Genomic DNA, 232,935 nt, shown 5'->3' with positions numbered 1-232,935 from the left:
CGTGTAATTACAGGAGGTGAAAAAATATCAGTAATTCTAAGAAGCCTATCCGCAGATATGGTTTTAACAAGAGAAAGGTGCTGGAATAAGAAAGCCATGTGAAGCTGTATGATAAAACACTATGTGCCAGCACCGCTGGACAATTCTGATAAAAATGTGTGACACACGTTACTCATGGCCGCTAATCAGAGGATGTCTCCTCGACAAACGTGTAAGGAGCACAGAATCCTGTGTGGAATATTGGTCTACATTTATTTCGTTTGAGTGTCAATTTTATACCCAGAGAAATTCAGTTCAACTGTCAAATTATCATCAGTAATCACAGTATTTAGTAGTTTTTTTTAACATTCGTGGGTATAGAAACACGTCACTTTGAAGTCTTAAAATTAGTAATGCACTAAATTTATGGCAAGTTAATTTTTTTTTTCCCAAAATGGCCCAAAAGAGCACTTTTGGTTTTTGTCCAAAACATTTTTCTCACCATAGGAAAAAATATATATAGGCGGCTCAATTGAGAAGCTGTAGAGCATTGGCCTGGGTACAAATCCCGGACCCCCCGTGCGGAGTTTGAGTGTTCTCCCCGTGCCTGCGTGAGTTTTCTCCGGAAACTCCAGTTTCCTCAACCATCCCAAAAACATGCAGTCATTGGAGACTCTAAATTGTCCCAAGGTGTGATTGTGAGCATGACTTGTCTATCTCCATGTGCCCTCCGATTGGCTAGCAACCAGTTCAGGGTGTACCCTGCCGCCTGCCCGATGATGGCTGGGATTGGCTCCAGCGCTCCCGCGACTCTATTGAGGGTTAGTGGCACAGAAAATGAGTGGATGGATTAAAGCACAACAAAATGTAAATGTTTACCTGTGTTAAGATGAGGACTAATTTGTTATATTTTCAGATTAATTTGACCATCACTTTCCCAATTTTCACAAGATTCTGACATTAGTTTAACATGATAACTTTTTTCACCTCAGAAGTTGTTGTTTTTCAGTGTTGTCCTAATGCTCCTTTGTAATTTACCTAACCTATGCCAATTAAATATTCTTTCTTTCAAAGTACTATTACGCCCATAGCTACTGCTGAGCATTAGCAACTAGCGTCAACAGTTTAGCCCCACTGCCAAATTGTACAACCATTGCAGCGTTCGACTATAGAAGTACATCTGTACACGAAAGATAGTGTGAGCAGCACTAAAAATATGCTCCCACACTTGTCTGAATACGTAGTATGTATCTTATTGTTGTGCTTGTGTACACAATATGTGTTTGCCTTCCAGCTGCTGCAAGCTCTTCAGGCTGGATCATCGTAAAATTTCATCTAAGAGACGGAAGAGTGGAGCAAAGAGCGGTGAGACAGGTATGAGTGAGACACTACAATATGTGTGAGGGGAACTGAGGCTGAAACCACACCATTCGTTTGCTTCTATGCATTTACAGTTTGAAGATTAGCTACATTAAATCTGAAACGGTTTCTAAATCATTGAAGAAGGCAGATTGTTCAGATACATATGGAATTTTGAGGTTTTCCGTTTATGAATGACAAGAGTGTAATCAAACTAAAACTGACTAGAGAGTGCTAAGACCACATCCTGAACTGTGGAAGTCTTGAGCCTTTATTCATATTTCTAAATATGGTTCTTTTACTTGTGTCTTAACTCAAAATTGATTAGTTCCCCCTGCAGCTCACCGTCACTACCTCTGCGTATGCAACACTGCAGATAAGACTGTAATGCCTCAGGACAGAGATCTATAATAGCTTCCAATGTTTGTATAGTGCAGTATTTAATGTATTTTCAATTACACTCATTAGATTTACATTATTTTACCAGGAGAGGGCATTCAATGCATTGTTAACTCACACAAGTTTGTGTTTTTAAGTTTGCTGTGATCTTGCGTCAATTTTGCGAAATGACTTTCAACACCTCTTCCAGATAACATGCATTTTCCCCTTCGTCAGCACGACTTCGGGCTGCAACATGCCAATCAAATATTCCCCGAGCCAAACAGAGAGAGCCTTGAGGAGATGCTATATAGGAAGGATAAGGGAGGAGGTAAATGAATGAAGTCTGGGAGAGGGGGATTTCAAAAGTTGCCTTCAATTAGACTTATCTCTAGCCTTAAATTCTATGTAAATATACAGCATGAGTGGTAAAATGGAAGGTTGTGGGAGCACAGCTTGCAAAAAAAAAAATCAGGAAACTAGCACAAATTGTTCTGGTCAAGTGTAGCTTTTGCATTCCCCTTGAAACTGCTAGAAAGAATCCTCTGTCTTCACAATATGCTGTCTTATCTCAACTTATTTTTGTTCCATTTCTGGATTCTTGCACTGTTAGACCAGATTGTGCTTTTACCGACTCCATTTTTGGCTTTGTTCTTGCTTGTTAGCGAAGGATTTCAACACTTAGTTTTTCAAAGGAGACACGTGCATTTTTTTTCCCCACAATTTAGAATAGTTCCCAGATACAAAATATCTGACGCATTTTCTTCAAAATACCCCAAGGATCAAGAATTATTGACATATTTTACAACATACTCTTGCCATAGTGAAACTGGGTCATTTTAGGGGCTGTTCTGTTTTATCCAGCGTGCGAGCGTTCATTTTGCTCCATATGCTGTGGGCCCAAATAGTGAGTCTGACTATCGTTAGATTGGATTGCACTTCATCACCGACCAATCAACTAAGTGCTACATTTCAAAGCTAACATTGTTATAATGCCAATCTGTGCATCTAATATCAGAATACCCCACAACACCCCTCTCTCCCACACACACACTTAATGCAAGCCCGTAGATTCAACTGCATTATCGTTCACTGAGGCAGCATTTAATCACTACACTACCAAAATTAGCCGTGTGGCAATTGACATACCATATAAAAATTTCTCCATACCCAAGTTAACAACGTAGGTAAAAGTGATAATCGCATAATTAAAAGGCAAGCTAATGCTGTGAGAATTGGTGTTAGCGAACGCTAATCCCGGGGTACCACTGCAGCTGTGTTTACTTTTTACTTTTGATTCATGCTTCGGTTGCAGTGTGAAAGCGGTTCTTTTGCTCTAGAACTCGAACCCTCTTAGCACACACATCTTTGGCTGAGAAACCTGATGTGGGGGTCGTTATTATGTCAATTAGCTTCACTATTGCGTCCCAAAGGGTAAAAGAGCACACCCAAAGATGCATTTTTTGATATCAAATGATGTATTAGTTCACACTTGAAGGGTAGGCAGGCACTCCAGAAGTCCAATTGTTGTTATACAACACAGGCAATTAAAAAGTCAATTTTCCACAGTCTGTCCAATTCAAAACAAAGCAATGGTGTTTTGGCACATTATGCCACTCTGAGTATCTTTTTTTAAAAATCTGTCACAGACATCATAAAACGACGATACAAGCTCTCTCTTCATGACCCTGTCAAGAAGATGCGTCGGCGTGTCATTGCAATACATCGAAGTAAGACACGTTATCTTGTTAGTTTGTATCGACAATTGGCAAAACAGTGAGTCACTCAGCAAGATGTGGCGCTTTAGACAAAGCAGCCAGTGTTTGGGAGAGCAGTCTTTCTGGCTGTTTCCGATGCAGAAGAACTTAGTTCTACATCAGTGAGCAGTACAGCCGGACTCTCAGAGGGCCGGCTGACCCATTTTCCAGCTCTCCAAGTGAGCGTTGCGCGTCGCTCTCGGCCCGTTATCTCGACTTACACAGCGGGATCAACAACGCATGGCAGCCATTAACGTCACATCCTGAGGAACATCATTACAAGTCATTTGTCTTTGGATTCTACGAGGCTGTCGGTTTACTTTAGTCTTACCATGATACGCTTTTTAGTTGTGCATACTTGGTCAAAAGACAGCTAAGTCTTATATTACAGGACACATATTGTGGAAAAATTAATCTAATGTATAAAAATAGTTTGGTTTCTCAAGTGCCTACCCACAGATTATGTGTGCAAAAGTTAATCTTTTATTCGCTGGCCATTTCCAAAAATGTATCTATAAGCAAGGTGTTCTGAATTTTGCCAAATTTTCACATTCCACTCATTTAATTTACATAACAGCCACCCTACACCAAGTTTCTCTGCCCAAACCCTGGCAGCGAGACCAGGGGAAGATCAACAATTTTCAAGGATGGAAGAATCATCACAAAGTCAGAAGCGAAGCAATGCTAACCCAAAAGGGTTAGCTCATGACGCAAATGTTTAGCAAAGTATGTGGCACTCCATAACTCACGCGAACAGATCCACTAAGGACCCGTCTACAAAGTGAAAATCTCTTTTATGTTCTTTATGGGAACTTATCTTTTGTCTTTCACTCTCTTGGCCAGTAGTAGCTACAGTGCTTATCTTATCACAACAGTCCATTCCGCGGTTGTCATGGTAAGGAAAACTGTAGTCTGCACTGATCCAGGAGTAGATGTGTAAGCAGTGGCTCGTTTGTATGAGACAGAACAGACGATATGTGGATAAATATGTGAAAAAATATGAAACTTGCATTTTCTCACATTGCCAAGCAGTAAGTCATGTATTTAACAAAGTATTCAGAACAAACAAAAATGGATAGTCTGGTTACAGTGCATGTCTGGTGTGAGATTAGCTCTTCTGTTTTGTGAAAGCTACAACTTCCGTCTTTTCCTTGACAAATGTTCAATCATTCCACCCTGATTCAAAATTGGTGCAGATAAACTGTGAAATGAGACTTTGTCCCTCCCACCAGTGTTGTTGAAACATTTATTTCCCGTTCAAGTAATCATTGAGTGTTTCAATAGAGAATCCTTCCGATCTCAATTACTGGCATAGGGACCAGAGGGAAACTGATCATGTGATTGAAAACTAATGGCTACAATCAATTAATCTCCGTGGCTCGGTAGTTGGGAAGCACTGTTTGAGAAGATGCTGGCACGTCTGCTCTAGGTGATTGATAGTGTTCTTGCATGCCAAATTCATCCATGAATGCCTCAGTGGAGCTTGTCTTCTGGACCAGGAGACCAAAAGGCCCTTCCCCAAACTGTATTGATAAATTTGGAAGGGTACAATTGAACTGCGCTCTATGCAGTCCTAACTTTGTATTGATGAATTAATCAATTCAGAATGCGTAAGGCGGCAGGGAAACGATCTCTCAACAGTCTTGAGTGTGTTTAGCTCCAAGTTGTCTCAGCCACACCACAGCTCCATCTGCTCCACTTTGTTGATGACTGTAGTGTCATTTGCTAACTTCAGGTGTGTGACCACCAGCTTTGTTGAAGTGCAGTTGTTCTTGTAGCGAGACAAGAGTCCATTTCGCACATATTTAATGGTAATGCATAGGCGGTTCCCGGTCCATCATATCAAAATTACAAAAGACAAAATTTCTTTCAGAAACTATTATAAATTGTAAACTGTATGCCACTTTGCACTTAGTGTTTTGACACAAAGATAAAGTCATGGGTTTTTCTAGATGTGTTACAGTTGTCACTGATTCAATTATTTATGGTTTCTTTGAGCAGATACTCCGGCAACGCTAATCTGCACATCAACAGCTGGGCAGCTATTCTCAAGTTTTGGCTTCAATAATATCGAGGTTCTGTTTAGGCCTTCTGTCACTCAGGAGAAAAGAAAATGGTATATTTTAATCCTTAAAATCACACCATTACTTGGCACAATGAATTAATGGATTTGCACACAAGAACTCAGAGAAAGGCAGGATCGTAGTGAGAGAAAAGACATTGAATTGTAATCTGGTTTTACTCAAGTGTAAATAATACTTCCTTAGACTTTGAAGAACACTGTGAATTGTTAATGATGGCTTGGCTGATGATTCTTTGTTTGCTAAAGTGCTGGCACATTAGAATGCCATTAGAGATACCAGTTACTTTCGCAAGGGGTTGTCACTGCCTGCTGTTCGTGGATTGCTTTTTGTAACGACGCCAAAATGACTTGAAGAAACGGTTTACCCAGGTGTACGAAAACATTAATTTCTTCAGATTTTCTTACACCAAGACACTGACATTCTGACTCACATGACCTACTTTTGTTTTACTATAATTGTGAAAAAATACAAAACAAAACCCAAAAAAATGGATATGAGCGTTAAATTACAACTGGACACCTGGACCTGCAGTGTAAATCCAGCCTTAATGCATGCCAAAAATTGTTGGATTGCTGTTCTCTGGGAAATCTCGCCGATGTGCAAAATGGGTTTAAGTAAAGGCACGCCTTGCAGAGAAAATGAGTTGAGATGACGCTACCTGCAAGGATCAGACTGCTTGAAGCCGACTCAATCCCATATTGATTTTTCCTCAAGTTCTCTCGAGACCACATCGTCCTTTTAGGCTGGAGTTCGTCTGCTTCTCGGAGAGAACCACATAGATGAGTTGATTGCTGCTGCAGTGTTAAGGAAAAAAACGGGCCAAGTTCTGATGTGAGATTAGAAACTTGCCTGAGAGAGGGTGAAAGTGATTAATCGAAGTTTAGTGCGCGCACATGCTTACTTTTGAGGCAATGTCTCCAGAAAGTTCAGAGTTGCATCTCCAAATGTGGGTTTGTGGAGCACATCTAAAAACATCGATAGAGCTGACATACCGTTAATTATCTCAGCACAGAGCGGTGACATCATAAATCAACTGAGGGCAAGTGCCCACATGTTCATGTTTGACCACTTATTCAGTTACCTTCATTGCAAACGTCGGTGTTTAACACGACAAAGCTTTCGAATGGGAAAAAAAACATCTTTGGCACATTTATTACCACAACAGGTGTATTTCTAGTTCTACATCAGTGCAGTCATCTAAACAATATTTAGAGCCAATAATACATCCAGCTATCCAAAGAAATACGTGGATCCATTCTTCTATCTGAAAATATACTTGGATCCATCAAGCAATACTTGATTCTGTCCATTCTTCCAAAGCAATATTTTGATCAATTTAAGCAATACGTACATCAGCCCCAATTTAAACAAATACTGACATATGTTTTGACGAAATGTATCAATACCGATGAAAGTTCTTTATAATATGGTTTTAGAAATATTGAGGTTGGACGAGCACAGTGGGTGTAGTTGTCACCCTCATATTAGTTTATAAACTGCTTAAAGTTCCTGCCCAACCATCAAGTATGATTTTTTTTTTTTTTTTTGGGTTAACTGCGTAATTCCAAAGATGCCATTCAGAATCAAGCCCCAGAATTACAATTAATGTTCGCCACATGCACAAACCTGCACACTGACTGAATAAAAAAAAGTTATCTTGGTGATGAAGTGCTGCTGTCACAAGAGAAAATAAAATAAACATTTTTATTTTTTATACAGGGTCTCACCTCTGCTCTGTACTCAAATTTTAGAGGCTGTGTTTTCTTGGTTATAATTGGCCTTTCTCTTCCAAGATTAGGAAGTGGATTATCCTTGTGCTTTACAATTCCGCTGTACGCGACTATGAAGCCCTAGCCGGGATCCACATATCATATACGGTGCATAAAAGCCTTGGGTCAGTTGATCTTGTTGTTTCTGGGTGTTGTTTTCACTCCCGTCCATCCCTCTTTTCTGGGTGCAATTCTTTTCCAGGTGGCATACTGAACACCGATAAGGCTGGTTCACAACAGGTTCACTTCAGGTCTTTTGGGTTTCATGTTGCACCTGTCTAGCGTCGTTTTAAACTGAATTTTGTATTTCAGATTCTGACCTCCAGGTTTTCAACTGGTTTACTGAAACTGGCCATAGAGGACATGGAAAGGTAGTGTATATAAGGGCCGGATTTTGTGGCCAACCCACGGTAGATGCCTCTGTGCAGGGGTTGGCTCGGTGCTCATGGCCTCAATACGATATAGTGAGTGGGATACGATCCTGCCTGTCCAGTCTTCTACTTCATAAACCAATTTAGATGCACACTATCTGATATGAACATATGGTTGCGTAGTCTAAAGGCTGAGGAAGCCAGGCTGATTCGGCCCTGCATGTCATTGTCGACCATGCATGTTGACGTAAGGATACTGCCAAGGTAGAGGTTCTATGTTGTTGAGACATGAGCTTATTGGGATTTCAATCAATCAATCAATCAAAAAACTTTAATGTAATTAAATCCATCCATCCATTTTCTTAGCCACTTATCCTCACGAGGGTCGCGAACATGCAAACTCCACACAGGCGGGTCCGGAATTGAACCCGGGACCTCAGAACTATGAGGCCAATACTTTCGAGCTGAGCCACGGTGCCGCCCAATATCATTATATGACGTTATATGCACACAATGAAATAACGAGGGCTTATCCACAAGGTGCTTGCACGGATAAAATAAAAGAACATCCTAGAGGTAAAATAAACATACATACAATCAAGCCACAGTTATTGCGAAAAGAACTTAATAAATAAATAAATGCATGCATAAAGTGGATTTTTCAGTCTTATTGCCCCTGTCCAGGCCTTTGTAAGATGATTAAAACCAAGAAAAGCAAACGAAACGAAATTGCATGATTTTAGATTATTAGATTATTATTAGAGATTATATTCACTTGTATTTTACGGGCGGTGAAAACCTGATCCTTCATGCTACATGCTCGGCTAGAGAGTTACTGCAAACTAACATGTTCACAAGCGCCTTGACGGCAAATGAGAAAGGAAGGTTCCACGACTGTTTCCACACAATGCCTTGTCCCTCTTCTTTTAATGGATGAGAACGGTGTTATTGTCCACTCCTGAGGCAGGTAAATTTCTGGTTTATTGCTCTCCCCCTGGTTGTCAAGGTAACGGAAGCTGTACACACATTGGTGCTCCCTGCGTTAGAGCAGGAACAGAAAGAACAGTGGCTTATTTGCATTGGATGAATATCAATAATTTTTAGAGGTTTTAATGTGCTCCATATACAAAAAAAACTTTAATTTATATCTATTTCGTGTGCTCGACATGTGATTCTCCATCCTGTCAGCCGTATGCATTAGCAATGTAATCCAGATCACTCAGATATTCTGTATAACTCACTCTAAAGGGTATTTTATCCATGATCACTCAGCACGTCATTCATCACAACAGACAGGACATGGTTGTCCTACTGTGGCCATTACCTTGAATGACATATTCAATGAGATATAAAGGTTATCTCGAAACAATGCTCCATTATTTTGACCTATCTCGCTTTACGCTGTTCAGTTTAGTCATTAGGAGCAAATAATACAGAGCTCAGATTGACACAAATACTCATGTATCACCTGCAAAATGATACCCTTCACTTTTTTGGAGGGCGTGAGGATTATGTGATGAAACTATTTTGTCGAACTTGAGTTATTCCATTCTGTTATGATATTCTTTTCAGGGTGAAAATAAACAGCAACACAATTATTTCTTCCGGTCGTGTTGAATGTCACAATATTTGCAGTCTGACAACCTGCCGGAATCTGAAATGCCATGCACTCTCGTACATGTAAATTGACACTTAACCCTCTAAGTAAAGATGCCCGGCCACAAAAAAATAGCATCATAACACGCTCGTATGAGATTATTTATTACTATGGAAATGAGGCACTCACCTCCAGTGTGGAGTATGAAGAGTGAAAGTGGCTCTATTGCAGTGACTATGATTAATAGCAAAGCTGTCACTGTACCACAGGCTCCATATGAGATGATACTACGATGACATATTGACCAGACAGCCTTGCAGATGCAAACATCTATACGCGCCGTTTCCATTAGCCCACACATTCCGTAGATACATTTTACGATGCTTTCTTAAACAACACAGCTGTATCGTACATCTATTGCAGATGTCTACTGAAACACGACATCTGTCCTATTAAACATCTGAAAGATTGGCCATAAACTGAGTTTTAAAGAAGTCACAACATGTTTTCCTTATACTTAAATCCCACATGGATATTTAAGCACCTCAGGTTTCTACTTCAAATTGAGTATCATGGTCTTTTGGTTTGTTTAGGTTTTAGGTTTTCCTGTGTTCCATGCTTTCCATGTCTTTTGTGCTCATTGTTGGCTGAGTCCACCTGTTCTTGTGAACCTCCTACCTTCTTCTGACCAATCATCTACCTTCAGCCACTTGTCTTGTTCAGGTGTTTCTTGTTGTTTTGTCTCTGTGTGTTTTGTTCCCTAGTTTCTTACAATTCTTGTCGGTCCATTGTTGATGTCTTGTTTGTTCGTGTCAGTGCCATTGTCTATCTGCGCCAGTTCCTCGTCACCACTCATGTTTTGTTTGTAGCTTTCAGATTTGTTACTATGGTTAGTTTGCTTCTTTTCCATGTTCCTTGTTTCCCTTTTATTTTTTTTAAATGAAACATTTTGTTGAGACTCCTGCAGCAGTCCTGCCTTGCTCCCATTCTTCCGTGCTCTTGGATCCTCCAGGTTTTGCCCTGCCTTCCTTGCCTTCACAAACCAAAGCCGTGACATTGATCGGATTTCTCTTTTTTTCAAGATTTACACGTAAGTGTGGCCATCTAAAATTATTGAAGAATAATTCATACTTATTGAGATGCTCTTGTTTTGCATTGGAAATCAATGGCAGGTAGTTAATTAAATTGTTTGCAGAGTTGTTGCTATTCAATCACTTGTATCGGGGTAGGCATTGAAGTGTGAAGACCATAGAGTGGAGCAAAAATAAAGCATTTGTGAACCCATTGGAGCATGACAAAGCAGTTTTGACATCGAATTAATTTTGATTGAGTTAAAACTGGCAGTTACTGACAAAATAAACATTTGCCGTGGGGGGAAGCACGAGGCTGTGTTGTTTCTCTATGTGACAATGCAACCAAAAACTGAGCGCCTTGTGACACACATTTTCGTACATTTGAAGCTTCGTTTGATCCTTCACCACTTCTAATGCACTGAGGTTTTGAGGTGACATAATGGACAGTTGTTCAGATTTCTAAACATTTTTCCAATAGGCAAAAATAGAAAGAGAAATATTTTTTTTACATCATAAACTGTGCATGAACTAGTTTGTGCAGCGTCGTAAAATAAATACATGGTCATGCAGTAGAAGAAGGCCCTCTCAATTGGTCTTGTCTTACCTTTTTTATATTTACTACTACTTTACTACTCATTGTACTGTAGTTCTGAGTTTAATATTGAGCTAGCGTAGGTTAGTGAATGACTACAGCCCTTTCTGCCGTGTCTAATTGGAATTGCCTTGCAACTGTGGAACTGTAATTCTACTGTGGACTATACCTCCCTATACGTTGAGAATTTTGGCACACAGTTCACCCTCCCTAAGTAGTTTTGTTCAGCTTAGTCAGTTTTGGGGAAAACCATTTATCCATCCATACTTTTCCAAACTGTTGATCCTCACTAGGATTATGCACGTCCTTGAGCCTCTCCCAGATAACTTTGGGCGAGAGGCAGGGCGCACTCTGAACAGGTTAGCAGCCAATCGCAGGGAAGGGTTGTTAAACAACAATTCATTGAAACATTCAACTCACATTCACACCTGCGGTGAGTTTAAAATGTTTATTTAACCCATCGCACATGTTTTTGTGCTCTGGGAGGAAACCGTACTACCCAGTGTAAGCTCTACACAGGGGAAGCCGGATTTGAACCCCATTCTTGGACAGGATAGTATCGATTGTTATTTATGGATTTTATAGTACTTCATTTTTTGTGTGGTGCTGTTTAGCTGGGTTTTGCTGTCGGTGGTGGCTAATGGCTTGCCTATTGACTGTTCACATGAAATATTATATAGTGTTATTAGTACCTCGATCTAATAACGCCATTAGATAGGCTAAGTTGAACTTAATACTGTAACCCCAAAGTATGGCCAAAATCTAAATTCTTCAAGTTACCTATTCTGATTTAGGCTGCTAACAAAAAACAAAGTAAACGTGACCCAACAATGTGTACTGTTTTCCTGTAAGATCAACTAGCCCCATATTGGAGGTTGACATGTTTTTTTTTCCATTCCAGTGATTATTGAGTGTTTCAATAGAGAATCCTCCCGATCTCAATGACAGTATGTATACAAGCAATTAAGGCCTGTGGATCAGGGGTTGGGAACCACTGTTCTTGAAAATGTTAGCATGCATCTGCTCTAGGTGTTTGATGCTTTTCTTTCATTAGAAAGTTATGCTTGAATTCCTTGACGAATCTTGTCCTCTGCACCAGAAACCAAAAGGCCCTTTTCCAAAATGTTTCCTGAAATTTGTAAGGGTGCAGTTGAACTGAGATCTATGCAATCTGAAGTTCTGGTTGAGCAATTAATCCATTTTGAGGGTGTGAGGCAGTGGGGTAATCTATTGGCCTCCAGCTCCTCTGGCCAAGAGGCCGTGGAGTGAAGACTGCCAAGTGAAGAGTGATGACACACATGAGGATGTAATTATGTGAGGAGCAGATGGTCTATGCAGGAGGACACTCCTCCCTCCCAGTATGGGTACTCACCACCCTCAAAGTGAGCGGAACTCTCGCCGCACAGTCAGACCACTTTCAACCGAAGCCTGACATGTAAGACTTTGCAGAGATGCGCCATCTCTGATCCAGCTGTCCTGCTCCAATACGTCAAATCAATGACAGGAAATCAAGATGCTGACTCATTGTCTTGTTTTAGCTCATTTTCTCATATGGTTAAAATTCTCATGAAACAAGCATTGGGATCTCAAAGAGCTTCAAAACCATTTCAACAAATCCTACAATGACACATGGAACAATTGGCGGCTTACTAAATACTTTTTTGCCCCCCTGTAGTGTTTGCACACCTTCCTGAAATTGCTGTCTTTCATTGTCTAAATATCTCCTGTAGATTTAGTCACCTTTATGTGTCTATTTCCTCATTGGTTCTCTGTATCGTTCAATGTGTCACTCTCCATTTTCCTTAATTCTGTCATGGTTGGGGTTAGTGAAGGTGAGGAAGGCAATGGGAGGCATGGAGGACCTGAGCGCAGGAAAGAAGAAAGGCAAGTCCAAGAATCTTTATATTTAATATTTAATCCCAAAAGAAGGCAAACAAGGCATATGAGGAAAAAAAAGCAGACCAACCAAAGTAACAAAGAAAACCCTAACTAGACCTAAAACTAGAAAACAAAAACCCTAAATGTGGCACAGACATGAACAAACTTTAACAGAGTCATGCACAAACAATGGACCAGAAAGACCTGAAAGAAACTACAAAGCTAAATCTACACAGAGTGACGAGACAGCGTGGAACACCTGGACAAGACATGAGTGGATGGAGGGAGCTGAATGGTCACGTGAACAGGTGGACACAAATAATAAACACAGAGCCCTCCAATCAGAGTCAGTCTGTTGGCAGTTCATCCAGCCATTCACCGAAAGTGAGGTGCCTGGCTGATCAGTTCAGGAAGTCAGCCAGTACACCAAGCACCAAAGTCTTCAGGGGGCCATTCTGGTGGACATTTGCCATGATATTCCCGATGGCAAAGCAGGGGCCAGGCAATGCGGCCGGTGGTGGCCAATGTTTGAGCGCTGCCGGAGCAAGGTCAGGTGTTGGCCACTGGACGAGCGCCGCTAGTCCAAAGTTGGGTGCTGGCTGCTGGAGGAGCGCTGCCAGAACAATCTTGGGCGGAGGCTGCTGGACCAGCGCCGCCGGAACAGGGACATGTGGTGGCTGTTGGCCGAGTACCGCCAAAAAACGAACAGATGGTGGCCGCTGGACGAGTGCTGCTGTAACAGGGACAGGTAAGGACCGCTGGTTGATCCAATGCCGGTTGAGGACCCTGACACAACTGCTGGAGAGCCAGGACTGGAGTCTGGTGCTGTGTTCTTGCTGCTCGGTCCTGTGTTGGTCGGTCCATTCTGTTTACAGTTGGATTTAGTGAAGGCAAGGTGGGGAGGACTAAAGTGCAGGAAGCCAACGCAGAAGTCCAAGAGTCTCGACAAAATATTTAATCTCAAAAGAAGGCAAACAAAGCAAATGGGGAAAAAAAGTAGACTGACAAATTAACACAGGAACCCATAACTAAACCTAAAACGATAAAAATGCACAACTGGGGATGAATGTAGCACAGACTGATGATGGCAGTGACACGAACAAACAATGGACTCACAAGAACTGAAAGATTCTTGGGACCTACCATAAATACACACAAAGTGACAACGAGGAACACCTGGACAACATTGGTCCTCAAAACTGTAAGGCCAACGCTCTCCTGTTGGGCCACTGTGCCGGCCTGCTTAAAGGTCTTCTCTTTGCAATATGTTGTGCTTATTCAAGCCATTACTTAAAACCTCTTATCGGCAAAAGGCAGCTTTATCATCTTTCAGTTTCCTTAGCTGTCTTTGTGTCATTCAGTAACTGATTCACAAGTAGCTGATATCCATGATTCCTTTTTCTTTCAAATGTTTTGCCTTTTCCAGAAAATATTTTTTTCATGCTTCTGTTTTGTTGCCTCTCTACTTTCCACAGTAACCATTTTAACCTGTATCCTGCAGCTCTACTCCCTCATTACTGGTTTTTATCTCTCTACCATTAGTTCAAAATTTGTCATCTGGCTGCTTTTTCCCCAATTAACCGCTACTGTTGTTGTTGTTGTTGTAGGCTCAAATGTCACATGCTTGAAACCTCTATTGCCATCATATTTCCTTATGCTTCTATCTATGGTTTAATACCCATAACAGTCCATAGGATTTTCCTTTTCCCACAGCAGCTATACCCTTTCCAGAAGTGAGTTTCTTCAATCCTGTTCTGATTGGCTGAAATGTAAAAAAACATATGTATAAATGTCTACTTTTGTAGCCTGTTCATATTTATCAGTGTCGGTCCAATTAATTCCCCACATTTCTGATTTTAACCATAGCTGCTGTTGCTGTTGAAAGCCTCTTACTGGGTAAAACTTGCCAGGTTTAAGGTGGAATGTTCTTTGCAGCTTAAAAAAAAGCAATTTTTCAGATTTTAGTTATTTCTGCACGTTTGTGTAAAAAGGTCTTTTTTTAACGAGTACTAATCCATTTGTTGACTCACTAACTTCTGAAATCCAAAATAGACTACTTTCTGAGACCATGCATGCAATCGTTCAGGTATTCAGATCCGTATTGCGTGGCCCTTATATCATGCGCCTCGCAAATAAGGAATGTTGCTGTGTATAAGGCTGAGAAAATATGTTACAGTGCAGAGGCAGAGAGTGTCAGAGAAAGAATGTAACTTCTAAACATACCTTCATGCAGCGTAATTAGAGATGGCACTGTATGATTAAGTGGAGTCACACCACAGGGAAAGAAATAAGGCACAGACATTTATCTTATGACAGCCTGTAGTAGAAACACTGACAAATGTATATATCATTAATTTTCTAAATTCCAAAAGGAATCATTTGTCACATCAGTGTTCTCTAATCTACTCACTGCGGGGATTCTAGATTTAATCTCAATCAAACACATGAGAGTGTGTGCAGTCATCTGAGAAGAGTGGGTTGCAGAGGTGGTGGGAGCGTTGAATAAATGACGCTTCCTCGGCCTTGTTGTCAAGTTTTTTTTTTTTTTCTATAAAACTGTCACGCAGTGGAGTCAATTACAGCATTGTTTACGCCAATGACATGAGATGACACGACACAATAACGCATGGCTACCCCAGTGGCTTCAACAACTCCTTCATCAGGGCTCCAAACACCACGAGGTCAATGACACCGTTCTAATTGCCTTATGATTCTGTTTTGTGTCACTGAGACAACAAAGCAAGCACGCTTTCAACATATGGGTCTCGTTGAGCACAGTCGACCATTCAATGTGTGGTCTCTGTGGAGCAATTCTTAACCCATTGCAAACTACAACTGTATCAAAACTATGCTTTTTTTTGGTTACCTTGTGCCAAGTGCAAAATGGGTGGGAGAACTCTTAAAACGGTCATTATATTCAGTACGACTGTGCTTGCTGCTGATTGTTGTCCCTTTTCCTAAATCGACATTTTTTCAAGGGCTGTGATAGGCTAATACATGACTTTTACTTCCTGTTTAATTCCAATTCATTTGATTATTAATATTATTTTACCATCCACTGGGGTCAGGTGGGAAAGCGACTTACCAGATCAAACAAATGGAGCTGTGATTGACCACCTATAACCACTTCAAAGCAGCCAAAAAATGTCTGAAAATATCTGTTAGTAATGATCATATGTAGTTACGAGCCATCTTGCATCGCAACATTTGCTGAAGGACCGTTCTCTGTAATTGACTTGGAAATGTCTTTGCAGATTGTGGTGACTTCCTGGTAATGCTCATTGTTGTCACATGCAGCACTGGATACGGCACTTAGTAAGAATGTCATCTTGGTGATTGGTTTTCCTTGGCAGAGATCTGTAGAGGTCTGAAGATGTTTTTTTTTTCACGTGCCAAATGACTAGTCACAGTATAATCAAGGAAATTATTTGTAAACTGTATCATGCTGACAAGGCACCGGATGTAAGTAAAACACTACTACGTTTCCCTGACATACATGAGCAAACATGATTTATGAACAAGTTCAAGGGGGAAAGAGAAAACTGGGCGGCAGGATGGAGGATAAAGGTGTTTACTGTGAATAGCTCCTCAGATAAATACATAGTAGTACAACAAAAGTCCTTACACACTGGAAACCTCCATTATTTCTCAATCATTTGTCATCAGTGGAAACAGTGAGTTCCAATTTAGGATTTTAATATCACAAAACATACCAATTTGGAATGGAAGTGGATCAGCTCAAATGGAATTTTCACATTCAGTTTAAGTGGCTGGCGCATGTGCCATGATGTGACACTACTGTGTAAGAAAAATGTTTAATACAAATACTATACAATGAGGCTCATGATATTAATGTGTGGATTCTCTCCAAAATCTGGATCCTGTTGCACTCCAGTCCCCTATATGCCAGTAATGCACATCCGAGCCAGCTGTCTTCTGAGGGATAGACTTTTTGAAACAATAAAAGAAAATATTCAGGTGGAACAAGAATTCAAATAATTTATTTTGGGAAAAAAATCTGATTTCATCACGTATGGTGTGTTGTGTGTGTGTTTAGCACATGTACCTCACAGTTCTAAAGTCCCAGGATCAAATCCAGCCTTGCTTGTGTGGAGTATGCATATTCTTCACGTATCTGCGCAGGTCTCCATCCTCCCACATTAGGAAAAACATGCATTGCAGGTTAATTGAAGGTGCTAAATTTTCCCTTGGTGTGGATGTGATTACAAATGGTTGATTGTCCCTATGTTCCCTGCAATTGGCTGATGACCAGTTCAGGATGTACCCAACCTCTCACCCAGAGTCAGCTAAGATGGGTGCCAGCACATACCCCATTCAAGATAAGTGGTACCGAAGACGGATGGCTAATTATTTTATTGCATTATAACCTATAAACACCACATTCAAGATATTTCTCCTCATTACACAATCAAAGAATAACTTAAATTGTGCCTCAGGCCTGCTGGCGTTCAAAATTTGAATTGCTGGTAAACACCATCACAATGTTGCAGTGCCTTCCTTTAAATGTATTTTTAGGTATATTCCAGTTGCTCCACCAGGTTCAATTAAAAGTGAGAGATCTTGTCATATAAAGTATCATTTTTAGTACAGTTCTAGACTGTAAGTGTCCAGTTTCAAGCTTGTCAAAAATAAAATCGGCCTGTGAATGATTAATCCATCCCTAGAGGTAAGCCCCATCAATCCTCCCCTTGAAAAAGAAAAACATTCCTCTTTGAAGGGCACAGTAAAGTCCAGGTTGGATGCTATATATTGTGGTGCAGTGTTACTTGCACATAACAGCTTGCTGCATCCCATTATCTTGCCACAGATGGACATCCATGTTGCTCCTCGCCCAAGTTTTGGATCATTTGTCCTTATTTTTTTCAAGTGTGTCAGAACTTTATTTTTCTTGCAGTATGTCAACCCAAGACGTAAACAAAATTCTTGATTGAATGCCAGTTGCGCGCGCGCGCACACACACACACACACACATACACACACACTGCATAATGGGTGGACAACATGGCTGTGGCCTCATCTTACAACATATTGCCAGTCCTGATTTATAGAACTTTTTAACCTTTTTATGCTGACCCCACATTTGGCAAATGCTTCTGGAGCTTATCTTGTTTCTACAGATTCCTCACTCTTTGTGTACAGAGGGCTTCTCGTAGAATCTGATGAAGTATTTTCTATAGGTCAAGCATTAAGTTTTCCAAAAAAGTCACAAGATTTTGGGATAACAAGTTCTGTCCAAATGACATGATTAATTCTATCCTAAAACCAGGCACAATGTGCCACTGTAAAATGGTGTGATGTAATCAGTTTTATGCATCATGAATGTCACTGATAGTGTACTGGTCCACTGACAATCACCTGACTTAGGTGCAGGCAGTTTGGGTTCAGTTCCGACTCAATGTACTGTATATATGTGTCCTGCGACTGACTGGTGAACAGTTCAGGCTGTAGTCCACCATTCACCCAAAGTCAGCTGGGATGGATTCCAGCGCTTCATGACCATAACCAGGAAAAATGGGGTTGAAAATGAATGGATGTGTCATGAATGACATGTAGACTGACCAATGTCTGCCTATAAAGAGAAGATGATGGAACCAATCAGTGTTGCCAGCTGTAATGACTGCCTTGTAGACAGCCCAATGTCAGCATTGCAGGACTGGGTGACACATCTTACCAATCAGTGGTGTTACCAAGCAATTGACACTATGACTGAACAATCTCTGCATATCAGGAATTGATGATGGAACCCCAAATAATTGTGCTATGCCTTTTAATCACAAATATTTTGGGACTTATTTTCATGACTGGCGTAAATAGCGACATGACTGGGATAAATACCGGCATGACCAGGATGATGGCTTGTGCAACTGTGTACCTCTCTCCACTTCCAAAGACAAACGATCATTGCCCCAGAGCATTGTTTGTCAAAGTGGGTAACATGCGCAGTCAGCCTTGTACTTGCACAAAAATCAGAATCTACCACAGTTTCTGCCCTGGCGCAGATGTCTTCAATAATAAAGTGCTTAAATTGTCCGTTGTCTAATTGTCAAGAAAATGTGATGGAAAGGACCAGGCAGTGGTTTTACCTGTAAATAACGGGCATGCAGACTGAGATTGACTGAGAATACTGGAAATACATAACCAACCCATCCGTGGTGCTACTTTTCGTGACTGACATGTAATCTGACCAGTCTTTTTATGAAGGCGCAAGGACACACCTTAATTAGTGGTGCTGTCTATATTGAGTGACTGTAGAATGATTAATTTGTGCATATCATGCTTTGATGGTGCAACCAAGTAATTAGTGGCCTTACCTATAATGATGTGTAGGTGTCGTGTAGCCATGTTAATGTCTGCATATCGAAGGAAGGTGATGGAAAATACCAATCAGTGGTGCTGTCTGTGAAAATCAACATATTGACAAGGTTATGGTCATTACATTGGCTACGTTCACCTTAAGCGACAAGACAAAAAAATGACAATAGTTTCCCGGGCAAGAAAAAAAAAAAAAGTTTGTTGAGTCATAGCACAATCAAAGAGTGCATGGTCCTTGATCTTAAAATGAGATTCAACCCCAAAGTTTAACAAATTAACCCGTACTCAATTTTACATAAAATTACATGGATGGAAGCACTGGTTTCTCCTGGCATGGTGTCAGTTTTCACAAATCTGCATATTAGGGTGGAAATGAGCTTCCTGGGGTGCTGAACATATATTTCTACGTCCGGGCTGACTGACTTTATCTAGTCGACCCCGCCTCTGCTGTCAAGATTAGTGGTACAAACTGAACGCTCTGATAACCGCTTTAAAAAAGAGCTAATTAATGTGCTGCTAAAAAAAATTCAAGAGGCCTGATGTTTTTTTTTTAATGTGAACAATGTGATTGCATAACGATAGGGATTTAATCTCCAGTTGTTTTGCACATTTTTATTGGTCAATGGTGTCAGTCTGATTCCTCGAAAGCATATTTAACTTGCCTAGCCCAATCTAATGTACATCAAGATATGTTACATTACTCGATATGAAGAAGGACAGGTAACTAACCTGACATTTTTGTTTTCTTGGTGAAAAATAATACAGTTATTAGCTAGAAACAGGCGGCAGGGTGGCGCAGCTGTAAAGCGTTGGCCTCACAGTTCTCAGGACCCGGGTTCAATACCTGCTTGTGTGGAGTTTGGATGTTCTCCCTGTGGCTGCATGGGTTTTTTCTGGGTACTCCGGTTTCCTCCCACATCCCAATAACACGCATTAAATGGGCCTACGTGTGATTGCGACTGTTGTCTGTTTTCATGTGCCCTGCAATTGGCTGGCAACCAGTTCATGGTGTACCCTGCCTCCTGCCCGTTGATTGTTGGGATGGGCTCCAGCACTCCCGTGACCCTTTTGAGGACAAGTGGCTAAGAAAATGGATGGTTGGATGGATAATTAGCAGCATTACTTGGTAACGTGTGTGGTGCATCAACCATGCCCCACACCACACAGCCCCTAAGAGGCCATGGCGCACACAGCAGGAAGAGCAGAAAGTCATGGCCTGAAACGTTGGCACTCCAGTTGACCCTGCAATATATTGTTTTTGCAAGTGTAGTTTTTAAGTTGAATACATGAAATTATTTGATAGCGAAATCCAAACATCAATCCCTGAAACACACACACGCAAGCTTACAATCTACGTAGTTGCGAACTTACTTAGAAACTTCTATGCCTTCTCTTGACTTTGCACCCTCTCCTCACTCAATACGGTGCCACTGATGCGTGATTGACACTGACAAATAGACGCACTTTGTCTCGCCTTCTCTCATCCTGTTTCCAGCTGATTAGATGAACTTCTCGACCCAAAATGTCTGGCTGGGGGACCGACCACCATCCTTTTCTCCAAATGGGACAATGTATCAGTCTGATAAAAGAAGTACCTGACAGTGATACTTCAGTAAAAGTTCAAGAATCTCAACAGAAAATAACTTGAGTAGAAATCAATCAACTTGCAGGATATAACTTGAATAAAGTGTCAAGGCATTAAATGCACATTAATAACTAAATTCCTCTTTTAAATGTAGTTAATCTTTGACCATACTATGCCACTAGATTTTTGACATGTGGCCCCTCCACACTCTTGTGCACGTCGATGTTTATGTTTTCGGAGCTGTGTGACTTATGACTGTTGCCAACTCTGCCTCGATTCTTGCCCTCTGTCCGAATTGCTCCAGAATAATCTTTGTGGAAAATTTTACAATGTCATCCATGGTGTTACGCTAGGAATATGGTGAGGTATTAGTCCAAATGCGGAAAAAGAAACGAGTTTTCTTGTTCCCAATTTAGTAAATCAACACTCCTGGCAACCATTTACAAATATATGGTACATTATTGTATGATGTGTTTGTTATTAATGTTTTACTTTTATCTGAACTCCAAAAAGTGTGCATATTTGCCATGCGAAATGACCAAGATTTGTGACCACATTTGCACATACTTTATGCACATTGAAGAAAAGTAGACTTTTTGTACAATATCTCACTAAATATATTTACATGACATACAATTTGCCATCAGTGCAATACATAGGAATGTTGCATATTTACCAAAATGTTAAATCAAAATTAAACTCTTTCCTTTTTATGAAGAAAAAAAATGACAGAAGCTGAGTGTTTCTTTTTTTCTTTCTTTTTTAAAGGAACATCTGCAACTCTTATTTTGCTATCATTACAGCTTCACAGCAAATAAAAAAAATAAAATCTCGGAACCACCCTATGCACAATCGGACCACATGTACATATATATCTCCATATATGGAATGGATTGCTTTTTTTGTAAAAAGATTCTAAACAATTTTGGCAGTTTATAAGGAACTTAACAGATCAGAAAAGATGATATGAAATGGTGCGGCGTAAGGTTGTTTTCCAAAACTCATGTTCACAGTGGTCATTCAGAAAGGCCGGAAGCTGTCGGTTTAAAATAAACAGAAAAAGGGGGAGAAAAAAAAATACTCAACTTACCCATTCTGTCTGGAGTCTGTTGTCATGTCATGATTATAAAATTACAAACACCTATGAAGGTTTACATAGCAGTCATCGCCATTTCAAAATAAGAAAAGCAAACAAACACTATTTTCTCTTGGTTAACTTACGATGCAAAAAGTTTGAAGGCAAGGGGGTCGGGACCCTGCTTGGTTGTTACCGTGGAAACATGGGGAATGATGGGGAAAAAATGAAATGCATGAAAACAATTAAAGACAAAAAAAACCTCAGAAAACACTTAACAGTGCTTGGTGACCAACAAATGAAACAAATAAAATTACTAAATCAAAAAAAGAAGCAACTTCACAAGAGTGCTGTGTGGCAAACATAAGAGCATTATAAAATAAAATACTAAGGACAGTGTTGGGTGGGGAGAAATATAATAAAAATATAATAGACTCCACAACAGTTTTGAGGGCAATAAAATAATACATTTGGAAAAAAAATAACGAAAACGGCACAAAAGTGCAAGGTAGCATGAATAAAAAAAAATGTATAAAATAATGGAAAAAAAAATAAAGGGAACTCAACAACAGTGCTGAGGGATAAAAATTGTAGTAGACATTAATCATGACAAATAACTGGGTAGCAAAACATGAAAACTAATTTTAAAGAGCAACAAGGAACACTACACCAGTGGTGGGTGGCAAAATGTTAAAAAAAAAAAAAGCAAAACCAAAAATGACAGACTGCAACAATCAGAACACCACACAGTCAGAAAGTGACTTACACTGGATAATCGAGCAAATTTTCCAACATACCAAGTTCATCGCCGTAATTCCTTCATGTTTTGTTCTTTTTTTTGTTTGTTTACTGTAGTTTTTGTTTGAACTCCACTGGTTTGGCACTTTATTGGAACAAATCTCAGTTCAAAAAAGACTAAGTGGTACAAAAGGTTTTTTCTGTGTTTGTTTGAACGTAACTGGTAGAATATAGTACTTAATTATAAGCATACGGTCAGTAAACACTTGTACGTACTTGTAGTATTCAAATGAACATTCCAACAGATGTTTTTTTGTTTTTTCCTTACACACATGCACAGAAACAAACAAACAAACAAACAACTTCCTCGCTCCTTTCCTACTTTGGATCATCTCAAGAAGAACAACCATCCCTTCATTCTCATCTTTAAGACAACACCACTCGGAAGGAATACTACTATTTTTTTTTTTCCCCCACACACACCTCAGTTGGCATTAGGAGACTTCCTCCGCTGAGCGTGTGTCCGTCTTGAGACGCACAAACTCTTTGGCCACCTCATCGTTGGTCCTTTGTGAGAGTATCCGCAGGATGGTGAGGCCCGTCTCGTCTGTGGCGATGCTCTTCACCAACGGGTAGCAGGCGGCACAGCTGGCCGAGTCGGCCAGCTCGCGGAGCTGGATGACGGTCATGCCAATGATTCGGTCCTCGCGTGCGAAGCAGTAGTCCTTCACCGACACGTGCAGCTCGTACGCCTCTGGGCCGTGCTCGTTGCTCAAGACGCTATTGGTAAGAGGGAAGGCAAACCTCAGATCTTCAATTGATAGTAACATACAGAAAACAACCATTCGCCATTCATTAGTCAGTGAGATGATTTTTCGCTCAGCTTGACTCGGGTACATGTTCGACATTGGTTCGGTTTGCTCAGGTGGTCGTACTCAGAGAATTGGGTCAAACAACGAGGCAGTTTTTACGCAGATTTTTTTTTTTTTTTGGGGGGGGGGTTAAGTCCGATTTGTATGACTTCAGAAGTCATTTGAACTCAGAGGTTCCACTGTATTTCATTTTTACTAGTATCAGCTTTTAAATTATTTGTACATTCATACAGTATGTCAATTAATAGTTTTTAAAAATACATCTTGCCCTTGTCATAGAAGGGAAATGTTTTTAATTCAGTTTTTCTTTATTTATACGTGTGTGAATGTTAAAATGTTACTTAAATATCCTGTACAGTCCATCAAGGTTTTATGACCATGACAATTTAGCTCTGGTATGCATTTTTTCTTTGAACATTATATACTGCGAAAATCCAAAATACAAAGTATGTATTAGAATTGCAATCACACTTGTCTTCATAATCAGTATGACAGCTCCAGTGAAAATGATTTTGCTTCTTGACAACAAAACAAAATGTCAACTTAAGGTAAAGGCACCGTTAAAAAAAAAAAATGAAAAAACAAAAAACACAATAAAATAGGGTTCACACCTCCACTCTGTTTTAAAGTCCATCCATCATCCATCCATCCATCCATCTATCACTTCTCTGTACCACTTAAACAGCTAAATTTTACATGATTTGATTACAATAAAAAGCACATTTTTGCTTTTCTTTATAAAAAATATATTTTAAATGTGCAAAGAAGATTCAACTCAATCAATCTTTGGTGTTATGGTGATGTTCCATTGTACTACGACCAACATTTATGAAAATTTTGTGACAGTGTAACTGTAAAGATGTTGACCAACACCATATTTACTTCCATTTGTACTTCCTGCCAGTGTAGTTACCTGTACACTTATCCTGTAGTGAAAAGAGACACTCATATTTGGAGATTGTCGAGTGGATTCTGTTCTGTTTCCTGCCCCCAAATTAAAGACTCACTTTAATTCAATTGTTGTTTAAAGTAAGAATTTTTTTAAAGAACAAGAACTAATGTGCAACAAGAGTGCTATCGACTCGATATGTATCAACAGTGTTTCCTGTCATTACTTACTATTGGAATGTTTCATTGTACTTTGGTGACCAGTTGTTATTCTTGGTCTTGGTGCTAAATTTGCGTTTCTTGTCAGCAAGGTGCGGCCCGACGGCGTTGACCTCGACGAATGGCCGGAACATGGCGGTGGTCTGCCACTGGAGGTTGTTCACGCCGACAACTGAAACACAAAGGATGAATTCAAGCCGTGAACAGCGATGAACGAGCCCTCAAATTGGAAGGTAGGGCTTGATGCGAGTCAAAAGTTTGAAAGAAAGTCTAGTCTAAGAAGCAGTGTTATTGCATATAAACTTGACTCTTTCTGCCAGACATCACCTATTTATCTCTGACAAGTGAGGCATTCATCACATAAGATATTTCATCAAGCTCTGACCTTGCGGAGTAGTTTAGTGTTTTCATATATCATCTAGTGTCACTCATGCTCCCAAAATATTTGTTTTGCTGCAAATATTGTGTGTTCATGTATCTGTGCAAGATACATATAGTTACAGATGGAAGAAATTAACCTGCGTATTTACCTGTCACAGAATAATAGTTTTGTTTTCAAGGATTAAATTAGGTAATAAATTTAGAGAACCATCACTACTTCATTGTACTTACTTTGTGACAGTTCAGATTGGTGGGGTGCCATAAGATTTTTGTGTCATAAAATGTGTCTTGGCTGAAGACTTGGGAAATACTCTTCTAATAAACGTGGTACAAATAATACAGCTTGTGACTGACAAAATCTTTGGTTCAAATTTGACTCAGAGGATCCACTAGAAATGACGAAAATGACCCTGGACCAAGGGTCACCAAACTACGACCCCGGGGCCCTTTCCAGCCTGTTGTGTTTTTTAGTGGCAGCATGTAACAAGATTCAAAATTGACATCACCTGTGTCGTTTGGCTGCATTATATTGTTTCATTTCTATATAGAGTGGCAAGGTAGGAGAAGAGATTATGAAACCTGTTTTCATCTCTCACTGCCATGTTTTCCACAGTTGTTTGCGCCACTTTGTGCTCAAAGTGAAGCTCAGCTTATCACAGATAGTTAAGCTATTTTTTTTTTTACAATATTTAAATGTAATTACTACTCGTATCTTTATCTACACTACTGTATTATTTTTAGTATGTTAAACAAATCAAAGGTGAAGAATGTGTAATTAGCCCTTCTATCCTTCGATATTTCTGCATGCCGCCCTTAGAAGAAATATTTTGGACACCCCTGCCTTAAAGAAAGCAAAAAAATTCAGATTGCATGGGATCTTTATGTAGATCTGCTCATGATAGACAAATTTCACGATCAGTAAAACTGGTTTTAAAGGCTGAACTTAAAAAAAAAAAAATGAACTTTTTAGCTGTCATTATATGCTTGGCGCCATGGCGACAGACAGGACTGATTGGTACATTTGCTGCTACAGACTATAATGTAGCCCTATGGGGGCACAAACCAGTGCAATCTGTAGGCCGGTCCCAAGCCCGGATAAATGCAGAGGGTTGCGTCAGGAAGGGCATCCGGCGTAAAAACTGTGCCAAACAAATATGAGCGTTCATCTAAAGAATCCCATACCGGATCGGTCGTGGCCCGGGTTAACAACGCCCGCCCCCGGCACTGCTAACCTGCAGGGCGTCGGTGGAAATTCAGCTACTGTGGGTCGAAGACAAAGAAGAGGAGGAAACCGGATCCAGCGTCAGAAGAAAAAGAGGAATGCACAGAGCCTACAACTGAGTGTAGGGACTTTGAATGTTGGGACTATGACAGGAAAAGCACAGGAGTTGGTTGACATGATGATTAGGAGAAAGGTTGATATTCTGTGCATCCAAGAGACCAGGTGGAAAGGTAGTAAGGCTAGAAGTTTGGGAGCAGGGTTTAAATTATTCTACCACGGAGTAGATGGGAAGAGAAATGGAGTAGGGGTTATTTTAAAGGAAGAGCTGGCTAAGAATGTCTTGGAGGTGAAAAGAGTATCAGATCGAGTGATGAGACTAAAATTTGAAATTTAGGGTGTTATGTATAATGTGGTTAGCGGCTATGCACCACAGGTAGGATGTGACCTAGAGTTGAAAGAGAAATTCTGGAAGGAACTCGATGAAGTAGTTCTGAGCATCCCAGACAGCGAGAGAGTTGTGATTGGTGCAGATTGTAATGGACATATTGGTAAAGGAAACAGGGGCGATGAAGAAGTGATGGGTAAGTACGGCATCCATGAAAGGAACTTTGAAGGGCAGATGGTGGTGGACTTTGCAAAAAGGATGGAGATGGCTGTAGTGAACACTTATTTCCAGAAGAGGGAGGAACATATAGTGACCTACAAGAGCGGAGGTAGAACCACGCAGGTAGATTATATTTTGTGCAGACGATGTAATCTGAAGGAGGTTACTGACTGTAAAGTAGTGGTAGGGGAGAGTGTAGCTCGACAGCATAGGATGGTAGTATGTAGGATGATTCTGGTGGTGGGTAGGAAGATTAAGAAGACAAAGGTAGAGCAGAGAACCATGTGGTGGAAGCTGAGAAAGGAAGAATGTTGTGCGGCCTTCCGGAAAGAGGTGAGACAGGCTCTCGATGGACAACCGAAGCTCCCGGAAGACTGGACGACGACAGCCAAGGTGATCAGAGAGACAGGCAGGAGAGTACTTGGTGTGTCATCTGGTAGGAAAGGGGAGAAGGAGACTTGGTGGTGGAACCCCAAAATACAGGGAGTCATACAAGGAAAGAGATTAGCGAAGAAGAAGTGGGGTACTGAGAGGACTGAGGAGAGGCGAAAGGAGTACATCGAGATGCGACGTAGGGCAAAGGTAGAGGTGGCAAAGGGTAAACAAGAGGCATATGAAGACATGTACACCAGGTTGGACACGAAAGAAGGAGAAAAGGATCTCTACAGGTTGGCCAGACAGAGGGATAGATATGGGAAGGATGTGCAGCACGTAAGGGTGATTAAGGATAGAGATGGAAATGTGTTGACTGGTGCCGGTAGTGTACTAAATAGATGGAAAGAATACTTTGAGAAGTTGATGAATGAAGAAAATGAGAGAGAAGGAAGAGTTGAAGAGGCAAGAGTGAAGGACCAGGAAGTGGAAATGATTACTAAGGGGGAAGTCAGAAAGGCACTACAAAGGATGAAAAATGGAAAGGCAGTTGGTCCTGATGACATACCGGTAGAGGTATGGAAGCAATTTGGAGAGATGGCTGTGGAGTTTTTGACCAACTTATTCAACAGAATACTAGCGGGCGAAAAGATGCCTGAAGAATGGAGGAAAAGTGTTCTAGTTCCCATTTTTAAGAACAAAGGGGATGTTCAGAGCTGTGGGAACTATAGAGGAATAAAGTTGATGAGCCACACAATGAAGTTATGGGAAAGAGTAGTGGAGGCTAGACTCAGGACAGAAGTAAGTATCTGCGAGCAACAGTATGGTTTCATGCCTAGAAAGAGTACCACAGATGCATTATTTGCCTTGAGGATGCTCGTGGAAAAGTACAGAGAAGGTCAGAAGGAGCTACATTGTGTCTTTGTGGATCTAGAGAAAGCCTATGACAGAGTACCAAGAGAGGAACTGTGGTACTGCATGCGTAAGTCTGGTGTGGCAGAGAAGTATGTTAAAATAGTACAGGACATGTATGATGGTAGCAGAACAATGGTGAGGTGTGACAGAGGAATTTAAGGTGGAGGTGGGACTGCATCAGGGATCAGCTCTGAGCCCCTTCCTGTTTGCAGTGGTAATGGATAGGCTGACAGATGAGGTTAGACTGGAATCCCCTTGGACCATGATGTTCGCAGATGATATTGTCATATGCAGTGAAAGCAGGGAGCATGCAGAGGAACAATTGGAAAGATGGAGACATGCACTGGAAAGGAGAGGAATGAAGATTAGCCGAAGTAAAACAGAATATATGTGCGTGAATGAGAAAAGTAGAGGGGGAAGAGTGAGGCTACAGGGAGAAGAGATAGCGAGGGTGGACGACTTCAAATACTTGGGGTCAACAATACAGAGCAATGGAGAGTGTGGTCAGGAAGTGAAGAAACGGGTCCAAGCAGGTTGGAACAGCTGGCGAAAGGTGTCTGGTGTGTTATGTGACAGAAGAGTGTCTGCTAGGATGAAGGGCAAAGTTTACAAAACAGTGGTGAGGCCGGCCATGATGTACGGATTAGAGACGGTGGCACTGAAGAAACAACAGGAAGCTGAACTGGAGGTGGCAGAAATGAAGATGTTGAGGTTCTCGCTCGGAGTGACCAGGTTGGATAGGATTAGAAATGAGCTCATTCGAGGGACGGCCAAAGCTGGATGTTTTGGAGACAAGATTCGAGAGAGCAGACTTCGATGGTTTGGACATGTTCAGAGGCGAGAGAGTGAGTATATTGGTAGAAGGATGCTGAGGATGGAGCTCCCAGGCAAAAGAGCGAGAGGAAGACCAAAGAGAAGGTTTATGGATGTGGTGAGGGAAGACATGAGGGCAGTTGGGGTTAGAGAGGAAGATGCAGGAGATAGGCTAAGATGGCAAAAGATGACACGCTGTGGCGACCCCTAACGGGACAAGCCGAAAGGAAAAGAAGAAGAAGAAGAAGCTTCTACAGACTATAAAGCACTCGGAATGTAACTTTACTTTTGATGTTGTGGCTCAGAGTGAACAACAAAAAGAGCTGAAAATGGGAGATTAACGTAGAAGGCTGCACTCAGCCTCTTGTGTTGTAAAAAAAAAAAAAAAAATAAATAAATAAAAGGCTAATGGTACACTCCACTATCTTGATAGAATAAATGTAAGGCTATGAACATGTCGTCATAGCGATTCTGTTGCTAACAATGTGTATGAATCAGGATGATAAAAGAAAGAAATGGTGCCCTTTTAAAAGAATCAGCGCAGGGAGACAAGTGCAGCAGCAGGGGGTCAATGATTACAAGTCTTTGGCCCCTATTGGTGAAAATCACCATTAATTAAAATTGATAGAAGGGGCTATTAAAGAACAAGAGTACCTCCCACATGTTGCCTGTGGTTTTCTGTACAATGAGTTGTGTTTACTGTACAGTAAACGGTGCCATTAGTGATTTAACCATTAGCTCACTAACTGAGTTAGTTTAACATTCATCCATCCATTATCTGGGCTGCTTATCCTCAACAGGGTGGCGGGAGTGCTGGAGCCTATCCCAGCTCTCTTCAGGCAGGAGGCGGGGTACACCCTGAACTGATTGCCAGCCAATTGCAGGGCACAAATAACTATTCGCACACACATTCACACCTATGGGAAACTTCGTTGTCAATTAACCTACCCTCCACGATTTTGGGATGTGGGAGGAAATTGGAGAAAACCCACCCAGGCATGACATGGGGAGAACATGAAACTCCACACGGGTGGGGGCATGATTTGAACCTTGGTCCTTAGAACTGTGAGGCAGAAATTTTAACCAGTCATCCACCCTGCCACCAGATTTGATCATATATTTCCTCTGGAACAAAAACAGTGGTAGCTGTAAGATATGGTCTTCACACTTAATAGTCTATTTTCGCAGACACCCCATCCGTGGCAAGGTACAAATGCTGACAGATCCAAATTTTATTACAAGTACAAGGCTTGCTGTGTTTGGCAGACTGGTCTGTGCCAGACTGGAAATTCTGGTGCACCGAGGGAGTGTCCTGAGCCTGACAGACTGATAATTTGGTGGCACAAAGTGGGTCACAAGTTACACCCTTTAAGACCACCTCTAATTGCTGGTGTAGGTGAGACTGGTTTAACATTATTTGGGGGAATTTGATTAGGGTACAGGCAGACGGACACTGACCTCTGAGGACATATTAAAGTCACCAGTGGTAATCGCCATCTTATTCTGGATACCTGCACATATTGTGTGTAGCCAGGGACATGACAATGCTCCGGTGACACATGAATGGTTCAGATTGTGCATTGTGCTCTTCTAAGCAGAGATGTCTCAGTCTCTTGCTTTATTTGGTGGCGAATGAAGTCGACTGTAAACACCCCCACAGTGGTGCAGCCTGCCCATTTTCAGATTCGACATGAATTGCTGGTCTACAAAATTACCAACACTCATCCAACCCACCTCTGGTGCACCTTTGGTCCTCCCACCACACCCTGCCACACGCTCCGTTATTTTTGCAACGTTCACAAAAATAGGGCTCTTTTTTTCCAATTCAAACAGCAGCACTTACCAATTACTGACACTAAATACCATGTTGAGTCTTAACGGTTATAAACTCTTTTTAAATTTAATCTGACTGTATTGTACATGTCCTCACTCTGCAATGCTCTGCAAATTCATGTTTCTGTTCTGGGGATCTATGCACATTACCCTTAGTTCTGTCCAGTCTTATTATTTGCATTTTTTTCTCTGAGTGGGTTTAGGTGTTAAATACCTTTTAGAAGTGACATATACATATCATTGCTGTCTGGTTTTAGCCATGTCTCTTATCTTTTATTTTTTTTCTGGGCACAGTAAAAAAAACATTTTTTATACCAAGATACATCAACAAAACCTCAAATTGTCGATGACTTGGTTATGAAGTGCCATCTCCACAAAAGCAAATGCAAATCATGTGATAAAGTCAGGCTCCTAAAAACATTTCCCATTTAAGGTGGGTCAGATGATCAAATAGTGATACTGGTAATTCTAGCAGGACAACTCCTGGCTGCTTCACAGTGACAGGTCTCCTACTCACAATACTCTGAGCATCTGACAGTTCCGGGCTGAGAAGAACATTCCCATGCATTTTCCGACACACTACTATTTTGAAATTATAGATGACAAGTGGGTTGTGAGAATGGGAAATCATTCCAGGACTGCAGAAAGGCTTGGGAGAGAAGGTTTGGAAGCTATGTGAGACTCCAAGACAATTATTTCGAAGAGGAAAACTTGCAGTTTGTAGTTTAGATTTCAAATATACATTTTTGGATACCAGTCCTGGAACCTTTCTGACACTTTGTATGTTCGAATGTCACAGTAATCATGAAGCGATGATACAAATATTTTCATCACCTCAATTGAATCTAGCATTTGTCATGTTGTTTGTCACCAGATTCAATTATTATACTGTGCAGTCCAAATAAATGGTTCCTTTCAAATCATGCCTTCACCAATGTGTGCAGTTGGTGAACTAAATAACCTCCCCTAGCCACCGTTTGAGGGAATATAGTATATTTGTTTCCAAATGGAGCCATACGCACAGTCAACTCCTGCTTATTCATTTTCGGGGCCCTGGCAGCACAATCATCTCAAGAGTTGCCTCAGGCGAACGAGTGTGAATACATTTGAATAGAAATGACAACCGATCCAAAGCTCACCCTTCACGCCGACTTTGTGCTCCCCGGTGCCAGGGTGAGAGATGAGGTTCACTTGTATGGACACCTCGCCCACCGAGCCGTTGCTTGACTGAGCTGAAAACACGCAGCAGCAAAAAAAAAAAAAAAAAAAAAGTGAGGGAAAAGGCGAAGTTAAAATTCTGAGACATAGCCAGACCGCCCCCTCCCCCCCAAAAAAAAGGGAAAGCATGTTTGTTACAACAATATTGGCCACAAAACACTTTCTTTTGCCGAAGGCTGAACAACAGCAGCAAGAAGAGTTACATTTTTTTTTTTTTTTAAAGCAGAAATATTCTGTCTGGTTTGAAGGCTGGGAAGCGGCAAGTGGCACGAAGGGATGTGCTAAATAAATAATGCTATTTCACAATGAAGTCATCCACAGAAATGCCAACAAAACAGTGCGGGCTTAACTTGGGGTAATACTGGTATAGACAGCACTGCAATGCATCTTACAGAGCAGTATCTCTCAAGTTTTGACCATTTCATGTACAGTTGCTGAAGGCAAGCAAAATGTTATAAGGTACTTTTTTAAAGTTCAATCAAAGCAAAAGCCATACCATCACAAGCAGTCATTTGTACACAGTTAACAGTTAAATAGTCGGAAAAATGTATGTAGCATCCGGGTTTATTAGTGTTCCATTCCGTTTGGCTTTATGAGGCCATTGGCCACTTTAGATAATATAGTAAATTTTACTCCATTTTAACATCAGATAACTACACCTTAATATCTAGCTAGTTGTCTGCTACCTTTGGATAAATTGCTAGATCGGTGGTATAGATTTCCTGTGACGGACACACATCTAAACACAGCAGCTGTCGCCATGTTGGAGGCCAACTTAGTTTTTTTTGCAGCGCTTCTTGAGTGTTTCAATAGAGGAATTGGATTGATAGCCATTGTCAAAAAATAGTGAATTACTGTGCGGCGTTTGGCTGTAACAATATATGTGGGAGGGGCAAAGTGTCATTTTACTTTTTAGCAGTGCCAATTTTCAAACACATTGAGAAGACTGAACATTTCTCACAGAAAAGACAAGATTTTGGCTTTCACGAATCAGTTCATCTAATCACTGCCTGAGAAAAATTCCTTGTGTTTTTATACACTTGGCCAATAAAGCTGATTCTGATTCTGATATTAGCACTAATTGCTGCTGCAGCCAGGTGAGGGCGGATAGTGAACACCAGAAGGTTGCGAGTTGGTCCTCGTACGGCTGAGGATGAAGGAGCATGGTGGACCGATAGCTGATGGTTACGTGCCAAACACACCGCGTGTGTCACGCCATTATTGAAGAAAGAATCCATGGGATTTTATGTAATTATTCTCCAAGAGGAAGATGAACAAGAGTTACTGCTGCATAATTAAGCCAAGAACTTAAAACAATGTAACATAATACTACTTTTAGCACATAAATGTGCTGACACAATAACAGCAATGTTCATAATTACATGCAGGTATATAATTCATGATGTAAGCTCAATAAAACAGAAATGTCACGGTACAATAATATCATCACAGTGTACAGATACAATAACCCTCCACTATTTGACAGTTTTTGCTTCACAGTCCCGCTATATTGGAGATTTGAGGTTGTCCTATATTTTTGTCTTGCTCTCGCTCATCAAATGATGTGGCAACCTCCCACAATATCAAAATTTCTGACAATGATAGTCTTTTTATATGCCACTGATATAATATTATAGAGACTAATAAATCAAGTACATTCTTATATAAGGACAATTCACAGTTCAGGGACATTCAATTCTAAGGAACATGGAACAGTGTAAATTAGAACAATAAATAAAATAGAGGATCTTGCTGGAGCGATACACAGCCGAGTGTGAAGCGGATGGGATGAGAATCGGCACCTGCAAATCCGAGACCATGGTCCTCAGTCGGAAAAGGGTGGCGTCCCCTCTCCAGGTCGGGGATGAGATCCTTCCCCAAGTGGAGGAGTTCAAGTATCTTGGGGTCTTGTTTACGAGTGTGGTAAGAATGGATCGGGAGATCGACAGACGGAATGCTGCAGCCTGCAGTGATGCGGACTTTATATCGGTCCATTGTGGTAAAGAGGGAGCTAAGTCGAAAGGCGAAGCTCTCAATTTACCAGTCGATCTACATTCCTACCCTCACCTATGGGCATGAGCTCTGGGTCGTGACCGAAAGAACAGGATCCTGAATACAAGCGGCCGAAATGAGTTTCTTCCGCAGGGTGTCGGGGCTCTCCCTTAGAAAACATCTTAGATTAATGAAAACATCAATAAATCACTCAGTCTCTGTTTACAAACTAGCACTGAAGCCAACTACTGCCTGAATGTTGATCATGTGTACCGCTGTGCTTATTGTTTGTGAACAGTTAACTTTCTCAAATGTGCGTGTTGTGTGGGGAATACGCACACAACTCCAAGTGCTGAAGTCTTAACGATTTCGCCGCAGTTGAGTGAGCTGTTGAGCTCCTTAGCCTGCAAGCTACTAGCTTGCAGGCTAGCGAATTTAATAAACAATTACTTTCCCTTTGCCCCAGTTGTGTGCCTCCACAAAGCAAATGCCTTTCTGCCAGCAGCTTGCCGTGCCTTGAGCGGCGGCAGGTGTTACGACAACAGTGAAACTATATGGAGTCCAGAAATAACTCCAGTGTCCATTGTATGGAACGATAGCCCGTCCCACTGTGCTTCTGATTAGCTAGCACCAAGACAGGATTCATACTTTGTATTCGCTGGGTGTGGAAGCTGTTCACCAACACACACACCGACCCATACGCACTGACGTATGCACACACACACACACACACACCACACACACACACACACACACAGCTGGTAGAGCGGGTCTTAAACCATGAATCTACAGACGCAAAATCAATATCCCCCATGTGTCCCTGCAGATTTTTGTGCATCGCCGACACAGGACACACATCAAACAAACAAGATTCCTGGTTTAGTATTCATTTTCACTTCCAATCATACCTTTCTCAATTTTATTAGACACTCGTTATTAAGCCAACAAATTCAAGGCGAAATTTTACACTGGACCAGTCAACTAGTAAACTTTGAATTTACAGAACAAGATTTTATCATCTGGGAATCAAACTCTGGTAGAAACTGGATATCTTATGATTGGTGACAAAATATCAATATCATGATATAGTGCATTATTATCTCTCGCAGTGAAGTGCCAACACAACAGCATCATATGTTGATAATGTCGTTTTGCAATGGATGTAGAGTTTTTCTTTTAGTGACAATTTTGACCATGGAATATGATGTGAATATCTGCACTTTGGTAGGATTTCACTGTAATATAATTTCAACAGTCACTTTGTGATTCCCACTCCTACTGCCAATGTGAATGCAGTGCATGCAAATAAGATCGGATATACTATGCCATACTGAACTGGACATTATTTATTCCTAACACTTATGAAAGTGGCAAACTGTACGACCGCAGTCTATGGAGCGATGCACGTACGCTTCTGTGGAATAAACTAGAGCACGCTACACTCTAAATGTGGTGCTGTCATGAGCAATGGGGGATGGTGATTAATGAAGGCGTGTTTGGGAGCCAGCGCTTCGGCACAATGTTTGCTGACCTAATGCGCATCAGCCACCTCACCACCTTCACTTCTAAGCATCGCATTAGGCCATAAAACCTAGACTGATCTGTCTGTAGCGTTATACCTAAAGGAAAATGTCAGGCCGTCAGGTTGCAAGGTGGTGAGGCTCGTTCCGCCTGGCAGCCTGCCGACAGTATATGCAACCCTTTTGTGTGTGATGCACACACTTAAGCAAGCAAGGCTGAATTCACTCTTGAACAAAAGTTAGGGACCTGGAGATGTTTCAGCTGTGCTACAGTGCAGTAGGGGGAGAATTTGGTATAAATATATGAACCAGGGACAAAAGTGAGCCAGTAATGATGGTGAGAGAGTGAATTTAGATACGTGTGGTATGCATATAATCCTTTGGCCCAGACAGTTTTCTTTGTGATGTGTGTGTGTGTGTGTGTGTGTGTGAGAGAGAGAGAGAGAGAGCAAAAGAGAGAAGGTACAATGGACCGTGGGAGCCAAAGGGGAAAGGTAGTGAGCAGCTTACAGTCTTTTCCCCTTTTTGTTTAATTCATTTGACAGGTAGGAGACAAACAACCTCAGCAAATGATTAAGTCAGCTCTAAATATGAGCCCTCGAAAATAGCACCTATATAAGTCTAATTTATACTCCAAATACATCCAAAGATGTCACTGCCCTTACGTCAATTGCATTTCCATGAATTTTTTAACTGTAATCCGCTAGAGGGCACTGTTTTGAATGTTATCCATCCATTTATTTTTTTGCACCACTCAGACTCACTAGAGTAGAAGGCATAGTGGAGCCGAGCCTAGCTATTTTTGGGCAAGAAGTGGGGGTACGCCCTGAACTAGTCGCCAGACAATCCCAGGGCACATAGAGAATCATTTACACTCACATTCTGAATACAAATGTTCTGCAAATACAGAGAGCATTACAGTCAGTTTTTGACAAGATAGCAACATTTCAAACATTTTTTTAAACTGTGAGACCCCATACATGATGAGGAATACGATAATGTGTGCTTGCTGCTATTTTGTAGTGTGGTTTACTTGAGATGAACAAGTACAACACACTGCACCAACGACTATATCTCAACTGACAATTAGAAGGAAAGAAAAGGCAAAGAAGAAAGTAGTAGCTGGGGAAAAAAGGAAGCAAGAAAGGAGGAGAAGATGCAAATGTTCTGCAAATACAGAGAGCATTAGAGTCAGTTCTTGACAAGATAGCAACATTTCAAACATTTTTTTTAAACTGTGAGACCCCATACATGATGAGGAATACGATAATGTGTGCTTGGTGATATTTTGTAGTGTGGTGTACTTGAGATGAACAAGTACAACACGCTGCACCAACGACTATATCTCAACTCAAATTAGAAGGAAAGAAAAAGCAAAGAAGAAAGTAGTAGCTGGGGAAAAAAGGAAGCAAGAAAGACCAGCTTTTAGCTCAACTGATCTTCTCGTCAATATTATTGCGGTAAAAGACTCTTAAGACATTCTACAGACCGTCAACCCGACCAGTTGCTACTATATTTGTGGACAGAAACAGCGTAAGCTTAAGGTCGTTTCCTAATTGGCTATTTTTTTTCATTTTGTTGCATGTCACAATTACCAAAACCCAGCAGGTCTCAGTTTAGCCCACAAACATAAGGATTTGCTCTCAAATATTTATGATTGGCAGCCCTGACATTTTCTTGAGCATATCAGGGACGGAGGGAAAAAAAATACTGTCCAAAACGCCCTTACCACTCAGGATAATCATTTAAAGACATCCTACAATTTTGGCCTTCACTGACTTGATCTGAAGATAAAGGAAAATGCTCAAATTAGGCCCCATTGCTTCTTGCTTCCAGGACACAAAAATACAAATACAGATAAGCACAGAGCCCTGCAAAGATGGATTTAACAAAGCATAAATAAGCCTGAATAGGAAAACATGCTAATTGAGATTTTTTTTTTTTTTTTTACACAACTTTGGAAAAGAAAATAGGAAACATTTTTATTTGTGGTTTAAAAAAAGAGCACTATCCCATGAACCTGGCAAAAAGACAAAAACACACTAATATGCAGTTATTGGCAAAGGCGAACATTAAATTTCCATTTTTACTTTTAACAAAAGGTAATGCCATCATTTTGAAAAATGTACATGTTCAGGTCTGTTTTCAAATATTTGGGCTCTGTTGAAGTTGCAAAAACAGTGTTGTCATGTCAACAAAAGCATATAGTAAGCGGACATCAGCACAGAAAGTATTGTGATACACGAACAGCTCAAAACCGAAAATTAGACTTAATAGGTGTAGTGGTGTCTTACCTTGAGAGGTTTGGGTGCATATATATTTCTTGATCAAGGCATCTGTAGGTTGAGTGTAAAGGCTAAGAGCATATTTGAGGGACTTCATATCAGGACTCTTCTCCAGGAAGGTCTTTTTTAGCCCGTTTCCTCCAGCATGGAAATATTGCTTGAGGGGGAAAACAAACAAACAAATAAATAACATCTCCTGAGTGTACATAGAACAGTGTGTTGTGTGAATATTGCAAATGTCTCAGGGATATGTGAAATCTTTGCAGTTTTACAAAGGCCTGCAGAGCAAATGCATTTAGCCACTTTTGTACATTATTAGTGTATGTAAAGGTGGAACATGTCAAATTGTTGGGGCAGTATGTATACAGTATATATTTTACATTTTATTTATTATTGGAGGTTTTATTATGTATGTTTGTTATGATTACGATGGGCATCGTATGACCCATTATCCAACCAGTATTTTTTTTAATTTTCATTAGAAACTAAGATTCAGCAGATGGCTGGCATTTGACAACCAGTTTGTATTTGGCAATTTTCCGACTTACAGGATTGGAGTGAAATTTCAACTTTATTTGAACTTTGTCATTCACATCTTTGTCCTAAACAGAAATTATAACACTGTATTAGAGGGAGGGATCACTATTTGTGGTAGAGTTACTGAGAGCCATTCTAGTTTTTGCATAATGTCTTATTTTTATATGCGTTCCATACCCCTCACCGGAATGCTAATACAATGCATATTCAGCATATCAAACATTGCTGGGGAGATGGAGCAGCTGCCTCTCTGCTATCATTCTCTACAGGTCGGGGTTCAGAAAGGAGCACATGTACATTGGAATTGTGTCTGTAGAGCTTGCGTCACTTTCATGTGTGGACCCTTACATGGGCTCGCAGATTTAGCCATTATCTTGTCCATTAGTCCACTCGGGTTTAAAGTTCAGGCTGATTAAAATGTTTCTCATGAAAAATTTTGCTCTTTTTATCCATCCTCTATCCATTTTCTGTGCCACCTATTCTCACAAGAGTCGCGGGAGTGATGGAGCCTATCCCAGCTGTCATCGGGCAAGAGACCGGGTACACCCTGAACTGGTTGCCGGCCAATAACAGGGCACATAGAGACGAACAACAGTCACACTCACAATCACACCTCGGGGCAATTTAGAGTCTCCTATTAAATCATGTTTTTGGTATGTGGGAGGAAAACTGAGTGCCTGGAGAAAAAACGCGCAGGCACAGGGAGAACATGCAAACTCGGAACATGCGGGGCCTGGATTTGAACCCTGGAACTCAGAACTGTGAGGCCAATGGTTTACAGCTGCTCCACTGTGCCGTTAGCTCTCTTTATGGTTATAATATTTTATCTTGTTTCATTTTATTATTTTTCGCTTTTTTTTTGTTTTTGCATGAACGGTATCACTTTCATATAAAGAGTAGCCGTGTTGGATCCAAACGGTCACTCAACTACCTAAAAGCAATGCTGAACTGTGTTAATTGTGTGTTGTCATTAGAATACAGATGACACTTATCCCAGTGACACGATTGATCCACACCACAGGGTAGTCGCCTCATAGACTGTACAATCAGTTTTCTTTTCCCTGCCGCACTCCAAAAACCTCAAAAAATGTGTTGCCACACAACAGCTCAGTTGTCAAGCTTTTGCCCTCCCAACAGTCATACAAGAGAGGATTAATATGGCCACCCCGCATTCTTTGGTTTGTCGGGGATTTATGGGCCGTTCCAGCGTGCCTCCAAAATACAAATGTGACTTTAGAAATGAAACCAGCATAAAATATGCTGTGTAGTTACTCTTAAACCTGACTAAAAGGGAAATAGGACATTTCTGTAACTGCTTGTGAGGTAAACTGCTTCCCATGAAGACCAAACACTGCTAAATCAAAGGTCCATTCCATTATTGCCATTTTAGCTATGCTATACTGAACAGCCTAAACAGGGACGCGTGTTTGTCAATATGTTAAAGCTACAGTACGTCTCATTAATTTATATTTCCACGTCGGTGGTAAACACATTTTTCCTTTTTGGCATGACTGGTAGCCAGCCGCCCCCGGAACCCCCACCCACCCACCTACCCACCCCACCGATGTTGTATCTACAAAGTACCTTCAAGGTAAATTACATTTTACACATGCAGAGAGATTCAGCCATCCATCCATCAATTTTCTTCACCGCTTATCCTCACAAGGGTCGCGGGGAGTTGTGGAGCCTATCCCAGCTGTCAACGGGCAGGAGGGGGAGGGGTACACCCTGGAATGGTTGCCAGCCAATCGCAGGGCACATTGAGACAAACAGCTGCACTCACAATCACAACGAGGGCAATTTTAGAGTGTCCAAATAATGTTGCATATTTTTGGAATGTGAGAGGAAACCCACACAGGCATGGAGAGAACATGCAAACTCCACACAGGCGGGTCCAGGATTGATCCCGGACCTCAGAACTGTGAGGCCAACGCTTTACCACCTGAGCCACCGTGGCTCCACAGAGAGATTCCAGGAGCAAAAAAAAACGGTCATCCATTCATGTCTTTTGGGACTTGCTGCTTCTCTGACATAAAACTTACCTTGATAGTGGGAAGCACGAGATCCATGGCTGCACACTGACGTGGAGTCAGACTCCTGGCTTCTTCACGGATGACATGCTCCTGTGGGGAGGGAGCACGCAAACATCAAAACGATTATTAAAATAAAGTCAGGAATTACAAGATCGGGTATTAATTCTTCACTGAACTGAACAGTGGTTGCGTGTCTCCCAAATGCAGAATCAACCAACAGGGTTCCCATATTGCGCTAAGTTGGAAAAAAATCAGTTTTAATCAGTGTAGCCCCAAAAATATCTGGAAACTGTAAAATGCCTCAATCTGCAACTGTGGATCATAATTAGCACTGACAAAGCCATTAACACACCTGTGCAGACATTTATGGCGCAGTGCAGAGAAAATGCACATGCAGTTCCTAAAATTAGATCCTGCAGATGAAACACAAAACCCTGCCTTGCTTTATTATGCATACACATTTAATCAATTGTCAGCATCTGCTTAAAATTGATTTCCACAAGCCACCGGTAAAGCTGCAACCACTTTCATCAACATCTCTGCTAAAATGCAAGGGACGTGCCAAATTACACCACGTACATTTGATTTTCATTGACTCAGTTCCAGTACACGACAAGGTAAACCAAAAATAACAATCACGCAGTAAACAACTTTAAATAGTCAAATAGATTCATCCCCTAATCCATCAAGAAAAGCAAGTGTGTATTAGCTGATGCTATGTCAAATCGCCTATAATTGCTTATACCAAATCATGACTGACAGCAGAAAGTTTAGTCTAGGTGAGCCCTGTTGCTAACCAATATGGTGTACCTACTGAGATGTTGGCTTGTAAAGTTCAAAACAAGTTCAATGCAGGGTATTACAGATTATTTTAAAATATGTGGCGACAGCCTCTTTAACTGCAGTCACGTTTCTTCACTTTATTGTATTTCAGTTTATAGATTATGAGGAGTTGCTTTAAAATTAGCTGCTAACAGAAACAGTAGCACTTAATGAGTAAACGTAAATGAATTCAAAAGGCAGAAATAAAAAGGTTCCATGTGGAGTATTAAAGTTCATCTTTTACCCACAATTAGCATTTCAGTACATTTAGACGTGGTTGCCCCACAATGTTGAATAAATTATCAAATTTGCCCATTACAACTAAGTTAATGTAATTATTTTGCTAAAACACCGACATTTCAGATTAACCCATTTGTTGCATACCTAAACAAAAAAAAAAAAAAGTCAGATGAGTAATTGTAAAAATCCCAGCACAGCATCAAAGATGTTCTTTCACTGTATACAGACGGCATCTTTAATGATGATTAGCGTTCCAATAGATTCTGACCAGGTCACTCCACAATATTGTGACAGGTGACCTATAGCACTTAGCATTTCAGCATACTGTAATATGTGGTCGACAATGTTGTATAATAAATACCCCTGGCAACCATTTGCTGCTACAGCGTGGACTTGTATACGTTCTGAAAATCCCTGAAATTAGGTGATTATGACTCATGACCAGCATTAACAAGAGGATGATAAACGACTTTAACGCTTGAGGAAGGGTACAGACACACGCCCATCTGTGCACGCCTCTCCAGATGTCGCTGCCTCGAAGGACGGCAGTCTCACAAACAACGGGGACTGTTCCTGACTCGAAGGAATGCAAAAAAAAAAAAAAAACATATCCTGTATTGGGTGTGCATCTGTTGCACGACTCACAGGTTAAATGTCTCAGCTAGCAGCATACGGAAGTTGTTAGTAAAAGCACAAGTTCACAAAGCCGAAGGCATCAATCGTCCTCATGTCACATTAGCTAAAGGACAGGAGGAGCCTGGCTGGATAATGCCGAGGTGCTGCAGGAGTGGTGAACACGTTTGGTTTTAACATATGCTGGCAGCTACCCTTCCTCCTTTGACGTTGCATAATCTTTCTGCACAGACTGTGAATATAAGCGTGAAGCACATTATGCATACACTCAATGTTGCCACACTGAATCTACAATCCTTGAGGAAATGCATTTTACCCAGTATATTAATTGAACCACAATTCATGGGGTTTATTTTTGAGGTTGTAAATAGGATCTTGGCAAAAAAGTGAACGCTTTTGTGTTTGAAAATGGGGACCCGTTTCGTCCATATCGTGTATGAATATAATGACTCAGAAGACTGTAAAACATGTTAAAGTCATTAAATATATATGAACAGACCAGTACATATAAAATGGATATCTACAATGGTAGTCATATTATTGCCTGACCATAACCCCAGTGTAATATGAGTCACGAGAATGTTTTATGAAGCTAACATTATTACATGATTACCTTCAATTTGGACAATTGTCCTAAATCCTTTGCCGCATTGAAGATCATCTGAGCTCCTTGTTGCTGAAAGACAAAAAAAAAAAAATCCCTTTCTAGCATATAAATATGTACTGTTTAAGTAGATGTATTTGGATGTACTTATTTAATGTTTTAGATCATTTATACTGGACATGTTGCGCTGAGCCATTTCAGTGGAATTTTATTCTCTATACACTTGTGCGTGTCTGAATAAAAAGAAACTCTTAAGTCCAAGTCTGATAAAACAATAAATGCATTTGTAAACATCCATGAAGTATCTGAATGAAGATCCTCACAGTGAAATGACATTAACTCTATGAGACAAATGGCAGAAAACTCAATAAATTTAGACAGTATCTCCCACTTTTCACATGGGTTTAGGACAAAGGACCCCCAAATTCTTTACAATTCAGATCCAGAAAACCTAATTATTTACTCATTATATTCCCCTTGTGAAATCAAAGAGTGGCGCATGCTGAAAAGAGAAATACATATAAGTGAAGAAAATAAGTATTCGAACACTCTGCTATATTGCAAGTTTACCCACTTAGAAATCATAGAGAGGTCTGAAATTTTCATCGTAAGTGCATGTACACTGTAAAATAATCTAAAAAGAAAAATACAGAAATCACGATGTATGATTTTTTTTTAACCATTTATTTGTGTGATACAGCTGCAAATAAGTATTTGACACCCGAGAAAACCAATGTTAATATTGGGTACAGTAGACTTTGTTTGCAATGACAGAGGTCAAACGTCTCCTGTAGTTGTTCACCAGGTTTGCACACACTGCAGGAGGGAATTTCGCCCACGCCTCCACACAGATCTTCTCAGACAGGTTTCTGGGCTGTCGCTGAGAAACACGGAGTTTCAGCTCCCTCCAAAGATTTTTCGTTATTCTATTATACCTTGATATGCTTCTTACGGAGCCACTTCTTTATTTTCCTGACTGTGTGCTTCGGGTCATTGTCATGTTGAAAGATCCAGCCACGACCCATCTGCAATGCTCTGACTGATGGAAAGAGGTTGTTCCCCAAAATCTCACAATACATGCTGGGGTGATTCCTCTCCTTTCTAAGGATCATTGAGACCCCACGAGGTGATATCTTGCATGGGGCTCCACTCCGATTGAGATTGACCGTCATGTATAGCTTCTTCCATTTTCTAATGGAAAATCTATTGCTCCAACAGTGAACCTCTGTTCGCCAAGCTGCTTGGCAATTTCTCCGTAGCCCTTTCCAGCCCTGTGGAGTTGTACAATTTTGTCTCTGGTGTCTTTGGACAGCTCTTTGGTCTTGGCCATGTTACAAGTTTGATTCTTCCTGATTGTATGGGGTGGACAGGTGTCTTTATGGAGCTAATGACCTCACACAGCTGCATTGGATTCAGGATAATACATGGAATGGAGGTGGACTTTTAAAGGCGGAGTAACAGGTATTTGAGGGTCAGAATTCTAGCTGATAGGTGTTGAAATACTTATTTGCAGCTGTTCACGCAACTAAATTGTTAAAAAAATCCTCTATTGTGATTTCTGTATTTTTCTTTTGAGATTATCTCTCTCACAATGGACATGTACCTATGATGAAAATTTCAAACCCCTCCATGATTTCTAAGTGGGAGAACTTGCAATATAGCAGGGTGTTCAAATACTTGTTTTCTTCACTGTACTAGAAGTGCCCAGTAGTTCAAACCATGACCACCAATTATGAATCCTTGACATCTTGATATATGTTGGGATCTCAATTAATGTATTTTAACACACAAAACATTTTAACTTGATTCAACTACCATTGTAACACCCATAATAAGCAGAAAGAAGACAAAGAAATCTTCCAGGTTCCCTCAATGGGATAATGTTGACAGAAAACCGGCAGAGATGACTGTCCATCCATGCATTTCCTATACAGCTTATCCTCGCCTTTGCGGACTGATGTGCTGGAGCTCATCCCATCTGATTTTTGGCGAGAAGCAGGGTGAACTGTATATAGAAAAACAGCTTTTCACAGTGACCTACATTGCATGTTTTTGGGAATGTGGGAGGATATCAGAGTACCTGGGGGGAACCACGCGGGCACGGGGAAAACATGCAAATTCCACATTGGAAGGCCAGAGCCTAGATTTGAACCCAGAACTCCTGAATTGCAAGGCCTGCTCCAACACAAGGCAACTGTATGTGAATATATCAATCAAAACATACTACGGTGCTAAACTGTAAGAAACTAGTGCCTAATGGCTCTTAAACAGCAAATGATGAATACAAATATCCATGTACAATATTATTCCCAAGCACATAAATAATACTCAATGAAACCAAGCGACTATAAAACTTGCATTTCTGTTGAAACTTACACTCTGGTCGCTCAGCGGTGGTAAAACGATGGTCCTCTCGATGGTGTTCAGAACGATCTTCCAAAGCTCCTTGAGAACTCTTTTCAGCACTGTTTTCTCACAAATCTTGGCAAATAACATCAAACTGCAAAGAGGTGTTTAAAAAAAAAAATCAAGCAAGGGTTTTTAAAACGCACGAGTTCTTCATAAATAATAGGATTAGCAAGGTGCTTTAATAAGCCTGATGTGAAAGTAAATAGTCACGTCATTAAGCTAGTTTTCATCTTCAGCCTGAAAATCATTGAGTAATTCCCCATGTCGGATAGCCCACTAAATGGAAATTTCCCCTTCAAACCATTCACAATAAATCATTTTTCCATTAAAAAAAAAAAAAAATGCTTTTACGCATCAACACTGGTATTAAAAGGTTATGGAGTGCAGTAACAACAAAGAAGAACAGAGTTAAAAGGGCCTTGCAGTCCTTTGGCCGCTTGCCATCAGCGCCACACAATCCTCGATGGATTAATTTTGTCCGATCCAAGAAACTGCTATTTAATATCACCATGGCAGCTCAATCAGTAGAACAGAGGGATCTGGAACGATTCCAAGTTCGAGTTGAGGAAATGTTCGACTGGCAAAAAAAAATGTTGAGAGGTAGACTGGTTTGTAACTGAGGCCGTAACCTAGAAACTAACTACTTCCATACCTGTGACAATTGGCTTACAGGCAGAATATGTCATATACTGTTTTACTGCCACAGTAGAAATATTGCAAAACAAAAAAAGATGGATGCTAACAGAGCCAGATCGATAATAGCAAGTAAAATTGATCCATTTAAGATGGCAAGTTCTTTATTTGCTATAATTCATCCATAAACAGTAGGCCTACACCAATGTTGCATCCAATGGAGCTAGCCTCGCTAGCATAGCGAGCAACATGTGCTAGCACCATAGGTAGTAATAATAATGAAAAAAAAAAAGTAAAAGTAATAATTGGTGTTAAGGAAGTATGGTGAACTGATACGTCTCATAACTTTGGAAGCCAAGGGGAAGCTCAGTCCAGCCTGTTTTAAATGGAAGTTAGAGTCTTTGCTAAGTAAACTTCCAGGACAAAATTGCAATTTAATGGTATGGGGTTTCACTGTAATTGTCCAAAAAAAAAAAAAATCATTTAAATCAAGGAACGCTACCTTGAGGGATAAAAATAAACTCAGCCCTATTTGTGACATTATATTGTACAGATGGGAGAAAGGATTAGCAAGCATTTCCATGCCATAAAGAGGATTCCCCCTGTAAAATTACATTGACCTCAATGCTCCTTTGACAATGGCGGAGAGAGATTTCTAAACCTCAGCTGAAGCATTTATAATCTCTGTGGGTGTTTCAGGAATTGCTCGTCTTTCACATAATCACTTTTTTTTTCCCCTCTCATTCTGGTTTGAGTGAAGTCTGACTAAGATATACAGTATAGCATCAATATTCATGTCTCTGCAGAGTGAGGTGACAGCATTTCAGGACTGTACATGTTAAACAGAAGGAAACCCCTTCTGATGCTACCCACTTTTTATCCAGGAGGTCCATAAGAGGCCGCAGGACGGTCTCTGCGTCCATGGCAGCATTACTTCCCTTGGCCGAACCTTTCATCTGGACCAACTCCTGGTTCATCTGTTTCACACAGTCCTCGATCACTGGTTTGAAACTGCGGAATAGAAAAGGAACGTAAATTCTCCGGTTTCTGTTAAATATGTAATGACATTTTGGTTCAGGAAGGAACGTGTTTTTGAAGAAAACTAAGTTTGTCGGGAGAAATTCTGTTTCGGTGATTTCTTGATTCCAAAGGTCGATAGAGATCGTGCGCTTACGCCATAAAGCCGGTCAAACAAAGCATTGTTGAAAGTTAATGTGATTGATGTGAAATGTTTAGTGGAGGACTAGTGGAGTCACTTATAAGATGAGCGCGTGGCTGTGAGATGCAAAGCAGATTAGCAGCACAATTAGTCTGATTGAGAAGATTGTACATTGGTATTCACCTGGAGCCCAAGACACCGCTGAGCTCATCCAACACAGTGTTGAGTTTGTTCTGCAGCTCCTTCAGCAGATCACTGGCCTCAGCATCCAGCTGTCGTTGTAGGGGAAGAAGACGGACAGTTACTGGATGGTTGCGCTCCACAAAGCTGCCACACCACCTTACAACTCTGCAGGATGCCGAGGCTGGAATGAGGAGGGGGGCGTGTGTGTGGGGAGGGGAGGGAGGGCATTTGGTAACATGTTTGCCTCCCGCTCATTCTGCGTGCCATCTGCGCCGAACATCGCTCTGAATACAAATGCATGGCTCAGGGCCGGGCTGCGCCATAAGACATGACGTTGGCGAAGTAGAAGCAGCCAGTTTAGCAGGCACCCACATGGGCAATGCGGTGTGCACTATAGCATAGTAAACAGTAGTCACAGCTGAGAGAGGAAGTAATCAAGGGTGGGGGGGAAAAAGGCTGTGTATTCATGTACGGACTACCTTACATTTGTCCATAGATTATTTGTTCTTTTCATCTTCAAATAAATGGATAAAACAGATTATTTTTTTCAATTTGATTACCAGATCAGTACATTTACATCAGTACATTGGTATATTTGAAGACTTGTTGGCACATACGCCTCACACTTCTGAGGACTTGGGTTCAAAACCAGCCTCCCCTGTGTGGAGTGTTTAGTCTCTTTTTGCCTGCAGGGGTTTTCTCCGGGTACTTTGGTTTCCTCCCACATCCCAAAAAACATGCATCACAGGTTAATTGACGACTCTAAATTGACTGTAGGTATGAATGTGACTGTGAGTGGTAGTTTATTTTTATGTGCCCTGTGATTGCCTGGCAAACAGCTCGGGATTTACCCCGCATCTCGCCTGAAGGTAGCTGGCACAGGCGACCCGGAAAATGGATGGATTACCAGATCAGAAATACAAAATGTAGAAACTGGCCACGATCCTAAATTCCATTTGAATGCAGTATTTATTTGGACACATTTTATGACAAGTAGAAATATTACTAATACAGTGCACCCCCGAATAATTGTGGTTCAGTGCTCATTGATTCAACTATTTGGGGATCAAAAATATAAATCTCATTTCTTTGTTTTCCTTTTTGGGGCGAAAAGACGGCCAATCTCTGCTGTCAAAAAATTTGGGGGTTTAAAAATAACAAACACACAAACAAAATGTGTGTGTCTGTCAATTATCTACAGATTTTCGCAGTCTGTACTCTGGAGCATCGCTATTCTGCCATATTCGCCACTGTCATTGCAGACCATGACCAACATAATTGACAAAATGATCCATCAGCCATATTATATCAAGGGCATTATTGTAATCGGCTTGATGCAATACAATGAGCCTCTTTGTCGCAGGGGCTACCGAATGATGCATTGATATACATTGACTGGAATGGTCACAGATTTTATGTGCAGTTGCTTGGGAGGAAGAGGAATTTGACCTATCAGCACTGGCCCCCTACCAGGATGTTTGGGTGAAAAAAAAATACATTGTGTTTAGAATTAAATAACTATTACTCTCTCAGATTATATAATTTTTTTATTTCGCATTTGATGCGCCTGCAGCCTTTCAGTCATACATTTGCTGCACCACAACTTGGGTGGCCAGGGGTCACGAGTAGCAGATGTTGGTCTTTGGCCTTCAACTGAACTTGGAAAGTTTATTCCAAGGGGTCCTCTCTAGAATCTAACTACGGTAGGATATTTTAAAGTATGCTTTTAAATCATTGCAGTTCATTTTTAAAAATGCTTTTAAAGAAAATTAAAAATGTACAATCTTTTATTGCGGTACGAGTGTACCAGAGACAGAAACACTCAACTGTAAAGAGTCACAGGCGTTTATTAGGGGTAAGGTGGCCCTTCCTACAGCAGGACCTTCTTTATAATCTTCATCGTCAAAGTCATCTTTCCAGACTCCACGTGTAGAGGGTGTTTTATGTGGTAATGAATTCTGCAACCTTCCCGAAGTACTAACGGTTTATTTTTTGGGAAAAATGGCATCTACACGACGTCAGGTGTTTATTTATTTATTTATTTTACATTAATTGGAGTGCAGTGTCTGTTGAAGCAATGAGAAAACCTCGAAACTCAATAATGGTCAATATCATTTTTGTTGGTACTTCCTGCTGTTTCTTTCATATTGATTAAGAAAAGGCAGTCATCACTTTTGATCATGTTTTATTTATATTACAAAAATAATTCATACTCTATCCTTGAAATATGTCAGAACACTGATGAAAAACATTTCATACAACATGTGGTGATTGTGCTTTTTTATACATTAGTTCTGGAAGTATGAGTATGGTATGTGTGGATATTGTCTTCATTTTGCCTCACAAAGAAAAATGTACTTTTGTGCTGTATCAGTGCATGTCATCTAGAAATGATTTGGTTGGCTTGCTTTGTAGACATGCCTCTATCTGCACAAGCATCACTGATTCATGTGTTGGTGTGCTCACTTATAAACGCGTTCATACTGCTGTCACCTCAACACAATACATTGAAGCATGAGATATTTTTCTGTCACAGTGAAAATAGCGAAGCTGCTAGACTTTTTACTTTACGCTTAAGTGAAGGCCGTTTAAGTGATAGCAGAGAAGAAGCATCAGTCTCATTGCCCTGGCGAATGGTTTTGCCTGACCCCTAATTTGTTGTCCAGCAGTCTCTGGAATTGTTTTTTTTTTTTTTCCCTTCCTTTTATAAGAACTCCCTCTTGAATGGCAATACCAGTGAGGAAGATACAAGATCTGTGTTCAATAGCAAAGAGCGCAGTCATACCTAGGGATCTAAAAATTCAATTCTGACTGCAAATGGTCGCTGAAGCTCCGGGAAAAGATGACAATCTTGGCCGTAGCTCCGTCTTTTGAGAGGTAGTCTCGGACCTTTCCATATCATCGGCAAGTCATTTCTCTGTAGCTTGCTCTTTTTCAGCTTTGTCAAGGAACAATAATAAGTCTTAATCCTGTGAAATGTCAAGTTTCAGATAAAGAACTATTGATTTTTTTTTTTTTTAAATAAAAAAAAAAATCATATTCAAAGTGAATATAAATTGTAGTTTTCTTGAATAATTTTAAGGTATATGGGAGATTAGGGGAATCCCAAAGGTGATTAAGAAAACGGTTAGGTAGCTGTTAAACACGATACCACAAAGTTCCTTATACAAATCCGAAACATCAGATTTTTCTATCATACTATAGTAAATAAAGTTAATTCAAAACAAGTTGTGAATCTGAACTATCTGATCGTGGCGGTCACCAATGGAGTGAATAAATTCTCCTCTGGCTTAGAGCCTATCAACAGAAGCCCAGCTTTGCTTTCATTTGCCTGTTTCAACACTCGGTTGTGAGAAGCCATTCTGAACGCAGTTAACGAGTAAATAAGGGGTTGATAAACAACTGTATAAAATTAGATGCAACCTACCAAACAGGGAGCAATCAAGACTGAAACAAACGTGTGATGTCAGTCTAGCATAAATAAAGGCTGGTATTGTGATGTTTATTGATAGCGCAGTAATGCTTTTGGTAATTAAGTATATTGCCACTTATGTTTGGCACCCGAGGTAATTGCACGAATCGTTGTCTTCGCAGAGGAAAACCTAATGGAGAACTGTCAACAATATGCCGAAGTTGCCAATAGCATTCCCTAAGAAAAACACGGGTGTTGGGCAACAGTGAAAAACAACAAAGACTCGATGATTTATTAATACACCAGCACTAAATGCTTTGGAGGGAATCATCTCACGAGTTGCTCACTCCACCATTGCAAGAAAAGAAAAGTCGCTATGTGGATGTTTGTCATGGTCTTGAAAACGTAACATGAACATTTGTGTCTGCAGCCTGGACAACCTGATCCAAACCATAACCAGTCTAACTCAAAAGAAAGACGTGTGTGTGGGGCGGTCAAATAGCTATAATGACACAATTCTAAATTAGCAATGGTTAGAAGATTGGCAGAGGGGGAAGGGGGTGTGGGCGGACCAAGAAGCGGGCTAAAAATTAAAACATGGTAACGCATGTTTTTTGAGCTACTATCCCTACAGTGCTGGTGATGGTGAGCTCGAGCAGCCTGTCCTGAGGGGTGATGGGCAATACAGATTCCGTATGCTCCGTGGCACATGCTGCTGGAAGGGATTTGGAGTAGAGGGGTGTGGTGGCGTGGGGAAAAAAAAGCGCATGAGGGGCGGCGAGGGGAGGGGGTCGCATTCGTGCTTTTGACATCATTCACAAAATGGGGGGGAAAGGGCTGCTGGCGGGTCCTATTACACACACCTTACAGAAGGACACAACCCCCTCCTCCTGGAGAGAGAGCACATAGAGGAGATTGGGAAGAAGGGAAGGGGTATTGGGAAGAGGGGTATCAGGGATGGGGGGGTATTACCACAGGAGAGAAAATGCAAGGCGAGACAAGGGATTAGAAATTCATATAGAAACATGCACTTAAATCAGAAGGAAGAAAAAAACACCAGGGCTGCATCTCCAAGGTCGACAGTGAAACAATAGTGTGTTACACACATCAGACAGACAGGTCTATATACATTCCAAACAGTCACCCCATTCCAGTTAATCCAATGATTCACCCATCACTCGGTGACCTGTCCCAAATATTCTTCCAAATCATCTCACTGTTTACCACCCCATTTCTGACACCGATTTTCCACAGAATTAAGAGACGTGCCCTTAACCTCATTGGGTGGGGGGAAGAAAGGAAAAACAGTAGACTGACAGCAACACCAAAAACCCATGACTTGGTGGCCGAATAGCGTACACAGTCATCGTGAAGGAATGCTTCGGCACAGGAGGGATAAGTGACAGGTAGGGGAGTCAGGTTTGAGTTTGCATCTGTATTTGTACCTCCCAGGTCCCCCAATTCCAGTTATCCTAGGGCTTCACCTCTGACTCTGTCACAATGGCCTCCCCATCAGAATTTGAACTGGTCTATTACACCTTTGTCCCAAGTGTTTTTTGTAATTGGCTAACCATCCCACTTCAGACACCAGGCATCTTTGAAGAGGAGTACCCTCAAATCAGATTTTCTCCAGGGTCTATTGTGTTGGTAAAGGTGTACGTTGACCACAATGATGCAGAACCAGGCATGGTTGCCGTAGTCACATTTGGGAAGAGCAAAGACTAGGTTGAAAGTTTAAGGTTGCAAGTAGAAAGGAGAGTCTGAAATCCGATTTTATCAAACTGACAAGGCACGTTAGTCGACATGACTGGTATGTGGGAAACTGAGAGAGGGATTACAACGCAACACTGTCAGGGTCAATGCCTTTTCACTTACAATAAATGTCACGCAAAATTATACTTTACATAATCATGACCTAGCGCTTATTTTTCTCAGGCTGAGCACCGGCGTGAGGCTGTGGAGTTTAAGCCTCCATTGCTAACTTATAGCCAGCCTTTTCAATTGTCACTGAAATAGGCAAGGAATCGCTACAAGGCATCAGGGTTATTGTAACCAACCAGTGTGGCTTGTCCTTCTATTTAATTCTAAAGGTGTTGAAAGGCTGAAATGAGACAGACCTGTTTGCCTCCCATTGACTCGAACATCTTCTCCAACTGGACTCTGAGTTGTTGAATGTTGTTCAGAAGAATGCAGGGCTGTCAAAAGGCGTTGAGAACAAATGGGCATCAGCACACAATACATATTTAATGTTCACCTCTTGCGAAAATAAATGATAGCAGGCATTGCGTGGAAGCAGCATGTGAGGTTTCAACTCACTCATAAAATGGAAAATACATTGCAAAAACATCAAGACAAGAAAAAAAAGGGCTCTGAAACATCCATCAGTTTGGATTTCCTGACAGATCATCTATACAATAATGTGAGGCATCTACACAACGTTGTCAGTCAGTGGAGGAGCAGAATCCTACTGGGAGAGGAATGCCTTCCTGCCTGAATATGTCGGACATTATCGATTATTCACCTCCTCCCAAAAATCTAACTGTATTCATCAGCAGTTTGCAAGATATCTAACAAATACATATTTTGACACCCTCAGTTTAAAACGACGCTCCTATATATATATATATAATATATATATATATATATATATATATAACTTCTTTGCGCAATGACGTATCAATGTCCTCAATCCAGTTTTTACCTCCATTTTCCTGTTTGTCATTTGCTTGTTTTATATGTATGCACTCGAAGTGTATTTCATACAGATATTTACTTTTGGCTTATGATGGACCACGCCCTGTTCCTATTGCATTTTGTACAAATTTATTTTTTACCCTTCTGCTGGAGGACCAGAACTGGTCAAACTGAGCTTGTACTTTTCCAACAGTGTACCTCTGCAAGCGTCTTCCCCAACACACCCACACAAATGACTGCACTGTAGCATAATTTTGAAAGTGTACGGTTGGTGAACATTAATATTATGGCACCAAGTTGAAAAAGTGGCTACTCTATAAATCACATCTTTAAATCTTCATTGAGTACCCTACGCACTGTTCTTAGGGCATGTTGACTGATTCTCTATGTGGGCCGTGTTTGCGAAGCTTGTCTTTTTGTTTATGAAATTTATTACCGCGCCACTACAAAACTGCTAAGTATCTTTGAGTCATCTAATTACAGCTTTCCTTTTACAAGCTACGCTTCACAATGCACAGAAAACAAACATTATAGTGATTGCATTTTATTTGATGTATTACTGTCACTGCTGCATGACTCAGAAGCCTTTTTACAATTTTTTTGTTGATGTTGTCATCCATTTGTCGAGCAGAATAAGTATTTTCTCCTTAGTCCTAACATAGAGAAATACATCAATTGCTTCCTCTAGAACCCTGTTCTTCATATTTCATGACCACTGCAAAAACCGTTGGGGGCAATTAGTGTATTCCGAGAGCCCCCGAGTTGAGTCTTTGGTCATCTGTCACATTAAGCATCGGACAGACAAGAAAATACATGACTTTGAGCTGCGAGATGAGTAATTACACTTTAAGGTGCTTCACGGCCCACAGTTCTGCACTCAACTGAGAACACTTCCATTTCCTATTAAATTATCCACTGGAAGGACTTAAAATATTTTTCTTAAAAAAAAAAAAGTAATTATCATGTATTTGCATATTACAGAATGGACTTACCACATTTTCCTTGTTCAAATACAAAGGGAAGTCCTTGGAAATGATTGCGGCATACTGCAGAAGAACCTTATTGATAGTCTGCATGGGAAGAGGGAGGGAGAGTCAGTGTAATAATTACAATTTTTTGCCGTTGCGGTTAATGAATCATAGGAATGTATCAGAAAAATAAAAGCAGCGTGGCCAAATAGGATGAAAGAGCAATACAGACAGTTTTTACTGGACAAAACGACTGGGAAAAAAATATATATTTCTACACGGTATCACTGCACGCTGCAATAATAAGGCTTTTATTTCTAATTTTATTCAATGAAACATATAAAGTTGACTATCCAAACCACATGCTGTTTGGGGTGAGTATGCCTCAACATTTTTTGTTTCACTTTATTTTTTCTGGTGTATGTTTTGCTTTTAAAGGGGGGGGGAAGGTCTCTTTAGCATTTATTTCAAAACATACAGTTTTAGTACAAGACACCATCCTAATTTTTGACCGACCTCAATTCAGCAAGGATCAAGAAAGTGTTGGGGTGGCTGGGGGGGGACACACGAACGTGACTGGAAAAGACTCCAAATTCAGGTGGAGTAATTGGACTAATATTCAAAGGCATTTGGAATCTTGAAAAAGGATTATCTTTTGTTGTTGGTTTTGCTTTTTCTCTGCACTTTTCTCAACATTCCTTCCAAAACACGGACGGTTGTTGACCATGATGTCATTTTAAAACCGTAGAAATGTGACAGGACCTGAAGTCAGCAAGCATTAAAAAAAAAAAAAAGTTTTTTGAATTGAGTTGAAAATCATTGGAAAAAAAAATGTTTTCAGCACCTCTATTCAGAGTGGAACTCGTTCTGTAGATTAAATACATTTTTACAATTTATTATTACATATTTATTTAACATTGTGATACCTTACATCTGATGATATAATTACAGATTATATAAGAAAGAAAGCAAAATCATTTTTAATGTATAAATTGGACTTATTTGAAACAGAATCTGAAACATGGAAATATGAGTCCTGAATGTCCATATCTTTTCAAAATATATATGAGGTTGACTTTTTCAATCAAAACAAACACAAACAAAAAAGTCATTAAAATATACACAGAAATTAATCGGATGTAAGAAGAATAACATTCAATGCATCATAGTAAACGTTTCTTAATCAAATCCCAGTTAAGGTAGTATTCGTTTTTTCTTTTTTACCTTTTGACATTTGCGTAAGGAGTTAAAAAACAAAATTTAATGCTGGAGGTATATGTCAATCGCCTTCACAGAAAATGTTCTCGCGTTTTAATATTAACAGTGGATATCTTTTTTACAGTTGTATGAGTGTTACTTTAACACGACCTGTACAGTTAAAGCTTTACAACGCCACAATTTGACCAGGCAACACATTATTTCTACTTCATATTAGAGAAATGGTTTCAAAATCCAAACAGTTCAAATGGCCCAAAAGGAACGAACCTTGGCAAAGCGGCACATGAAATGAGCCAGAGCTTGCGGGTTGGGGCACTCCAGCTTTTTGATGATCTCGAAGCTCTGGTTAAGCTGCGTGAACACATCCACCACCGAACAGGAGAAGAGGGCGTGTTCGGACGTCTGCTGGAACTGTGATGACAAAAAAAAAAAAACGTATGCTAGTATTGCTTCAGGTAGATCCAGTAACGTCCGACTCAAAAAGTAAAAATCACCATGTTATAGGTCACTTTTTAGGTATCTTTGATAACTAACATAAAGCCAAAGATTTAAGTTGCAATTTAGAAAGTGTTACATTATGTTCTGATATGCTCAAAAAATTCTGAGCCTTTAAAATATATACTGTAGTTTTTGAGAAGCGCACTTTGGTTTTGGTGGCCATGGTTACAATGAAAAGGGGAGCTATAGTGAGCGTTGGTCCAAAATGGTGAAGGTTGTATCTTTACTTTGTTGACTTTGAATGTAAACTCGAAACAATAATTGCAATTAGTTCAAAACAAAACGATTAATTTTAAATGAATAGGTTCATATTTGAAATTTACATTTAAATCTTTTTCAATAGAGCCTGACACTAAGTTGGTATATAGTATTTTTTGCGAGTTTTTAAAGATAATCAAAGTTCTATTTATTGTTTTTGGGAGGTTTGACAAGGATTTTTTTTTGTAAAACTGTATTTATATTAAATATACACAGATCAATCTTTTAAAAAAAGAGTACCAGAAGGCAAAGTAATTTATTCATTGTTCCCATTCCTTAACATACCACCAGCTCCTTTCTTTTGCCTTGAAATCAGTTTGTTTTTGTTTTATTACGTTCCATTCGTATTCTTGTCATGTGCGCGACTCAAGGCAAACCGAAGACTTGCCCCTTGTTTGTGTGAAATTCCTTTTTATCGGAAACACTCTTTCTTCTGGAGAAGGAGGATTTTTCTGAGCCAGCTGTTCTTGGCCCATTTAAATGAAGCAAGGAACACGTTGTGAACTAACTGGAACCCTTTTAGCGTTTTTTTTTTTTTTTAACTCACGCCGTCTTATCCTTCTTTTTTTTTTTATTTTTTTTTTTACTCACGCCGTCTTTCTTGTCCCTTTCCAGAGCACCATTGAGAAAATCCATGGCCACATCCTCATTCTCATCGAGCCACTGAATGACAAATGGCTCAAACCACCTAAAAGAGAAAATACCACATTTACAATGTATTTACTCTTGTGCTTGAGTTAAGTCAGGTGAAGAAGGCATTTCTCGTGGATCCTGGATTTATTTATTTCACAAGATGACCCTATTTCCTCAAATAACCGCCTCGACTCTAATAAACGACATGCTTCAATAGACTTGAGTGGTGCTTATCTGCGCCAACAAATCCACTCATTACTAGGTGTCTTTTATTGGTATTACTACCATGTGTTGTGGTAAATGTCTTTAGGAGACATGGCATCTGTAAAGCTGAAGTTTATGGTGGCATTTAAACAGAAGTATTGAAGTGTATACAGTTTTGACCAAACAAATGTTTTGTCTTTTTCTTATCTTTTGGTATAAACACAGCTCCCTACTGACTAATGACCTGACTACCTTACTGAGAAGCATTTGGATCACACAAACATAAAAGTATGTAAAAAGTCCAAATCTTGTATTTTTTCAAACAAAGAACTCCACCAGGGTTCCTTTCAAATCGTTCCATTTGCATCTCTATCATTTTTGGTGTGTCCCCTTGAACAATGTCACAGTTTAATTTATGCTTCCCTCTCCATCAATATTAACTTGCAGACAATGTTCCGTCTGCTACAGTTGTCCAACTGTGCTGATAAATCTGGTGTGACAAACTATTTATTTGACTTTCCCCTCCACTCCGTCATCACGGAATGCATTAAAATCTACGTTGGACGGAAGCCTAATTTTACGCAGTGTATTTAATTGGTCTCTCAACTGGTGGTAAAATCCCGGCATGGTAGATTAAAAGGGAATTCAGCGAGTCTGTTTAACACCAATACTTCACAACAACAGGATAATTTCACACATTATACATTTTGAGAATACTGTATGTCCATTTAGTGTGTGTGTACAATGAAAAAGCGTTTGCCCCTTCCTGATTTCTTTTCCCCCCACATTTTTCACACTTAAATGTCATCAAACAAATGGTAATATTCATCAAAAATAAAATTAGTAAATGTAAAATGCAGTTTTTAAATTAGGAGAGAAAAAAAATCCAAACCTACATGGCCCTGTGTGCAAAAGTGATTCCCCCCGTTCAAACATAACTTGTTTATCATACCTGAGTTCGATTTCTGTAGCTACAGCCAGGCATGCTACTGCGACACCTGTTTCAAGAAATCAAGAAATAACTTAAATAGGGCCTGCCTCATGAAGTTGAGCAGATGAAGAGAATCTCAAAAGGGAGGCATCATGCCGAGAACTAAAGAAATTCAGAAACAAATGAGAGAAAGTAAGTGAGATTTAGCAGTTTGGAAAAGGTTATAAAGTAATTTCTAAGACTTTGGGGATTCCAGAGAACCACCATGAGATCCATTACAGACAAATGGTGAAAACGTAGAACAATGGTGAACGTTCCCAGAAGTAGCCGTCATAGAAAACTTACCCCAAAAGTGCAGCAACAACTAACCCAAGAGGTCACGTATGACCCCAGAGCAACACCCAAATAACTGCAGCCATCACTTGCTTCAGTTCGGGTCTGTTTTCATTTCTAGTATCATAAAATAGAGACTGGGCAAAAATGGCCTGCATACCAGAATTCCAAGACGTAAACCACTGCTAAGCACAAAGAAGTAACATTGCATTTCAGAAAAAGAACATAATACCAAGAGTAAAATATGGGGAGTTAGTGTGATGGTCTGTTGACGTTTTGGTGCTTCTGGACCGAGAAGACATGCTGTGATAAATGGAACCATGAATTCTGCTGTCAACCCAAAAAATCCTGAAGAAAAATGTCCGGCCATCTGTTCGTGATCTCAAGCTGAAACTATATGGGGTTTTGCTGCACAATAATGAGCCAGAACACACCAGCAAGTCCACCTCTGAATAGTTGAAGAAAAACAAAATGAAGACTTTGGAGTACTCTAATTCAAGTTCTGATGTGAATCGCTTGGAGAGGCTGTGGCATGATCTCAAAAAGGAAGTTCATACTTGAAAACCCGCCAGTGTGTGCTGCTAAGGGTAGCCCAACACATTAGGTTTTGAGGGCACTCAGTTCTTTAGACAGGGCCATGTAAGAGTGGATTTATTTTTCTCCCTTCGTAATAAAAACCTTCATTTAAAAACTGCATTTTGTGTTTACTTGTTTAACTTATTTAAGATTTAAATTTGTTTGACGAAGGGCAAGTGTGACAAAAATGGCCAAAAATGAAAAAAATCAGGAAGGCGGCAAACCTTTTTTCCACACCACTCTATGTGTAGGAAAACAGTGCATATTACTTACAGAGAATACTCTGGTGGAACCCCCTTGAAGGCTGGCAATTCGCGCACGTACTCATTATGGAACCATTTGACTTTGAAGTGAAGATTCATGTATTCAGTGCTTTTGCATAAGCGGTGCCTATCGTGCTCTGGAATGCAGATTAAAACACAAGAAAAACGCTTTATGTCTAAACTGCAAAACTCAGCCAGAAAAACAAGCAACCATTTTTTTTTTTAAACACACAAACACAAAGAGACAAAAAATGTGCAAACATATTCATAAGTAAGTGTATTAGGTTGCAATGTTTGCTTTTACAAGAGAAAAAAAATATTCACCAACACAATAATGCCAACACCTTGCAGTAATTGAAGGTAATAGAAAATAAAAGCGGCTCGCAGCTCCCTTCAAAAAAGATGGAAAGCCCTTGAATGACTTCAGAGAAAACTCCAGATAAATCCATCCGTGGCTGACGTTGCTGAGTCATAAGGTCTCAATCACTTCAAACATTTTCGAACAATTAAACCTTTCTCTGGGATCCCCTCGTCGGGATCAAAATAAATACTTGAAAGACAAATTGTTATTTCTAACTACGTTTTATACCTGCATTTATTTTCCAAAGAGGAACAAATTTTATTTTGAAAGAAAAAGCTGATTCTCATGTGTAGTTTAGTCATAATTCCAGTAAATATTTGGGCGCAAAATACTTCTTGAACATTTAGGGTAATCAAATGAAAGAGTTACTACGGTGTTAACTGAGGTTGACGTTCACAAAGTTCAACCCTTATTTGTCGAAGCGGCCACAAACTAAGTACCACCGGTATCTACTCATTCAAAACAAGGTCAGTTGTGGACTATGTATATTTGGAAACAACACGGTGTCAAAAATAGAGCTTAAATAGCGAACAATGTGAAGGAATTAATACATGGCTGCTTTCATTTACTGTCGCTCTCAGTGCTTCGACATTAACTGAATAGAGGTGTTTGAATCCAGCTCGTCGCACCCTGGCTGTCACGCCTTAATCCTGATAAAGAACCACGAGTGCTTAGCCTGATGAATGGTGCAAACTAAGCCTGCCATCCTACACACTTCTTTAAGCCTGCAAAAAAAAAAAAAAAAAAAAAAAAAAAAAAATTGGCAGGTATTTAAATTACCATTTCTTTGCATATGTACTTTATGCTTGTTGCATACAAATAGCCAAAGCAAAACTGTGTTGCTTTTTTTCATTGAGGAGGACTATTCTGCAGGCGGTGCATGGTTTTCACAAAAAGAACAACAAAAAAGCTAGAGAGCAAAATATCATCTTTGTTTTGTTTTTTTATCATTAATCCGCAAGTTCTGACTCAACAAAAAGATCACTCTTGAGCTCGTTTAGCAAAAAACTGTTTTTGCTTTGCTCCGTGCTTTCTTCTTAACTTTCCAATGGTTGTTAGTTCAACTTGTGTATGAATCTTGACAGTTTGGTAGTGATCTCAAGAGTCGTTTTTGAAAGCATTACAACCAATATCCTTCCTGAAATGGAACCGGACATTTATAGTTACTTTTCCTCTGAGATCTCTTCTCCCATCCACACCCAACCGTCATGGGTGAATCAGTTTTGACGATACGGAGAAATGTAAAGGGTCGCTTGTGTGGCAGTTTGGTTGGTAGGCTATTTTTCTAGAAATCAAATTGGCGCTGAAGCTGAACGGCAGTATTGAAGAAAAAGATGCTGTTACATGTTTGGAGAACAACACAAACATCAACACGTAGGAAGTTATCTTCCCAATAATTGGTTGTGAAACTACACAACCAAGTACATCTTTTTGGATAGTTTGTGTATAAGGGAACTGTTTTGAGTTTTTCTGAATTGTGATGGTACTTTTTTTTAACATGGATGTAAACACCAAGTCACCTTGCTATCAAGAGGAAGCAGATGGAGGTCATTTTAAAGAAAAGGTCAGCAGGTGTTTGCAAAGTGTCTGTTTGCATACATTATAACATCATGAATGTGTTAGTTGTACTCATCCATCCTTCCACTTTTTATTGCACTTAAGTCTATCCATCCTTTCTCTGTAGACCTATCATCTCAAGGATCACAGGTGTGCTGGAGCCTTTCCCATCTGACTAGGGAAGAGCCAGGGTACACCCTGAACTGGTCGCCAGCCAATCGCAGGGACACACAGCCATTGACACATTTATACCTATAGACAATTTAGAATCTTCAATTAACTTATAATTATCAATCTGAAGATGATATTTGCCTACTGTAACACAGAGAGGACTCGCAAAGTGATTCCCGTGGTTAAAATACCAATTCACACACATCATAGAATGAATGAATCATCATCGTTAAGGTTTGATTTGGGGAAGGTTCCAGTCAGTCGCAGGGCACGTACGGACAAAAAAGCATTCACACTCAAATTCACAGTTTAGTTTGAGTGTTGAGTGAACGTAAAATCCAAGTTTTTGGAATGTAGGACAAAACTGGCGTACGGAGAGAAATCCAACACAAGTGTGGGGGCACAGGAGATTAAAACATGGAGGCATTTGACAGTTCGCCAGATGAACTAACCAATAGAGAACTTTGCTGTCACTTTGATCTAAAATCTGCATTATCTAACTGGTAATCTATTTATCACTGCACATCCACTTGGTGATGTAAAAATAAATTAATACAACACTTAAAGGAAAAGTGTCTTTTTCATGTAGAATATATTGCAACCACCAAATGAATTCAAAATTGTTTGGAGACAGAAGTATACTTCCAAGGTTAACTGTGCTTTCAAAAAGTCGTCATTCCGAGCTTATCTTAAGAAAAAAAAAACTTTATATCGTCAGAGAAAATGGAAGCAACCCTGACTTGAGCTAAAGGGACCTCTCCTTCCATTCGTTGCCACCACAGCCCGGGGCCTTAGAATAGAAGGGAGAATCCGAGGGAAATGAAACGAGGCCAGCGGGAGCGGCGCTGTAAAACACAGCGAGGCTGCGTGACTTCTTCAGAGTGAGTCATCAGCGTCATTTTTAGTAGGGCTTTAAATGATTTACATCCAACAATTTCAACCGTTAATGTAAGCGACAAGTGACTGTTTTTGTGTATTTATCGTTACACCCCGTGACACTGCATGAACAATTGAAGACAACTACTGAAGTTCATTGGTTTCACTTCATTGTCTTCCTGGAAAGTTCACTGTATCTCATCAACGGGGGGTACCTACTGAAGTGTCTGGTGAGCGTCATTGCAAATCTGTCGCTCGTGAAGGTCAGTCGGCGCATATTCATACATACTGCTTATGCAAATTCTTCCTCATGAGGTCTTCTCGTACCGCAACACTGCTAACCGACCGTTTGTATATCTGCATGTTTGAATGTTGAACAAAGACAAGAGGACAAGCTGCAATATGCTATTTTTTTCCATAAGAGCAGATCCCTTTTCTCAAGTCTTTATTCAGTGTTGTTGATGGTGAAGGGTTCTTCCAAAATGGTTGTTGCAAGCAGTAATGGGTGTTTACTATACTGTATTGGATAAACAGACCAAGCCTAAATACGCGCTTGAGTAGAGTCAGTGCAAATTAACCAGCAAAAACACACACCAATTCTTGGTGTTTGAATAGGAATCTGAAAATTCGTAGGAGATCATTTCAACTTTTTCCTTTATCATTTGCATTGTTTATCTCTATTTTCTAACTTACTGGTACTTTAATATTGACTGAACATTCAAAGGTCATTATTAATTTGACTATTCTCGAACAAAAAAGGCTTTCTACCAACCAATACATCTGGACTGCATTCAGTTTGCTATTTGTTGTTTTGGTTGTAACGTGTCCCATTCCATCCATCTTTCCATTTTTGTATATCTCTTGTCCTAATTTGGGTCTATCCTGATCTAAGGGAAGAAGTGGGGTACATGTGTCGTAATGACTGGTAATAACACTATTTTCAACCTGTTTCACTGTGGTTGTGCAACATGTTTGGCTGCCTGCCTGTAAACAGAAGGCAAATATTCCACTTGTTACTCAGTCTATGATCGTGAAACAAGTTCCTTTGTGCCCTGGTGGTGCTTAAACAATGCCGACTATCCTGAGGGAGGAGTTGGCTCTGTGTCCCTGGTGAGGGTGTCATCGAGTCTGACGCCCCCCTAACCCCACCCTTTGAGAATTAGCGACTCACATGGGACCCTCTTTGTCTCAAGAGTCATTATTTAAACGACATACAATGACATAGTATAGCGGCTCGCTTCAATTGCCATCCAGTGAATATCCAAAGTATTCGACATGAATGATAAACATGGTAGTTTTTATATTGACTTATTTTAAAGCATCAGAAGTCGGATTTGATTCATAAATTCTATTGATGCAATTCATTAGAAATACCTCTTGTAAAAATTTGGGAGGCATCCCCTTTGTTATATTTGGCAAGCTCGAAGGTGGTTCAGCAACTCAATCCAAAACTTTGCAAATGGCTGGAGGCAGGTGCAAAGCAATGACCCATTAATTTGTTTTGTGCAAATTGGAATAAAAATGTGGCTAGAGGCAAGAATTGATTTTTATTGATGCTGTTCTCCTCCGTGCCATTAGCCATATAGGCAGCAGCTGGAACGATCAGAATTCCTGAAATAGTGGCCATCCTTCCATTAGAAGCCGTGCCCCAATTAGTCGGCGGGTGCATCATCCAAATAATACAACACAAATTAACAAACGCTGTCCTGAAATAATAGTCCGCTAATTCCCTGTAGGGGAAAAAATGGGGAGTAACTACTTAGTAAGCCCAATTGAGCTATGTTGCTAACCAAAACAGCAGCACATATGCCATTTAAATTCAAAGAATTACTGTTACGGGAGACAATTCCATTTTTAGTCTCCATAGGTGTACAGTGAAGAAAATACGTTTTTGAAGACTCTGCAATATTGCAACTTCTCCCACTTATAAATCATGGAGGGGTCGGAAATTTTCATTATAGGTGCATGTCCACCGTGAGAGAGATAATCAAATTTATTTGTGCGATACAGCTGCAAATAAGTATTTGAACACCTGAGAAAACCAACATTAATATTTGGTACAGTAGCCTTTGTTTGCAATTACAAAGGTCAAACGTTTCCTGTAGTTGTTCATCAGGTTTGCACACACTGCAGGAGGGATGTTGGCCCATTCCTCCACACAGATCTTCTCTAGATCAATCAGGTTTCTGGGCTGTTGCTGAGAAACACGAAGCTTCAGCTCCCTCCAAAGATTTTCGATTGAGTTTAGGTCTGGAGACTGGCTAGGCCACGCCAGAACCTTGATATGCTTCTTACGGAGCCAATCCTTGTTTTCCTGGCTGTGTACTTTGAGTCATTGTCATTTTGAAAGACCCATCTACGACCCATCTTCAATGCTCTGACTAAGGGAAAGAGGTTGTTCCGCAAAATCTCATAATAATCCTCTCCTTAATGCAGTGCAGTCGTCCTGTCCCATGTGCAGAAAAATACAGCTAAATCATGATGCTATCACCCCCCATACTTCACAGAAGGAATGGTGTTCTTGGCATGGAACTCATCATATGTCTTCCTCCAAACACGGTTGGTTAGAATTATGGCCAAAAAGTTCAATTTTCGTCTCATCTGACCACAAAACTTTCTCTCATGACTCCTCTGTATCATCGAAATGGTCATCAGCAAACTTAAGACGGGCCTTAAAATGTGCTGGTTTAAGCAGGGGAACTTCTGTGCCATGCATGATTTCAAGGCATTACATCTTAGTGTATTACCAACAGTCACCTTGGAAACGGTGGTCCTAGCTCTTTTCAGGTCATTGACCAAGTCCTGTCGTGTAGTCCTGTGCTGATTCCTCACCTTTCTAAAGATCCTTGAGACCCCATGAGGGGATATTTTGCATGGGGCTCCACTCCTATTGAGATTGACCATCATGTTGAGCTTCTCCCATTTTCTAATGATTGCTCCAACAGTGGACCTTTTTTCACCAAACTGCTTGGCAATTTTTCCGTAGCCCTTTCCACCCGTGTGGAGTTGTACATTTCTGTCTCTGGTGTCTTTGGACAGCTCTTTGGTCTTGGCCATGTTACAAGTTGGATTCTTACTGATTGTATGGGGTGGACAGGTGTCTTTATGGAGCTAATGACCTCACACAGCTGTATTGGATTCAGGATAATACATGGAATGGAGGTTGACTTTTAAAGGCGGAGTAACAGGTATTTGAGGGTCAGAATTCTAGCTGTTAGATAGGTGTTGAAATACTGATTTGCAGCTGTTCACACAAATAAATCGTTAAAAAATCCTATATTGTGATTTCTGGATTTTTCTTTTGAGATTATCTCTGTCACAGTGGACATGCACCTACGATTAAAATTTCAGACCTCTCCATGATTTCTCAGTGGGAGAACTTGCAATATTGCAGGGTGTCCAAATACTTGTTTTTTTTCACTGTAATAGTCCATTGTAGTGTATATATTGGGATGCAACAACATCCTCACCTCGCTCGCTGGTAAAGAATTTACAATTATTCTGTATAGTGGTCTACTAGCAAAAACTATAAAATTCCCAAACCCTGACTGGACCATATTTATTATGGATAAGAGATTAAAAGTAGTCCATTACACTGAAAGTTGTGATGAGGTATGGCAAGACCACAACAGTGTTGAATTCATGCAACAGTAACTACAACAATACGTCATTCATTTATATTTCATGAGTCTGTTCCAAAAACCGGGATACGTGTTGATGTGCTAGGGAGTTTTTAGGTCTTAAAGGACACGCTTTGGTGACGGTGATTAAGCATATGTATTAATGGTAGCTTTGCAGCATCTCCGTATAATCTGAGTTTCAAAGACTTTTATGAAGTCCAGTCAGGCTCTATTCCCACTAAACAGGACATTCTGGTTTTGTCTGGTCAAGAGGAAGATACCGTAAGGTACATGAACAACAGCTAGGTGTAGAAATTTAGCATTTGCATCTCATTTGATCTGTACCAAAAAGCAAACATCCATGGATGGATAGAAATGCAACTAATTCTTGGTTTAAAAATACTGTCCATGAATTCAAGGTATTTTCTGTAGTTACTTATGGTAAAATACTGGCAGTTTAATGTAATATCACATCTTCGTATTTGGATTTTTTATACCAAGGTCCTACACTGGACCTATTAGTTAAGTGGCAGGACATTTAAGAGCCTCACTTTCCAATCACGTTTACACTGTAAACAAACATTGTGCAGCTCCACCTCGAGCAAGTGGATGTCACTGGTATAGCGATATGCTTTTGGCAGCTCATCAAACTTAAGTTATTTGAAATGACATGACACGAACATGAATATTGGCGCAGCAACAAAAGGAAAAAACTAATCCTCACGTGGTCCAAATGTGAATCCCAGCAGTATTTAAGAAACAAATATTTGTATTGTTTGTTTGGGTTTTGATGTTCATCTGAGAATCTTTCAAATATTGGATAATTTAGTCTTGCTAGTCTGTATTTTTTTTTTATCATCATCATTCAGCTTCTTCTTTTTCTTTCAGCTTGTCCCGTTAGGGGTCGCCACATTATTTCCATTTCCATTTAAGCCTATCTCATGCATCTTCCTCTCTACAGCCACTGTCCTCCTGTCCACCCTCACAACATCCATCAACCTTTTCTTTGTTCTTCCTCTTGCTTTTTTGCCTGGGAGCTCCATCCTGAGCACCCTTCTACTAATATACTCACTCTCTCGCCTCTGAACATGTCCAAAACATCAAAATCTGCTCTCTAGACTTTCCTCCAAAACATCTGACTTTGGCTGTTCCTCTAATGAGCTCATTTCAAATCCTATCCAGCCTGTTCACACCAAGTGAGAACATCAGCATCTTCATTTCTGCTATCTCCAGTTCTGCTTCCTGTTGTCTCCTCAGTGCCACCATCTCTAATCCATACATCATGGCCAGCCTCACCACTGTTTTATAAACTTTGCCCTTCATCCTCGCAGAGACTCTTCTGTCACATAGAACATCAGACACCTTACGCCAACTGTTCCAGCCCGCTTGGACCCGTTTCTTCACTTCCTTACCACACTCTCCATTGCTCTGTATTGTTGACCCCGAGTATTTGAAGTCGTCCACCCTCGCTATATCTTCTCCCTGGAGCTTCACTCTTCCTCGTCTGCCCCTCTCATTAAAGCACATATATTCTATTTTACTTCGGCTAATCTTCATTCCTCTCCTTTTCAGTGAGTACCTCCAGCTTTCCAATTGTTCCTCTGCATGCTCCCTGCTTTCACTGCAGATCACAATATCATCTGCGAACATCATGGTCCAAGGGGATTCCAGTCTAACCTCATTTAGCTTCTCTCCACATAAATTATAAGGAACTTTATGTTTCAGTACTTTTTTTTCAAGTTTATTAAAGGCCGACGTAATGTTGAACATGTTTAAAAAAAAAAAAAAAAAAAGGTTTGTAGCAAATCATTTTGGGCGTACATTTACACTCTGGGAAAAAAAACAGGTGAACTCCTGATGTTGTCTGAAGACTCCAGAGGCCTCTCAAATGAAAAGGGTACAATTCAGACTAATGGCTGTTTGACTTAGACTGGAAACCCGTAAAAAGTGGATATCCAAAAATAAGGCTGTGTCACACATTGCTGGAGGATAAAGGATTGAAGAAACACAAGGAAGTGTGCTCATTCATTATTTCACACCCTCCCCTTTTTGTCTTGTTCCTGCCTATCTGTCTTCCTTCCCTTTCTCTCATCCACATTCAGATTCACAGACGCTATTATTAGCATCAATTCATTTTTTTTTCAGTCTCACCACCAGCAAATTTCTCTTAGCAAGAAGCAGAAGACGCATCCAAACCTTGATCAAGTTATGAACATGTACAAGACACTCGTGCTGCTTCCCCTTCTTTCCATGTATTCTTTGACACAACGTAGGCACACGGGAAATCATGGCGACATTGTTAAGGGTATCTTATTGCGGGCATCTTCACATGTAATCTTATCCCCCCTTGTGAGTGACTTCCATTAGTTCTCCAAGACCAGCTGCTCAGTGTTTGTAGCTCCTTGAATGAATTATGGTGCATAAAATGACGCTACCTTCGACAATGATGTGAAGTGCGACAGACATGGTCTTTGTAAATAGAGAACTGACTGCTTCGGTTTATGTATTTTTCAAATATTTAATGTATGTGTGTGTGTGTGTGTGTTGTATGTCTGCAATTGGCAGCACTTTCATTTGGTATGTGGTTGCCAGAGCAACGTGAGATGGTGTGCCACGAAGGAAGCGGCAGCAGGTACACACTGTGGCTGTGAGCGCATCGGCAATTCTCAGTATTTGAGTTTGACATATTCTCTGCTTGATCTGTTGTTATTAGAGGTAAAGCATTAATAACCTTGTTTTTGGGGAATTGTGCAGAAGGTAAATCTTTGAAAGAAAATCCCTTTTATTAGATACGTTTACAAGACATTATAGATTACAGAGGAATCTCCAGTCACATGGCTCCAATAGGAAGAAAATGGCAACATAAAGTAAAAGAAAACTTGACTTTAAACTAACTCTAAGCAAGACTTTGGCTCAATGAGCATCTCAAGAAAACTGTTTTGTTTTTGTTTTTTTCACCACAGAAGGGTGCAGTTAATGGCAAACGGGTAAAGTGTGATTATGGACTACAGAGCCAAGTATGCTATTGAAAAAGCCACAGGAAAGGCAATATTATAAGCCTCACAGCTCCAGTCCTGTCAGTTAACTTACTATTTGGTTTTCAACGTTAAAGAGAAGTGTGCAAAGAGAAAATAATTATTAAAAAAAGCATATTTGTTAAGGCAGTCAATCTGACCTAACACCAGTAGATCAGTAAAATGGTTCTGGCAAAAAAAAGCACCCAAGAAAATAATCAATTAGAGAAAGAAGGCTGACTTAACGATGTAGTATTCACGTGGGGACACACGTAGCGAGCACAGCCCTGGAGCATCATGCTGACCTTTTACCCTGGCCTTCAAGAACTTTGCTGAAACTATGGAGGAACATTCACCTCTAGAAAATGTAAAAATGTGAACTAGGCTAAACGTAGGAGTTGCCGTTCAAAGGTCGAGGTTTCAAATGAGAGGAATCGGAAGTGATGTGAAATTAAGAAAGTTTCTGCTCGAGATTTATCACCTGTTTTTGTTTTTTATTGATTTTACATTCACCAAAATAAACTGAAATTAATAAAATTTAGCTTTATAGTAATACTCTCAACGAATAAGCCATGCCACCAACATAGCAGTCTTGCCTCACGGGGCTAACACTAGCTTAATATTGCTAGCCCTGCTATTTTGTTGAAGTTGGATGTGCATTCTCTGTAAATTTGAAAATCGTGCTGGTGCAAGAAACTCGAGAGGGGAGGGGTTAGTGAAGTGAGGCTACATCTACATTTGTTAGCAGTTTTAACATCACAAACTCCCCTGTAAGAATTTTGAGCTGTATTTTATGACACTGACTGTAAAGATAATAAATATGTTGACGACCGAGTGACTGAGCTTTGAACAAATGTATTCCCTTGACATTATTTTATATAGGTTAAAAACATCAAAATTACAACGGTCCTTATTATGGCGCTCCCAAGGCAATGAGGACCAATTTTACTTTTATTTCAAAAATAGAAGAACAAGGTTATCTTTCTCACAATGACAGATGTAGGCAAGTCATTATTCTACCTGTCCTGCACATCACGGTGTCCTTTCGTAACTAAAATTATCACCCCAGACCAAATATAACTAGCAAATAATAAAACAACTAAATCAATGACTGAAAGTAATTGACACAAAACATGCACTTTAAACGCTATTTTCATCCTTAGTGCTGCAAAGCATGCTGCGAGCATCTAACCCTCCCATCAGTGCTACATTATCATTTTAATCACCTCCATCATTGTCATCGTCACTATTATAATGCCAATCTTTCCATTTTTTTTTTTTTTACATTTTCTGTTGCTTCATTATACATTTATTTTTATCACCATTCATTATTTTTTGATTGGTTCATTGTGAAGCTCGCAGCATCCATTGTGTGAACACTCACTTAAGTAACTACCATTGTTCCCTTGCCAGATGAAGAGGGTGACAAGATGACCCTGATAAATGAACGCGTAACAAATTCACTCAGTCAATTAAATGCGGTATTAAAGATGCCAACCTGTCCTTGGTGGGGGGAAAAAGGCGCCCCTACATACGACAAGGTGTTCCGTTTCCATAAAGGTTGACTTTGACGAGGAGGGAATCAGCCACGCAAGCCAAATGAGATGCGCCTGTGCCTGATGACACAATATTGCGCGCTTTCTGTGTGGAAAAATATAACCTAGAAACTTATTTTTGGACCAACTGAACATTTCCAAGTGTTTCAAACCTTTTTTCACACATTGGTACTGTATTTTATTTTGGAATGAGAGGGAAGAGACTGACCCAGGCACGGGGACAACATGCAAACTCCACACAGACGAGGTGATTGTGCTAACCAGTTGTCCACCGTAGCGCCACGTTGATTTTCTAAAATATAATAAATATCATGCATGATTATTCTGCGGTGTGGGGTGTGTTACAGATTTTAAATGTTCTTTCTCAATCTGCTTGGGGAATGTTTGGGATGACAATTCTTCTTCTTCTTCTTTTCCTTTCGGCTTGTCCCGTTAGGGGTCGCCACAGCGTGTCATCTTTTGCCATCTTAGCCTATCTCCTGCATCTTCCTCTGTAACCCCAACTGCCCTCATGTCTTCCCTCACCACATCCATAAACCTTCTCTTTGGTCTTCCTCTCGCTCTTTTGCCTGGGAGCTCCATCCTCAGCATCCTTCTACCAATATACTCACTCTCACGCCTCTGAACATGTCCAAACCATCGAAGTCTGCTCTCTCGAATCTTGTCTCCAAAACATCCAGCTTTGGCTGTCCCTCTAATGAGCTCATTTCTAATCCTATCCAACCTGGTCACTCCGAGCGAGAACCTCAACATCTTCATTTCTGCCACCTCCAGTTCAGCTTCCTGTTGTTTCTTCAGTGCCACTGTCTCTAATCCGTACATCATGGCCGGCCTCACCACTGTTTTGTAAACTTTGCCCTTCATCCTAGCAGACACTCTTCTGTCACATAACACACCAGACACCTTTCGCCAGCTGTTCCAACCTGCTTGGACCCGTTTCTTCACTTCCTGACCACACTCTCCATTGCTCTGTATTGTTGACCCCAAGTATTTGAAGTCGTCGACCCTCGCTATTTCTTCTCCCTGTAGCCTCACTCTTCCCCCTCCACTTTTCTCATTCACGCACATATATTCTGTTTTACTTCGGCTAATCTTCATTCCTCTCCTTTCCAGTGCATGTCTCCATCTTTCCAATTGTTCCTCTGCATGCTCCCTGCTTTCACTGCATATGACAATATCATCTGCGAACATCATGGTCCAAGGGGATTCCAGTCTAACCTCATCTGTCAGCCTATCCATTACCACTGCAAACAGGAAGGGGCTCAGAGCTGATCCCTGATGCAGTCCCACCTCCACCTTAAATTCCTCTGTCACACCTAAGGCACACCTCACCATTGTTCTGCTGCCATCATACATGTCCTGTACTATTTTAACATACTTCTCTGCCACACCAGACTTACGCATGCAGTACCACAGTTCCTCTCTTGGTACTCTGTCATAGGCTTTCTCTAGATCCACAAAGACGCAATGTAGCTCCTTCTGACCTTCTCTGTACTTTTCCACGAGCATCCTCAAGGCAAATAATGCATCTGTGGTACTCTTTCTAGGCATGAAACCATACTGTTGCTCGCAGATACTTACTTCTGTCCTGAGTCTAGCCTCCACTACTCTTTCCCATAACTTCATTGTGTGGCTCATCAACTTATTCCTCTATAGTTCCCACAGCTCTGAACATCCCCTTTGTTCTTAAAAATGGGAACTAGAAAACTTTTCCGCCATTCTTCAGGCATCTTTTCGCCCGCTAGTATTCTGTTGAATAAGTTGGTCAAAAACTCCACAGCCATCTCTCCAAATTGCTTCCATACCTCTACCGGTATGTCATCAGGACCAACTGCCTTTCCAGTTTTCATCCTTTGTAGTGCCTTTCTGACTTCCCCCTTAGTAATCATTTCCACTTCCTGGTCCTTCACTCTTGCCTCTTCAACTCTTCCTTCTCTCTCATTTTCTTCATTCATCAACTTCTCAAAGTATTCTTTCCATCTATTTAGTACACTACCGGCACCAGTCAACACATTTCCATCTCTATCCTTAATCACCCTGACCTGCTGCACATCCTTCCCATCTCTATCCCTCTGTCTGGCCAACCTGTAGAGATCCTTTTCTCCTTCTTTCGTGTCCAACCTGGTGTACATGTCTTCATATGCCTCTTGTTTAGCCTTTGCCACCTCTACCTTTGCCCTACGTCGCATCTCGATGTACTCCTTTCGCCTCTCCTCAGTCCTCTCAGTATCCCACTTCTTCTTCGCTAATCTCTTTCCTTGTATGACTCCCTGTATTTTGGGGTTCCACCACCAAGTCTCCTTCTCCCCTTTCCTACCAGATGACACACCAAGTACTCTCCTGCCTGTCTCTCTGATCACCTTGGCTGTCGTCGTCCAGTCTTCCGGGAGCTTCGGTTGTCCATCGAGAGCCTGTCTCACCTCTTTCCGGAAGGCTGCACAACATTCTTCCTTTTTCAGCTTCCACCACATGGTTCTCTGCTCTACTTTTGTCTTCTTAATCTTCCTACCCACCACCAGAATCATCCTACATACTACCATCCTATGCTGTCGAGCTACACTCTCCCCTACCACTACTTTACAGTCAGTAACCTCCTTCAGATTACATCGTCTGCACAAAATATAATCTACCTGCGTGGTTCTACTCCGCTCTTGTAGGTCACTATATGTTCCTCCCTCTTCTGGAAATAAGTGTTCACTACAGCCATCTCCATCCTTTTTGCAAAGTCCACCACCATCTGCCCTTCAAAGTTCCTTTCCTGGATGCCGTACTTACCCATCACTTCTTCATCGCCCCTGTTTCCTTACCAATATGTCCATTACAATCTGCACCAATCACAACTCTCTCGCTGTCTGGGATGCTCAGAACTACTTCATCTAGTTCCTTCCAGAATTTCTCTTTCAACTCTTGGTCACATCCTGCCTGTGGTGCATAGCCGCTAACCACATTATACATAACACCCTCAATTTCAAATTTTAGTCTCATCACTCGATCTGATACTCTTTTCACCTCCAAGACATTCTTAGCCAGCTCTTCCTTTAAGATAACCCCTACTCCATTTCTCTTCCCATCTACTCCGTGGTAGAATAATTTAAACCCTGCTCCCAAACTTCTAGCCTTACTACCTTTCCACCTGCTCTCTTGGATGCACAGAATATCAACCTTTCTCCTAATCATCATGTCAACCAACTCCTGTGCTTTTCCTGTCATAGTCCCAACATTCAAAGTCCCTACACTCAGTTGTAGGCTCTGTGCATTCCTCTTTTTCTTCTGACGCTGGATCCGGTTTCCTCCTCTTCTTTGTCTTCGACCCACAGTAGCTGAATTTCCACCGACGCCCTGCAGGTTAGCAGTGCCGGGGGCGGGCGTTGTTAACCCGGGCCACGACCGATCCGGTATGGGATTCTTTAGATGAACGCTCATATTTGTTTGGCACAGTTTTTACGCCGGATGCCCTTCCTGACGCAACCCTCTGCATTTATCCGGGCTTGGGACCGGCCTACAGATTGATTAAACGAAATATATAAGATTTTTGATCGCAAATCATTTCAATTACAATCATTTCATTACAGTCACTAGATAGCTACAGTGAAGAAAATAAGTCTTTGAACACCCTGCTATATTGCAAGTTCTCCCACTTAGAAATCATGGAGGGGTCTGAAATTTTCATCGTACAGTAGGTGCAAATCCACTGTGTGAGAGAGAGAGAGAGAGAGGAGAGAGAGAGAGAGAGAGTCTAAAAAGAAAAATCCAGAAATCAACATGGATGATGTTTTTAACGATTTATTTGTATTATACAGCTGCAAATATGTATTTGAAGACCTGAGAAAACCAATGTTAATATTTGGTACAGTAGCCTTTGTTTGCAATTACAGAGGTCAAACGTTTCCTGTAGTTGTTCACCAGGTTTCCACACATTGTAGGAGGGATTTTGGGTCACTCCTCCACACAAACCTTCTCTAGATCAGACAGGTTTCTGGTCTATCACTGAGAAACATGGAGTTTCAGCTCCCTCCAAAGATTTTATATTTGGTTTAGGTATGGCCTAGGCCACACCAGAACCTTGAAATGCTTCTTACAGAGCCACTCCTTGGTATTCCTGGCTGTGTGCTTCGGGTCATTGTCATGTTAAAAGACCCAGCTATGACCCATCTTCATTGCTCTGACTGAGGGAAAGAGGTTGTTCCACAAAATCTCACAATACATGGCCGCGGTCATCCTCTCCTCAATACAGTGGAGTCATCCTGTTCCATGTGGAAAAGCATGATGCAAATACTTATTAGCAGCTGTATCACACAAATAAATTGTTAAAAAAATCATAATTTGTGATTTCTGGATTTTTCTTTTTATATTATCTCTCTCAGTGTGAACATGCACCTGTGATGAAAATTCCAGACCTCTCCATGATTTCTAAGTGAGAGAAATTGCAATATAGCAGGGTGTTCAAATACTGTCCTTCACTGTAACTTTCAGGCTCACTTCTTTCTTCTTTTACTACTGCTTTTTCGTCATTGTATTAATTATCCAGCTATCAGAATACCCTTTGGCACCATGCTGCCTCTCATAGGTCATTCATAACACTGCAGCAGACATCGTTGGTTTGAGGGAGTAAACGCAATTATCTGCGGATATATTTGTGTGGTGTACTGTGTTGGTCATCTCGACTACGCCCCACTCTCAGAGCAGTGAGAACACCCTTAGCAGTCTTTTTTCTATTAATTTGCAAAGTCTTTAAAAATCTGTATTTGTATACCTTTCTTAACAAAAGTAATTCTATGATCTACAGTAGAGTCAACCATACTGTGTGCGCACCACACACCTTACGCGCCCCATGTGTGGTTTAACAAAAACATCTATTGTTGGATTTTTTTCACAACTCCCTTCTGCATCCCGCCTACGCACCACCAATCCCAATACTTTGCGGAGGGGTTAATCCGGAGCACACTAACCTAACAGGAAAAGCTTGCTCAATCACCTATAGGAGGTATTTTCAGTCTATTGGGGAATAAAATGGAGCAGCAGGAGTTTTCTTATTGCGACTGAAGCCACATTTAAACCCGAAACATTTGTCTTACTGAATCAAAGCACCTTAGAGATTTGTGCCTTGATGACTGACGTTACTTGGGTGTTTTAGAGATTCTAGAGATTAGGTCATGTAATTCCTGCGAGGAATGGACACTTTTTTTTCTTGAAAGGGATAACTCACCATCAATACATTGAATTAAAAATGATAGTACTAATGGGATGTTTTGAACTCCTATTTTTATGTCAGTACTGTCATTTTTATTTTTTCCAAGTTTTAAATATTTTATTTCTCTATATTCAAAAGCTTTTCATCATGAAAACCACATTGAGTTACCTTGTGTTTGAAATGCGCTATACAAATAAATTTGGTTAGCTTACTGTAATGAGTAGAATAATGCTGCTTGGCATCGTTGCCATAGTGTAGATGTAGCACGACTTCCCTCCAGGGGATGTCATGATACCCAATTACAAAGCACAGCAAAACTACCGCAACTGATTGTGCTTTTTAATATGTTCTACTTTTTCATCACTGTACTGTATGTACAGTAAATAATTGGGAAGAAAAATTGGACTTATGGAAGTAGTGTTTGTTTGTCCGTCACAGTATAACAGGAGGGATGTTTGAGAAAGTGTCCACTTATAAAGTTTGTGTCTTTACTAGCACAAAAAAAATGTTAAAGTACTAATTTAGCAACCAAAATATCAAAACCTCTATTTATTTCAAAACTATCTTAAATCTTCTGCCTCTGCTGGTTAGCCATCAATTTCACATGAACAAATACTTCACTCTTCGATCGATTACCTGATTACTTGATTATTAGGCTTGCTAAGGCTTTCATATTTATTGTACTTGAATTATGTTGTTTTGGTATATTATCAATATTGGTAATTTGTAATCGCAATATGAGGTAGACATTTTTTTTAAATTCCTGTATTATATTATGTGCATTTGTTCATGAGGGAAATTTGCTGCCTACCAATTATTGTATTATAGTGTGTGTATATTCATATTACAATAGTTCCTCAGATCTGAATTGTGATGTTAGCCACCTCATAATCAATTTCAAATGTGCAAAAAATGGAAAAACTCCCTTGAGCACCACATGCTTGGAAAAGAAACAAAACCAAAGCAAAAACACATTTTAAATGTTTTGTTGCAATTGTCTGTCACTGTATTGTTCCCTGAATAAGTTGTTGATCTGGACTCGAATTGTGTGAATCAATAGTGTGTAATCAGTGAGCAGTGTGGGTGACAGCTGATGAGCACCATTGTGACAGCAGCGGATGAAGTCTTGAATGATTGGAAGTGTTGTAACTAAACCTGTTGAGCGCATTAATCCAATTAGTGCTTGGCGAAGAAATACCTTCACACTGAAATGTATACAGTAACAAGCACCATTTTTTTGTATATTTTATTGCACCTAAACATCAAGTCATTATATATCGAGCTTTGAGGCTAAGCTTACCTTCCATGGCGTACTTCATGTCCAGGGCAAAGAGGTTCCACATGATCTCCGCGCTGATCTTTCCCGCGTTTAGCTCCTGCGGAAACCTGGCGGAAATGCGAATGGATTCCAATCAATCTCATTTCCCTATCATGACATCTTCCACCGGGTAGCCGGAGAAGAAACCGTCATGGTTTTGCAAGATGATACAGTTGGCGAGGCTCACAGAGGAACGAGATTGGTTGGAAAGCGTGGCAAAATCAGTAAGTGAAGGGCTATAATCTTAGATGGCTATAGAGCAGGAGTCACCAACGCGGTGCCCGCAAGGTATGTTCTAAAAATACCATAGGCCACAAAATATTACAATTATTTGTGCTTTAAATTCTGAATCTGACTTGCTTACGTGAATTAATTTTTTAAAATACCTGTAATGTCATTTACTACAATAAATTACAACAAAAATATTTTGTGTATGTGTAATGAACTGAGTCTGAAATTTGCCGCAAACAGGTCACGTAGTCCTTCATACGATCGGTGCTCACGAAGTAGCCCTCAGCCTCAAAAAGGTTGCTGAGACCTTGTATAGAGAGGTTTCACCCAGATACAGAACTTCTTTCGTAATAAGATCTTAATAAGTTATGTTATGTAGTTATGGTAACAGTAATACATTTATTTGCACTCCAATGCACTTTTCATTTAAAAATCTCAAGATCTAAATTCATATGGACTCTCTATCTGCAACACATCTACCTTTTCGTGATGTTGCATGTTCACTTCCGACCGGCGCGTAAATGTCAAGCGACAACATGGGAAATGTGTTGAATCTCAAAAGTGAATTGAGACTGAACCCAGCAGCACACTGCAGTGTTGAATGGAGGCTCCAGCTCCAGATCTTTGAAAAGCAAAAACGTATGACGCCGTTTTGACCTCAAAATGCCGATGCTGACCTTTTTACTAGACAAGCTTGAACATGCTGCTGTGCATTGATGCATGCAGATGTGGATTTTGATCTTAGACGTTACAGTGTGAAAACCTCATGTTACATACCAAATTTTCATTGAAATCTCACACATATTATTTTTGTAATGGCATTAATGTAAAGATTAAAACCTAAAATGAAGAGCAATAGAAAAATAATAATCACATACATAAATGTAAATGAATAATCAGTAACAAAATAAAAAAAATGAAAAAAATCCATAATACAAAAACAAAAATCTGCTCCTTGGAATTGGCAGTCAAAGTTTAAATGTGAAACGTCAGTGGTTTAATTGTCCGTATCCTCAGACAATGATGAGAAGACATGAATAGATGAGTTGCCTGGCTGGGAGAAAGGTCACTTCTTATGGAAATCCTAAGTGTCGCTTTTTACAAGCGCAAAGCACTTTTTCCGGGCTGAAAGCATAATTGCCACAGTCTGAAGAATAAACACAAAGTGTGAGGAGGAGGTCCATTTGTGCTGTGAGTGGCAAATGATGGAAATAAAAACACATCTTGGGAAGAATCTTTCCTCCTGCTTTCACGTCTATCATGCTTTATGCCTTAACCAAACAACAAAATAAATTTATGTGCATGCATTTTCCCTCTTTGTGAAGTCAAAGCTGGCTATGGCTACTTTTCATCAGGATTAGTCTCTAAACCTTCCTCTCATTTCGAAATGAACACCGATCTATTCATATTTTAGCCCTGAAAATAAATTAAGCACCCCCGTATCTATATTTGGCATCAAGCCCACTTGAAGTTTTTACCACAAAAAAACAGCGGGGGTCGTTACGGTCCTGGAACTTGACCAGAGGAGGAAAAGTGGAGGAAATAGATAAAATTATTGCAGCGCTATCATTAGAAGGAGAGGGTGAGGGAGGAAGCTGCGGGCATAAACTGTCGTAATGAGCATCGTAAATCAACTAGATGCAAACAGAAAAGAAAATGAACTAAAAATATGAATGCATAGAAAAAGGATGAGGGTCCATGTAATCTATATAAGTGGGGCAGCAATGAGAGAAAAAGAAATCATTTGCTGAATTCCACTGTTTTCGTGAAATGTGCAACATACGCACGAAAATTCCAATCTGCTATTTAATTGATGGCATTGTTAGGAAACCATTCAAGTAAGTCTCAACTGTCACAATGGCCATATGATTAAATTGGCTCGGTCGACGTGATGAAATTAACTCAACCATCCATGTCCTATTAGGCTTCTCCTTATTAGAATCAAGCGTGAGCTGGAGCAGATCCCAGCTGACTTCTGGGCAACAGGCAGCTTACTCCCTGGACTGGTTGCTGTCCAATCACAGGGCACATATGGGTCAGGGACAAAGATAAATGAACAAGTCTTCATTGACCCAAACATGCATGTTTGCGAAGACCATCGGACACAAAGAAATCCCGTGCGAGCACGGGGACAACATGCAAACTGCACACAGTATGGAAGGAGCAAAGATTCAAACCGAGAAAATTGGAATTGTGAGGGTGACATTCTCACTACTAGCCCACCACGCAAGTCGTGTGGAATGTGCGAAGAGTTTTCCCCAATGTCTAGTCTTTCGAAAAGTATACCAATATATTTCTACTACTATATACTCATCACATGCAATTATACACAGTCAACATACATACAAAATCAGTGAATTCGTTGGTATGGCCATCCCTAGAAATTGAGAGTATTGCAGCACATACTGGTTGATGACGGGCGTGTAGGCAGTCCGGTCCTCGTCGATGACTGATACCATGAGGGTGATGAGTTTGGGCCAAAAGTCCAGGTTCTTGATGGACGGTCCCTGCTCCTCACGTGGGATGTCCTGCTTTCGGCTCTGCAGAGAAAGTGTTAACCTTCGTCACTAAGGTGGCTCTTGAGATGAACATTGGAGCAGGATAAATGAAAGTGACACATATAAAAACAATTTTTTTCAAATCCCCAAGCTCTTATGCTTAACATTTGTTGGGGCGTAATGATTAATGTAATCTTGGGATTTCTCACAGAGGCACGGAGGTGGACAAGGCATCTTCAGTTAAAAACATTCATGACTTAAAACATTTTGACCTTTCAAATGATGCACCAATAATTATTCGTCATGCAGCAAACAAGAAGGCACACTCAGTTCCAGAAATATTTAGTGTTTCATTTATTGTTCTATATTTATGACTGTGATTGTGACTTTGCTGGCGACCAGTCCAGGGTGTACCCCGCCTCCTGCCTGAAGATAGTCGGAAAAGGCTCCAGCACTCCGGTGACCCTTGTGAGGATAAGCAGCTCAGATAATGGATGGATGTTTCTCTACGTGTGTGTGTCTTTATGTCATTTCTTCGTTTGTGTATGCATATTGCAGCCTATTGTAGATGAATGGAAAATGGTGAAACCCATTTGATTCTGTGACTGAATAATTTAGCAAGAATGATCTAACAACCTTCAGCATATTGACTTAGTGTAGCACACAGACGAGGCGTTGTTTGAATGAAAGATGGGGAATCGGAATTACGTGTCCATCTATTTCTCAGGATCCAATCGACCCTGGCGATGTTTAACTTTGTTTTAGGTGCTCCAGCAAAAAGATTCCGTTGCGTCTTTGGCAGCATTAAGGAGGGCGAGCTGACACAGTTTAATCTCACACAAGGACGGAGATGATGATCGTGTAACACTCAATTCTGGGTTGCCTCCTTTTAATCATATGGGGTTGGGACTGCCAGAGTAATGAAAAGGATTACATCATTCGGTTCGAGGCTTCTCTCGAATACTTCTAATTTGCGTTTTCTGTTAAAATGTGAAAAACGCTCTGTGACCGCAAAAGACGCAGAGGCACTTTGAACTTTACATTCTTAACTCCTGAGACTCGGGAATTACCCATTTCGAGGAGTCTTAACAAGCTGGAGACAAAAATCTCTCGTATTTTTCTGTCGAGAAACTCCACGAATGGAAAAACAGTTCATATGTTTATGAATTAAAAGGGACGTAAAAGAAAATGGACTTCTTTGCTTGTACAAGAAGCCGTTGACACAGCCATCAAGTGTGAAATGACACAACCTCAAGTACATTGTTGGAGCCTATGTTAGAAAGTGTGTGTAAGCAAGGAGCTCCGATATTTTTTAATTTAATGTGTTTGTCAACATGACCATGCGCCGCATACACGGAATCTGCACAGTAATTGACGAATCTAACTCTGTGCTGAAGTGCTGCTTCCACAAGTGAAAATCCAAGCAAATGGGTGTGACGAAAAAAAAATTGAATCAGAAGCCCTTTTTTTTATTTAAAAGATTCTAATGGATCGGTACACTGACTAATGAATCGTATTACCTTGAACATCACTTTGTGGTTTCTGACGCAACCTCTTTGAGTGTACCCTGCTCACTTAAAAGTCTCGTGAGACTTGTCATAGTTACGTCAAAAAGCACTGTGAGTTTGTGAGGGAAATTGCAAGGACAAATTGGAGATTCACAACTCCCCACCAAGTTTCAAGTCCAAAGTGTGGAAGCCATTGGGACATTGTATGAAAAATGTAATTGAAACACTGCATTAAATCAACTTGTAAACCCACTGAATCGACCCGAATCGACTCGGTCAACTCTAAAATGTACCATCCTCGAATCATATCGCATTCCATTTATTGAGGTATGCATTGAGTCATATTTATTGGAGAGATGCACACCCTTTAGAAACAAATTTTTAAGGGAGGTTGCTTTACTTATTTTTCAAAACTAAAATTCAGATTTTGTGCTTTAAACAGCTCTTCTCGAGGTTGTCTGGCTAACGCCTAGCCGTACCTGCACTGGCGCACCTTGCAGCAGAGAGCAGGTGGCCTGAGAATCGGCTCGCTTGCATGAGAAAACAAAATGGTCTAATTTGGATAGGGCTGTAAAAAATAGCAAAGTGTGTTGTAATTCTTTATCCAGTGGATATTTTGACAAACGTGAAACAGAATATTAATAGGACATGTAGAAACCTTTGATTTGTGAGGGAAAACAAAAGGCAAAATAGGTCTCCTTCAAGATAAAATAATAATAAAATAAAAAAAAGGTTTTCCATACTATCTTGGGAAATTGCAAATGCATTGCTGGTCTTAAATAGCAAAATGAGAACTAAGTGTAGCAATGGGACTTTGTAGAAATGCGTGACTAAATTCCCGTTCAATTGGAAACACGACTAATGAAGAGAACGTCCCTGCAGGGATGCTAAGTCAGTCATCAAAAACCCTCTCTGTGCAGGTGCAAAAGTGAAGGACGCATTTGAAGTTTCCTCCATCGGGTGCAGCATGCATTGTGTGCAAACTCCCTTTGCTCATTTGTATTTGTCTCAAGTTCCCATAGCCACATTGTTGTGATTAAGTAGTACAGTACTGGTTATTTAGTTATTTTTCTACACCAATGGGATCTCATCTCACTTGCACGAGGAAGAGAATACACCACCATAATTTCAGATTTCATCTTACGACCACTACTACTCCTACTGTTTTGGTGGAGACAATAGTCAGAAGATGGATTGCAGCATGTTACGCTCTTCGAGGCCTTTGAGTGCTTTATGTTGATTGTTTGGTGCTCCTTGGGGCCTATATGCTAGGCGCCAACATTTGCATTCGGCTGGCACTTCATCAAATTCCCTCATCAATTACCACAATTCAACTCCAAATTAGTCACAAACTAAAGAATGCACTCAGGTGATGCACTTGAATCCTGAAATACTAAGCGAAGATCGCCTAAAAGGGAGTGGGGATTGTTAATGTTGCATTGTCAAGGTTTTGCTTGAAGCAAAAATGTATCTTTTGTCACAACTGCTTCGGTGTCATTGAAATTGGCACTAGTGTTCTCTATTTGGCTGACAAGTAGTCCGGGGTGTGCCTGTCATATTGCCCCAAGTCAGCTTGGATAGGCTCCTGCTCACCTTCCACCCTAATGAGGATAAGCACTATGCTTTAGAAAATTAATGCATGGATGACCCTAAACATGACTTGTTTCTATTTCGCCAAAACTTTCAAACATCATCACATCTAACATGCATCCATCCATCCATTTTCTTTGCCGCTTATCCTCACAAATGTTGCGGGGAGTGCTGAAGCCTATTCCAGCTGTCAACGGGCAGGAGGCAGGGTACACCCTGAACTGGTTGCCAGCCAATTGCAGGGCACATAGAGACAAACAACCAACAGCACTCACAATCACACCTTGGGGCAATTTAGAGTGTCCAATTAATGTTACATGTTTTTGGAATGTGGGAGGAAACCGGACTGCTTCGAGAAAACCCACGCAGGTACGGGAAGAACATGCAAAATCCACACAGACAAGTCCGGGATTGAACCCGGGACCTCAGAACTGTATGTTTGTCCTCCCTTTTTTTTATCATTTTACTGCATTGCATTGGCCTCACTGTTCTAACACTTTTGGAGCAAAGTAAAGTTGCGCTGATTCCAAACGTTCTACAATCTTCCGCAGGTTGTCTTTTCTCTTTGTCATTTACCTTGATTGAGCAACATGTATCTTCTTAAACACATAAAAAAGCTCCCTTTACTGTGAGGATTCTACACACTGTTCAACTGGGGTCCCCTCCTCCAATTACTCCCCATCACCCTTATGGTTATTTCATGCCCAGGCAGAAGTAGCAAGCTCAGTGGTAATGTTCATGGTCATGTGACCCAACATGCCTTACTACGGCACAGCTACTTCTCGGCCTTTCTTGTCACGAGACTTGGCTTTCAAATGAGTTGTAAGCATGGTGACAGCGAGGATAGCTTGTGGCTCTGACCACAATATTTTATGGTTATGGCGAGGTTCACTTTTGGGCAATGTCTTTTTTCCCCCTCTTCTTCTTCTTGATAGTGCCTGTCTCCAATGAAACAAGTGAAAAAGGACAAACAGTAACAGCAAATGTGCCTATCTCATCAGCATGGTAATTGCTTGCAACAGCTCTGGCTGGTTAAATAAAAGAAAAGCTTATTATTATACTTTTGGAGGTGATCACATCCCATTATAGCCTAGAACGGACATTATCTTCTGCTGTTTAGCGGTCATAAAATCCAGCAAAGTTGCCAAATAATCCACCCAGATGTGGCCAATGAACGAGAACACCCGTAAATCCTTAACGCAGCCAAGTGATGCTGTGTTTCCAGAATCGCTCTTGCCTCATTTAAGAGCCTCCAGGTGGTCCCGGCAAACCAGCAATATTCATGAAGACTTTAAAAGGCAGCATGGGATGATGTTATTTTTGGACATTGGGTAAACTCTTTGGGCTTCCTTTAGGAGACACAACTGAAATCAAGTGTTTCACATTTTTCTGGAGATATTTTGACCGGCTCTTCCTTGCAGAATAATTTCATTTCAGCAAAACTGCATGAACAGCCTTTTTTTTAAACTCCCCATAGCTTGGATTTAAACCATCAACCTCAGAACTGTGAGGCAGAATAACTCTGAGGCCAACGTGTTGCTCTCTTTTGATTAAATGTAATAGTAAAAATGAGCCGTGTTCATGGCAACGGTGCCTCATCTTACCTGGTCCAGCAGCTGATTATACAGCTCGTGGCAATTATCGAAAATGTATTTATATGTGGAATCCAGGCAGGCTTTCACACAGTCCTTCACCACCTGGCTGGCTCTGGGCGGAGTCTGAAGCTCTTGGACCTACACATTCACAAACACACGTGCACACAACCATTAATGTAAGTGAAGGCTCTCACCCTTGGCGAAGATTTGCGAAAGTTCAAGCCCTTCGCTGGAGGTAATCGCATCACCTGCATCTCTTGGCCATTAATACGGCAAAACCAATCAAATAACTTTGTGGTCAATACATGCGAGCTAACACTTGACAAATACTTCCTAAACCCTGACCCATTTTTCATCCATTTGACTGCTATGCCATCTAAAATATTGCACGCACTCTGTGCTCACTTACGAGCGAATGCATTTTCAAAGAAAGCTTTGATTCAGCCATTTCGATCAATTAGATAACAGGGCATCTGTCGATCCGAAGTGGTTGAACATTAGTTTGTCTGCGTTTCATCAGATTTGTAGATTTTGTAATCCCTTAATGGAGTAGCATTTAAAAATGTGTCCTGCTTTGCTGTCCATGCATAATTCCCACAAATTATTGATGTTCCCTCACTCTGGTCTTTTAGTGGTTCACTGTCGCACTATTTAGACAAATGTATTGGGACACTCTATTTTAATGGGATGTACTGAAAGCCTGTTTCATACAAACATTGGGATTAACTGTAATTATAATTCATAACAGGATAGGGAGAGACTGGCATACTAATTTTGGTTGCGTCACTGCCGTCGGAATGCCCACGAGGAACTTCCGTATTTACTTTGCAGGTTACTTTGAATCTGAACCTTTCTTCTGAAAATATGGCACATTTTTACTTGCAATAATGTTTGTGAGGGAAAACCTGAATTCTGTTTGGATTAAACTAGCATATTTAGTAAGTAATATAAAATCAGGTAATGTTCATATTTTTTCCACAATTAAACCGCTGTTAAAATTAAATCTTAAACGCAAAAATTCCAGTGAGAGTTGCGTGGTAAATGCAATTAAACCTACCACGCAATTCGTCATTGTGCTGCTGATGTTATCATATCACCTTCTATGTTCCGACAGTCTGTTTTTATATGATTTCCTGGTGGGGAAAAAAGCCAAGCCACTTACAGGCATTATGCATACTACAATTGACATGTGGTGTTCAAGTGTCCCTGCAGTATATCTTAAAGAGGCTCGTGCACATGGAGGAAGGATGACACCAGATTGAAAGCTGTGGCAACCCAAAGCGACACTTTGTTTACAGAATCCATCTTAGCTATCCCTCTGTGATTCAGTGTTCAAGCACTGCCACCACCAAGAGGGAGTTGAATGGACCTTTTCATACAGACACTGTTGACAGTGGCGGGGGCGAGGAAACAAAGCAGGGAAGTGGGAAGCATTTTCAACACAGAAGCTTTCCTGTATAGGATCCATTGCATAACCCTCTAGTCAAGGACTTAGTCGGAACAAAGACATTCATCATTTTAAATGGTCAATGCTGTTGAGAGGAGTGGAGGGAAGTGGTATGCACCTTTCAGGAATTGTAAGAGTGAATTGATTTTGTTGAAATGAAATGAGCCCCCATATCAATACTGGTTTATGTTTACAATGAAATGCTCAGAGAATTTTATGGGAGTGATCATTAATGACCCGTTTCAGAAGCTTAGTCAAGGTTTTGCACTAAAAGCTTACATGTAACAAAACGTGACAATAGTTATTGCTGAGCTCCATCATTATTTATCACCATCTTTATGTTTCCATCAATTTCTTTTATTGATTCTATTCTTTTATTACCGCACTCCACTCGGTACTCTAATACTACTCATCATGTTCCTTACGGGTAGTCGAGGCCAAGGCTATAGGAATAGAGACCAGGCTAAGACCTCCAGGCGCTGAGACTATAAATGCGAAGACTACTTTGAGGAATTGAGACCAAGTCAACACCAAGGCTGAAGAAATGGGAGACAAAATCAACGCCAAAACATTAAGGAGTTGACACCAAGTCAAGACCAAAGTCGAGAAAATGTCATACGTGGTAAAGGACAGGACCTTTGAGTTTAACAAAAGTCAAAACCAAGAATTCATGGGGTTTAAACTAGATGATGCGCAACACTTTGAAGAGCTGAAATGAACAAATTGCTTGACTATGATTTTAGTGAGTTTGGACCAAGACCAAGGAAATGTAAGACAGAGTAAAGACCAAGACTCAAAGAATGTGAAAGCAAGTTAAGGCCAGGACATTGAGCAGGTGAGACCATGGCCAAGAAAATGTGATCAGACAACTTCTCCTGTCCAGGGTTATAGGGAACAGGATACAGATACAAGTGGCGTCATGCCTGTGATACAACCTCCAAATCCCCCATTACATGTTGGAGGCGTTTAGACACAACAGTGACAGAAAAATGATGACTTTTACAGGCAGTGTGCTTTGGCGGATCTGTGACACAAGATTTGAATCCTGTTCATATCCAGTCACAGTCATTCCAATTGATTCTGACAAACCATTACGTGAAGGCACATATTTTGCATTGGAAATATCTTACGGCAAACCACCAAACAAAAATGTCATTAAAAGAATATGTACTGAAATAATGATATATAATAAGTCAAGGCCTTTTTAGTGGAACACAGAGTTATTATTCTGATGTATGAATGGCAACAGGTGGATACAAAGATTAATTTTACATTCTGACATATTCTGGAAGAACATTTAAATTTTTTTTTGCCTGTCACAATTTGCAGCTGTCTTAGATAGATGACACTGATACATTATTAATCGAAAAAAACTTTCAGACCAATTAAGTGAAATTGGATCATTTCCCACCACAGTTGTTGGGAATCACTACCTTCATCCTGAAGAACGTGATGCTTGTCAGAAGATCAACGGTTGACTTCAAATCTTGCAGACGCTCTTGGTTCCCCGCAGGGAAATTATCCTGGATGAGATAAAAAAAAACAAAACAGAATTGTAAAGATATCGCCCTCTCACTGTCATTTCGCCCCAAAATATTAAAATGGATTACAGATTATCGCCCAGTAGTCACAATGAGTGTGTCTAATCTCTGAGCAGACCAGGGAGGTCTCCTCTGATGAAAACTTTGATTTCAGTCCCGTGAAACCATCAGGCAGTGCACAGGAGCGTGAAAAGGAGCATTTAAATCCCTCACAGCATCCCGGCACCTTTCCATTATTATCACCCCCCCCTCCTCACTCTCTCTTGCTGTGCACTAGTACAAATTTACCTGCTATCAATGCACAGCCAATAGTTGGAGGAAAGATCTCAGCCGTGGCTTGCAAGCTTCACTGCAAAAACACACTTAACGTCAAACTAGCATCAAGGCTTATCTGCACATTATGGCCTTTAGAACAGGTTGATGAATTATTCAAAGTAGAATTTTCCAAAACCACACATTGGGCTTTTGGAAGAACATGAGAGTCTCATCATGGTTTCGCTACCTTAAAATGAAACTTGAGGTATAGTCTCAAGGATCACTTCTCCACAATGAAATAAGACTGAACTCTAAAATTCTGCTTTTAGACATACAGTAAAGTGGTGGTTGAACAAACATTGTTAATTCATTTCCAGGCATTTTTGAGGGGAAAAAAGGGCCAACAAATAGTCTGAACCGAGAAAAGTTATTTCCAGTTTGGATTTCATTTGTTGTCATTGTAATACGTGTGCGCATCCTTGTGCTTTTGGTTTCCACAACTATGGACTGCGCTGACAATTTACCCCACTAAACTAATTGTTGGGGTTTTTTTTCTGTGATGCAAAAAGACCTAACAGATTAATTCAAGGCATAATAATCAATTAAATATAACCATATACTCATACTGCAAACATTTTTTCTGCATATGGGTCGCTGGAATATAATTAGCTGCCAATTTATTTATTTTATTTTTTTTCTAGACGTTCTGTAAAACTCAAACGATTTGTTTTCAATCCCTGACACATTCAATTAGATGTGCATTCTTTTTTAATGAATGTAAAATAATATTCCCCTAGATACTGCATTGTAGCAGCACTGGTCACATTTGCAACTTCACAGCTTGAAGCGTAAGTAGCATCAGTCACAAGGCTTTCTTTGCCTGCTGACATGGATATTCCCCAGACAATAAGTACACATCCACGCAGCCTTCGTACACAAGACAAATCATCAGTCATTTGGAAACGTGGACTTCAGAGTCAGCGGAACAGCCTTGAATCTTTACATCTGGCATAGTTCTTGAAATAACAATGCTGGGACAGCCAACAGCAACACACGCATTCATTGATTGTCATTGACAGCTGCTCAATTCAAATATGTTAAATGGAGGCCCGGCAGTGAATATCACTACGATGGTTTGACCTAAAATGCTGTGGCATTCAACCCTATCCTGTATTACGTGTCTTTTGAGACCCCTTAACAGCTAAAATCACTGAGAAAAAGGAGCCATTTACTCGAATGGGTTTTGTACTTTGCATGAAGAACCTTTTTTTTTTGTCTTTGGGTCCCAGTGTTTTTGTGGGGGACAAGCTACCATACTACTACTACATACTCTTGGTGGTGTGCTAGCATCTCTCTTTGAATGCTGTGTTCCTCTTACTTCATTCATCCATGTCAAAGATTTGGATTATGAAAGATGTCCAAATCATATCAAAAGTCTGCAGCAACCAAAGATCTTAAATGCTTTGTTCTCTAAACCAAAGTACAGATGGAATTTTGTCATCACCTGCACGGTGTCATATTAAGTGTTGTGGACTATGACACAGTGAGAACAAACTTTAATCTCTGCAGCAGTGTCACCTTAACTCACATCAGTAGAACAATACTTAAACTGTGCAAAGTGATGCTGTAAAAATGTGTTTTAATCTCATCATTTGTGAAATCTATGAACAGCAAGAATGGTTACCTCATTTGACTTGCAACACACCGATTTCTGCATGGAAAACACTTATGTGTATTTTTCTCATAATGAACAAAAAAGTAAAATTCTATTCTATTCCAGTAGATATTCCTCCCTGGGGGACTGCTGCATGCATTTAATAAAACATTGCATGAATATATAGTTGTTTTTCCTGACCTTAAGTCAACATGTTGCCAACGGTAAGAACGGTTTCTAACAAGTTTGTATGCTGGTGCGTGTCTTAGAAGCAAAGTGCCTCCAGGTGCCTTTGCAGACACACACATCGACTATCTAAATAATGCACTGTTAAGTCAAAACATTATTATAGGTGGATGCTGCAAACATGTTACCCAGAAACAGAAGTGGGTAAAAAAAAAAACATAAAATCTGTTTTTACGAAGATTACAAAAGTTTTAATTGAAAACCAGAATGGAACTCAGAAGTGGCCTCATCAAGGCTGGAAAAACCTTAACATTTCTGTCCTGTAGTTGATGCTAATGTCCATGTCAAAAGGAAACCTAATTGTCACAAAGTGTCCCAATTTGCCCCAGTTCTAGCAGACAAAAAATGAAAATGAAGTCCTCGATCGGCACTTAATTCACTCGCCACACCAAAATAGTTTTTATTGGCTCATGTGCCATCTCGCTTCGAGTTTTGTGATGTTTGAATAATATGAAATAAAATAGACAGATTGAATGATAGAATGTCTAACTAAGGGACTAATTAAGCAACTAATTACCTGACTGACCAACTCACTGACACACTAACTGAGCGTGACCCGTCAGGCACTCCTGATGTTTCGTGGAAATATGTTTGGTAATGCTAGTGCAAACAAACTGACTGGTTAACTGACTGAATACCCAGCTAAGTAACTAACTAACTAACCTACTGACTGACCCACTGGCTGACTAACTTACTGACTGACCTCAACGTATGCGCCAAACTGCCTAACTACCCAAGCAACCTAGAACAAGTTGGCCCGTGTTGAAAGGATCTGAAACCAATTCTTGAAAGTTGAAAACATCCTGGTTCTTGCATGGTCAATATATTGACATGTTACCCATTTTGCTTGCATGTGATGCTCTGGATCAGTGTATAGAGCTCATGCATGTGACGTTACCATTTTCACGGCACCATATTGGCGGTCAAAAAGAGGTGCTCGACAGTACGCGGAATATACACCATGCCTGAGACGGTTGTGCTGTTGGTTGTTATAACAGATGAGACAGATATTCAAGAAGATCATTCTGTGGAATACCACCTGAAAAGACGAGAAAAGATTGATGGATTTCGGCAATTAATTGTGATGGATGGTACACAATCGATCACTTCATTTCAGGTGGGAATTATTCTTCTCAATCTCAAATTCCCAAGAAGTATTTATAATACCAAGTTGGCTCATTTAAGAACAATGCATTAAAAAAAAAAAAAAAAAACAAAGAATGTCATCTCCAACATACACGGAAGCGTATTGCGGCCACACGTTAAACTTCGGTCAACCTCTCCCCAACAGACTTTTTTTTTTTTCTAATATGCATTGTTCTCAAATGAGTCCAATGCGTATTTTAAAAAAAGAAAATATACCGTCAGTCACACGGAGGTTTAGGTAGGTTAATGTTTGGCTGTAACACGCTTCCATGTACAGGGGCTGAAGCTTATCCGAGCAGTTTGTTTTCTTTTTTAAATACGCATTGGACTAATTTGAGAACAATACATATTTAAAAAAAAACATCTGTCACGGAGAGGTTTACCAAAGTTTAACGTGTGGCCACAAAACGTTTCGTGTACGGACAAGTGGAAGCGGGTTAATAGTCCACTTTCTTATTGGCGACATCTACTTTGGCATTAAATATGGGTCCTCTATGCCAAGTGTCTCTCATTTTTCCACGTAACTTCGTTTATTATATTTTCGTCTCGTCTCCAACCGACTTGCTAGACTGTCAATATGGCCAGTCACGTGACTTCGGTGACGTAAGTGCATAAGCTCTATACGGCAGCATATTCTAGTTCTTGCTAATATCCAGCAATTTCACTTAGCTATTGAAGAGAAGTGGACTAACATTCCACAGGATACAGGAAACAACCTAATCAACTATTTCAATGAGATGCGCTGTGCTGCAGGAGGCATACCGGATCCTGTCTCATTTTTTGACCCTTCCCCAAAACAGGAAATCATCAGTATTTAGAGTTTCCATTTATTGTGGACAAACCAAGGCACACAGTTTCACTAATAATGTATCTTGACATGTCACATCTGTGAGGCGGATGGGTGATCTCAGCAAAGGAGAAGTAGCTGAATAGCACAGACAAAAAAAAAAATTGTGAACCGTATTTGAGAGCATTAGACATTTTTTGAACATCGAACTAGTCCTAAATCTTTAAGTTCAACTTCAACTGGGAACAGTAAGTGTTGCGTTCGTAAATTTGTTTAGTATATTGTGTATGTATTACAATACATGCAGAAGGACAAACAGTGGTCCCTGCTGCACATTTCTGCAAAGTATGTAAGTGAACATTATTATATATGTGCCAGCCCAATGTATCCAGGTGGCGGACTCTTATAATCACTTGCTCAAGATTAAGGGCACAACTCCCTTGGGTGTTTTCTGAAGAAGCATGCCTTTATATCAACCTGTCCAAACAACAAGTGTGGTCCCGGGGAATCTTGCACATTCCACAGGGGACAGTGAGTGGATATACAACATGTCACCGTATATCAGACCCGTTTCGTTACCACTGATTCAAGGCCTCTAGTATTATAAAAACAAACTCTGTCTCCCTCGGAATGTGTTTCGGAGAGCGGGGAGAATTTCACAGAGTGAGCCCTGTGGGAATCCTATTCCTTTCCAATTGTGGTCAAGTGGCCTTGCTCAGAGAGAATGAAAAAGAGAATGAATAGTGCCTATGCATGTGTGTGTGAGAGAGGAAGTTTCTGCGTGTGATAGGGACGCAGCAGGATGGTGCTGGCAGGTGATATTTTGTAATTTTGCTTTGTGTGAATGTCACTAGGGCCACGGGAAAATAAAGGGGTCAATCATGTCATCACAGTCACTTCACCCGACACACACACGTGTTCGCGCGCGCACAGGAACACAGCATGCCTACTTTGAGTCTACATTATTCCTCACATCTTTCCGTCCTCTCAACCCATCCTCGTGTTCCGTTTGTTGCTGGAGCGTCAGCTGCTATCAAGGTGCTCACCCACTTGCAAACCAACACATTGCGAGTGGGTCTGTGTCGGTTCACTGCATGGTGCCACCAGCTGGACTTAGGTGAATTTGATTCCGAGTGAGGTGCTCAGGTGCACACACAGAGGGAAGGAAAAAAAAAAAAAGAGCATTGGGGTTAAAGTGCATGATGTACCTGCATGTGGACGCATGTGTATGGATGTGTGTGTGTGTTGGGGCTAACAAGATTAGAGCTCATGGGATTGTTCTAGAAGCTTATGTACTAAATGTCAGGAATTCAATCTGTCTGAGTAGAATAGCGCAGCACCCTTGGCAGCTGGTTGTGCTTTTCCCAACCCCAACTATCGGAAATGAAATTTTATTTGCTAGAATCTGTTTATTTTTCATGCTGCTGTGTTTTAGTGTTTCAGTGCAATGTTAGCCATATCTAAATCAAATATTGGAACTCTTACTTTTGGCTGGGAATGTAAGTATTTTAACGCTGTGCTATGTTTGTCTTTAAACTACAACAAAAGTTGAACCAAAGCAAATGGAAACACAATTGTGCATCTTGGAGCTGTTAACTTTTAAAATCAGTGGTATTCTTGTTCTAATGGATTTTTGTTGAAAGTTGTCACCAGTAGAGATATGACACGCAATTACCGGAATATTGCCCAAAAGTCATTGTACTTTCTCATTAAAAATGACTTGAGTTTTTGCCAGCTTTCACTCATGTTTCTTAGAAATGGGCCAACCAACCAAAATGATTGACAAATTAATCGAGCTAAGCCCATGTGTGGCCCCACCACCGTTTTTCTTTGAAATAGGTTTTGTTGTGGTTTTATAATCCTTATTACAGGAAATATGTGAACAACCGACTGAAAGTAAAACTAACTGAGTTCCTAACTAACGGACCTTGACTCATGAGCCACAGCTTGATCATGTTTTATGGAAGCTGCTTTGTAGTGTTTGTGTAACTGCAATTGCTCCTTAACCAACAACTGACTCATCAAGTTACTAACTAACCTTCTAACTGATTGACTAAGTAAGTGGCTGACTAGCTAACAGACTGGGAGGAAAACACTAATTGACTCAGTAACTGCCCAAGAAACGAGCAAAACAACCAGGAAAGGAAAAATTCACTAATACCATCCATCCATCCATTTTCTTAGCCGCTTATCCTCACAAGGTTCGCGGGAATGCTGGAGCCCATCCCAGGGTACACCCTGAACTGGTTGGCAGCCAATGGGAGGGCACATAGAGACGAACAGTTGCGCCTAGGGGCAACTTAGAGTGTCCAATTAATGTTGCATGTTTTTGGGATGTGGGAGGAACCCGGAGTGCCCAGAGAAAACCCACACAGACACGGGAAGAACATACAAACTTCACGCAGGCAGGGATGGGATTGGACCCGGGTCCTCAAAACTGTGAGCTCAACACTGTCCAGCTGCTCCACTGTGCCACCTGAGTAATATCAGGTAACTAAAAAAAAAAAAAAATCAATTAACGAACTGACCTCAGCTGATACATTTTGGAGTTCTTGTGTAACCTTAAAACCGAGTGACTGAAACTGCCTCTCAGACTAATGAACTAAATAAATAACAAGCTGAATGGCTACCTTGACTGGAAACAAAGCACCAACCGACTGACTTAGTGACCAATTCACTTATCACCTGAATAAGTAACTGGCTGACTAACAGAAGGACTCCCTGACTGATTGGTCAGCCAACTAGCAAATTAACTCACCAAGCAGCTAACTAAGCAACTCAGTGACTAATAAACTGATTTACTAACTGACGAAGTCTGGATTTGCCTTCACAAAAGATAACATTCTGGCTAAGAGCTGGAGCTTTACTGGAAGGTCAAAGATTTGTCTAACATTGTCGGAAAGTGACAGCGATCATTCTACCAATTTGATCTATGTTTTTATGTACAGTAACGTCGTATCTCCGATGGTATATCAATTGAAAAATCAATAGTGCTCTCACTTTGGCATGGAATGATAACTCCGGAAAAGTTTAAAGCAGATTTGTTAGATGTTACGACCAGCAGTGTTGCTGCCAAGAAACCTCTGTGGTTGCGGGGCCAAGTCCTAATTGCGGTGGCATCGCTACACTGTACACTACTGTAGTTTATTGCACAAATAGATCACATCAACACGTACCGACACGCTGCGAAATAAATAACACACCTCACTCGATCTGTCTGGAGGGTATAAAACATGAAAGAGTGGCGCGGCGCCTGCTCTCGTCATCAAACACACGGCATGTCGCTAACAGGTCATGCGGAAAATCCTCCACGTACTGTAGAACATCTGTGCTCGGGAGCAAATGTTGGAATGTCACCAAGTTACTGACCATGAAGGGGGAAGAATCAACATCATTTAAACAAACAGCCCATTGATGTTGTGAAACAACATGTCACTGCCACTGTATCCAATAGGTCATGTAATATGTACTCTATCTTGACAATGTGATGTTAAATCCTCTCTCATTTAATAGTGTTTTGAGATTTTTTTCGACAATTACGAATTTTCAGGGGCGGTGCCATTTTCGTGAGTCACAGGACCTACGTGGGCGTATGTGACGTATTACATGCCGTTCCAAATGCTCGATTACATGGGACACCATTGTGCCCAGCTCTGATTACTTGGCTTTATCCTCATCTGATGAAGAACTAGCAGTATCGTTTGATCGTGACGATGGAGGAATACTTCCATACAGAGCAGCGGAGCCGTGAGCTGGCTCAGCCGGGGAGCGAGTTCATGGCTCCGCCACTCAGCTATAAATTATGTTGAATATTCGGATGGTTCTTCGGGTGGAATGACGTGGAGTCTGATGAGCTCATTCTGCCAAGCGGCAGAGGCGTGAGCTCGCTCCCCGGCCGAGTGAACGACTTGCTCAGCAGCATTATTTACAGCCACAGGTTCAAATCCGTATGGAAGTATTCCTCCATCTTCCTGATCAACCGAGCGGCCGAGCCGCTCATGGCTGTGTATGGAAGTATTCCTCCGTCTTCCCGATCAATCGAGCGGCAGAGAGCCGCTCACAGCTGTGCCGCTCACGGATGTGTTTGGAAGTATTCCCCGTCTTCTCGATCAACCGATACTGCTATTTCTTCATCAGATGAGGATAAATCTGAGAAATCAGCGATGGGCACAATGGTGTCCCATGTAATCGAGCGTTTGGAACGGCATGTAATATGTCACATACGCCCACGTAGGTCATGTGACTCACGAAAATGGCAGCGCCCCTGAAAATTCGTAATTATCGATAAAAATCTTCTCAAAACACTATTAAATGAGAGAGGATTTAACATCACATTGTCAAGATAGAGTACATATTACATGACCTATTGGATACATTGTTAATGCAAACCACTGGATTTCCCCTTTAAATACACCATTAATATTCTTTTGTGTTAATAAATCCCCACATCTGCAGTTTACGCCCCAGTTGACTGTTTGAAGAAATACCGTTCAGTAGTTGTATTAATAAACGTGCCACAAAAATGTTTCAGTAGACTGTGGCGTGTGCACGCCACAATGTTGTGCACATCCATGTTTCCGGTTCTGGAGAACTATATGACTTTCAGTGTTTTTCTTCTTGCCAGGTTTACTGAAAATAAACTGCAATCTTCACATGGTCACTAAAATTGTGCAGGGGCTCTATAAATGCTTTAGCAAACATTTTACGCTGGTGCACCAGCAGGCTCACTTTTTTTTTTTTTTTACTGATCTTCCCTGACTAATTTGCACAAGCTATTTAGTCATTTATCATTCATTTTTTGGAAAAGCATCCCCTCTGGCTTTTTTTCTTCCAATGGTGTTATGTTACACTATGTTACACACTGTTGTAATGTCTCATGCCTGTGTTATGATTAAATTTATCACTATGGGGTAATGGGGGAGGTGTTATGATATGAGGCATTTCAAGGTGACTGTCTTTCCGTTATACATACATTCACATTAACATTTATAAAGCATTCCTGTTGGTTCAGAGAACATATTTCATAGCGAATATGAACATAAATGATGGGTGGGTTTAGTTTACAGTTTAGATGTTTAAATGTATCACCAACAACAAATGTCCAGTTAACAATAATACATGACTATTTTTATTAGAAATAGGTTGCGGGTAAGCATGAGACGTAGGTTATAAAAGTTGCTGAGACTTACACGATATTTCGACAGGTCGATCCTCAATGAGTTGTGCAGCTGATCCAGTAATTTAACAAATTTCTCCCTCTGTTGGGATGAGAAATCAATTACAATTAAGTCACCATTCAAGATTCAGATCAAATAATTTATACCACTGGTTGTTGAACAGAATTTTCTCCATTTGTAATGTTTAGCAGCATGATTTGAGCCCTTTGATCCACTTATTAAAATTGAAAATATGAACAACTCCACCTGTTTAAATAGCCCAGAGAGGGATTGTTACCATGGATGGGCATTTTAAGCGAGAAGTCAATTATTCATTATGAAGCAATCTGTTGTTTGTTTGGAACTTTGTTGATTAATTGAGAAGCTGACGCAAAATGGAGGTCTTGACTTAGCTTCAATCAACAGAGGTGCTGTTGTTCAGTCTCAACTAGTTTGCCGCCTGAAGAAAAATGTGACATCAGCAACGGACTACATCCATGCAGCGCTCCCATTTACAGAATTGAGATATTATCTTAGCAAGTTCCATTTATTGTGATTGTTCCAGCTTCATATTATCATACAAGCCCAATCGCGTTGACAATGCCGGATGCACTTACCCCGAAGTTGGATGCAGCGAATCGGTCGGAAGCGGAGGCGGTGGTTGTGGTGGTGGTGGTTGTGTGGGCAAAGTAGGCGTTGATGTTCGCAAGCAGGTTACTCATCACCGCAGGCACACTGGGACACATGTATTTGGCAGACAAGCAGGAGAAATGCCTGCGATGGAAAATGAACAGTAATTATCTGTAATTATGGTTGTGGGACGCGGACACGATTATGAACAATAAACCCATTGGCTATTTGAGACGGCACAATCAAATCCTAAATACCTTGGCAGGCACATCGATACATGAATCCATATGCCTTAAGTAATCGTTATATTATTGATATTCCAAAGAATCCCCTCTGATATTTGAAGACATGAAGAGATGCTGAATGAATAATGCAAAGCCAGCTTGTAAAGCCAAGGTGTATTTATTGGACAAGCCACTCCATTAGCTATAAAAGGAATAGAGTTTCTTAAATGGCAGCTCAAATCTTCTCATTATTGTGCTGTAACTACTTTATGCTATCTTTTTTTGATTTATTTTCTAGCCTACTTCTATGCATTTAACATGCTAACCTTACTGTACCATACACCTTACTGTGCTCACTTGGTATATTGTCGCTATTTTAGCGGATGGCAGGTGAACTGGAGCTGATCCCAGCTGACTTTGGAATGAGAGTAGGGGAACTCCCTGGACTGGTTTCCAACCAAACACAAGGTATGTCAACAGGACAAAGCCCACTGAAGCGCAGGGAGAACATGTAAACTCAAAACAGGACCTGTGATTGAGATCCAGAACCTCTCGACTGTGATGCAGACATTCTAACCACTACTCAAACCTGCTGTTAGAGATAACTGTTATAATCCATCAATGGATTGATCAGAATTTCGTCATTTCATTGATTTATTTAATCACATCCCTGTGACCCTCGTGAGGATAAGTGACAAAGACAATGGACTGATGGATGGAATTAATCACATCTTCATTCTCAATTGTTGTCCATAAATCAACATTTTTACTTAAAGGGCTACTGTCATGAAATGGATGATTTTTAGTATGTTATTAATGAAAAAACGTCAGCCAATATGGGCCCATGCGTTTTCTCACTACAAAACATGATTTTGACGGATACAGCTTTCTGTAACTCCCGGCATGAAAATCCTCTCGAGGGATTTGTTTCCATTAGTTTAACCTCCGGGAAGGTAGCTCGTTGTTCCTTCGTGTTAGCCAAAATGCCGCCTCATTGCATTGCTGGACATTGCTTGAACACTCGGGAGAATGGATTTAGCATTCATAAGTTTCCAAGAGACCCGGTTCGTTGTGAAAAATGGATTGCACGGGTGCAGAGGACGAGAGCTTCATGGGTTCCAAATAACAGGTAGGTGTGTATACAGCTACTAAAAAAAATAATAGTTTGGGGCGGAGACCACGTAATTGGTCTCTCATAACGTAACAAAAGATCCGTGTACGAAATATGTCGATGTGCGCGTCGGATGGTGTCGGGCTGCTGCGCAGACTGCGGCGAATCTGAACATCCCCCTAAAAGTAGCACGGCTTAGCTCCATTATATGCCACAATGGCGCCGAAAATCAGCCACACCGTCTGAGGCGCCGCGTTCGGCGTTCACAGCTTCTGCAAAGGCTCTGCTTCGGGCTTTCCAGTCGGGGGCGGCTCTGAAGAACCCAGCCGTGAATGCCTCACTCAGCCGCGTGTGCACAGGAAAGCGCCCTGGCTCGACTGTGTTGTTCATCGCATACTGTGGCGTCTATAAACAACCCCCTAAAGCAGCACCACTCGGCTCCGTCATAAGCCACACTGGCCGGCTGCGATGAGCCGCAATGGCTCATCCGTGCCGCGGAAGTGGATCAAACGGGGATGGGGTTTGGCCGTGATCGCACATCATCTGAATATGGCTTGAAACAATAGTGCAATATTCTCCCGAGGGCTCGAAACAATAGTGTAATATTGCTCCGGTAACTTGACTCGATTGTGTGGTGTTCTCCTTTTCGAAAAGAGGTTCCGTGTCAGAAGGGGTCCGTTTGTCTCCCGTAGTTAGGGTGCACTGCGTGTTTTAGAATGTTTATAGGGATGACACTTGGGCTTTAAGATCACACTGCTATGAAAAGAGAACTCTAAAACAATGTGATCCTCCTGTCCCACTAAAATGAAAATACAATCAATTAATTGATGATTTAAACAAAAAAAAATCCATCCAGAGAACCAAGACTTATGGAACACAATAATCATCATACTCGTCTCCAGTAGCAACACCATTATGATCATGAACTTCACACTCGCATATAGAACCCGACGGATGAATTGCTGAAACCTGGATACAGCACAGATTTCCACCCAAGTAAAGACTGCATGCTAATCCAAAAACCTGAACTCTATAGCGTCTTCATTTCTGCCTGTACAGCATATCAAACATGCGCTACACTACATTGCTGGGCATACGAATGTAAATGCAGTCATCTGCAAGTTTACTTGAGCACACCAGGGAATACAACAAAGGTGAAGCCCCCTGCTGAACGCAACAAAGCCCATGAAAGTACCTGCTTTGCTTGGCTGATGCTTTTTCCAAAATTTTGCAGAACCTTGCAAGTTGAATGTTTTGGAATTCGTACAGTTTGGATTTCAACAAAAATTCTCAGATAAAATAAACATCAGTAGTCACAAAATAACCTTTCAGCTTTTTGTGTCATCTGATGTTACCACAGAAGGGTACCAGGGATAGAGAAAATAAAATGTGATGTAAATCCTGTACACAACATGAAGTGAAACATATTGCAACATTGGAAAGCAGTACACTACTCCTGGCTGCTTCATACGAGATGGATACAGTCAGTTCTGTGAGGAAACCCACATCTCCACCACCGTACATTCAATATAAATAATGCTGGACGCACAAGTTATTTAAGGTTTACTGTACATCTTGACGCACTAAAAGAATAATACCATGGCACCTTGGAGTATTGGATCGTACAAATTGGAGTTTTACCAAAAAAATGACTTTGGCGTAACACTTCCTCCTTCCCTTTCACATTCGTCCGATGTGATCATACCGCGACCAAAAAGTTAAATGATTCACATTTAAGTTACTTTAAATTTCTTAATTTTGTATTTATTTGTTTATTTTTATACAGCATGTACATGTTTTTACATAAATAGGAATTTACTATTGAAGGTTGGGAATGGAATGAACTCATTTGCATTATTTCCTCTGGGGGAAAAAAATTCTGAAGTTGAACAAATCAAACTTTGAACACTTATCAAAAATAAATTTAATTTGAACTCTGAGGTTCCACTATAGAAAGCATGACACATGGGCAAAGGCAGAATAATTTTTTTGTTTTAAGTTTTTTACCTAAAACATTTGACATGACTTTAAGTAGTTAAAAGGGTACATTTTTTTTCTATTGACTTTATTTGCTCTGGGGGAAAATGTAAACATTTGAATTAGGAGCATCCTCAAAACAGATTTCTGTTCCATCATTCCATTCCAGATTTCAATTCCCTTGTTCAGTCGTAGATTTGATCAAAAGAACACGAAATTCTCAAAACAGGCTCCACACAAACATGTTTGAATCAAAATGCCCACTGAATTACTTTGCTTTCAGCTTCCAAATTATCCAGGAGCACTTGTTGTGGGGGTGGAGTATGTGTGAGGGGGTAGGTGGAGGGGCTGGAAGTGATGCAAAGTGACTGATGATGGAATCTGCTGGCGTCCTATTCTTGTATCATTCGCTAGTTCAATCCCCAGATCCAATTACTCCCTGTTACTGCGGCACCCCATCTCCTCCCTCCCCCAGTAAATGTAATGCAGCAAGCAGAGTAGGAAGCGTTATTTAGTGAAAGGTAAGGTTTTTCAACAAAGAAGGTGAACAGGTTGAGTCAACAATTTCCTCAACAGGTTCTGAGCATGAAGCATTTAATAGACAAAAAATTGCTTCACTTGTTTGCATCGAAACGACTTACAGATCTCGTCGTGCTTGCTCAGCCATTTGTCTTTAGCGTCTCTCAATAGGCAGAATGTGACCAAAAGACATTTAAAGTGTTTCCATGGCGACAATGGCCATTAATCATAAAGAACCAAAATAATCAGCTAATAGGCCTAGTGTTTCTGCCTAAATTCATGTCATCAATATAAATGTCACAAAAGCAGTTAATTGCTTATAGGTTTTCAGGAGAAAAACAAAAAAAAAAAAAACGTCTGAACTTGGTAGCCTCTCACACAGAGGAAACAACAATGAATTCAGTTGTTGTGGCAACCCTTTAAGTTTCTACTCTATAAAGTATCCGAGTGAAACTACAATTGATGAGAGGTAGTAGTAACAAATGAAATATTACCAATAATTAACACCATGCACGTTATAAAAACAGTTATAACGAACCTTAACTTTGATGAGCTACACTTTTAGTAACTTACTTTTTTTGTTCTAACATCATCTTGCCTGTCTCATTCATCAAGGTCATTCATCGATCGATTTTGTCATCCTCATCACCATTAAAAAAAAAAAAAAGGAAGATGAAAATTGTTGGCTTCACAGAAAGACAAGTATGTGCTTAGCTCCTTTCATAACCCAATCTGTGTTCGCACTCTTGAAAGAGTCTGTGTAGAACAATGGCTGGCTGGCTAAACTTGCATCTTAGGTAATGAAACGAGTCTGTGGTAAACCGTTTAACCGGTTTAATATGTAGCAGATCCTCGCTTTGATAAGTAGCGCTTTGACTATCGTAGTTCTATTGTTATTGTTACCGTTTTCCAAGGTAACTTAAATAGTTGATGACGATGGAAAACTGCTCTGTTACCTACCTTATGAAGCAGCATTTGCCAACCACTGAGACAATAACAGCAGTCCTACCTAAGATACAGTATGTAATCGCTACAGGGGAGTCTCACGCACCATGCTTGCTCTGTGTTCCATGTGGCGACAGGCTCACAAATGAGGCAATGAAGCCTTTAAAACTGATTCAGCAACTGGGACCAAGTACCTGGCATTAAAAAAACAAGCCTGGATTAAAATCAAGACAGAATGAAAATACCAGTTTCCGTGACACTGGTCAATGCTGAAAAAAAGGTCTGCGACTACTGCCTTTATAAATGTCTAAACTAGGTCACAGATTAAACCTTGTGACCCATAAAATTATGTGGGCCATCTTAGCTTTAGTAAAATGTCCTTTCAGTAGGTCTATGATCACCATTATCCATTAACAAAGCCAAAAACAGACAGTTTAAAGATGTCACCAACTTTGTGTTCTGGATTTACTGGAACCTTTGAAGCAAATTCTCCATCAACATTTTTTTATCAACTGAGGGTCCACCCTACATTTATGTTCCTAAATATTTGTTACTGTCAAGTGAAATGTAATCAATTGCAGTACTTTCAAACAACTGAGTTTTAATTTGCACTATGTACACGTTTTAATGTATTTGAATGAATGATTTAGATGGATGAAAAGAAAGAAGGAATGAAGGAAAGAATGAAGGAAGGAAAGAAATTTGGGTTCCTTCTAGAAGAAGAGTTTATTTTTGTCCACAATCAATGCGACCAAAGCAGATTTCACTGTTTTTCCAAGACACCAGCAATGAATCAATCAAACTTGTAAACTCAATAGTCCACTGAGCTCTGATAATGCTGAGGAGACAGCACTGTGTGCCTCATCTTTTTCTTCCTCTTCTCTTTCTGCCCTCCACTCTATGTCCAATGAGACAGTGACCAATGTCTGGGGTACAGAACCATCGATCAGGGTGGTACTCACGTCATGGCCTGATAGATGGACTCCACTCCATATCTCATGGCAAACTCGTCCACTATCTCCTGGGACACGTCATCGTAGTAGACCTTCCACGCTTCTTCTCCTTTGACCTGTGGGATTTTCACCACGCCGTTGTTCTTGCCTTCAGTCAAGTAGTGGAACAGGTTCTGTGAATGGGACGGGTAGATAAGGAGGGACAGGGGTATGAGGTGGTGGAGAGTAGTGTCACTCAGTGTGAAAGGAGATACAAATCATACAACTCACACACTGACACATCTTGAAATATACACTGAGCACCATCTGCAGTTGAGGAAGTAAAGTCCTCCTACCAATTTGAGGAAGTACAGGATTAGTGTGCGTGCATGCAAATAGAGAGAATACAGTGAAACATAAATCAAGATCAGAGGTGAGCTGAAGCCTATCCTGACATGTAGGGGTCAAGGGGTTGCCATGGACGGATGACTTTGACCCCTGCCATCTCCTCCAGTTTTGGGATGCCTTAGTGGGTTTGGTTTACCACCCTAGGTCCCTCTGTGTGGGTGGTGTCCTGTCCACAAGGCTGCTCTCGGGTGGGCCCCTGTGCCTGACCCTGCCTCTCGAGTGGGTGGGGTGCGGCCCTCAAGCACGGCAAGTACAGGTCACTTCTGAAGGTCGTTGGGTATGCGAGACGGTGTTTATTCACTTGTATGTGCCTCTGGGACATATTTCCTTGGTATGGGACCACTCATTGTGATGAATAACTTATACCTGTGTGGACCTCCTGACAATCCCATCACTTCCACTTTTTTGACAGATGTTTAGAATTTACATTGCCACTCCCACCACACTTCAGCTTATACAGCCAGGTCCACTGGCTCTGTCCTGGATGCTTCCCCCTCTGATCCTTGACCAGATGCCTGAGCCACTTCATCTGGCTCCTGCCGTTGTGGAGAAACAGCGGTTCTACTCTTAGCCACTACTAGATAACTGAGCCTCTCAATTTATTTTCATCTTATGGCCAAAGGTGAGGATCGGAACATAGAGCAGAGGGTAAATAGTAAGCTTTGCTGTTTGGCACAGCTCCATCTTTACTCAATGGATTCCAACAGGCTTACTAAATGTTGAAGGGGTCAAGTTGCAAAGTGAGTGGGGTGGTGGGCATAAAAGCCATCTTTGCAAATAACCAACCTTTCAGTAATGACCCGGGTCCAAACGCCTCGTCAAATTAAAAAAAACGATTTAGTCACTTCATGTTATACGTGTAAATCCGCCTGGATAAATCTTGCTCCTTGCAGAATTTATGGTACTCAACCACACATTTAACAAACTTTTGTGTTGACACAAGTTGGGGGGAGGGACACCCTATCTGTCCTGTTTATCTCAGTGTGGTGCCATCTATTTATGGAGGTAGTGAAGACTCTAGCACTATTACACAAACTACTACTATAAATTGCTATATACACAGGTATTTGGATGGTGACACAATGGTGTTCCTGCCTGTGACTCAGATATAATCTAGAATCAGTCATTTACAATGAGAGCAATTTCACGCTGGATACCTCAATTTGCATTTCTTGAAACTATTTGAACAACTGCACTATCTCTCTGTTGAAAACTTGACAAATTCTTTCCATACCTTATTGAGAGTGACTTATTTTTTGAAAACAGCATTCTTAGAGAAGCTTTTTTGGTCCAGGGACAATTCATTTTTTTCACAACACATTGAGGTTACCTCATGTAAACAGGTGTACTGGCCGTGAGGTGGGACCACGTTTTCCTCCCCCTTCATTTCCACACTGATCTTGAGTCTGATGGCACCGGATACGGCGGACTTGTCCGTCCTCTTATCTGTAAAACACAACCAAGTGGATTTATTGTATTTGATTTTTGAAAAAAGGGTTGAGTCTCAATCGGATATAAAAACAGAGTTTAATTCTGAAAACTTGGAAAAAATATTTCTCTAAACCTATATCAGACAGTCTTCTAGATGTTGGCAAAAGCTGTGTATATTCATAGATAGATCATATTTATACAACATTTACAAAAACATAACTTACAAGTGCACTAAGACACAAGCCAGAGAGTAAAGTTACAGCATAGTAACTGTCCTCGTCCTAATGTGTCCTTGGGTGCAATATAACTTTGACTTATAGAGCTGTGCACATAAATCCAGCAGTCTACGACTCACATTATCTAAACACATAACATCAATGCCAAGCATTACTTGATTGGATGACATAATGGTCTGTAAAGCATCAATGCTGTCCTACCCTAAAAAGTGTACAATTAACCAGAAAATGTTTGCCTTAATCATGTCAGTAGTTTTGGGTTCCATCAACGATATTAGGGGTGAAACGATTTCTTTTAACAACAATTTCATTTGTATTATGCTTTTAATTGAAGGATGATATTGGTTCATTTAGAATGATACAATAGAGGGGCTGCAAATCGAATTAGTAACTTTTGATGATTCTCACAAGGACTATCTAGTAGGAATAGTTAACAATGCATAAGGAGCTGAATAAACAGACACACATGGTCTTTGTCTCCCAAGCACAAACCTGAAACAGAATCCACAAGTTGGCATTGGTTTTCCTTCGTTCGCTTGAGTTTCCCCTGCTAGTACTCTACTATCGTTGTTCATGGCTAGTGAGTTGAGCTTAGCTAACCACCTTGAAACGCTTCAAAGTGTACGCCAATTTGCCGTGAGTCACAAGCACGGACCATCCATGCATCCATTTTCCAAGGCACTTTTTACTCATAAAGGTCACAGGAGTGCTGAAGTCTATCCTGGCAAACTTGGGGCGAAAGGCGGCCAGTCAGTCGTAGGGCACAGAGCAACACCATCACTGAGCGGGAATTGAACCCACACTACCCGCACCAAAGTCAGGAATGTGTAACACTACACTATCAGTGACATTCAACAAGCACAGGCCCTTAATAATAAATTCTCACTCGCGTATTTTAATCTGTGATCCACAAGACAGACCGATATCATAAATGTCAAAAGGTACTTATGAAACGACACACACACATACGGTGGTGTCTCATCGAAATACTACGGGTACTACGCAATGTGGGAATAGATGCAGGGCATAGATTAAGACACAGGGAAGAAATGGGATGAAGAACAAAGTAGCATGCTAACTGTTGCGTGGCACAGATCCATCCAGTTGGATCGCAGTAATAAAAATCCATCCATCAATTTTCTGTACCGGATATTATCACAAGAGTCGCGGACATCTTGGAGCCAATCCCAGCTGACTCGAAACGGTCACCAACCAATCACAGGTCACATATGAACAAACAACCATTCACACTTACTGTATAGTCACACCTACAGGCAGTTTGGAGTTTTGCATTAATTTACCATGCATGTTTTGAGGATCTGGAAAAAAAACTGGAGTAGACCAGATTTGAACCCGGGTCCTCAAAACTGTGAGACAGATGTGCTAACCAGTTGTTCCGCCATAATAAAAATTTATATAATGGATACATGCGAAATAAGTTCACATGCAAAGGTTATTGTGCCATTAAGGTTCATCCAGAATTTTTACCAGACAGCTGAATATCCCAAACTTTGTGAGTGTTGTAAATAGAAGTATGTAGACTGAAATTACTCAGTGTGTTTGGAGACGTTCAACACCTGCAGTATCATCTACAAAGCCTACTCCATGCTTTAGTCAAGTGGAAAATTATTAAGGGACATGTGGCCCCGCATTGAAGAGGCGCTGAAGAGGCTTCAAGAGGAGTGGAGCTGGAGGGGCGATCACCAACCTTGACATAAGCCCTTTTAAATATTCATTGTGGGTATTTAAAGAGACTCTGAACCACGGAACCAGGCATGGGGTCACGATTAGCACAAATTGATTCCTTTTAGCAAGAGAGACAAACAATACTCGAGCAGCAGTCGGCACTCCTATTAAGCCGCCATTCTAACCAATGGGAGGGCGGTAATAGTGGAACACTCAGAACGGGAACCGCAGGGCCTGTGCGTTCTTCGGTGCCTGAGCAGTATTAATGGCCTGCACTGGAACACACTGACCATAAATTTATCCTGCTATCTTTGAGGATAATGGTTATTGGATGGGAGCGGGTATAATGGTTATACTTTGGCGACGGTATAATGGGATTTTGTAAGGAAGGCCAGAGCGTGGAGGTTTGCAGTTTTTGCTTGTAGTGGGTAAACATTGTGGCCTGATGACAACAGCCAATCGTCGGGATGGGAATTTAAAGAGATTCTGATTCTTTTTGCGTTACTATATTCGTCTACTTGTGTAATAGACAATGTTTTTAAAGAGGGACATGTTGATACTAGCTTTTATTGTAGTTTACATGAAGTGGCAAGACTGAATGAGAACATTTTCAAGGTATTATTTTCCAATGTCTTGTCCAATACCTCTTTTTTTTAAGATATCTCGTTTCCAAGTATACTTCCTCAGCACTCTCTGTTACTCTAAATTTTCTTCAAATTTCAAGCAATTATTGTCCTCTATTCCTGCAACAATCCATTCCATTCTGAATTCCCCCCTTTAAAAAGAGCCTCACGATGCCACTGCTCTAGGTACAAAAATCAAATAGCAATGATCAATGCAGTTTTTGCCACAAAGGTCTGCCGAAAAAAAAAGAAAAAAATGAATAAGTTCTCCCTGGAACCATGTATGTGAACAAATACTTTAGAGGTTTTTTTTTTTTTTTACTTATGTAGTGTTGGGCCATGAATAAACTTTGTAGTTGTTAATATAGTCGGCTCTGACCATATTAACAAAATATTTTATGTGATCTATTATTATGTTATGAAAGACAACAAATTCCATATCATGACAGTGTGATCTTACAGACTTTTAACTAAAGCATTCTGATACAAATCGTAATTTTCCTCATAGGTGGAATAAATTTTTAAAAGTATGGTATGTACTGTATTTCAAGAAAACCAACAAAGAACACATTTACTCCCGTTTATGCAATGTCTGAATGCACCTCTGTGATGTGCTTGCCATTTTGCTGTCGCTAAGTCTGAGAATTAGACTAAAACACATTAGTAGTCAAACAAAATTAATATTTCATTAATTCCTTTTCAGTAGCACTTATCATCACTAGGGTCGTGGGCGTGCTGGAGCCTATCCCAACTATCTTCGGCCAAGAGGCGGGCCATACCCTGAACTGATTGCCAGCCAATCTCAGTGGACATACTGTATAAACAGGCAACTATTCACACTCAAATTCATACCTAAGGGCAATTTAGAGTCTTCAGTTAACCCACCATGCATGTTTTGGAGCTCTGGGTGAAAACCCAAGTACCCGTTGAAAACCCACACAGACACAGGGAGAACATGCAAACTTCACGCAGGTGTGGTGATTTGAACCTGGGTCCTCAGAACTGTTAGGCAGACGTGCTAACCAGTAATCCACTGTGCTGCCGAAATTAATAACATTCTAAAAGGATTCAAAAAACTGTATGACGGAAGTCTGCGGTAGTTTTTAAAATTTCTAGCGATTCTGTCTCTATGTCCAAGCAGCGAGTGTGATTTTGAAGAATATCAGACACAAGAAGGCTGAGTTAGTGAAAGCCAAGTGGCAAAATAGTGCCTGGTCTGAGTCAGGATTTGTGATCCATAATGGTAATCCAGGTTGGCTGGAGAAGCCAAGGTCAAAAATCAGTTAGTGGACCCTCTCAACACACTACAAGTCAGTTTCTTTTCCTTAAGATTCCATGGATTATTGTCATGAATCAGAGCCAAAACTTTATTTAAGATGGCTTTTTCACATTTTCATCCCTCTGCTTGCCCTCTTGTGAGTAAAGTACCAATGTTGGATGGGGAGGTAAGGCCGGTATAGTGGTTTGTCAGGCTTTCTTACATGCTAAAAGGAACAGTTTAGTCGTTATATGAGATGCTTGAAGGCATTTTGTTGTCAACCAGTCTCGCGTGTCACTTGTTAAAATACTTACCCAGATTGTACCAAACATCCATTTCCCCGCTGAGCGTGCGGACTTCGATGATGGTCTGGCCCAGGAAGTCGTCCGACTCCCGCTTGAAATGCTGCTTCACCCGCGACTTGATGTCGTCGTCCTCGTCCCACACGCGCACCTTGATGCGATCCGTGGCGTTGTGACATTCGCTGGGGATCGCACAAGGGGAGGCACGTCGGTCAAAGCAATCAGTGGCATCGTGTTCTTCTGCGGCGCGTTCGACTGACAGCTCATCGGGTCGAGGCGCTCAGCCGAGCAGAATGACTTAATGTCAAATACACAATTGGAGATAAGCATGGACACGCACGTTCTGTGTCCCCCTTTTTTTTTTTTAAATATAAAAAAGCAATTCTTGCCTGTCATGAGATAAAAGTGTGTATTTGTGTTTGACTGGGCAACCATCTCGTTTGCGTGTGCGCCGAATCGTGTTCTCTGCCTGGCAGGGAGCGTCACCCCCAAGACGCTGCATGACCTTTCCTCTGCATGACTCTCCCAGCGCATGCTAACATCATCAGAGCTGAGCTGCGCGTTACACGAGAATGACTGCGTAGCATTCACAAGGAGGATTATCTATTTGTCAAAACATCATTATGTAAAATAAGCATCGCTTCTGTCCAACAGGCGCTTCGCTGTAACGACGCTGTCGAGCACTTATAGCCTTGGATGGGGTCAGACCGTCCACCATCGCGATTAAAATCGACAGATTATTTCTTGTACTAATGACGTCTTGGGTGCAAAATCCACAAGAACGCTAGCCGCAGTATTTCCGCGCTAATCCCTTTCTTTGGGAACCACTGGATGCTTACAGCTGCCCTCGTCTGGGATTCTGCTCTTTGCTAAGCACATAGTAATGTATCACACTATTAATCTGCATCCCCATTGTAATAGAAAAGAGTTTTATTACAGCCACGGCTGGAGCCCTATTACAGGTGTGGAGCCTGTGTGCAAGTGGCACCGCCAGCAGTTGCTTTTATTGTAGATGCATTATTTTTTATCTCTGAATGTGATTTCCAAAGTATTTTGATACCTTGACTTAGAAGTAACTTAGTGTTTGTTTGATTTTTCTAGTCACATGCTTTTACAGTGAAGAAAATAAGTATTTGAACACCCTGCTATATTGCAAATTCTCCCACTTAGAAATCATGGAAGGACACACAGCCAGGAAAACCAAGGAGTGGCTCCGTAAGAAGCATATGAAGGTTCTGGCGTGGCCTAGCCAGTCTCCAGACCTAAACCCAATAGAAAATCTTTGGAGGGAGCTGAAACTCCGTATTTCTCAGCGACAGCCCAGAAACCTGTCTGATCTAGAGAAGATCTGTGTGGAGGGGTAGGCCAAAATCCCTCCTGCAGTGTGTGCAAACCTGGTGAACAACTACAGGAGACGTTTGACCTCTGTCATTGCAAACAAAGTCTACTGTACCCAATATTAAGATTGGTTTTCTCAGATGTGCAAATACTTATTTGCAGCTGTATGACACAAATATATCATGAAGAAATCATACATTTTGATTTCTGGATTTTTCTTTTTAGATTATCTCTCTCACAGTGGACATGCACCTACAGTGAAAATTTCAGACCCCTCCATGATTTGTAACTGGGTGAACTTTCAATATAGCAGGGTGTTCAAATGCTTATTTTCTTCATTGTATTAGGTCTTTTTATCACTTCATAGTGTTATGAGCCGAAATTTGAATCACATAACATTTTAAAATATGTCATTGCTCAAGTGAAGTGGGGAAAAAAAGGAGTGATTTTTTTTTTTTTTTTTTAATCAAAAACATGAACCAAAAAAATATATATTTTTGGGGGGCTCCTGGAACAGATTTTTTTTTTTTATTCTTTTTAGTGGGCAGCGTTGATTTGATACATTTTGATCATGAAGAAATGAACAACTAAAATTTTAAAGTCCAGGAACCCACATAGCAATTAGTGTAAGTAAAAGAAAGAAAAGACAAACTAATTGGCATTCATACATCTAAAATTTATGTATAATTATTCACATTATTATATACTTAAAATTATAGGAGGTTGTTGGTTTACAATGGTCCTGAGGTTATGATTGGTGTGTGCCACAAGCACACCAGAAAACAAAAATCTCACAGAAAGTAATGATTTAAATAATAATCGTGTCTCAATTTACTCGGAAATATTTTTACTTGGTATGAAATGTGTGCCTGTTAAATCGAACACAAAGGTATTATTCAGTAACAGGTGAATGCACGTTTAATTGTTCTTTCTGCTGGAAGTTCTGCCTTTCCCCATACATCACTGGTATAGATAGATGAACAAAGGTGTATTTTTTGTCAACTTTTTGACGAATAGAATTGAAAAATTTTGTATTACTTTACAAGAGTTGGAAATCAATATTTTAATGAACCACGCTAGCCCCCCCCAAAAAAAATCACTCCAGAATTAATGTTAAAAAAACAAAACGTGGGAAGTGTGAACCCACTTTTGAAGGTTTTTTTGGGGGGGTCGGGCGGGGAATTTCAAATTTGATTAAGTTTCAACATTTCTTCTTGAAATAGACTCAATTATTGCTCCTTTAGTATATCTGTTTTTTTTTTTTTTAAGGGGAAATAATGTCCCACTAGTAATCATAACATTCAAATATATTTTGTTGAATACCTCAGCCATAGGAGACTGGGAGCTATAAGAATGTTCAGAAACCTCTAGAGGAATGACAAAAACTAAACGCTTCACGTGAGCGTAGCACCCCGCCAACGAAAGGTGTCGGACGAAGATGGCTGCAGATACGGTCGACCAGTGATTCCTAAATACCGTCAGGCTCTCACATTAGTTGCTTCATAGCTGCTATCAGATGCACTCATCACAATAAAATATGGCGACATTGTCTCGCCAGGCAAGCGGCATTGTTTTTACGTTGATTTTTGCACATTGATTAATGCCATCTGATCGCATTCTGCTGCATTTCATCTCGATTTATTAACTGGTATTCACGCAATGATAAAAATTCCAGACGAAATGGCACTTTTGCTGACAAATACGTTGACAAGGGGTAAAGATGCTTGGGATTTGAGCCCTTGTTAACATCATAACACACCAGCGAAAATAGTGGATTTATAACCTGATCATTGCCAACATTTGCATGATTCTAAACCATGTTGCCAAACAGTGGATGGGTGCATTGCAGATTTCTGAACATATCAGTTTCCGTGGGGCTTTTGGGAACAAGAGCAACATAGAGCAACTGAGGATAACAGTGTACAAACGCTGCAAGTCATACAACCATATCGCATATTTACATGCACATTAAACATGAGATCCTCCAGATTAAAATACATACTCCAGTTTAATTAAGACCTAGCATTTAATGAGTTTTTCTTTTCAGTGTTCTTTCAGGGTGAGTTTGTGATCGCCTAAAGTGCAATGATTGGGGACAGTTTTCAACTCCTATTTTATGTAAACATAACATAGTTTTTGATCTGGACAATGAGCAGGATCGGGTGAAATATGTAACAGTCATCAAAAAATGGCAAGGGCTAATTGCTCATTCACTTGCCTCCAAACAATTCATTCACTTTGAGAATTCCTGTAGTTCATTTGTCGCAATTAGTGATTGGCTTAATATTTTATATATTTTTCATTAAGCATTGTGTAGAAATGATGGTCCATCTGTTGTACAAAATGGGATGCCCTACTCGCCTGCGACCAGCAGCTGTGCTGTTGATTCGGTCGCAGCTAGTTTGTTGTCTAAAGAAGCGCAACAGAAAGTCAGCTGTGTTAAAGTTCAACTATGTATATATTTCCTCTCTGGCAAGATGACAATATGGCTGCTCATTAAAACTAGCCATTGAAAGCTTCGGAACATTCAGACAGAGCTCCACTCCTCTCATTTGAGAATTAAAGATAGTATTCATTATTTCTACCCACTGGAACAAGGGAAAAAAAAAAAACAATAAATGACCAATCCTTATCAGTAACACATTTCCTATCAACATTTTTAAAAAGCAGTTACAAACAATAGTTCAGTATGACCTGTTTTATTCAATGTTGATTATTATTTTTTTAATTTATTCACCAAATAATTTATTTTCATGATGTAAAGTCCTTTGTGAGTACTCTCTTTGAGAAGTGCAACACAAAAAATATATATACTTTACTGTACCGTATTTTTCGCACTATAAGGCGCACCGCATTATAAGGCGCACATCCAATGAATGAATGGTATATTTCAAAACTTTTTCCATCTATAAAGCGCACCAGATTATAAGGCACATAGAATAGACACTACAGTAGAGGCTGGGGTTACGTTATGGATCCATTAGATGGAGCTCCACTAAAGACTCAATATCAGTCCATATATAAGGGGCACCATCGTCTTTTGATAAAATTAAAGGCTTTTAGTTGCGCCTTATAGTGCGGAAAAATACGGTAGTTACTTACTTTATCTCCTCAAAGCCAGAGTGTGAAATGTTAGTCGCGTTCAATATTTTCTACACAAAACTGTCTCTGGATTAGGAATGAAATACTTTACAGATAACTGATAAAGCATGATAACATTTTACAGGGTCACAATTATCATTGCTACCATATTTAGTGCCTCTGTGAGCAAATAGCCCTGGAGCCAGCACATCTTTCATGTAGCACGTGCTCACTTAATGCAGCAATGTTAGCAATAGCATCAGTAGCCAACAGGATGAAGTATAGACGCTCAAAAGGTAATAACACAGGTGTAAACAGATCAGGTTAAGATCTCTTTTTTTTTTTCCACCTACCAATTGAGAATATTGTGTTTGAATTGTACCTTCAAATTACATTCAGTTATTTGTTGGTGTGTTGGTTTCTGCTAGACTATGCAGTTGCTATAGTTATTGCAATTATCAACCACATTTTGCTCCATGTTGTGTTTATTAGTGCTGATGAGTGTAAATTTGCTGGATTCATTTAGTTATGATGGATAAATAGTGTTGCGATGCTTTAGGGGTATCCATCTGTGTTCTGGGCATTCATTTTAGCTACAGTACATTGATAATACTGAGATAAAGTTCTCTTGATCATCATGATATGATTTTTTTTTTAAACACCCTTTCATCCTTGGTCTGGACCATAGACCAATGCTGCATAAAAGATGAGAAGAACAGACATTCAGCATGTTTCCTTCCTCCTGCACACCATGTTTTGGTCTTTTTTTCTGCTGTTATCCATCCATCCATTATTTGAGCCACTTATCCTCACAAGGGTCGCAGGAGTGTTGGAGCCCACCCAGCTGTCATCGGCCAGGAGGAAAGGTACATCCTGACCTGGTCGCCAGCCAATCACAGGGCACATGGAATCTCTTAATCAATGCTTTTTTGAGATGTGGGGGTGAAACCAGTGTGCTTGGAGGTGGGGCTGGAATTTTAACCCCAGTCCTCAGAACTTTGAGGCAGATGTTCTAACCGGTAGTTCACCGTGCTGGCTCTTTTGCTGTTATTACTGAGCAAAAATCGGGGCACATAGTGACTCAGTCCTGAAATTCCTGGGACAATTACACACCTTCACAGGTCAGGTGCAAAGGAGGCAGATGGGTCAGACCATAGGGAGGACATAATATGTCACATACAATGTATTTGGTTGGCAAAACTGCAGGGATACTGATTCTGCTCCATACTCTGATGAATGGTACTGTAGAACAGCAGCAAGACTGGTTTTAGCAATGCTCTGCTGCAGCTGCTGTGTTGCGTGCTCTATCAAATTTTACTTCCCTAAACTATTAATAACGTAGTTTTACATCCTAAATAATGGATTGAGACCATCCTAGAACAAGCCTCAGCAGCAACCATCTGGTCAGAGAAAGGATGAATTCTTCAAGAGTACTTACAAGTAAAACCTCTCGTCCCACACCGGGTTGAGGTTGCCAAAGATGGTCTTTGTCCGACGCTTGGTCTTTCCCACCTGGACAGTGACGTACGGGTCGCTGGAGCCCGTTTTATCCTTGGCCTGGAGCCCTTGAGCACTCATGACTGGATTAGGAAGTAGTGAAAGATGTTCAGAAAGTGAAAATTGAAAGATGGACGACTGAAGATCTGATATGATCAAATGAGGATTATGCAAAATCAAATAATAATGTCACAAGAACATTAAAATAGTGCAAACGTTTATAATCATAATAGTTTGGATGTTGTTGACATGGGATCCCAAAATTCCCCAAACTTTTAGTTGGCTTTCAAATTTTAATGAAGCAGCTCTCTGGTGTTGCTTCAGCGCAGAGATTGGTGATAAGGCTACAGTAAATATCAGAGCTGTGTGAAGTACTTGTACAGAATTGGTAAAACAGTATTGAGGGTATTTCAAAATATGATTTTTAGGCTAAATTTTAGCTTTGGATCTTGGATTTGCTATTAAACAAATTGTGATCTAATGTCATCCAGTTGGATTGACCTCAATGGTTTCCGTGGAAATTCCACCTCCACAGAGAGGTAGGTGGGTCCTCAAAACACGTCAGTTTGCAGTTTCTTTCATAAAAAATGCTTTTGTCAAAATAATCCATGAATTAAGAATTACGGCATTCTTTCCATATTTTTTTTTTTTTTAAATCCCTGAACCCATTTTGAGGGGGCCGTCCTCTCTCAAATGAGCCACTATCCCGCTTTGCCCCAACATTGAGTCAATTAATCAAGCTAATCTTTGAATTTTGGTCAACACAATTGTGACTTCGCAATTGTAAAAAATGTTAAAAGGATTGACTTTATCGTTGGGCAAACAATTAAAAAGTATATGTGCCCCTTAACCCAATCGCACATGGACTGAAGCTCAGCCTTAACCTTACAGAAATGAAGTATGGCTTAACTAGAATTTTGAGTGTTCGTCACGAGTATTTTTACCAATTCTTTTTTTACTTTTTTGTTCAAATGCATTCTGGGTGGACAGAGGCTGAAAAAATCAGCCTTGACTTGGCTGACAGGATAGATTTTCCTTTCATTTTGCACATAGTATTAAGTTCATCCATAATTAATCTCCTGTCCAGGCTGCGGACTGGTGATTCAGAATCTTTATACTTCCACACATACTGAGGACAGTGTAAGAAGACATTTGTATTTCACCACACCATGAAGGGGTGATGGGGGCACTGGGTCGTTAAATATGCAAGAGAGTAGTTAAATTATTCAGGCTACATATATATCCCCAGCTCAATGCAGACGGGAGTTGGAGGGGTGACTCTTGAGGGTTGTGCAACCGTGACCTGTGTACACACAACACAAAATCATAATGCCTTCTGTGGTTGAGGAGGCCACTAGGAGAAAACAAGTGTGCGTGTCTTTAAGGTCCCATATTTTGGCTATTTAGACCACCATAGAGTGACTCCCTCACATGGACTGTCAATTTCATTTTCAAAAATAGTACCTTGGTTCTGTGATTGAAGTGTCCAGAAAATACCGCTCTGACAGCTATCTCTGTTTGACCCAGTTTTGTATCGACTCTGTCAATATTTGGTTCAGACTGCCCTGTTTCTCCTGATTGGTTGTTTCTGTGCTGAAGAATTGCTTGTGAGAGTACAGTTTTGTATTTTGTTTTTTTCCACAGAGCTGACTCAGGTGTTTGTGACGTATTATAGATGAGCTCGAGAAATTTGAATGACCTCATTTCAGGCCCCCTCGGCATTAAAAACATATGGAACTCAGGAATGCGTGAAATATTTTAATTTATATTTCACATGTTTACTGAGGTACCATGGAGACCATGTTACATTCCAAATATTTAAACGAGTTAGTTTGGTAAAATGTGGCACCTTTAAGTTCTTACAAAATTGGGGACATCCAAAATATGCAAGTATTTTCCAGGGAAAAGCTTTGTTTTCAGTCACTAATGACAGTCATAGCAATTTAAAACATTCTTTGAAATAAAGCAAAGATGTAAGGTTTCACAAAAGTCACTTGGCAACTTAACTTGGAAAGTGCTGTCTGATGATATATTTTCCTGATATACCTGTACATTTTTGGTCCATATTGGCGTATCTTAGCTTGTAATGTGTTGCAAGGTGAAACAACACAAATTGTAAAAGCTCAAAGCATCACGTTGATATTTTTACATTGAGATCAAGGTCATTCATAGTTAAACAGTTGATTTAGCCACCTAGTTCTGATCAGCATGTATCAGTCTCTGATTACCCCAAAAATATTTTTATCAACAATCATCTATCTGATCATAAAACTATCCACCATCCATCTTCACCACTTATCCTCACAAGGGTCACGGGGCGTGCTCGAGCCTATCCCAGCTGTCAACGGGTAGGAGGCGGGGTACACCCTGAACTGGTTGCCAGCCAATCGCAGGGCACATTGAGACAAACATCCACACTCACAATCACACCTAGGGGCAATTTAGAGTGTCTATTTAATGTTGCATGTGTTTGGAACGTGGGAGGGAACCGTAGTGCCCGGAGGAAACCCACGCAGGCATGGGGACAACATGCAAACTCCACACAGGTGGGTCTGGGATTGAACCCGAGACCTCAGAACTGTGAAGCCAACGCTTTACCAGCTAATCCACCATGCTGCCTTCATAAAACTATGATTGAATTTGCTTTGTCAGCAAATATGGTAATTAAAAATACATTACGTACCCTACACGTTATTAAAACAAAGTAACAGAATTAGCTCGAGATAGCACTCCTAAGTATGATGTGGTAAAAGCTCTTTTCATTGGTTGTTAATTGCAGTTTTTTAATGGTACACGCGGGAGAGCGAAGAGATTGTCATTTTGTTGAAAAGTCTGCATTGTCAACTGGAGATCCAAAGTTTGAATTGGACATTGATTCTGAATTAATAAGGAGAAAGGCATAGCAGCTCCTGGTTGTTGTCAGAGAGCTGTGGAATCGATCCCACTTATTGCTTATTGAATGAATGATGGCTAAATAAGTGGTCAATACCTGCATTCTAAAAATGGAACATTCAATAGGCCTTGGGGATATCAACAGAGGTAGCCCCGGGTTTTTTCCAAAAGCTTGCTTTTTCTTTTCACTCTCATGCCTTACTTTTCCCCCGTTTCAAGCCAATATTGGCGTTCACTGTTAGTGGCTTACTGCCTCTGCCTCTCCAGGTCTCTCATGTATTGAAAAATTCAAAAATGCAAGATAGGCAGTAACTGAGTTGAGCGTGACAAGCAGTAGTTACCACAGAGCTGTATTGTAGAATCCTGCTGACATTCCTTCTATTCCCAGTCCAAGTGTGGTTTAATTAATAGCCTCATATCATGTGATATTTTTGTGAATGGTGATTTTTTTTTTTTTTTTTTTTTTTTTATGAATGGTGCTACCACACAAGCTAGTAACAGATGATATTTTCATTGCTCCCTTTTACTAGAAACTCTGGGAAAGACGATAAAGTTCACGACGAGGGATGGATCATCAATTTCCCTTAACAACCACCAGAAAATGTTAGGTTGTATTAAGCAAGAAATAACCCGTGAAATCGATAGAGAGACAGAGAGAGCGAGAGAGAGAGAGCAATCCCAAAATGTATGCGTGGAAAAAAAAAATTAAAATGAAGGTACACTTGAGCTGTCTTGTCAAATTCCACTCGGGCACTTGACATTTTGATTGGCATCTCAAGCAGCACACTGGTGGGCTCATTTTCAGAGCTACCACACAAACCTGTGTGAGCATATCCAGTTGTGGGATTAACCTACGATTGAACTCTACAAAAATCTTGCGCATCAGTACCTCGGGAGGATTTTTTATTTGAAGGTTGTTTAACATTTGCCAGAAGCAGGGCGACCGCGTCTCTCATGTTTTCATTGGCTTGACAGTCGCGTTCAAAATGACAGCATTGTGTTGGAAAAGAAGGGAGAAAATCCTTATGAAGCTGTTTGTTTCCATACACATTGCTGCATTGAGAACATCGTATTCCAAATCCAAACATGAACAAACATATTTATTATTTTTTTATAAAAAAAAATGGAGAAAAAAATGAATGACTGAAACATTTACTGTACACGCTCAAAAATGTTAGAAGGGAATACTACACGGTCAGTTCAAAGTAACAGAAATGTGAATAAGTTCTTACACAATTTAATATTGGTTCAGTAATTCACGGGGAAATCTTCAAACAATTTTAAATTTTGAACAGTTCAACTGCTTTTTCTGAGATCTGCTTCATATCTGTTTCACGAGAATCAAATCAACTTCTTCCATGTGAACTTCTATTCCAAGCCAAAACAATTGGAATACATTCTACATTTTCTCTGGATTGTTTAGCTTCCACAGTAAAGGTTTGTGTTTGTAAGAGAAATGCAGGCGCTGCATTTTTTTTTTTTTAACAAGGAGTTTTCTGTTTTATAAACATACTGAAATAAAACATTTCAAGACATTTCACTCAATTGCATAAGATTACATTATCATGCTGTAAAAGAAAGCACACCCCGTTATAGCTGTACTTACTGGACGTATTTTTTCATTACTTTTATGTTAATGGCCTAGAACATTTTTTTTCATGCAAATTTTAGCTAAATTTATGACTTTACAGCTGTATTCGGATGGGTTGGAGATAAACTACGGAAAGTTCTGACTTACGATCAAATTTGGGTTTTGTTGTGTTTGAATGAACAGAACTCTGCTGTGAACCTCAATTAATTGGAAAATAAAAAAAATATGTAATTACAAATTTCCCCAGCTCGGCCGTGATCTTAATGAGAACAAGTTGTATCGATAAAAATAAGGAGATAAAAATGGCGAGACACATTGATAGTTTTAGAATGTCACATGCAGTGTTCCCTGTTCAATTAATGATATAAAGGTTGTGAGGGTTATTCAGTTTATTTTAACACACCATAGTCAGTTATTCCAATCACACTGTAAACACCGTGGACAGACTAAAATACAATCTGTAAGCTGCAATAAAACCTCTTATCCTGTAAATCGAAGATGTTGACCATCACTACCTTTTAAGGTATATTTCAACTGTTAATTACTGGTTTGGGTTTAGTGTCGAAATTTGACAAGTCAGTTCTTAAAGTTCGCAACAAGTACAGCAAAGTTCTTGGAGCTTGTTGTGTGGTCTTGCAAAAGACTTGGAAAGATTTATGTGAAGGTTTTTGACCGTAATCTCAAGACTATTGAAACAGCTCTGTATTGTTTTATTGGATTTTATTTTAATTGTTGTCCATGTGAGCAGTTGACAACGACAATCTAAACAATGCCCGAAAGGATTTTGGGAATTAACAACCCTAGTTCAATATTCAATCTAACTCCAAAGTGTAGTGCACCAGCCTTACCGGTGATACTGATTTTAGCAGACCATTTGGAGGTTCCGTCCAGCACTGCCTGCTTGGCTGTCTTGAGATGGCTGGCAAAGTCCTCCTTGGAGATGTCGAACATCTCCTGGATCACCTCAAACACCTCGGGCCGGTTCTTCTCCCGGATCTTCATTCGCTCCTTCATGGCCATGATTATGTTCTGGGTCTTATCCTCTGCCCCGTGCTTGGAGCTCTTTTCCACTGCCCCTAGAAAAGTAGTGGGAATAACATTTATGTGGAATAGGACGCAGAATATTAACCCTATTCAGAGCAGCGGACCATAACTTTTTTGAACCACTTATTTTGACATGGCATCTTAGTTTATGATTTACTTGTTGGAATTAGTGGTAGTAGTGTACTTGGTAAAATAGGTCCCATCTTGGGAGTATGGGAGACAATGACCAACAGTGTTACCTTTGTCCAGTCTACGCTGTAATTTTGTTTTGGTCACTATTGCTGCACAAAGATAGGATTTTGGAAATGGAAAGAATTCTGTGCTTTTTTTACACACTAAATATTCTGCTTTGGTACGTATGAAGGAAGATTTGGATTTTGATGCCAGCAGGTTTCAAGGATTCATTGCCGCATTTGCAAGCATGTCAACACATATTATGCAGAGGAGGCACCGGTGGTGCGTGAGAATCACCTGTAGCGATGTACAGTACCCACATTTTAAGTAGGATTACAGATATTGTCTCTCAAATGAAACCAGATTTCTTTCTTTGAAGTTGTCAGCCGTTCTTTGACATTGCTCCTTTTCAGAAGAAGCTCTTTAAAGACTTTTATTTTTAACTCATTTTAGCTAGCTTGCGGGTGTAATTTTTTTTTACACTATCGTGTGACCAATGTGAGCGATATGACATTGGTACATAGGCACATCTCATTTTCAAAATACAGCTTCTTTCATACTCTGATGATCAACAGTCACATTTTTTCTTCAAGTATTTACGAGCTTTCAGGTACCAAATGGCCCACAGACAACTAGTGGTCCGTGGCACGGGGAAGAGGACCTTATATCATCATGTATCTGCAAAAGGGATCCTGCATTCAACTGCTATTCAACCTTATCAAGTTGATAAGGATGAATCATAGTCTGAATTGCAAAACCACTGCGATGCTAGTATAATTCTGTTACAAAAAATTGTGTTTCTCTGTAGTTAATCCACTTAAGTGTTCGTGGACTGCCTCAAGCATCCTTTGGCATTTTTTCTATTCGCTGAGACTGTTTCACAAGGGACAACACTGATTAAAATACTGATTTGATAATGAGTGCTTTTGCCGGGGCGAGCATTGCAAATGAACTATAATTGTTGCTTTTGTACTTTTGGAAACTGCATATTTTCAATTAATGGTTGATTAATTGCATTTTAAAATGAAGTGTGTATCAGTTCGATTCTACTTTCAGACTTACTCTGCAAGCAGTCTGCGTTGAGCAGGTCTTGGCACTTCTCGTGGCATTTGACGCCACACTCAGAGCAGCGCATGCCTTGGCGGGCGATGCCCCACAGGAGCCCCTCACATTCATGGCAGTAAGTGGGCGCAGTAGCCGTCCACACCTCAAAGTTGTGCGGCGTGGTGGAAGAAATTGGGTAGATTAAGGCTTGGAGGGTCTTCTTGAAGACATGAAGTTTCTGGAAAAAACATATAAAACCACTGTGAGGAACACGGTGCAACTAATACATTGATCCCATTGTCATAACAATTTCTAAAGATTCTGCACAAAAAAGGTCTGACAAGTTTAGGTTATTAAAAGGACAAATATCGCAACCCAAATAATACTGTAAAATATAGTGTTATATAGTTATACTGAAATGAAAAGGAAAAAAACATGTAACGTGAGAAAATATTATTGGAATACTACTACAGAAAATATTTGCAAGAGAAAGTGAAACAATTATTCTGATAATATTATGGGTTTGTTCTCTCCATATTACATTTTAATTCTCGTAACATTTCGACCATCTTACCACTTTAAAAGTGGGGGAAAAAAACTTCATGAAATTGACTAATTACAAATATATTGTAGCTAGTATTTTGAATTAGTGTCTTGCAATTTCAATTTAACTCTTATAGAGTTATGACTTGATTCCTGTGTTCTATCTGCATTTCAATTTCTGTTTTACAAATATTATCTTGTATGCTTTTTTTGTTGCTCTTCAAGTGAGCCAATTTTTCCTTTGTAGCATGTAGCATTTTCATGCCAAACATAGCATTAAGTGTGGCTTATCTACCATTTCTGGCAAGTATGTTGCCAGAAGAAATTGCATCAAATAGTCTTCCTCTTATTGTAATAAAATATTGTATTGCGGTTCTAGTTAGAGTCGTGTAAAGCTTTCACTAGCGATGCAAATATAAAATGGAAAAAATTAAAAGAATGCAAATATGCAATGTTTAATAACACTTCAACACAAAATAATTGCTAATACAGTTATGACCCAGTCTTAACTAAAACTGCTTTTGACACGTAACAACATACTGTGGGACTCTACTGCCTGATAAGTTTACATAAAAAACTACCCATGTAACAGAGAATCGTGTTATGAATTTCTTTGGAAATAGTACTAATTACAATGAACTTCTCAGAAAGTTCAAGAGATTTAAGAGGACATGGCACGTATCAAACATCAGATTGCATGATCTGAGTCATTACTCAGTGCAAGTTTTGCTGATCCCTTTCTGATTACCCTCTAATAACTACGGTATTGGAAAGGTCTGGTCATATGAAAGTAAATCACGCTTACATCTCATTAAAGTCAGAGTAACAACATCCCTAGCCCTCAAGGCTTTGTTCCAATCAACCGGTTGGTGGGCGAAAGCCCCCGCTGCACCAAATACGGGAGTTGACAAGCCCGTCTTGACAGAAACCTCCTCAAATAGAATGCTTTACTGCAGCGGTGCAGCTATCAACAATGAGCGGGCCCTGCCAATTCCTGAAGGAAGAATCGATGTGCACCATAAAGAAGGTTTTAAGGATGGGAATGAGCCAGATTGAGATGGAGTGAGAGCGGCAGAAAGACAGGATCCGTGGACGATAAATAAATCTCTGCTTATATTAGCGCCCCCTATTCGTTAAAGAACCTTAGAGCAGCTTGGCACTACCCACTCGGACCACCAGATGATTAAATGATGCCAGATGACATGACAGGAAGGCTCAGTTAAACGCAGAGAATTTGCGTCATGCATCCCGAGGACCTTTAATGAAATGCTAAAGGAGAGTGAGAGATTTTCCTTTTTAATCTAAGAGTGACGAGATGCAACAGATGTCTTAAGATTTGTTCACTGCCTCTAATATACGAGCTAACAAGATTTTATCCCGCAATTGTTGACCCTTGCCATTATTTATGTCCATGTTTTGAGGCTTTTTAATCAGAGTATCATTTTTTTCTTCCATTTTTGGTTGGTGATCAAAACTCCAAAAATGTAAAAAGTGACTTTTTTTGAAAACCTATAATAAAAACAAAAAAAGACTGATTTTCCATTGCTGTATTTTTTGCTCAAATGGAAAAATAAGAAAGTTAGAAGTGGCCTACAGGACTGAGCTTGATTTTAACATTCAATTGTTTCTGTGTAAGTGACTCGTAACTTTGGCAGCAACCGTAAAGATACGTTAGCTTTTCTCACGCCACATTTAGTCATCCGAGACTCATGCACACAATGCCTCACGTACAAATGCACAGTTGTTGAAAGCAGAATGAAAAACGATGATGTTGTTTTGATTTTCCCAAAGTTGATGATTCCACATTTGGTGGGTTTGAATGAATTCTAAACAATGCTTATGGGACAGACAAATAGCAGGAACAGCATATTTTACGAGTCAAACAGTGGATCAATCTTAGTCCTTCAAAGACACAAAAGTGATCAAGACACTTGCCTTGAATATAATATGGCTGATGTAGCATTTGATGAATCATAGACCTGGTCCAGATTGATTGACAAGATAACTTATCTTTTACAATTGCTTGTTACTAAATGTCCTGAATGCAATAAACCTGAATAATAATATTAATTTCTAATACTTTTCTAATATTAAAATCAAATTCAGTCATGTGGCCCATTTTTCCATTTTGTGTTTTTGATCAGAGCCTAAAATCAATATGTGAAACAAAATTTTTTTTTGAAAAACAATATATAAAACATTGATACATTTGATTTTTGACTGCGAATTGAAAAGAAAGAAGAAATTATACATGGCTTCTTTTGGCAGTGTCTCATATCAATCAATTCCTTTCCGCCTCTCTCCCAATGGTGCCTATCACACTAGCAAGTAGAAGTGTGAAGCGCACTGGTGTGAGTAACCCTGTGAGGTAACCCTGGCTGTGTGGTGCAAGACAATGACACAAGTGTTTGACAACCGCCATGTCTATCTGAGAGCAACGAAGCAACAGTCAAAATCTTGCATCCCATTTGACCCTTCCACTTCACCCCGTTGTCTGTTGTCTGCCGCTCTGTCCAAACACCCACTCCCAAAACCCAAAAGGGTATTCAAGTCAGTCACAGGGGTTTCTACTTGTATTGCAGATTGAAAGAGTGGTCTGAAGTAGTAGTAGGACTGTGAATTGATTCTATTTAACTCACTGTCTTTGAATAACACATTAGAGACTAGAGTTTTGTTCTCAAAAACAAAAATGTTATCTCAAATATTATAGTTCACATTTTATTGATTTCTACCAACTGTATCATGCAAGCCTTACCAGATTTGACTTAGTTTTGACTTCCCTTGTTCTTGACTTGATATAACATTGCTTTGGTCTAGGTCTTCACTTGGTCTAATGTCCTCAAATACTTGGTCTAGCCCAGGTCTCAACCTGCCTCAGCTGTCGTGTTATATTAATCTCACATCATTTTGGTTTTGGTATTTACCTGGTCTTGACTTGTTTATGACTTATTCTTGACCCTTCCTCATATTGCCTAGATTTGGTTGAAACTTGGTCTCAACTTCTCAAAGTGTTTGTCTTGACTTGGTCTTGACCTGCCTTGGACTTGGTCCAACCCTTATTTTCCTTGGCCCAGTTGAAATGCTTCCTCGGTTTGCTCGGGGTCAGAAGTTGATTGGCCCAAAGAACCTGGCAGTTGTAGCTGATCACCTGGATGCTTCTGATTGTGGTGGTTTTCTCGAAGCTGTGACACTCACATAATTCCACTCTTGTAATTCGCTGAAGCTCACAGTCATGTATTTTGCTGGTGCAGCTTCTCAAATAAAACAAATTATGAAGATATAGAGCAGTGTCATTTCATTTAGTGACTGATAAATAAGCAATTATTATTTTGGTATTTTTTTTTCATTAGAAATTCATCTTAGACCACTTAGGTGACAAGATCCTTATCGTCATAATGCTTCAAGTTTGCGAGTGTTAGGTGTACATGCACTGTATTCTTGACCGATAAACACAACCCATGTTAGTATTAGTATTAATGTTGACAAGACAACTGAAAAGCTTGCAATTAGCTGGCCTGCACACAATGTTCTATTCTGCCCTAAAAAGGACATCAACTGGAAATATAATTCAGATGTCTTATACGTCAGCCGAGTTGAAACTTTATCAGGCAAAGAAGAGTGGTAGACACCAGTGAGTATTGTATGTGTAAGATGGAGAGACATCCCTACTCAGGAGGTGAGAGGCAGTTTGTTCAACGTGGACGCCTGATTGGTCTCGTCAACGCCGCAGGACGGCAATGACGAATCACTCTCTGCATTCCTTCCCTTCCACTCTTCTTTCATCATCCTCTTTTCTCTGACTCCACTCCCTAACATCATATGATTGTTTATACGGAGCTCTTCCTCCCCCCACCCGGCCTCCAGCCCCCTCTTCCAGTCCTCACAGGGAAGCACTCTCCTGGACTTAATGCAGCAGATAAAACTCTGACATCTGCTCGGCCTACTTACCATGACCACACAATCTGCAGTCTTGCTGGGAACTCCACCACAAACATACGCAGCTCTTTGTTTGCCCCTCAATCTGAAAAGACTTCTTGACAGCTGCCTGTTTAGGTCTCTTGTTTACAAGGATGCACAATATCAAATTCTAAAGAGGGAGCAACCCAGCTTCACTAATAAACAGTAGGGCAGTTCCCCACTGTCCCGATTGTCCATCTTTTAAAATCTTTCAATCTCATACGCCGCCAGCGTATACTGTGAAATAATGACCTAAACGCTATCAAAAGCCGTGCCTTAATTAGGTTTTATTGTCTTCTTTACTTCTAGTACATTTTTCCATGCTGTATGTTAGCAGCCGGCACGGTGGATCAGCTGGAAAGTGTTGGCCTCACAGTTCTGAGGTCCCGGGTTCGATTCTTGACCCGCCTGTGTGGAATTTGCATGTTCACCCCATGCTTGCGTAGGATTTCTCCGGGCACTCCAGTTTCCTCCCACATCCCAAAAATATGCAACTGTCACGAACAGAAAACAGGCTTGGACCTAAATCCACGACTCGAGAGATGTAGAGGCAGTTCGGGAAACGTATATATTCAGTGCAGTGTCGGGGATCAGACAGGCAGTCAACGGGAGCAGCAGTAACAAGAACGTCAGGCGTAAGAGGCAGGTCAGTGGGCTGGCAGGAGTCGGTACACGGGAGATCAGGAAGGGGATTACGAGAGTGCGGGAAGGAGGCATGAAGCAACGATCTGGGAAAGGCCAGACCGTACGTGTGGTTCTGTGTAACTGGGATGTAATTACTAGAGACGAGGTGCAGGTGTGCGCCTCCGCTGTTTGCGGTAGGTGTGTGCCGCCTCGGGGACCGGCAGGGCCATGACAGCAACATTCATTGGACACTCTAAATTGCCCCTAGGTGTGATTGTGAGTGTGGCTCTTTGTTTCCATGTGCCCTGCAATTGGCTGGCAACCAGTTCAGGGTGTACCCCACCTCCTGCCCGTTGACAGCTGGGATAGGCTCCAGCACTTCCCGCAACGCTTGTGAGGATAAGCGGCTAAGAAAATGGAGGGATGGATGGATGGATGTTAGCAAGCCAACTGTTAGCTTGTGAGCATATTAGCAGTTCTCTTTTGTACGAATAGTACGCAACTACAGAATACATTGTAAAATCATTGTTAATCCGTCATATGACTTTGTTGTTCTTATTTCTGTCTCGCTATATTGTATGATAGCATGCCAAGAGTTACCCTGTAAGCATTTCTTCAGTTGTCATTACATTGTACAGGACAAGTGCTTTTTGTACTTGAGTTATGTTGCTACATTATATGTGAGCAGTTTAAGATATCAACATAAAATGGCTTTCCATTGGAAATAGTACTGTTACCCAACTATCAGCCAAGATGTAAAATCTTGGTCTCCCTTCATGTTTTTTGTACACAGACTGCTATTTTGGTAAATACAGTAATACAATAGAAGCTCTTGGTATGTTTACAATTCTCATTTAACAGTAGCTTATGTGAAATCCTTATCATTCATACTTTTTCTACTCAGATTGCTCTCTTGGGATACAAGTATGTTAGCTTAACTGTTTGAGTAACATGACGCAAGATAGCAGGCACAGTGATTAGAGGACACTTCCAATAATTATTGTGCATACAAAACCGTGTCAATTCACTTACTTGCATGTGTGCGCAGATACACATCCCTTGGAGGGTATGGAGCATCTCACTCATTGTTGCAAATAATTTATAACTGCAAATTTCAGGTCCACCAACTCTGTCTTACGTGCGTCCTTTTCTGCCCCTGTCCTGTCCAATCTTGTCCTATCTTGTCCCGACCTTTCCTCACAGGGAATAGCATCACTGGCCCTTACAACACTCGATTCTAATGTGTCATTATGCTGGGGGTACAATGAGTTACTTCACTCATCTTTTTTTTCCACCTAGTGTCTTGTCTTTTGGTGTTTTCTTTTCCTTTAGTTTCCTTTTCACTCCTCTCTCTTTTTGATTTTTCTGTCACTCCACATTAAAAACTTAGTTAGACTGATCGACAGTTAGTCTTAATAAATATCCATTTTAGCATTTGGTCAAATCTCGAGAAAAATAGTACCAATCACTGGGGCATCATACAAAAATGAAATGAAAAATTGAAAAATCGATTTGCCATAGTGCTTTCCGTGCTCAGGTTGTTGCTATCTTGATAGATATTAGCATAACTGTGGTTGACTATAGAGCAAATTCCAGTTCTAGTTCTAGTTCAAATCAGTTCTCATTCCAAAATAGAGGGGATGTAAATTCCTTTTCTTAACACTTTTTTATGCATTTTGCTATCTTTGATTATATATTTGATAAGCTGTTTGCCAGCACACCAACATGTTAGGAAAAGATGGGTTTTAGCATGAAAGCACAATTACTGATGCACGAGATGTTAATAGCTAACTTCGTGTCCCCATATTGACATGCTACATTATACTGTATGTCAGCTTTTACCATTCTACAAATTTCCACACATGGAGGGCTTACATTAAAATACTTGTACGGGGCAGATGGCAATAAACCTTCGGCATCAGGAGATAAGTCAACATACTTCATGTCTATCTTTAGAAACAGTACCGTATATAATGCATGGAGTTCAGTCCTCACGTGGCCCAAGTTAAAACTAGTATGCCCTGTTGTTTACCGAGAGAGGGCTCTCACGCCTGCCTGCTGTAAATCCACCTCCCACACTTGGAGAAACGAACAGCAATCAATTAATACAGAGACAGCTTTGGAGGTCACCACAAAAGTGTCTCTTCTTATTGATTTTACCATTTTACCTAACCCTTTTACCCTCTCCCTGTCCTCTATTAGCTTCCATGGCTACTTGGTCTTTCTTAATAATTACTGGATATTGTCAAATTTGACGTGGCAGGAGGACATTGTAATATTCGACAGAAACATGTACAAAGTATTTGTGTATGTAATGTGCCAGATGGGTTGTTTTATAAAGCCAAGTGAGAAAGTCACAAGTAAAAAAAAAAAATAACAGGTGACGGGTCTAAAAAAGTAGTACATGTCAAATCTATTAGGCACCAATCAATCAATAAGTAGAAAACAAAGTAAGCAGGACTACAATAACAGTTATATTTAGCAGTGTCTCCAGATGACTACAGTTTATTGAGGTATTGTTCCACTGTCTAAATCAGATAAATAACTGGATGAGCCAAAATGTTCTCCAACTAAATCACAACAAACCTGAGGCAATTTTTTTGGGCAATAAAGAAAAGAGAATTGCTGTTAGTAAACACCTGGACTCTCTATCTTTAAAGACCAAAGACCAAGTCCGAAACCTTAGTGTTCTGATTGATTCCGGCCTGACTTTCAACAATCATATCAAATCAATCAAAAAAAACTGCCTTCTACCATCTGAAGAACATATCGAGAGTGAAATCTTGTACATGTCAAGCAGACCAGGAAAAGCTCATCCATGCTTTTATCTCAAGTAGACTTGACTACTGTAATGGTCTTCTTACTAGACTCCCAAAAAAGAGTATTAAACAGCTGCAGCTCATTCAGAATGCTGCAGCTCGTGTCCAAAACAAAGAGGTCCGAGCATATAACTCCAATCCTCGTCGTAGCACTGACTTCCAGTCATCTTTAGAATAGATTTTAAAGTTCTGCTACTGGTCTATAAATCACTGAATGATTTAGACCCTGAATACATGAAAGAGATGCTTACGGATTACAAACCCAGTCGAGCTCTGACATCGACTGACTGAGGTCAAATCGTGAAGCGCAGAGTCCAAAGCAAACATGGTGAAGCAGCATTTAGCTATTATGCCGCACACAAATGGAATAAGTGGCCAACAGAGGTGAGGTCAGCCCCAAGTGTGAATGTTTTTAAATCCAGGTTGAAAACTCTTTTTTTTCTCATGCTTTTTAGAATATATCCACTTTTTGATCATATTACTTGCACTGTATGCGGTTATAATTGTTTTTTTTTTATTTTTTTGTTTGTCATTTTTATTGTTTTTATGCCATTTTAAATGTTTTATCTCTTTGTTTTCAAATGCCTTTAATCATGTAAAGCACATTGAGTTACTTTGTGTATGAATATGCGCTATACAAATAAATTTGCTTTGATTTGCTATAATAAAAAAATTGCAAAAAATGACAATAATTGAGGTGCAAATTTTGTATCTCTATAAAGTTGCATAACTTGACTGAATACAAATATGGATGCGCAAAACATTGTGGAGCAATCATAGAGTTTTTTGTAAACTGTGACTTGGTTTTCAATATTGTGTCAGATCTCACACCGTCACTGAAGTTGCTGTTTTGCTTCTTAACAGAGTTCAAATTGGCTTAACACTAAAATACTTGTTTTTGTGCACATTATGTTGTCTGTAAACCGAGGTAACCACGTCTGTCTCCTATTCAGAAAAGGAAGACATTTATTTAAGAAAGGCGTATAATTTTCTTTATTGTGGTGCAGCGTGCATGAAAAGGAGAGCCACGATTGGAGGAAATACATACATTGCGCTAGTTCTACAAGCTTCCAGAATGTGTTGTTGATGTAAATCAAGAGACTTATTGTCCAGTTCTGATAAAACTGCGGGGATAATAATTTGTTGGGAGTAGCCAATGTTTAGAATCTGACATGGGCTTTCGTTCTTTCTTTGTTTTTTGTGTGTTTTCTAATTTAAACACCATCTCGCCAAAAAGGCCATGTTAATAGAGTAGTTTATAGAATTATAGATGTTGAACCAAAATTGCAGCCAAAGAAAGTAGGCCAGTATAAAACCCCTGTGTTGCTGCCAACATCATCATGCATACTGAACCACAGTTGCTGTGCTAAACAGGCCATCTGTAAAAAAAAAAAAAAAAAAGAAGAAGCTTTTTTTCTAAAATAATCACCTCCAGTGACTTCCCCTCTCCCAGGGGGGCCACATCTGATCTACAAAGATCTCAGCTGTAACCAAACAATAACGGTCAAGGGTGCATGCTGGGTACTCACCAAGTCCTCGTTATTTAGAGTGGAGCGGTTCACCAGAGCGAACGAGATGCCTGCCTTTCGAGCAGTGAGGGTCTAAGAGTAGAAGTAGAACAACATGCACGGTGATGAGAAGAGAGAAGTCCAATGACCTATTTTTGAGAGGTTTTCTGCAATTTTTGATAGCCAGACAATGGATTTGCACAAGTGAGTAAAAAAAAAATGGTGTCCATGCACAACTCCAGCTTGGAACTTAGTGAAGAAAAGATAGTGGTTACTGTTTTTCCAACAACAATATTTTATCATTTAGGGATAAGAGTTTTATTGGCGTCTAAAACATCAAAGCAGAGCACGATATTGGTTGTGAATACATTGGGAGCTTCCATCCCACACTTCTAATCTCATGCAATGCAAAGAACAATTCAAAAATACACCTATCAGGCTGCAAAACACTGGCTTTGAATCCAGACAGTGTGGCTGTCTCACGTCCTTTTGCTTTTTCTGTGTGTTTTTTAGCGATACTGTGGTATTACCTGCTCTAAAATCTAAAGCCCGGGTCCTATGAAGTCATACAATTTCAAAATCTATCAAAATGTTTTAGAAAGCCTTTCTAAAGTCGCACACAACAAGTTGAGACATAATGGATATTTCACAAAACCGTATTTCACTGTTATTGAGGTCTAGGTGAGTGTTATTCTTAGTCTTCAGCTTGTTGTGGCTATGCTATTTTCCCTCTAAAATCCAATGTTTACACAATTTGGAATGAGAAACATACACACTCGCATATTAGACATTGTTCCAAAACATGTGAAATGTTAGTGTATTGTGGGAGATGTCAGAATGGATACTGTAACATGAAATGAAATGAAATCAAAGGATTTACTCTAGGCAATCTTTTGCTTTCATTTATTTTTAAAGGCCCGCGAAACAATGCATAACGGAGCCAAACATAACTACAGGACAAAATGACAGCGCATGTTAAGGCGAGGCATTTTTTTAAATTGGCCGTTACATCTGTGACGTCGCCATGCTGTTTACTTGAAATTAAAATCTTGATCACCACAAAACAAGTGACTGACTATCATCCACTAGTAGCAGAACCCTTGACACTCTACAACAGGTCGGTCGGGTTTGGCCGCATGGCTTGCTGTGCGGCAAACCCAATTGGTGTTAATACAAAAGAAAAGAAGGCTAATATACATTGTCATACCCAACATCAGCATTTTTTTGTTTTATTTGATTTGATTTTTTAGTAGTAGGAAGGTGTAAGTCACAGATTGTAATTTATAAAAAAATGAGGTAACATTTTGTTCTTTTGCTTTTTTTCAGTGGTCCACATGGTGATTAATGACCCAAATTGCATTCACTTTGCGTATTTGTTGAACCTTTATTTGCAGTTTTTACATATTTTTATGTCTGCTACCAGTGCTTAACATATTGTCATACTTGTATGTCAGGTAAGAATGTGAAAATGTCATTTGTAAAATCTGCCTGTAACTTGCAGTTAATAATCCTTTAATGCTGATGATCGAGGCACTGGAAAATTGTGGAACTATTTTTCCTCATTGGACAAAAAAAAAAAAAAAAGAAATCTAAAAACAATCTGTTCCATCATCCTGAAACAGATTGTGTTTCATGTTTAGTGGTCCCACTCGATTGCTCATCTTGAGCAGAGACAAAAAGGAATCTTACCAGAGCCTGTGGTTTCCAGGAAGCCACCAAGTGAGAATGAGAGAGACACACAAAAAGAATTAGACAAGTTGCAGGAAGTCAATTAGGACTGAAAGCACTAACAGCAAAGTAGTTGTCTTTTTCAGAGTGATCTTACAAGTGTTTTAACTGCCATGCAGGACTGCTGATTATGATTTAGCGCTCTTAGATTACTAGCCATCAGAGATTATAAACCTCATTGCATTATTATTTTTTTTTTTTGTGTGTTTGTCTTTAATCCATTCATGCACTAAAATGTTACTCCATTGCAGTCATGCTTGACTTTTCTTTAGCTAGCTGTCAGATGAAGCTTTTTACTATGTTCTGCTGTATGCTCTGCATCGTCATTTGATATACGTACACGTAGAAATACATACAGACGGACACACTGATGTTGTATGGGTGAAGCCAGCTGTGCTACACACACACACCCATATGGAAATGATGTATTTCAAAGAAACAAAAAGTATATATATATATATATCCACTGAATCTTTCAACTCATTGTGGAGGAAATCAGGTGACACAAACGCTACAGACACTGACAATAGCGGACGTGTCTTTACCACCAGCCTCTTGTGTGCGCAGCTCGGTTATGGTAAAGATCTACAGATGACGATGGAGGATGGCGGAGGGAACCTCTACATGAACTGCGAGTGTTGATGTAAGTTTTTGGTTTCTTTCTTTTTTAATCAACATGCACTGGAACTGCTGAGGTTGCTGCAGGCAATACGACATCCTGATACGGATCTGATCGGTGGCGATATCGATGCTTTTTGAATCAATTTCCATTGTTATCTTTCTTTTTTTTTTCATTCTGCGTCTTCCTTCCGTTATGCGGGTGAACGCTGCTGCTGCTGCTGCTGCCCTGAAGCAATCATACAGCAAATGGGAGGCGGGGGGGGGGGGGCAGTGACAAAGGAGCGGCATGACAGGGGACGACGGGCACCAATCGTTTTGCTGACTTCATCCCACGTGTAAAAGGCTTGTCGAGTGTCACTTTTACATGATTTAAAAGCCTCACACCGTTAAATCAAAAGTCAATGAAGTCTCTCCAGTTTATATATTTTTGGGTTGAGTTGTCAGCATTTCGAGTTAAAGTCAATAAAAAAAAAAGTCACAGAAGAATTCACAAAAAAAGCTGAAATCTGACAACTCACTGAAAAATATCACCCATAGCTGTGATGGGTCTATGTAGGAATGGAAAAATATACACGCAAAACCCCAAACGTTTTTAAAAAATATTTTAAAAAATAAGACAACAACCCATACTTACCAAGACAATGTTGGTGATTAATTTAATGAGAGACATGGACAAATACAGCATCAACTTATGTTGTTCACTGTGATATATAATCATTTATCAGCATTCATAGTTTATAAAAAAAACATTCAAATACTTTACTGAAAAAAGGTATCAGTAATTGTTAAAATAAGTATTTATCATGTATTTACTCATTTCTTTATTTTCATAAATGGCTATAGCTAAAGTACACGATGAGAAACATACAGTACATTCACAAGAGACAGTCACGGACAAACAAAAATAGACACGTTTGTTGTTGTCGTTTTGAGAGGCGGCAACCGTGTGCCGCTAAAGTGGAACGTAGCATTTCTGTCGGGTGTGTTATGACACATTATGTGCTAATAAAAACAAATGGGGGGAGCATTTCTGGGACGCAATGTCAAACACTCTCTCTTGGGTAATTAATCACATACCGCAATACCGAATTGCTGGACTGCTTTTCTTATAGTGACTGAAATACAAATATCGGTCCTGGTTGTTTTGGTATCATATCATTTTAATATGCTTTTATTTAATGATAGCTGCAGCACTGTAGTCCCAAGCAAGCAGTTAACACAGCGAATGTGGTCTAGTCCATAGAGGTTTGCACTTGGGCTTCGTCACTTCATTATACTGTGCAACGTAGGAGTACAGCAAATTTCCCGTAGCTGACCGGACCTGGCAAGAGGAGCCATCATTACATTACAGTACATTACACATACATTCTATCCACCTCTGGGGATTATTTCTAGTCATTTGGTTTATTTCTATAGGGCAAGGTGGCTGTTACCATGAGTAACTGTCGAGATCTGCGATCTCTGTAATCATATAACACATACAGTACATTGCACTTGCGCAGGTGTCCGAGTGACGCACAGCCTTTTTAGGTTGGGGTTTATTTATAGTTGTTCTCTTTGTTTCTTTTGTGAGGTGTTGGTTATTATGATTTACTGGCCAAAGGTGCGATCCCGTGAATCATATAGCACGTACACTGGATTACCAAAAGTATTTGTTCACCTGCCTTGACGCACATGAATTTAAGTGCATCCCATTCTTAATCCATAGATTTTTAATATGACGTTGTTCCACCTTTGGCAGTCGTAGCGGTTTAAACTCATCTGGGAAATTTTTCCAGAAGATCTAGGAGTACATTTATGGTGATTTTCTACCATTGTTCAAGAAACGTATTTGTAATTTTACACACTAATTTTGGACGAGAAATCATGCCTCTCAATCTCTGCTCTAATTCATCCGAAAGTGTTCTATCGGATTGTACATGCCAGTCAAATTCATCACATCAAACTCTTTGATCCATGTCTTCATAAACTTTGATTTGTGTAGTGGCGCAAAAGAAGAGGCCGTCCCCAAACTGTTCCCACAAAGTTGGAAATGTCCAAAATATTAGCCTCTGGGCTCCGGAGAAAGGAACGTTGAATGCTTCACCATACCAAGAGATTTTAGAAAGTCAAACAGTTTGGGGATTACCCATTCCTGTTCCATTATGTTTATGCCCCAATCCACATAGCAAGGTTTGTAAAGCTATGGATGAGAGAATTTGGTATGGATTAACTTGATTGGTCTGCACAGTTGTTCCGTCAACCCAATAAAAAAACCTTTTGGTCGATTTCAAGGGACAGTGAGCCAGGAGCTTCAAGTTCAAAATCAGTGTGTGAAAAATATGCTCTTGGAAGAATTGGCAAAATTTTCCAGACACGTACTCCTAAACCTTGTTAAAAGACTGCACAAAAGTTGAAGTTGTGACAGCTGCAAGGAGTGGACCAGCATCATATTAAACCATATGGCCTTATATTGGCACATTACTTAAAGTCATACAGTGTGTGAGTCAAGGCAGGTGAGCAAATACTTTTGGCTGTATTTTGTAGGTTGCACATGCGTGTGCCCACATGTAACCGAAGAGATGCCATGGACCTTTTGTAGTCTTTCTAGCCTGTTATATATGGGCAAGGTGACCATTACCATTAATTCTGGCAATACCTATGGATTACAACAGTATGATGAACAATCTGAAAGTACTTTGGGGAGCCATGTGTTCATTTACAGCTATTCATTTCTTGTTTGATCACTGCAGGACATTTTTCTTTACATCTCTGCGGGGGCTACATACTGTCATCTGAATGAAATGATCATTTTGTTATTCCTCTTTTATTCAGTATTGATCAGGTACCTATAAAATGTCATCAGGTTGCCAGTATGGCATCATTCCTTCAGATGACACACACACACACACACACAGTGCAGGTTTTCATCAGGGTAGCGCAGCGAAAGGTCGCTGAGATAGCATTGACATAAATCACATCCAACCCCTTTTGAGGTAGATGACTCACCAGGTCTCGGACAAGAGGCACTGTCCTCTTGCGGCGTAAATCTGGCATGCTGTCAATGCCGTAAAGAATACTGCCAGCCCTACAGAAGCAGACAGATTTAAAATGTATTAATATCATAATAACCTTAGACATTGAGCCATTACTACTGAGGGGATCTTTTGATTTATGCGGAGCAGCGAATACCGTTGATCACGCCTCCTGTCGTCACCTGTCTCACCTTTGTATGTGACTCCATTACATTCCATTGAAATACGGCCGTAGTTTGTCTAAGCTCCAGACAAATATTTTTATGTTTTTTATTTCTGGCTTTCGATGGCATGGAAACTAAAAACAGCGCGTCTGAAAACAATGGAAGTTCCTGGTGGTCTTTCAGCTGCATTCTACTATAGCTCCAGTTTTATCGGAATGGGACTTGTGGTGAAGGGGTTTTTCCACTTATTGTTGATCAGCTGTAAGACTCTCCGATCACCCTTGAATCTTTGTTTTAAGTGCTTGCCATTTAGTGGTTTTATTAATATATAAAGACTATTTCACATTTTTGTGAGGGGGAAGGACGGCTACATGACACATAATATGATGTCTGCAGGTTGAAATAATTTACATGGGAAAAATATCATTGTATCATTTCAGACAATAGTTGCACCAGTGTGCACTGTCTTGATGTTTACAGCAAGGTGCATTGAATCGTGCTTTGGGGCATTTATTTACTCCAAATGCAGATAGAGGAGGCTCTGAGAGATGATGCCTTTATCTTTACAAACCATTTTTAGAATGATCTTCAACAATTTTACTGATATATTTATTTCATTTTATGCTCAATTCAATTAAAAAAAGGTCCTTGTGCGTAAATGTAAACATGAGATTCCCCGGAGACACCATGTCAGACTCAACCCGAATGCTAACAAACACTGTAAGAGGATGTAACCACATAACATAAGATCATCTATAATACAGTGCAGGAAACTTGCTTAAGATGTAGTAAATCTCCACACTTTACTTCATCTAAAAGAGGATGCTGGATGCTAGATGATGCTGTTTTGAATTTTAATAGAGTTCAAACAGATTTGTTGATGCTCTGCTATGAACTATTGTAATGGCAGTGACACATTTTAATCGTCATTGTTTATCTTGAACAAATGGCACGCCCGGCCACTAATGGGTTGTCAAGTTCTTACCAAAGGGATGGAGATTATTTTCAGGAAATAATTAATTATATTGTGGATCTGAGCAAGAGTCTAGTTTCTCTGTGATGGTTGCCATTTTTTGAGGCTTGGTTGGTCTTATGTACTGTATGTACATAAATATTGAATTTCATCTTTGCTAAATGACCAGTTGCGCTCAATACAGGCGAGCCTCAGTTTACGACAGAGTTCCGTTGATACTGGAGCGATGTAAGGTGAAGGTGTACCGATTAGAACCTCGATTTAACTAAACCCAATTTAAAGGGTATCAGAAGTAATGGACAGAAAATCGTGTCCAGTTATCACTCAAATCACATTTAACAAAGTCGGTTAGTTCCAGATTTAGCTGCTTTTGTTGACTGGCGCTGTGGTACAATCAGTGGTAGAGACTGGGACACGTATTACCAGGGAGTGCAGCTGTTGTTACAGATATACAGTATGAAGACCAGTTGCAGCTAAGAGATGTGCCTACATGGCAGATATCGTGATGTTCCCTTCAAAGGTAATGCATTGATATACGTTACCATATAGTACCTATTCATATCTATGACTGTTGTTTCCTAGAGAAGAGTTCAAAACATCAGGTACACATCTCTTGAACATGTTATTTTCTGATGCAGTATTATCTAGGCACTAGCCTCAGCGGTCAGTAAAGGGACCCTCAACTCCTCACAACAATGTTCGACCAGTATGTCATTGTCAACCACCCACCGCCCCAAGCACAGCGAGTTAAATTTGGATTGAGTTTTGAAACATTTTCAATCTTTAATATATTTATTTAGAATCTATCTTGGGCATTTTTAGGGAATGAAAAGAAGTACATAATTTGTACTGTAAGAATGAAGAATGTTTTTAGGTCAGGAAAAAAAAGTCCTTTGGCGAAAGGACAATTGGATGCAATGGATGACCCCCTCCCCTTATTAGTCCGTTAAATAGAAGCTTCACTGTACACTGTAGTGAAGTCATAATTACTGTACGTTACATTATTTGATTGTTACATTACATGACATTCATTCCTCGTATCTCATTGTGTGGGAGATGGCGATTGTTTCTGTCTCTTTGACATATTGGTGTTCCCTGTCCTCTCAACTCTCTCAACCCTCACACTCCCCTCCGGCCCACTCCGCATCCCCCCCTCACTCCCACCCACGAGCCTCGTTCCTTTGCCACAAGACTCTTGGCTACATCACCTCAACTGCCACTCAAAGCCTCTCTAATGACCTCGACAGTAAGTTCCCCCTGTGTGCCGTTGGAACTCCGTGTCAGGCTACATGACCCCCCAAGTTGCACAATGTGACAAGCGGCAGGGCGGGGCCCTTGCTTCACCCAGGGGGTCCCTTGACTCTCACCAGCTCTATGCAAAGGGCATGATCCAGATGGCCGAATAGTGAGCTGGGGTCATGTGCGCTAAATAGTCGTAATGTTTTTGGAAACCTTTGGTAGTTTTTCTTGTTATAAACAGAGCATGTTCGTGGCACTTCTGGCTCACAGTTCTACCACTCTTTGCTTGCTTGGATCTCAAGTTCTGGTTCATTCAATACTGAATTATCCATAAACAGGAGTGTGACTGTAAATTGATGTCTATATTTGTGCACTGTGATTGGATGGCCACCAATCTGGGTGTACCCCTCACCCTCAGCCAAACTCAGCTAGGATAGACTGCAGTTTACCTGTGACACAAGCAGTTTAGAAAATGGATGGATGGGTTTTGGAATCGATTGACTGGTAACCAGTCCCGGGGTCTACTATGCCTGTCATTAAAAGTTTGCCAGGATCACCACGGTTTGGTTTTCATGTCAGTTAAACCTCTATCCATCCATCCATCCATTTTCTTTGTCACTTCTCCTCACGAGGGTCGCGGGGAGTGCTGGAGCCTATCCCAGCTGTCAACGGGCAGGAGGCAGGATACACCCTGAACTGGTCGCCAGCCAATCACAGAGCACACAGAGACAAACAGTACCACTCACAATCACACCCAGGGGCAAGTTAAAGTGTCCAATTAATGTTGCATGTTTTTGGGATGTGGGAGGAAACCAGAATGCCTGAGAAAACCCACGCAGGCACGGCTAGAACATGCAAATTCCACACAGGCAGGGCCGGGATTGAACCCGGGTCCTCAGAACTGTTAGGCCAACGCTTTACAAGCTGAGCCATCGTACCGCCCAGTTAAACCTTTTACTCGTATAAAATCCAATCATCAGAATCAAAAATGTAATCTGAGCGCCGCCCTTCAGTACTATTTATCGTTTGAGCCATTTTCCTTCATCTTACAGCTTCACAATTGCTTGCTTTACACACACAGACTGCTCTCAGCACACCAGACCTGGACAGTAAAACCCACTTGACAGTCACATGCTTCAAGATATTCTTTGCTACATGAAAAATGGTGGGTTGAAACAAAATTTTCCAAGTTGTGTATCTGATGCAGATATAACAACCTGGAAATAGCTCATAAATGGGCTCATATTCTCTGAACTTAAACTCCAAACGTCTTCAGTCTAAAACAAAAGTAAAGGAATTGCCCTGACTGTTCCAATACTTGGTATTTATCTCGCCTTATTTCACAAATTATAGGGGGCATGCTGCCTTAACTAATAGGGGCAGCCTGGCAGAGAAAACAAACGATATTTTGCTACCTCTGTTCATAGAGTTAATAAATAAATAAATGGACTGTCCAGAAATTGTGAAGCGATTAGATGAGGAAGTGAGCCACCACTCACCCTCCAGACTGCAAGCCGAGCACTTTGGGGTCCAAAATGCTGCGAGGCTGCAAGAAAGATGACAAACTCAGTGTTAAGAAACCACATGCTCCAAGCTACGTGGCTAATCACAAAACTGCTCATTCATAACAAAACACACCCACATTCGATAGTCAATTCAGGACAAAACAAATGATGGGCGAGTTGTAGGATGAGGAGGAGGGAGAACAACAGAGCGGGAAGGGAGGGAAGCACCAAAGGCAAAAATGGACCAAATTATTCCACATCAATGTAATTTGTGGGCTCAAGAACTAAATTGATGTCGCTCTTGGTGCTTCGGGCCCGGATTTGCCTATTGTGTAATGCCCCATGTTCACTGACCAACATAATATGACACAAATTCCTCAGGAAAGAAGCATTTGAGTAGCGAAATGGGTCGGCACAGGATGACGACATCCATTTTTTTTACACATGCAGGATTTTCTTACAGACAAGACGACTGACTGACAGACAAGTTGTGACTTCACTTTGGTTCTGGGATGTCACATCTCAGTTTTGACACACACACGTGCACGTGCACTAGCATCACTTGTACGATAATAAACAGTGACTCAAAACCTGAGTATCCAGAGCACTGCAGTCTGAAAGGAGAAAATGACAGGAAATGTAATGAAGACCATCTCATTTGAAAATATAATTATCTGATGAAAAAGGTTGTAGCTTAAAATGTTAACTGTCTGATCACAACATTGCCCACAACCATTGTGGTGTCTTGTGATACATCAAGATACGTAAGCTTTGGAACTGGACAAGGGAAAACTTACAAATTTCCCTCAAAACTTTATCTTAAAAAATCTTGCCAGATGAAAGGCAAATTATATTTGATTAATAATTCATAGCTAAATTTTGCATGAAAGGGGATCTGTTGGCCTGAGCAAACACCCATCAAGTTTAAAATTGCATAACCAAGTAAAGATGAAAGAATGTCACATACTTTGTTCATGTTAAGACACTTGGGAACTTTCAGATTGTTTTAAAAAAAAAACTTGGCATCTAATAAATCTTTTCACAGGCTTATTACATGCTGTTTGGGTACATTCAATGTTTTGACATATTGAGCTCCAAAATGTGGAGCAAAAAGCTGGGAAGTGACTGATTAAACCTTTAAAATCATGTAAATTTATTGCTGATTAATCACATCCTGAGGCAACTGAGGCACAATGGAATGGACAAATTGCCTGTAACCAGTTGATTCAGCATCAGCTACTTTGCTGTATAAACAACAACAAAAGCAAGCAACCGATGGGAATTTCTGCTCATTCTATAGCAGGGGTCACCAACCTTTTTGAGGCTGAGGGCGACTTCGTGAGCCCCGATCGTATGAAGGGCTACATGACCTGCTTGCGCCAGACTTCCAAAATAACAAAGCTCTTTATACTTTACAAATATATTTGTAAATAATCTACTATACAACATTTAACCATCCATTATTATTTAAAAAATTTCATTAATGTAAGCAAGTCAGATTCAAAATGTAAAACAAATAATAAAAATAATTCTTCCATCCATTCATTTTCTTTGCTGCTTATCCTCACGAGGGTCACGGGCAGTGCTGGAGCCTATCCCGGCTGTCAACAGGCAGGAGGCGGGGTACACTCTGAACTGGTTGCCAGCCAATCGGAGGGCACATTGAGACAAACAGCTGCAATCACAATCACCCCTAGGGGCAATTTCGAGTGTCCAATTAATGTTGCATGTTTTTGGGGATATGGGAGGAAACCGGAGTCTCCGGAGAAAACCCATACAGGCACGGGAGCATGCAAACTCCACACAGGAGGGACCGGGATTGAACAAGAGTCCTCAGAACTGTGAGGCCAATGCTTTACTACTAATAATTTGTCACATTGGGCCAGCAGCGCTATTTTATGTGGTCCATGATTGCAAGTCATTTGTGTCAACTTGCATGATTCTTGGCGAAAATCTGTCCAAAAATTTCAAATTTATATGTGATAAATAATACTGTTGAGACATTGAAAGCCTTTTTTCGGGGGGGGTTACTAAACCACTTTTACAGTGACTTGAACAATATTTGTCTTTGACTTCATTTCGTCAGTTTATTGTGTATACGTAGTACGGACTGTGTTGAGGCAACAAAACATTTATATGGCTTCACAGGTGTAACGGCCCTCAGAGGAAACTGTACCAACAATACAGCCCGTGACAAAAAGGAATTTGACAACCGTGTTTTAATGTGAGGATAAAGTAAACCTTGGTCCTTTCTCTCTCTCTCACACTCTGATAATGTATTATCACTTTGGTGAGATACAGAACTAAATGTCTGTGGTTGGGATGGTTGGCAGTTGCATGAGACAGATGATAACTGCCTCTTCATGTGTATACCGTATATGACCTTGCTTAAGGCGAAACAGACACTTCTTAGAAAGCAGCCATCAGGTTGGATTTGAACAGTCTCTTTTCATGGGGTTTTATGAAATTATACATATCATTATTATTGCTTTATGTACATTGTCTCTTTTCTACTAAATGGTTAACTTGGAAAAAAAAAATACCAATTAATTTCTCAGTAATTTTGTTCATCGTGGATGAAGGAAATGTCGACATATACCCACCCTTACTTTCACAATCAGTTGATGTTGATGCCTTGAACAGTTCATACAGACGTTTGTGTATATCAATGATGTAGAATAATATGGAGAGTGTCCTTTATTTCAGTTAAGAGGGACATTCATATATTATATAAATGGAGTGAAATATGTCACGACTGGAAATTTTTTTATAATTTCCAGCTAAGGAAATTCACAAATGCACCATATCATCAAATTAGAAGACGTACTACCGTACTTAAGAAATTGAAATGATTTTTAATATAAAAAGACCTGTAAAGTATTTTCCCATGTGTTTAATTACTTTGCATATGAGTTATTCTGTTTGAAATGAACTACTGAAGAAATGCACCTTTCTACCATATCCTATTCCAGTGAGAATTGAGCGTATATCTTTGTAAAATCACGCTGCTGACGAAAGAGGGCTGAGCTAAACGGCCATGTCTGCACATTAAACTCCATTGATCAATGTAACACAATATAAACAGCATCTCTGATCGAGCGCACGCACCTGATTTAACAGGCGTGTTGACACAGTACATTAGGCGAGCGCCAGCAGCTCGGTGCTGCGTCGAAATTTTTGCAGACCAACTCAAGAGAGCGCAGGCTCGACCACAGCAACGAAATTAGTCCACGATTGATCAGAGTATGATAGATGGCAGTCCAATCATAATCTAATTTATTACAAACTACACACCGGTGTTCATAAGAGAGTGATTAAATTGCAGCTGTAATCAAAACAACCCCCTCCAATTTTGTTTCCTGTGGACATGCTGTCAGTGGGACTCTTCAGACAATAAGAGAGGCACAGCGTACTGGAAATTTAGCACCTATTGTGGTATTCATAACTAAAGATTCAAATATAAATCTGAGTATGTCTATTGACTAAAAATGAGGTGTAAGTGGAAATGGCAGTTTTCCCAGAAATGCAGTCACCGAGCAAACATGCCAGTGAGTAAAACTAAATGATGACTGGTACTACTGGTCGATTGGAAGCTTTTGTACTGCGACATGAAATGAAATGTATGAAATGATTAAAGAAAAAAAATCAATAAATGGATAAAAATAAGAAGGAACTCAAAACAGGGCGGCACGATGGTGGCCTCACAGTTCTGAGGACCCGGGTTCAATCCGAGCCCTCCCTGTGTGGAGTTTGCATCTTCTCCTCGTGCCTGTGTGGGTTTTCTCCGAGCACTCCGGTTTCCTCCCACATCCCAAAAACATGGAACATTAATTGGACACTCTAAATTGCCCTTGGGTGTGATTGTGAGTGCAGCTGTTTGTCTCAATGTGCCCTCCGATTGGCAGACAACTAGTTCACGGTGTACCCCGCCTCCTGCCCATTGACAGCTGGGATTGGCTCCACCACCCTCGTAAGGATAAGCGTCTAAGAATATGGATAGATGGAAATGTAAACCCCCACCCTAACCCATTACCTGTGAGCAGTGATGTGATTGGACAAACGGTGTAAGTGTTGTCATCTCACGAATTACTTTGGAAATATTAATTCATGTCACTATCATCACCAGTGGGGGATGACATTGGAACAATTTGATTGGATGCCAAGTTTCATGATATTTCCAAAATACAGGTACCATGTAAATAAAGCTCGTAGCTCAATTTACTTATATTTGTAATTAATGAATCTAATCTATGATTGCAGATGTCATCAAGTGCAATGATCTTCATACAGTAGTTACCAAGACAATATCAAACCTAGTGACTAAGGGGTATTGAGGATGAGTTTGGAGCAATTTTATTGCATGCTAAATAACTGCTTACCGCTTCCATAATTCTATTGAACACTATCTTATTCATGATTTTTTTTTAAAGTAAGGTAAACACATTCTGTATAATGATTTTTTTTTATTTTTTTTTTAATATCAGCACTAATTTTTAAAATAAGACAATTGGCAAGTGTGGGCTTACTGCTTTTACAGTCTGTGGTGTACCTAGATGACCAACACGCAACACCAAACAGATAACGATGTATCCACAGACCATCGTGAGTCTCTGCCCACAAAGCAGATATCTGCTCTAATGCCAAGCCTGATGGCAAATACAAAGAAGATACCATATTTTCTGCACTAAAAGGCGCACCTTCGATGACTGGCCCATTTTAAAACTTTTTTCATATACAAGGCACATAGAATATACGCTACAGTAAAAACTGGGGTTACGTTATGCATCCATTAGATGGAGCTGCACTAAAGGCTCAATATCGATATATATATATAAGGCGCACCGTCTGCTTTTGAGAAAATTAAAGGCTTTTAGGTGCGGCTTATAGTGCGGAGAATACGGTACTGTAAATAAAATTCTGCCCATGTGCCGAATTACTCAAAAGGAATCACCTTTTCTTAGATTCCAGCGTGGTAATAGCGTTTCTTCTTGATACTTTCCCATAGCCTATTTGTAGAAGATGTGTTTTGGCCAAATAACTGTAATTCTTTGTCAGCCATGCTCTAATTTGAGACTGTTTTGTGCAATTTTTTTCCCCCCTAATTCCATCAATCCTGGTGGTCCCCATGGTGGTTTTTGTCCTTTTTTTATATAGGACAAGTATACAGTGCAATTTCTTGGCTTCCTGTGTCCAAAGCCACGATATATCGGATGAGACTGCACCCACCAAGCAGAGGAGCAGCATTCAGCTGTGTGTGCAGGCACCGTGGACACCAATCAGCTAAGCTACTTTGAGCCGCAGCCTGACAAGATTGAGCCGTCGCTCGGCCGCAACTGATAGATAAAGCCTTGCAGCCCGTCGAGATGAACCTCATTTCACAGGTACCTTAAATCTCGAGGAAAAAAGTAACAAAGATAGTGCCCGCGTTCTGTTACCGTTCTGTTGGCAAAGTGTTGCGTGAGTAGTAATCCGAGTAAATTTAACATCTTGTTGCCGACATGTGTGATCACACCTCGCATGGATCGATGCTCACCAAAGGGAAAAAGCCTGCTTTTGGCTGATAGTGGAAAATACACAACAACATTGGCTTGGACGCAACAGAGACACGGTAAATATATACTGGTGCATTTCTATTTACTCATACAGGCAGAGGCGCGTACACACAGGGGAGGAACAATCCTCCGAGCAAGTGAAACAATCGTTACGTAATCAAAAAACAAGCCCCCAATTCAGTAATAGCTGCATGAGACAAGGCTCTACTGTGGTGAGGAGCTTTAACCTTGTCTCAAACTGATGCAAGGGGATTTTTCTGATGCTTATCATGTTAGGTCACATCTTACCAGAGGATTTGAAAAGTCCCATCCTCAAATATATCAATTTCTTTGATAGTTGCAATCCAGATAACTCTTAGTGGCATAGATCAGTGTTTCCCAAATCATTAGTGTATCTTCATCACATAGTTAGAATTACAAAAGTCTTATGGCACCCCAACAAAGAGAAATGTCACAAAAACGAATCCCTGGCATACGTATGGTCATAATTGGTGACCCTGCTACAGTGCAGATTATTCAGTGATCATTTTTTTATTGGTCTGAATTCAGTTGAGTGCCTCTTGTGTAGTACCACCTTGTACTACAACATGACAGGCAGTAGTGAGGACTTTTGGAAGACATCCAGTGTAACAGAAAAAGAAGAGCAAGAAGAAGAGGGAGCAGAGAAAGTCCCCAAATGAATTCTTCAATTAATTCTTCTTACCACAGAGAAGAGAGTGTCACGAACCTCCGGTGCTGGGCTGGACCCATATGTATTAGAAACAGTAAACTGTTGTTAGTTGTTAGTAGAAGAGGAGAGTAAATTGTTGATCCAACTATTTTTTTACTGCTGTCTTGCCAGCCACAAACATCTACACACTAACATCTAGGGCCTAAACCCATCTAGGGCTTAGGGCATCATATGTTCATATTAAGCCTGCAGACATTCATTTGACAAAACTATATAATATTTTTTGTCTTCGACTGCAGTGTACAAAGTAGACACGTGCACCCTTGAAGATAGGAAAACTGCAATTCATTTTTCACGCATGTGTACAGGACTTGGCATTTCACTTGTCAGTTGGTGTTCGAGGCCATGACAGGGATGAGAATTTTCCGCCGATCGGCGGATTTCCGACTTTTTCAGACCAAAATGACCATTCTCGAGATAAGCGCAAATCCGTTGAGAAAATTTTAGCGGGGGGGTTGGGCCAAGGTATCGTGCAGCTGACTCTCGGTAGGGCCAAGGTATCGTGTGCCTGCCTCTCAGTGGTGGGCTCCGAGCTGCAAGTTCAGCTTAGTGCTAGCACAAGCACGACTATCATATGCCGTTCTAACTTGCTCGGTCGTGTAAATATTTGCATTTTGCGACATAAACATTCAAACTTGTTTGCGGCACATTACTCAATAGACCCCACCGTACAGGCCACTTAACCACGCCTCCTGAAGTGACGCCACGCCAAAAATGGCAAATACAATACAATACATTCTGAACTGAGACAGACTCCATGCTTCTGATTTCATTCAAATCAACGATATATTATAGATTCTAAAAACAATACAGTCTTAACTGAGAGAGACGCCATGCTTCTGATTTCATTCAATCATTCACACGTAGCAATGTTATGCTAGCGGAGAACGTCTCATTCATTTATACGAGACGTGTATTAAAAATCAAATTTCGGGCATATCTTCGTGCAAACACAGTCTGGTTAAGCTTCGGCCGCGAGCCTGCAAGACATCAATATGTTTGTGCAGTCCGATCATCGCTAAATATCGCTCAACAAAGAACAAGTGTGTCAATCGTTCACACGTAGCGGTGTTATGCTAGCGGAGAACGTCTCATTCATTTACACGAGACGCGTATTAAAAATCAAATATAGGGCATACCTTCGTGCAAACATATGTGTTCCGGTTGATATTAGATGGATTTAGTTGATGATGCGGTCTTCCACAAAGTTTGATCCATCGAAGGCATTTTTCGTACTGGGTCTTCGGTTTTGGAAAGGGTACGAATCGAACTCCACCAACTAGCCTTTCAGGATACCTGTCGTCACTATTACAAAGTCCGTGACTACACCTCTTAACCATATTTTTTGTTAAATAACCCAAATACGTGATAAAACGCTAACTAAACCTATACTGGACCATGCAATGTTGTCTGAGAAAATGGCGGGAGCAAAAACGGGCTTTGGTTTATGCAGATCTCTGGCCTCTGATTGGTCAGTGATGCGGATTGCGCAATATCCACGGAGGGGTCAATTGGACAACAGAGTTATACAGTATAACGATCCAATCGTGTTAGTGGTTAATTGAGTTTCACCATTGCCATGTACATGTGTTCTCGGTTCTCAGAAATCGCAGTGTAACTTGTTAGTTAGCCAAGTAATGCCGCGTGGGACTTAGATAGCGTGAACTGAGCGACAGTTTGTTCCAAGTTTTATGATGGTGAAAGTGTTAGAAAAAAGGATGAAGATCAAGCGAGGGAATATTGACAAGGATGCTGGAATCCAAAACTGTTTCAGACGGGCATTGCTTGAAAAAAGTGTAACCATGCAGATAGGACCGAAAACAGTATCAACGTGTCTAACCGAACACATACAAAAAGTGGACATTCCCGCCAAAGTGCTGTGCACTCTGTTCCGATAGGAGCAAAAAATATCCAGGAGGAAACTCAACCCCCCTCCCCGACAGACATTTTCAGTGTTTTTCCAAATTGGTCATTCTCATCCCCCGCATGGAATACTACCAAAATTAGATCTGACAATCGCAAATTCTGATGGATTTAATTTTGAAAGAATAAACGATAATTTCAGCAACATCATAACACCCATCCATCCAAAACCAAATTTTCACAAACTCATGTAGCGTCACACAGGAAGTGGTTCAGCATGCCCGAATGATATATTAGCAATCCAGAATCACAATTTAGATAAAGACCATGATTGTACACGGGGCCGGATGCCTTTAACTGTAGGCCTTTCTTTGTGGCTGTTACCACTGGTTTACTTCAAATGAGACAAGCCAGTCAGTGCTGCTCTCCAAAGAAGAGGGGTCAGTGGGTTCAGATAAAAATGCAGGCATTAAAGTAACTAAAGAATGGTTTTCATGCTCTGTTACTTGGTCTGCATTTGACACAGAGTGACACCACTGTAAGGATAGCGGCCTGGTGAAAACTCACTTCCATTTAACAGTGACAACAGATAATAGGGAGATGTCAACAGGATGACATTCTCAAATAGTGTCATTAATAAAAACCCATCACCAAATAACTTGTTGTAGCATATTTGGAGATGTCAACAGGATGACATTCTCAAATAGTGTCATTAATAAAAACCTATCACCAAATAACTTGTTGTAGCATATTTTAAAATTGATATGTTTCCAGAATAACAAACAGTGCATTTAATCTGAAATGAAAAGAATGCTTCAGTGAGTCGAGTGGTGGAGAAGTCAGTGGGATCAAATGAAAAGTGAATTAATGTTCATTGTGTTTGCCTATCGAGACAGCAGAGTGTGGCATCTGAGAATGTAATTACTGATCTTGGCAAGCGTGACGACACATTGTTGAAAGCATTTCCTGCAACCTTTTTGTTTCTTTTCAAGTGGACCGACTTCAGTGAGGCTTTTTTCCCCTCTGATACAAGCCTCTCACTTCATATGCCAATGAATGCTGGCGATGGCTGCTCGACACCACTCTTTTAGCCTGTTGTGCCGTAGACCCGAGCGTATTGAGTTGTACGCACTGTAAGAGTCCACAACAACGCGACTTTTTTCTTTGCATGCTTAACCACAATTTGATTGACAAACCATCCGGCAGGGCGGGGGGCTGTGGAATCAGAAAGCGACGCCAAGGGATTTCTGGATGGCAGCACTTTCCGGAAGAAGGCACAAATGTTCTGAACAGGCAGCTGTCGTGAGTTGACATCTGCCGTCTGCACCTCGATTGAAAACCTGTGTTCTTTAAGTCCTGGGCTAAATTGGTTCCACACCACCTTGCGTTGTCTCGGATGACAACTGATAGATTCGGGTCAGGTCAATTAATGCTTGATGTACACTGCAGGTTTAAGTGCCTTCTTCAAAAATTGTGCCTTTATTCAATATTTTGATTGCATTTCCCAGAGATGGGGGACTCCAGTCACGTGGCTTGACTGGAGTCATGCTTAAGTGGCATAGTTTCAGATTTGGGAGTTGTTTATTTAAACCTCATGAAAGACTTGTTGACTAGGTATTCAGGAGATATGGCTTAACTTAGACATACATACTACATGACTTGACAAGGCTTTCCTGTTTTCATTTGAAAATCTGCTTTTTCAAATGTTTTTGAAATTTGAAAGTTATTTTTGCATAAACCTGGCGACCAACTACAGTATGATGAGGGCGGCAGGGATCACATCTGTCGCGATAAAACTTACAAAGACAGGTAACCTATGCTAACGTTAGCTTTACTATCTGATACAGTATCTTTTTAATCAATCCACCATCAACCAAGCTTCATATTGGTGATGCATTTAATGAAGACAATTTAGTAGTAGCCAGGAGATAATTAAATATGTTTCTGAATTAAAGTACAGCTAACTAAGGAAATTCTGCTCCACCATCTGGTGTCTCAAGAGAGGGAAGCAGTGTCTATCAAGACAGTGTATTGTGGGGATGGGACATTGTTGCCTTTGACTCGTGATCTTGTGAGAACACTTTGAAGACTCCTCAATTTCATCAACTCCCCTTCCCATGAGGAAGCAGAGTCGAGGGTCACTGGGGCGGGCTCTCCTCTCTCTGGGGTTGAGGTCACCGAGGTAGTTAAAAAGTTCCTTGGTGGCAAGGCCCCGGGAGTGGATGAAATTTGCCTGGAGTTCCCAAATGCTCTGGATGTTGTCGGGCTGTACTTGTTGACATGCCTATGCAAGATTACATGGACATCGCGGAGAGTGCCTCTGGATTGGCAGATTAGGGGGTTGGTCCCCTTTTTTAAGAAGTGGGAGTGAACGATGTGATCCAACTTCTTGATACGGATTGTTCAGTCCCTCTATGACCAGTCTCAGAGTTTGGTCCGCATCGCAGTTAACCACAGTCGTTTTCGATGAGGGTTGGACTCCGCCAAACTGCCCTTTATCATCGATTCTGTTCATAACTTTTGGACAGAATTTCAAGGTGCAGGCAAGGCATAGAAGGGGTCCAGTATGTTGGCCTCAGTATTGTATTTTTTGCAGATGATGACGTTCTGTTCATCAACTGTGATTTCCACCTCTCCATTGAGTGGTTCACAGCTGAGTGTGAGAACTGGGTTGAGAATCAGCGCCTCTAAATCTATGACCAAGGACCTCAGTTGGAAAAGGATGGAGGGTGCTCTCCAGGTCAGAGATGAGACCCTTCCCAAAGTGGAGGAGTTCAAATATCTTGGGGTGTTGTTCACAAGTGAGGGAAGAATGAAACTGAGGATCGACTGGTGGATCAGTACAGCATCTGCACTCATGCGGACATTGTATTGGTCCATTATGGTGAATAAGGAGCTAAGCCAAAAGGCCAAACTCTCTATTTCCCAGTGGATCTACTTTCCTTCCCTTACCAGTGGTCATGAGCTGTGGGTCACGACTTAAAGAACAAGATCCCTGATCCAAGCAAAATGAGAGTCCTCCGTAAGGGTGTCAGGGCTGTCACGTAGAGATAGGGTGAGAAGCTCAGTCATCTGGGAGGAGCTCAGAATAGAGCCACTGCTCCTCTGCATTGAGAGGAGCCAGATGAGGTGGTTCGGCCATCTGTTTAGGATGCCTCCTGGGCAACTCCATGGTGAGGTGTTCCAGGCATGTCTCACCAGGAGGAGACCCTGGGGATACCTCAGGACACGCTGGAGAGACTGTGTCTCTCAGCTTGCTTGGGAACGGCTGAGGATATCCTCAGAAGAGATGGAGGAAATGGTTGTGGAGAGGGAAGACTGGACTTCCCTGCTAAGTTAACTGCCCCCGACCTGGGATGAGCGGAAGAAAATGGATGGATGGAATCTACCATTCAAAACTGCATTCGTGACTTTTAATCATGCAATAGTTTTTACAGACACTGACTAAATGGTATAGTGCTTCATTTAGCTGACTTTTATGTTAATTTTCCACTTTTTGATGGTTTGAGTGTGAATGATTCGTATCTGCCTGTATGGGCTATAACAACTCCACCTGAGTAGCAATGATGTAGCAATATCACAAAGAAATATTATTTATTGCATGAGCTTCTGACAGCTATAGGGATAATGCCCACCTTATAGGAAGCTGAAAAAAAAAATCCTCTCCACTAAAAAATACTTACACCTAAGAAAATCTCCTCAACAGAGGTAATTAAATGACTTGTCATTTCTAATACCGTAAACTACTTCCATGAGAATGAAAGAAAGATTGAAAGATTTGTTGGGGACTTCACAGGTCTCTGGGCCACATAATTTTAGCATCTAATAGAGCCAAGACTCATTAGTTCAGACTTAAAGCATTTCCTGCCGAGACTCCAGCACTGCCTTAGCCATACCACAGCATAGCAGAAAATGAATACATACTATACTCTCATAGTTGGACACACATTTTTTTTTCATGTAAGACTAAACATTTTCAAGTTGCTAGTGAGTGAATGTACCTGTAAATACAGTATATTTATTGCTCAGCATAAAAATGGAAATTATTCTCTGGAGAGATATTTGGAATACTTTCAGAAGCATCTGTTCCACAGAAACCCCACAAAATTGCAGCATTGAAGCCGTTAACAGAAAATTTGCCATCTATCCGTCTGAGTCACGGTGACACAGTATCACAGAACTACATAATTTGACGCGTGATGACATAGAAAATATATGTACTCATAGGACAGGCAAAAAAATTGCCTGGTCAACTTAATTCTCCCCTTTTTTTTGTCAGTCGGTATTTATACAGCAAAAAAAAAAGTGCCGTTTTTTCAGGTCTGATGATTCAGGTTACAGACGAAAGCTCTTGTAACTTTGGCATCTATGTAACCCTTCCAATGGGCCATCGTCTCTCACTAGATAAATAATTAAAGCAAATATTCGCATGAAAGCCCCCTCTTTAAAACAGTGAATACCAATAAGTATGACTAACTTATCATGTGTTCTTGTGCCATGTGATCACATATTCTTAAATTGCTAAGGAAACTGGTTCATAGTGTCGATCGTAAACTTAAAATGCCGTGCTAAATATTGGTACCATCATAAACAGAGGACCAAGTAGGCCTTTGCAAGTTGAGGCGAAATTCTGAAACTGACATTTACGAACATTTCTCAACATCCAACAAGAAAAGCCTAACTCTTGAGAGTTTGCGGAGAGTCCCTAGTGAAAATCACTCTACTGATTCAGTATAATTTGATATCTGGGGGTATCACCTACACAACACCTGCGGCTTTTCTCTCCCTGTAACTCCATTTTTCATAGCTACACATTCCCAAGAAATGATGGACTAAGCATAAAAAGGGTGTACCTCCTTCAAATTTTACTAGCAGCAGACCTCTATAAATATTCCAAGCAACGCTGACCTGGTTACAGAATGCCCTTGGGAGTGAGAATTAGCATCTGAATACAGACACTGCTGTAGCCAGTGGAAGAAGGAGTGGAGCTGGCAGGAGTGGCAGCATTGCTGAGACTCCCTTCACAGCTCGCACACAGACCAGCCAGCACGCATAAGAGCACACTCGTTACGACACACACATCAACTACATGGGATGAAGGCGTAAAGCTAATGAGGGGTGGATTATGCCTGTGTGTGCTTCCAATTATGGCCCTCTTTTCACCATCTGTAGTGAGATGTTTCCTTTGTCAAATGCATTTTTGGACACGTACAAGTGACTGTAAGTAGCAGAAGTATGTTAAGACAAGTTTAGTAGATTTTTAAAGAGGGTCTTTGGTGTATGATGAAATGCTATGGCAACATAATCAGAACAAGGTATTGTCTGTTACTAGCCTATGGTCACAAAGTTGAAAAGTCATTGAAAGAAGTATGGCAGTAACTGAGTGTGCGTTTGTATGCCATGTCACTACATATTTCTTCACCGCTGCACAAAATACTTCAATGCATGCAGCTCAGTAGCTTGAAACCATTTATGTCAGTGCCGTTGTAAACTCCACAGCTAGTATAGCGTCAAAAACCAAGTTTTACAATTCTGAATTCAGCGTCACATTTGAGTAATTTCCTCAAGAAATTGTACAGAAACATAGTTTAAAGCCCGCTGTCATGTGTGACCTGGCCAAATACTTTAGAGAGACCTCAGTTCAGTGAGTTTCAAAGGATTTACTCGAGGTTAAGCTTGCTTATTGCCTTTTGTCTCTTTTCTGTGACACGTGGATGTTCTACATTGAGTGTTAATGAGAAGAGAAGAAAATACATTGGCGGTTCCGTTTTATAGTGGTTAACTTATTTTGACAATTGTGTGACAATCAGGGTTTAGCTGTGATGTAGGTGCTCAAGCAGGTAATTAATCACGGTTAACTTCATTTTACACCTGAATGTCAATTAAGAATGAGTCTTTTTAATTGGCCTGTACAGAAAAAACTTTTACTGTAATAATGTTTATTATTATTATTATTATTTTTGTTGGATTTCAATTATTTCTTGCTGGAAAAAAATATTCAAATCAGAGGTCCACCAGCATTCTGCGACAGTATTCAGCCTTAGAAATAAACACACACACACACCCATTTGTTGAACCATAAACATTGGATCTTCAAAGATAAGGTATTTTTGACACTATATAATAGTTTCTGAAAATAACGTCCACACATTTTGAGACTGAGCAATCGTATATATTTGCAAAATATTTGAAATTTACCAAATTTGGACATTGGTGGTTTCATCCCAACGCCAACAACATTGTGTCAATAGTGTGTGTGCTACAGTTTAATACAGTGGAAACTCGCAATGACCATGACATTGATCGTTCTTGATGGCCAAAGGGAAAACAGGCCTGCACAACACAAACAAAAACCAGAAAAAAACACTCAAACTGTGTGTGCCAACTAGGTAGAAAAAAAAAATCCAAAAGTCAGTGACGAGTCTCATGTTTTTATTACGAGTCCTATGCACTGAGTCCACTAAATGCTTCTACACCTCACACATGCAACACCGAGGAGTGAGTCAATCTGTCAATGAGTCAGTCTTGTCAAAATGACTTCCTCGCTGACCGGAAAAGCAAAAAGAGTTAAAATACGCTTTCAGAAATGACAGTGGCCCACTGATTGTATGTTAGATGCAACCATGGTGAAGTGGTACATTCACCTGACTGGTTCTCCGTGTACCCTGCAACTAACTGCCAACCAGTTCAGGCTGTAGTCTGCCTTTCATCCAAAATCAGATGGGAGAGAATAGAATTATTTGGGAAACTCTTCCTAAAGAAAACGGATACAGATCCTCCATTCTGTTTGACCCGATGGCCTAACAGAACAAAAGAATGAAAAAAACAACTACCCTGTATGCGATAAGCCATATTGGGAGTGGATGCAACAATGACAACCCTTGTTGTCTCAACCCTTTACCATCACTGATGGTTTGCTGATACTATCGTCTGACTTTGGTGCGGGCAGGGTGGGTTCAGTTCATACTGAGAGATGGTGTGATTGTGAGTCCAAATGGTTGTCTGTGTCTATATGTGCTCTACGACTGACTGATTGGTGACCAGTTCAGATTGTCCACCTTTCACCCAAAGTCAGCTGGGATAGGCTTCAGCTGCCTGTGATCCTGGGAGGATAAGCGGTGTTGAGAATGGATGATAGAAAAACTCTATATCAAGTAAACTCGGCCCTAGGCCCTATTAGTCTTTTTTACTAATTATTATTATTTGTTTGATTTTTGTTGTTGTTGTTGTTTTTTTGTTTTACATGGATCAGTGGATAACATAAGACCCTGGCTTGCTTCTGTTCTTATCATGTTGGCAAAGAGTTTCATTTTAAACACATTTTCTTCATGTGCTTCGCTTCTTGCAAACACAAAACAATGACCCTCTTCTGTCATAGTTGTCACAATGATCTGGTTAATTAGATTTTTGCATTACAATGGCCATTATGTAAATACATCATAAATAAAGGCTATGAGGGCTCTGAGATGATCACGCATAGCATAGAGAGATTTCTGTCCTCACTGCAGGTTGTCTGAAGCAGGTGCATCAAAATGACTGTAACCAATGTGAAGGAAGCCTACCTCCTGCCAGGATCTGTTGCTCCAGTTCCGCCATCTGTTTCCGGTAGGCCCTCAGAGCAGCCTCTTTAAATGTGGGTCGTACGCGCTTCTTTGGTGGTGCTTCTTCGGGCTTCTCCTCTGCCACATTTTCATCCTCCTCACATTCCTCCGCTTTCACAGACACCTCGGTGGTCTCCTCGGCCATCTCCTCAATCTCCTCGATATCTTCGTCGCCCTCTTCCATCTCCTCGGTTATGTCATTGTCCTCCGTCTCGTCAGGTTCCTCAACATCCAAATACTCCACCATTGCGTCATACTCGGCCGTGTCCTCTGTCACGTTGGTTTCGTATTCCTCGCTGTACTCCTCATCGTACTGCTCATCCAAGCCACAGTCGTACTCTAAGACATGTGCCTCTTTGCTTGCGTCACTGTCTCTTGTGGTGCTGAAATCCTCTGCAGGTTCAAAATCTTGAGGGACATCGTTGACTTGAGAGCCCTTGACATCCTCAACTGTGTCACTTTCCTCAGAAGGCTCACATTCCTGACCAAGATCTTCGATTTCATTGACATTAGTCCTGTTCTCCAAATTAGCAAGAACCTGTTCCATCACCTCAACATAGTGGGTCTCGCTGTCCTCTGATTGTTCAACGGCTTCAGCCTTTGCACCCTTTTTTTCATCCTCCACTTTGTAATAAACGGGTTCTTTGTGAGCAGCTGAATCCCCCGTAGAGGGTGAGTTGGAGGTGGAGAGTGTGCGGAAACGGCCCATGAGTGACGAAGAAGAATTTGGTGGTTCTTCGGGAGGTGCAGGAACATTCTGAGAGCCGGATTTCCACACAACCTCCAGAGCTGATTTAGCCCTTTGCAGTGTAGAACCAAAGCCAAAACCAAAAGACTTCTCGCTGAGGTCTATACTGAGCCTGCTGCTCCATGACTTTGGCACCTCATCGACCTTCTCTGTTCGAATCTCACTCTGGCTACGGTACATAGTTGTGGATTTGCTTTGATTTTGGTGAAAGCTGTGATTGACATCGATTTCAGGAAATTTTTCCTTTGGGACTGCTTTCGAGGCTTGTTTGGGGGCATCTTTAGCAACCACTTTCAGGGCATCTGGAGAGACTACTTGAGGTGATTGACTTGGAGATGCTTTTGGAGATTCTTGGACAGGCACCTGAGAGGTCTCTATTGGTACTGATGGTTCTTTGATTGGAATACAAGAATCTTTTTTAGCCGGTACTTTATTATTGTTGCTCTCCTTATTCTGTACTTTTGGTACATCTTTTGGGAGTATCTTTGCAGCTTCTTTGGCAACCTCCTTAGCAGCAACTTTCTGTGTGCCTTGTAGGGGTTCTTTAACACTGACTATAGGGGACTGTTTCAGGAATTCTTTTGGGGACTCTTTGGGAGTTGAGGCTGGGCTCATTATCGGAGTGATTTTAGGACTCTCTTTTGGTGACTCTCGTGGACTTTGTTTCGGTGTCATTGCCTGAGAAACCTTTGGGGCAGCTTTACTAACTTTAACCATCTCGCTACAAATAACCTTAGGTGCTACTTTAGCTACATCTTCTACAGCGGGCTTTGTGGCATATTTCGTTGAAGGTTTTGGGCTGTCTTTGGGGAGGGTTTGAGGTATCTCTTTAGCTACTGATTTCTTCTCTCTTATTGGCTCTTTCGTAGACACATTTGATATCACTTTCGATGAAATCTTTGTAGATACCTTAGAGATGTCTTTTTCCTGTATTTTGGGGGTTTCATCTTTTGACAAAATTTTAGTTTGCTTATTGGTAGTTTTAGTTGTTGATTTTGAGTTATCTTTAGATGATACTTTTGCACTTTCATTTGTTACCCCTTTAGATCTCCCTTTAGACTGCCGCACATGCGCTTTGGTGGACTCACGCTCTACAATAGGAGTAATAATGTGGGTGGTAATTAGTGGCAGGGAGGATTCTCTGTCAAGCATCATGAATTCCTCCTCCCCTTCAAATTGTAAATCAACTTCTTGGCATTTAGTGATATTCTCTGGAAAACCCGGAATGGTGGATGGGTCAAATGGACTGCTGACCTCTATGGAAACTTCCAAGCCTGAATCGGCTCCTTGCTCTATTTGATGCCAGTCTTTCCAAGGTGACAGGTCGGCCTGCAGAGAAATTTGGGAGCCACTGTAGTGGCTTCTATCCGCAGATATGCAGACAAGTCCATTGCTCACCCCACTGTCAGCAGTCTCTGTCGTCTCAATCTCATTGTGTTCATAAGGTTGAGTCTCGTGGCTGAGTGGGTGACTTGGGCTAGCATACCAAGACGATGCCATGTCCTCTTGTTTCCTCTGCCACAGTTCCTGATCTGAGGAGGATAACAGGGAGCAACCATTGGTCCGTGTAAAGTATTGGCTCTCTGAAAAGTCCTCTGAGTATGACTGGCAAAGTTTTGAGCAGTCTGACTCTGACCGGCTAAGTTTCGGCGTGGAATAGTCACTCTGAGAGAGCCAACCAGAGGTCACATCAGAGTAGTAAGCCTTCCCATGCTTGTCGGGGTCATAGTATGAGTCATCAGCATAGTGTACTCCACCTGAGTAGCTCGCTTCTTCTCCTGACCGGCTCTGATCGTGGGATCGCCTTTTCTCTGATTTGCTCTTCTGAGCTGGCTTGGAAATCACCATTGCATATTTGTTTCTGCTTAGCTCATCTAATTCCTTGTCACTGTCCATGGAATCCCAGTCATCACTCTCTACTACTTTGTCTTTCCCTGACACCTTAATATCCATACTTTCATAGGTTTGTGAGGAGGCCAATGCTTTGTCTTTTCGCTCTTTCCCTTCCCGAGTTAAGCTGTCTGTGGAAACTGTAATTCCAGTTCCTTTCAGTTTATAACATTTTTTCAAGACTAAATCTCTATCTTGAGGTGTTGCAAATATAACTATAACAGGACGAGGTTTTGCATTTGAACATTCTCGTTGTTGTCCTAACCTGTGAGCAAGCTCAATTTTAATAGTTTTATGGGCATCGGCGAGACCCATTTTGTCTTTAAGTAATTTATATATAAGATGTTCTGTTTTCTCTGACCTTTCTTCAGGAACGTTGAGGAAACGCAGGGTTGAATTATTGGCCTGGTGGCTAATTTGTTTTATATAGTCATGGATGTCACGTGTTTCCCTCCTTGATTGGACAAATCCAGAGCGAAGTTGCTCAATCTCGCTCTGCACTACTTCCACACTGCTTGAGATCTCGTCAATTGAGCTCTTCAGAGCGTTGACATGACCACGTAGCTCGGACAGTTCGGTCTCTATCTGGCTTATGCCCTGAAGTTCCTTGAAGATCATCTCCATGACATCTTGTGTCTGACTTATGCACCCTGTGGAGGAGGAACCAGGTTCCAGAGTGGAGCTCTTCTGGTGCCGTCCCGCCCGGTCCAAGGACTTGCTCCGGATGCCGAGCGTCTTCCTCCAGTTGCTCACCTCGGAGTCCGAGGAGACACATTCCTGACTCTTTTTCCATTTTCTCAACTTTCGAAGAGCACCCAGCCGGAGAGTGTGCAGACTGGAGCGTTCCACTCGTTCACCCTCGGAGCTCCCATCAGAGGGAGCCAAACTAATGAGGCTCTTCCGGTTCCGTCTTACTGGCATAGTGTGCGATTTATGCTCATTCAGTCTCCGTATAGGCTTTGCGTCGCTCAGTGTGTCAGAGTAGCTACTGTCAATTGAAAGGACTTCGGGAAATATGCTCTCATTGTTGTTATTCAAAAAAGGGGCGGTTTTAGGGAGTCCATTTGCGATGGCCACGCGATAACTGAAAGTGGGTGACAGGGACGAGCAGTCGTTCTTGCTGTCGTCGTCTTCCAGTGATACGTTACGTGCTGAGGAGCATTTGGAGATCTTTTTGACAGTGCTCTTCACTGTGTTAGACAGAGTTGGATTGAGTGCTTGCAGGTCAGTGTTCGATTTTGTTGGCTCTTTATTTTTACTTCTTTCTTTCTTCTTGATTGGATTTGCCAATCTCTTTGTAAACATTCCTTTGCAAATCTTTTCAATGTAAACTGATATAATCTTGATGAGGGTAGAAACCATGGATGGCAACACTGAAGACTCTTTAGCGCTAACAACAGAAGGAGTACATGAAGAAGAGAGCTCTGGGACTGTGAGGACGATTAGATTTTTCTTCTGAAGAAGGATCCACTTTTCACCAGAACCATACGCTGATGCAACTGGGTATTGTGTTTACATCCAGGTAATGAAATCCCCCTGAAAGGAGAACAGGAAGAAAATTGTTTTAGGAGGATTCTGTTTTACACTGCGATGGAGATTATTCATTCATAGAGCCTTGCAGTACAAATAAAAATAATATTTAATGGCAAAATGAAAAGCGTCACGGTGGAGCAACTGGTTTCAGCGTGGGCCTCACAGTTCTGAGAACTGGGGTTCAAATCCCAGCCCGACCTGTGTGGAGTTTGCATGTTCTCCCGGCGCCTGCATGGGTTTTCTTCGGCAGTCCGTTTTTTCTTTCCACATCCCAAAAACATGCATTAATTAGGAACTCTAAATCACCCTTATGTGTGATTGTGAGTCTGACTGTTGTTTGTCTCTATGTGCCCTGCAGTTGGCTGGCAACCAGTTCAGGGTGTACCCCCAGGCTCCTACCCAATGACATCTGGGATAGGCTTGAGCATTGCTGCAACCCTTGTGAGGATAAGCGTCTTAAAAAATGGATGGGTAAAATGAAAGAAAAATTAATTAATGGTGAAAATGATTTCATCCGATCATGGATGTCAAAATACAACTTTCTCTAACCAAATTCCAACACAAGATGAATGGTGTTTTGTGATACAGTGAAGCACGATCCATTTATTGATTATAATAACTATGACGTATGAACTAATTAAACATTGAAAGTTAATGACCCGTGTTCCCATTTGTTACACGTGCACAGTCACAATGTATTAGGCTTAGTATAGAAATCAATCATGTGTTGATAATACACGGGTGCACCAGACTGTGCGCTTGGAAAGGTATTGTGTTGAAATTTTAAACAGTCTGAAATAGCTGCAAGAGACGTTTGTTTACCAATGAGAGAAACCGGCCAACTGAGTCGAAAGAGCAATGTTTGTCATCCAGGGGTTTTGACAGCTGCTCCACATTAGTCCTGGGATTTAGTGTTGATGCGACTCCAGTCTCATGCCCTCAAAGACTTCCACATCTCAAATGAGCTGTAAAACACAGCTTCATGGTTTGTGTGTAATAGAGCAGGGCATCAGCATGTCCTTTCTGTTTAAGACGGTATGGTTGATGTGTTCTTTGTGTTCCTGCAATGTACAGTACATTAGAAATTAGAGTTGAGTGTTGTTTTCATGAAAAAATGAGAATAAAGGAGGGCCACCTTTCATGTTATTGTAATGGTTGAACTGCTAAAGTTGAACGAAAGTTAGATTTTTCGAAGTTTTTCTCATAGGAAATAATTTCAAACCATGAGCATTGTGGAACCAATTATCTTTACAGGCATTTCTACACCTACTCACACGAAGTTTGGGATATTTGACTTTTGGGTGAAATTTGTAATGGGTGGAAAACCCAATATGAAGTACAACCTTTATGAATCCATATGTCCATCTATTCTTTTTGTACAACTTGCTGTTCTCTAACAAGGAGCTGAAGAGTGTTCGTTATTAACGTTTTTAATTGTCACAAGTATAAAAAGAAAGTATCTTTTGTTAAATTTACAAGCCACAAAATACCAATCCAATTTTTTTTCAAGGAATAGCAGGAAATTAGCAATGAAAAATAACTTGTTCAGGATGTACCACGCCTCTCTCTCAAAGTCAACTGTGGAAGGTTCCAGTTCCCCTGAGAACCTGATGAGGACAAGCACGATCGAAGATGTATGGCTAGAAAACAGAGCGGCCATCTATTGGAAAGTTGTCTATGATGTTTACCAAAGGCTGGTGTCCACCAATGAAAAAACGTAACACAATTTTGATACACCTTGCATGAAAATAATTATTTAATATGTCTTGACATTGCCACACAGACCAAGAAATTACATGCTTCTGCTGTCAGATTGGGTTAATCAACATGCTGCTAAGGGTTGTTCGGGACACCTTTCTAGTTGGCCCATCTTAAGTTAACCCATTAACATCATTTCCTTCTGGACTGCTTTTTCAATTCAATCATCACTAGCCCTGCAGTCATAGCCCACCTACACAACTTCTACTGACTGACCTCCTCTGGAGACTGTGTGGGCACAGACAGCACTTGATTGACGTCTTCCATCCTCCGTTTTTTTCTTTTTATTGGATCAGAATGTCCGTTATTTTTTTTTCAATTCATTATCGTTGCATTAATTCAGAGAAGCCTGGAGATATATTACTGTCTTTATAGCTCTCCAACATCAACGCCAATAGTCTTTTTTTTTTTCTTTTTTTCTTTTTTTTTTTTTTTTTATCAGCCAGCCGCATCAGAAACACCTTTGAGATTTTGACAGTGAGGCTTAAACTACATTTAAAACGTATTTCCTCTGGGCTTCTTATTGGTAAAAGGACAAAAATAAAATTAGGCTCACAATTTAGAAGGGAAAAAAAACCTAATTTACTGCCGCTGCTCTGTTGTATATAATTCATAGTATATGGTCAAAGCCTTGGGTTGTTGGCACAGAACCACGATAAACACTCTTGGCTGGGAAAGAAAAAAAAAACTACAAGGGGTCCTCAATTTATGATGGTGATCTGTTCCTATGGCGACAGGGTAATCTGAATTTGTACATCGGAACAAGCCACAGTCAATCACTAAATAACCCTAACACAGCAGTGAAGCAACAATTACAATGAATATTTGAATGTAATACACCTCTGGGCTTTTAATATAAATCAGTATTCTTGACCGTTAAAATAGTACAGACATGTATGAGGGCAGCAGAACAGTGGTGAGGTGTGCTGTTGGTGTGTCAGATGAATTTAAGGTGGCGGTCGGACATGCTACAGGGATCCGCGCTGACCCCCTTCCTGTTTGCGCGAGTAATGCATAGGCTTACAGATGAGGTTAGACTGGAATCTACTTGAGCTATGATGTTCGCAGATGATATTGTGATCTGCAGTGAAAGTAGGGAGCATGCAGAGGAACAATTAGAAAGATGGAGACATGCACTGGAAAGGAGAGGAATGAAGATTAGCCAAAGTAAAAGAGAATACATGTGTGTGAATGAGAGGGGCGGTGGGGGAAGAGAGAGCGAGGGTGGAGGACTTCAAATACTTGGGGTCAACAATACAGAGCAATAAAGAGTGTGCTAAGGAAGTGAAGAAACGAGTCCAAACAGGGGTGGATTAGTTGGTGTTCTTTGCGACAGAAGAGTTTCTGCTAGGAAGAAGGGCAAAGTTTATAAAACAGCTGTGAGGCCGGTCATGATGTACGGATAAGAGACGGTGACGCTGAAGAAACAACAGGAAGCAGAACTGGAGGTAGCAGAAATGAAGATGGTGACTTTCTCGCTTGGAGTGAAGAGGTTGGATAGGAATAGAAATGAGCCCATTAGAAGGACAGCCAAAGTTGGATGTTTTGGAGAGAAGATTCGAGAGACCAGACTTTGATGGTTTGGAGGTGTTCAGAGGCGAGAGATTGACTATGTTGGTAGAAGGGTGCTGAGGATGGAGCTGCCAGGTAAAAGAGCAAGAGGAAGACCAAAGAGAAGGTTTATGGATGTGGGGAGGGAAGACATGAGGGCAGTTGGGGTTAGAGAGGAAGATGCAGGAGATAGGCTAAGATGGAAAAAGATGACATGCTGTGGCGACCCTTAACAGGACAAGCCGAAAGGAAAAGAAGAAATACTCTTGACCTGTATGGACTTCCAATGTCGGTACAGTAGTGTTTGTTCAGAAGAACAAATCTTTTTTAGTGAATGAACAGAACCGAATAAGTTTATGAAATTATTCACTTCTTTTTGCTGAGCCGCCGGCGTGAGGCTGGCGAGTCGCCTGGGTCTCTTTACAAGTTTTTAATATTTTTTTCGAATAAAATGCATTAAAAAGTTAATAAACTGTCATAAATTCAGATCAAACAGTCACTGATGTGCTTTAGTCACATCACCGTGAGAATATTTGGTCAACAAAAAAAAATCAACGCACTCATCGTCCAATCCCGTCCCGCTATTTAGATAAAGTGAAGCAATGATGCAGCTGCTTCCTTTCTAGCCAACCTTCGCTCGCTTGGTTGCATCGAAATGGAAAAGTGCGGGCTTAATGACAAGTGGCTCGAAAACACAAACTCGTGGCTACCGATTCACGAAAATGTTGATGGAGCCAACTGCATGAACGTGCTGAAGGGTACAATGGGAACGAAAGCGGTGGATTCGCATTAGCAGAACGGGAGGAACAAGGACTATGCCAGAGCCCCCCCAACAGACTCTACCAACAACTAGAACGGATTTTACTGTGAGAAATCAGACCATTGTCATCATCTGACATTGGCACAGCTTGTGACGCTTCACCTAAACCGAGAACAGAAGTGAGGACGGTGACTAGCCATCGTTCGTACAGATCACATGATGAGGGACAAGAGGACGTGTTTAAGGCCATGTTTCCAGACTTTGCACTTTGGCAAGCCTTTACACGTGTGGACGAGGCAGAACGAGCTACGTGGCGAAATTTGGATTGGTCGTGCATTAAAAAAAACAAACTCATAAGTGAAGTAAACACCGGCCCATTAGCGGTCATATTTGACGAGACACTGAATCAAACGACAAAAGAGCAAACTCTGGCACCAGCGTATGCAATATTGGTTGAATTGTCCACGTTCAGTCAAGACGCTGTGGATCACAGTTCATGTGCCACTCTACTGCCCAGGACCTGTTTCAACATTTCAAGGTAAGTTGTCAGTGCGTTTATTAACGTGTGTATATTTTACATCAATGTAGCACACCACGTGGAACTGCGCTACACTCTTCAATTCGTTTATGAGGAAATCTTCGATGATGCAAGTTTTGTAGTTTTGCAGAATATTGACCGTGTAGAACGTTATGGAGGTTATAGTGAAAGGAGACATTTCATTGCTTTATGCATGTAGAGTCCTATTGTTTACCAAACAAAATGTCTAAATGATGTGGAAAAATACCAGCCATAGACAGAAATTACAAGAATTTGGTTAGAAATATCTCCCAAACTATGGCTAAAGGATAGCTGCAATGTTTGTCTAGTTATTTAAATAGCCCACATTGCTTCATTTGTGAAATAGCATTATTTTATTTTGTCCGTTTTCTTAGTTTATAAATTTCTCTGTGAGATATTAATCTGAAGTAGAATGTGAAGGGGGGGGGGGGGGGGTGACACTAAGTGAGGTCGCAAACAGTCTAGAAAAAGATTTAGACAAACTGGCAGAGGAAGCTGAGGGTCACTCAGGCACACTCATGGCCCGGCTAATCAAGTCAAACATATTCAGGAGGAGATGCAAAGAAAAAGTTGCTGAGATGAAAGCTAAATCAGCAGAGCTCATGCACATCCCTTAAAGCGCAGTCAGGCATTGCATCTTTCCCTTTTCTTCCCACCTACCTCTTGTACGTCACCACAAAATTCCCATTTTTTTCAACATTCCAAATGAAAATCGCGTGTTCATAGTTATATCTAAGTTGGGCCAATAATTGAATTACAGAATAAGGTTCATTCACCATTAATAGGGTTAGACAGAAATTAAGATGCTATTTTGGGTTGGTCAGTGACTAGTCATGGGCAAGTAGTATGTTATAATAGATTCTTTGGATTATTTTTTGTGTGCTCTTATTTATTTTTCTTCAAAATAGAGTTTTATTCTAGTCATTTACATTTTCTTAGCAGGCCTAGCAATAGATCAAAGCTCCACATATTCCATTACATTACATAGTGAAGGATCTGGTAAAAGCACTTTGTCCTTTGGTTTGCTCACAAGTCCCATCAATTTGGATTTCTGGGTTATTGTCCACTGATATTAAATTGTGTGGAAATAATTAGCATTTACGACAGCGTTGTTTTTCGATTTCCACATCAATAAACACATTTGAAGAATGTTCTTCCAGCTATTTTCATTTTTCCATTGAACCTTTTTAACCAACAATAAGTTTATTTGTAAATTGTCACTTTGGTTTATGTTTCCACCACAAGTTTGGTCTTGAATTTTCTTTAAACCATTATTAAAAAGGTATAAAAAAGTATTAAATACAATTTGTTCATCCCTGTAGTCACCCTGTAATATTAAGCAGCAGTTGTGATTTCACCGGGCAATCCCCACATACTTTGAAGAGTCAGTGGCTTTCTGGTTGAGTCCTGAGAAATTCCCAGAAATAGGATGTGGGCTCAGAATTTCCCATAAACTCGTTCAAAGAAACAAACAAAGAAATAAGGGCTTCTTTTCTTTTTCTTTGTGCGTGTGTGTGTGTGTGTGTGTGTGTGTGTGTGTGTGTGTGTGTGTGTGTGTGTGTGGATTCATGAGGAGAAGATGCTGGGCGCACACGCAGAGCAGATGAGAAACAGACAGCAGCAGAGCGGAAGAGTGTATGTGCACTGCGCATAGTAAAAATCAGTGAATACAATTCAAACCACCAAAGTGACTAGTGGGAATCTGAATGGCTGCACTACCCCCACGATGGGAACGGACTCGCATATGGTTGAATTGGCCGGCGTTATCAACCCTTGGGAGCATATGTTAGTGAGAGATTATGGTGCTTTATAAAAAAATGTAGGTTATATTGCCACTTTAGGAACAGAACTCCGGTTTTAAATCGAGGGTCTTCTTTTATTTTTTTGTTTAGTTTCAGATTGCAGACTTCATCCCTTTTCTTAAAACTTTATCTGCGCAGTCCGCAAAAACCTGAATATCAAGGGAATGCATTCCGTCTGTCCTTGAGGAGAATTGTTCAGTATTGCAACATCCAGTATCGATACACCAGCATTGCATATCAGTATTATTTAGTCTGATGTTCATATAGGTCCATCAAATAATTCCACGGTGCATGCATATGAAAGCATGTTTTATGAATGTTTTTAATGTTCTTCTAATTACAGATCATTTGACAACACTGTCAAGAATGAAGCAGATTGTTACATTTATTTTTTTTTCCTAGTAGATGGAGTGCCAAGAACCTTGAATGATGAACGTAATGTTTGGAGTTGATGATTGATGATACATGTATAATGTATTTTCAGGTCTGACTAATGGCAATTTACAGTGGGGCACAAAAATTGGCCTTGTTGGCCATACTAGTGTCGATCCTGGAATAACAGTATTGGAAGCCTACTATAGCACTATTTATAATCTCATCATTTGCACTCCAGTGTAAAACAAATTTATCGTCTTGTCTAACGAGTAATTGTTGGTCATCTCGGATGGATCATTTCTACAAACGTCACCCTTATTAACAAACCTCCATTAACTAATTATCACACGACAATTCATTTCCACATCGACCTTACCGAGCTTTATTGCCAGTTTCGCCTAACTGTTTAACTGCCCAGCTGCAACTTTACTGTTGTGCCTTGCAACCTCATTCATCGTAATCCAATAAAAAATTTCCTCTTAAACACCAATCACCTGACCAGCTCATGACATGCCAGAAAGGCAAACACATTTTCATATCCGAAGGGCGGCATAGGTTGATTGCCAATTATCCTCCAAACAACCTCTTGTGTGCGACTGTTGTTGACACCTCCCTCAGTAGTGTTTCCTGTTTAGACACAAATACACCCAGCTGGCTGTTTCACGGGCTCTTGTTTTGTTAAAAAAAAAAAAAAAAATCAGTCAAAATGCATTTGCTCACTCAAATGATAATAGCGCTTCAGTGCCATCAGTTCGCCTCCCCCGATGCCTAAAAAGTAAGTCAATAATGTTAATTCAACATTAAAATCCCCAGCTGATGGATTGAAGGGTAGAGATGAAAAGAATTACTTTGTGCTTTAATGTGGGCTCTTCTTTCATCTGCAATTTGAAATTAGTAAACAAAGTAATATGATTCTTTAAAGTAACAATGGAAGCTTCGGTATTCAAGGAGATGTACAGTAATATACCTGTATGCCCCCCCCCACCACCCCCGCATTTAAAAGTCCTCAGGTGCTTTAATAATGTGACAATATTTAATAAAAATATCCCGAGCACACTCTATTTTTTCTAGCATATTTTAGGTGCCAGCTGTTTGCTTGGCCTCGGAATAGCTGAGCTCAGAGTGTGGAGCTAAAAGCATTTGCACTTGTGAAGGCAGCTGTTCTGTGTGTACAGTATGCGGCACATGGACACATCATCGAACACACAAACAGTACAAGGAGCCATCGTTATTTGTGGGTGACGGACCAAACCTCAATGGAAATAGCGGAAATTTGTTTGCCCCCCCCAAATGTTTACAATTACCGGGATCAATAGATAGATAGTTCATGCCCTAACATTGCCACAAAATATAACAATGACAAATTACTTTGTCATTGCTAACTCCAGTTTTGCTTTCAAAAATAAATTGATGAACATGATTGAGGAAAAAAAAATGCATCTCAAGTGTAGGGACGCTGGCCTGTATATTGCCACTTTGCAACCCATAAAAGTATGAATAATTTCTTTGCCACATTTCTCATTATTATTATTTACAATGCAGATGGAGTAAAGAGTGAGTCCTGCTGCGAATAGCAGAAAATCATGCGTAATTGTTCCCCTGTTATTTGGGAGTGACTAAATGAATAGGTCTTACATTAAATATAAAACAAAGTGTGGTCCCAAAACTGTTTGATGTTGTCAAGCTTTGTATTACTCTTAAAAACAAACGGCTTACGGATGAAGAAAAAATGCCGATGTAGTTCACAGTTGCAGGTACCTCTTAATTTCTTCCACCTCCTAGGCTAAACTTAGCTCCACCCCACACGTTGACATACTTCCTTGGCATCATCTTGTGACATCATGGAGCATTTGATAAAATCCACGAAACAACTAATGAGTAAGGATAGGTGTGAATTCACGAATTGCGAAACGTGAATAGGTGGGGCAACACTTATTCTTGTCACACGTCTACTGAAGTTTTCCATTATGCTGCTGTTCGCTGTGAAGATGGCTGGCTATCAGGTAGCTAATACCAGCTACTCCTACACTAACATGGATGGGATCTTCCAATCTTAAAGATCCAAATAGGGAAATTTTGGATTCCTGAGCAGGTCATTTTGAAAAAATTGTGAATCACCAAATTGGCAAGGGTACACCGGACACCTTCACGACCACCGTGCTGACAACTTCACCGAGCAATCAAGTGCCACTGATCAGAGGCCAGCGAACACTAATCTGTGCATCCAAGAATACTCAGTGGGGTTGAAGTAATTTACAACTCGCTAACTGCCACATTTACAGATGTAGATAACTCAGGATTTAGTTGGCTGTTTCATTTCACAACTGATGGCTAGGTAGGCACTCCAGACACTAAACTATTTGTATATAACTCATTAAAAGTCAATTTACCGTTATACTCTAAATCGCCTTTAAAGTCTGTTCGCATAAATGTCATGAATAATTGACTGATTATCCACATCCATTTTCATAATATAATCAGGAAAGTACCATTATACTTTTGTGAGACGAACCACTTAATTGGAAATGGAAAACACTTTTTTCATGTTTAATCTTTCAATCTAAAATGAGCGCGTTCCTTTCCAGTGGTTTCCTGTAATAATTGAAAATGATCTGCACACTTGAATAACACAATGTAATGAGCAGAAAAGGGAGGATACGGCAGCCAAAGTAAAATTGGGAGAAATAATGAGTGAAATGAGGTGAATTAAAATTTGCAAAGGAAAGGTAAAAGTAGCAGGAGTAGCTTGCGGCATTGTCAATGATTTCTGTCATGAATGGAAGAATAGCATGTTTGGCTACGAACAAAAAACCCCTTCCTGATGTCACAAGCTGATTTTAAGTGATATCCCATACTAATTCCATATAGTTTTATATGCTGTCGGTGTACCCTTTGCAGCTGTCACATTTTTAAACTTTTTGAAAAAATTTCAACAAGATCTAGGAGTGAGTTTATGGGATTTTTTTTTTTCCAGATTCTTCCAGCAGCACATTTGTGAGGTCACTCACTGATATTGGATGAGACAGTCTGGCTCACTGTCCACTCGAAATCAGAATAAAGTGATCTATTGAGGTGAGGGCAGGACTCTCTGTAGGTCAGTAAATTCATTCATACCAAATCCTCTCGTTCATGGCTTCATACACCTTGCTTTGTGCACCGGTACACAGACATGTTGGAACAGGAAAGGGTAACCACCAAACTATTTGACTGTCCAAACTCTCTTGGTGTGCTGAGGCATTCAGGTTTCCTTTCCTAATAGCTCAGGGGCTAATATTTTGCACATTTACAACTTAGTGGTAACAGTTTGGTGATGGCCCATACTTTTCCAACATGAGTGCATCAGTACACAAATCAAGGCCCATAAAGAAATAAATGGGAGCGTTTCATGTGGATCAACCTGACTGGGCTGTGCAATGCTCACCTCAACCCAATAGAGCACTTTTTGATGATTTGAAGCGGAGACTGAGAGCCAGGCCTTCTCGTCCAACATCAGTCAGTGTATGATCTCACAAATATGCTTCTGGAAAAAAAATCATAAATGCCGTAAATTCCCAGAAATTCTTAGATCTTGTTAAGTCTTTACAGAAGTTCAAGATATTAGAATTGCATTGGGTATACTGACGTCATATTAAACCCTATTCATTAAGAATAGGATCTCACTTGAATTCATGAGTCAAGGAATACAATAGCGTCGACATCTGCCAGTAGAGTCTTGTCTTGCATGGCGGTATTTCCAGCCAGCAAAAAATATCCTCTTGCCCAGTGTGCTAGCCACTGGGACTGACGGGTAACATTTGCGCAACGTAGCCATTTGAAGAAACCAGTATGAGCCCACCACAGCAACGGGTTCGGCATGGTAGGCTGTATGTAACGAATCACGGACATCTTTGTGTGCTCTGGAAAAATTCTCTGCTCTCCTTCCACTTTGATAGTGTGGGCTAAACATTTTGTGGTGTCTTTTAGTTTAGTTTATTTCATGTTTTCCTGTCCCATGTTTTTTTGTCTTGTGTACTGATTTGGTTATTGTCCCTACCTGTTCTCGTCAGGCTTCGACCTTGTCTCAACCAATCAGCTCCCTCTACATACTCACGTACAGGTGTTCCTCATTGACTTGTCAGTTCGTTTAGTACCCTGATTACGTTTAATCGTTGCTAGTTAATTGTTGCATGTCATATGTCATTGTCAGTCTGTTCTCTAGACATGTCTTGCTTCCTTTTGTGGAAAATTATTCCCAGTGTTTGTTCGTCACATTTTCCCCAATGATCCTTGTTTTCATTTTTTTTTTCACTGAAATTGCTTTTGAGTTTTCTGCACTCCTGCCTTACCTCCCTGCATCCCTCCACTTGAGTCCGCCACCTTTTTGCCTCCATGTAAAACCAAGCTTGTGCCTGTTTTTTTGTTTGTTTTTTGTTTTAAACCTTCCCTGTTTCTCCCTCGCTTAACAAGGTAGTGCATTTAGAATGAATGGATGATAATTTAAATCACTTAACATCCTAGGATTTGATTCTTGGGTATGGCCTTTGTGTGAAGTCTATAAATTGCCCGGGTGGGTTTTTGCCACGCACGAGAACGAGATGCTGGTACTCCCCAATACACCCCCCCCCCCCATCTACAGTTGAGTAACGAAACTCATACCGGCTACTTGAATAAACTACAGTATCAAATGTTTTAGTTCTGGAACATAAAGCACTATACGTCTACTTGCTGTTTGAACAAATCACAGTAAAAGAGCGGCCTTCTTAAATGAGTGTTGATTAATGATTAGTGTGCTGCCTCGCAGGGCTCCACAGAGCCAACATCCTGACGTGCATGTTAGGCATTGACAAATGAAGCATTCAGCCTCTTACCCAAGCTAGCATTGCCACACAAATGACTCGATAATACCCACGAGGTATCGCCTGCATTGTCCTGTTATGCTGTGATGACGCAGGAATTAGGCGGAAGGGATGACTGATGGCTGCATCACCTTTTGCATCCCATTTGCATTTTATCACTTTGACTGCCGTATCCAGTGGACCAGGTGCAAATGCAAAGATCATTCATTCTTAGCCATTTGAAATTATCTTGCAGTACCTTCAGGTTAGCTATGCAGCCTGTTGGTCAGTCTCTCTGTAGCTTAACAGGAGAGGCTCATGAGAGTTTCTAATGTTCCCTCCTCGCAGGTATAAATCACTGCCGGTTCCAGATAGGGACGTGAGGAAGCAGACATTTGTCGTTTAGCCCGAAGACGGCACATTGTCCGCTGTATAATTTTGGTCCATTGAAGCAATAGGGAAGGCATAATAATAACTGGATTGATTCATTAAGATTTCTGTCTGTGTGCGGAATTGATTGAATAGGAATTGAAGCAAAATGTTAAGCACTTCTTGACCACAGCCATCAGAGGTGCTGTTGATTCAGTATCAACTCGTTTGATTTTAAAGAGGAGGTAAGTTGAGCTCCATTACATATTATAGCAACTCACTAGCAACTCAGGTTTTCCAACTTATCGACCTTGCTGCTATAGTTTAAGCAACTTTTTCAACCCCTCTTACGGCTATTTCTGGTCTTATTCCAGACCTCTGGTTACTGTGACACTCCCTACGGACCAGAAAGATGCTCACTCCTCCGGATCCAGACTGCAAATGCATGACGAGAAGTCACCACTGCTCTACATAATTGTGACCAGTGGTCGCTTGGAAATGGCAGATCTATGGGTTTCTCTGACTAACCATGGAAAGAGAAACTATGTACGGGGTGTGGTTATGTAAATTTTCCCACATAAATAGGCATACAACAAAATATTTGCCTCATTTTACACTGGATAAGTGGGCCAGAGACCCAACTATGAAATGAGTGGGAATTTGGTATGTTGAGCTCAATGAGACACGAGCAGCTGTTATATCCTTGATTAATCAATATGACACAAGAATGAGAAACACGACTTCATTTAAAGAGATTCTCCCATCATATCCAAAATACGGCGGTACCTCTACTTATGAACGTCTCTAGTAACAAAAAATTCAGGTTATGAAATGGCTCCTCGGAAAAAATATTGTCACTAGTTATGAAGGAAATTGAGGATAGGAAAGGAAATATTGGGCGCTGTATTCGCAGCACCAAAATTCCATTGAAAATAAACATCCTGTATCTTGGTTTGTGTGGCACAAAAGAGCTGCTCTCCTGTTGGCTTTCATCGTAGCATCTTCCTGCCATCCCACTGGCTACTAGGGATGTCTATCTTTACCCATGTTGCTTTGCGTTTCCCTCGGGCACTCGACTTTCACTGAATCACGCGAGCACGCATTGAAAAAGTACAACTTTTTCGTGTGTTGTTTTGTTTGTTTTTTGTAAGTTTATTTATCTTTCTTCACCATGAGCCCCAAGAAACTTTAGTGGAATTAAGTGGTGTGCATGCGTACATTCGTGTGTGTTTCTCTCAGCAGTCAAACATTTCCCTCCACTGTCCCCCACAATGCTTTTTGCTTGTCACTCACCCTTCATTTCCCATAGTCACCCAACGCCAAAGGTACATAAAATGAACATCCATCCATTTTCTTAGCTGCTTATCCTCACAAGGGTTGCAGAGAGTGCTGGAGCCTATCACAGCTGTCAATAGGCAGAAGGCGGGCTACGCCCTGAACTGGTTGTCAGCCAATCACAGGGCTCATCGAGACAAATAGCAGCACTCACAATCACACACCTCGGGGCAATTTAGAGTGTGCAATTAATGGTGCATGTTTTTGGGATGTGGTAGGAAACCGGAGTGGCCGGAGAAAACCCACCCAGGCATGGGGAAAACATGCAAACTCCACACAGGCGGGTTGAACCCGGGAACTGTGAGGCCAACGCTTTAACAGCTGAGACACCATGCCGCCTAAAATGAACATAATTTTTATTATTCTTTGCATTTTTGTACTTTGCTTAGTTTTGGAGTGAGAGTGTGTAGGCTTTTCACGATTAGGATTTTGGTGGGTGAGTCTGATCAGCGAGTCTAAAAAAAACTTTAAATGACCTTTTCATTTACTGTATATAGTTGTGTACTTGTTAAAAACATGGACAGTAATCCATCTTTTTTTGAGGTTAATTGGTACCAATCAACCCACGAAAGTGAAAAACCGCAAAGTAGGAGTAAATGGCTTTTTTTTTTTTTTTTTTTTTTTGCTTCATAGGTTCTTGTCTTTCTGGGATGCGGCATTGTACTCTGTCAAAGCATTTTCCTGCCACAGTACTGTACTAATGTATGCTGGCGGTTTTTTGTTGTTTTTTTTTTTTTTTGCTTCATTGGTCCATGTCGTCTTGCTTTGGGATGACGCATTATATTCTATCAATGGGGCTTCCTGCTACTGTAGGGTACTAATGTATCCTGTTTTTTAATACGTAGCGATCCAATTTTTTTTTTCCGGAAATCCGCGATGCATTGAAACCTCCATAGGTGATGCCCGAAGAAGAGAGGGATTACTGTATTTACAATGATTGTATCTTTGTTCATCTATTCATGCCACTGAAGCATAGTGACAGAAAGAACATGTGAATGGTTTTCCATTAGATGGTAGTAAATACAACAATTAATATACCTACTTTTTTTAAGTTGTAAAGTATGTGCCTGGCCCGAAAGGTTGGAATACACTGCTCTGGTCAGATCATGTATTCAACTGGGCGTCACACACAACGATGAGTGCTAGCAATAGCTTCCTAGGCTACGTTACGTTTTGTTGTCTGCGTGCAAGCCGTATCATATTAAAAGTACATGAACAAACCTCAGGCAAGCCTTATACAAACGTCCTCCCCTGTCCTGAGCACCGGTGACCACCAACACTTTTCCCCGCCATTTTCTTTTCTTATAATACAGTCGGCATGATCCACTCGTGTTGTCATCCCTGTGGTAATGACGGCATCCAGTCGCATTTGAGTTGACAAAATAAAAGGCCAATCGTCATAAAAAAAAAAAAAAATGGGATGTGGTTTTATTAGAATACAAGATTTTATCGTAGTAGTCTGACATTGTGCAATCGTAAAAGAACAAATTTGTCTTGTGGTCTGATCTGTGCATTACTTGTGTCTCAGCCGTCTTCTCTCTCCCATTCAGATGGGGGTTTTTTTTGTATGTAACTTTGTTGGCAGTCAGATATTTGCAATCCTACGACAAAAGACACGAAAAAAAAACCTAGAAATACTACAGTATAAAAATTAATTAGCTTTTGGATTCAGTGCACGATGGTGACATGGAGTGAATGTTTTTCTCTGAGCTAATTAATGACGACACGAATCGGATTGGTGAATTATTACAGCAAAACCAATCAATCAGAAAAAAATGCCGATAATCAGTTGATCCGAAAGTCATATATATATACACACACACATACTTTATGAAATATAAATGCTTGTCCACTGATCAAGTGTGAAATTAAACAAGTAGTTTTTTAAGAGATTCAGATTTTGACCCAGCTGAGCTACAGTTTACCGCCCCAGACAGTTTCTCCACCTCCTGTATGACTTGGGACCTACAAGGCTGAAGATCTATTTTTCCACAAGTGATGGGCAGTCAAATCCCAATGTTAAGCAGAGCCGCAGTGTTTTTGGATGGAGAGAAAAACCTGTTGACTTTAGGTACATAACATACAAAAGATGGGATATATGATTACAAAGTAACCATTCTCTAGCGTGTTGCATCTCCGATGTAACCCAAAGCTCATGATCATGTGTGAACACCGAGAAGTGAAGTGGGGCAAGATGTGCAGTTACATATTTATAGCTTCTCAAAACTCAGCTAGAGTGAGCTGTAATTATTGAAACCTCCCAATTTAAAGCTTCAATGTATTTAACGGTTGATATGTTTCAGTCAAAATACACAAAAGATAAAAAAAAATCCATTACATTTAATCGTCACTTGTCCCACAGTTGACGGTTCTGTCTACAGATCACTTCTTTTGTTCCATTGATGTTAGGCCATGTGATGAAACGAGCCTACTCAGTGTCTGACTTAGTGAATTTTCTTACCCCTCAAGCAACTTTTTTTTTTCTTTAAAAAGCCATTAAAAGCATTTATAATAACTCTAGAATGTCTATTTAAAAAAAAAAAAACACCAACTCCTCCATGTAGAGACTGCGTAAACCACCCTGTCCCCTTTCTGACAGACACATGGGAATCTTTGAGGGGAAAAATGGCAAAAAATACATTTCAAGACATCATTGACTTGATCACGTCTACAAAAGACGTCTAACCCTACAACGTAACGCATACTGAAGGCAGCTCTTGAACTGGAACTATACAACTACACAAGACTTATTCCATTTAGTTGTTAAAAAAAATTCCCATTCATGTATTAATTAATTAATTTATTTGTTTATTTTTAGGTCAAACCAGTCCCCAAAAAATTTGCTTGTGTTGTTGTGTGTGAGCAATTCTTGTGGTCCCACTAGTATCCCTGTTTAGAAAACTCCAGAAGAAATCAAACAAGGGCCACCTCAGCCACACCTACTCCCTTGAGCATGCCTGAGGCCATCATCACTAATATCCAGGGACCCATTTTCTCCATTTCCCTTGAGGGGCATCTGATCAGCAGTGCACTCTCAAACACTTCATTTGTCCCAGCAATGCAATATGTGTGCCACTTTCTTTTAGTCATGCTAACCCATTTCTCCCAACTGTCTAATCGGGGTCTTTCGCTCATATTTTAGGATCGACGGGAGGAAAGCAACACATCATATACACTATGTATGTATGTTACGTCATGTCTCCGAGAGCACATGATCGCGGATTACAGGGGACTCTGGATGAATGTGGGCGTGTGCGTCGCACCTCGCACATCCATGCACACACATGTGCATGATTGCTTTCTGTATCACCCCGACAGAGTGAAAGAGGGAGACAGTGGGAGAGGAGCACACCAATGTAATGGAGGGGGGAGCATCTTCAGATCAGATTGCTTGCATTTAAACCGAGCATTTCCCTCCTAAATCCAGCCCAAAACATGACCGTCTTCCTTTATTTGTTCTAGTAGGGGAAGCGCATGTCATCACATCCGCAAAGGAGAGGAGGGAAGGCATGTTTTTTATATTTCTTGAAATAAAATGAATGCAATTTACTCGATCCCGCCGCATTCCGGTCAAGCGGCATGTCATGGATGCGCTGACAGGGCTACAGTGAGATGATGGGTGGATGAATGGTGGTGGTAACAAGACATGGGATGAAGTCCATTCATTCACATACGTGCATGCAGAAGTCACATGCGCACACACACGTGCTGCAATAAAAGAAATACCTGTGTCAAGCTCCAGTGCAAGACGCCAGCGATGGTGTTGTTGGTGGTTCCGAGTCGCCGCGTTCAAGTGAGTGCTGATCGGCAATGCTGGCGAGGTGATGGGAGGAGAGGAGAGGACAGGAAAGGAGGGGAGAGGGGAGGGAGGGGAAGAGGCTGGCTGGGTTTGCAGCTGCCTGCTCACGGGAGGCTCTCACAGCAGCAGCATCATGGTCGCTGGGCGCCCGTCAAACAGCACGCATCTCGCAGCTGCGCCTCCACGCCTCTCCTCCTCCATGCTTCACTTTCTGACCCTTTGCCAAAAAAAAAAAAAAAAAAAAAAAAAAAGAAAACTCTCCAACCTTTTCTTTTGTTCGCTTAAAGTGGGTTTAGTCCCAAAGGTGGATGCAGACTGGTGCTGGTAGTAGTGGTAGTGATGGTAGTAACTGGGGGAGGCAGACCGCGATACTGCTGCTGCTGCTGCTGTCGCTGCTCTCCTCCTTGATGCCCAGACTGAGGCTTTGCTCCCCTGCTTGGAGAATGTCTGTCCCCTCCCTTGCACGAAACACACTCCCTCACTATCCTCCCCTTTTCTCTCTTACACTCTCTCACCACCCCTTCTTTCAACACAAACCGAGGTGTGCCAAAGGCGCACAAATACAGTAGCAAGTCTGCCTAAGCCCATGCAAAGGCTAGAACGGTGAAATAATAGACAACACAGTATTTGCAAGTGATAATAGATCATATTGCTTTGTCAGGGCTACATATCTCATCTTGAGCACATTATACAGTATGGGTTCATTCGTTTATGACTGAATTCTGTTGCTGTGACACCACTGTATTCTGAATTTGTGCATTTGTATACATGTCTTTTATACACTCATAATTGCAGTAACCTTGTATGAAAAGTACTTAAAGGCTATAGATATTGATAAAATAAATGTTAAAACATTTCTAGACATTTACAAGTGGTGATTGCAATTCTTTGTCATGGCAGTATTTCAACACACAAGGAATTTGTTTCTGGCAATCACTGCTGCCCTGGTACGACATTCAGAACAAAGAACAACAACTAGCAAGAACAGCAAACAATAGACATTCAGTTACACACTTGCACTATTCTCATTACGTCATCATTAATTAATAACATTTGTCTTGCACATTAGTCATGGATTCAATCTGGTGTATTAAATAAAACTCAGCATCATGGTTTAAATATAGTTTCACCATAATAGTTGTATTGCTTGGACTGTCACACCTGTAAAAATACTGATCGGACAAAGTGGAGGGACAGACCTTATCCTCTGTAAACGGAATACACACATACTGAATATTAGGCCAAAATTCAAGCATTTTTCGTCCGTTGTGCTCAAAGTCAGTAAATGCCTAGATGTTCGTTGTCTCTAAAAGATTATCCAGAGCCATTATTAAATTTTGTGGAGGGTGTTAAGAGTGATTTTGGGGAAAGAAACGGTCCAGCCGACAATCGGGAATGTTGAACATGTTCAGTATTTGTGAGTTTTATGCAAATCCTTGTGTGCGTGGTCGACACAGAGTGCCACAGACTGCGATTGTAACTTGCGTTGGCTTGTTTTTTTGCAAACGTCAAAGAATGTGCTATTAATAAGGAGCATTTGATAAACATCCCAGAAAAAAATTCTTCCCCATGAATTGTTGTTCTCACTTCCCTTGTGATTGTATATTAACTGTGTGCACCCGTGCACTGCACAATATGCAGTCCTTGTTGTTTTGGTTTTTGTGCCGTTCACAAACATGAAATGTACCAACATCTTCCCCGCACTATCTGAAATGTCACTATAGGAGCGGAGCTCAAATGGGCGTGTCCTATCTCCCTATGGTGGGGATGGCTTGTAGCAGGATGCTGCCTCTCACCGGTCAATCTTTTCAATATGTCAGATATCCGATGTCAGGGAGGAGACTCAACTTTTGTCAGCGATACATTAAACCCCCGCTAATCACGGAGGACAGGGCTTCCCAAGATATGACCGAGCCCTTCTGTGAATAGCAAGAAAATGTATTGTTTGAGTTTAAACCTTAAATATATCACAAGATCTCCATCCATATTCTTCCACTTATCTGAGGTCAGGTTGCGTGGGCAGTAGCTTTAATAGGGAAACCTGTATCTGAGATCTTGTTCTTTCAGTCACGATCCACAGCTTGTGACCACAGGTGAGATTAGGAATGTAGATTGACCAGTAAATTGAGAGCATCACATTTCGGTTTAACTCATTCATCCCAACGGACCGATGCAAAGTCCGCATCAACGTTGACGTTGCAGTGGTCTGTCCGTCTGTCGATCTTCCCTTCCATTCTTCCCTCACTGGTGAACAAGACTCCAAGATACTTGAACTCCTCCACTTGAGGCAGGACCTGGAGAGTCCACTGCAGCCTTTTCCTACTGAGGAACGCAGTCTCAGGTACTTGATATTCACTCGTGAGAGTAAAAACATGCAGCGAAGCCTCTCCATAACTCCTATTTACAACCAAGGGTAAACTTTGCTCTCAACAACAAACAAAGATCTTGACACCATCATATGACATAACAATATATACTGAAATATGCAGAGTCATGCCAATGAGATTTTTTTTATTTTCAGCAAATATCTGATAAGTTCCACAAAGTTCCACAAAAAATGCAAATAGATGAATTTGTGAAATATGAGCCGCAAATAGGCGATTTCAGAGTATCAGTACATGAGGTGTGCTTATCTCAAGTGCATCACACACGATGGGCCAAATTTACTAAACTGTTGCAAGAATAGGCCCAAACCTAATTACTTACATAAATGTCGAAGCTGATCTAACACCCAGCGCACCCAGGATTGCATTTGCCAAACATGCTAAATTGACACACAGTTCATTTTGTCGTTCATGGGGGAGTTTATGCGAGTGGATTTATTTTACACATGTAAAAGTAATTAAGGAACGTGAGATAAATCATGATGGTTGAGTTTGCATCAAAAAATGGTGAGGTGCAAACCAGTATGCACAGTGGTGCCAGCGTAGCTCAGCTAAATAATAAAGCTGGAGGACTCATGTAAACATGTTTTATAAGCCGGAAAATAAATCTTGTGACCATGATGTAAGTAAGGCTTCACTTGGAGAAGTAGGAGAAGAAGGATTCATGCCATGTCACCAATAATGATGAACCCGCCATGTCCTTGCATCAGGGTCATTTCAGTGCAGTTTGACAATTAGTGCTGGCATCTCCCAAAGCAGTTTTTCGGGTGTGATGCCCAAATTTATAAACGCAGTGCTGCACGGAATGAGCTAGTGCATCCAATTTCCACATACTTATAATGTCAGTTAAATTTAAAAAAAAAAGCTTTTTTTTCCCCCTTTGTGATTGCTGGCTTCATTGCTGGTTCCCTTCTTTCCCATTCCCTCGCTGTCATGAAAGGAAAGTATATGTGAGAAGATGCAAGGTGTGAGAGTGACAATGGTCTATAGTCTTTCCATGGCCCCCTTTCACCCCCTGCTGGTAGCAGCTGTGACTGCATCCTCAAACATCCATCCATCCATTTTCTGTACTGCTTATCCTCATTAGTGTCGCGGGGGTGCTAGAACCTATCCCAGCTATCTTCATGCGAGAGACTTGAAAGACCCTGAATTGGTTACCAGCCAATCACAGGGCACTTATGGACAAACAACCAATCACAGCTACGGGCAGTTTGGAGTTTTCAATTGACCTACCATGCATGTGTTTTGGGATATGCGAGGAAACTGCAGAAAACCGACATCGGCGGAGGGAGAACATGCAAACTCCACACAGAATTTGAACCCCGGTCCTCAAAACTGTGAGGCAGATGCGCAAAGCAGCTGTCCACCCTGCCGACATCCTCAAACAAATTTGACCTATGTGACTTTTCTTTTCAGAATATAAAACACTCAGTCAAGAGAGCAGAAGAGTCAGTGAATTTATTTTTCAGCATTGTGCCATGCTTCACTTCAAATTTAATGCACACCAGAGTGTGGTAATGAGTAGATTAGTTGTGACTGAGAGAGACGATAATGGCGGAATTGAATTGTGAAATATTTGTCGTGTCGGTGCAAATCAGTTCTTTCTCGTCTTTTGTGGTTTTTCTATCTCGCCGTGTAATATCTGAATTCACTTTGTAGTGAGACAGCTGGACACAATATCCTCCCAGATGCGTAGCCGTGATTACCTGCTGGCTTCTGTTTTTGTATTGAATTTATTTCACATAATTTCTCAGGTTATTAAAGTTGTCTTCAAGTGTGGCATTTTGCTTTTGACTGGGGAAATGAAGTGGTGTGCAGTTGCTTTTATTACAGAGAATTTGTTGACTAAAGTTGACTGGGTGGTGGGGCGGGGCGTGGGGGGGGGGGTGATACCCAACCTCTCCTGTGCTCCAGTGACCACTGAAACTCCAAAACCATTCCTGGATTTAATAAGCATTCATTTTCTTTAACTCAAACTGGTCCCAAGAGTTTGCGCACGATTCCAAACTGTCCAGTGCCATTTTAATGCTTCAGACAGACGGACTTCACTGTGTGAAAGAAACACTTCCAGGTCTCTTACGCGTGGTTACCTCTCTTTTGATGTCATAACCGAAAGATAACCAGAGCTGCATTTAGGTTTGTAGGATTGTCTTCGTGGCACATACTTGATTGCTTGGTGACGTGTCCATGCGGCACATAGATGCAATGTACTAACTGAAATGCTTTTATTATCTTTATGGGCACTCGTTTTTTTCTATTCCACAGCTATAATCCACTCAAAGCTCGGGCTCTGCATTATTGTAATGAAAGCTGTACTCCCCATTGGCCCAGCAGTATACGGCGCAGGCTATACAGTCGTTCACTTGCATGAGACCAGTGGCTAAATTCACCACGTATGCTTCACACAGAGGTTTCCATCTCAGGTTGGGTTTTTTTGTGTGGAATTTGCATGGCCCCTAGCTTGCATGCAGTTTTCCAGGTACTGCTGCTTCCTCACACATTTGCAAATCATGCATGTTAGGTTCATTTAACACTCCCCATATTTGTTTGGGTATGTTGTTTGTCACCCCACCCCTCAACTCAACAAAAACAAACTTCTTGTTTTTATTTTGGACAATTGAGCTACATGTTTGGAATTGTGATCTTAAAACATCTACGTACCCTGCACTGCCTGAAATACAGCCAATCACATTGCCGCAGGGGTGTATCCTGTCTACAACAAGAGGGGAATTCCTTTTTTCAGAATCGCAAATCTCTATCCCTTTCACCCTGGAACAATGAAGTTTTTGTACTGCCACACTTGTTCTTTGCATTGTGAAGGATTTCTTTCGAAGTTTTCAGTTGCGCAGAAGCCAGTTTTAAAGAGAGACAGAAAAAAGGAAGAGTGAAAAGAAATATAAAGGAAAAGAAGATGACAAAAGGCAGAAAGAAAAATAAGAAAGTAAACCACAGGGGCACATAAACCATAAAAGTCAATCTTGGTCATGGAATAACTTAAACTTGTATGTCAAGGTACCACTGCAGTTTGTCTTTATTGATATTCACTTTTGTCTGCAGACTCCAGGCTTTTTTTAGAAGAAGTAGCTGTCTGCCTTTATACAACTTCAGGAGCAGTGTGAGCAATTAATTTTTTTTTTCAACCAGTTGCAACTGCATGTAAAATGAGGTTCAATTTTGTGTGCTTTGTGTGTTTAATTGGAAGAATATTTCAGACCTTTAATTCTGGAAGCATTGTTTAGCTTTAAAAACGGAAAATTGTCTTTCACCAAAACATGTCAGAGACAGAGTGAAGCCACAAGTGTATAAAGCATTTACAAGAGACACCGGCCAAATGTCATGTTGGCCCCTTCCACACAGTTTCGCTTGGGTGGAACCAATTTGGATTTCTTTAAGCCCCCACACTGATTCTTCTTAGTCATGCCGGATCAGGGAATGCCACCGACCTGGATTTTAAACAGCATTTGGAGATGGACTGTGTTCTTTGGAATCTCCAAGTGCGATATAGATGCGTCCAAATTGATGGGTGGGTACTTAGGTCCTTGGCAGAGTCCAATTCCACTGCCCTCTTTGCCCAATTGTTTTATTGCAGATAAAAAGACACTTTTTGCCTTGCACTTCCCTTTAAACCCAGTCACATATACATTGCTGAACAAATTTATTTGACAACCTGGTATAAAAAAAACCATCGCGACCAACCAGCATCATGAAGTGCTTTGTGAACTCTTTCCATTTCATTCAACTCCTGACAATTTACCATTTTGAACATCCCAACTGACTTTGAATCAGTGATGGGTACAATTGACTGCTCATCATCTAATTGGAGGGGACGGAAAAAAACAAAGCATGGTTTGGAATTAAAAAACAATTAAGCTGCAAGCAATGACAAATATGTCCTCACATCCTTTTTTCATGGCAAACCTTGACATGATCATCAAGACTGCATAGGCAAAACAAGATTGGAAGTCCAAAATTCTTCACAAAATATAGATTGACATCTTGGTCATCTTGCACATCAGCTCTTCACAGATATGTGATTTGGGATTTGAAGCGGTCTGGATTTAGCATGTTTTCTCCATGTTTGCCTTGGTTTACTCCAGGCGCTCTGGCTCCCATGTTCCTAGAACATGCATGTTTAGTTGACTTAAGACGAAATCTTATGATTGTGAATGATTGTCTACTTGTGAATGGTTGTTTGCTCTGTAGTTGTTTGACGACCAGTCAAGGTTGTATCCCACCTCTCACCCAAATTCAGCTGACATAGGCTTTAGGTCACGGACAACCTTAACGACGATTACGATAGAAAATGGATGGACTGATGAGTTAGTGAGCTTCTACATGGATTTAATAAACGTTACAGAAATTATTTTGGTAAATGGTAATCTTCATTTGGGGGAATTGTGGCAAAAAAGGTATTGTTAGGTGGTGGTCTAACATTTGTTAAGCACCGTGCGTTGAGTATTAAATTTGCATTGCATTGGGTTGCAGTGATCTCACAGTGAATCTAGTGTAGCTGTTTTTAACTAATAGAATTGTTGTCACCTGGAGTATTACCCGTTTTGGTAACTCCCAGGCAATTAGCATAGGAATTTTCTCTTGAAACCGAAAATTCTGACAGGATTCGTTGCTATTTAGTTATTTTTTTTATAGCTTCTCGTTGTGCTTGACAGGGAAATACCCCAAACGCTTGCTCATGTTAAACAACATAACTATCTGAGATTAGCTGTTTTAGCTGTCCCAGGTGATCATAGAGATAAGTCAAACCATTTGGCTTTTATTTTGACTTCTTCCCACATCCTTTGACTATTGACTAATTATATACAGTAAACTATCTTTCACCACATTTTGTACACCTTTAACAGTTTTGTGTCTTTGTGCGTTTGTTTGGATGCCAGTTGAGGAATAAATGGCTTTCATTTATCTTGGGAGAATTTCCTGGGGATCTCTGAAGCAGAATAGTGCTGTATTAGGACCCATTTGATGTAGGATAGCTTCGTAAAATAAGGTTTTACAGACTACTGAAAGTGGATTTCCGAGTTTGGAGGGAGCTTGCCAGCATGCATGGGCAGTCACCGCAAGACATCAAAATACAGCATACAGATGTTTTTTCACAATGATACTTAATTTGTATTTGAAATTTTGAATGCAACTGCTGCCAAAATGTATGCGGCATATGAACGCCACAAAACGGTTATGTTGTAGTAGTTGAATGTGACCTGCGTTACAATGCTCCACTCTTTTACTTTACCCATGTGATGCATCCCCTCCTGTTTGGTGTTGTAATGTGAGGAGTGAGCGAACAAGCCTTGGTGAATTCTGCTTCACATTGATGGAGTAAGGCACCCCCACCACCACAACCACCTCACCCACACACTAACAGAATGAAACGAAAGCAAGGTTGCAATAAATTCTTGGCCCAGACCTCGAGATATCGCCATTTGCCAAAGGCCGGTCAGACCTGAGCTGCTTCCCTATTTAAAATTGAAAAGATGGGCAATCCAATCAATGCAAAGCCTATTTACAGGTTGCTTATTAATGGAAAATCCAGCCCTCCAACTGCCAGGTGTTTCATACTAGAAGGAAAGAACATTTCTGCTCTTTTCAACCAATATTCTCATATCAATCAATGATTATAAAAAAATGATAAATACATCTTAGAGCATGTGGCTTTGAATGCATGAGGATTGGTATTCTTGACCTGGAAAGTGCCTAGGGATAACTTATTTTTGAATTGATGCTACAAAATTAACCTAGCTTGACTTGATGCACCCGGCGCTTAATTGAGCAATAGCATTCGTCTTACCCCATTTCCACTGCACAATAGCCACTCGGATCTGTGTTTATCCTTACTAGCTTCAGTTTTCCTGTGGTAAAAGCAATAGCTTGTACTACCAAGGTACTGGGTCCTGGCTCTAATTGTGTTGAACAGATACCATCAATGCTGGTCTGTAACACTTAACACTTTTGTATATATGACCAGAAATTTTGATCCATACAAGCACCCAGCATTACAAGCCGTGGATGGTGTTTGTGATTGTTTGATTAGGTTTGAGAAACTACCAAGTTTGAAGATGGCAGATAATCACACATGCAAGAAAGTTTGTGCTCACACTTAATGAAGCCAGTGCCATCGGCAGAGTCCTCCTCCCAATGGAGTCCTGACAGTGAAAGTAACTGCCAATTATTTTCTACTCCCAAAAATTGCTTTTGAAGTCTTGTGTAAGAATCATCAGGTAGCCTGGATTATGATTTAAAGTGTTCTTTGTGACTCGTGATCCCAATACATTATGTGATCATCTGGTAGTAAGTGGTGACAAGTGGTAAAGTAAGTAAAAAGAAGATATTGAAATGAACACATATGTCTCTCCCCCATCCACTTTCATGTTGCTTTTTAGGAGTAGCGGTCCCATCGGTATAACCAACTGATGCCACATCAGGCAATGACTGCTGCTTTAGGGGTCTCCCTTCGACTTTTTATTTATTTATTTTGATCTCCCAGCATGCTTTGTCTTTCTCGTTATCTCGCTCCCGCAGCTGAACTGCGGGACTTAACAGCAAACAGGAAGTGCTTTGCTGACACGGCGATGCCCCAGAGGCCGTACTCTCTGAGCTCATTTGAATGAGAATCAGTAACTCTCGCTCTCGCTCATTGTGGAAGCATTAGACATCAACACCTGAGCATGCTTCTGTGTATGTGTTTGCAATAAAGGGCATTGCAGCATTTCATTATTTTGTGTGTATTTATGAGTGGAAACGATCTGCAGACTCATTACTGTGTAGGCTTGTTTTATTCTTTATGATAGACATGAAGTAATTCCGCATGGGTGAAACCTTATGGCTCAGGTTCACACACTGTACTGTGTACACTGTATATATTACTTTGTTTGGATGTAGCAAAGCAAGCTACATGAAGGAGAGAAATGGAAATCCAAGGTGGGTTGTCATTATTTTTAATTGTCTGGATTGGAGCCTGCTGTTTAATGATTTAGGGAATATATTATACAAACGAGGTGTTCCATAGGATGCTGCTGGAGTGTAAGGATCTGGAACACCAGTCAAAAAATATCATACAGTAAATGTGTGCCCATTATGTAAAGTTACAAACATGGATTTGTTGTGCTAGATCAGGTGTGGCCAACCAATCAGAGATCAAGAGCCGTGTTTTTTTTTTTTTTTTTTTTTTTTTTACTGTTACAGCAAAGCGCCACATCACACACGTGAACGTCATTCCCTCCTCACTCACACACATAACTTTGCTCAACCAGATTTATGATAAATGTCACACACCAACATGACAAGAAAAGGTGACTCCTTCAGAATACCAAGATCAGAGACCAGTAATTTAAAAAATAAAATGAGATAAAATTGTGTGCTCTTTCTCAAACAGATAAACTACCTGTTCAACCAAGTCTTGTCTTGTATGTCACAACTCTCATGTAATAAATACAACACTAAAATACTCACATATGCAACTTTGAATGAGTACCCTTGCTAATGTTCGATATTCTCTGTTCAACAGTGTGGCGGGACAATTGAAGGTCTGATACCATTTGTTCAAGATTTTTGTTTTCAATACACAAAATTTCAGCCATCACCGAGGCAATAATAGTATTATTATTAATATTCTTTTTAAGTTTTCCTTCATTGTATGGCTTTTTGGCCCTCGCAATATTCCAAGCCAGTTGATATGTTGCAAGCGTTAGTGTTCTGCCCTGCAAGATGTCATGAAGTATTCTTCTGTTTTGCATATTTTATCGTTTACACGTGTCAATCAGTTACACTTGTACACAGCATTGTTAATTTAACGCTTTAGTGTAATTCCGCTTCTGGCCTATGGGTGGCAGCACTCATTCGTTCGTGCCTAGTACATTTACAGAGAAGATCGAGCTTCCTTTGTGTACAAAGCAGCAACCGAACGCACATGAAGTTCATCGCCGTGTTGTCCATCATTTCGTGTTTGCTGGCCTTCAGAATGCATTGGCTGTTTGTTGTGATGCACTAGCCTAATCTTTGATTTGGTTTATGTTGGCATATGTTGTATGGTAAATATGTTCACTTTGATTTTGTGCATAGCCTAGAAAATTAGCTACTCTTTGATAATTGTATGTCAGGTGTCAGGCTGGCTGCTTAACTATTAGTGTGTATTTTTATGTTAACCTACCTATTGTAATACCTGTTCATAAGTAGATAGGATTTTCAATTGGTTAACAAACGCTTAGTTTGGGTTGGTATTTTCATACATTTTATTGATGTACAGTACAGGCTTAATGGACAACTCACCAAATGCTGTATTTTTCTTCTCACTGTTTACAGTTTCACTCCGCTTCAATTGTTCAATAAAGGATAGAAAGGTCATCTCCTAGCTCTTGAACAGAGTTTGGCTGGCTGTTAATTCTGTGTTCTACACTGAGCACGTTAACACATACAAAGAACAGTACAGTTTGTCTTTGGATGATTCATTATTTGAAACACTGTATCTACTTTTTGTCCTTCCTGGTTCCTGCACTTAAAAAAAAGAAAGGTTTTTGAGGTAGTTAACCATAAACTACTCATGTCCAAATTATGAAATTCTCTACTTTAAAGAGATATGTTGGTTCGTATTATTTACTCAGGCCTGATTTTCTTTATTTTAAAATTTAGAAAAAATTGACTGCTCCCATTCAGACTTCTACTTCTGAATGGCACCAGCAGACTTCTCACCATCAATTCATTTTGGTTTCTTTGCTGTTAACATTATCAGCACCATCAAGATGGTTTGCCAACTGCCAATAGATTCCCGAGGAGGATAAGAATATTTATTATTATATATACTTATTTTGTCCTTTTTTTTTGCTCACATTTTCCATGTTTGCATCTTAAGATAAGAGCAAATGTTATTCCCGTGTCTTTTATACAGTACAGTACTATTAAGTGGAACTTTTCTCCTGACCCCAAAAAATGTTGGTGCATTTGGGGCAGTGGGGCCTGGAAAAGTTTTTTACTTCTGTTTTGCTGTTTCATCATGATATTGTCATTGTTTACAAAATAATGAGTTTCCAAAGTTCTGTCTTCTTTCCGACATGTAGTTAAACCACTACCTGGCCTGTAAACATGGTAATTGGCAAGAGACCACCATTGTTTGCTAGCTTAAGCGTTTTAACAACCATTTAGCTAAGCAAAAACAAACATGTAGCAAAGACTCGCAATTTTTTTTACAATCCCAACTAATTTTGGCTACTCGCTGAGATACAAATATTTTACTCAGTCGCAACATACCTACCTGATGCCAATTATTTTTTTTCTCATTAGCCAGACATTTGGCACCATTTTGTAATATCTTGTGACATTGCAAAAAGAGCACAAAAATGTCCAAAGAGCTGGTAACAGGTCATTTTTCACAAAATGTATTTTGAAGAGTTGAATTTCCTCCATAAATTGAACAGAATTACTTTGTGTTTCTACAAGTCTGTTCTTCAGTATTACTGTATGTTTAGTGTGACGCATGTTCCTCTCCGAATACTAGTGGATAATCGCTGCATCGTTGCATTATTGGTGTTGTTGCCAAAGTATCATTCATAAGGTTTTCTCTATTATCCTGCAGGTACTCTAAACACTACACATCGGAAGACTTGTGACATTTGATTGTGCTGTCATGTTTTTGACATCTTCCACCACCTTGATGCCCGTCTTGAAGAATGGACTCAGTTGTCGTCCTTTTCTTTTAATAAGCCCAGTTTTCAACTCCAAAGGTATTGTGATATACCCTATTGTAAACTCACACTGGGTTAACGCCACATGAAGAGTCCCAACACCTTCGAAACTTGGCCTACATTTCAGATGGTCTTCAATGGCTGCATAGCTGCATTTGTCTGTGTCATTCATAGAATATGCTGGCCCTTCCTACAATAGGCTAATTATGTTCCAGGATCTGTGATGAATGTAGCTCTTCTTTGATTTATTCCGCCATTGGTGTTACAGTATTCCTAGCCTTGCCAACACCGTGTGCATGCAAAAGGCCTCACAATCCCATTGAGAGAAATTATCAGAGACTTCTACAGTATGGATTCAAGTTATTAATCTCTCTGTGGACTTTGCCACGGCGATACAGCACTTTCTGGTCCTATTTGCTGGATGAGTTCAGGCCCGTGGCTTCTGCTGCAGCCTGTAATTGCAGGCGCAAATAAGCTGACGTAAAGAACTCCTCACGATCAACTCTATGACCAGTGGAGTGCCACAGCAGCAATATCATAATCCACATAACAACTCCTCGTTGAGGATACTCCTTCCTTTTGGAGAAAGTGTTCAGTGTGGAGGCCACTAATAAGCAAAAAAAAAAAAGTTAACTCCTTTGAGCTCAATAAATTGAGGACCAAACATTAACTATCAACATACAGAGAAATAATACAAACATGTAAAAGTTCATGATATTTGACTTTTTACACAACTAGCTGTTTTCTAACAAAGAGCTACACTGCAAAATTCTAAACTTGAAAATTCTTCTGAAAGCTGAATATCCGTACATTTTTTTGTTATTGTGTGCATGTTCTTCGAACATATGTAAATAGCATGCTTCTTAATATAAATATGTCCTTCAAAATATAACATTTGAAATGTTGAACAAATGAATATAATGAAGTTAGCCATCAAACTCCATGACTGCTAGTCAATACAGTATGTCTGTGGTCGAGGACTAACACTGCACCTCCTCCAGGTTTGTTAGTCTTTTTCACATGCAGAGTTTCAGCAAAGCAACTAAAACAAAATATATGGGTAAAATATTTCAATACCTTACGTCCAAATCTTTCAACATCTTGATCAGTCTGCTTTTGCAATATAAAAATGTGCACCATGTTTTTCGAAATGTTTAACAATTCACTCCTTGATTGCCTTCCCACGACTTCATTTCTTGTCAAACTTGTGAAACTGAGTCTGCTCATGTCGTTGTTTCATAGTGAGAATTAAACTCGCTAGTCACTTAAAAATCATAAAAGGGTTCAGAAAAGTCGCTAAATATAGTGACCAAATCTGTAAGTTGTGGCTCTTTTCTGTTTGTAGCCATGTTTTTTGTGTAAACAGTGCACATCAGCACTGGAAGCTTCAAAATGAAATTATTTTTACAAAATATTATAAAAGTCCAGACATAAACTGAAATTAATCAGTAAAATTGATTCATTGTACAGGCTTAGTTGGGAGGCATATTCGTCCGAATTGTGTACACTCAGAGTACCTTCCACAGTACTTCAATCACAATCAATTTAGTCAATCACCCAATCAATCACATTTTCTTATTTGCAATATTTAGATGTATTTTGTGTTCAACCCATTTATTCATTTGTGAACTAGTAGATCTGTTCGTCTTGGAGCTGCAAGACTTTTGACCTTCCTTAGGCTTGAAAAAACAGGACGCGCAATATCCTGGTCATCTGCGAGGCATCGATTAGTCATATGTGCTCTCAGGACGCTGGCCTTGTATGCGTATTTTTGGGCAGCCAATGGAGGAAGTCCAGAAAAAGGCCATCTGGTCACGGTCTCACCTCGGCTTGCTTTCCGAACCCCTGTTGTTGAACCTGCCTGCTGCCCCATAACTAACATGACTCACCATTGCCAACCAAGGCAGTAGACTTCCTGCTAATGTTTCTGAGCTAGGTTTTTGTTTTTTTTCTGTCAGCAGCATTGTTAGTGATTGCACCTTGATTATTATTATTTTACTCTTAAGAGATCCTACGTACATGTTGTGCCATCCAAGTCATTTCGGATGTGTTCAATGAATATAGGTCAAATTTGCCAGGGGATATTCATTTAAAAATGGTTCAGAATTGCCATCTTTGTTCCTCAAATGCTACATGAAAAGTAGCACATATATCTTAGCAAAATAAATGCTTAAAGGAAATGCTTGGAAAGTCAATAATTGATCTTGCCTTCATCGAGGATTTCAACATGGAGTACCGTAATTTCCACCCTACAGAGCACACCTGATTATAAGCCTAACCCAGCACATTTGTAAAGGAAATACCATTTGGTACATAAATAAGCCGCACCTGTGTAAAAGCCGTAAGTGCCCACATTGAAACCCACATTGAATCATGAGATAGTTACAAAAAAAGACAGTACAGAGTTTTTAATACCTCACTGAGACGCAGGAGTAACACGGCAGCAACACACTAGCACGGTGCTAGTGGTGAGCAAACAGGGCCAGTTTCAAAAAAAAAAACATACCTGTAAAAGTCACTTACTCGCCTCACTCTTACCTTTTCCGCTCTAGTGCCCCCTTGCGGCTGTTAGAAAAAAATGCACAAATTATCCGCATCACCGCATAAGCCGGAGGATTGAAAGCGTGTGAAAAAAGTTGTGGTTTATAGGCTGGAAAAGACGGTACTTAACTAAATTGTTACTTTTAAACTTTTCCACCACATGCCACTAATTTTTCCATTCAAAGCATGCAGCAAGATAAACCTTATACTGTACTGCATTGGGCAACATTGCCTTGCTCTTGAATGTACCTGAATGTACTGTATGTAAAAAAAAAAAAAAAAAAAGGTTTTTTTTATACTTATTATTATAGTATAGTAAGGGCTAAGTTCTATCAGTTTAGATCATGCAGAAACATTTCACACGTCTGTTTGATAATGTGTATGTAAACAAAGGATTAGGATCACCAAAATATGAATATTTTTATTTCATACCATAGTCTTTTCAAAATATTGTCATATTTTTAAGCAAGGATTTTTTAAAAATTTATATTTCATTATTTTTTTAACTGTTATTGGGAACCTTAGATTTTTTTTTTCATCACAAGGACATCAAATCTGCAAAAAAAAAGGCAGGAGGGTTAACGTCATTATCAGTCATTGACCCATCTGCATCTCAGATTTATAATAATGGTCAAATATAATTTTTACATTTTTTGTGAATCTTTTAGTAATGAAAACCTACTGGTGTTGAAAGGATTGAATCCCCAACAATATGTCTATTTCACATTGTTTTAAAGCTTGACTTCTTTGAAGTATGAAATAAATATGGAAATGTAATATTGTAACATTTTCCCCAAGCTGACAGTTGTTGTCATTGGGCACAAATGAGCTTTTGAATGCCTTTTGTCATCAATAGGTTAGTGTTGTGGCTCTGGTTTGACAAACTGAATAATACAACCATTAATTTGTAATCATGCATGGGGCTAGGTCATGAAGTGATCGACCATGTGTTTTTTTTTTGTTTTTTTTTGCATGAGTCATTTCATCTTTCAGGAAATGTGGAGTGTTCATAACATCAAATGGAAATAAATTGGACCAATCTTTTTAATTAATCCATATTTCATCATTGAAGCAGTTTTTTTTTTTTAATGCCTCATTATTGGCACCCTATCTCAGCGGTGCAGAAGATGCTCAGTATATTAACCTTTGTCGGCGCATTGCAAGTGCATGAAGCCTAAAAATTAAAGCGGGGAAACACAATCCCTTGCTGATTTCGATGACTTTTCCCAAAGGCTGTGCAATGCAAAGCTCTGGGCTTTTCATTTTAATTAGCTTTGGGATGGGCGAGGGAAAGCCGGTAATATTTAGAAACAAAAGTAGGTATTTAACCATTCTTAAATGATTGTTTCATAGGCTTGATGATTATTTTTTTCTCTGCATCCTTGTGCCTCTTTGTTCTGGAACAGACACAACTGTTTTAACATGTTTAAAAAATTTCTGGTCTCGGAATGGCCAAACTCAGGATTTCTCTTCCAGGCTGGTTGAGACCACTACTTATCTCCTAATCTTTAACTTCATTTGTAATTATAAGTAGCAGTTCCTAAAACAACAAATACTTTTAATCCATGTTTCTCAGTGAAGGGTGTGAGATGTATAGTAAATACTGAACTGAAAGGAGGAGAGCCTGCTCAATTTTGGCTCCATCAACTACAACACAGCATATGTAAAAAAACTCGCAAAAGGAAGGACTCAGTGGTGTGCAAATTCTGTCATCTTCAATTTACAGAAGCGGCGGCCTCATCAAACTTTCGTACTTTTACGACTTTGAATTTGTTAGTTTGACAAACACCTAGAAGCAAACACACTTTGCCTCGGATTGGAAAAGTGTGTCAGCGACGTCTCTTCATTTCCCCACAGTGATGTTACACCACAGTATTCCATTTCAAGACAGCAAAAGTGAGAAGAGGTTTTCAGGAATAACCCCCCCAATTTTGTAAAAACATGGTTACGTGTGTTTTAATTGCTCTGAATGTTTTAACGGCACTGTGGATCAACTGGTAAAGTGTTGGCCTCAAAGTTCTGGGGACCCAGGTTTCATCCCGGCCCCACCTGTGTGGAGTTTGCATGTTCTCCCCGTGCCTGTGTGGGTTTTCTCCAGGCATTCCGGCTTCCTCCCACATTCCAAAAACATCAACATTAATTGGGACACTGAATTGCCCCATGTGTGATTGTGAGTGTGGTTGTTTGTGTCTATGTGCCCTGCGATTGCCTAGCAACCAGTTCAGGGTGTTACCCTACCTCCTGCCCGTTGACAGCTTGGATAGGCTCCAGCACTCCCCGCAACCCCCGTGAGGATAAGCAACAAAAGAAAATGTATGGATGGTCATGATGCCATTATGTTTTTTTTTTTAATAACTTCATAGGGAAAACCTTCCTCTTATGTCAACATAAGACATGCTTAACTTTGTGGAACAACTCAGTGTTTTAATGCTGTAAACATCTTACTCTGTAACCACGGATGTTCTCTTCAGTTCGTCTACAGTATAGTTAAGTTGTTCACTGCATTCTACATCCCCTCAAGCGCCCAGAGCCGTCAGATGTCATCTACAGAAATTACGGATCGGTTGAATGGATTGCGAACGCCAGCCAATGTCGTGTATCATTACATACCCGCATGCAGATCTGCCCACCACTGGCACTTGTTTTGTTTTTGTTTTATTTTTACTTTTACTGGATTCATCTGGCTCTTATGTTCACACCGTGTGGTACTCTTGCCTGTTACCAATCAACCAGAAAAAACTCGGCACAGACTACACAATTTCCCCTAATGTAAATGCTCCGTACACCTTACAATAGAATTCATCCATCCATTTTCTTAGACGCTTATCCTCATGAGGGTCGTGGAAATGTCCAGCTGTCATCGGGCAGGAGGCTGGGTGCACCCTGAACTGGTTACCAGCCAATGGCAGGGCAAATAGAGATTGTCCGCACTCACCATCACATCTAGGGGCAATTTAGTGTGTCCAATTAATGTTGCATGTCTTTGGGATGTGGGAGGAAACCGGAGTGCCCGGTGAAAACCCATGCAGGCACGGGGAGAACATGCAAACTCCATACTGGTGCGGCTGGGATTGAACCCGGGTCCTCAGAACTCTGATGCCAACTCTTACCAGCTGCCCCACCGTGCCGCCCTCAAATAGAATATACAGGCCAAATTTGAAAAGAATCTCATTTGGTTTCACAGGGTTGGAATAGTATTTTCCAAGCTGCTTACCCTCACTAAGGTTGTTGGTGCGCTGGCCTGTGTCAGCTGACTGGTTGATAGGCTGTGTACACCCTGAGCCTGACACCAGTATTCACATTCACACCCACGGGCATTGTAGAGTCTTCAATTAACTTACCCTGCATGTTTTTGGGAGATGTGTGAGGAAAGAAAACCCACGTAGGCATGGGGAAAAAATCCAAACGCTACACAGGAGAGGCTGGATTTGAACCGAGGTCTTCAGAATTGTGAGGCAGATGTTGAAGCCACTCTTCCACTGTTCTGCCTGGAGTATTCCTTTTCCCCCAAAAAAGTGTCTTTAATATTCCAATTTTTATAATAATATAATTATAATGGGTGCCAATTATACGCGGTTGGGCCCGGTCCCTATCCTGCATGAATGGCGGGGATCCACTCTATTGTTTTGTGACCATCTAAGTAAGTTGAGGTGTTTCACCTAGACAAAAGTAGTTTTGTGGCATCCATAGGTAATTATCAAATTTTAAGATAGTATGGAATCACTTCCTACCAAATGTTCACAACTCGCGGCATGGCTCGAGCCCTTGAGATCCCATGAGAATGGGGGGGGGGGGGCATTGTACTTCATGACCTTCCTCCACTGGTGGTGGTTGATTGATAGGACATGTTTGACAAACACTCAAAACAAGCAATTGGCTGCAGTTGTGCCTGACAACAGCGCCAGCCAGCGCCTGAGGTGGCTTCTTTTCAGTTTGATGCCCCATCACGAGGGCAGTGGATCTTCCCAACTCAGTCTTGACCACACCCACGCACAAGGATTTTCTTAAATTTTGAACAGGTTGAACATTTGCGTTTGTCTGGCGCGAATCCTTTCCAAGCAGATTAGGTAGGATAAATCAGTCATTACACGCTCCACACCAGTGGATATTCCTACATGATAATCTATGAGACATCAGGCAATCGGGCTTTAGCTGACTTTAATCACAAGATTAAAAATTTGGTTCGATTGTCACTTTGTGTGTAACCATTTCCCAAGCTTGAGATAAACCTCAATGTACAGTAGCAGTAACCTGAAAAGACAAGTGAAATTCATCCTTTGGTATTTGTGCTGAATGGGCATGCTTGAGGATGACTCGTGCCACTGGCTCATCATGTGACATACTGTACATATTCATGGCATTTGTTTTACGTAACCACATTAGCATAGATGCTAATGTACCATAAGTGTGAGACAAATTCACACAGACAGTACTACACTGAAGTGTGTGGTATGCCTTGAGAGAGGATATTCCCAGTTCATCTTTAACTATGAAGGATCTGGGTTGAACGTCGATGCCAAAGAAATGCCACCAGTGGCTGTCGTTCGCTGGTGACATCTAATTAGAGGTCAACTTGAAGGGTACACGCCACCGAAAGCGATGTGTGGAGTTAGACGACGATGACTGGAATTTTAGTACGTCTGACTTTAAAAGATCAATCAGTCGTCTTTTTCACACCTTTGCTGAAACCCCGGAGGACCACATGTCGGGATGTTCCCACTGATTTTTTGCAAATCTACATGCATGAATTTGAATATGCTCGTGTGCGCGCGCGTGTGTTTGCGTCAATAGTAATTTGCAATTCTCGGTCATAGGACCTTCGGACCATTTGTAGGTGCTCCTGTTTTTCTTCTACCAATTGGTGCATTGCTCATGTTCTTCCCCTCATAGGCCAGGCTGGTACTGTATCTTTTCATGGCACATGCCATAATGTCAAGTGTCAGGCCTCATCAGAATGGGACACTTTCAATATGATGTTGAATGCTTCCTTTTATCACAGCACCAGTTTTTGATGATAATGATCTGAAAAATCTTTGACGTGTCCAGATGGCAAACTGAGAGATTTGAGACAAAAGCATGTATGAGTTTTTGATGTAGTGTATTGTAGCAATGCACATTGAGCTCATGATAATCCCTTTTCTCTATGTCTATAGCCAATGCATTTTAAATATCCTTTATTCCGCAGCCCAAAACAAGCTTACCTCTTTTTTTAGATTTCCCAATGCGCAGTGGAATAAATTAAGTAGCAATATGTAATATGTTGCGCTTGCCATCTCAAGATTGGAATTAGACACCACTGAAACTGCACAATTACGTTTCCGACACTCGTCTGTTTCAACAAAGTCTACATCTTTCTCAAGTTATTAAGGACTGTCTATGAGACCTGTGGGGGGTCTCCCCCCGGAATCAAGGTGGGAAGATGGAGAACATAAAAATGATAATGACGGTGCCTCCGCTCTTCCGCCTTTGCTGTGTGACCATTTACATCAAGTCATGAGGTTTCTGGTGTGTCGCTTGCCAGAGGAATGAGACCAGTGGGACTTAATCTGGCGTGACACTCGCCCACGTCTTTCTCCCTCCCCTCCACACACATCCAACCAACACGTCCTCAGCATCAACATTCATGTGACGTTCACAGATGCATTCAAAAGGAACACTCAAGGCACACAACAAATTGTAATGCAAAGCGGAAAGGATGCAAAGTGAGTTAAACATAAAAAAGTCAGCGATAAGGGACAGGAATTTACTTGATGGCTATTCTGCGTAAATCAGGAAAAATAAAAGTGCCTAAAGAATTAAAAAAATAAAAATCTAAGGCTGGATTCATACTCCAAGTCCAAGTGCATATTTTCTTTGTAATTTTTTTTCCTATTTACGCTGCCATGACATATCTCATTCATGCCAATAGATGGTAAAATAAAGGGAAATGCGTCACATGAACCACACAACGTAACTCCAGCTTTTTTGTGTAAATGCTGAGACGAGTATAAAAAGCGTGTTGGTCTGTTATGCAAACTGCAAAAAGTATTGTAATGTTATGTAACAATTATATTTTACAGATAAAGGAAAGCTAGTGTTTTCTCATGATAGTTTGTTGTCTTAACACCAGCATCTCGCGACCAGTGTTCGGGAGATTATTTTGGAAATTTAGTTTGTTGTAATTAGAAGCTACCCTGTTGAAAATGTAATTGTGTAACTGATTTTCTCATACTTATATAACTTCATTTCAATGAATGCATCAGGAGGATCCTTGAATGTTTCCCCTAACAAAAAAAAAAGGAACTTTTTTTCTATGCAGCTCACACCCACTAGACATAATTTTTATATGGGCTCTTATTTTGCAAACATGTATTGAGCATGGCTTGCTAAATGAATGTACAGTAAGTTGTTTGGCATCTTGTTTCTGCTGCACCATTTTATAATATTCACAGCAATATAATAGTTTCACAGCTTCAGTATAAGTCCTTTTCAGACACTGTGCGAGGAGAAAAGGAAGAACAAAAACATTGCACCAGTAACAGTTATCTGAGCGTCTTCAGTTGTCAGAACCTGATAGCCCGTGAACTCTTTCCTGCTCTTGCCACACTTCCTCTCTCCCCCCTCTCCCAACTTATCCCCACCCCCTTCCTCCTCCTCATCCTTCCCTTCCAAATCCCTGAAGACAGATCATGGCGCTTCTGTTTCAGGAAGGAATCTCCTACCGGATAAGACTAATTGAAGAGTTTGGAGATCACAGCTCAGGTCTCATGTTGCCTTAGCACTTTCTACAAGCATTGCCCCCCCCCCCCCCAACCCCCACTACGGCAGTTGTGTGCGTCTTTGATCTCAATGGAAATCATTGTCCACCTTTGAGATGTGTGTTGGACCGGTTTGACTACTGTGAGTTTTTGGTGCAGGTAGAATTAAACAGTGATCAGAATTCTTAAGGGGGCCACAGGGAAGAGAATGATGTACAGGTTTGTGAACAGAATAAAAATTACCCAGTGTATTCTTTCTGCGGGTGGTGCAGCTGACTTTGTATTTGGGGAGATCGAATATTAAATGGGAGGTTATGAAGTTGGCTAGGACAAGAAGCACAAAGTTAGGGTGCTTAATCTCTACGTTCATGATCAACTCCGTCAGGATGCACCTCTCATATATTGACTTTGGGTGGGATATACACACATGCATCTATAACAGAGGTGAACTCTCTGGGGGTGTAGAAAGGTTTGCAATATATGGCCATAAACTCCAGCTAGGGACTGCAGTGATTGTATATTAATAATAAATCGCTGCACCAGCTAGAATGAATGCAGCAACACAAACCGCCATATAGTGACTTCCCACACAGGCTTTGATCACGGTCGGCCCTGATGAAGAGATTTCCAGGTAATTCCAAAGCTGATATCCGAGATGTCAACTTTCAGCAAAGTCTTGAAAGCAGCATTCCTGTAAGAATCTTTCTCTGTCCGTAAAAGAAGAAAGAGCTCAATTTTGTTGCAGAGAATGTACATGTTGGGGAAAAAACAGACTGCAGGCAGAGCAGTTCTGTGAACCCACTTCCTCCACCTGCAGAGAGTCCCGGCTCTCTTCCCTCGGGGTCGACTACGTTGTTGAAACTTGCCATTGATTTTGTGATAACATCAAAAGAATCCAATATTTCAGGGATGAAGCTGGCAGGCATTTGTCCCCTAATGTTTACCAGCATATCTCGATCGTAGCGATAACACATAATGCAAAATTAGTGAGATCACAGACTAACAAAAGCATTGTAACCCTACGACTGCCCTTCCTAGTGGGAGGTGCATACATACTTTTTTTGGGGGGTGCCTTGTGCCAGGAGTAACTAATGATTTGATTCTGATTCATAAGTAATCCGATACTGTCAAAACAAATAATGAATGGAGTTTTACAGGATGAGTCCTAGCCCTTGTATACAGGGCCTTAATCATCCCCAAGATGACTGCATTTGAACTCAGCTTTTATGCAAGAGTAATATGCAACAATTCATGCTTTAATGGGGAAAGCACATAGCCAGACAACAGTTTGCAGTATGAATCATATGTATTTTTTGAGCAGTAAAATGTACCCTTTTTTTGTTACAAGGTCCCTTCTGAAGAGCAGGACTTTTTTTTTCTTTAGAAAGTAAATGTCACGAACCTCCGGTACGGGGGTGGACCCAAATGCAGGACTTCGAGGCAGAGGCATAATGTTCAATGTAGTTTATTCCGGAAACTGGGTCAAACACGGTGTAGGAGTCAGACATGGCAGAGCTACAGAAACGCTAGGCTAGGTGAGATCCAAAAGACATGCAGCATTTTCCGATGACTATGGGGCAAACTAACAACTCAACAGGACAGGATCAAACAAAAGGGCACAGAATCGCCGTGACTAGGATTAATCTATTTTACGCATAGCGCAGAGAGTCCCACAGGCAGTGAATGCAACTCACTGACGCAAGGCAACGAAGTGGCAAATGCAAGTGACAAAAACTTAAATGCCTGTCTAATTACAGTCCCAATGTGAAGCAGCTCTGAGCAGTGACGGGTGTCACCGCCCAGAGCAGTGGTGTGGCCACACCCCTCTTGGCAATGGGCAAGTCTTGACAGTAAAACTTGAAAACATGATTGAATAACTTCAGTTCAAGTTTTAATTCACCTGTTGACACCAATTAAATTTTCAGTTTTCCTTTTCATATTAACAAGCACATCAAAGCAGCAATATTCACACTTGCAGTATACAATCACATTAATGATGTCCAAATCACCAACAGTTTAGGAACAAATACAAGCACAGCATTACAATAGAATTGTTTTTTATTTTTTTGTAATCCAATACAGTCGAATGTCAGATCACAAACTTAATTGGTTCTATGACGCCGTTTTGATGAAGAACACGGAAGTCCAAAGACAGAGCACCTCCCAGGTTCTGATTGGGTGGAGAAGGGTGGGGATTGGTTAGAGCGTTCCTCCCAAATCACACCCTTCCAGTTCCCACTGTCATTAGCCATGTGAGCATTGAAGTCTCCCAGCAGGAGCACTTTGCAGCACCCGCTCCAAGGACTCCTCCAAAAAGGATGGGTACTCTGAACTGTTTATTTTGGTGCATGGACACAAACAATAGTCAGGACCCCTACCCCCACCCGGAGGCAGATGGAGCCTACCCTCCCGTGCACATACAGGCGGCGAGCCAAGGGGCCACTCCAGAGTGAAAGTGGGTCCAACCCCGCTCAAAAATACATTGTTTATTATTTGGAACGATCAACTACACAAGAATATACAGTAAATGAACAGGTCATTAATTTTATAGACTCATTGCTCCATCTTGTGATCGGAACGTTAAAGCTTTTTTTTAAATTCAATAATTGGTGATCGACTCCAAAAATCCTGATCGTGTAAAGCACAGCTTTCAAACTCAAGTCCCGGGGGTCAGATCCGGCCCTCTGCATGATTTTATGTGGCCAACGAAGACAAACTGTGTATCAACTTCTACGATTTTTATAACTGTACCAAAATTTAAATAACATTGAGATATTGCAAGCATTTTTGTGTTAGCAAGCAACAATAGTTGAAAAATCCATTACCTGTGATTTCTGATTCCAAAACCTGTTCACAAATTTCATGTGTAAATATGAGGTGGTTAAAGATTTTTTATGGTTTCAGTCATAACACCCCTCCATGGGAAACCGTAACTACAATGTGGCCCGCGACAAAAGTGAGTTTGTAAAGCCTAGTAGATAGTATAGTAGTATTGTCCAAATGAACAACAGTAGTTTTGTGGCAACAGTGGAGCCCTGCTACCTCCCAGCTTGCTTTGCGGCAGTATTTGTAAATAGTTGCACTAAATCATGTTAAACATTGCACTTCAGTTAGATTTATTCTGCCTACATTGCTGAGCGGAATATTTTACTCAAGTGTTATGATCTTAATTTGTGTGTGATGCCAGCCAGGTAGCTGATCTCAAGCAAGATTGATATGAGTGCATTTTGTTTCATAAAACTCTGACTGTGGGTTGTGTGTTAAACACTGAGCTTTGTTATGTTCTTATCGAAATTAGAAGTTGTGTAATCCTTGCCACCCACCCAGTGATGGAGCTGAACCCCAATGTGGTTCGGCAAATACAGTAGTATTTACTCTTCATGCACATTCTTGTATGAGGAATAGCTCAATTAAATATCCATCCATCCATTCTTCTCACAAGGGTCTCGGGAGTGCTGGAGCCAATCCCAGCTGTCATCGGCCTGAACTGGTTGCCAGCCAATCGCAGGGCACATAGAGACAGACAACAGTCGCACTCACATTCCCAGAGGAGCAAATTAAAGTGTGTAATTAATGCATGTTTTTTGGGATGTGGGAGGGAACCGGAGTGCCCGAAGAATACCCACGCAGACACGGGCAGAACATGTAAAATCCACACAAGCGGGACTGAAATTGAACCTGGGACCTCACAACTGTGAGGCCAGCGCTTTACAGCTCCTCCACTGTGCCTATTTTAAGATATTTTCAGTCAATTTTTGTAAGAACTAAGCCATAGAAAATCTGAAAATACATTACAACACTTAAAAAATACTTAATTATACTGCTTTGAATGAATATTTCACATTGTTTTTTCCACCCCCCTTCGGAGGCATATTTTTCTTATTTTAAGAATAACAAGTGTAATTCTCTTTGCTTCATTGGCAGATAACTTGTCCCATCTGAATCCTCCCCAACCTTTATACACTGTATTTCGTATATTTAGACTTTACCGTGCAACCACTCTGGGATTATTGATAGGAGGTTGTGATTAGCGGATATTAACATATCTGCAGCTGCTCAACAATCAATGGCTGGACTGACCACGTGTGCCTACTCTCAGAAAACCCAGCATGAGCTCAATTTTTAAATCTGTTTCCTGCCCCCCTTTTGTGAGGATAGTGTCTCATTCTGAAGGACATCTTCAGTGGCGCTTGGAACTGAGCCACCCTGGACTGATGCATAGATGAGCAGCTTGAGATGAAAGAAAGCGGTGCTATGTAAGATCTCATTCGATTGGTTTCTTATCTACCAGCGTCCCTTGCAGCCTCTCTAAACAGATACGCCTTTTGGTCCAACAGCTGAAACCAAAATGAAACTGATAAAGTGAAGCAGATAGTGACTGTAGGGTGTTGTCAATCACTTTATAGTTAAGAATATGGACTTTTAAAGGTTATCCTCTTGTCACACTGTGGGTAAAGTCCCAGGTTTTTTTTTTCGTGCATGCGTTGTGGGTCAGTCTTATGTCTCCTGTAAATACAGACAGATTCCGGTACCATGGAGATGAGCAACAACTCTCAGCACTTTTTTGCAGTCCTATTTCAGAGTTCTGGAAGTCTTCCTCTAGAGAAGTCGTCACCCCACCACATCTAGACTGCAAATGAATTTTATTTTCAATGGGACTTTGAATCCAACATTGTCTAGTTTTACCAGTTTTACACATCCGTTACCTACACAGTGGGATGGAAGTGCAGAAAAGACTAATTTTCAGATGTCAGAGAACAAATCTTTCAAAGACTTTCTTAATTTTCTGTGAAAACAAGCCAGAAACTATTTTTGTACAAACCAATCTTATTCTTTGTCAGTGTTAAAAACTGTTTTTGGTTCGACATTAACAGGTTGTCTCAAGGAGTTTGTCGACGATCGTTAGACAATTGCATCTGAAAAAAGAGCATGTGGGTTATTGATTCGACCTTTGATCCATGCTAACTTGGCCTTCTTGCCTCAGACATTATCGAGAAATGTCAGACGTCAATATGGTTACGTCCTTCCAAATGAACACGCAGCCTCGACTTTAACACATGAACTTATCCTCCAGACAGTCAACACCGGTTAGAGTTTAATTATATTTGGAGTTCATGGTAGCTTGTGGCCAAGCGGAGGCACCGTCTGGATGTGTGGAAGAGCTCGCCCGCGTTCATCAGTGGCAACCGGCTGTGACAGTGTGTGCTGGGCAGCAATTCTGCCTCCGGAAAACTTTTTAAAAGTATTCCCACAGAATTGCTTGGCATAGAAAAACTGAGTTTGTTATTAGTTAGGATTGGGACTCCAGCCATCCATTTGTTTATTGTGTTAGTACCCATTAGGGCCAAGGGATTAACTGGAGCCTATTCCACCTAACATTGGGGGAGAGGTGGGGCACAATCTGAACTGCAGGCTGCCAGTCATCCGCAGGGCACACTCGACTGTTCATACTGACATTCACAGCTATGGACAAAAAAAGAATCTTCAGTGAACCTAACAAGTTTTTGAAATGGGGCAAGAAGCCGGCATACCCTTAAGAAAATAGAAGGTTCAAATGGATTAATACAAGTTGGACGTCTTTAAGTTTTTAAAAGAACTGACTTATCCTGAGCAAAACTTGATAGTACAACACAAGTACTCCATTTGGTGTGATTTATTAGCAACAAACCAAGTGGCTTCAACACACCTAAAAATTCAATCTCTAATGCAATCCATCCTTGCTTGTATGATATTGAGAGTTTGTCGTTGGTCTCACAGTTTTGAGGACCGGGGTTCAAATCGCAGCCCCGCCTGTGTGGAGTTTGCATGTACTCCCCATGCCTGCATGGGTTTTCTCTGGGCACTTTGCTTTCCTCCCACACACCAAAAACATGGATTCATTAGTGACTCTAAATTGCCCCTAGGTGAGTGAGTGCGACTCTTGTCTGTTTCCATGTGCCCTGTGATTGCTTGGCAACCAGTTCAGGGTGTACACTGCCTCCTACCTGATGACAGCTGGGGTTGGCTCTAGCACTCTTGCGACCCTCGTGAAGATAAACGGTTCAGAAAATGGATGGATGGATGTCTGATGTTTGCACTTGCTGAAACATTTTCAGTAAAAGGGATAGCGTTGGATTAAAGTTTTTCAAGTTTTTTTCCCCACACAATTTTTATGCTCTTCATCCTCTCGCCATCCAATGAAAAAACTATTCTGTCGAGCCTTGAAATATGGTCTTGCTCCTCCCATCATGTCATTGGTAATATTTGTACAAAAAGTGCAAACATAGATGCATCAATATAATGATAAATTGTAGCATATCCAATATGTAGACTGTAGCTATATTGATATGAATAATGCTTGTATAGATCTAAAGTGTTACCTATAAGCTACACTATACATTTAGTTTGTATAGTTCTACAGCTCGCTCACTCTGTCTCACTTGTCCTAATGAAGAAGGATAGAATTGGAATTTGGGAAATTAGAAGAGTATCTGTGAATTTTATTGTAGCCATTCAAATGTCAGATTAAATGCCTTTTTTTTTCTTTCATTTGTATTTATCTGAAAGACCAAGGCAGTTGTTATTATTATGGATGGACAAGGTAGTCAATAAGATCTCCCCTCACAATGAGTGCACTTGTGCTCGTCTCTTAATGAAATTTGATTGGCTGGCTATGTCCATAGAGATGTCATAGTGTAAAATGCCTCGGTAGACGTGATTGTCCCAAAAAAAAAAAAAATGCAGTTATTTATCTGTCTTAGAAGTCAAGTCAATATCTGAATTGAGTCAGTCCCTTTCGCTCATCTTTGATCCAAGTAACATGAGATTTTTAGCTTCTGTTTGGAAGTATCATTTTTGAATCTCTTTTGCTCAACAAATTAAATAAAATCATTGTCAAAGAAAAAGTTGAAACTTAAAATCAATTGTCTGGAACAGAGGTCCTGATCAAATGGACTTTGCAAAGGCATCTGTCTATAGTTACTCATCCTCCTGTTAATTTTGTGGCTCAAATTAGCCCGTTATAAAATTTAACCATATTGCAAAATGCTCTTTATTGATTATATATTTTTTAAATTTGTTGTTGTTTCTTTCCATGACTCATTTATCAAGCTTGTTGAGCAGTGATCAGATGAATCAGATGAATAATGCAGTCCAGTCAGTTTTAAAGGGAATTAAAAAAAAAAAAAAAGTTACAACTGCGTCCTAACCAGAGTAATGTATTTTAACCACGAAAGGCATGTTCCACGGAAACTGGTGAGTATTAGAAGATGATGGGATGAGACCAGACGATTGCTGTAATTTACAGTTGTTTTTGTACACATAGCCCTCCGAATGACTATTATGATTGGCTGAGATGTACCATGAATTAACAATATGATCTGCAATCTGTACCTGCTGTTTATTCAGTTTTATAGTAAAAAAAAATCATTGCTTGTGATAGCGTCTTTCATGATAAAAGTGGACTTGGACTACAGTGAACCACCGTTTATTGCAGGGATTTTTTGGAAACACACCTGCAATAGGGAACATTTAAAAAAAAAAAAAAAAACAGAGACCATGAAAAAAAAAAAGTTTAAAATTTCCACCTTCCTCATAGTTTAAACACATAAAATGTTTGAAAAATACTCTACACATAGTTGTATCTATCCCTTTAAGAAGGAGGACATATTGCTATGGTGTGTGTGGCATCAGCGGCTCGACATGAGTGTCTGGGTGTGAAATGTGGTTGACAGCAGCTTCCGCATGACTGTCCTCAGTGTTTTGCTGTTCCCATTTACTAAACACTAAAACTACTTTTCCCCAAGGGGGAATAAGTACACAGTAATAACCTATAGTTAAAAAAACACTGTACAGACCTGATTCAACTTACAGTAAATTAGATTGATGCATTTATTTCTACAATTTGAAGCAGATCCCAGTTGTAGTCATAGCATGTCTGTGACAGTAATTCGTGTAATATCAAAGAGCAAGACATAATAGTTTATAAGCTCTTTCTAGTCTTGCTGAAATCTGCCCGAGTCCACTTTTGTTACAATGACATCTGAGGGGACCCTGTTTATTGGGACAACAGTGGTCTAATTGTGGGAGCAGAGCCCTGGTAGTGGGGGGGGACAAACGCTTTGAATAATAGTTAAACCAAAAAAAAAAAAAAAATGAAGGCTTTACTACTCCTTGAGCATATCATCAGTGTCATTGACAAGAAACTCTTATATATTCATAAGACTCTGTACACTAGTTTTTCCGACTTCAGAATGGAAAGCATTGGCACTGGACTGAATAACTTGAAAAAAATTAAATGAAAAATACTGGGGCTGGGAGGCAACAGTCGTGTTTCTTCATGGAAAAGTGGGATTATGACAGAAAAAATTAATTAAAGGATGGTGGTTTTGATAGGACAAAGGATACAAATTTTTGCCATTTTTTTGTTTTTCAAAAACCAAAACTGAACATCCTCAACACCCATCTTAACAAAGGTACAGTATATGTTTATGTTCATGAATATTACACTGTTCTCAAAAGTCACAAGTTTCCTATTAGTTTTGTTCTTGTAAAATTGTAATTTATTTCAAGTATTCTTGTGATAGTTGGACTTGAAATATTATGAGGCATTTCTCATTAGGGATTTTAATATAGTAATGTTCTAAATTCTAACTATTCTCCTGTTCTTTGTAATATTAAATCCTCAAAATATCTCATCTCATCATATTTTGAAAAAAAAAAAAAAAGTAGGATTTCAATTAACTAAAATGCACTAAAATGACTTTTTTCTCTTCCAATTTCTTGTTTTCCAACTATTGTTGCTCTATTTCCCTCTGAAATTAATGGCTTGAGTCTTATAATATTTCAATATTTTTAGACAAATTACTTTTTATGGAATATTTTAAGATTTCCTCATCACAACTATAAAATATCATCAATAAAACTTCCTGTGAAATTGAGTCACCTACTTTCTTTTAAAAAAAGATTAAACAAAATCCCCTTTAAAAGGTATTGAAACACGCTATTGTAAAATTATGTGTATTATAATTTCTTTTTCTGTGAAATATCTTCATTTTTATTTTTCTCAGTTCATTTTGTGATATTTTGCCTTAATTTGAAGAACGTACTTAACGGCGGAATATTCAACGTTTTGTCCATATTGCTACTGGGGTCATAAAATTTGGACTTTATGATTTAATTCTTTAGTTTTCTCTTTTTTTCCAGACTATAATACCACAGCAGTTTAAAAATGTTTATAAATTTAATGTGTATCAATGTGAGTGCAAGACATCTTGAAGTGATGCTAAAAAGTGAGCCCGCAATCATTCAAACTATGTGGGAGGGAGAAATTATCTCATTTGGGGGTCGAGCCTCCATGGGGATAACCGACTTTGGGCCTCGGGCTGCTTTCTGGTTCGAGGTGGCGTTCATTGTCTTCATTATTACCGCCTACACTTCCCGCAGCTGGGTGGAAAGCGATTTAGGGAGATTTCATGTTACATCATATCTAGTGACAGCACGTCCTCGACAGCATTATCCAGGGGGAGAGGGGCGTGTGGGTGTCATAAAGCGGGCATGGTCAGCTTGTAAACATTGATAAATAGCTGTTATTTGGAAACAACCGTCACTCATTACCACACGTGGCTCCACTAATATATAAACACGGACTTGTGACATGAAGCCTGGAATCGTTACTACATGTGGAGTTATGATGAATTGCATTTGCCTAGGGAGACGTAGTTTGCCTTGTGAATAATCAGACACGTTTTCAACTTGATGTATTGTTTGGGTTTACGCACACCATCCCGAGTAAATGATCAATTTCATAGACTTGATTTCCTAATGCCGAGTGCAGTAATTGCCACACAACCATAGTGTTGGGCCAATCTTGATTTTGTGTTGTTTGTCTCCGCTTGTGCTTTAAGACCAGAGTTGGGTTCACACTTGCTATTGTAAGTTTGCAAAATGCAAAACACAAAACTGCTTATCTTTTGTGTGAACAGGAACATATTTAATTAATTCAAATGAAACAAAGTGACAACCGCTATCTATAAATTCTCCAATAAATAGATGATCTGAGATTTTCAGATGAACAAAATAATAACTAACTGCTTGAATCTTTTCTTTTTAGGAAGTGCAACCTTAGTGGTTGGGCATCTTTATGGGCAAATGCAACTTACAGAATTATACGTTCTGTAGTGCAAAGTTTAAAAAAAGCATGTGAATTATTATTCAGTATAAAAACAAGTAGTTGTTATTGTGTTGGGTTTAATTAAAAATTTCCCCATGCTACTGCAGTTTTTTTTTTTTTTTGTCACTGCACAGATTTTCGTGTTGTTGTGATGCCCTTTCAAATGAATTTCCAAGTTTGATTCTCTGCCAAGAGCATAGCACCAGCCAGCGGCTCCAGAGCTCCACTGTTTACAGAAAGCTGTGTGGTAGCATGTACCGTTTCAACATTATTTATGTTCTAATCTAAGTTATGTTGCCATAGTGGAGGTCGGCGTGGATGTACTGTAGCTCAACTCCCCATAACTGTCGTTGCCTTCTTTACACAAGGGGTTCTTGGTTTACGACTGTCCAGACATACAATATTTTGCACTTACAGACTAGTTTGAACAGTGGAGTAAGAATATGTGGTCACTTGGCACGAGAAGATACCACCTTACTTACAGGTTTTCATTTCGGTGTTTTATATTTATGGCCTAAAAGTTTACTTACTTGAATTAGTTCCTTAATTTCTTACCGTTTTTTAACTATTCTACAGTGTTGTCAAAATGACTGCTGCGGGTTCTGGCACTGCCAAAGTAACAGAATTAAACCGAGGACACCCCTGTTCAGCAAATTCATTGAAATTAAGTCCACAATCACTTTGCTGGTTGCGGCAAAGACATGCAGTCTATTTTTGTCATAATTGCTTCAGGACATCATGAACCATCACTTCCACGACATTGATCACTCTGTTTTTATGAACCATCATAAAAAAAACACTTTTTGGACGTGGAGTTTTTCTAACCCTCACATTACTTTACTTGTAACACGGTGGTGCATCTGTAGAGCGTTTGCCTCACAGTTATGGGGACCAGGGTTCAAGTCCCAGCCCCACCTTTGTGGAGTTTGCATTTTCTCCCTGTGCCTGCATGGGTTTATTCCGGGCACTCCGGTTTCCTCCCACATCCCAAAATCATGCATTAATTGGAGACTCTAAATTGCCCCTAGGTGTGATTATAACCCCGGGACGACCCAGGACATGCTGGAGAGACTACATCTCTCGGCTGGCATGGTAATGCTTCGGGATCCACCCGGAAGAACTAATGTAGCGGCTGGGGAAAGGGAATTCTGGGCATCCCTGCTAAAGTGAGTGCCCCTGTGACCCGCAGAAGATGGATGGATGGTAAATACTGTATAGCTGGCCGATGAATTGAAAATGACATGAAATGCTGATATTGACATATCTGCTGGCCAGTCATACTTCTCTGTCTAAATCAATATTTGACCCATGGCCTAGTTAGCTGACTTTCAGTATGACTTTGAGTTTCTATCTACCTGATGTATAATAGTCGGTCTTGATGGAACTCTTTCTCGGTGGCTCCGGCCTGTAATCCCCATATGAGAAGTCGGACGATTCCTCACCTTTTGAGCTCCTAAGATCCAACTAGTATCATCCCTGTACACAATGCAAGCAGAGAGTCACGTTAAAGTGGATGTTTTCAATTTGTGAGGAAAGTATGCTGACTGTAAAAAAACTATAATTTGACAACAACCTCTTCATATATTAAATGACAGATTCAAGTGCTTCAGGAGATTTATTGAATTATTTTTCTCTGGCATCGTTAAATACGGAGTCCAGGAGTAAACGCAGCATTAAATCCTCTCATAACATTTGAATAAAACTAATTTATCCATCCGTTATCTAGCACAGGTCAGGATATCAAAATATCAATACTACCAATGACATTACAATCCTTTTTTGTTAAACTGACCAATGAGAACAGAGAATAATTGTAGTTTTGGTTTTCCAATTTGATTAATTTAGAAAGCTCAGAGAGAGGATCTTCAACCCTTAGGGCTGCTGTCAGTTCTAATGAAGACAAGGACCCTTTGATGAATGTGAACCAAGATTTTGAGGGGACCTGCTTATTAATTTAGGGTCCATTTCACATAAGCCAAGCATCCTCTTAGTGGCCTTTTTTACAACAGGCCGGCTTGGAAGAATCCATCTTATCATGTTGGGGGGGGTTCGGCAACTAGGTCAGAAAATATGCAGACATGCTTAAATTTCTCTATGTAACACCTGTTTGCTAAAATCGCTTTTCTTTTTTTTTCTGAATGTACACACAGCACCCCATATTGACAGAAAAAACAAAATGTTTAATTTTTTTGATGATTTATTAACAAAGAAAAATGGAGATATCGCACAACCATAACCATTCAGACCCTTTGCTCAATGTTTAGTAGAACACCCCCCCCCCTTTCAGCTAATGGTGCTATGAATCATTTGGGGAATAAAATGCAATGTTTTTCACACATGGATTTGGGAGTCCTGTGCCATTCCTCCTTGCAGATCCTCTCCAGTTCTGTAAGGTTGGATGGCTATTGTCATCTTTTGTCTCTCTGTGGGGACACAGGACATTGCAGGCATTTAAAGTTCCTATGAGTGCTTTGTCTGGGTCGCATGCTGAAGTGCTTTGCTTTTTCACCAAGTCATGGGGAAGATTCCTGGTGTGTGTGCTCGGACTGATGAGTCGCGTGAACCACTTGCTGACGGCAGGCTGTCTGCAAAAGGAAATGAGAACTATCTTAAAATTTGCGGACAGCAATATCTTTACTGCCAGGAATCATCCAAATGTGTAATTTTAATACTTCACTTACTGCTGAAATGATGATGTGAAAGGAGTGAATAGTGCTTGTGTGTCAAATAATTTAGATGATTTATAACACATTAAACCTGAAGCCAAACTGTAACACTGTGTGGGCACTTTTCAAATATCACATTTGATCACACCACATAAAGAGTAATGAACAAGGCGTTCACTAGGGCACAGACCTCACTCAAGGCCGTACAACCCAAAACATGTCTGATTTTTAGGTTACATATCTGCTGTCCTATTACAAAGGGGGAAAAAAAAGTGAAACTAAGCATTGAATGATCTGTTCATATTCATAATATTACCAAATGATAAGTCACTGTCCAGTAGCCTGGCTTCTAAGCAATACCTGATGCGGGATGTAATGAAAGTGAGCCACAAGTAATTAGAAATGTTCGCACCAGTAGCACTTGTGTGTGTGTGTGTCTCCCCCCACACTCCCACCCTTCACATAAAGACAGTTGATTTTGCTGTGTACATTCTTCTTTTGTTATTCGTTTAGATTTGTCAATTCAGATATGTTGTACTGAGCAGCCAAGACAGTGTTTTAACAATTGTGTTAGATGCTCAGTGAGATAAAAACCTAAATGTGTGACCAAGTTTTTTTTTTTTTAATTAGTTTAGAGACACAGTTAAAGTACTCATCAGTCACTCACATTTGACGCTCCATGCTCGCAATTCTGCACAGTCGAGCACAAAAAAAAATCACGTGCATAAAAGTTGTTACGAGTAGAAAAAAATAGATATTGAAAGACGTTGCCTATTTTGTGTAGTCTTGACATTAATTTACGTGTTTATTTCATAAACGTTAACGAAACAAGCCTGCTCCAGAAGAAAGACAGTATTCACCCGGAAACAGGGAATGAAAGTTAACCGTACTAAGCATGTACGGAAGTTAGGCCGAAAGCGCATGTTCGGAGCTGCTTCACGTACTGAGAGCGCATTTACGTCGAAAGTCATCAACATCATGAGCCATGTCAAAGGAAATTCAGTTACACCAGGGGTGTTCATTGCGTCGATCGCGAGGCAATGTGACGGCCTTGAACCCCCCCCCCCCCAAAAAAAAAAAAGACGTTCGACTACCGTCCACCTCACTGCTTGATTCGGGTGTCGCCAGCCAAATACGTCAAGCGCATGCACATAATGGCGTGTTCTAGCAAGCCAGCCTCCTATTTACGGCAGTCCCGCGATCTGTGCCCCCCCCCACACACACACACACAACAACACATCACGATTGGCGACAGAAATGTTTGTTTACAATGTATCGCTACCTTGTAGCCACAAACGTCGATTATGTTGAACTAAACTTTCAGCATTTTCAAAACATTGCGGGTATAGACCCTTCGTCTTTATTCCTTGACAGGCCAGTGCATTTACCTTTTATTCAGATAAAGTTTGATGAAAAATTTCAGTTTTATATCATGTTCTACTAATAGCAGTTGAAATTGGAAATTATCATTTCTGAGTTTAAAATTTAAGTTTTCTATTTTAGTTATGTATTTGTTTATTTTATTTTTAATTTACAGTCATGTTATATTAATCCAGTAAATTATTTTAAGGTCTTGAGATTCCATCCCTAATCACACCCGCAACTTTATCTACGAGCATGACTGACCACACCCGTACATTTATCAAATGTGAGTGACTGACTTAGGGGTAAAATGTAAGTTCAAATAAACATGGTACTTACTTGGATATGTCAAAATAATCCCTGAAAGTTAAAATCACCAACAGCTAAATCTATAAGAGCATTATGCAATATCTCTTTGGCTCAAAACAACAATAAAGTGGGAAAATCCTCTAAAACAGGACACTATTAAATACAATTACAGAGAACTAGCACGCTATAGTGCACATATCGTACTGTATCACACACCCCAACTCAAGAACCTGGAAGATATAATCCGACAGCAGTAATCCTGCCAACACTGTACAAGTGGGAGAGTAATTCTCACATCCAAACTCAAGATTAACTCCACATGAAACACATGCATAGTGTACACTGTGGGTGTCCACATGTGCATGCCTGAAGGCTTACACACACACACGCACACGCACACAGGATTTAATGTTATCCATCGCTTGAAGCCTCATGACGAAAACGGTAAAACTGCACACATACCATACACACTTGGCTAGCACATTCCCTCCATTTTCTGTCTCCATCATCCATTACCTCTGCCAAATGGTTCCGCATGTGGGCGGAGTGTGAGAAACTCAGAATATATTCTATAATATCAATATACTCGATGATGTTTGTACATGTACGTTATGCGAGAGCACAAGTGCCCCGGAGGTTCCCTTTAGCATCAAACTGCAACAACACCAAATGCTGTTCACCTCGCCCGTAAATCATATGGAGTCAAACGGGGGCCATTCCCATCGTAAACATTTGTACGCACGTGTGTTTTTTTATGTTATGTGGTCAGGCATGTTAATATTTCATCCTGTGTGCAAACATTCTGTCATGGTAGTAACACCTGGTCATGGCTCCGAGCGCAAAAACTTGGCGTGTCTTCTACGCACACACCTATGCCAATTATGCAAGCAGACACATATACATGCACTCAATCATCCTTCCATCCATTTTCTTCCAGTTACCAAACTTTATAAGCATTTGTTTGAAAAAAACCCACACAAGCCACTTACATGAATATAAATCAAACTAGCGACACAGTCATTGACATGCATAGCGATTAATACTGTAATGGCCTAATAACCCAAAGTTGAGCCCAAAAAATGTGCTTAGAGCCTCTGATGCAGTTGTGAAGCCACAGCTTGCACCAATGGTGATAGTGGACCCCAAGAGGCAGCTTCCAGTGCAGAAGGCTCCTGGAAACAGTAAAATTTTACCAACATTAATCAAACTGAAAAATTAATGGCCTTATATGATAAAAACATAACAAACCTAAAAATAAAAAAGTTAATTGTAATTTGCCAAATGCAGTTTTTCTAGTGTTTGGGATATAATCCAGTCCCTCTGGTGCCTCAGGAAAGATGTGAAATATGAAATGAAATCTTCCACACATTCCCGACTTCCAAGACATTTTTCTGCCGAGAGGCCTGAACTCAGGTCATTTGAATTTCTCGAGCTTATCTACGTCACCAGGGAAGGTAAAAAATAACAGACACGTGTGCATTCGCAATTGGAGGAAAGCAGGCGATCTTCGCCAAATATGGACACAGCGGCTACAAAACTGTGTCAAACAGAAGTAGCTGTCAGAGGGACCTATTCTGGATACGTATGAGAAAGTTTTTTTTTTTTTTTTTTTAAATGAAATTCCATGAAAATCCATGTTAGCTACTCTATGGATGTCTAAGTAGTCCAAATATGTGACCTTTAAGATGAAATAAATAATGATGAAAGAAAAGATATTTAGAAAAATAATTTACTAATACTACTAAAAACTAGCTAATATTATTTACTACTACAATAACTTCCACACATCCATTTTCTGCACCAGTTAGCCTCACGAAGGTTGCGGGCATTTTGGATCCTATCCCAGCTGACTGGCCGAGAGGCAGGGTACACCACTCGCAGGGCACATATATGTAAACAGACAACCATTCACACACATGCCTACAGGGAAACTTAGTGTCTTCAGTCAACCTACCACGTATCTTTTTGGGATGTGGGAGAAAACCGGAGGAAAGCCACAGAGAACATGCAAACTCCAGACCCATGTATCCAGCTAGCGATCTAAACAGTTTCTAGGATTCTTCTACACTTTGTAGCAATACAGCACCACAATGATTAAATATATCAAAACTTACAATACATAATTTTATCTCATCTTTAAATGTCCTCTGAAGATCACATGTGCCCAGTGTGAGACTTCTCTGCTGCCATTTTTCAAACTCTGCATGTACAGTAGCTTCTAGTCAGCTCCACAATGCCAAGACAGGGAGTGGAAATGGCGATTGGCAGGTGCAATTCCTTTTTAAACCCGCTATACCTTAAACACACCTGCTTGGAAATATCACTTGCACTGGACTGGGTTCCAATGCCCATGTCAAACCTTCAACAAGAGCTTACCAAAAAAAAAAACATGCCCTGGACCCAAAATTACATCATAGAACAAGACCGCAGCAATAAAGGAATCCTTATAACTCTTCCTTAACTCTAAACAATTGATCCTGCACCACTAAAACTGCATATGTATGTATAATTTGGAATGTTTTATTACAATATTTGAAGACCGCGCTAAGGCTAGCACTGATGCTAACTCTAACAGGAGCGGTTAGAATAAAACTTACTGGTAAATATCACTGAGACACGCCAATAACACAGCAGCTACGCTCCAGCAGAGCGCTAAGACTCATGCAGCGCTAACAGGGTCGGTAAAAACCACTTCTTTGGCACGTATGTTCCGTCGGTCTCATTCTTACCTTTTACGCTTGAGTGCCCGTTGCGGCCATTAGAAATAAAAATGCACAAATTAGTGGCATCACCTCATAATGCAGCCCTATGGGGGCACAAACCAGTGCAACCTGTAGGCCGGTCCCAAGCCCGGATAAATGCAGGGGGTTGCGTCCGGCGTAAAAACTGCCAAACAAATATGAGCGTTCATCTAAAGAATCCCATACCGGCTCGGTCGTGGCCCGGGTTAACAACGCCCGCCCCCGGCACTGCTAACCTGCAGGGTGTCGGTGGAAATTCAGCTTCTGTGGGTCGAAGACAAAGAAGAGGAGGAAACCGGATCCAGCGTCAGAAGAAAAAGAGGAATGCACAGAGCCTACAACTGAGTGTTGGGACTTTGAATGTTGGGACTATGACTGGAAAAGCTCAGGAGTTGGTTGACATGATGATGAGGAGAAAGGATGATATTCTGTGCATCCAAGAGAGTAGGTGGAAAGGTAGTAAGGCTAGAAGTTTGGGAGCAGGGTTTAAATTATTCTACCACGGAGTAGATGGGAAGAGAAATGGAGTAGGGGTTATTTTAAAGGAAGAGCTGGCTAAGAATGTCTTGGAGGTGAAAAGAGTATCAGATCGAGTGATGAGACTAAAATTTGAAATTGAGGGTGTTATGTATAATGTGGTTAGCGGCTGTGCCCCACAAGTAGGATGTGACCTAGAGTTGAAAGAGAAATTCTGGAAGGAACTAGATGAAGTAGTTCTGAGCATCCCAGACAGCGAGAGAGTTGTGATTGGTGCAGATTGTAATGGACATATTGGTAAAGGAAACGGGGGGATGGAGAAGTGATGGGTAAGTACGGCATCCAGGAAAGGAACTTTGAGGAACAGATGGTGGTGGACTTTGCAAAAAGGATGGAGATGGCTGTAGTGAACACTTATTTCCAGAAGAGGGAGGAACATATAGTGACCTACAAGAGCGAAGGTAGAACCATGCAGGTAGGGTTATATTTTGTGCAGACGATGTAATCTGAAGGAGGTTACTGACTGTAAAGTAGTTGTAGGGGAGAGTGTAGCTCGACAGCATAGGATGGTAGTATGTAGGATGACTCTGGTGGTGGGTAGGAAGATTAAGAAGACAAAGGTAGAGCAGAGAACCATGTGGTGGAAGCCGAGAAAGGAAGAATGTTGTGCGGCCTTCCGGAAAGAGGTGAGACAGGCTCTCGATGGACAACCGAAGCTCCCGGAAGACTGGACGACGACAGCCAAGGTGATCAGAGAGACAGGCAGGAGAGTACTTGGTGTGTCATCTGGTAGGAAAGGGGAGAAGGAGACTTGGTGGTGGAACCCCAAAATACAGGGAGTCATACAAGGAAAGAGATTAGCGAAGAAGAAGTGGGATACTGAGAGGACTGAGGAGAGGCGAAAGGAGTACATCGAGATGCGACGTAGGGCAAAGGTAGAGGTGGCAAAGGCTAAACAAGAGGCATATGAAGACATGTACACCAGGTTGGACACGAAAGAAGGAGAAAAGGATCTCTACAGGTTGGCCAGACAGAGGGATAGAGATGGGAAGGATGCGCAGCAGGTAAGGGTGATTAAGGATAGAGATGGAAATGTGTTGACTGGTGCCGGTAGTGTACTAAATAGATGGAAAGAATACTTTGAGAAGTTGATGAATGAAGAAAATGAGAGAGAAGGAAGAGTTGAAGAGGCAAGAGTGAAGGACCAGGAAGTGGAAATGATTACTAAGAGGGAAGTCAGAAAGGCATTACAAAGGATGAAAAATGGGAAGGCAGTTGGTCCTGATGACATACCGGTAGAGGTATGGAAGCAATTTGGAGAGATGGCTGTGGAGTTTTTGACCAACTTATTCAACAGAATACTAGCGGGCGAAAAGATGCCTGAAGAATGGAGGAAAAGTGTTCTAGTTCCCATTTTTAAGAACAAAGGGGATGTTTAGAGCTGTGGGAACTATAGAGGAATAAAGTTGATGAGCCACAGAGTTATGGGAAAGAGTAGTGGAGGCTAGACTCAGGACAGAAGTAAGTATCTGCGAGCAACAGTATGGTTTCATGCCTAGAAAGAGTACCACAGATGCATTATTTGCCTTGAGGATGCTCGTGGAAAAGTACAGAGAAGGTCAGAAGGAGCTACATTGTGTCTTTGTGGATCTAGAGAAGGCCCATGACAGAGTTCCAAGAGAGGAACTGTGGTACTGCATGCGTAAGTCTGGTGTGGCAGAGAAGTATGTTAAAATAGTACAGGACATGTATGATGGCAGCAGAACAATGGTGAGGTGTGCCTTAGGTGTGACAGAGGAATTTAAGGTGGAGGTGGGACTGCATCAGGGATCAGCTCTGAGCCCCTTCCTGTTTGCAGTGGTAATGGATAGGCTGACAGATGAGGTTAGACTGGAGACCATGATGTTCGCAGATGATATTGGGATATGCAGTGAAAGCAGGGAGCATGCAGAGGAACAATTAGAAAGATGGAGACATGCACTGGAAAGGAGAGGAATGAAGATTAGCCGAAATAAAACAGAATATATGTGCGTAAATGAGAAAGGTGGAGGGGGAAGAGTGATGCTACAGGGAGAAGAGATAGCGAGGGTGGAGGACTTCAAATATTTAGGGTCAACAATCCAGAGCAATGGTGAGTGTGGTAAGGAAGTGAAGAAAGGGGTCCAAGCAGGTTGGAACAGCTGGCGGACGGTGTCTGGTGTGTTGACAGAAGAGTCTCTGCTAGGATGAAGGGCAAAATTTACAAAACAGTGGTGAGGAAGGCCATGATGTACGGATTAGAGACGGTGGCACTGAAGAAACAACAGGAAGCACAACTGGAGGTAGCAGAAATTAAGATGTTGAGGTTCTCGCTCGGAGTGATCAGGTTAGATAGGATTAGAAATGAGTTTATTAGAGGAACAGCCAAAGTTGGATGTTTGGGAGACTAGGTTAGAGAGAGCAGACTTAGATGGTTTGGCCATGTTCAGAGGCGAGAGAGTGAGTATATTGGTGGAATGGAGCTCCCAGGCAAAAGAGCGAGAGGAAGACCAAAGAGAAGGTTTATGGATGTGGGGAGGGAAGACATGAGGGCAGTTGGGGTTAGAGAGGAAGATGCAGGAGATAGGCTAAGAAGGCAAAAGATGACACGCTGTGGCGACCCCTAACGGGACAAGCCGAAAGGAAAAGAAGAAGAAGTCGCATCACCTCATAAACTGCAGGGTTGAAAGTTTGTGGGGAAAAAAAGTTGCGACTTATAGGCCGGAAATTACGGTAATATTTTTTTCTTATTCAGGGTAACTCACCTAACTGGTAGGACTTCCGCCCTTGCAACCCGAACTGACTGGCCCCTACTGTCGATAACATAGCCTGTAAGCATAAAATAGATAAAAGAATAAAACCATAAAAATCAGACTTTAGTCTCTATATAATAATAATAAAAATAATAACAATAACGTCTTATAGCACCTTTATAATGTTCACAAAGTGTGGATCAACAGACAGAGAACACAGTCCATAAACGTAAAAGCCCGTACCGTGCTAAACAACATGACCATATATCTTAAAACCAACGCAGACAAAACACACGCACACAAAACATAGGGAAGCCCCAGGCAATGCATGAACCCCACAAACCTAACTGAGAACAAAAGGGCGGATGTCCAAAGGTATAAATAGACATAGACATATAATACAAAGTGACAAAAAGATCAAAAAAATCAAGTCAATAAAGGAATTTTAAAGTAAAAGAAAATAGATACTAAATAAAAAGGGGAGAAGATGGCATAAAAGTGGCCGCAGAGACTCTGACCCATGGAGACCAAATTAAAAGAGATGTCTGCCGGCAACATGACACCAATTCACCCAGAAGTCACTGATATCAGCTTCTATACAGTTTATATATTTCTTGATTACATATAAAACAAACTTTATGTATGTGTGTTTGTGTCTTTGTGCGGCTGGCCGAGCACCGAGTACGGCGGGCAAACAAGCATGGTGTAATAATGTATTAATGTTTAATTGGCATTAGCATTATGAGGGGGTTCTTTTGAAAAAAACAATTATCCCCAACACCTAAAAGTTTGAAAACTGGCCTAGAAATGTTCTTCATACAGCTCTATACTTTATTGGTGCTTTGGCGAAGGTTAGTGATTCAAATTTAGGTTGCGTATCTGGAAGAGAAAAACAAGGATCCCCTCCAGAAATGGTGACATTTTATCACTTTTATGTAACTATATTATTGCAAAGATTAAAGAAGGAAAACTTTGAGACGTTTCCCAATTGCTAAATTGTCTTTGACCTCTATGGACGATAGGGATTTTATTACATCTAAATCCCCAACGGAGCGAAGCACAACAGATGTAATCCACCCACCAACATGTGCGCCGCAGAGGTCGTCTTCACTCGGCAGGCGCTTTTTATGAAAAGCAAAGGACGGACATAATTGATATTCCCATCACTGTATGGAATTTGCCGAGTTTCAGATCTACAAGGAAAGAGTTCGAAAGCCTGCGCGCAATGTGATTCCCTCAGACTGTAATTGTGTTGTGATCCAATGCGATAGCCGTAAAATACAAGAATTTTTACTTTCAGGAGATATATGGTATTATGCTTTTTAATTTTAATTTCATGGCTGTGATATGCCTTTGTCGAAATACCTGAAGCATCATTGAAGTTCTGCACTCAACATGCTAATTCTTGTTTTGCTGAGATTACCGGGAACCTGTTTTGAGGGGGTGGGCCAATCTCAGTCACTCCAGTTTTCATTACCATGAATCTGAACTTCAAATCGAGTGAGGATGTGCAGTGAATCTCAATAGAAGTGTCATAACCTGTTTTTGTGGACTTGTATTTAATCAGATTTGTTTTAAAGCTAGAAACAAAAGATGATTTAAAAATCAATTAACTGTAACTGGACTATACTTCAAGGTTTTCTGTCTAATGTTCATGTCTTGTCTCACCATTTGGGTTTTGTCTCCACCTGTTCTAGTCAACCCTGCACCTTGTGTCAACCACTCAGTTTCCACCCCTTCAGCCACTTGTCTTGTCCAGGAGTGCCTCAATGTCTCGTCAATTTAGTTCCCTGGGTTTGTTCAGTCTGTGGGTATCACTGCAGCTGCAAGTCACGTCTCTGTGTATGATGGTTTCATAGGAGATCATTAATGTATCAACATTTTTTTTTTCTAAAAACTTTTCAGGATTACATTTGCGTTGAAAAGTTGTGTGTGTAGTGAATAATTCATCCTATGCATTTTAAAGCGCTTTGCTAGCTATTTGAATAAAGTCTCATTTTAAAATGGCAATCTGTGCCCATCCTAGCTTCTTCATAAGTGGAGAAAATGTGTGGGAGTGGTATTATAGTATGTACTTTTACATCAGGGAAGGAATTTATATCTATCTACTCTATTTTGTCCATCTATTCTTCATCATCATTAAATTTTGATCCTCTCATGTTTTGAAATAATTAAAAACGAAAGTATAAAAACGTGCTATGAGTAGATTTCTACCTTAAGATTGGTGTTGCAAAATATACTGGGAATATACTGCAGGAACTTTAAATATACATTTTAATGTACCATTTATGATGACTATGGAGGATATCATTAATGTAGCAAAAAAGAAAAATTTAAAAAACTCCTGCTCAAGTACATTTTATTAAAAATTCTGCAATGAATATTTTACCTTGGGTTGGAATTTTAAAATCACTCTTTTGCCAATTTGCACATGTAATTTATTTATTCCCTTTATAAATTTGTATCTTCACAGTACTACAATGTTTTTTGTTTGTTTTTTTTTTTTTGAAACCCAGTGTTTGTTTGCCTATCTTGGTGAATATCCATGCCACAAAGATGCAGAGACAAAGGCGTTGCCTTAGAGTCAACGATGGCGTTCTCTACGAAAAAAGTGAGGTGTGAGTGTGTCATCTATTGCGGCACAACGCAGACTCGACTTGCCATCGCTCTGCCGTTCAAAGTCCACGACTGAGACAGAGAGAAAGAAGTGGACCGGAAAGGAAAGACACAATAAGTCTTCCTTGTCTGATCAATAACCCTTACAATGGATCAATGATTCTGGTCCCTGTCTGTCTCCAAATGAGCAAAACTAACCACAAGGTCAGAATCCACTCACCCTCAACTGTGGCCCGTGAAGGCTCTTTTTGGACTAGATAAACAATCATTTCTGCTTGGTGTGTCAGGATGGATCTAATTTACCACCTAACCTATGACACTAGGGCTGTATTCATTGAGTTGTGTTCGTATTTGAAGATATTCTGTTCCCTGTGCATTACCACTTTTCATCCTCATTCAAATGCTTGAGAGATATTACAGTATTTTTTTTATTGTTGTTGATCAACCCTAAATGAAACAGTCCACTCTACTTTAGTCCAGACCTTCCAAATCAAAAATTAGCATTTTAATACACTGTCATAAAATCAAATCTGCGCTGTGGTGCTACCTATTGTAAATTAGCCTTGTTGCTAGCTATTTGAATGTAATAAGCAAAGCCAATTGCTGATTTGCATGTACTGCATGGAACCTATTCGGGAAAATGACTGTATTGATGTACTGATCCAAAAAGGAATGGACATTTCCGACTGGCAATCTTCAGCTCCGCCCCCCTTAGCTTCAGTTGCCATGCCCCACAATCTTCCAAAACGGCGACTGAACATAGCAGATTTGAAGTAGATTCTCTATCGTGTATTCCAGATTAATATTGGGGTATGTTTTTTGCCAAATGCATCAGACTTGCCCAAGAGAGTTATACAAAGAGGTATCAACTATATCACGCAAGAATATGTACACAGAATTGCGATTTTGGAAGGAGCAGGATGCAATGTCAGAGTTAGAACGAAACATTGGCAAACGTTTGACGCCTCACAAACTTCATATTGAAATCCAACAGGTTAAAACAGTGGAGTCTTACTGTGCGTGTAAAGCAGGGTGAGTACTTTTTACTTGGAAAGATCACGAGTAATATCATTGTAGTCTTTCTAAGTGAGTGGGTGTATTCATTTGACTTGGCTCGTAGTCGAACCCAGCGCTCTGTCTTAAAAGTCTGATGTGATACAAATAGGCAAATAGACATTTCCCTTGCATGACGTGGCGCATTTACGTATCACTAACCCGATTCTTCGGCATTAAACATTACACGCTTCATTCAGCAGGTCAGTGATACACTAAGAAAATGAAAGTTGTTCTCCTGCAATGTATAAAGCACTGATAATAATTCAATCAAGCTCAGAGAAGATACTTCTCCCTCACTTACCTTCGAACGTACAGCCTTGTGTTTGTTGATATTGTCTACGTTTAGTTGTACGTGCGGTCTTCCGCGAGCCTTAATCCACCGTAGACACTTCGTCAACTGTGTTTTAGGCTTTGGAAAATGAATCAAGTGGATCCCTTGTAACCTAGCAGGATATCTTTCATCAGAATTGCACATTCCCCAAGTGCATCTGAGGACCATTTTGTTCGTAACATTAAGTTTTCCAAGGGCACGTGACCGATAACTACCATTGCTTGTGGGAAAGGACGACAAGAGAGGCGGGTCAAGCCAGGGGTTAAGACAATGCAGCTATCTGATTGGCTATTATTGTAAGAGTGATTGACAGGTCAGAAACGTCCATTGAGAAGCGTAATTCGGTGACTTGATGACGGCCTGTCTCAACAAGTGAAAATACAATTAACATTTTTGGTTTCTCTGACAGCAGCCAGAATTTTTTTTTTTTTTTTTGGGGGGGGATACTGTTAAATTATTGATCCATGTTTCCATATTCAAAATAAACAGTTGTCATGAAATAGTTCCTAGTTCCTGAAGAAAGCTGTAACACGGAGGAGCTGATGATTGACAGAGGATTTCTACTGTATTTTAAGTGGCCTGATCCACTGACACAACAATAACAGCTGACAATTAAATATCCTTGATGAGATTAAGGAAATGTACTAAAAGCATTTTAATTGAATCACAACCCTCCAAAAGGACTTTGTGCCTTATCACAGCATACTCACTAATTCACATGACTGGAATCTGCCTGTTCATCTTATTCTGAATATCTAATTACTGTGTTGACAAGACTAATTCATATTATATAAACGTTGTGCATGTTTGTAAAGTCCATCTTAGTTGACAATGTTGTAGGGGTTAAAAAATGTACTGTACCAATTGAAGCGTTACACTCACAACAAACAAACTACAACAATAATTGCAGTGCATTCTATGGTGAGTGAGTGGTGAGTTATCTGTGTGGAATTTGTTGCCTTATGGCTTCCACTTGGAGGAGATCTTGGCTCAAATTTAAAATATGTTTGGACATACCAAGCATATGACCTCTCATCAATCAACGTCTCACTTGTAGTGAGTGGGCTTTCCACTTGCCCTCAAACGGGAAATTAAATAGCACGCTAGCTAACGTGTGGGCCCTGAAGTGCGGCTTTCCCAGTGTGCCTCCCCACCCGTGTCCCGCTCCCTCCCCAGCATGTCAGCTTGGATTATCAGCAACACTCGTTCTTTGCTTCAGGAGCTTCTATTTTAGATCTGTTTTCGCCCCGTTTGCAAGCGAGCGAGCAAACAAGGCTGATGCTCACTCTGTTGTAATCTGCCCACCGGTTATTAATATCGGATGCTGAGCAAAAACATCGCCTCCCAAATCATCTTTTATGAGAATGTCCGGCAATGCACCTAACCACTTCTATTAGTTTTGTTTAAATGGCCACAGGTGTAACATTCGCTGAGCCAATAGCCCCGGAAAACTATAATTATTGGCACAACTATAAAAGTCCTTAAATCTGTCACGCAGTCACCATTACCCTCACACAACCCCACTCATAATGACTTTTTCGGTATCAATTGTTTTGTGTTAAAGACATAATAAACTGAATTTCACATTAAAAGTTTTTTTTTTTTCGAACATGGAAAAAGGCTTTGCTGCAATATGAAGACCACCCTGAATTCATCTTTTCAACTGAGCTTTTAGTTTATCTACAGTGCTGACCAAACACATTAGACTGGATATACATACTGTATATTGCTGATCTATGCACTCAGTGAAATGCCTCCTACATATTCATGATTAATCCATCCATCCATTTTCTGTACCACCTATCCTTATTTATGATTCACTAATTAGAAATGTACAGATTCACATTTTCTTCCTGTTTAACCTTTGACCAGCTGACTCGCTTACCCACATTTTTGTACAGTACTCTTAATAAGATTCCTCCAGTTTCCACAAGATTGTGTCAAAGTTCTGTCTAAATAGGAACGAAATACAATAATTGGTCAAGGAAGTAGTTTGAAGTGATACATCTTGACTGACCTTTGCGCTGTATCCTGTGGACATATGTACACTTTTGTCATTTATTGGCCAGTTATTTTTTGGCAATGTTGCAGGATGAATTTTTTAAAATATTTAACAGTTGTGAGATCGGAGTTTGTGGTACATTTATTTTTTTAAACTGTTAACTGAGGCAATTGTAAGCATTTTTGGGAGGGGCATCCGTTACCTTTCCTGCCCCACTATTATCCCTGACAGACTTTTTTTTTTTTCCCCCAATATGCACTGTTCTCAAATGAGTCCAATGCGTATTTAAAAAAAGAAAATAAACCATCGATCACGCAGAGGTTTACCAAATTTCGTGTGGCAGCAACGCGCTTCCGTGTACAGGGGGTGAAGCCTATGCCAACGGTTTATTTTCTTTTTTTTAAATACGCATTGGACTCAATTCAGAACAATGCATATTAAAAAAAAAATGTCTGTCACGGTGAGTTTTACCGAAGTTTAACGTGTGGTCACAACACGCTTCGTGTACGGAGGGGACGACGCCGTCTTTTTTTTTTTTCAATCATAGTTAATGAATGCAAGTTTGTGTAGAACCAGGGTTCATTTATTTGAAGCTCAAGTGTCGTCAAACGGATGATTTTTGTTTTTTCACCACAAAACATGATTTTTACATATACAGCTTTTTGTAACTCCCGAAAATCCTCTCAGGAATTTGTTGTCGAGAAGAAGCAGGAAGTGACGTACAGGACAGAGGCGCCACCTCGTGGACTCTTTTGTTTCTATTAGATTTACCTCCGCGAAGGTAGCTCGTTGTTCCTTCGTGTTAGCCAAAATGCCGGCTCATTGCATTGCTGCACATTGCTTGAACACTCGGGAGAATGGAATTACCCTTCATAAGTTTGAAAGAGACCCTGTTCGTCGTGAAAAATGGATTGCACGGGTGCAAAGGACGAGAGCTTCGTGGGTTCCAAATAACAGGTAGGTGTGTATACAGCTACTAAAAAAAATAGTTTGGGGCAGACAGCGTAATCGGTCTCTCTCATAACGTAGCAAAAGATCTGCGTATGAAATGTGTCGGTGTGCGCATACAGCTACTAAAAAAATAGTACTTTGGAGCGGACCACGTAATCGGTCTCTCTCATAACGTAACAACAGATCCGCGTATGAAATGTGTCGATGTGCGCGTCGCCCAGTCAACAATGTCTCACTCAGCCTTCAACATAGCTCGGCTCCACCCCCTCATTATATAGCACGATGGGCCGAGACTCAGCCACACCGGCTGAGGCGCCACGTTCGGCGATCACATCTTCCGCGAAGGCTGCGCGTTGGGCTTTGCGACGGGGGCGGCTCTGAAGAACCCATCCGAGAATGCGTTACCCAGTCGCGTGCGCGCATAAAGGGCTCTGGCTCGACTGTGACTAAAGCAGCACTGCTCGGCTCTGTCATAAGCCACACCGGCCGGCTGCGATGAGCCGCGATGGCTCATCTCCGCCGCGGGAGTGGATCGGACGGGAGGCAGTTTGGCCGTGATCGGATATCATCTGAATATGGGTCGAAACAATAGTGTAATATTGCCCCGAGGGCTCGAAACAATAGTGTAATATTGCCCAGGTAACTTCACTCTGTTGTATGGTGTTGTCCTTTTCGTAAAGAGCTTTGGTGTCAGAAGGGGCGTCGGAAAAATGCGAATATCTCTTGTTCGGCTTCCACAGTAGCAGGCACTGCGCGTTTTCAACGGCGGAAGTGACGATGACGTCAAGGACAGATGGCGCGACTAATATGGCGACCACTTGGATGTCGAGGGACACTCAATTGCGCAACTTTGTGCATGGATGACGCGTTCTCCGCTCACTTTTTTTTTTTTCCGTAGAGACATTAAAGTGAATCCTGTTATATGTATTTTTCATTACAATATCTATTCTATAGCAACAAGCGAATGTTTATAGGGATGTCACCCGCTCTTTATATATTGGTATTTGAATTGAAAAAAATCTGACTGGGTCTGTCACTATGTGGGATTTATTCTTGATTGAGAACAGATCCAGCAACAAAGTATTTGTATGCGTCCTGACTTTTCTACGCTTTCAAACGCTTCCGTGTAAATCTCGACGACTTACTCACCTGATACATGTGTGTATCCAGCTGTCCAAGACAAGCGGAAGCAGGTTAATAGTCCAATTTCTTTTCGGCAAAAATATCGACTTTGGCACTAAATATGGGTCCTCTATGCCAAGTGTCTCTCATTTTTCCACGTACCTTTTGTTTATCATCACCTTCTAAATGTTTAACGGTATCGGATAAAACCCTAGGCGTCGTGCTACAAGACGTATTTTAGCGTAGTTTCCAACCGACTTAGCATTGAAGAATGGTTTGCTCGACCGGCAATATGGCCAGTCATGTGACTTCAGTGACGTAGGTGCACAAGCTCTATGTAACTAACTAACTAACCTAACTACTGAAAAGTGTTTTAGATGTCTATTCAAATGTTCCTTATTGATGGAGATCTGCATCTGAGCGAAGTAATTGGTTCTTGATCTGAAGCAAGTTGGGTATGACTAAAAAAAAATGTTTGCCCCACCACATGTCAAAGTGTAGAAACCTCATTTCCAAGTCAACGATTGTAAGCAGTGGAGCAAAATTTATCTTATTTTGGTTTAATCTGATAAATTGTCAGCTCGTTCCGCGACATGCCGACCACGGTAAGGAAACCAATCTGCCCAGCTAGTCAGTAAAGCAACATCTGGTGTGGAAAGTGACAGGTGATGAGACCTATAGAGAGATTGGGGGAGAAAAAAAAAAAAAAAAAGGACATGTGACATGACCAGTGACAAATGCATCTCGTGGTCGACTTCAATGTGACTGCGGCCAAAAGTGTCAAATCAACAGTGATGGTTGGACACGCAGAGGAGGAGAAGGTTTAGTAGAATGTGATTCATGGACATGTTTACGGCTTCAGAGTGGTTCCATCCTCCATCACAACACGGAATGTGTTTGGTGCACTTTCAGGTAAATGACTTATTCCTCTTTTTGAAAGCTGTTTAGCTTTTCCCTCTTTTCTTCAGGACACAGCTTTTTCTTTGCACAGTTTAATAGAGCAAGGCTAAAACCAACAGTCTACACAAGTATTTAAAACGTTTTGGCACTTTTGTCACGCCATGTCATCTGTGTGAACACCAAAATCAACAATTGTGCCAACAGTGAATGCTTTAAAAGTGGGGCTAGCAAATGTACGGGCCGTGGGCAACATGCCGTCTGCTCCATTCCTCAGTTATATTTTTTTAAATTTACATTTTCAAAAATTAATATTTGTTGAAATTTTCTTTCTTTTTATTTATTAATCATGTATCACTTTAAGTATTTAAGTGATTTATACTATGTAATGAGAAATATTGAGAAAAGAATTTCCTGCGTGTTCAACATTTTTGTTAAATAGTAATTAAGTCAGAAAATTAGTGTTATATTACCATAAATATATTTTGCATACTATACACATTTTAGTCTTTTAATCAGATCTTGAAATTACTTGTCTGTAACTTTTAAAATTAAATTCCTTCAGGTTTGCCCACTTTCACTTTAAAGAATACAATGGAACCCCCCCATGTAAACCGTGCATGAGCTTGATTTAAAAGCTTAATTCTTACATGAAATAGTGGAAATACAAAATCCATATTGTTAAAATCCAAATCCACAGTGAAACCCATTCCATTAGATAATCAACAGTAAACACCAAAGTCTTTAGTTCAATATCAAGATCATCCATGAATACTTGGTAGATGCAGAAAAAAGCTAATGTACTGTTTATTTAGATTTCAATTGTGCGCAAACTGAATCAGTGTTTAGGAGGATATACTATACTGTCTGAGTGATTGCCGTTTACTCCACCAATCGCCTGGCTTCCTATTATTTCACTTTTTACATTTTGTGAGTTTTTAAGGTTAATTTTGAGTTTCGATTATCACACTGAAGACGACATTCTTGGTTAACCAATTAACATTGTCCATATTGACAGAGGTCTGCATCCGAGCAAAGTAATTGTTTCTGGATCTGAAACAAGTTGTGTACGAACAAAATATTTCTACCAGTTTGGCCATTTTACGCTCAGGGGTCCACGAGCCCTGTTCTGGAGTCTGGGAAATAATTTTTAATCGTTTAATATGTCATATCCCCACAAAGAAAAAAAGTACACAGCTACATATGGGGACAGTGTACCAATAATGTCAACTTACTAAAGCCCAATTACTTCTCCCTACATATGGGTTCGGCCAATTGAAAAGTCAAAGACATGTTTCCAACTTCTGAGTAAATTATTTCTCTTGCCATGTTAAAATTTGTGGTGTTTTGTATTCAGGCTGAAGTGGCCATTCTAACCTTTTGACAGACTCATTTTCAGCAAACTTGTAACATTACTAAACATTGTGACCAAATCGCTAAGTTGGCAACACGAATGATGCTTTTGTAAATGAACTCTTTTCTGTCCACAGCTGTGTGGTTAGCGGGACATCAGCTCGCAATGATGGATGAATAGTGACTTTGCAATTCAGTTCTGTTAAACAGGATTTATATAGAGTACTTAGTTTGAAATACTCAACGGTGTAGCTTCACCTTTTAGCTATTGCACCAATGTGGTTGGAACCCAAACATTAGTGGCACTACAGGGCACTCCTACAACTGGAACAGTTTGACCAAAAATGTCAAGGAAAGTGAAGTCTAAAAGCCTAACAAAAAGTCTACTTTTGAAAACCTAGATGACAAAATACTAGATAGTCTTCATTACTTTCCTTTGCTGCCCTTCAACATTGGCCATTACTTCTGGTCACTACACTGTAAAGCTGAACATTTTGAAGCCCGATGCTGCTTTGTGGCTCCTGAGGGCATCCGGCTTAAAAGCCGAGCTCATCTCATCTTTGCTGGCACAATTTCACTCTGACCACTTTTAACTGAGGATGGAATGACTCATTTGTTGTGGTTCAGACCATTGTGATATGCACGAGCAGTTCTGCCTGATGGTTTTACATAGTATGACAGCCTCATGTTCTTTAAATATTCACAGTAGCCTGTCGTTAGACTTCAATGTTAAATTCATTATTAGGAACTGGTGCTAAACCTCTGGTAATGCAAATCCATCCCCATAAATGCATTGAAACAAGTGCTTGTGTAACAGGTTTTAATGAGTTTAAATTAGCACTTTTTTATGTTGGTTCATTGGTGTCAATTAATGTTGTTGTGGTGAACAAAATCAAACGATATACCGCAATTTCCGGCCTGCAAGCCGCGACTTTTTTCACACGCTTTCAACCCTGCCTGCGGTTTATGCGGTGATGCGGCTAATTTGTGCATTTTTCCTAAGAGCCCCAAGGGGGCGGTCGAGTTGAAAACGTAAGAATGTGACCACTGGAATATATGTGCCGATGAAGTGACTTTTACTGGCCCTGTTAGCGCTGAGCTAGTGTTTGCCCTATGGTAGCGTGTTGCTGCAGTTTTACTGGCGTGTCTCAGTGATATTTACCGGTAAGTTATTTATTTTAACCGGCCCTGTTAGTTTTAGCGTTAGCGTTAGCGCAGTCCTACCGCTGTGGTAGTGTTAAACTCTTTCTGTGTACCGTCTTTCTTTGTAAATATCTCATGTTTCAATGTGGGTTTCAATGTGAGCACTTGCGTCTTTTACACAGCTGCAGCAAATGAATGTACCAAATGGTATTTCCTTTACAAATGTACTCGGTGAGGCTTATAACCAGGTGTGCTCTGTAGGCAGGGAATTAGGGTAACTGAAACTAAATTTTAAAAAACATTTTTGTAAATGTAAAGTAAAAATGAACGTCTAAAATTTGTTAACCAAAACAACATTCCTTGAAAAACAAGCTCAAACTATAACCGGAGTGAACATGTCCTTAGTTTTCCTGTGTCATGTCAATGTGTACATGAGCTTTTGGCATGAATCTTAAGTATTTATTGCGGATAAATACATCTAGATTTATAACGGATACAGAAGGAAGGTCAAACAGTCATTAGGAACTGTAGTTCACTGACTGTGTGTCGCCGAGAAGTGACATTCATCAGGCAGAGCCCGTTGTATTGACTGCTAGCCAGACAGAGCCAGGTCAAGCGCAAGTTTTGCTGCAAAGCTATTATTGTTGCTATATGTTGCTAATGGAAATGGTTAGACAGCTACCGCGTAGCTACACCTTCAGAGAACCTGCACGTGGTTATTCATCTCCTGGGAAAAACGCTGCTTCGCACCACAAAATGCAGTTGTGAAAGTGGAAAAAGTTGGTGTTACTGAGAGCAAGTAATAGGACGACTGCAACAACAGGATATTTGCATAGCACTACTTGACCACTTTGACAACTTGAAAAGCTTTGTCATAATAATCATGGACTCAACAACAAAAGACTACATGATTATTTTTTGTATCTTAAAAATAACATGCAAAAGGCCATGTAGCATGACTGGTTTTACTGTATGTTGGGATGCAACTGATCTAACCTTAGAAGCAGTATTATGCTCTGCACGTATTCCACTTGAAATTCTGTGGACGGGTTTGCAGTACCTGTATTTGATTGATGGATAGTTTTTCATCTTTTAGTAAGTCAGGTAATTTTTTTAATGGTTCTTTTACCACACAATACATATTAAACTAATACTGAAACTAATAAAAACTAAACTGAAAAGGAGCCTTTTTGGAACAAATAAACTAATACAACAGGGCAAACCTCCAAAAACTAAAACTGACTGAATATAAAATGTCAAAATGAAATAAAACTAACTACAATGGAAAATTCCAAAATATTATAACCCTGGTGTCAATACTCTTTGTTGCATTTATTCTCCTCCATTAATGTATTATAGATATACTGTAGTGGATCCTTTAAGTCTTTACATTTGATTTTCTGAAATAAACAACAACAAACTTCTGAAGTGCGTAAACGACACCAAAGTCATTGGCATCGTCAAATACGCTCAGGAGTCAGTATATCGACAAGAGATACAGTGACAATAGTTTTGGTCCAGCAAACACAACCTGGAGCTGAACAGGTTCAAGAAAGTAGAGATGATCGTGGACTTCAGGACACATCCTTCGCCACAACTGCCCCTCATGCTGTCCAAGTACCCAGTTTCAACCATCGGTACTTTCAAGCTCCTGGGAATTACTCTTTCTTTGGACCTGAAGTGCGAGGCCAATATCAACGCCATCCTCATAAAGGCCCAGCAGAGGATGTACTTACTGCAGCTTCGAACGCAGCACAGCCTGCCAAAGGAGCTGTTGATGCAGTTCTACGTAGGATTCATTGAACCGGTTCTGTGTTCATCCATCACAGTCTGGTTTGGTGTGGCTCCAAACAAGGATGAAATGAGACTACGTAAGGCTGCCCCAAAAAGGTTCGATTTCTATTTTCCAATCCGCTTATACTCAATACACTGCAAAAATACACCCCCTTAATACTACGTAATTACCCCTTTTTTATTTTAAGTTTACTGAAATTATCTGCCAGTCCAGTAAGTCAATTTTATCATTACATATCCAGATCTACATTAAGCTTAAAATAATATTGACACACTTATTTACATCCAATTAAATCTTGACACACATCTTCTGAGACACTTAGTCTTACTTTTTTTCACTCGATATAAGTATGATCCAAAGTCTTCCTCTTCTAGTTGTTGTGGGGTCTTTAATTTGATCTAAGTGGCTTTAAAAGTTCTGAAATTGGGCTTCCTTCAACTTTAACTGATGGCCATTTGGCAATATACTGGCTGCCATAAAATTTATATAAAAAAAGACTCAACAAAACAGAGAAATAGGAACTTAAAAGGCTGGTATTGTATCAAAATAACTTAGTAAGACTTTATAAAAATGGAAATTGTTCACACCCTGCTGTGTAAGCATGCCATAATGCACCACTACAACAACATAAATATGATAATAAATTTAAGTCTGCAGTTTAACATTTAACTCGCTTCGCAGCTTGTAACAGCTGATCCAAACGCACCTTTGGCTCGCGGGTGAGAATGATGGCACCCACCCATCCTTTCTACATTAGTTAACCTACGGGGTGTTTTCGTACGGTTGACTGACCTCTGCTTTAATGTACCTCAAGGATGCATAGTGTACATATGAATGCTGACATAATGCAGACATGCCCGTACTTTACATGCGGTCAACTTCACTGTTCCAAGACGTTTTTTTTTTT

General features: G+C 40.5%; 1 protein-coding gene across 1 annotated transcript; it reads right to left on the bottom strand.

Moving 5' to 3' along the window:
- Positions 1-22,491: 22,491 nt before the first annotated feature.
- On the bottom strand, positions 22,492-159,648 carry LOC133497496 (protein unc-13 homolog C). Its single transcript, XM_061813390.1, has 32 exons — positions 155,607-159,648; positions 139,894-139,940; positions 136,176-136,258; positions 135,993-136,071; positions 132,345-132,350; positions 130,677-130,748; positions 121,223-121,442; positions 119,791-120,018; positions 114,401-114,542; positions 108,556-108,725; positions 104,338-104,453; positions 102,630-102,793; positions 96,879-97,035; positions 96,295-96,363; positions 86,910-86,999; positions 84,039-84,167; positions 79,245-79,378; positions 76,590-76,675; positions 58,954-59,080; positions 56,595-56,691; positions 55,515-55,658; positions 54,054-54,131; positions 52,485-52,562; positions 46,956-47,044; positions 46,487-46,624; positions 44,944-45,071; positions 42,581-42,633; positions 40,282-40,362; positions 37,712-37,859; positions 31,827-31,919; positions 24,560-24,719; positions 22,492-23,348 (listed from the first exon to the last, which is right to left on the bottom strand). Exons 1-32 carry the CDS (start codon positions 159,643-159,645, stop codon positions 23,063-23,065), a joined length of 7,731 nt encoding a protein of 2,576 aa, XP_061669374.1. The 5' UTR covers positions 159,646-159,648; the 3' UTR covers positions 22,492-23,062.
- Positions 159,649-232,935: the final 73,287 nt, after the last annotated feature.

The sequence above is a fragment of the Syngnathoides biaculeatus genome, chromosome 3 (assembly GCF_019802595.1).
Source record: "Syngnathoides biaculeatus isolate LvHL_M chromosome 3, ASM1980259v1, whole genome shotgun sequence".
Classification (NCBI taxonomy): domain Eukaryota; kingdom Metazoa; phylum Chordata; class Actinopteri; order Syngnathiformes; family Syngnathidae; genus Syngnathoides; species Syngnathoides biaculeatus.
This window is presented reverse-complemented; position numbering and strand designations above follow the sequence as displayed.

Coding starts and splice junctions, on each gene's coding strand:
- LOC133497496 (XM_061813390.1), bottom strand. CDS start 159,645: ATGGTTTCTACCCTCATCAAGATTATATCAGTTTACATTGAAAAGATT. Junction 121,443..130,676: donor CTCTAAATAACGAGGACTTG/GTGAGTACCCAG, acceptor TGTTTTTTCCAG/AAACTTCATGTCTTCAAGAA. Junction 56,692..58,953: donor GTTCCACCAGAGTATTCTCT/GTAAGTAATATG, acceptor TTTCTCTTTTAG/GTGGTTTGAGCCATTTGTCA.